The 246,571-nt window shown below is 43.6% G+C and overlaps 1 protein-coding gene across 7 annotated transcripts; it reads left to right on the top strand.

Moving 5' to 3' along the window:
• Nucleotides 1-34,003: 34,003 nt before the first annotated feature.
• Nucleotides 34,004-242,015, top strand: PAK3 (p21 (RAC1) activated kinase 3). Of its 7 annotated transcripts, XM_077285158.1 has the most exons (17): nt 34,028-34,237; nt 64,151-64,191; nt 157,761-157,957; nt 181,768-181,868; nt 196,902-196,925; nt 206,740-206,893; nt 208,063-208,100; nt 210,267-210,395; nt 214,636-214,810; nt 218,077-218,140; nt 227,594-227,642; nt 228,409-228,521; nt 229,656-229,773; nt 230,362-230,461; nt 233,589-233,785; nt 236,040-236,177; nt 239,029-242,015. In XM_077285158.1, the coding sequence occupies exons 3-17, from the start codon at nt 157,783-157,785 to the stop codon at nt 239,116-239,118; spliced, it is 1,665 nt and encodes a 554-aa protein (XP_077141273.1). In that variant the 5' UTR covers nt 34,028-34,237; nt 64,151-64,191; nt 157,761-157,782; the 3' UTR covers nt 239,119-242,015. The 7 variants fall into 7 exon arrangements, with proteins under 7 accessions (XP_077141274.1, XP_077141276.1, XP_077141273.1 ...); XM_077285161.1 differs by lacking the exon at nt 196,902-196,925 and having other exon boundaries at nt 34,026-34,237; XM_077285156.1 differs by lacking the exon at nt 64,151-64,191.
• Nucleotides 242,016-246,571: the final 4,556 nt, after the last annotated feature.

Below are 246,571 nucleotides of genomic sequence, written 5' to 3' on the forward strand. Positions count from 1 at the left end.
GAGGGATAGGATTTTCTAATGGTTCAAGAATAAAACCACAGCGCTTAGCAAATGAGAGATCCATAAGACTCAAGGCAGCACCTGAATCTACAAACGCCATGACAGGATAAGATGACAGTGAGCAAATCAAAGTTACAGACAGAATAAACTTAGGATGCAAATTACCAACGGTGACAGGACTAACAACCATAGATATACGTTTAGAGCATGCTGAGATAACATGTGTAGAATCACCACAGTAGTAGCACAAGCCATTCCGGCGTCTATGAATTTTCCTCTCATTTCTAGTCAGGATTCTATCACATTGCATCAAATCAGGTGTCCGTTCAGACAACACCATGAGGGAATTTGCGGTTTTTCTATCACATTGCATCACATCAGGTGTCTGTTCAGACAACAACATGAGGGCATTTGCGGTTTTGCGCTCCCGCAACCGCCGGTCAATTTGAATAGCCAGGGACATGGTATCATTCAGACCTGTGGGAATGGGAAAACCCACCATAACATTCTTAATGGCCTCAGAAAGGCCATTTCTAAAATTAGCGGCCAGTGCACACTCGTTCCAATGTGTCAGCACGGACCATTTCCGAAATTTTTGGCAATACACCTCAGCCTCGTCCTGGCCCTGAGACATAGCCAGCAAGGCTTTCTCTGCCTGAATCTCAAGATTGGGTTCCTCATAAAGTAAACCGAGCGCCAGAAAAAAACGCATCAATATCAGCCAATGCCGGATCTCCTGGCGCCAACGAAAAAGCCCAATCCTGAGGGTCACCCCGTAAGAATGAAATAACAATTTTTACTTGTTGAGCAGAGTCTCCAGACGAACAAGGTTTCAGGGACAAAAATAATTTACAATTATTCCTGAAATTCCTAAACTTAAATCGGTCTCCTGAAAACAGTTCAGGAATCGGAATCTTGGGTTCAGACCTAGGATTTCTGGTAACATAATCTTGTATACCCTGCACACGAGCGGCAAGCTGGTCCACACTTGTAATCAAGGTCTGGACATTCATGTCTGCAGCAAGCTTAAGCCACTCTGAGGTAAAGGGGAAAAGAAAAAAAAAAATGAGAGAGGGAAAAAAAAACTCAAAATTTTCTTTCTTATAATCCCACTTCTGCAATGCATTAAACATTTAATACGGGCCTGGCATACTGTTATGACCCCAGTGGACAGGGTCTCAGAGGAACGTGTAAGTCTGCAAGATACAAAAATCCAGCTCATAGGGCTGTGGTAACTGGGTTGACCAAATAGCTACTCCTAACGCCAACACTAGAAGTAGCCGGGGATCATGCCTACGGTGATCGCTAGATGACTCGCGCCAGCCGGAGAATCTAACTACCCCTAGGAGAAGAAAACAAAGACCTCTCTTGCCTCCAGAGAAAGGGACCCCAAAGCAAGATACAAGCCCCCCACAAATAATAACGGTGAGGTAAGAGGAAATGACAAACACAGAAATGAACCAGGTTCAGCAAAGAGAGGCCAGCTTACTAATAGCAGAATATAGCAAGATAACTTATCTGGTCAACAAAAACCCTATAAAAATCCACGCTGGAGATTCTAGAACCCCCGAACCGTCTAACGGTCCGGGGGGAGAACACCAGCCCCCTAGAGCTTCCAGCAAAGGTCAGGATACAGATAGGAACAAGCTGGACAAAAAAATACCAAACAAAACAAAAGCAAAAAGCAAAGAAGCAGACTTAGCTTGAAAAACAGGAACCAGGATCAGAGGACAAGAGCAAAACAGATTAGCTCTGATTTCAACGATGCCAGGCATTGAACTGAAGGTCCAGGGAGCTTATATAGCAACGCCCCTGAACTAACGGCCCAGGTGAGGATATAGGAAAAGACAGACGCTCCAGAGTCAAATCACTAATGACCACTAGAGGGAGCAAAAAGCAAAATCACAACACTAATAGCAACGCTGCAGAAGAAATGCTACCACAGGCTTCCAATATCTGTTGTTTCAGATGCTGCATATCTCGTATCTTCACAGCATAGACAATTGCCTTCAGATGACCCCAAAGATAAAAGTCTAAGGGGGTCAGATCGGGAGACCTTGGTGGCCATTCAACTGGCCCACGATGATCAATTCACTTTCCAGGAAACTGTTCATGTAGGAATGCTCGGACCTGACACCCAAGATGGTGCACCACCACATTATGGGTGTTAGGTCCGAGCATTACTACATGAACAGTTTCCTGGAAAGTGGATTGGTTGTCGTGGGCCAGTCAAATGGCCACCAAGGTCTCCCGATCTGACCCCCTTAGACTATTATCTTTGAGGTCATCTGAAGGCAATTGTCTATGATGTGTATCATACCGCTGCTGCCGCCTCCCCAGTCAGCGTCTCTCCCTCCGTGCTCGCTCCCGGCCTCTGCTTCTCGTGCACGCGCGCATACCAGGTTCAGTGCTGCGCGTGTGCACTTCTGATCTTCTGTCGGTCCTCCTCTTCGTCTCCTCTATGGTCCTGGAGGACTAGTACCCGGAAGTCGGTCCTCCTTATTGTCCTCTCTATGGTTGTGGAGGTCTGTTACCTGGAAGTGCTACCCTGCCTTTAGGTATTTAAACTGCTTCCTGCCGTCCCTCTGTGCCTGGTTGTCATTTGTTCCTTCAGGTGTTCCTGGCCGCTCTTAGTCTCTGTGAAGTTCGTTTTCCCTCTGACTTTGGGTTTATCCTGCTAGCCTCTGCGTTTCCTCAGTTCCTCCGCCAGTCCCTGCACTGCTGCAGTTTACCCATCAGTCCTGTTTCTCTGCAGTACTCACCTATCCTGTGTTCCTACTATCTCCGCCTCTTCTTGGTCTTCTCCCGTCCTGGTCCTCCAGCTTCTGTGGCGATAGTCCCTCACAGGCCTGCCCCTAACTCTCCCTGTATAGGGGGCGGTCTATCTGGTCAGCTCGTCCGTGAGGGGTTTGTCGTAGCGGTCTAGAGGGTCCACTCTCCGTTTTCCCTCTTTGAATCGTCACACTCAAATAGGACTGCACTCGGGTGACATCTGAGTGCAGCCTGATTCTTACAGCATAACAGTATAACCAGGCCATGGACCCCGCTGGTGTCTCTGCCACTCTAAAGGAGTTACTTTTTTTGAGGGAGAACCAGACTAGAATCATGTCCTTTCTCAAGAACATGGAGTCTCGTCTCGCGACGTTACTGTCTACCGACCCTGGTAACGCTACTCAGTTGGCGTCTCTTCAGCAAGAGTTAAGTCAACAACAGGACACTCAGTCCCATATTTTGAATTTTATGGCCTCTGTCGATAATCGACTTCTCTCTCTTCAGACTGCCGCTTCTGCTCCTGTACAGGCGTCCGCTCCACAGCCCTCGACCCGTCTTGCCAGGCCACCTCGGTATGGTGGGGATCCTAAATTATGTCACCGGTTTCTCAACCAGTGTCAACTACACTTTGAATTATCCCCGCTACTGTACCCAACTGACCGTGCTAAGGTGGCTTTTGTGGTGTCCCATTTGGAGGGCGAGGCTTTGGCTTGGGTGAACCCTCTTTGGGAGCGAGATGATCCTGTGGTTTCTCAACTTGCTCTCTTTTTAGACACCTTCCGCAAGGTGTTTGATGAACCTGGTCGTCTGGTATTGACTACTGAGTCTCTTTTCAACCTTAGTCAGGAGACCCTTTCTGTAGCTCAATATGCCATCCGTTTCCGGACGCTGTCCTCTGATTTAGGTTGGAATAATGAGGCTTTGGTGGGAGCATTTTGGCGAGGTTTGTCCTCCCGTATTAAGGATGAGCTGGCAGGGCGGGATATTCCTTCTGCTTTAGATGTCCTTATCTCTTTGGCGACTCGCATTTATTTGCGGTTCCAGGAGCGTTCTCGTGAAGTTGTCAGAGAGAGGAGACCTCCTCGTTTATCCTCCGTTACCTTTCCCAAACCACTGCAACTTCTTCCTCTTCTTCCACTGAGCCTATGCAGGTTGATCGCCTCAAGCCTGTCGAACAACGCCGAAAGGAGAGACTTGCACAGGGCTTATGCTTTTATTGTGGCAGCGCTTCCCATCTTCTGCGTTCTTGTCCCCAGAAGCCGGGAAACGCCTCCGCCTAGGTCAGGTAAGAGAGGCCTCCCTAGGTAGCCATGATTCCTCTCCACCTTTGATTTTGCCTGTCATTTTACACATGGGTTCCAGTCGCTTCTCTCTTGAGGCTTATGTAGATTCTGGTGCGGCTGGGAATTTTGTTCAACTTGAGCTGGTCGAGAGGCTTGGGATTCCTGTCAGATCCTTGGAGGTTCCTAGGCAAATAGCTTCTGTTGACGGTCAGCCTTTGCGGGAGGTCGTTTCTTCTGTCACAGAGGAGATTGAGATTCAAATTGGAGCTTTACATCGAGAAAAGTTGGCATTTTATGTTTTACCATCTTTATCCCATGCATTTCTTTTAGGACTCCCATGGCTAAGAAACCATGAACCTACTCTGAATTGGTGTACTGGGGACGTCCTATCCTGGGGACAGTTTTGTCAAAACAGATGCCTGCTTCCCGTCAAGCCTGCTAGTCTCTCTCCCTCGGCTCCGGAACTAGCGAATCTACCCGCAGCTTATCACTCTTTTTCGGACGTTTTCAACAAAAAGGAAGCAGAGGTTTTACCTCCGCATCACCCTTACGACTGTCCGATAGATCTTGTATCCGGCTATATTCCTCCTAGAGGTCGTATTTATCCTCTATCACCCTCCGAGACTCTAGCCATGTCTGAATACATTCAAGAGAATCTGGCCAGAGGCTTTATACGGAAATCCTCCTCACCTGCAGGCACTGGTTTTTTCTTCGTCAAGAAGGACGGTTCCCTTCGTCCCTGCATTGATTACCGTGGCCTCAATGACATCACCATTAAAAACAAGTATCCACTTCCTCTCATCCCAGAACTTTTTGATCGCCTGCGTAAAGCACGAATCTTCACTAAACTGGATCTCAGAGGAGCTTACAACTTGATCCGGTCATTATGAGTATTTGGTGATGCCTTTTGGCTTATGTAATGCTCCTGCAGTTTTTCAAGAGTTGGTGAATGATGTTTTTCGGGACCTACTTTACACCTGTGTAGTGGTGTACTTGGACAACATCCTTGTGTTTTCACCGGATCTGCTTTCTCATAGGAGACATGTGCGGCAAGTTCTTCTCCGTCTGAGGGAGAATCGTCTGTATGCTAAACTTGAGAAGTGTGCCTTCGAGCGGTCGTCCCTGCCGTTCCTGGGCTTCATCATCTCTGATTCTGGTCTGTGTATGGACCCGGCTAAAGTTTCTGCCGTACTCAACTGGCCACGTCCGCTTGGGGTTAAGGCGATTCAGCGCTTTCTAGGATTCGCGAATTACTATCGGCAATTTATTCCTCATTTCTCCTCCTTGTCGGCTTCCATCTCCTCTTTGATAAAGAAGGGTGCCAATCCTCGTCTTTGGCCAGCAGAGGCTGAAAAAGCTTTCCACTCTCTCAAAGAAGCATTCGCCTCCGCTCCTTTACTCCATCGCCCTGAAGCTAACAAACCCTTCTTCCTAGAGGTTGACGCCTTTGCTGTCGGTGCCAGAGCTGTGCTTTCTCAGAAGTCTTCTACTGGTCGTCTTGTGCCCTGTGGTTTCTTCTCCAAGAGTTTCTCTTCTTCTGAAAGAAATTATTCCATTGGCGACAGAGAACTTTTGGCCATTAAATTGGCCTTAGAGGAGTGGAGATATCTGTTGGAAGGAGCCTTACATCCCTTTGTCATCTTTACGGATCATAAGAATTTGGCATACATCCGTTCAGCGCACCGACTGAATTCATGACAGGCCAGGTGGGCCTTGTTCTTTGCCTGATTTGACTTTGAACTTCGCTTCCTGCCTGGAGAAAAGAACTTCAAAGCTGACGCTCTATCCAGGTCCTTCTTGTCGGTGGACACTGAGGAGGAATCCTCGCACATCATTGACCCCGCTAGAATCATCACACTTGCTCCAGTATCTATGACCTCTTTACCTCCGGGTAAGACTTTCGTTTCAGAGAGGAACAGGAGACGTGTGTTACTCTGGGGACATGTTTCCAAGCTAGCGGGACATGTCGGTTTCAAGAAAACCCTTGATCTAATATCTCGTTACTACTGGTGGCCGACTCTTTTGAAGGATGTCCAAGCTTTTGTGGTCTCTTGTCCATCCTGTGCCAAGAACAAAGTACCCAGGCGGCTTCCTTCCGGGCTTCTTCTTCCTCTTCCAGTGCCTTCTGCTCCGTGGCAACATATTGCAATGGATTTCTTAACTGATCTGCCTCGTTCCTGTGGTTGTACGTCATCCTCGTGGTTGTGGACCGTTTTTCTAAAATGGCACATTTCATTGCTCTTCCTGGTCTGCCTTCGGCTCCTGAACTGGCGAAGATTTTTGTTCAACATATTTTTCGCATTCATGGTCTTCCACAGCACATTGTTTCTGACTGGGGAGTTCAGTTTATCGCTCGTTTCTGGAGATCTCTCTGTAAGTCACTGAACATTTCGCTTGATTTTTCTTCGGCCTATCATCCACAGTCCAACGGCCAAGTGGAGCGTACCAATCAGATCTTGGTTACTTATCTCCGCCATTTCTCCAACGCTCATCAAAATGATTGGTCAGACTTACTACCATGGGCCGAGTTCTCTTATAATAACCACACCAGCGAAGCTTCTATCAAATCTCCATTTTTTGTCATCTACGGACAACACCCTGGTCTTCCTCTACCAGTTCCTCCTGTCTCTACTGTGCCGGCGGCAGATCTTCTGTCTAGAGAATTCTCCAGGATTTGGCAGGAGACCAAGTCTGCTCTCGAACTAGCTCAGCATAGGATGAAGAGGCATGCTGATAAAAGGCATCTCGATTCTCCTGTGTTCCATCCTGGGGATAAGGTCTGGCTTTCTTCTAGATTTATTCGCCTTAAAATCCCTTCACATAAACTGGGTCCCCGTTATATTGATCCTTTCAAGGTTTTGGCACGTATTAACAACGTTTCTTACAAACTTAAGTTACCTGCCTCTCTTCCTATCCCTAATTCCTTTCATGTATCTCTCCTTAAGCCTGTATTTTTTAATCAGTTTCACACCTCGACTCTTTCTTTACCTTCGCCTGTTTCCGCAGACAATGTTTTTGAGGTTAAGGACATTTTGGCCATGAAAAAAATTAGAGGTAGAACTTTGTTTTTGGTCGACTGGAAGGGTTTCGGTCCTGAGGAGAGATCCTGGGAGCCTCGGGAGAATATTCAGGCTCCTCGAATTTTAGCTAAGTTTCTTTCTGGCCTAAAGAGGAAGGAGGGATGTAAAGACGGGGGTACTATAATACCGCTGCTGCCGCCTCCCCAGTCAGCGTCTCTCCCTCCGCGCTCGCTCCTGGCCTCTGCTTCTCGTGCGCGCGCGCATACCAGGTTCAGTGCTGCGCGTGTGCACTTCTGATCTTCTGTCGGTCCTCCTCTTCGTCTCCTCTATGGTCCTGGAGGACTAGTACCCGGAAGTCGGTCCTCCTTATTGTCCTCTCTATGGTTGTGGAGGTCTGTTACCTGGAAGTGCTACCCTGCCTTTAGGTATTTAAACTGCTTCCTGCCGTCCCTCTGTGCCTGGTTATCATTTGTTCCTTCAGGTGTTCCTGGCCGCTCTTAGTCTCTGTGAAGTTCGTTTTCCCTCTGACTTTGGGTTTATCCTGCTAGCCTCTGCGTTTCCTCAGTTCCTCCGCCAGTCCCTGCACTGCTGCAGTTTACCCATCAGTCCTGTTTCTCTGCAGTACTCACCTATCCTGTGTTCCTACTATCTCCGCCTCTTCTTGGTCTTCTCCCGTCCTGGTCCTCCAGCTTCTGTGGCGATAGTCCCTCACGGGCCTGCCCCTAACTCTCCCTGTATAGGGGGCAGTCTATCTGGTCAGCTCGTCCGTGAGGGGTTCGTCGTCGCGGTCTAGAGGGTCCACTCTCCGTTTTCCCTCTTTGAATCGTCACACTTAAATAGGACTGCACTCGGGTGACATCTGAGTGCAGCCTGATTCTTACAGCATAACAATGTGAAGATACGAGATGTGCAGTATCTGAAATAACGGATACTGGAAGCCTGTGGTAGCACTTCTTCTGCGGTGTTGCTATCAGTGTGTCAAGAGTGGGAGAAGAGGGTTGCATTGACAATCCAACACAATAGGCAGCACTTAGAACACATTTTATAAGTGGTCATAAACTTGTAAATAACTCAAGATAGAATAAAGTTACGTTAAAACCAAGCACACCATTGTTTTTCTTGTGAAATTCTCAATAAGTTTGATGTGTCACGCACACTCTTCCCATTGAAAAAAATAAAGTTGGATCCAAGTTACTGACTTCAAAATGGCTGCCATGGTCACCACCCATCTTGAAAAGATATACTAATGTGCCACAAACAGGAAGTTGATACCACCAACCATTCCCATTTTATTGAGGTATATCCATATAAATGGCCCACCCTGCAGAATGATGGCCCCAGTTCTCCATATTAAACATAATGAAGTTTATACTCACCTCATCCTGACTCCCGACACTGCAGCCTCCATTTTCTCTCGGTTCGCATAGCGGCATGAGGCAATAATGTAATCGCGCCACCTGCGTGAGCACACTGAAGTCTCAGGAAGCTGCAGTCTGCAGCTTATGAGACAGACCAGGGCTTCCACTAGGAATTTCGGGGCCCCATACTGGCAAAATTTTCGGATTCCCTTGAGACTCCGCCCAGGCTCCACACCAGCTCCGCCTCCACCGTCCCACCGCCCACTTTTGGAAAAACTCAACTTTTCCACCACATCCTCACTGATCAGATATTAACAGTTCCCATCAAACGCCAGTTCACATTAATAACCAGCAGCTTTTGTTCTGGCCAAAAGAATTCTTAAGCTGACACCACAACATGGTAGACTCTTTCGGCTGGGCCCTACTCTACTCTAAACTATTAAAAATAAATATATTTTTATGTATTTTTTTAAGGGAATGAGTGACATAGATTTGCATTTTTTTTTAAATAACCATTAATACCACATACAAGGGGCAAATATCATCACACCATGACCAGGCCACATATTACCACCATATAGTGACTGAATAATACCACATACAAGGAACAAATACTGCCACACCATGGCCAGACCACATATTACCACCACATAGTGACTGAATAATACCACATACAAGGAACAAATACCGCCACACCATGACCAGACCACATATTACCACCACATAGTGACTGAATACAATACTGATAATTAATTTAAAAGAACACAATACTAAGTGTCATTGTATACAGGAACTCTGTATATAGTGTCAGTGTACACGTAATACAGGGATCACCAATGACATTATACACAGGAGCTCTGTATTTACTGTCAGTATACAGGTAATACAGTAATAACTGGTGACATTACACACAGGAGCTCTGTATATAGTGTTAGTGTACAGGTAATACAGGGATCACCAGTGACATTATACACAGGAGCTCTGTATAAAGTGTCAGTGTACAAGTAATACCGTGATCACCACTGCCAGTGACATTATACACAGGAGCTCTGTATATAGTATACAGTGTATAGTGTCAGTGTACAGGTAACACACTGACTCACCAGTGATGTCTCCAGCTGAAGTCCTTCATCTTTGCTTTTCTATTTCATCCAGCACAGACTGCCATCACTTCTTCCAGCCAGGATTCATTTCTGCATAAAATAACACAGTTACCTAGAGCACCGCTTCCAGAGCACATTCCCCACTTTTTCCTTTCTTCTACACTACACATATGAATACAGAGGTGCACCCACAATCAATATATAATTGGTTATTATGCAACCTCATAGATTGTAAGCTTGCGAGCAGGGCCCTCATCCCTTTTGGTATCTGTTGATCTATGTGTTTATTGTTGTGCTTAATGACCATTGTCTGTACAAGTCCCCTCTAAAATGTAAAGTGTTGCGGAATATGGTGGCGCTATAGAAATAAAATTATTATTATTATTGTTGTTATTATTAACCCACCATTCCAAATATAAATTACAATCCACCTCTGTGCACCCACTAACTATAGCCACTTTCCCCATTTAATATATAAATTAATTAGCACCTGTACTCTTTCCCCCATTTCATTACCAGTCACTTCATCCTCAACACCCCCCACTATGTACCTCCTTATATTTACATGCCCCTCCCACCCCAATTCATTGTCATGTCTTTCTCTCCCACCCTCTATTCATTATCAACTGCTCTACCCCACATTAAATACATCATTTACTCCCCCACCCTCAAAATTCATTATTTGTTCTCCCCTAGATCATCATTTGCTCTCCCCACCCCCCCTTCAATTCATCATTTCATCTCCCCACCTTCAAATAAATTGCTGTCCCCGTCCCTTACACTGAATTCATCACTTGCAGTCCCCTATCCTCTCCCCACTTCATCATTTGCAGTCTCCCGTCCTCTCCCCACTTCATCATTTGCAGTCACCCCACTTTAACTTGAAGTCCTCTTACTTCAGCCATTGCAGTTCCCTATCACCCCCTCACTTCATTTGCAGTGCCCCTTCAACATTTTCAGCCCCCTATCCTCTTCAATTTCATCATGTGCAGTCCCCCCTCAGACACACTTCATCATGTGCAGTCCCCTTCCCCCCACTTCATCATGTGCAGTCCCCCTTACCCCCACTTTGTACAGCCCCACTCCCTCCATTTAATCATGTGCAGCCCCACTTACCCCCCACTCCATCATGTGCAGTCTCCTTTAACCCCCAAACTCCATCATGTATAGCCTCACTCCCCTTCATCATGTGCAGCCCCACTTACCCCCCCTCCATCATGTGCAGCCCCACTTCATCATGTGCAGTCTCTTTTAACCCCCAAACTCATTAATGTGCAGCCTCACTCCCCCTTCATCATGTGCAGCCCCACTTCCCCCCACTCCATCATGTGCAGGCTCCTTTAACCCCCAGACTCCATCATGTACAGCCTCACTCCCCCTTCATCATGTGCAACCGCACTTACCCCATCTCCATCATGTGCAGCTCCACTTACCCCCACTCCATCATGTGCAGTCTCCTTTAACCCCCAAACTCCATCATGTACAGCCTCACTCCCCCTTCATCATGTGCAGCCCCACTCACCCACCCCAGTCCATCATGTGCAGTTTCCTTTAACCCCCAAACGCTATCATGTGCAGCCCCACCCCCCTTCATCACGTGCAGCCACACTTACCCCCCACTTCATCATGTGCAGTCTCCTTTAACCTCCAAACTCCATCATGTGCAGTCCTCCTTACTCCCCCCACTTCATCACTTGCAGTTACCCCCACCCATTGAATTCATTTTATAAAGAAAACAAAAAGTTTTTCATACTTACCTCACCAGTCGCTCCCCTGCAGTGCCTCTCTGCTTCCAGCGTCCGGGACATCATCGCACACGCCCGACACCTGACCCGGAAGTACCGAGAACATGGAGGTAGCAGGAGCTGTGCAGCCATCAAGGTGACGTCCATGCACAGCTCCCGGCCCCGGCACAGACGTGTGCACTGAGAATGTTATGCGGCTGTGTCTGCTGCTGGGGGAGTGACCCGGGGGGCATTTGCCTCTCTGCCACTTGGCTCAGCCCGACCCTGGTCATAGACATAATTGATGATGTATGTTGGCTGCTCATATGTATTATTCAGGGAGTAGAGGAATGTCAGGTAGCACCGTAGGGAAGGGTAACTATTAATGATGCAATGTATGGTCATTTATATGACCATGTCATCATCTACGTAAGACGTAGATGAAGTAAAGACGTAGCTGGGCATAAGTGCCACCATAATTGTAGTTTGTGAGAGAAGGGTTTGGTTATACAGCTGTTATTCCTGCAGAGCACAATCATCATGGACCCATAACCCCGGTAAACTCAACTTTTGTCCTCCTCAAAGAACAGCTTTTGCTCTTTGGGCAGGTCAGATCATAGATCTGCAATGAATGTAGACATAATGCTGATCAGACCAGCTAAAGCCCGACTCTTTCTTTCTGTGGAACAAAGGCACCACTCTGGACTCACAGGCTGCCTGCATCGGTACCAAACTGCTCCATGACTCACGAGTGTTCCTGTCTGCTCACTATCCCATCAGCAGAATCAGTGTTATAACAGCTTACTTCACCTCATCGAGTGGATGATATGGAGGTATTCACAACTGGATCCTCAGGCCTTCTCTGGCCTCCCAAGTTCCTTTGCTCACCTTCACAGGTGCAGCACCCCGCTCTCCTCAGATGATTTCCAGTAGTATACCGTCTCATTGCAGAGTTCTCACTCTGGTTTCATATTCACTTTGCACCTTCACTTCATATCTCTCCTTCTGCGGACACTTCTTCACCATACACTTGTGGTTCCCTACCTGTCCGCACCTGCGTATCCTTGCCTGTCCGCACCTGTGGTTCCATACCTATCCGCACCTGTTTTCCCTACCTGTCCGCTCCTGCGGTTAAGTACTTGTCCTTACCTGCGGTTCCGTACCTGTCCTCATCTGCTGTTCCATACCTGTCCTCACCTGCAGTTCCTTGCCTGTCTGCATCTGCAGTTCCATGCTTGTCCGCACCTGCGGTTCCTTGACTGTCTGCACCTGATGTTTCATACCAGTCTGAACCTACGGTTTCTTGCCTGTCTGCACCTGCGATTCCGTACCAGTCTGAACCTGCAGTTCCTTGCTTGTCTGCACCTGTGGTTCCCTGCCTGTTCGCACCTATGGCTTTCTGCCTGTCTGCACCTATGGTTCCCTGCCTGTCCGCACTTTCGGTTCCGTGCCAGCCTGCACCTGCGGTCCTGCACTGATCCTGCCAGTAACCTAGTTCTTCCTGAATCTGTTCCTGTCCATCCTGTCTGAACTATGGTTCTGTGATTCTACACCTGTCTGAACCTGTGGTTCCTTGCTTGTGGTTAAGTACCTGTACTCACCTGCGGTTCCATATCTGCCTCACTTGCAGTTCCGTATCTGTCCGCACCTGCAGTTCCCTGCCTGTACACACCTGCAGTTCCATGCTGGTCTGCACCTGTGGTTCCATACCAGTCCGCACTTGCGGTTCCATAAAAAAAGAGAAAGCTGCTAAAGAGAACCAAAAATAAAAGAAACCAGTATAATCTCCCAGAAACCTAACAGTGGAAAAGGAAAAGGTGCTGGGAGGGAAAGCAAACAGACTCACTGCAAGAATACAACTTGAGTTACCAATCAAGGTAAACCCCCTTTGCTGAAGGACTGGAACTCCTGAACATACATCCACCAAGCAGTATAGCCAGCAAGGAAGTGTAGTGAAGGATGAGCATATAACACCCCACCCAGAAAGTGATAAAACACACCAAAACGGGAAATTGAGAAACACCTGGAGAGGAGCAAATCAAGAAAGGAAAACTAAGACAATATAAATCATAATCATTTGGACAGGGAAGAAAGGGAAATAGCTCAGCAGACAGAGGAAACAATCACACAGCAACAGGTCACCGGATTGAATTCCCAAACTGAGCTATGAAAATGCCATTAAGGAAGAAGCCACCCAAAGAATGGGCATGTCATTTCTTTTAACCACTTTAGGATTTTCGAAAGCTGAAGCGGTTAAAATATATGACATATAACCGAACTTGTGCACAGCAATGTTGATTTTACATTTCTGTGCACAATGCTCCCTTTAAGGAGTGCTTTTTCAGGTGGATTCTGTGCAAAGACAGCTTGAAAAAGATGCTTAGTGCACGTACCCTTAAAGTGTTTTTGAAGAGTTTTTTTTTAATACAGTATTTTTTGTAGTCTATTAATTCGACAGGGCCTAGAGTGGTGCAAATTCCATCAAGAGCTGTTTCAAAGACGTGACATGCACTTTAGTTTTTTTATCTGATGTTTTTCAAAATCTGAAGTAAAAAAACAGACAAAACGCTGAACATAACAGGTAAGTGGTTTACAATATAAAAATTTTTAAGCCATTTTTCTGATGTTTTCCACCTAAAAAAAAACTTTGTGTGCATATAGACTGAGCACTCCTTCCATCTATCCAAGGTTGTTTTTAATTGAATATTTCTAGGCCTTGGATTAGAAGAGGTGAGCCTGGGGGGCGTGGTTTGCCAGGGGAAAGGAGCAGACGTGTTCTACAGAAGCTCCTGTTAAGTTCCCTGAAAAAGCTTACAAAGGCTTACTTAAAGTGGATTTTTGGACTCCTGGAGCATTTATAACATGCCAGGAGCCAGCCAAGCTAAGAAGGGACCAGTTCCTGCTAAGAACGTCCCGATTTGGAGCCAGAGAGGGGCAAAGAGGAACGGAGGCCTTGTGACCCATGGAAAGACTCAGACCAGGTATGCAGAGACAAAGCCTGGCCCTCCCCACACCCAGCACAAGCCGAAGAAGCAAGAAGCACCGTCACACAAAAAGTCCCTGATCGGCAGGACACCCGCCGCTGTCGCGGCTTCGGATCAACCCCACAGCACTAAAGACAAAGGCCGTGAGAATGCAAAGACTCAGCACGTCGGGAGCAGACCGGAAAGCAAGATGGCACCCGCGCCGTCGCAGCTGAGGCACAACGCTCCGGGGTTTGTGCCGAGGTTGCGAGCGGCTGCGGAGTCTCAGCCACAAGACACAGCAGCGTCGGTGCCAGGCGACGTGCTGCTACAGTGGGACCGGCCCGGGGAGCTGCACACCGGCAAGAATGTGGGAGCCAGCTGTGGAGCATACCCGGAGACAGGAGACTGCAGGGGGACGTCGGAGCCAGGCGACATGCCGCGGAAGAGAGACCGGCCCGAAGAGCTGCATGCCGGTAAGAATGCGGGAGCCAGCTGTGGAATGGGCCTGGAGGCAGGACATTGCAGGGGGAGAGGAGAGGTAGCGGCGGCTACTGGACAGGACACTTTGCAGGGAGATAGAGACACTCCTGCACGCCGGGGACGTGAGGGAGACCGGAGCAGGGCACCCACATTAATAGGTGCCCAGCTAATTAATAAACTAAAAGCCTCTAATATACCCAAACCAATGAGGAATAATGATGTAGGCTGCACTACCCAGCTCCAACTCCGTGACGGTATGCAGCAGCCCCATACTTTTCAAAAGAGGTGTGCCACCCCTAAATCCCCTAATAGCTGCATGAAACTCACAGGGAACATACAAGGGGACATTATCTATGGGGACACACCAGATAAAAGACACTACAAAGCACCTTCAGCGCTGGTAAGCAACTCATTACAGCTTCTTTCTACTCCCCACATACAACTAAGCCCCAATAGGCATAATACAGAGGATTTAAATGGGATTGCCGATGGTAATGGGAAGTCTTATATTCCCAAGACACAACCAAATGGGCATAACTCTATTGATGATTTCATACATTACTTAAAGAGGCGGAGGCTTTCATATAAAATGGAAGATCTACACGCATACGCAGTCAACACTGACGATGGAACTCTGTCGAATCGTTCAGATGTCTCTCTCGGTTCACGGGAGAATCTGGAGAGCATACATTCAGAGGAATCCTTTATAGATACAGACTCATCTGACCATAAACTCAGTGACTTTTCCGACGAAAGCTTGTCCTCATATTCCTCTTCGGAAAACGCGTCTTCACATGATTATTTTAAACCAGCTGGAAACGCCAACCCCGAGTGTTTTTCTCCTTTCTTTTCACAAATAGATGAGATCCCTGTGTAGCGCCCCCACTGCCGCAGGGCCGAGGGGTACCCGGTACCGGGCCTCTGAGTCTCTGCTTCTGGGGTTGTCACGGCGGCTAGGCCCCGGTCCGTGACCCTGCCGTGGAGCGCACAGTGAATGATAGGTGTGGATGTTGGTGGTGCAGTTGTGGGGTGCAGGTCGCGGTAAATAACGAGGACACCAGGTTGCAGTCTCTTTACCTCTTTACTGGAGATCTCTGAGTCCTCAGTCCAGAATATGGTTCACCAGGCTGCGCAAGTCCGGCCGGTCCAATGGCACCTCCAGAGTTCACTTCACAGGTGGAAATCGGTGCCTTCCTTCTTAGCGCTATGTGTTGTAGTCCTTCCCTGCTATGCTTACGGAAAGTACCCCACAACTGTTGTGTCTGTTTCTCGTGTTCCCTCACAACTCGATTAACTGATCTTCTGCTAATCTTCCGTCCCTTCCTGATGTTACAGTTAGAACGGCACCCGTTTGTCGGGTAGGCCTGGAGTTCTTCCGGGACCCTAGAGACGCCCCTCTCCCGCAATTGCCTCCCAAGACTTCATAGGTGATTTAGGTGAGACAGCCCGCCTGAGACTGACTGTCCTGCCGCTGTTTAGAGTATTGCTTGAAGCTGTCTAATGAAATACTCCCTCGGCGTTCCGGCCACCGGTAATGCGCCTCAGTAGGGTGTTGCTCCGGTCTTACAGCATGACCCCTACTGGTATTCTCCTATTGCTTGATCTCGTTTCTCACTCAGCACAATCTATCTCGCTTCTAGTCCTTTCTTGGGTCCCGCCGCTTCCCGGAGCTGGCGCGGACCCGTTACGTTCTTTTTCAATGCCAAGCCTCTGTCAGGATCCCACCCCTGACAGAGACCCTACTGTCTCTTCCTCCACAACACCCTCTGCCACCAGGTGTTGCTTCGTTCAATCCAGTCAGCTTTCTCTCCTAACTTCCTGCCTGACCCCCAGTTTACCCACTATGGTGGGGAGTGGCCTAATGAATAGAACCCTTAGCTCCCCCCGGAGGCCCAGCTGTGAAATCTATTGGTGTCTGTGATACCTGATCAGATGAACTCCTTCAGTGCCATCGGACGCACCGTAGCTCCCCATAGTGGCGGAGCCACAGTACTGCAGCGACCAGGACTCTGGGGCGCTGCACCTGCATCGGATGACCATCCCACAGAAGGTTTCATGATCATGATACTTAAAGCTTTCCTAATCTCAATGGACTCTTTACCACATTACAAAGCTAACTACAGAGATATACTGGATGACCTCAGAATTAAAGGACCCGAATCCACGATGACAAATAACCCCAAAGCTACAGAAACCTTCGTTAAAAAGACCATCCAGGACATACTAATGACAGTGGCCAATGACAACCACTCCGCTTCATTCAGAATCTCTGACAAAGCTAAATATGCTACTTATAAAAAGGTAAACTCAGCATTACGCAATCTCTCCCCATACTTTCAGAATCCATAAATAAAATCCAAAGAGACATTGCCTTCTTCAGATCTGATCTGGACAATTACGAGAACTATAGGAGAAAAAACAACATCAAGATTAGAGGAATTCCTGATTCGATCCAAACTTTTCAACTGAGGAGTTATGTTTCCTCAATGGTCTCTCATTTATTTCCTGGCACTGAAGGGAGTCATCTGATTGATAAAGCATTCAGAATCCGCAGACCGCCTTCTCTCTCGCACGAATTAGCAACCGATGTCATAGTGTCATTCTACCCAAACTGGTTGAGAAATGCTCTCCTGGACGTTTCATAGGAGCAAAAATTTCTCTCATCTCCATACAACCACCTAACTTTTTTCAAAGACATTTCAAAAGAAACTCTACAAAAAAGGAACGCATTTTCCCAAACCACACGTGCTCGTCTACAGGCTGGGATTCCCTATACCTGGACTAGGTCCTCAACCCTCCAAGTGAAATACGCCTGCAAACGTATCCATATACTCTCTCCGGAGGAGGGAGTTGTTTTCCTTAAAGGTGCTGGAATCAAAATCTCAGCGGTCTCCTCCAGACATTTCTTTACAAAAAAACCTGGATCTCCTTGATACTTGCTCCGATTGTCCTGATTAAAAGAACTCTACGTTACTTCTTCACTATTATAAGAAGTTTTCCACTTTCTTAACTACTTCTAAGAACTGAACTTTCCCTTCATTCAGTTTAGGGTCGCCTTAGGGTGCTTCCAGACATGACGGGCCTACGTGTACGGAAGAATATAATGTACTTTTACTTTAAATTACTTGTTTTTCTTACAGGTTTCTAGGTTTACCCTGAAGCTTTGATTAGCTGCAAATAGCTGCGTAATCTTCGAAAGCATGTATGTGTACATTGTTACGCCTGTCTTCTCTCTCCCATTCCCTGTATCACAGGTAATTACCTATCCTTTCTCCTTACCTATTTTCCCTTCCCCTTTATTCTCATAAAAATTTGAAAATTCAATAAAGACTATTGGAAAAGAAGAAGTGAGCCTAGAAGTATAGATTCCCATCTAAAGAGATCTCTTTGTTGCTGGCAGATCAATTTGATCAGTGTGCACTACGTATTTCGATATTCTAAGTATATATTCAATGTTTGCATATACATTTGTTGCTTGCATGTTAGTTCAAAGCAGTCACAGCAACCTGTACATGTACATTTATTTCATTTTCATAGGAGGTGCTTGTCATTTTCATTTTTTTGATGAGTGGCCTAACGTTATGTAACCCTTTGAAAATACCCATTACTTATTCAAAACAGTAAAACGTTGCTGCCTGCTTCCTTTCTTGACCTGATTTTGATGCACTACATCCTTATGTGTGTACTGTGTACATGACACCAGTGGCCCAAAGTCATTTAACCCCTAAAAACCACTTATTATTTAGAAATAGACCAGTTGAATGATTTTTAAGACAGATTAATTTAAATGGAACCTGTTACCAGGTTAGGCTGATATGAGATACGGCCACAACCTTTCAGGGCTGATATACAGCATTCTATAAATCTGTGTATAAGCCCCCAACCCGACCTGTAAGCCTGTAAGAGAAAAATATAACTTTTATTATACTCACCTGCTATGGGGCTCCACTGGCTCACGGGCCCCATAACAACTGCGTGGCAGTGCAGGGAGATCTTGTCTCCCGGCTCTGCTGCAGAGTTTAACTGTATCGGTGCGCTGGGCGCGCTGATACAGTTAAAGGAAGTGTAGTTCCAGGTGGGCCCCTCACAGCACGGGGCCCAGGGCAACCGCCCCCTCTGTAGCTACGCTACTGCTTTAAACCTTTAGAAAAATACTTTAACGAAAATTGCGATAATAAAGAGAGGCATCCTACCCACTTTGATGCCAATATTTACGCTCAGAACCATTTTGGGACAGCCTTCTCTTGGATGATGTTGATGCAGGGCATCTCCTGCTGTGCATTCAGTTTGATCTCAGTGGGAGAAAGTCACGTAACTTTTTGAAATCATCCATTTTTATTCAGAACAATAAAATGTGACCATCTGTCTGCCTCAATGCCAACTTATCAGCCTACATCCACTTTGTGCTAGCGTTGACTTAATTCCTGTCTTTGCCATAGGTTTTAGATCTGTGACCCACTGGTTTTTAACCCTTTGAAAATTCTACTTATTTAGATCAGTACACTTTGATGGCAGTTTTTATGCCCAGAACCACTTTACACCAGCCAAATTGATGTGGAGCATCAGTGTTGTATCACTGGCCAAGGTTGTTAATGTGACCTGTCAGCAGGATTGTGCTGAGTAACCTACAGTGTCAGGTCCGCACCGTTACACTGATTACAATGATACCTTGGTTGATGAAATCTGTCTTGTGGTTGTTGTTTTATTTTTATATTCAGTTTTGAGTTAATGATATGCTCGTGCCTTCGGGCGGGCCTGGAGGGGGGTCTTCATGTGGTGCTCTGCTTACATATTCATCAGTATGGCTTCTGACAGGTCACTGATCTCTCACTAACCTGCCCCCTAGTTTACATAATGAATATTATATATATATTTTTTTTAAATCTCCTTCTGCGGGCAGGTGCCTGTGCTGCACCGTGATCGCATCCATAATGTGCAGTTAATTATTGTTTTGATGGTACCCATAAATTCCTAAAAAAAAATTGTTTGAAAAGAGCGCTGCCGGAGGGCGTGTCCTAGCTGGCCATGTGAGCGGACGCAGGGAAGAACGCTCCCACTGCTAAAGGGACAAATATCCTGTGCAAACGCTGATTACCGGTCTTTTTTGCCACAAAATGGTTAGCTGAAGGTCTGGGGAGCAAAGCGGTGCTGAGCGGTGGATCCGGCATCAGAGGCAATGACCAGATGGCGGCAGAAGGATGCAGGAGCTGGCGATGCAGGAGCCAGCCAAGATGGTGCCGAGGTCAGAGAAGACGCTGACAGGGAGGACGCCGCATGTCAACGGCGTATTGAGGTGGCGGCGAAGCTTCAGCAGTATGCCAGAGTGGAAGCTGCGGAGGAGACAGAGCAAAGAAGCGGAGCTGGAGCTGATAAGGAGGAGGAGGATACAGTCCTGGCTGCAAAGCATGAGGTACAGAGGGGAAAGGAGAGAGAAAGCATGGCAGGGGCAGAAGGGGGCCTGAAGGTTTAATACAGAAAGAGGAGCCGACCCTCAGAGACGTTGTTGTGCTGATATCCTCGTGCCAGCAATCCTTGAATTCCCTGGCCCTGCAGATGCAGGAGGTAAAAGGGGACACAGCACAGTTTAATGCAGCCCTGCAAAAGATGGACAGACGTATGGGAGCGGTGGAGGAGAGGGTGAGCACGGCAGAAGACCACATAGTTAAATTGCAAAAAGCTGAGAAAAAGTTCGCCCAAGCAATATCAGAGCTCGCTGCCAAAAATGAGGATCTGGAAAATAGATCCAGAAGGAATAATATCCGTATAGTGGGGCTGCCTGAAAAGACTGAGGGGAGAAACCCCACAGAGTTTGTTGAAAGCTGGCTGCTGGAGAAAATCAGGGCACAGTGCTGACAAAAGTATTTGCTGTTGAAAGAGCTCATAGGGTCCCACCGCAGCCCCCTGCCCCAGGAGCGAATCCCCGTACCATGCTTGCGAAAATACTGAACTACAGGGACAGAGACATTATCCTCAGAAAGGCTAGAGAAATGGAGGATCTGACGGCTGGAGGTCAAAAGATTGCCATCTACCCGGATTATTCTGCTGCAGTTCAGAAACAACGGATGAAATTCACTGGGGTCAAGAGACGACTGAGGGAACTGGGAGTGCAATACTCTATGCTGTTCCCCACAAAGTTGAGACTGGTGGCTTTTGATAAGACCCACTTTTTTCTGACACCAGAGGATGCTACCCAGTGGATTGATACTAATGCAAAAAAACTTAAGGGAAAGGGCGATTGACATTTCGGCGAGATCCGGACGGGAGTTGTTTCTCTGTTGCTGGAGGAGGGATTTGCGCTTAATAGCACATTGATTAAAGGGTTGAGCAGCTGTTGAGGGTTCGACGGGGCCATATTGAGTGATTGACCGGAGGGGATAGTAACGATTAATAAGTATGGGGGAGGTGGGTTATGCCGGGTACTGCAAATTGGTTTGGTAGTTTCTCTACATGTTTATTTAAGATGGAATGTTGGAAAAAAAAAAATTGTGGGAAATTCGGATTGTTACTGCAGCGGGAGGCGCATGGAGAGGGTTAAGTAAGGGAGAGTGTTCGCAATGGGCGGTGGAGCCCCACTCTTGATGAGAAGTAGAATGTGTTGTATTGGGAGGGTTAGGGGGGCAAGTTGGGAGTTGGCAGGGGGGGAGGGAGGGATTAGACAGCTCAAACTTGGAAAAGTGGATACTATGAAGGATAATGCGCCGTATGATGGGGACCGCATTAAAATATTAAGTTGGAATGTAAGAGGCCTAGCGGATAAACTCGGCCAGCGACAAGTCTGCAGTATGTTCGAGAACAGAGGGTCTCAATGATATGGCTGCTGGAGACACATTTGGTGCGGGAAAAGGTGGATGTATTGAATAGGCGCTGGATACAGAGGGCATACCATTCTACCTTCTCTACGTACTCTAGGGGTGTGTCGGTGTTGGTACCTGTGGGAGTGCAGTATGAAGAGGTGATGGTACGGGAGGATGTGGATGGTCAGTATGTGGTGGTGCAATGCAAAATAAATGGAGTGTTGATGTGTATAGCGGCAATGTATATTCCGCCCCCATACTCAAGTAAGAAAATTAGAGAGGTGCTGGAGAGGGTGGACCGCTGGGGCCCGACACCATTTCTAATTATTGGGGATCTTAATAATATATGTGATGACTTTTGGGATAAAAATAAAAACTCCCAGAATGGGACAGTGGGACGCATTACTATGTTTGGGACTTATATTCATGAAGTGGGTATGACTGATCTATGGAGAGTTAGGCATGTTGGGGAAAGGGGATACTCATGTTATTCACCGGCTCATGGTACTCTATCCGGAATTGATTTGGCACTGGGCAACCGCCTGTTGGACACGATGGTAGGGGATGTGAGATATTTGCCGAGGGCCTTTCGGACCATAGTCCAATTAAGGTGGAGTTTCGGCCGATGGGGACACGGGCCGTGAACAGGAGAGAGTGGAAGATTCACCCTAATTGGCTGCACAGTATAGATCTAGATAAGATAAAACAGGAGTTGGTGGAATTTTTTGAGCTGAATGATGGGAGTGTGGATGCTCTTACTGTATGGGAAGCAATGAAGGCGTACTTAAGAGGGCTGTTGTTTAGAGACATTAGTAGATGTAAGCGGAAGTCGAAAGAAGCAGAGAAGGCAGCGATTGACAGGTTGAGGGCAGTGGAGGATGAGATGGTGACACTTGGTACTCCGGAAGCTGGTAGCTGGAGATTAAAGGCAGCTCAAAGTCATCTGGAAGAAATTTTGCTGGGTAAAGCTGAAAGGAAGCGGGAATGCATGAAGTTGGCTTATTATCAGGAGGGTGAAACTGTAGGTCACATGCTGTCGCTGGTGGCTTCTGCCCAGAGAAGTACTTCGTTTGTCCATTCTCTGGTTTCTGGAAGTGGTACGAGTGTCTCTGAGACTCCAGAGATTTTGGAGGTTTTTGCGGATTTTTACGAGGACCTATATTCCTCTCGGGTGGATGGGACGGTGGGAGAGACAATGGCGTTCCTTGAGGGACTGGAGCGCCCAAGGTTGAGTGAAGCAGATAGAGAGGGCTTGGAGGCTCCTATCACGGAGGAGGAACTGGGTCGGGCATTACAGTCTATGGCTAATGGGAAGGCGCCTGGAGTAGATGGGTTTCCTGCTGAGATTTATAAACATATGGGGGAGGTGCTAATTCCCAGATTAAAGGCGGTCCTGGAGGAGGCTAAGAGTAGGGGGTGTCTGCCTGCATCCATGAGAGAGACCATAATAGCGGTGATTCCTAAGGAGGGGAAAGACCTGGGGCCACCTGAGTCATATCGGCCAATCTCCTTGCTCACTATAGATGTCAAGCTTCTGGCCAAGGTGTTGGCGATGAGGCTGACGAGTGTCATCTCCGGCCTGGTGCACCCAGACCAATCTGGCATATGCCTGATAGATCCACGGTGGTCAACCTACGGAGGCTATTTATGAATCTGCAGCTTAGGTCTGATAACTGTGGCCAGAGAGTCATTGCATCTTTGGACTCCCATAAGGCGTTCGACAGTGTGGAATGAGGATATCTCTGGCAGGTGTTGCAATATATGGGATTTGGCTCGCGGTTTGTGTCCTGGATTCGGCTGCTGTACTCGCAACCGATGGCCAGAGTCCGGGTGAATGGGGAGTTATCACGGACTATACAATTAGCTAGAGGGACAAGGCAGGGGTGTCCGCTCTCTCCTTTTTTGTTTGCTCTGGCAGTGGAGCCATTGGCTGCTAAACTTTGACAGTCTGACGAGGTGTCTGGGTTTAAATATGGGATGATTGAAGAGAGGGTGGCGCTGTATGCAGACGATATTCTACTGTTTCTAGCTGACCCGGTTGCTTCCTTGGGGGGGGCTATTGGGATTATTGAAAGGTTTGGCTCAGTGTCAGGACTGACGATAAACTGGAGTAAGTCTATTTTGTTTAAAGTGGACGACGTAGGGGAGGAAGGGAGTGAGCTGCTGGAGGATGGGCGACTTAAGGTGGTAAGTCAATTTAAATATCTTGGGATATGGGTATCTATGCCTGTTATGGATTACATACATGGGAATCTGACTCCGATCTTAGGCGTTCTTAAGGCAAAAGTGGATGCTTGGGTTAAGCTGCATTGATCTGTGGTGGGCAGGGTGAATCTTATCAAAATGATTTTGATGCCGAAGATTCTGTATGTTCTTCATAATGCGCCAGTTTGGATACCGCGCGGGAAATTTCGGCAGATTAACTCCCTGTTCAGGAATTTGGTATGGGGGAGACAACATCCACGTATCAGACTGGAGACACTTCAGCGACCTAAGGAAGATTGGGGCTTGGCATTGCCTAACCCTGAAGTATATTTTCTTGCAGCCCAGAGTCAGCACTTAAAGGGCTGGGCGCATGAAGGGTCGTCCGGGGCAGTACAGCAATTAATGGAAAAGGTGACAAAAAGAAGGCCAGCAGTATAATGTCTGGAGGATAGCTCCCTGGGGGCTTTGGGGAAATTATATCCGACTATGTTATTGATATGTAAGCTGTGGGGTAGATTAAAACATATACGTGGGATTACGGGTCTGACCAGATTCTCCCCGCTATGGCATAATAATAATTTAAAGGATCCTTTTCCCAATTGCAAGTGGAATTTGACCTCAGGCCGGCGGGGGAATATCAGTATTTGCGGATGAGACACGCATTTGGAGCTCAGAATAGGGACGGAGGCATCAGAATTCAAAGGGATATAGTGTTAGAGTATGTGTGTGGTGAAGGGACTACTGGGGGGGTAATTTCCACACTTTATAAAGACTTGCTGCACACTTTCCTATTAAGGTTTCCAATACTGGCGAGAGCTAGGTGGGAGAGGGATCTGGGCACAATGGAGAATGAAACTTGGGAGTCGGCGCTGGAGTGGGTTCCACGGCTGTCTCTGAGCGAACCGTATAGGCTGTCACAGCTTTATGTAATACACAGAGTTTACAAATCTCCGAAGGTGTTATATAAGGCAGGCTTGCGTGATGATTCTGAGTGCCCGAGGTGTAAATCTACAGATGCTGATATATTTCATATGATGTGGACGTGTCCGAGACTGGCTGCTTTTTGGTTGGTAGTTTTGAGTCGTGTGGAAGGAGCATACAGATGCACGGTGCCAAGGGACCCAATGGTGTGCTTGTTGGGGTGCGTGGATGAGATTGGAGTGGATAACAACCTGAAGACAGCTATCGCCAGATTGCTGTATATGGCCCGGAAGGTAATAGCGCGAAATTGGATTAAAGACGAGCCGCCTTCAAGAAGAGAATTCCTCCAATATGTGAAGCAGGGCCTGAAACTGGAAAAGGGGTTTATCAGAAAAGAGGGAAAATTGAAATGTTGAATAAATTGTGGTCTCCGTGGCTTGCCATGGGATAGGTTTGCTTATAGAGTATGGGCAAATCAAGACCCTGAATTGGTGAAAACATAACGCGTGACCTATGGTCCTATCTGAGGGGATAGTCATCCTATAGATTTGAGTGTGGTGCTATTAAACAAGGTGGGCTGTCTAATTGGGTGGGGGCGGGATAAGTTGGGATTACGGGGGTTGATTGGAGGAAAACTTTGTACTGAAAACAAGAATGTAACATGTCAATTGTAACGTTATTCTTAATAAAAATTTATTTGAGTTAAAAAAAAAAAAAAAGAAAGAAAAGAGCGCTGCCCTTGCCTGCGCAGTAGAAGCTATCGGCAATTCGATAGCTGCAACTGTGCAGGGGCCGGTGGCGTCATCTTGCTAGAGAAACGGACTGTGTTGTTGTGTTAAGATGGGTGGTGTTGAATGAAATTGGAGCGCCCCCACTGCCGCTGGGCCGAGGGGTACCCGGGGTCTCTCTGTCTCGGTTCTGGGATTGTCAAGGTGGTTAGACCCGGTCCGTGACCCTGCTGAGGGGCGTCCAGTGAAAGTGGAGAGTGAGGATGGTGTGGTGCAGGTTGCGATGAATAACGAGGACACCAGGTTGCAGTCTCTTTACCGCTTTACTGAAGGCTTCAGGATCCTCAATCCAAAGTACGGTTAACAGGGCTGGCTGAGACCGGCCGGTCCGATGGCACCTCCAGAGTTCCCTTTGCAGGTGGAAATCTGTGCCTACCTTCTAGCGCTTGTGTGTTGTAGTCCTTCCCTGCTTAGCACCACGGGATAGTCCTCACAACTGTTGTGTCTGTTTCTGAAGTTCCCTCACAACTGATTCTGATGTTCTTCTCCGTCCCCCAGATGATATGGCTAGGACGCACCCGTATGACGGGTAGGCCTGGAGGTCTTCCGGGACCCTAGAGTCGCCCCACTCCAATTGTTGCCCCCTATGTCTGCTTAGGTGATTTGGGTGAGACAGCCCGCCTATAACTGACTGTCCTGCCGTAGGTTTGAAGTAAGGCCTGGAGCTTAATACTTCCTCGGCGTTTCCGGCCACCGGCTACGCGCCTCAGTAGGATGTTGCCTCGGTCTTACAGCACGACTCCTACTGGTGTTTTCTCCTTGTTGCGTTGATCTCGTTTCTCACTCTTCACAATAAACCTCGCTTCTTGTCCTTTCTTGGGGTACCGCCGCAATGAAGTGCAGGCGCGGTCCCGTAACGTTCTTTCTGTTCGTTAGGCCTCTGTCAGGATCCCACCCCTGACAGGGACCCCCCTGAATCTTCCCCTGCAACACCCTCTGCCACAGGATGTTGCCTGGTTCCAACCCAGTCAGCTTCTCCCTAACTTCCTATCTAACCCCCAGTTTTACCAGATTGTGAGGAGTGGCCTAATACATAGCACCCTTAGCTCCCCCTGGAGGCCAGACTGTGAAGCGTATTGGTGTCTGTGATACCTGGTCTGGTGAACTCCTTCAGTGCCATCAGACGTACCAACACCCCCCTTAGCGGTGGAGCATCAGTACTGCAACGACCAGGACTCTGGGGTGCTGCACTCCCCCCTGGATAAATCCAGTACTCCTGGACTGGGAAGAAAACAACAATACATGTCAGCAAAAAGACATACAATTTTTGAAACGCAATAACAAGTAAATTTTGAACATAACTTCCCTTTATGGGAGGTGAGGACACTTGAACGTTACAAACATGGTTAAATATTTTAAATAACATACTATAAATAACTTCTATTACCCAACCGGGTATTCTACTTAGTGCAATCACTGAACAATAATTTAACTTTGCCTCTAAGGACGTATAAGCTGAATCCACTAAAGGCTTACTATAAAACACTATAAGGCTAATCAACTTTTCTTCATTTTCCAACTTTACATTCGCAGGACCGCCTGTCTATCTGCCCCAGGCCTACTGCCTCTCGCTCCGTTGCAGGACCGCCCCATTACTCATCCGGGCCTACTGCCTTTCTGCTACTATACACAGTATAGAACTTATCTTCCTTCTCTCAGTTCAAGATCACCGAGCCATCTCTGTATGGCTCCCAGGAGGACTCACCGACTAACCCCATACGGGTTCACTTCCTGTCCTCATCCTCTAACACATTACTAAACATTTATTACAATCAACTGACTGACTACATATAACTTGTACATGTAAGCATTACTACTACTTCTTTTTAAGGCATTATTATACTTTAAGTGCTATTGGTGAACGTTCCCTTTAAGAGAGAACCAAGTCTCTTGGAGGTAGCACAACTTCTCAAGCTGCAAGTTCGTGCAAAGATGGGACTCCTATACTGTTTCCAGGAACAGTTTCTTCACAAAGAGTCCTTTTCCTTGTAAAACCAGTAGGGAGCACCTTTAAGAAGGTGCAAACTATTTACAATAAGTTTGTAATCATGCAGTGTTCATGATCCAGCAGTTCTTTTCAACAGTGATGAACAGGAAACAAAACCAAAAAGGAAAAATAGGGATCCCGGGTAAACTAAGGGATCCCTTTAAGAGTTAACCCTAGTCGGGTTGTAGCAGCAAAAAGCAGGGAAACAAATAGTTAACTATATACAGGTTTGTGGCATCGAGGTTTATTCCTCTAAGTCTGGGGGTGGTTTCCGCGGGTATCGCTCACCACCTACTACCACATAGAGTGCGTCTGCACCCTGGATAGGGGTCTGTGTACTCACAGTTCTCCTCGGGATGATGGTCTGCAGGCACTTGGCACACAGGGAGATTGGAGCAATGACCGCCGGTCCCGGAGAGTCGCCGGATGGTGGCACAGTCACTTCTGGCTTGTACTTGTGCACGTGCAAGGCATACCACCCTTTGTCTCCCCAGTGGCGGGTGTACCGAACGCGGTCCCCCGGGTAAAGATCCCGGCCTGGGTGTCCCTCGATGAGGTGCGCCTCCACATCCCGCCGGTTCATGAATACCTCCAAGGCGAGACCGGGCTCTTTGATGAAGCCCCAACCTCCCTGCATCCGGAAGGTGCTGATGACTCCATGGCGCTGCGGGCCCCAGTCCTCCTCAGCCGTCTGTCTAACCCGCATCTTGGCCTGGAGTTCTTTTTCCCATTCGGCCCGCTAGCGGAGTTCCTTCTTACGGGCCCACTCCTCCTCCCGTCGGCGCAGCTGTTGGCGATACTCCCGCTGGCGGATGACCTCGATGCTTTCCCCCTCCGGTTGAGCCTCTCCGGGGAACCCGATCAGGTTGGTGGTAGCGTGGGTCCACTTAAAGGTCATCCACTCACCCTGGAGGTTCACGGGCTGCGCAATGGGCCGCAAGGGGACATCAGCGGTTTCTAGCGTCTCCCATGGCCTCTCGCATTCAATGCGGCTACACACCCGTCCGGGTGGTCGTGGTGGAGGGGAGTCTATGTCGGCAAGCAGGAGTTCCTCGGCCGCCCGGGCCGGGTCAATGGCGCCGTCCACCTCCGCGGTATCTCCGGCGTCAGCCTCCTTCTCCACAGATCGCGGTACCAGCGCCTGGGGATGACGTGGCCCCTCACTGGCAGCGGCTTTACGCTGACACAGACTCCGGAGTTGGCGGCATAGCTCTTCCACTTCCGCCCCGAGGATTTCTTGGTCCTCGCAACCTAGGGAGAGTTGGCTCGGCTCCCATTGGCTGGGACTGGTGCGGGTCTTCTCCCCCTCTTCCGGGCGACCTCCGCTCGCCATGTTGTCCAGGGCTTCTCGCTTCCACCCGTCCGGAGGGCGGTTCCTTTTCCCGCCACCGTCCCAGACTAGGAGGCGGACCTCCCTCGTTGATGGGCATATCTCCCGAACATAGTAATACCGGTGAGGGGCGGGCTCAACCTTCGCGCCATTCTTCCAAGCTACTCCCATGACGACACGCCCCATTCTTCCTGTACGCCACATGGTGCCGCAATGGCGGCGGTTTTGGCGGGAATTTTTGGTGGCAAGTGGCAATACACAGTCTTTGCAATAAGTCACAGTCCAAGCACAATAAATCACAGTTCCAAGGCACACATGACCTGATTCTTCAGGCTTGAGTAGATCCTGTTCGTGACGCCAAGTTGGAGCGCCCTCACTGCCGCAGGGCAGAGGGGTACCCGGTACCGGGGTCTCTCTGTCTCGGTTCTGGGATTGTCACGGTGGCTAGACCCGGTCCGTGACCCTGCTGAGGGGCGTCCAGTGAAAGTGGAGAGTGAGGATGGTGTGGTGCAGCCCGCGATGAATAACGAGGACACCAGGTTGCAGTCTGTACCGCTTTACTGAAGGCTTCAGGATCCTCAATCCAAAGTACGGTTAACAGGGCTGGCTGAGACCGGCCGGTCCGATGGCACCTCCAGAGTTCCCTTTGCAGGTGGAAATCTGTGCCTACCTTCTAGCGCTTGTGTGTTGTAGTCCTTCCCTGCTTAGCACCACGGGATAGTCCTCACAACTGTTGTGTCTGTTTCTGAAGTTCCCTCACAACTGATTCTGATGTTCTTCTCCGTCCCCCAGATGATATGGCTAGGACGCACCCGTATGACGGGTAGGCCTGGAGGTCTTCCGGGACCCTAGAGTCGCCCCTCTCCAATTGTTGCCCCCTATGTCTGCTTAGGTGATTTGGGTGAGACAGCCCGCCTATAACTGACTGTCCTGCCGTAGGTTTGAAGTAAGGCCTGGAGCTTAATACTTCCTCGGCGTTTCCGGCCACCGGCTACGCGCCTCAGTAGGATGTTGCCTCGGTCTTACAGCACGACTCCTACTGGTGTTTTCTCCTTGTTGCGTTGATCTCGTTTCTCACTCTTCACAATAAACCTCGCTTCTTGTCCTTTCTTGGGGTACCGCCGCAATGAAGTGCAGGCGCGGTCCCGTAACGTTCTTTCTGTTCGTTAGGCCTCTGTCAGGATCCCACCCCTGACAGGGACCCCCCTGAATCTTCCCCTGCAACACCCTCTGCCACAGGATGTTGCCTGGTTCCAACCCAGTCAGCTTCTCCCTAACTTCCTATCTAACCCCCAGTTTTACCAGATTGTGAGGAGTGGCCTAATACATAGCACCCTTAGCTCCCCCTGGAGGCCAGACTGTGAAGTGTATTGGTGTCTGTGATACCTGGTCTGGTGAACTCCTTCAGTGCCATCAGACGTATCAACACCCCCCTTAACGGCGGAGCATCAGTACTGCAACGACCAGGACTCTGGGGCGCTGCAAAATGAGACTAGTGGAGACAGGAATGTGTGAGGCCGAGGACATAACAAGATGGTGTATTGAGATGCTTTATATTAATGAAAAAACGTGCGAGAAGTTGTGTACCCGCTTTTCTTTGTTTATTAAGAACCGGTGGTGTCCTGGTCCTGGTAAACCAGCATCATTGGCTACACGTGGCCTGCACAGGCGTAGCGCCCTCACAGCACAAGTCCACACACCCAGCCAGGACACCCACCTTCATGTAGCGTGTCGGGGCACAACAGATGAGTACCTTGCCCACGGCTAGTCTGGCGTGGTGTCTATTACCCTACACTAGTCTGGCATGGTGTATATTACACCAGACTAGTCCAGCATAGTGTCTATTACCCTACACTAGTTTGGCGTGATGTATATTACCTCAGACTAGTCGGGCATGCTGTCTATTACCCCAGACTAGTCCGGCGTGCTTTCTATTACCCCACAATAGTCCTGTGGGGTTTCTTTTACCTCAAACTAGTCTGTTGGGGTGTCTACTACCGCAGAATAGTCCAATGAGATGTCTAGTATCCGAGTCCCAGACTAGTCCGATGGGGTGTCTATTATCCCAGACTAGTCAGAAAGAGTGTCTATTACCCAAGAGTGGTTGGCAGACAAAGTACGCCTGCGCAGGAGCCGCGACAGGAAGCAAAGAAGAGGATGACATCGCATGAAGATGGGAGGCGCCGGACGCGGACCGCGACGCCCATTGGCCCCGGACCACAGCGGGACCGCCCCTGGGTGAGTATAATCTAACTTGTTTTTCTTATCTTTCAGGATACATCGGGGGCTTATTTACAGCATTACAGAATGCTGTAGGTAAGCCCCTGATGGCGGTGGCCGCAGCTCATAGGCCAAAAATGGGGTGACAGATTCCCTTTAAGCAAGTTGAAGATAAAATGATTTCTAAAAGGCCTAAAATTCAAGATGGCACATTTCTTTTGAATTTTAGGCAAAAAAATTATATATATATATATATATATATATATATATATATATATATATATTTCATCTTTTACATTTTAAAAATTGCAAAAAGGAAAATGGGCTGATGCAAAAATGTGGCCACTCTGCATGGTTAGTACCTAGTAGCACCCCGTTTTTAAAGTATCACATCTTGTAAACACTTTTTGTAGCCAGTCATAAGTCTTTCATTTCTTGTTTGAGGGATTTTCATCCATTCTTCCTTGGAAAATTCTTACAGTTCTGTGAGATTCCGGGTCATCTTGCATTTGCTGCTATTTTGAGGTCTAGCCACAGATTTTCAATGATGTTTAGATCAGGGGACTGTAAGGGCCATAGTAAAACCTTCAGCTTGTGCCTTTTGAAGTAGTCTATTGTGGATTTTGACTTGTGTTTAGGATTATTATCCATTTGTAGAAGCCATCTTCTTTTCAACTTCAGATTTTTCACAGATGGTGTTATGTTTGCATCAAGAATTTGTTGAAATTTAATTGAATCCATTCTTCCCTCTAACTATGAAATGTTCCCAATGCCATTGGCTGCCACACAACCCCAAAGCATGATTGATCCACCACCATGCTTAATGGCTGGCAAGATGTTCTTTTCCTGAAATTCTGTACCCTTTCTTCTCCACTCATACCTTTGACCATTGTTGCCAAAGACTTCAATTTTAATCTCATTGGTCCACAGGACTTGTTTCCAAAATGTATCAGGCTTGTTTAGATGTTCTTTTGCATACTTCTGAAGCTGAATTTTATGGTGAGGATTCAGGAAAGGTTTTATTCTGATAGCTCTTCTATTAAGGCCATATATGTGCAGGTGTCTCTGAACAGTAGAACAATGTACTACAACTTAAGAGTCTGCTAACTAAATCTTTCTGAAGGTCTTTTGAAGTCAAGCGGGGGTTGTGATTTGCCTCTCTAGCAGTCTTATGAGCAGCTCTCACTGAAATTTTGCTTGGTCTTCCAAGGCTTATCTTGACCTCCACTGTTCCTGTGAACTGACATGTCTTAATTACATTCTGAACTGGGGAAAGAGCAACTTGAAAATGCTTTGCCATCTTCTTATAGCCTTCTCCTGCTTTGTGGGCCTCCACCAGTTTCATTTTCAGAGTGCTAGGCAGCTGATTAGGCTACTTTCACACTTCTGTCGGTACGGGGTCGTCGCAAACTGTCGGCCCGTCGTACCGTCGGACGTTGTGCTAAATATAGCACAACGTGGGCAGCGGATGCAGTTTCACAACACATCCCCTGCCCATTGTGATGAGCGGGCAGGAGGGGGCGGAGTTTCGGCCTCGCATGCATGGTCAAAAATGGCGGACACGTCGCACAAAAAAACGTTACATTGAACTTTTATTTGTGCGTCGCGTCTGCCAAAACACGACGGATCCATCACACGACGGATGCGACGTGTGCCCATCCATCGCTAATACAAGTCTATGGGCAAAAAACGCATCCTGCAAGCACATTTGCAGGATCCGTTTTTTGCCCATAAAGACGGATTGCGACGGAGGAAAAAAGACGGAAGTGTGAAAGTAGCTTTAGAAGAACCCACAGCTGCTGTTTTTTGGCACAAGGTTAGAGGAGGCTGGGTTTTTATAAAGCTAGGAATTTTTCATCACCTAGGCTTTCCTAACGGCAATAGTGAACAAGCCATAACTCTAAGGGTATGTGCACACGTTGCGGATTCTGCTGCGGATTTGTCCGCAGCGGATTTGCAAATTCCGCAGTGCAAAACCACTGCGGTTTTCACTGCGGATTTTCTCGCGGTTTCTTCTGCGGATTCCTCTGCGGTTTTTCATCTGCACTTTCCTATTGGTGCAGGTTGAAAACCGCTGCGGAATCCGCACAAAGAATTGACATGCTGCGGAAAATAATCCGCTGCGTTTCCACGCGGATTTTTCCGCAGCTTGTGCACAGCGTTTTTTTTCCCCGTAGGTTTACATGGTACTGTAAACTTTGGGAAAACTGCTGCGGATCCGCAGCGTCAAATCCGCAGCAAAATCCGCATCGTGTGCACATACCCTAACAGGCTAATTAAGGTCTGAAACCTTGGCCAACATTATCTGAGTACACAAATCTCCGAATATGCCCAAACTTTTGCATCAGCCAATTTTGCTTTTTGTAATTTTTAAAATGTAAAAAATTACAATGTATTTATTTTTTGCCTAAAATACAAAGTAAACGTGTCATCTTTAACTTTACATTACTTATTTGAGATTGCTTTCAGCTTTATTCACTCAAGATACCACAACTAGCGAATCGATTAGTAACAAATCAATTTTGTGGCTAATTTCATGGAAAATCCTCTGGCCATTATGCTGAATTCTCTTGAGGGCTGCAAAGTGATTAAAAAAATTGAAAAAAATAATATTCTCCTATGCAAGGCCTGCCAGCGCCAACTCCTCCATTGAAGCTGATGTAAAGCAAGGCGGAAGGGCAGGTAAATAACATATTTTGTATTTTATGTTAACCTCCCCCTGCCCTCACATTTGGGTCTGTAGAGATCTCTGAGCATAATAAATGTCTTTTTGGATTTGCGATTAAAGCAGTTTCGTTCCTAATGAAGTTTCTCAGCCATTTTAAACCCAAAGCTTTAACCGCCAAAACCAAATATAATTTCCTACTGAGGTAAGTCGTTCATTCTAACACTAGAATCCTAGTGAATGGTAAAACTGCAGAATGAGGAAGAAATGGCCGTTCCCAGTGAGTAACAGAAGGGTTGAAAGAGGGCTGGTTGCTATAGGCAACTGCACTGTTGTCATACACCAAGACCAAGTGTTACTAAGGGGTTAATGAAAATGAGAAGCAGAGAAGGGGAAGCGGAGCTGTGAGGAGGAGGAGGAGGGCTGTGCCGTGCACCCTGCAGCAGCCGCCACTCTCCGCAGCCCTGTGTGTGAGTGTGCGGCGGGATCACTTCCGCCCGGTGCAGGAACAAGAAGCCGGAGCATCTCTGCCACTGATCCGTGTCATGGAGAGCAGATGAACCAGTGACAGCGGCTCAGCTCCATCCCCGGCGTGTGCACCCGAGCCAGGCAGTCAGCGAGGTAAGGACATGGCTGACACTGCTCTGTGTGGATGCAGACATGGCTGCTGTGTCTGTGCGCTCAGTGAGAGCTCACCCTACAGGGATGCCAGGGTGAGGAGGGGCACTGCATTGTGGCACGTAGAAAATGGTGGCACACTGTCCCCATCATGCAGTATGGTGCAGCCTGTGTGATTGCTATGTACTGTACTGCGCCATGGACTATGTGTATACATATATGTATGTCACCACACCTCACTGTATCGCCAGCGCTGCCCCTCTCTGCTGAGATGAATATGGACTAATGCCCGGTGTACGATGCGCTGATCCGTGCGCCCCCGCGGTGCCATTTATGGGCCATTGTCAGCGGTCCCTATAGACCGGAGAGGGTTAATCGTTAATGGATGACTGATGAGGATGGAGCAGCTGGCTTTGTGAGCGCAGCTCTGGGAGCCCCACATCTGATCCTTTGTCGCCCTACCTGGCCCACGGTGCAGCTGTCAGCGCCAGGTTCACTTTTACATGGGGACTGCTAATTTCAGGAGCAGCGTATGTGTACGGTGTATGTATATTGTGTGTATGTGATAGCGCTATATATATATACCGGGATATGTCATTGCCTCCACCATGATGGATAACCTACGTGTAGATGGCAGCACATGAGGGCCAGCGGCAGCCACTGATTGGTTAGGCCGGCAGCACTTGCCATTGGCTCAGGCGCTGGACTGATGAACTGGGTTGCAGGGTAAAATTGCCCAGGCCCGTATCTGTCGTATGTGCACGCTGTGCGGTATGCTGCGCTCTGGGAATGCTGCGGCAGTATAGGAGTGAGGACCATGACACAGGCCAGGCCTTCATCCCACCAGATGTAGCAGTGCTGGTGATGCCGATGTGCTATTTGTACATGACGATGGATATTATTTTTCTCTTAAGGCGGCGCAGTCAATTTACCTAAAGATCTGTAGGGAAACCACTGGTGTGAACTGTGCCGGTGACCAACACTTCTAACCTAAATGGTGCTGATGTCACATTTAGTTTTGCATCACAATGAGCTTTTATCACCCATGCACAGGGCAGGTGTGATTGCCGGAGGTTCCACTGCTGGACCCCACAATCACTGGGCCAGTCTCTGGGGTCTTTGAGTGTAGGGGATGCCCATCATGTTTGGTGCTATGGAAATGACGACGCAAGCGCAGCACTGTAGACATTGGATGGAGTGGCGGGACGGATGCTGCAGTAAGAAGGAGCAAGGGGCTCGGGACCCCTGTCCTACTGATCAGTCCTGGAGGGTGGGGAGCTAATAATATCTCTGATTCTCCAGGATGGTAAACATCACTTCTTCTCCATAACGTCTTTATAAGTCGGTGTCAAGGAATCGGTCGTACCATTTATATCAACCATTATGATGACGGTCCATAAAGACCTGATGTCCTTTCCTGACTACATCTATTTCAGTAAATTGTATTCCTGGTGGAGTAAGACATCTGAGGCATCATCTTCTTTGTGCTATTCCTCTATTATTCCTCCTAGAAGCTTATGAATAAATTGACAACTGGGTGTTGCTAGCTAGTGGGGGTGTGTCCTTACATTTTCCAATCGGTGCTGACAATCAGACTATATATGGACACCCTCCTTAATATCCAGTTGTCAGTGAATAAATGCATTTTCAGGAGCAAAAACAGGAACAACCTAAAGAAGAGTTAAAGGAGCATTCCCATCTCCAAAATCCTATAAATATGCAGTAGTAATATTATCAAACACTTCCAATTAGAAATCTAGTATAGTTCTTCTGATTAGCTATGCCACTTATCCCATGTGCAGGGCATTGCAGTAGCTCAGGTATCCATGGTTATGACCACTGACGTGTCAGCAGAGGTGCCCACTCCTAACCTGCTGAGTTAGGGTATGCCGTCAGTAAGTACTTCTACCTGGAGATTCAGGATCTGGGCTCTGCATACACTACCTGCAGTGCGCTATTCTTCATTGTGCTGACTCCCCACACTCTCTTGTGTGCCATCCCTGGAGTTCAGAGCAGCAGCACTGAATGGGTTAAGTCGGAGCAGCACTCAGGTTGCTCTGAAGGCCTGGTGCATTGGTGGCTGGCATTGTTTTCCAATGTTGGCAGTGTAATGAATAGCGATCCAGTAGTTATGGAGGAAGCACTACTACCCGGTGCCTGCTGGGTATTGTAGTTTACAAGGATCAGCCTGATAATACAAAGAATATCTTCGCATTTCATGAATTGTATCTGTGCGTATATACAGGTGCTTCTCACAAAATAGAATATCATCAAAAGTTAATTCATTTCAGTTCTTCAATACAAAAAGTAAAACTCATATATTATATAGAGCCATTACAAACAGAGTGATCGATTTCAAGTGTTTATTTCTGTTAATGTTGATGATTATGGCTTACAGCCAATGAAAACGCAAAAGTTATTATCTCAGTAAATTAGAATAATTATCAAAAAACACCTGCAAAGGCTTCCTAAGCATTTAAAAAAAGTGCGTTAGTCCAGGGGTCTCAAACTGCATTCCTCGAGGGCCACAAACCATGCCTGTTTTCAAGATTTCCTTAGCATTGCACAAGGTGCTGTAATCATTATGTGTCTACCAGGAAAGTTTAGAGCACTTCATTTCATTCTCCAGCAGGACTTGGCACCTGTCCACACTGCCAAAAGTACCAATACCTGGTTTAAAAACAGTATCACTGTGCTTGATTGGCCAGCAAACTCGCCTGACCTTAACCCCATAGAGAATCCATGGGGTATTGTCAAGATGAAGATGAGACACCAGATCCAACAATGCAGAGGAGCTGAAGGCTGCTATCCATGCAACCTGGGCTTCCATAACACCTCAGCAGTGCCACAGGCTGATCACCTCCATGCCACGCCGCATTGATGCAGTAATTGACACAAAAGGAGCCCTGACCAAGTATTGAGTGCATTTACTGAGCATACATTTCAGTAGGCCAACATTACGGATTTTCAAATCATATTTCAAGCTGGTGTTATAAAGTATTCTAATTAACTGAGATAATGACTTTTGGGTTTTCATTGGCTGTAAGCCGTAATAATCATCAACATTAACCAAAATAAACACTTGAAATAGGTCACTGTGTATGTAATGACTCTATAGAATGAGTTTCACTTTTTCTATTGAAGAACTGAAATAAATTAACTTTTTCATGATATTCTAATTTTGTGAGAAGCACCTGTGTGTACTTCCAGGTCCGGCGATCAAATGATTTAAAGGGATATTTCCATCTTCCTACATCACTACAAATAGATATTGCTGTACAAAAAGAAGCTACTTTCCAATTTTCGTCTTCTGTCCCCCCGCGCTCTTCTGATGCCAAGCTGCCACATATAGGAGCTTCGGAGAGCGCTTAGTTTAGAGCATCAGTATACTGACGCTGTTCGTCTGAGCTGTCAATCAGAAGCGCCTGTTCCACCCCCCCAGCAATTGGGAAGCTGTGAGGCCGGAGAACGGTGCACTCGTTCTGAAGAGAGTGACTTTTAAGGGAGCACCCCCATCAAAAGTTGTATCTATCAGTCGCTATAACATATACAGTGCTAAGTGTTAAAATCCTTTTTTTCCTCTTTTCTCATTATCTGCACCGTTCCCGTCCCCTTTTGCACCATTTGGTGTCGCTGCCTTAGGCTAAGTACACACTTGCGTGTGGCTGGTCTGCGTATGGCTGCGTGCATCCTCCGTTAAGCTCCGCCTTACTTGTCCCTGCGTACCCAATGTAAAAGATAGGTACGCGGGACCCATGCTGAAGAAGGCGGAGCTTAACGGAGGATGCACGCAGCCATGCGCAGACCAGCCAAACGCAAGGGTGAAACCAGCCTTCCAACTGGTATTCAAAACAGTATAACTAGAGTCTTAGAAAGAAAAATGAAGAAAAAATGAAATCACTTACAGTAACCATTGTTTAAATTTGATGTTTTCCCTAAATCATTAGTACATAAGAAACGTTGAAATGTATAGCATTTCCATATTAGAGATGTTTGTTTGTTTTTCTCCTACTGGATTGATCGTTAATTATCAAACTTCTCAATTCGCATGTGTAATTTGTGCTTGAATACACTCTCCTTTTACTGAGATTGGAGATGGCAGTTGGTGCTCATAAAGTTCTACGGAAACTGTACGTGCGGTTTCAGGAGAGCTTTCAGCAGAATCTCTGCATCTGCCTCTAGTTCGTCCCCTCAACATAGAATGTTTAAAACCCAAACTGTTATCTCCTGTCTCAGTAATGGGAAAACCTGGCTTCACTGAATACAAGTCTGACAGATTTTACCCATGGATTGGGTGAATAATCAGTCCAGGCGGAGAAAGAAGCAGATCTCTGATATGATGATTACAAAGACTCCTTTTTATTTATTTGTTTTAATGTGCACTATTGATTTAGGAAATAAAGGGTAACCAACGTTTTAAGTGTCTGGTCTTGTTGATCTGAAGGACTCTGGTCACACAGGGGTTAAAGCCTCTGAGAGTCCGCACAATGAATGGTTTCCTATTGTTTTATTCTATGTGTTACATTGTGGTGTTGAGAAGTGACCAGATGTGTTATCTCTTCCACTATAACCAGATGTCATGGCGGACGGTGTGGACAGTGCCCGCCCTGAGCAACAGTTTACCAGCTGGTCCATCATTGTATCAATATGTTGCATATATATAGCGTCTTCTTGGCATCAGCCAATAAATAAATCCGTCAGATCCTGCACTGATTGCATTTTTAGTAGCAGAAAGCTCTTTGTGATTAATGATGGAGTTTATGGTATCAGGTGGGGAGGGTTATCCATCATGTCATCCCGAAAAAAGAGCTGCCTGATCATCTGCATAATACCAATGGTGTATTGGGCTGGCCAGGCAACACATGGACAAAACAGTGTTGGGTCTCCTTTGTGGGAAGCGAAGGGCAATACGGCTTAGGGCTCACAGGGTTGTCTCCGATGTCGGATCACAGCGCCCTGTCTGGCCACACATCTCTCGACACGAGTGTCATACATATTTGTATGAAGCTGTCACGCTCAGGTCAGGAGATGTGTCCAGCCTCTGCACTGTGATCCGACCATTATCACAGATGTCTGAAACAGTCCTTAGTCACAGAACTTGTCCACTTCAAGTATTGCATCTCGCACCTCTCATCTTGGAGACCTTTTAGTGTTTTTTATATTTCTTGCTCATAAGGGTTCTCTGAGTGTAAATTCTGGTAGCTATTCCACCGAGAAATCTGCAACGATCTCATGAAAGGACATACAGTTTCTAGTATAATGGGTAGCTGCGTTGTAATGTACAGCAGGGACCTCACTCCTAATGTCGCTGTTTAAATTGTCTTAACTCGTACTGAATTTATTGTTTGTACATGTCCCCGCTTAATTGTAAAATGCTGCGGAATATGTTGGCGCTATATAAATAAAAATTATTATTATTATTCTTATTATTACATTGTGTTCCAGATCTTTGCAGATTCAACAGTAAGAGGTTCAAGAGCTGAGAACAAATAGTATTCGTGTCTTGTAAGCAAGAGAGATAGCAGTATGTCTCCATGATGTTGTTGTTTTTGTTTTCGAACCAGGTATTGGTATTTTTGGCAGTGTGGACAGGTGCCAAGTCCTGCTGGAAAATGAAGTTTCCATCTCCTAAAAGCTTGTCAGCAGAAAGAAGCATGAAGTGCTCTAAAATTTCCTGGTAGACGGCTGCGCTGACTTTGGTCTTGATAAAGCACAGTGGACCTACACCAGCAGATGACATGGCTCCCAAAACCATCACTGATTGTGGAAACTTCACACTAGACCTCAGGCAACTTGGATTGTGGCCTCACCACTCTTCCTCCAGACTCTGGGACCTTGATTTCCAAGGTCTAGTGTGAAGTTACCACAATCAGTGATGGTTTGGGGAGCCATGTCATCTGCTGGTGTAGGTCCACTGTGTTTTAACAAGACCAAAGTCAGCGCAGCCGTCTACCAGGAAATTTTAGAGCACTTCATGCTTCGCTCTGCCGACAAGCTTTTTGGAGATGGAAACGTCATTCTCCAGTAGGATATCTCGGCGTTAAATTGATGTTGTCATGGAACCAGCGGGGTGCGACCATTTCTTCAAAGTGTCCCAGGACCTTGTCAGGCCGCATATTGCTGGTACTACCGGGAGCAGCCTGCGTGGCTTGAAGGTGCTACCATGTCCTTCAGCGACTCCGGACTTGTCTTTCACATCTGGGATGTCATTGGTCGGCATTTGCAAAGGGAGCTGTCAGCAGCTAACATCTTTCAGCATTAGAAAGGTAGGTTCAGATTTTGGTTCAGATATTTCCCCTACAAATTTCAAAGAAAATTCACCTACAGTTTTTGTTGCGGATTTACTATGGATTTCACATCTACTACATTCAGGAGTGGAAATCGCTAACAGAAATTGATACAGTATTCTATATAGATCAAATTGTACAAAGAAAATAGCCACAGCATGTGATGAGATTTGCTATTCTATTTGCGGAGTCTACACAGACTTAAGTCATTGCATCAAGGATCTGTACAGTTTTCCTCTGTGGATTTGGTCCAGTGATATTGATGCAGAAAGCACAGGTGTTGCATGTGGATGTGCATCTGTGCAGATTTTAACATTTTGAGAAAGCCCTGTGACCTAATGGGATTCCCATTTGTTTTCTGGGTACAATACCGAGGCACATTACACTTTTGGGCCCGAGAACAGATAGACTAGTAGCTTCCTGATCGAACTCTAGGAATATGAACAATACCATGAACAGAACAGTTTCTTTACATGTGTATGGAGTCGAAAACCGTGGCGAAGATTTTCTGGTGTGAACAGAGCGCACTGACTGTAGCCCTCTGGCGGTATTGTGCGTTTGTTTGGCAACATAATAAGAGTGTTGTTATTGACACGCTCCTGATTCATGGAGATGGCTGCACCATACTAAATGGCTTTTGCCATTGCTAATGAAGACCTAATGAAAGCAACACATTAGGCAACAAAGCAACTCAGTGGTAGGAGGGGAGCAGAGGATGAAAAGGATTCACTGCTCATAGGCATCTGTGCTCCATTCCCTGGTATTTTCATGTTAATTTGGAAGCAGAATCTCAGCTGCCATCTGCTGCTCCTAAAGTGCAGGCCGTGAGCATGGAAAGCGCGTCTGCTCTATTAGTGCCAGTCCTTCCGGATCATCCGCTGCATGCTCCATGCCTAATAGAATCTGGACTATTTACATGCTGCTAATTGTCCAGTCTAATGCTTGGCTAGCATGCAATGTTAACTCTGCCCGTTCATGACATACTCCGCATCCACATGGAAGGAGGTGGGTTTTTTTTTTTTTTTCTCCCACTAATGTCAGAAGTAAAAAAATTTGTAAAATATTCAAAACTTTTGGCTTCCGCACACAAAAATGCGCTATGGTTTGCCCATACTGTCTCTCCGCTGAGACGAATGATGCAGTTTACTGGCTAAACCTAGATCCATTTTTTTTCTCTGTTTGTAAGGCTGTGTGCACACGATGCGGATTTAGTGCGGATCCGCAGCGTTTTTTTCCGCGCAGAAACGTTGCAGATCCGCACTGTGATGTACAGTATAATGTTAGTCTATGGGGGAAAAAAAAAAAGCTGTGCACATGGTGCAGAAAAATCAGTGCGGAATTGCTGCGGATTTCAAAGAAGTGCATGTCACTACTTTTTTGCGGTTCTGCAGCGTTTCTGTACCCCTCCATAATAGAAATCCGCATTGGGAAAAACTGCAGAAATTCCACACTAAATCCGCATAAAAACCGCGGCAAATCCGAGGCTGCGGATTTTGTACAGAAAATTCTGCACCTCTTTTCTTACTTCTGCACATAGCCTAAGACTACATTCACACAACTATGGTCGAATGTCCACATGAAAAACAAATGCAGCATACGTTGGTCACTTCCATAGTTTAGTTTTCACAAACTGATGAGAAAAAAATCATCAGAGCATAGCTGTAGTATAAGGGTATGTGCACACGTTCAGTATTGCCTCAGGATTTGGTCAGGATTTTATGCAGATAAAATCCTGACCAAATCTGCACCTGAGGTCACTGGCAGGTCACCTGCGGTGTTCTTGCGTGCTTTGCTCACTGTAAGGACATGCTGCGTTCTTAAAAGACGCGCCGCATGTGCGTTTCCGCGGATCTGCCGCATGCGTCTTTTAATGCATAGTGGAGACGGGATTTCATGAAATCCCCTCCACTATGCTGTAACATCTGCGGCTCTATGCAGCGTCAAACACGCAGCGTTTCCTGAACGTGGAAACATACCCTAAGGGTATGTGCACATGTTGCGGATTTGGCCCTGCGGATCCGCAGCAGTTTTCTGTGCGGTGTACAAATGCCATGTAAACCTATGGAAAACCAACTCCACAGGGCACATGCTGCGGAAAATTCCACGCAGAAACACAGCAGTTTATTTTCCGCAGCATGTCAAGTCTTTGTACGGATTCCACAGCGATTTACACCAATTCTATTATAGGAATCCGCACGTGTAAAAACGCAGGCGAAATCCGCAGAAAACCCGCATGGAATCTGCAGGTAAAATGCAGGTCATTTTACCTGCGGATTCTTCAGAATCCGCATGGAAAAATCTGCAATGGAGTCCGCAACGTGTGCACATACCCTAAGGGTGTCCCTCCAACAAATGCTAGGGCTTGTTCAGATGACTGATTATTCAGGTTAAAAAATGAAACCCTTTATTTACCGGTGGTAACTCAGATTTCTGCTGCGGTTTTTGTGTATGTGCACATGTTGTGGATTTGACGCTGCGGATTCGCAGCAGTTTTCCATCCGGTTTACAGTACCGTGTAAACCTATGGAAAACCAAATCCGCAGTGCCCATGCTATGGAAAATACCGCTCGGAAACGCTTCGTTGTATTTTCTGCATCATGTCAATTCTTTGTGCGGATTCTGCAGCGTTTTACACCTGCTCCTCAATAGGAATCCGCAGGTAGTAAAACACATGTGAAATCTGCACAAAAAATGCTGGAAATCTGCGGTAAATCCGCGGGTAAAATGCGTTTTACCTGCAGATTTTTCAAAAACTGAGTGGAAAAATCCACACAGAAATCCGCAACGTGTGCACATAGCCTTTCAGTTTGCACTTCTGTGGATTCACACGCTGATCAGCCCCATTCAATAGCTAATCCCCTTTTGGAAATCGGCTGCAGTTTAGGCCTGTTTCACACGTCAGTGGCTCCGGTACGTGTGGTGACAGTTTTCTCACGTACCGGAGACACTGACTCACGTAGACACATTATTATTATTATTTATTGTTATAGTGCCATTTATTCCATGGTGCTTTACATGTGAGGAGGGGTATACATAATAAAAACAAGTACAATAATCTTAAACAATACAAGTCATAACTGGTACAGGAGGAGAGAGGACCCTGCCCGCGAAGGCTCACAATCTACAAGGGATGGGTGAGAATACAGTAGGTGAGGATAGAACTGGTCATGCAGCGGTTTGGTCGATCAGTGGTTACTGCAGGTTGTAGGCTTGTCGGAAGAGGTGGGTCTTCAGGTTCTTTTTGAAGATTTCGATGGTAGGCGAGAGTCTAATGTGTTGTGGTAGAGGGTTCCAGAGTAGGGGTGATACGCGAGAGAAATCTTGTATACGATTGTGGGAAGAGGAGATAAGAGGGGAGTAGAGAAGGAGATCTTGTGAGGATCGGAGGTTGCGTGCAGGAAAGTACCGGGGGGCGAGGTCACAGATGTATGGAGGAGACAGGTTGTGGATGGCTTTGTACGTCACGGTTAGGGTTTTGTACTGGAGTCTCTGGGCAATGGGGAGCCAGTGAAGGGATTGACAGAGGGGAGAGGCCGGGGAATAGCGGGGGGACAGGTGGATGAGTCGGGCAGCAGAGTTTAGAATAGATTGGAGGGGTGCGAGTGTTCGAGGGGAGGCCACAGAGCAGGAGGTTGCAGTAGTCGAGGCGGGAGATGATGAGGGCATGGACTAGGGTTTTTGCAGATTCTTGGTTGAGGAATGAACGGATTCGTGAAATATTTTTGAGTTGAAGTCGGCAGGAAGTGGAAAGGGCTTGGATATGTGGTTTGAAGGAGAGATCAGCGTCAAGGATTACCCCGAGGCAGCGAGCTTGTGGGACTGGGGAGAGTGGGCAGCCATTTACTGTAATGGTTAGGTTCATTGGGGGGGTCGTGTGAGATGGGGGAAAGATGATGAATTCTGTTTTGTCCATGTTAAGTTTCAGAAATCTAGCGGAGAAGAAGGATGAAATAGTGGACAGACATTGAGGGATTCTGGTTAGTAGGGAGGTGATATCTGGTCCAGAGATGTAGATCTGTGTGTCATCAGCATAGAGGTGATACTGAAAGCCATGAGATTCTATGAGCTGTCCCAGGCCAAAGGTGTAAATGGAGAAGAGCAGGGGCCCAAGGACTGAACCTTGTGGGACTCCGACAGATAGGGGGTGAGGTGAGGAGGTGGTGTGTGAGTGGGAGACGCTGAATGTCCGGTCTGTTAGGTATGATGAGATCCAGGATAGGGCCAAGTCTGTGATGCCAAGGGATGAGAGGGTCTGTAATAATAGGGAATTGTCCACTGTGTCAAAGGCAGCCGACAGGTCGAGGAGGAGGAGGACAGAGTAGTGTCGCTTGCTCTTGGCGGTTAAGAGGTCGTTGGTGACCTTAGTTAGGGCAGTTTCAGTGGAATGGTGTGACCGGAAGCCAGATTGTAAGCGGTCAAAGAGGGAGCAAGAAGAGAGATGGGAGGACAGTTCAAGGTAAACGTGTTGTTCCAGTAGTTTGGAGGCATAAGGGAGAAGTGATATAGGGCGATGGCTAGATACAGAGGATGGGTCAAGAGAGGGCTTTTTGAGGATAGGTGTGATGGAGGCATGTTTAAAGCTTGAGGGGAAAACACCAGTTGTTAGTGATAGGTTGAAGAGATGGGTTGGGATGAAGACTGTGGTGAGGTTTGGGATGAGGTGGGATGGGAGCGGGTCAAGCGCACAGGTGGCGAGATGCGATCGTGAGAGTAGAGTGGAGAGTTGATCTTCTGTAATGGTGGAGAAGTTGGTTTTGGAGGTGGAGGGCTGGGAAGTCGGGAGGAAGGGCTCTGGGGGTTGTTGACCAAAACTGTCGCTGATGCTATCAATCTTCTGCTTGAAAAATGAGGCAAAGTCTTCAGCGGAGATAAGTGGGGAGGGAGGAGGTGCTGGGGGTCGGAGGAGAGAATTGAAGGTGTTGAATAACTGTTTAGGGTTGTGAGACAGGGAGGATATGAGAGATGAGAAGTAGGTTTGTTTAGCTGTGGCGAGTGTGGTCTTGAAAGTAGTGAAGGACTGTTTGAATACGATGAAGTGCTCGTTGGAGTGGGATCTTTTTCATCTGCGCTCAGCAGCCCTGGAAGCTCGCCTTTGTTCTTTGGTCAGGCTGGTGTGCCAGGCTGTCTGTTGATTTTGCGAGCTTTGGTATGTGTAAGTGGGGCAGCAGATTCCAAAGCTACAGCTATTGTGGTGTTATATAGAGCGGCAGCGTCATCCGCATTGTGTAAAGAACTTATGTCTGTGAGAGGGAGGAGGGATTCAGAGAATGAATGTAGGTCAAGATGTTTAAGATTTCTGCGAGGGTGTGAAAGTTTGTGGGGTGGGGATTGTAGACATGGAGTGGAGAGAAATGAGAATGTGATAAGGTTGTGGTCAGAGAGTGGAAGAGGTGAGTTAGAGAGGTTAGATAGGGAGCAGAGGCGGGTGAAGATGAGGTCCAGTGTGTGACCATCTTTGTGAGTGGCTGCAGAAGACCATTGAGTGAGGCCGAAGGAGGAAGTGAGAGATAGAAGTTTAGTGGCAGCTGAGAGGGAAGTGTCAATGGGGATGTTGAAGTCGCCCATGATAGTGGGGGGATGTCCGAAGAAAGGAAATGAAGTAGCCAGGTGGTGAAGTTGTCAAAGAAGGTGGTGGCTGGCCCTGGGGGGCGGTAAATGGCAGCCAGTTGGAGGTTGGAGGGGGAGTAGATGTGCACAGAGTGCACCTCAAAGGAAGGGAGGGTAACAGAGGGTGGCAGTGGGATTGGGGTGAAAGAGCAGTTATCTGACAGCAGAAAACCAACTCCTCCGCCATGCTTGCTGCTGGGGCGGGGTGTGTGAGAAAGGTGGAAGCCACCGTAAGAGAGGGCAGCAGGGGAGGCTGTGTCGGAAGGGGTGAGCCAGGTTTCGGCGATGGCGAGGAAGGAAAGTTTGGTAGTAACAAAAAGATCATGGATGTAGGAAAGCTTGTTACAGACAGAGCGAGCGTTCCACAGAGCTCCTGTTAGTGGGACTGGGGAAGCGGTGGTTGGGTGAATGGGTATAAGGTTAGAGAGGTTACGGAAGTTTGTGATGGAGCGTGGATGGGAGGTAGAAATGACTGTGGTAATATGGTGAGGAGGACCAGGATTTGGAGAGATATCACCAGCAGTGAGAAGGAGCAGAGATAGTGTTAGCAGGTGGGAGCCGGAGAGGGCATGAGGGGGCTGCCTGTGTTTGGAGACAGAGGATTGTATGTTAAGGAACAGTTTTGAGGAGGAGGTGAGATGGATGGGGAGGATTGAAGCAGAGATAAACAGTTCCTTACTTGGTATAGGGATTGGGGGAGGTAGCAGAAAGTGAAAGATTATAGGGGTAAAAGTGAAAACAAACTGAAACATTGTTTGCAGTAACTGGCCAGTTCCCTTCAGGTTCAATTCTGGTTTTAATTTTAATGTAATCCACACTTTTAGGACACACTTCTAGGGATCACACTGCAGACTAAAGTCATTGCAGACTTTTGCTATGCAATATATGGAAAACTAAGTGCATTCAGGTGAGAAGCAGAGAGGAGTGGTCTCTGCTCATCTTGGTCAGTGAATTAAGAGTGAACCAGATGCATACAATCAAGCCTGAGTAATTAAAGACATTAAAATCAATGTGTCTCTGCACATGTCAGCGTGTTTTCACGGACCGTGTGTCCGTTTGAAAAACACGGAGACATGTCAGTGTTCGTGGGAGCACACGGATCACACGGACCCATTAAAGTCAATGGGTCCGTGTAAAACACGTACCGCACACGGATGCTGTCCGTGTGCTGTGCAGGAGACAGTACTACAGTAAGCGCTGTCCCCTGCTTTGGGTGCTGAAGCCGCCATTCATTTCTTCTCTCCAGCAGCATTCGTTGGAGAGAAGGAATGAAAAATCAATGGTTTTTTTTGGTTGCAGGGAAGTTTATTTTAACCACAAAAAAAAAACATTGATTTTTCATTCCTTCTCTCCAGCGAACGCTGCTGGAGAGAAAGGATGAATGGCGGCTTCAGCACCACATTGGGGACAGCGCTTACAGTAGCGCTGTCTCCTGCACGGTCCGTGTGGTACTCAGTCGGCACATGGCCGGCACACGGCTGCCGCACGTGTGCCACACTGATGTGCCATGTGAGCTCACAGACACACGGATAACTCCACTACCGATTTTTCTGGTACCGGAATTATCTGGACTTGTGAGACTGGCCTTACATAGTGCATCGTTACCAGGTGTTGACTGTCAGTGTTCACATCCACCTGCTGAGCGTTAGTGGACACAAGTCGCTCTCCCCTGCTCAGTGAACAATAGCTTATACAAAATGTTTCTATTTACAGAGAATTTTATTTATGGCTGTCAGAGGGGGAAGGAGGCTGACTCTGAACTTACTGGGGGCAATATTTACAGCTATCAGAAGGAGACTAACCAGTGGTCATGTGGAGCAGGAGGGCGTGAAAGACACAGTTGCTGAATAGGTCAAGGGACACTGCTCGGCATCCTTTTCCTCAAAGTACGGATTAGCAGTTGTGCTGAGGGGAACATAAAAGAAAAAATAAAACCTTTTTTGGCTGGAAAATAGGATACCCCTTTATAAACTAAGCAAAACTAGCCTGCTAGAGCAAGAAGGGGTCTCTCTGTAGAGTAAATATGTGTGGAAATTACGCACAATTGGTCACCTGATTTCTTTTCTTCATATTAGTTTGTCTACTAACTGTAAATTGATTTACTACTAGGTTAATCAAAGTATAATTTCTGTGCGAGTGATCTGATGTGTGGACACACAGGCTGGTTCTGAGGCCTGGATTTCATTATAAATAATTTATACTTGCTAATATCGATGACCAACTTTAAAGGGAATCTGTCACCTCCTGGACGAATTTAAGCTATAAATATGGGCATGCAGGTAATAGAATGGGTAAACCAGTCTTACCTGCACCCAAGAACCAGGATGAGCATTTCTTCCCTACAGGTATCTATTAAATCAGTATAAAAGCGCCATTATAACCAAACCTTTATTTTAACATACTAAATCGTAATGGCAGGTTCCGTTTGAGGATGAACAGCGGTTGTCAACATAACAAGTAGAGTAAATGCACCATTTTTTTTTTTTTTCCCCATCTCGGACATCTTGCAATTTTTTTTTTTTTGTTTTGTCTATTTCATTGTATTGTGTAGTGCAAAAAAATGAGAAGGCAGCGTGATAAATTATTTATTTTATCTTCTGCATAAGCTTTTTTCTATCCAGCCTTAAAGTTTGTGCCATCGAATTGACTTTATGCTTCAGCTTCGGACATATGAAATGTTGTATATAGAGTCCCTTAAAATGTTCCTTGGTTTTGATTTAGTATCTGGAAGGAAGCCAGTCCAGTTTGCTTCAGCCTTCAGCAGATTCCTTATCCAATGCACTCGCCGCTAATTGGTCTTCCAGCTATACCTATCATCCTATTAGGGTATGTGCACACGTTGCGGATTTTGCGGCGGATCCGCAGTGGATTGGCCGCTGCGGATTCGCAGCAGTTTTCCATCAGCAGTTTTCCATGAGTTGTTCTATCTGTGTTTTCACGTGGCCATTACTGTATGTGATGCTATTCCGTGTTTCTTTGCCAACAGTGTTTATATAAAAAAAATAAAATAATGGAGACGTGTCCTGTGTTTTTTTGTTGTTTTTTTCGGCGCCAGATGAAAATCATCCATACAAATCTTTGGGTCCCTGAAAATTACAGGCAGCACATGGATGGCATCTGGCACTGTCCATGATTTACATTGAAAAGCTTTTCCTATCCATTTCAATCTATTCCTTGATACGTGATGGTACAAACACCATACTGAAAATAGGTTTCAATACACAGATGATGCCAGGACTGTGTTTTTTTTTGTTCATATGTATAAAAAATTACTCATGTCTGAATGAGGCCTAAATCTGGTCTCAATGTTTACGATATAAAACCCAGGAAAACTTTGGCACTGCTCATATATTCAGCCCTTTGTCAATATTCCAGGTTTTGCTGTCGCCACTCAGCAGGCTGCGTTATTGATCCTGAAAGTGCAGCTGGAGAATGCGAAGGGTAGTGGACTTTAAAGTTAGAGAAGTTGATTAAAGACATAGAATTCTATCACTGATCAGTTTTCCTGGAAGCTTAAATATCATCATATAAAACAAACATTTTTTTTTGTATATGCATTGCCAAAATGTTACGTTTGATCTATGTGGTGCTTTTATAAGGTACAGCATTGCTGACCACTGGCATAACCGTAAGAAAATGTGACGAGCCAACTTTAAAAATTAAACTTTCTCTGGCTACAAAAAATCATCTTTGAGATGATAAAGATAGTCCTACCGTTATAGGAAAAAAGTTTGACATTTTAAATTCCACCTCATTCAATTCCTCTATGAAGTATATAACATTGCCATGATTACAGGAGGTCCAACTATTGGGGTCCCTGCTATATCTGGAGATAGGAGGAGGGCAGGATTCCCTAATATATCTATACAGTGTATGAGAAAGATAAAACTAGCTAGCCTTTACTCACTAGCTCAGAGACAACTGAAAATTGGAGCATGCGAAGAGGAAAATTGGTAAAATGTGGGATACAAGTTCTATAATTTCTGGAATTGGTGTTATTCAACATGCACATCTTCTTTTGAACAGTCACCTGTAGAGATGAACGGATCACTTTGCGCAGCCCCTGTCCATAGTCCAGGTCAGGAGCTGTGCAAATTTCTTGAGTTTTCCGGCCTTCCTGGGACAGCGTTTAGTTCGCTGGTATATGCTTGTGCAGCCTGCGGCGCTCAGATGACTTCCCACCAGCCCAGATAATCATAAGATTTCCGACAGGAAATTTTCTCCCAATCCCCTCATGCCATGCACTGTAATCCCTCTCCTACTGCATCTAGCTCACTCTCTAACTTTGAACCAGTCATGGAAGCACCAATGACCCTATTCCCACACACCTCCTCCAGTCCCTTTCCCCGGCTGTCACCGCTCACCTAACAAAAATATTCAACCTTTCTCTCTCTTCCGTTATCTTTCCCTCCTCATTTAAAGGTGCCATCATACATCCATTAGTTAAAAAAAATCCCTCGGCAAAGCTGTGCTGCTAACTATAGACTCTTGACCCTCTTCAATCCGGTTTCCGCTCTTTACACTCTAATTAAACTACCCTCACTAAAGTCTCTAATGATGTACTAACAGCTAAATCTAATGGTCACTACTCCATGCTCATTCTCCTGGATCTCTACAGCATTCAACACTGTGGATCATCAACTTCTCCTCACTATACTCTGCTCCATCAGCCTCAGGGACACTGTTCTCTCCTGATAATCCTCCTACCTCCCTGACTGGTCCTTCACCTTATCTTTCTCTGGCTCCTCCTCCTCTCATCTTCCCCTTACTGTTGGGGTTCCTCAAGGATCAGTCCTAGGTCCCCTCTTTTTCTCCTTGTATACTTCCCCCTATTGGACTAGTAGATTTGGTTTCCAGTACCATCTTTATGCTGATGACACCCAATTATACACCTCTATTCCTGACATCACGCCTGCATTATTACAAAATGCCAGTGATTGTTACCGCTGTCTCCATAATCATGTCCTCCCTGAAACTGAACCTGTCAAAAATTGAACTCCTTGTGTGTCCTCCCTCTACTAACCTACCTATACCCAACATTGCCATTTCCGTGTGTGGTTCTACCATTGCTCCCCAGCAACATGCCCGCTGACTTGGGGTCATACTTGATTCAGAGCTTTTATTCATACCACACATCCGATCACTGGCTCGCTCTTGTTATCTGCACCTCAAGAGCATTTCTAGAATTCAACCTTTTCTTACTTTTGACTCTGCAAAAACTCTTACTGTTGCTCTTATTCATTGTTGTCTGGAGTATTGTAACTCCCTACTAATTGGTCTCCATATTGCCAAACTTTACCCTCTCCGATCTGTCTTGAATGCCGCAGCCAGGATCATATTCCTCACCAACCATTACACCGATGCCTCTAACCTGTACCAGTCATTGCACTTGTTACCCATCCACTCCAGAGGTCAATATAAACTTATCACTCTCGCCCTCAAAGCGCTCCATGGCTCAGCACCACCCCACATCTCCGCTCTTGTCTCAGTCTACCACCCTACCCTTGTTCTCCATTCTGCTAATGACCTAAGGATAACATACTCAATAATCAGAACCTCCCACTCTCGTCTCCAAGACTTCTCACATGCTGCGCCAATTATTTGGAATGCACTACCCAGGATAATTCGATTAACCCCTTCCCGACATGTGACGTAATAGTACGTCACATGTCGGGACCCCCGCTTTGATGTGCGCTCCGGCGGTGAGCGCACATCAAAGTCGCGACATGTCAGCTGTTTTTTACAGCTGACATGTGCGCGCAATAGCGGCGGGTGAAATCGCGATCACCCGCCGCTATTAACTAGTTAAATGCCGCTGTCAAACTCAGACAGCGGCATTTAACTACCGCATCCGGCCGTGCGGCCGGATATGAGCGCATCGCCGACCCCCGTCACATGATCGGGGGTCGGCGATGCTTGTGCATTGTAACCATAGAGGTCCTGGAGACCTCTATGGTTACTGATTGCCGGTGGCTGTGAGCGCCCCCCTGTGGTCGGCGCTCACAGCACACCTGCATTTTAGCTACATAACAGCGATCTGATGATCGCTGTTATGTAGCAGAGCCGATCGGGCTGTGCCTGCTTCTAGCCTCCCATGGAGGCTATAGAAGCATGGTAAAAGTTAAAAAAAAAAGTAAAAAAAAATGTGAAAAAAATAAAAAAAATATAAAAGTTTAAATCACCCCCCTTTCGCCCCAATCAAAATAAATCAATAAAAAAAAAGCCCAACCTACACATATTTGGTATCGCCGCGTTCAGAATCGCCCGATCTATCAATAAAAAAAAAGCATTAACCTGATCGCTAAACGGCGTAATGAAAATAAAAATCGAAACGCCAGATTTACGTTTTTTTGGTCGCCACGACATTGCATTAAAATGCAATAACGGGCGATCAAAAGAACGTATCTGCACCGAAATGCTATCATTAAAAATGCCAGCTCGGCACGCAAAAAATAAGCCCTCACCCGACCCCAGATCACGAAAAATGGAGACGCTACGGGTATCGGAAAATGGCGCAATTTTATTTATTTATTTTTTTGCAAAGTTTGGAATTTTTTTTCACCACTTAGGTAAAAAAGAACCTAGTCATGTTTGGTGTCTATGAACTCGTACTGACCTGGAAAATCATAATGGCAGGTCAGTTTTAGCATTTAGTGAACCTAGCAAAATAGGCAAGCAAAAAACAAGTGTGGGATTGCACTTTTTTTGCAATTTCACTGCACTTGGAATTTTTTTCCCGTTTTCTAGTACACGACATGGTAAAACCAATGATGTCGTTCAAAAGTACAACTCGTCCCGCAAAAAATGAGCCCTCACATGGCCAAATTGACAGAAAAATAAAAAAGTTATGGCTCTGGGAAGGAGGGGAGCGAAAAACGAAAACGGAAAAACGGAAAAAGCTCCGGGGGTGAAGGGGTTAATCCCCAATACCCACAGTTTTAAGCGTGCCCTAAAATGCATTTCTTCAAACTGACCTACCTCCTCAACACATTTATTAACTATCCCAGTGTTGCCCGTTCAAAATTTTCTTCATAACCAGTACCCTTGTATCATGTTCTCATATACTCTGTCTATACTTTTACAAATTCTGTCTGTTAACCGGTGCATGCAGCATTACATGAACTCCTGATTTATTACATTATGGCTGGTCAGGACATTGAGAGCAGTTGTTGCCATCCACCTTTCGTGTCTCCTCTATTTCCTCATAGATTGTAAGCTTGCGATCAGGACCTTCATTCTTCTTGGTATCTGTTTATGTGATGATTGTTATGCTGTAATATCTATTGTCTGTACGAGTCCCCTCTAAAATGTAAAGTGCTGCGGAATATGGTGGCGCTATAGAAATAAAATAATTTATTATCATAAGATCTTGTTATCCTGAAAGGTAAGAAAATTCACCCAACTGCTGACTTGGACTGTGGACAAGGGCTGCTCCAAGCCATTCGCTCATCTATAATCACTTGAGATGACAGGTATCATTTTTAGTTGATGAGTCAGGTCTATCGAAATATAATATATTGTGCCATTTTAACCTAGTTTTGAGGAAAAATCCACTAGAAAACTAAAATGTTACTTTTTTTTTTTTTTTAAAGTCTCAGGCTGAGTAAAGACTATGAGGTTAAAATGATGTTTCTGCTGTGAAAAGTATTTCCTAATTTGTATGTGTTCTGGATTTACTGTCTTTTGCTGTTTGACACGCATCATTAGCCGCACTAGACGGATGCATAAATGCATACATATTTTCCCACTTCCATGGTACAGAGCGATGCCCTTTCCCGATGCCGCCCTGGATTTGTATTCTGAACATGGGCTTCAGCCTTTTCCCTGGCAGAGCAGATCTTCTGAGGACTTTAGTATGCGGCATGGCAGGCTTTCTGCTCAGAGAGGGGGGTCTGTGTTTGGTGCTGAGACCTCTCGGATGTTGTGATGAAATACTGTAAACCCAACTGGTTATTTGGAATGCGAGTAAACTAATTAAACGTGTAAGCTCATGGACGCTGCCGATTTTCTGCACTCTACCATCTGCTTGGCTTTTGCCCAGAAGAGTGACGTCCTTGATCCTTCATGCCTTTTATTACTGGACGACACCAGATTAAACCCCCTTCATCCATCACCCGTGATAAGGGATAATGCCTGCTGCGTATCTCATGCCACCTTGTGATTAACTGGACGCTGCCGACTTCCTTAATGTCTCTGTGTTTATTAGACATCTGCTAGGACAGGACGACATAAGTTCATCATGCAGGAAAAACCCAACATTATTTTGTCTACAAGTAATGAAATGAAAAGCCTAGTCAGCACAAACTATGGTAATCCAGCGTTTATAGGACCAGTGAGCCACAGATTATTGGATTTTGGTGGTTGATCAGATTTGGTGCTTTAATATTATGTTCTCGGGTCATCTCCACAGTCTGTGCAGTTGTGACTTGTATGTTTCTCTCATACCTGATGTACCAAGCTTCAGACTTCTTGCTCTACATATGCTGTTGATTATGTTAATCCTCCACCCAACAAATATAACTCAGTCCTGGCAATCAGACCATGGATAATTGGAATTTTACTGTAATAAATCTGTTATCTGTTACCCCAATTGCTCCCTATACAGATATTTTGCAGCTGAATTGTTGAGGGGTTGTCTAGGTTTACACTTCAGAAGGTTGCAGCTGTAGAATATGACTAATTCTGCTATTATCTCTTTCCCCTGTTCCCATGCTGGCTGTCTGCGGCTGCAACGGTGACCTCAAGAATACAGCGCGCGGAAGCGCTGCAGCCAATTATTGGTCTTGGCATTCCTTTTTATGTAGACAGTGTAAGCCATTGAGCCCAGTGATTGGCTGCAGCAGCCACGTGTCCTGTGGACTAGGACCGAAGCGTTGGAGCTGCATTGATGTAGATCAGGATTCTCCTTATTTTATACAGCTGCACCCCTATGGGACAGCAAAACCCGTCAATCCCTTGAAATGGTCACAGTTGTTTCAACAAACTTTTTATAAATCAGTAGTACACGCAAAGCATCATCTTTCTCCTCTTAACAGCATTTTCGTTACCTTCCATTGGCCTCCTGAACTTTATTATTCACTGTGGAAAAACTGTTAAAATCCTTATTGGACAAAACAAACTGCTACATCGCTGAGAGATCAGATTACAACTAATTATTAAAGGGAACCTGTCACCCCCCCAGGGCCTATTAAGGTAAAAGGGCCACCTTCAGCAGCACTAAGGCTGCATTCTGTGAAGGTGGCTCCTATGTTTAGTATCCCTAGGAATGCTGAAATAATGACTTTTGTAAATTTTGCGCCATACCTGTATTAGGTCAGGGAGGTATGATTTCTCCCTGGCTCAAGCGCCTCACAGCCGTCCATCATCCCACTGGGCGCCGCCTCCTCTCTGTCGTGTGTCGGCGCCTGCGCTCTGCAATTATTTCTTGGGCATGTGCCGTGTGCGCTGCCCTGGAACTTAAATCAAGTGATGTAAGTAGATCGCGCCTGCGCACAGCGGAGGCCCAGATCCCGCCCTGCAGTGTTATGATGTATTCACACTGCGGGGCTGGGAATCTGGCGCTGTGCCTGCGATCTACTTACATCACTTGATGTAAGTTCCAGGGCAGCGCACACGGCACATGCCAAAGAAATAATAGCAGAGTACAGGCACCGGTGATGGCACAAGACGGAGAGGAGGCGGCGCCCGATGGGATGATGGACGGCTGTGAGGCGCTTGAGTCAGGGAGAAGTCATACCTCCCTGACGCTATACAGGTATGGCGCAAAAGTTATAAAAGTGATTATTTCAGCATTCCTAGAGATACTAAACATAAGAGCCACTTCACAGAATGCTGCCTTAGTGCTGCTGAAGGTGGCTCCTTCACCTTAATAGGCCCTGGGGGGGGGTGGGGTGACAGGCTCCCTTTAAAGTCTGAGAGGTTAGAGGGGCGGTTCGGGGAGGAGCAGAGAGAAGCACAGGTATGTCATCCGAGATGCGGCTTTTGAACATATGCTACATGGACATAGAAGAGCCAACATTATCTGTACTATGTATGGGAGATATCAAAGCAGCTAGTATCCACCCACCAGCCCAGAGACAACTGAAATTTAGAGAGCTAGAGGAAAAACAGTTGAAAAATAGGTCACAAGTCATATAATTGCCAGAAATAGTTATTCTTCATTTACACACAGTGCATCCTATTCTGAAAACACACACACACACACACACACACACACACACACACACACACACACACACACACACACACACACACACCTGCTTGTGCTACATTGATGGGCTGGGTTTGGGACGTGCTTTTGGCGCGATCATATTAAATGCCACTATCAGAGATTGACAGCAGCATTTAACCTGTTAACAGCTGTGGGTGGATCACGATTCCACCTGCGGCTGTTGGGGGCACATGACCACTGATCAGATCCGCTATCATGTGCTAGAAAAGATGCAGGCTCAGAGCTGGAGCCTGCATCAAAGGTAGGTATGACCTATACGTCATAGGTCGTGAAGGCGTTGAAGAGGTTGTCCCATAAACAAAGTACAATTTAATTAATAGGTTTTCAAATAAAAAGTTCCACAATTGGATATTTAAAATAAATAAATAAAATGTTCATGTGCTGAGATAATCTTCCAATGTAGGCTTGTTTAGTGCCCTCTTTCACCAGTCCTGATGCTCAGCACAGTAGATACAATCACATCATAGACCGATCAGCTGCTAGTATGTAAAATAAGCTGCTCTACTAATTATGTTTTCAATTACGACTGGGCAAGAGAAAATCCCTTAATGAATATTCACAAGCAGGTATTTTTATTTGTTGCCTAAAGCAAATGATATTAATCCTGTCCTTTGTAATCTGGCGTCTTCTGAAACATACAAAACATCAAAGTTTAGCCACACTGTGTTTAGGCGTTAGGACACTGTTCTTATAGGTCTTTCCACCTTTTATAATATACATATTATATATATTTTTTTCATCTAAAGTGATTATTTCAGCTGTTTTTAAAAATTACCCATTGCATAATTCCGCATTGGAGATGCAGAAATAAAATGTATTGATGGTAACATACTACAAACAGACTGTGGAATGATGCTGCAGTCATTCTTCCTCTAATCTGTCCTTGCAACATTCGATAGATTAGCAAGAAGTTGGAGACTGTGAAGATTGGTTTCAGACTACAATTTGCTTGATTTGTAGTCTGTTTCCATGGAGACGCATAGTTCTGCAAAGGAGCTGTAAATACAAAAAATAAAAAAATAAGACCTTTATAACCAAAACCCTTCCCTTTTTTTTTTTTTTTTGATACATTAGAGCATTCTAGAAAAAAATACTTCTAAAGGTGAACTCAGCATTTCAAAATGATGGCTTACTTCCATGTGACTGTACCAAGTACCTGTTTCATACATATCCAAAGAAAACCAAGTTGTCTTTGGCTTCAAAGGCAGAAGCAGCAGAAATTCTACAACCCCATTAAAAGATCTGTTTAGACAGATGTTAACATTTATGTGCTATGGACATGTTTATAATAAAATGAATGCTATAATTACATGATTATAATTTACGAGCAGCAATGTGTCACAGACAGTTCGATGACCTCAGTGCAACTTTTATGGCCAACAATCATCTGCTTCAGGAAAACAAGTCAGATTTATAATGGGGAAGAATATAAATAAATATGTATTTTCAGCCAGCATGTGTTATCATTTACCATGATTTCGGGAAGTTACATTGTAATCGTTGCAGAAGCCACAACGGTAATCCAGTTTGGAGTATTTAACACCAGTGGTGCATATGTTTCTATTATACTTTTCCTCTAATTGTTTCACTCCTGGTTTTGGCTTACAAATACTGATGTAAAATACTGACCAAATACTGCTAGTGTGACGGCAGCCTTAGAGGGCAGCATCTCCTGAATATTCTTCATCCACTGGCAAAGAAAGGGTGGTGCAAAGGACTTTAAGGGTAAGTTCACACTAAGCATTTTTTTTTTTTCTTCTTCTGCAGCAGCAAAACCTTATCTTTTGACAGAAAAAAAACAGGTTTCCTTGCATTTTTTGCTCTGGTTTTGGCATGCTAGGTTTGTCCCTTGTACATGCTGATAAAGTTTAGTGTATACAAGAAGAGGACGTCATCGTAAGAAGATGGGAGGCCCCGGACCGCGACGCCCATCGGACCGACCGAGGCGGGACCGCCCCTGGGTGAGTATAATATAACCTGTTTTTCTCATCTTTCAGGATACATCGGGGCTTACCTACAGCATTCCAGAATGCTGTAGATAAGCCCCTGATGTCGGTGGGCTTAGCTCATCTTCCATTTTGGGGGTGACAGGTTCCCTTTAAATGAATTGTACAGGACTTTTAACAAATCTCTGAAGAGCAGTGGGGACAGATAGATGCGGAACTGCATAGATGGACATGGGCTGGCCTAGTTTTGTCTCTCTATAGCCCTAGAACAGTTTTTCAGACTGTTGGCTCAAAAAAACAGTGGAATGTTTGGAGAAAAATGTACCTGGCTGCAATCGTGCAGCTGGGTTCTGAATCCTTCTGGGCATCATGAATCTAGTGAGAGGTTGGCCAGTGTATATTTCCGGGGGCGTCCAGAAGAAGAGTAGGTAAAATGCGCGTTGGGGTGTGAGGCGCAGTTGTCACTCGGCATTTTGGTTAATTACCAGGTAAAAATGTATGTAACAATCGTGCTAATCTTATGCATGTTATCTGTTTAATCTCTGGATGTTATTGCAACTTACAAGGGAACTTGTCATCAGGTTTGGGCAATAAGAGTTACGGCCACCCCCTTTCAGGACTGATATACTGCATTCAATAATGTTGTATATAAGCCCCCGACTAGACCTGTAAGAGAAGATAAATTACTTTTATTATACTCACCTGCGGGGCGGTCCGGTCCGAGAGCGTTGCTCTTCTTGGTCCGTTGCCTCCCATCTTCTTATGATCGCCATCCTCCTTCTTGGTTCTTGTGGATGATGCGTCCCTGCATCATCCACACAGTCTCCCTGGCATCGTGCTCCTGCAGTGTGTAGGCATCGGGAAAGGACAGAGCCCCAGCACCTGCACACTGCAGGATTTTGCTCTGCCCTCAGCAGGGCAGATAAGTATGCCTGCGCAGGAGTGCGATGCCGGGGAGCCTGTGTGAGGTGCAGGTGAGTATAATTTATTTTCAGTTCTTCCAGGTCGGGTTGGCGGGCAGATATACAGCATTGTAGAATGCTGTATATCAGCGCTGAAAGGCGGCCGTAACTCGTATCGGCCAAACCTGGTGAAGGGTTCCCTTTAAAGCCTTTTTGAGTATAGAAGATACAATTTGGTCTGTAAAAGTATGCAAAAAGGCACTTTATTGTAGTATTCTCTTTTTAATTCTGGTCCACTTATATATGCAAATTCTGCTATCTATGAGGCCGGTTTCACACGTCGGTGGGTCCGGTACGTGAGGTGACAGTTTTCTCACGTACCGGAGACACTGACACACGTAGACACATTAAAATAAATGTGTCTCTGCAGATGTCAGCGTGTTTTCACGGACCATGTGTCCGTGTGCAAAACACGGAGACATGTCAGTGTTCATGGGAGCGCACGGATCACACGGACCCATTAAAGTCAATGGGTGCGTGTCAACACGTACCGCACACGGATGCCGTCCGTGTGCTTTTTTTTTAAAGTCATAGGGTTAAAATTGAAACAAATTGTTTCAATACACTGACAGCACACGGATGGCCTACGTGCACACACTGACACGGATAGCTCCGGGACCGTTTCTTCCGGTACCAGAAATATCTGGACGTGTGAGACTTGCCTGACCCTATGGTTTTTTTATATTTTCCCAACCTTTGCAGTGTAAGGAACTGAGCCTAACATTCTACAGCAATAGTTGAAGTGACTAATATATTTGTGCATTATATCCTGAGTATTCTTTCATATGTCAGTCATTTATTTCCGCTGTTGGACACTAGGCACCCATTTTTTTTTATTCAGTACTAAGTACTGTTTTTGTAATTGTTACGTGTTACGGAACCCCTCAGCACCTTGAATATGTTGTGCAGTTATATGTATGTATAATAGGTTCCATGTGAGATGCATGTCCCTAATGCATCAGCCCACAGGCTGCGCCCCTGGGCAGAGGGGACAAGATATCCCCCTTCTGACCTCCCCCCCACCTTTGTAATTCCCACAGTAAATATCGGCAGGCTCCGGCCACCTGCGGCTATTGTAATGTATGTCTGGCCTGCCGCTTTTCTATTGGCCTGCCCTCTGTATCTGTGCGATATATTGTGTTCTGTGAGTAAAGAGTTGTCAGACTGGAAATACATGTTATACTTACCCATGTGTGTAGTCTCCTACTAGAGGTGTCAGACAGATAGCCCCGACGCGCGTTTCGCGTTCTGAGCTTCCTCGGGGGGTAAGCATAACATGCGGCATGGTATCTAACTAGATTTGCACTTTATGGGCATATTGCAATATCGGTGGATTTAGAAATGATATGGCAGAGCAATGCGTATGGGCTACTGGCCATTTAACCTAAGACTGCTGCATTCCCTCCCCCTACCCTGTTAGGGCAAAAAACAGTGCAGAACCCTATTTAATTAAAATATTCACTTTACATGCTGTTTGTATTGGCACCCTTACATATGTAATGTGTGTGTCTTCATGTAGTTGGTGCCTTTCAGTCATCTACCTTCTCCTCATCATTGGTACTATTGGATTGTTTTACTTTTTTGTTTTTGTATTTATGTGAATAAAATTTATACGTTTCATATGAAATTGTTGATGTCATGAATATTTATGGGGCAATATGCTCTTGGTTTATTATAGGACTATATGTTTGTGGGAGTTTTGCCCCTCTCTCCCCTTGCTGGAGTGCAATGGGCACTCTTTGTAGAAGGGATTGTTATAACAACAACTGTATCTGCAAGGTCGGTTTTTGTAATAAATTAATGTACATAAAGTGCAGCACAGATTCATCTCCACTAAAAGCCGAGATCCTTAGATCAGGAACAGAACAGACATTTATAGGACATTTCATAAGTTTCCCAAATTATGAAAACATTTGCAGCACATCCTGCATTGTACTACTGTACCCAATTTATTATATGTTTTTAGGAGTCTGAGTCGCTCCGTTTTTTACAGACTCCACTAAAATGGACACTGACTCAGACTCCCCAGCCCTGGTCTGCACGAGCCCTGAGGCTATGTGCACACGTTGCGGACTAGGCTTAGGAATTTCTGGTGCAGATTCTGCCTCTCCTGGCAGGAAACGCACCTGCGGATTTGTCGCGTTTTTTGTGCGTTTTTGCTGTGTTTTTTTAATCCCTGCGGACTTCTGTAATGGAATGGGTACAAAAACGCTGCAGATTCACAAAAAAGAAGTGACATTCTACTTCTTTTAAACCGCAGCGGATTTTCCGCAAAGTGTGCACAGCATTTTTTTTTTCTCATTGACTTACATTGTACTGTAAATCAATTGCGGATCTGCAGCGTTTCTGCACCGCAAAAAAATGCTGCGTATCCGCAGAGAATCTGCAACGTGTGCACATAGCCTTACAGTTTCTCCTCCTGCACCTATAAGGCTGGGGTCACATTTGCGAGTGCAATTTGAGAAACTCACGCGAGTCTCTCGCCTCTATACCTGGCACTGGATCGGAGCGTGCGGCTACATAGAAATGCATGCAATCGCACGCTCGCTCCGGTCTCGAGTGCTGGCGGCAGTGCAGGGTATAGAGGTGCGAGTGTCTCGCATTGCACTTGCAAGTGTGACCCCGGCCTTAGTGCTGCCATCCTCTCAGACCACACAGAGCTCCTGTTCTTAGAGTGGCTGCTGATGGAACGGCACGTGATCAGACCTATCAATCTGCCTCTTCCAATCAAAAAACTGCTTTCCCATGTCCACTAATTTAGAGGAGACTGATGGACAGGTGTGATCTATTGCGTCTCCATCAGCAGCCACTTTGAGAACAGGAGAGCTGCGCAATCTGTGACGAAGACTGCAATTACTACATAACAGGGGAGAACATGTAATGGCAATGAAAACATGTTTCAGTTGCAGGGGAACATAAAAAAAAAAAATACTCCATAATTACTAATATTGCAAAGTTTATTCAGGAAACATAGAAACAGAAAACAAACATCCCCACATTGTGTACAAAACAAGATGTATCACCACCCGGCCGCTCAACCACATGGACTGACGGTGGAACCCCTGGTATACTGGCATGCACTTTTTGACTTTCATTGCATGCTTTACCTTTGTTGTATATGTTGATGCTTAAGCAGGAGGATTTTTTTTTTTTTTTTATTATTATTTAAGCATTTGTGATGAGCGAGTATACTCGTTGCTTGGATTTCCCTGAGCACGCTCGGGTGGTTTCCGAGTATTTGTGAGTGTTAGGAGATTTAGTTTTTCTTGACGACAGCTGCATGATTTACGGCTGCTAGCCAGCCTGAGTACATGTGGGGGTTGCCTGGTTGCTAGGGAATCCCCACATGTATTCAAGCTGTCTAGCAGCCATAAATCATGCAGCTGTGTCGACAAAAACTAAATCTCCGAGCACTAACAAATACTCAGAGGTCACCCGAACGTGCTCAGGAAAACCCGAGCAACGAGTATACTCGCTCATCACTAGTCCTTGGCTCAAATCCCACCCAGGACAACATCTGCAAGCCGTTTGTATGTTCACACTGTGTCTGCGTGGGTGTCCTCCAACTTGGTGGGGAAATTACTTGCGCTACGTACTCACATTAACACATCAATATGACAAGATGTGTAATAAAAACACCACCACTTCTACTTTTTTTTTTTTTTTTTTTTTTTTACACTTCTGGGTTCGGCTTGCATATACTGAGCAAAAATACTGCTGTGTGAACATGGCCTATGTCTGTGTAGGATCCAATTGATGTTATTGGGAGTCAAGGCTGGGTGGTTATGCCCCTTTTGTCTGCATCTAAAAGGGGTTTTCCCACGAACAAAGTTAATTTTAATCAATAGATCTTGGAATGATAATAATTTCCACAATTGGATGTTTAAATAAAATGTTCCTGTGCTGAGATAACCTTATAAATGTGTCCCTACTGTGTAATGGCTGTGTCTGACCATACTTGGACATGGACTGATCATACAACAGCTCCTGGATGGGGAGGGGGGGAGAATATCGCAAATAATTCTTTATTTGAGGTATGATATTTTTAACAAACAGGCAGGGAAATGCTTTAAATCACAGAAAGAATCATCTGTGATGTCTTTATACTCTATTTTACTTCCCTGTCCTACTATTCCTAGATCTATTGATTAAAATCAAGTTTCAAATTGACTTTGTTCATGAGAAAACCCCTTTTAAGTATTTTTAGATGATGGGTACAGACTAGACAAACTCCACATATCTTGAATACAGGTGCTATATTGGCGATTTATGAAGAGTTGGTTCGGATGTACCATTTATTTGTTGGTATAGCTGGTATTTAGATTAATATTCACACCAGCTGATTGTTAGCTCCACATTTTTTGTGGTCAGATGGTTTGGAGAGTGGTGTAGCTGGCTCCTAAAATCACTGAGCCACGGGCTCTTTGTTCTAACATTTTTGTAGACCTTTTTTGTACTTCCACCAATGTCCTGATGTGTAAATAGAAATATTACCGATTAGGTATCTTGGTAACACTTCGGCCTCTCAGTGGTGGCTTGTATGTGTCCAGCTTTATAGCATGAAATGAGGAAAATAACTTTACATACTAAAAGACCAGCAGTTTTTTAGCATTAGCTTCCCGGTCCACTCGAGTGACAAAAAATATATATAATTTCTAATTGCTATAAAGAAAATAATTAGTCCAGTGTCGCATGTTTCTATTAATTATTTTGGCAATTATCTTTTATGCTGATCAACCTTTTATATACAGTAGTTATGATGTATGTACTTCATACCCATGAAAAGCCGATTCGGTTGACTTTATTGCAGCTTATTTACCATATAACTACAATAAAGGTTCAGGAAACCTCTGCTGTACTAATATATATTCCCTTGGTTTCAGAAGAACCAAGCTTCATCAGAGGTATTTTCCTCCAGAGGCAGGTGAGTTTATCTGACACCTGACTGAGTTGGTACAGAGGCAGATTCATTCAGACGTCTGTATACGGTTTTGTTTCTCTGTGTTTTTTTTTTTTTTTATTCATATTTTTGTCCTTGGAGAAAAAATGGCCCATGTTTCATAAGTGTGACGGATCAGATTTTTTTTTCTTGTCCATGTGCCTGTTACCATCAGTGTGGTTGGTATCCATTTTTGTCTTATGCAGAAAAATAATGATGCTTTCCAAGCTTCTGCTACCCAATAATTCATTACCTGTGCCATGGTAAAAGGCACTGCCAAATGTACTGGTTCTGCGCAAACGTTTGTGAGGGCTTTGGAGCTCTCGTAGGAAAAAGGAGCTACATGTAAAACCCTTATACCATGGTACCTGTGGCACAGGTAATGTGCACCAGCAAATTTAAATTGGGTCTCTGAGACCTATCAAGAGTTTTGACCACTAGAGCCCTGTGCAATTCGGAGAATAGAGCTATAGGACTTGGGGAACTGAGCTCAGCAGAGCCCTTCTAGAATGGTGTGAAGGTTTACATGCCCTATTTGCACTCCATTCATTTGCTGGTGGAAATAGCGGAGCACTGCACACTGTTTTGGCTTTCTCCTGTAGTCCTATAGAAAATGATTGGAGTGAAGTTTAAAAATGCATGGCTCCACTCTATTCAATATGGGTCTACAGAGTCCAGCTCCCTTTTCCTGGAACCCCATTCTTCGCATTGACCGATCTGGGACTCCCTGCAATATGGAAAATGATTTTACTATTTTGAGAATAGTACTTACCGTAGTTCATAATACTGAAAGACATCAATTCCAGTATATAAGATATATAATGTAGTAGAAGTTTATTTAAAAAAAAAAAAAAAATGCTTCGTACTGCAATCTAATCCCACATCTGATCATGAATTGCCACATAAGATTTTTATTTGAAATATTGCGACTTCCTTTTCTATATTACTATTTTAAAGATTTTTTTTGTTCTTTCTGTTGCATTGTTTTTCTGTATTGTATAAGTTTTCTTTGTCAAAAAGCGTAAATTGAAAGTGAAGATTTCTTTGTTGGACTGATTGTGATGTATGAGGACTGCGGTGGTGATAGAAAGACTCGCAGAGACAGACCTGTCACTTTTCATTGACCTACAAAAGCTACCTTTTTCTAGAAGTTGTCTTTGCGCTGTGTTTTTGTGAAGCAGAAAATATTTGACAATATCTCTCTTGGCGGTCAACTTAATATCTCACGGACTGCTGTACTACAGTGTTTTTTGCATAATGACTGAAGCCAAGTGACTTGAAAGAACTTTTGGTAAAACCTTTTACCAAGTAAGGCACAGAGACAAATCCGTATTTTTTATATGGATTTTCAGGATGAAAAATCCACATCAAAGATCCTCAAAAAAAAAAATTGAAGGCCCATAACCCCCACTGATCTGCTATACACTGTTCCGGTAGAAGGCAGAACTTGGCGTTTTGCAATATACAGCAGCCTCATGCATTGCTCAATGGCCGAGTATTGTGTGTTATCTCGTCTTTCAGCTGATCATTGAGGTGCTGGATGTCGATTTTCATATGGATGACCAATCTCCTAGATAAGCCATCTACCGTATATGTTAGTCCTGTACAATAATTTAACTGGGGCTTCCCATTTGAACAAAACAATCTTTTTAGATCTATTCCTAATTTAAATATATCAAATTGTTGTTTCCAATGTATCCTGATCATCTTCTGCTTTTGTCCTTGGTCCTGGGCCCTGGGAGATCCATTTGTGTTCAACACAGAACAGAGTTTTCTCCCAGTATTTCACATGCTTGTCTAAATGTTGTTGAACAAACTTTAAACGCACTTGAACATGCTTTTTGTTCAGCAATGGAGTCTTGCGTGGTGAGCGTGTGTGCAGGCCATGGAGGTTCAGTGCATTACTTTATAGTTTGCTTTGAAACTGTTTTATTTGCTTATTCTAGATCTTATAGCAGCTTTCCATGGGTGGTCCTTGGCTCTTGGCCAACTCTTCTGATAATTATTTTCACTCCTCTGTCTGCAATCCTGAGGGGAGCACCTGATCATAGCCGGTTTATAATGAAATTATATACTTTCCAACATTGCTCACTGGAACTCAGAGGTGTATCTAGGTTTTCTGGCACTCGGGGCAAGAATTCAGTTTGGCGCCGCCCCCAAGGACATATGCGATTTGCACACTTAGTCATGTGCCCACAAGCTCCTCTCCCTAATGCTCTCAATGTTCAGTGAAAAACTGAAGGAAGCAGGAAGCAAAGCTCATTGTCACAGGACCATAAGTATGAAAGTCGCATATGAGTGAAGTGTCCATGTGACGAGGACTGGAACCTGCAGAGCTGAATCCTCACAACGCAGCTTCTGAATTCTCACAGCTAATGCACTGCACACTTTTAGGATTCTCCCTTGCCGGTGGACAGTCATGTCAGCACAAGCATGTGATTTGTATACTCCTGACCACATTCCGACTAGACGTGCCCGGCCTCGCTCAGTTCATTTTCATTGAGTGAGGCCACACATGTCTAGTCAGCATGTGACCGCGTGTATGTAAATCACCAGCACAAGAGAATCCTGACAGCGTGCAGTGCGCACTGTGAGAACTCAGAAGTCCTCAGTCACAAAGAATGACTGCAGACTCATCACAAACCTCGACATCCCTTTTAATGTTCCTAACATAAATAAAACATGAGAATTAGTTAGTATCACAAATAAAATTTACATCCAGGTACCTTTTATAGATGACTTCATCTCTGGAGCCGTTCTCCTTCTTTTCTTCATCTTGTCCAGACCCCATGATGAGTTTTCTCATCCACAGCTCATCTCTGCAGACCTCCATCTTCTCTGCTCTTTTGCAGAAAATCTCCACATGATGCCCTTAACCCCTTTCTGCCATCTGACGTACTATTCCGTCCATGTGACCTGATGTCCCACCCTGGGACAATGTAAAAATTAGATAGATATTTTTTAACTAATTTTCTATCTATCTATCTATCTATCTATCTATCTATCTATCTATCTATCTATCTATATATATTATACTGTATAAAAATATATTTTTTTAAATTCCTAATAAAGAAAAAAAATATTGTTCCAATAAATACATTTCTTTATATAAATAAAAAAACAATAAAAGTACACATATTTAGTATAGTATCGCCGCATCCGTAACGACCTGACCTATAAAACTGTACCACTAGTTAACCCGTTCAGTGAACACATAAAAAAAATAAACGAGGCAAAAAAACAATGCTTCACCATACCGCCGAACAAAAAGTGGAATAACAAGCTATCAAAAAGACTGATATAAATAACCATGGTACCGCTGAAAACGTCATCTTGTCCTGCGAAAAATGAGCCACCATACAGCGTCATCAGCGAAAAATTAAAAAAGTTATCGCTCTCAGAATAAAGCGATGCAAAAACCATTATTTTTTATATAAAATAGTTGTTATTGTATAAAAGCGCCAAAACATAAAAAAAAGATATAAATGAAGTATCACTTTAATCGTACTAACCCGAAGACTAAAACTGCCTTATCAATTTTACCATACGTGGAACGGTATAAACGCTCCACCAAACTCTCAGTCCGGGGAGTGGCAGAATGGATTAGGCGGCCCGACTGTGCCCCCCTGCCGGCTTCGCCTGGGGCACATGCTCCCCTGAAGTCGGGTGTAGAGCTCCCCCTTCTGACCTGGAGTCAGAACGGTGTTGTATGTGCTTTGTGGTTACCTGATCAAAGGAATCCTTCATCGCTTCCAAGCGTGACATCACTCTCCCCATGAGGCCAGCGTCACACTCAGCGTATGAAAATACGGTCCGTTTTTTACGCCCGTAATACGCAGAAATGTTCCCAAAATAGTGATCCGTATGTCATCCGTAGGCAGGGTGTGGCAGCGTATTTTGCGTATGGCATCCTCCGTATGTAATCGGTATGGCATCCGTACTGCGATATTTTCTCGCAGGCTTGCAAAACCGTCATCTAATGGATTTATGGGCTCAAATGTTCGTTATATATATATATATATATTATATATATATATTATATATATATATTATATATATATATATATATATATATATATATATATATATATATATATATATATATATATATATATATATATATATATATATATATATATACACACACACACCGGCCACTTTATTAGGTACACCATGCTAGTAACGGGTTGGACCCCCTTTTGCCTTCAGAACTGCCTCAATTCTTCGTGGCATAGATTCAACAAGGTGCTGGAAGCATTCCTCAGAGATTTTGGTCCATATTGACATGATGGCATCACACAGTTGCCGCAGATTTGTCGGCTGCACATCCCAAAGATGCTCCATACAAGGCAGGATGGATCCATGCTTTCATGTTGTTTACGCCAAATTCTGACCCTACCATCCGAATGTCGCAGCAGAAATCGAGACTCATCAGACCAAGCAACGTTTTTCCAATCTTCTACTGTCCAATTTCGATGAGCTTGTACAAATTGTAGCCTCAGTTTCCTGTTCTTAGCTGAAAGGAGTGGTACCCGGTGTGGTCTTCTGCTGCTGTAGCCCATCTGCCTCAAAGTTCGACGCACTGTGCGTTCAGAGATGCTCTTAGGCCTACCTTGGTTGTAACGGGTGGCGATTTGAGTCACTGTTGCCTTTCTATCAGCTCGAACCAGTCTGCCCATTCTCCTCTGACCTCTGGCATCAACAAGGCATTTCCGCCCACAGAACTGCCGCTCACTGGATTTTTTTTCTTTTTCGGACCATTCTCTGTAAACCCTAGAGATGGTTGTGCGTGAAAATCCCAGTAGATCAGCAGTTTCTGAAATACTCAGACCAGCCCTTCTGGCACCAACAACCATGCCACGTTCAAAGGCACTCAAATCACCTTTCTTCCCCATACTGATGCTCGGTTTGAACTGCAGGAGATTGTCTTGACCATGTCTACATGCCTAAATGCACTGAGTTGCCGCCATGTGATTGGCTGATTAGAAATTAAGTGTTAACAAGAAGTTGGACAGGTGTACCTAATAAAGTGGCCGGTGAGTGTGTGTGTGTATATATATATATATATATGGGATTTCACTCACTCAGATGCGACGGCTGACACTTAGGAGGCAGGTTCCAACAAAAGTTCAAAGGTTTATTGCTTCATAAACCAGTTTAGCATAAACAGGAAAAACAAATAGCCTTTAACTCAGGCAAAAGGGAAAAAACAAGTGTCCGTTCCTTCAGGCTCAGTGCTGGAGCCTTAACACACTGGGGGCTAGCACCTCCACACATATCCCCTGTGTTAAACATTAGCCTGTCTTATATAGAGCTAACCACACCCAGTAACCCATCACATGATTAGCCATGTGGTCTGACATCACCACAGGTCCTGACAGACATATAGGTAGCTATGGTTACATCACAGCGGCAAGCCATCTATGCGACACATATCTCCCATCGATTAGACACCCTTTAGCCACGCTACATACCTCCCCCCTCTGCCTAAAGCCGTGGGGCTTGGCTCTTTCTAACACTAGACAAGGGATTCTGGACAGGGCATCAGCATTACCGTGCAGCTTTCCGGCCCTATGTTCCACATGGAAACAGAAGTCCTGCAGGGCTAAGAACCAACGGGTGACCCTAGCATTTCTACCCTTCGTTTCCCTCATCCACCTAAGTGGGGCATGGTCGGATATCAATCTAAATTTACGTCCCAGCAGATAGTACCGTAATGTGTCCACCGCCCACTTTATGGCCAAACACTCCTTCTCAACGACTGAGTAGTTCTTTTCAGACGAGGAAAACTTCCTACTCAGATAGAGGACAGGATGCTCCTCCCCATGTAGCTCTTGGGAAAGGACTGCTCCCACCCCGACATCTGAGGCATCTGTCTGAAGAATAAACTCTTTTTTTGAAGTTTGGGGCCATCAGAACGGGTTGCTTACACAAAGCCTCTTTCATTTCTTGGAAGGCTGACTCTGTTTCTTCGGACCACTTAACCATTACTGATTTTGTCCCTTTTAGCAGGTCAGTCAGAGGCGCAGCCATCGTGGCGAAGTTTGGGATGAACCTCCTGTAATATCCCACGATTCCCAGGAAGGCTTTAACTTGCTTCTTGGAAACTGGTTTTGGCCATGTTTGAATTGCCTCCACTTTACTGATTTGGGGTTTTATTTCTCCACGACCCACTATGTATCCAAGGTACTTAGCTTCTTCTTTACCCAAGGCACACTTCTTCGGGTTTATTGTAAATCCAGCCTCTCTTATAGCATCAAACACCGCTTGGACCTTTTCCAGATGACTCTCCCAGTCCGGGCTAAAGATGACGATATCATCCAGGTACGCAGCAGCGTATGCCTTATGGGGTGCAAGGATTCTATCCATAGCCCTCTGGAAGGTCGCCGGAGCTCCCTGTAGGCCAAACGGCATCCGGACATACTGGAAACATCCATCTGGTGTAGAAAACGCCGTCTTCTCCTTGGCTTCCTGTGCCATGGGGATCTGCCAATACCCCTTCGTCAAATCCAAGGTGGTTATGTACCTGGCGGGCCCAAGCCTTTCGATGAGCTCATCAACGCGGGGCATGGGATATGCGTCAAACTTGGAGACCTCATTCAACTTCCGATAGTCGTTGCGAAACCTCCACTCTCCATCAGGTTTTGGGACCAGGACAATTGGGCTCGACCAACCGCTCTTGGATTCCTCAATGACTCCAAGCTTCAACATACGCTCCACTTCCTTGGAGATAACTTCTCGACGAGCCTCAGGAATACGATAGGGCTTCACGTTCACTCGCACATGTGGCTCTGTTAGGACCTCGTGCGTTATGACCTTCGTGTGTCCTGGCAACTCTGAAAACAGGTCCCTGTTTTTCTGGAGTAACTCCCGGCACTGTTTTTTCTGGGTCTTCGATAGCGTCTCTGCTATAGTAACCGCTCCAACCTCACCTTCTGGGTTGCTTAACAACGATGGAGTTACTGTCGGCTCTCTATCTTGCCACGGCTTGATGAGGTTGACATGGTACACTTGGAATGGTTTCCGTCTTCCTGGTTGGTGAATTTTATAATTTACTTCACCAAGTTTCTCGACAACCTCATATGGCCCTTGCCATTTGGCCAAGAACTTGCTTTCCACCGTCGGAACTAACACAAGAACTTGGTCTCCCGGATGGAACTGCCTCACTCTTGCAGACCGGTTGTAGATTCTGGCCTGAGCTTCTTGTGCCTGGAGGAGGTGTTCTTTCACGATAGGCATCACCTTTGCAATCCTCTGCTGCATCAGGGCCACATGCTCAATGACGCTTCTGTGGGGCGTGGCTTCGGCTTCCCAGGTTTCCTTGGCTACATCCAGGAGTCCTCGCGGATGTCGGCCATATAGAAGCTCAAACAGTGAGAACCCTGTGGAGGCCTGTGGAACTTCATGAATGGAAAACATCAGATAGGGTAAGAGACAATCCCAGTCTCTACCGTCTCTCTATAGCTTTTCTCAGCATGCTCTTCAGTGTCTTGTTAAATCTCTCAACAAGACCATCTGACTGGGGATGGTACACCGAGGTCCTCAACTGGGAGATTTTCAGGGCTTTGCATAACTCCCTCATCACCTTGCTCATGAAAGGTGTCCCCTGGTCAGTCAGGATCTCCTTTGGCAGACCTGTCCGGGAAAAGACATGGACCAACTCGCGGGCTATACTCTTCGAGGAAGAATTTCTCAAGGGAATTGCCTCAGGACAGCGTGTGGCATAGTCCAGGATGACTAATATATACTGATGGCCCCAGGCTGATTTAACTAAGGGACCAACCAAGTCCATGGCAATTCTCTCGAACGGTACCTCAATAATGGGCAGTGGCACAAGGGGGTTCCGGAAATGAGGAGTGGGAGCAGTTAGCTGACATGTAGGGCAGGACCTGCAATAGTTCACTATTTCTCGGTGACACCCAGGCCAATAGAATCTCTGCACAACCCGTTCCTGCGTTTTTTCCACCCCTAGGTGTCCACCCAAGATGTGTGAATGGGCCATGTCCAACACCTTCCGTCTATATGGACCCGGCACTACCAACTGCTCTACCAACTCCTCCCTTATTTTTGTGACCCGGTACAACAACTCCCCACTCATCAGAAAATGGGGAAATCTTGTGTCTGCCCCCGGCTCCTGCACCACCCCGTCAATAACTGTGACATTATTAAGGGCTTCCCTCAGAGTGGGGTCCCTATGTTGGGCAGTCCCAAAATTTTCACCGGTTACCTCTAACTCCAGAATGTCAGATGCAGGGGACACTTCCTCCTCATCCCCAACCAGCACACAAAAAGGAAACCTGTCTGTCTCTGGGTCTGGTGACACCCTTCCAGGGTTCACTGGTTCCCTACTCTTGCTAGGGAGCTCAGAACCTTTTCCCCACAAATCCCAAAAACAGACAGAAATCCCGGCCAATAATTATAGGGTGCAACAAGTCCTGCACGACGCCGACTATGTGGGACTCAGTGCCACATGCCGTTTCAATGTCCACCCTGGCCAAAGGGTAGTCCTTGACATCACCATGTATGCACCGCACGCCGACCTTCTTTCCCGGGAGCAGGTGGAGAGGGAAAGTTGCCCTCACCAGGGTCACTAAGCTCCCTGAGTCTAACAGCGCCATTGCTGCTCGACCGTTCACCCTTACGGGACACGCTTGAGGTCCCTTGTTGGGCGGAGAGTTCACACTCCAGGCTGGATATGCATAGTATGAACAACGGCGTCCCATGCTGCAGTCCATCTGCTCAGTGGTCTGGGAACAACGGGCAGCTATATGTCCTGGCCCGTGGCACCTCCAGCAAATAATATCACCCATAGGGACCTTGGGCACCACTTCCCCCGCCCTTTGTGACCTTGGACACGCCATCCCTTTTTGGGACTCAGCAGCTTTCTGGGACCCCCAGTACGGCATGGGCTGCCTCCCAAAGGAGCCTTCTGTTGTGAATTTACCTTTTGGCTCCCTCTAGTGGCTACTAGTGATTTGACTCTGGGTATGTCATTCATCCCTTGTATGCTCACCTGGGTCGTTAGGTCAGGGGTGTTGCTATATAAGCTCCCTGGACCTTCAGTTCAATGCCTGGCAACGTTGATATCAGAGCTAATCTGTAGTGCTCTTGTCTACTGATCCTGGTTCCTGCTTGATTAAGCTAAGTCTGCTTTCTTCCTTTTTGCTATTTGTTTTTCTTTGCATTTTTGTCCAGCTTGTATTTAATCTGTATCCTGACCTTGCTGGAAGCTCTAGGGTGGCTGGTGTTCTCCCCCCGGGCCGTTAGACGGTTCGGGGGTTCTTGAATCTCCAGCGTGGATTTTTGATAGGGTTTTTGTTGACCATATAAGTTATCTTACTACATTCTGCTATTAGTAAGTGGGCCTCTCTTTGCTAAACCTAGTTCATCTCTGTGTTTGTCATTTCCTCTTACCTCACCGTTATTATTTGTGGGGGGCTTGTATCCTACTTTTGGGGTCCGTTCTCTGGAGGCAAGAGAGGTCTTTGTTTTCCTCTTCTAGGGGTCGTTAGCTCTCCGGCTGGCGCGAGACATCTAGCGACCAACGTAGGCATGTTCCCCGGCTACTTCTAGTGTTGGCGTTAGGAGTAGATATATGGTCAACCCAGTTACCACTGCCCTATGAGCTGGATTTTTGTACTTCGCAGACTGGCTGATATCTCTGAGACCCTCGCCATTTGGGTCATAACAGTTTGCCAGGCCAGTATTAAATGTTAAATGCATTGCAGAAGCGGGATTATAAGAAAGAAAGTTCTGAGTTTTTTTTTTCTCTCTCTCATTTTTTTTTCTTTTCCCCTTTACCTCTGAGTGGCTTGTGATTGCTGCAGACATGAATGTCCAGACCTTGATTACAAGTGTGGACCAGCTTGCTGCTCGTGTGCAGGGCATACAAGATTATGTTACCAGAAATCCTATGTCAGAACCTAAGATACCGATTCCTGAACTGTTTTCCGGAGACCGATTTAAGTTTAGAAATTTCAGGAATAATTGTAAATTGTTTTTGTCCCTGAGACCCTGTTCCTCTGGAGACTCCGCTCAGCAAGTGAAAATTGTAATTTCTTTTTTACGGGGCGACCCTCAGGATTGGGCTTTCTCGCTGGCGCCAGGAGATCCGGCATTGGCTGATATTGATGCGTTTTTTCTGGCGCTCGGTTTGCTTTATGAGGAACCCAATCTTGAGATTCAAGCAGAAAAAGCCTTGCTGGCTATGTCTCAGGGCCAGGACGAGGCTGAAGTGTATTGCCAAAAATTTCGGAAATGGTCCGTGCTGACCCAGTGGAACGAGTGTGCATTGGCTGCAAATTTTAGAAATGGCCTTTCTGAAGCCATTAAAAATGTGATGGTGGGTTTTCCCTTTCATACAGGTCTGAATGATTCCATGGCCCTGGCAATTCAAATTGACCGGCGGTTGCGGGAGCGCAAAACCGCACATTCCCTCATGGTGTTATCTGAACAGGCACCTGATTTAATGCAATGTGATAGAATCCTGACTAGAAATGAGTGGAAAATTCATAGACGCCAGAATGGCTTGTGTTACTACTGTGGTGATTCTACACATGTTATCTCAGCATGCTCTAAGCGTCTTACTAAGGTTGTTAGTCCTGTCGCCATTGGTAATTTGCAACCTAAGTTTATTCTATCTGTAACTTTGATTTGCTCACTGTCATCGTATCCTGTCATGGCGTTAGTGGATTCAGGTGCTGCCCTGAGTCTTATGGATCTGTCATTTGCCAAGCGCTGCGGTTTTGTTCTTGAGCCATTAGAAAATCCTATCCCTCTTAGGGGTATTGATGCTACGCCATTGGCAGAAAATAAACCGCAGTTTTGGACACAGGTTACCATGTGCATGACTCCTGAACATCGGGAGGTGATACGTTTTCTTGTTCTGCATAAGATGCATGATTTGGTTGTTTTGGGTCTGCCATGGTTACAGACCCATAATCCAGTCTTGGACTGGAAGGCAATGTCAGTGTCAAGTTGGGGCTGTCATGGAATTCATGGAGATTCCCTGCCCGTGTCTATTGCTACTTCTACGCCTTCGGAAGTTCCGGCGTATTTGTCTGATTATCAGGATGTCTTCAGCGAGTCTAGGTCAAGTGCATTGCCTCCTCATAGGGAATGTGACTGTGCAATAGATTTGATTCCAGGCAGTAAGTTTCCTAAGGGAAGACTGTTTAATCTGTCGGTACCTGAACATACCGCGATGCGTTCATATATCAAGGAGTCTCTGGAGAAGGGGCATATCCGTCCTTCTTCTTCCCCTCTTGGTGCGGGATTCTTTTTTGTGGCCAAAAAGGACGGATCTTTGAGGCCTTGTATTGACTATCGGCTTTTAAAGATCACTGTCAAATTTCAGTATCCTTTGCCGCTGTTGTCAGACTTGTTTGCCCGGATTAAAGGTGCCAAGTGGTTCACCAAGATAGACCTTCGTGGTGCGTACAACCTTGTGCGCATTAAGCAAGGAGATGAATGGAAAACCGCATTCAATACGCCCGAAGGTCATTTTGAGTACTTGGTGATGCCATTTGGGCTCTCTAATGCACCTTCAGTTTTTCAGTCCTTTATGCATGACATCTTCCGGAAGTATCTGGATAAATTTTTGATCGTTTATCTGGATGATATTCTGTTTTTTTCTGATGATTGGGACTCGCATGTGGAGCAGGTCAGGATGGTTTTCAAGATTTTGCGTGAAAATTCTTTGTTTGTTAAAGGCTCAAAGTGTCTCTTTGGTGTACAGAAGGTTCCCTTTTTAGGGTTCATTTTTTCCCCTTCTGCTGTGGAGATGGACCCAGTCAAGGTCCGAGCTATTCATGATTGGACTCAACCCTCGTCAGTTAAGAGTCTTCAGAAGTTCTTGGGTTTTGCTAACTTCTACCGTCGTTTTATCGCTAATTTTTCTAGCGTTGTTAAACCGTTGACGGATATGACCAAGAAAGGCTCTGATGTGGCTAACTGGGCTCCTGCTGCCGTGGAGGCTTTCCAGGAGTTGAAACGCCGGTTTACTTCGGCGCCTGTTTTGTGCCAGCCTGACATCTCACTTCCCTTTCAGGTTGAGGTGGATGCTTCGGAGATTGGGGCAGGGGCCGTTTTGTCGCAGAGAGGCCCTGGTTGCTCTACTATGAGACTTTGTGCCTTTTTCTCTAGGAAGTTTTCGCCGGCAGAGCGAAATTATGATGTGGGCAATCGGGAGTTGTTGGCCATGAAATGGGCATTTGAGGAGTGGCGTCATTGGCTCGAGGGTGCTAAGCATCGTGTGGTGGTCTTGACTGATCACAAAAATCTGATGTATCTCGAGTCTGCTAAACGCCTGAATCCTAGACAGGCCCGCTGGTCATTGTTTTTCTCCCGTTTTGACTTTGTGGTCTCGTATTTACCAGGTTCTAAGAATGTGAAGGCCGATGCTCTGTCTAGGAGCTTTGTGCCTGATGCTCCTGGAGTCGCTGAACCTGTGGGTATTCTTAAGGAAGGAGTTATCTTGTCAGCTATTTCTCCAGATCTGCGACGTGTGTTGCAGAGATTTCAGGCTGGTAGGCCTGACTCTTGTCCACCTGACAGATTGTTTGTGCCTGCTAAATGGACCAGCAGAGTCATTTCCGAGGTTCATTCCTCAGTGTTGGCAGGGCACCCGGGAATTTTTGGCACCAGGGATCTGGTGGCCAGGTCCTTTTGGTGGCCTTCCTTGTCAAGGGATGTGCAGTCATTTGTGCAGTCCTGTGGTACTTGTGCTCGAGCTAAGCCTTGCTGTTCACGTGCCAGCGGGTTGCTCTTGCTCTTGCCCTTGCCTGTCCCGAAGAGACCTTGGACACACATCTCTATGGATTTCATTTCGGATCTTCCGGTGTCTCAGGGCATGTCTGTCATCTGGGTGATATGTGATCGTTTCTCCAAGATGGTCCATCTGGTTCCTTTGCCTAAGCTGCCTTCCTCTTCTGATCTGGTTCCTGTGTTCTTCCAGAACGTGGTTCGTTTGCACGGCATTCCTGAGAACATTGTGTCGGACAGAGGATCCCAGTTTGTTTCCAGGTTCTGGCGATCCTTTGTGGTAGGATGGGCATTGAATTGTCGTTTTCGTCCGCTTTTCATCCACAGACTAACGGACAAACGGAGCGAACTAATCAGACTCTGGAGGCGTATTTGAGGTGTTTTGTCTCTTCTGATCAGGATGATTGGGTGACCTTCTTGCCGTTGGCTGAATTTGCCCTTAATAATCGGGCTAGTTCTGCCACCTTGGTTTCGCCATTTTTCTGCAACTCTGGTTTCCATCCTCGTTTTTCCTCGGGACATGTGGAGCCTTCTGACTGTCCTGGAGTGGATTCTGTGGTGGATAGGTTGCAGCGGATCTGGAATCATGTGGTGGACAACTTGAAGTTGTCACAGGAGAAGGCTCAGCGTTTTGCCAACCGCCGCCGCGGTGTGGGTCCCCGACTTCGTGTTGTGGATTTGGTATGGCTGTCTTCTCGATTTGTTCCTATGAAGGTCTCCTCTCCCAAATTTAAGCCTCGATTCATTGGTCCTTACAAGATATTGGAGATCCTTAATCCTGTATCCTTTCGCCTGGATCTTCCGGTGTCGTTTGCCATTCACAACGTATTTCATAGGTCCTTGTTGCGGCGGTACGTTGTGCCTGTGGTTCCTTCTGCTGAGCCTCCTGCTCCGGTGTTGGTTGAGGGCGAGTTGGAGTACGTGGTGGAGAAGATCTTAGATTCTCGTCTCTCCAGGCGGAGACTTCAGTACCTGGTTAAGTGGAAGGGCTATGGTCAGGAGGATAATTCCTGGGTGGTCGCCTCTGATGTGCATGCGGCCGATTTAGTTCGTGCCTTTCACGCCGCTCATCCTGATCGCCCTGGTGGTCTTGGTGAGGGTTCGGTGACCCCTCACTAAGGGGGGGGTACTGTTGTGAATTTACCTTTTGGCTCCCTCTAGTGGCTACTAGTGATTTGACTCTGGGTATGTCATTCATCCCTTGTATGCTCACCTGGGTCGTTAGGTCAGGGGTGTTGCTATATAAGCTCCCTGGACCTTCAGTTCAATGCCTGGCAACGTTGGTATCAGAGCTAATCTGTAGTGCTCTTGTCTACTGATCCTGGTTCCTGCTTGATTAAGCTAAGTCTGCTTTTTACCTTTTTGCTATTTGTTTTTCTTTGCATTTTTGTCCAGCTTGTATTTAATCTGTATCCTGACCTTGCTGGAAGCTCTAGGGTGGCTGGTGTTCTCCCCCCGGGCCGTTAGACGGTTCGGGGGTTCTTGAATCTCCAGCGTGGATTTTTGATAGGGTTTTTGTTGACCATATAAGTTATCTTACTACATTCTGCTATTAGTAAGTGGGCCTCTCTTTGCTAAACCTAGTTCATCTCTGTGTTTGTCATTTCCTCTTACCTCACCGTTATTATTTGTGGGGGGCTTGTATCCTACTTTTGGGGTCCGTTCTCTGGAGGCAAGAGAGGTCTTTGTTTTCCTCTTCTAGGGGTAGTTAGCTCTCCGGCTGGCGCGAGACATCTAGCGACCAACGTAGGCATGTTCCCCGGCTACTTCTAGTGTTGGCGTTAGGAGTAGATATATGGTCAACCCAGTTACCACTGCCCTATGAGCTGGATTTTTGTACTTCGCAGACTGGCTGATATCTCTGAGACCCTCGCCATTGGGGTCATAACAGCCTTCCATCCCTTGGTATCTCTTGACCAGTCCGATCAGTTCGTCGGCATTCTGGGGATCACCCTGGGCAACCCAAGTCTGTATGGACCTCGGGAGGGAATGCACAAACCGATCCATCATCACTCGTTCCACCATCTGTGCAGGTGTACATAACTCTGGCTGCAGCCATTTCTGGACCAGGTGCAACAGGTCAAACATTTGGGAGCGAGGCGGTTTGTCCCGGTGATAGGCCCAGCAGTGAACTCGCTGTGCCCTAACAGTCAGTGTCACCCCCAAACGTGCGAGAATCTCGACTTTCAATTTGTGATACTCTTTGGCATCCTGCAATGTCAAATCATAGTACGCCTTCTGGGGTTCTCCTGTCAGGTATGGCGCCAGTACCTCTGCCCACTGCTCTGGCGGGAGTTTTTCCCTCTCAGCGACCCTCTCAAACACCGTCAGGAAGGCCTCAACATCATCCCCGGGGGTCATTTTCTGTAATGCGCATCTTACAGTCTTCCGGACGTGGGTGTCATCAGCCAAACCTGGGGTTGGGGCGCTCGTCTTGCCCTGGATGGCGGTTGCCAGAAGCTGCATCTGCTGCCGTTGCTCCTGCTGACTCTGCCGTTGCTCCTGCTGGCTCTGTTGTATCTGCTGCATCAACAGCTTGTTGGTCTCTTGCTGGTTCTGTTGCAACTGCTGCATAAACAGCCTGTTAGCCTCTTGATGCTGTGACTGCGACTGGACCAAGTGTTTCAGCAGGTCCTCCATTTTCCCCGGCAATGCTTGCTGGCTTACAGCCGACTTGACCCAGGACATCCAAAAAATAGACTTACGTCTCTAATGGGAACGCTGCCCGCATTCTCCACCAACTGTAGGGATTTCACTCACTCAGGTGCGACGGCTGACACTTAGGAAGCAGGTTCCAACAAAAGTTCAAAGGTTTATTGCTTCATAAACCAGTTTAGCATAAACAGGAAAAACAAATAGCCTTTAACTCAGGCAAAAGGGAAAAAACAAGTGTCCGTTCCTTCAGGCTCAGTGCTGGAGCCTTAACACACTGGAGGCTAGCACCTCCACACATATCCCCTGTGTTAAACATTAGCCTGTCTTATATAGAGCTAACCACACCCAGTAACCCATCACATGATTAGCCATGTGGTCTGACATCACCACAGGTCCTGACAGCCATATAGGTCTATGGTTACATCACAGCGGCAAGCCATCTATGCGACACATATCTCCCATCGATTAGACACCCTTTAGCCACGCTACAATATATGTATTATGTATATATATATATACACTGTGTATTTATATTTAATTCAGCGCGAGATAGCAAAAGCCGGCAATTGAAGTTCCGGCTTTTGTGCTATCTCCTTCCCAAACCCGACATGATAGGAGACATGGTTTACATACAGTAAACCATCTCATATCCCTTTCTTTTTTTTTTTTGCATATTCCACACTACTAATGTTAGTAGTGTGTATGTGCAAAATTTGTGCGCTCTAGCTATTAAATTAAAGGAAAAAAAATTGGCGTGGGCTCCCGCGCAATTTTCTCCGCCAGAGTGGTAAAGCCAGTGACTGAGGGCAGATATTAATAGCCTAGAGAGGGACCATGGTTATTGGCTTCCCCTGGCTACAAACATCTGCCCCCGGCCACCCCAGAAAAGGCACATCTTGAAGATGCGCTTATTCTGGCACTTGGCCACTCTCATGACATTAAGCCAGATTAATAATGGAGAGGCGTCAATTATGACACCTATCCATTATTAATCCAATAGTATGAAATGGCTAATAAAACACACACACACACACACATTATTACAAAGTACTTTAATGAAATAAAGACACAGGGTGTTGTAATATCTTATTATTCTCTTAACCCCTTCACCCCCGGAGCTTTTTCCGTTTTTCCATTTTCGTTTTTCGCTACCCTCCTTCCTAGAGCCATAACTTTTTTATTTTTCCGTCAATTTGGCCATGTGAGGGCTTATTTTTTGCGGGACGAGTTGTACTTTTGAACGACATCATTGGTTTTAGCATGTCGTGTACTAGAAAACGGGAAAAAAATTCCAAGTGCAGTGAAATTGCAAAAAAAGTGCAATCCCACACTTGTTTTTTGCTTGCCTATTTTGCTAGGTTCACTAAATGCTAAAACTGACCTGCCATTATGATTCTCCAGGTCACTACGAGTTTATAGACACCTAACATGACTAGGTTATTTTTCACCTAAGTGGTGAAAAAAAATTCCAAACTTTGCAAAAAACAAAACAAAACAAAATTGCGCCATATTCCGATACTCGTAGCGTCTCCATTTTTCGTGATCTGGGGTCAGGTGAGGGCTTATTTTTTGCGTGCCGAGCTGGCGTTTTTAATGATAGCATTTTGGTGTAGATACGTTCTTTTGATCGCCCGTTATTGCATTTTAATGCAATGTCGTGGCGACCAAAAAAACGTAAATCTGGCGTTTCGAATTTTTTTCTCATTACGCCATTTAGCGATCAGGTTAATGCTTTTTTTTTATTGATAGATCGGGCGATTCTGAACGCGGCGATACCAAATATGTGTAGGTTGGGTTTTTTTTTTATTGATTTATTTTGATTGGGGCGAAAGGGGGGTGATTTAAACTTTTATATTTTTTTTATTTTTTTCACATTTTTAAAAACTTTTTTTTTTTACTTTTGCCATGCTTCTATAGCCTCCATGGGAGGCTAGAAGCAGGCACAGCCCGATCGGCTCTGCTACATAACAGCGATCATCAGATCGCTGTTATGTAGCTCAAATGCAGGTGTGCTGTAAGCGCCGACCACAGGGTGGCGCTCACAGCCACCGGCAATCAGTAACCATAGAGGTCTCAAGGACCTCTATGGTTACCTTCCTGACTCATCGCCGACCCCCGATCATGTGACGGGGGTCGGCGATGCGCTCATATCCGGCCGCACGGCCGGATGCGGTAGTTAAATGCCGCTGTCTGCGCTTGACAGCGGCATTTAACTAGTTAATAGCGGCGGGTGATCGCGATTTCACCCGCCGCTATTGCGCGCACATGTCAGCTGTAAAAAACAGCTGACATGTCGCGACTTTGATGTGCGCTCACCGCCGGAGCGCACATCAAAGCGGGGGTCCCGACATGTGACGTACTATACCGTCACATGTCGGGAAGGGGTTAATCCACCTGAAGACGCTCGTTCTGTAAAAAAGGAAAAATAAAAAATCAACAATATCCCATACCTTCCGGCGTTTTGGAACGTCCCACGATGTAAATCCATCTGAAGGGGTTAAATCATTTTACACCCAGGAGCTTTGCTAATGCAGCTGTGCTCGTGGTTGTAAAAATATGGGGAATGAATGGATTGCAGGGGAATGTCCTGTAGTTACCTTGAGTCGCGGTGAGGCGCCCTCTGCTGGATGTCCTCATATGAACTCGAGCCCTCAGTGATTTTACTGTACACCGCACTGAATTGCTGGCTTTTCTAGAGAACACCGGTGCGTATTTCTCGCAGGTCACACTGCTGGTCTGTGTGTAATCCGTATTTTTCTCGCCCCCATAGACGTTCATTGGCGATTTTTTTGCGCAATACGGTAACAAACGCAGCATGCTGCGATTTTCTACGGCCGTACAAGACCGTATAATACGGATCAGTAACATACGGCAGATAGGAGCTGGGCCATAGAGAATCATTGTACCGTATGCAATCCGTATTTTCTGCACCTCTCATACATCCGTAAAACTCGCTAGTGTGACGCCGGCCTGAGGAAAGCAATGCCACTGTAACAACCAGGACCCTGGGGTGTCACTATAGCACCTTGAGAAATATGTTTACTTAAAAAACTGCATTACTCAGCATGTGGACCAGGGCAGTGGAAGTAATGCATAGTATATTTTACACAAACTGATGCTCTAGAGCAGGGGTCCCCAACCTGTAGCTCGGGAGCCACATGTGGCTCGCAGTCCCATTAATTGTGGCTCGCGGCTGTCTGCCAGCTTGGTGCATTAGCTGCAGGTCTAGCAAACAGGTATGAGGAGAAAATCTAAAAATGGTGAATTTTGTGTGTAGCCCTGAACAGAAGAGCTGATCTGATGCACATATACTGGTTTTAGAGATAAATTAAGTATGGGACCCTGGAGACAGGATGATAGCACCTGTCAGAGAAGGTGCCTGAAGCTAAATGTGACAGTATGTTGGGAGTGCTGGATAAAAGAATACTGAATGGGGGTATTGTGGGGACTGCTGGATCTTGTTATAATCCTTTGGGGTAATTTCTGTGGAAAAGCTTTGGTTATCATTATACCCATAATGGGGGCTCTGGTTGCCACTACTGTGAGGGGGAGGGAGCAATATGTGGCTCGCGACGCCCTCTCAGAGCGGAATGTGGCTCTCTAGGTCAGAAAGGTTGGGGACCACTGCTCTAGAGAAATGTTAGGTGATTGTTAAGGATGAAATTGTTCACATCTTCATTGCTAGAGGGCTTCCTCCATTAGAAATACCGTATGTACTTGTGAAAATGTACTGGTCGATTTTTTATTTATTTATTTTTTTCTCTTCTTTATTCATCAACTTGATTAGGATTGCTCTTGACAGGTTTTTATTCTATTTTTTTTATTTTTTACAATAATTGTAGCCCATTTCTGTCCTTTTTGTTCAAAGGTGGAAAATTATGTACGGTACATAGAATATCTATTGCAATTCTTTTCTCAGAAGACACATGAGTTCCTTAGAATGGCAAACTAGCTTGAGCAAGCACGTAGAATTGGGAAGTGGGTCAGAAGTGAGAAAGTGTGGCTAATAAAGAGGAAATTCTTCTAAGACGGAGCTTTTGTTTTCCACTTTTGGGGTTCATTCACACTTCAGTGTTTGACAGATTTGCTATCCACCTTTTCACAGACTGAACACCATACAAATAGATTTCAATAGGCATATGCATTTTGTGTTTTGTTTTTTCCATTTGCTGTCTGTTGTTTTGTTTTTCCACTGTGTAGTTAAAGGGAATGTGTCAGTATGATCAACATCCACCCCAACCCCTCAATTCACTGATGTTAAAAACTGATATACTGATTAAATTTTTCTTTGTTTAACACATACGTGGACAAAAAAAAAAGTCTGATTATGAGCTGTGATGATGGACCCACCGCAATGTGATTCTTTTTTTTTTTTTGTGCTCACTGCCATTTTCCGAAGTGTATGTGGCTGGACAAGGTGTCTAGATCTAGCGTGGAGGTGTACCGTAATTAATATCGGGGTTCACATCTGAAAATAGGCCTTCCATTATGATCAGCTAGACGTTATTTTGGCTAACAAGGCGCTGTTAGCAATGCCCCTATATAGTAAGTGGGACAGATTGTTAGATAGAAAACTGCATTTGTGGGGCATTACCCTTTAACTTTTTTTTTTTTAACCCCTTTATCCCATGTGACGTACTGTAACGTCGAGGTGACCTGGGACTTAATTCTCAGTGACGGGATAGTACGTCATATGCGATCGGCCGTGCTCATGGGGGGAGCGCAGCCGATCGCGGCCGGGTGTCAGCTGACTATCGCAGCTGGCATCTGGCACTATGTGCCAGGAGTGGTCACGGACCGCACATTAACCCCCGGCACACTGCGATCAAACATGATCGCAGCATTCCGGCGGCATAGGGAAGCATCGCGCAGGGAGGGGGCTCCCTGCATGCTTCCCTGAGGCCCTCGGAGCAACGCGATACGATAGCGTTGCTCCGAGGGTCTCCCATCTCCTTCTCCCTGCAGGCCCCGGATCCAAAATGGCCGCGGGGCTGCTTCCGGGTCCTGCAGGGAGGTGGCCTGCAAGCGCCTGCTCAGAGCAAGCGCTTGCAAGCGTCCCTGCACTGCCTGTCAGATCTGACAGTGCTCTGCAAAGTGTCAGATCAACGATCTGACCCCATAACATAATGCCCAGCACCCCCCCCCCCCCCCCCCCCGGGGCAATGTTATGAAGTAAAAAAAAAGAAATATTCACGTGTAAAAAAAAATAAAATAAAATGAAATTAAAAAAACAAAATCCTAAATAAAGAAAAAAAATTAAAAATATTGTTCCCATAATACATTTCTTTCTCTAAATAAAAAAAGCAATAAAAGTACACATATTTAGTATCGTCGCATCCGTAACGACCCGACCTAGAAAACTGTCCCACTATTTAACCCCTTCAGTGAACACCGTAAAAAAAAAAGGCAAAAGACAACGCTTTATTATCATACCGCCGAACAAAAAGTGGAATAACACACGATCAAAAATACGGATATAAATAACCATGGTACCACTGAAAAAGTCATCTTGTCCCGCAAAAAAGAGCCGCCAGACAGCATCATCAGTGAAAAAACCTCAGAATAAAGCGATGCAAAAATATTTATTTTTTCTATAAAATAGTTTTTATCGTATAAAAACGCCAAAACATAAAAAAGATATAAATGAGGTATCGCTGTAATCGTACTGACCCAAAGAATAAAACTGCTTTATCAATTTTTGCAAACGTGGAACGGTATAAACGCCCCACCAAAAAGAAATTCATGAATACCTGGTTTTTGGTCATTCTGCCTCACAAAAATCGGAATAAAAAGCGATCAAAAAATGTAACATGCCCGAAAATGGTACCAATAAAAGTATAGGGTTGGGGCTAAAGTTAGGGTTGGGGTTTGGATTACATTTACGGTTGGGATTAGGGTTAGGGGTCTGTCAGGGTTAGGGGTGTGGTTAGGGTTCTGGTTGGGATTAGTGTTAGGGGTGTGTTGGAATTAGGGGTGTGTTGGGGTTAGGGGTGTGGTTGGGGTTAGGGGCATGTTCGGGTTAGGGGTGTGGTTATGGTTAGAGTTGGGATTAGGGTTAGGGGTGTGTTTGGGTTAGGGGTGTGTTTGGGTTAGGGTTTCAGTTAGAATTGGGGGTTTCCACTGTTTAGGCACATCAAGGGCTCTCCAAGCGCGACATCGCATCCGATCTCAATTCCAGCCAATTCTGCGTTGAAAAAGTAAAACAGTGCTCCTTCCCTTCCGAGCTCTCTCGTGCACCCAAACAGGGGTTTACCCCAACATATTGGGTATCAGCGTACTCAGGACAAATTGCACAACAACTTTTGGGGTCCAATTTCTTTTGTTACCCTTGGGAAAATAAAAAATTGGGGGCGAAAAGATAATTTTTGTGAAAAAATGATTTTTTATTTTTACGGCTCTGCATTATAAACTTCTGTGAAGCACTTGGTGGGTCAAAGTGCTCACCACACATCTAGATAAGTTCCCTAGGGGGTCTACTTTCCAAAATGATGTCACTTGTGGGGGGTTTCAATGTTTAGGCACATCAGAGGCTCTCCAAACGCAACATGGCGTCCCATCTCAATTTCAGTCAATTTTGCATTGAAAAGTCAAATGGCGCTCCTTCCCTTCCGAGCTCTGCCATGCGCCCAAACAGTGGTTTACCCCCACATATGGGGTATCGGTGTACTCAGGACAAATTGTGCAACATCTTTTGGGATCCATTTTCTCCTGTTACCCTTGGTAAAATAAAACAAATTGGAGCTGAAGTAAATTTTTTGTGAAAAAAAAAGTTAAATGTTCGTTTTTATTTAAACATTCCAAAAATTCCTGTGAAACACCTGAAGGGTTAATAAACTTCTTGAATGTGGTTTTGAGCACCTTGAGGGGTGCAGTTTTTAGAATGGTGTCACACTTGGGTATTTTCTATCATATAGACCCCTCAAAATGACTTCAAATGTGATGTAGTCCCTAAAAAAAAAAATAAAAAAAATAAAAAAAATGGTGTTGTAAAAATGAGAACTTGCTGGTCAACTTTTAACCCTTAAAACTCCCTAACAAAAAAAAAATGTGGTTCTAAAATTGTGCTGATGTAAAGTAGACATGTGGGAAATGTTACTTATTAAGTATTTTGCGTGACATATCTCTGTGATTTAAGGGCATAAAAATTCAAAGTTGGAAAATTGCAAAATTTTCGCCAAATTTCCATTTTTTTTCACAAATAAACGCAGGTAATATCAAACAAATTTTACCACTATCATGAAGTACAATATGTCACGAGAAAACAATGTCAGAATCACCAGGATCCATTGAAGCGTTCCAGAGTTATAACCTCATAAAGGGACAGTGGTCAGAAATGTAAAAATTGGCCCGGTCATTAAGGTGCTAACCACCCTTGGGGCTTAAGGGGTTAAAGGGTAGGGTCTACAATCCATATTGCTTACATAAACAAAACTACCGTAATAATCTCTCAGAAAAGTGCTGTCTTCTGGTTCCGTAAAAAGTCAGTTCTCAGTTTTGCAGAAGTAATTTTTACATAATTCTGTGGTAAAGGATGTTCTGCTATAAAAAGGTGCGGACAGAAGCGCTGGGTTGCAATATGCCTGAGCAGAGCCGCTGCCTTTTTCCTTAGTTCCTCAATCTGGTGCAGAATTAGTCAGGCTTTGTCAGCCATATAAATTGTGTAAGAGCGAAGTATGTTTACATCTTGTGGGAGCAATGGCAGGATATCTTGTAAGGCTTCATTCACACCTGCATTTGGTCTTCGGTTATCTCTGTGACATTCTAGTATGTTATTTCTGAATCTCACAATTGGCGGCAGATTTTTACTACCATTCCTCCTACTCTCCTTTTGTAGCCCTCTAAGGCTATGTGCACACGTTGCGGATTTTGCTGCGGACTGCAGCGGATTTGATGCTGCGGATCTGCAGCAGTTTTCCATGCGTTGTACAGTACCATGTAGATGTATGGAAAACAAAACCAGCAGTGCACATGCTGTGGAAAAAAACGCACGGAAACGCAGCATTGTATTTTCTTTGTGCGGATTCCACAGCGGTTTACACCAGCTTCTCAATAGGAATCCGCAGGTGTAAAACTGCAGGTGGAATCCGCACAAAAACCACGGGTAATCCGCAGTGCGGTTTACCTGCTGATTTTGCAAAAACAGTGCGGAAAAATCCGCACACCAATCCGCAACGTGTGCACATAGCCTAAGATGTGTGGGAGCCATTTAGTTTGGCCTGGCCCATTGGATGTCTATGGCTGCCTTCTTTACTGATGGGGGCAACTGCTGTCACGAGTGAGTTACGTGCTTTTTGGGAGATCTGTGGTTAGAAAATCACTGTGCTGTGAATCGCAGATCTTCCATTTAGCCTGTGTTTTATGTTTTCATATTAAATGGATTTTGTTTCCTTTGGTGCTGAAGTGGTTAACGGCATTTTCTATGCTGGTTAGAAACAGCTGTTGCTGACTTGGTCATTTCCTCTCTTTATAACATCTGGCCAGACCTTCTCTTCCTCGCCAGTGAAAGTTTTACTTCCTAGCTCCTTGGAGTCGCTGTGCTGAGTTGGAGATCGTTGTATGCTGTTTTTGGGTGTATGCTTTCCTCATTGTCCTACTCCTATTTGTACGTCCATACCATTCCCTATATACCACTCTACCTTTGGTGAGTGTTTTGTATGTTAGTTGTTTTTTGTTATTCCTATTTGTCTAGCGTGTTTTATACACTAGCATTTCTGTCCCAGACCTCCTGGGGGAGGGGACAGCTTAGGGAATAATAGGAGAACAGTATGGCTAGTGGCCCAAACCTCATCACCTTTAAAGGAACCTTTGGGAGCAGGGATAGTCCCAGCCCTAGGGACAGTGCACGACCCCCTTCCCTATTTGCATACAGTCACAGCGTGACACCTGCCCTGGTATCCATGTTGCAGCTGTATGTCCTGTCTGTGAAGCACACCGTTGTCTTGCCTGTGAAAGAGATTTCTGTTCCTGGGTACACAGCAACAGCCACATGAAACGCAAAACACAATGCGTGTCTGTTTTACTTTACTGACAATTGCTTGACATCATCGGACCGTGCCTGCTCCCTGGTGCGGCAATGCCACTTTTACTAAGACTCAGCCTGCGCCTTACTCTGGTTCTTCATACAGCTCAGCCCCTGGCAGAGGTGCAGACGCCATTTATCTCTTCTGACAGGAAAGGTTCCTATTACGGACATTGGTGTTTTTATGACCTCCGCTATTATCTGTTGTAAGCTTAAATAATGGGGGAAGGCCAAATGGTCCTTGTTGAAGGGTGGAACACAGAAGATTATTGTACCCAGTATCCCCCAGCGCTGCCATCTGAATCGTGTCCAAGTGAGAGGCATTGTTAGACTGGACATAGAAGAAGCTACATGTCAGATTGTGTGTTAGCAGACGGACCCCTTCATGGATTAGTCATTAGTGGTCTCTCGTTACTATAACCTTGTCCCGTAAACACCTTGCGTTTTGTTTTTGATTTTTTTCCTCCTCAGGAAGGATTTCTTAGTAAAAGCAAGGTGAATGAGATTCCTGAACTCTCATGCACACGTTGCTTAATTTTTATTCCGTGAAGATTTGCAGCAAATTTAAAGTAAATGGGTTTTCCAGGACTCTATCATTGCTAGCCTATCCTTCTGATTCATTATACAGGATCCTGAAGGAGATCCTCTCCTCTAGATATACTGGATGAAACATGTATAGGACACCTGCCGTGTGTGGATGTACCATCAGACTGAATCTTCATGCAGTAGATTTGTAGCACGAATTACTGTGCATCGTTTCTTCACAGCTGATTGTGGTTCTTTGTCGATCGTCACAATTTAAATAGGTGCAAACATTTTTGCAACAAAATCAACAACTTTGGGTGAATAAAGTGTGTGTGTGTTTGTATATAAAAAATATATATTATAGAGTTATGTAAAGATTTGGGCACCCAATGTCAAAATTACTGTTGTGAACAGTTAAGCAAGTTGAAGATAAAATGATCTTTTAAAGGGCAACAGTTAGAGATTACACATTTCCTTTTGTATTTTAGGCAAAAAGAAAAAAATTATCTTTTCACATTTTAAAAACTGCAAAAAGGAAAATGGGCCAATGCAAAAGTTTGGGCACGGTGCATGGTTATTGCCTAGTAGCACCCTTTTTTGCAAGTATCAAAGCTTGTAAACACTTTTGGTATCCAGCCAAGAGTGTTTCAATTCTTGTTTGAGGGCTTTTCAGCCATTCTTCTATTCTGTGAGAGTCCTGGGTGCTATTTTCAGGTCTAGCCACAGATTTTCACAGATTTGATGTTCAGATCAGGGGATTGTGAGGGCCTATGTAAAATCTTCAGCTTGCGCCTTTTGAGGAAATCTATTGTGGATTTTTGCATGTGTTTACGATCATTATTAGTGATTAGTGAGCGTGCTCGGATATCGCGTTGTAAACAGGTAATCCCAGCATATGTTGCAGCTGTCTAACAACTGTGAATCCTGCAGCCGTGTGCACACTAACATATTACTCGAGCACACCCGAGCCTACTCGGATGATACGATATCGGAGCACGCTCGCTCATCACTAATAATTATCCATTTGTAGAAGCCATCCTCTTTTCAACTTCAGCTTTTTTACAGATTGAGTCATGTTGGCATCAAGAATTAATCGAAATATCATTGAATCCATTCTTTGCCTCCACCTGTGAAATGTTAACACAACCCCAAAGCATGATTAATCCATTCCATGCTTAATGGTTGGCAAGATGTTATTTTCTTGAAATTTTCTGAACACATACCTTTGATCACTGTGTCCAAAGACTTCTATTTTAACCTCATCGATCCACAGGACTTGTTTCCAAAATGTATCAGGCATGTTTGGATGTTCTTTTGCATCCAAGACTTCTCCCGTGCTTCCCCCATACTCTGGAACTCTCTACCCCAACACATCAGACTCTCGCCTACCACGGAAACCTTCAAAAAGAACCTGAAGACTCACCTCTTCCGACAAGCCTACAGCCTGCAGTGATCCTCAACCTACTGAACCACCGCACAACCAGCTCTGCCCTCTCCTAGTGTATCCTCACCCTGCAGACTGTGAGCCCTCGCTCCTTCTGTACCTGTTAGTGCCTTGTTTTTTGCTCATGTTTTTTATATTTGTCTATATTGCTCCTTTTCACATGTAAAGCGCCATGGAATAAATGGCGCTATAAAAATGTATAATAATAATACTTCTGACTCTTAACCTCTCCTGCATCCTCATCATAAAAATTTTCTTCTGATGACGCTTACATGAAGGCAAATTTGTGCAGGGGTCTCTGAACAGTAGAACAATGTACAACAACTCTAGAGTGTGCTAAATATTTTTGAAGGTCTTTTACAGTGAAGCAGGGGTTCCGATTTGTCTCTCTAGCAATCCTATGAGCAGCTATCACTGAAAATTTGCTTGTTCTTCCAGACCTTATCTTGATCTCTATCATTCCTGTTAACTACCAATTCTTAATTACATTTCAAACTGAGGAAAGAGCAACTTGAAAACTCTTTGCTATCTTCTTATAGCCTTCTCCTGCTTTGTGGGACTCTGCCATTTTCATTTTCAGAGTGTTAGGCAGCTGCTTAAAAGAATCCATGGCTGCTGTTTTTTTGGCACAAGGTTAGAGGAGGCTGAGTTTTTATAAAGCTGGGAGGTTTGCATTACCTGGCCTTTCTTAAAGATGATGATGAAAAAGTCATAAACCTAACAGACTAAGGTCCCTTGATCAAAGTTATCTGAGCATACAAATCTCCAGGGGTGCTCAAACCTTTACATCGGCCCATTCCTTTTTGTAATTTTTAAAATGTAAAAGATAAAAAAAGTAAATAAAAAAATAATTATAGATCTCAAATAGAAAATGTCATCACTAACTTTAGCTCTTGCAGAGATAGTTTCATCTTCAACTTGCTCAACTGTTCACAATAGCAGTAATTTTGACCAGGGGGTGCCCAATCTTCTTTCACGTGCCACTATCTGTGTATGTATGTATAATGTATATAATTACAGGACTGCCACCAGGAATTTCGGGGCCCCCTTAAGGCTGCGCCTCAACCCCTCATACCTTCCACAGTCCCACTGCCCATTCATGGAATAACTCCACTTCTGCACCATGTCTTCCGCAATCACACATTAACAATTCACACCGAACACTAGATCAAATGTATAGCCAGCAGCTTTTGTTTTGTCCAAAGGAATTTTTTATTCTGCCACCACAAGGAGACTCTTTTAGCTGGGCCCCACTCTACTCTAGCCTATTAAAAGAAAAATAAATAAAAATATACCTAAATAAAGTTTTGGATATTTTAAAAAAATGTTTAAGGTAAAGAGTCACATACATTTTTTTTTTTTAAATGATCACTAATACCACATACAAGGAACAAATACCACCACACCATGGCCGGACCACGAATTGCTATCACAAAGTGACCAAATAATACCACATATAAGGTACAAATACCGCCATATCGTGACCAGACCACATGCTACCACCACATAGTGACCAAATGCTACAATACTGATCATTAATTAAAAAAAAACAAAAAAACCCACAATAGTAATATTACCACAAGTGCCATTATACACAGGAGCTCTGTGTATAGTATTACCAGTCATTCTCCTGCATCCTCAACGCCCACACTCTGTACCTGCTGCTCCCTTGATTCATTATAATTACATGCTACCTACCACCCTAAATCATTGTCATGCTCTCCCCCTCTTCGTCATCATTTACTCACTCCATCCCCACCCTAATCCATCATTATTCGCGGTAACCACCCATGATTATTTACTGTCCCTCGTTACCCACACTCAGTCCATCATTATTTGTGCTGCCCCACAACACCCTCAATACATCATTCACTGTGCCCATCCCCAACCCTCTTTCATCATTATTTGCGGTTTTCCACCCTCAGTTCATCATTTGCTCCCCCACACCCATTTAATTCATTTTATTAAAAAAAAAAAACCCCAAAAACCTTTTCACACTTACTAGTGATGAGCGAACATGCTTGGATAAAGTGTTATACAAGCATGCTCAGATGCTAACTGAGTGACTTTGGCATGCTTGAATAATATGTTTGACTCCACCACGCCTGCGTGTCAAGTATCTGTTAGGCAATACCTGCATGTGTTGCGATTGTGAAACAAACATGCAGCCGTGGAGACTCCAACATCTTTTTTGAGCACCGCGAAGACACTCGGTTAGCACACAAACCTGCTCGAATAACATGTTCACTCGTCACCACTACTGGTGTCGTTCTGGCGGGTGGCGCGCCTACGCATTGACATAATTGTGTACGCGTGGTACTAGCGCATCACATGAGGCAGGGGGACTCCCTTGGAGCTGCACGGCTGTTCTGGGGAGCTCTGGCAAGTCTCCCGGCGCAGACTACAGTATTATAACCTGGGGCCCTGTGAGCAGAAGCACAAGAGGGGGAGCCTGGAATGAGTTCGGGCCCCCCTCTATGCTGCTGCTATTATTATTATTATTATTCTTGCTTAGGTTAGTTTCACGTTTGCAGTTGAGCCGCAGCATATCGTCCACAACCGCATGCAAAAACGTATGCTAACGCGTTTTTTTATCCGCATCAGCTTACGCATGACAGAAAAAAAATGCTGCATTTGTGCTTTTGATTCGCATGCGTTCGATAGGAAAAAGATTTTCCAGGATAATTTCCTTGACACAAGCCACGCCCCATGGGCGTGTCTCATGGGATTGCTGTATATAGGCCCTTGTGCAAAGGCATGTCCTTGCGTTCCTATAGACTGTAATGCGTTGTTTTGACGCACTCCTTCGGGCTGCGTATGACGGCGGAAATTGACGCCTCAAAAATTGCAAAATGGTGCGTTAGCTGCGCCCAGCCGCACACCGTGAAGCGACGCATGCGTAAGCAAACACAGGCGAAGGCATGCAAACGCATGTACCTGTGTCCATAATGTAAAAGATATTAAATCAAGACGCATGCGGATGTATGCGTCAGAAACGCTGCGGACACAACCACAAATGTGAAACCGGCCTTACATAGCACGATAAATTCCAGAGTTTTAAGGACTCACAATCTCTAGATTCAAGCTCCAAATTTTAAATTCAGCGCCAAAGACCTTCTTAAAATGTCTTTTGGAATGGGGAAGGAAATCAGAAAAACCCCACACAAACAGACCGAGAAGATACAAACTCCTTGCAGATGTTGCTCTTGTTGGGATAAATGTCATGGGGGGGTCCCATGGTTAGGACTCAAGAATGGAGTTCCTGTGTTCTGTTTGCATGGGAGCGGTGGTCACATGCCACTACATTAATAATCGATGTCACTACTCCTCCACTTAAAGAATTCAGGACCCCATTCTCCTGATCGGTGGAGGTTTCAGTTTTAGGACCTCCAGCAATCACACATTTATCACCTGTCCTGTAGATGGCTGCTGAATGTTCATGGGGCAATCTTAACTACTGTAAGTGACTATCTCTCTCTAGATGGATTGTAGTTTCCTAATATGCTGTCTCTTGCGTTTTTGTCCACGGGTCTGGATGGGTGTGTTTGCAGAATACATAGGAGTCCATGAATGCCTTCTGAGGGTGAGCCATAAATATGAACGAAACCATACTGTTTCCTATCAATTCTACTTATTTGTCTATATTAATGGCCGCTAACAAGAATAACTTGCTACAGGCAGCAGGGAACGACTCATTACCGAACCTGGCTTCACAGGAAATGTGACATACACACTACAATAAATGTAAATCGTGATATTGAATATCACAGGGAACTTGTCTCTACAGTATTTGGCATGGGAGAGAAAGAGAATATCCCGACCTGAAGATGATGGCGCTCAGGAGCTGGCAGCTATTATAAATCTAAACCCTCGAGGATGGGTGCAGGCCAGGGCTTGGTGCGCTGATACAGGAATGTGTCCTTGGCTTCATTATACCGTACGTCCTCGCTCGCTCTCATGCCTGCTGCCCAGCTGACTCCAGATGCTGATACATTTCACTATAGCCGGGGATGATTGACATGCCACTTCCAGAGAACTGTGTCCTGTGTTACTTCTCAGGTTACTTCAGACCTACGGTCACAGCGGCAGCAGAATAGCGCTTTGTCCTTGGGAACTAGCAGTTTTTTCATCTGTGGGTTATGGAAGTCATTTGTTCAGGTCCATTGGTGCTGCTGGTAATGACGGAGAGACTGACAGCTGCTATCCACTGCTCAGGTTCCTGCAGGCATCTTGGTTACACCAGATAGGGGAATACTTTAGTTTCTGCTGTCTACAACTTTTCAAGAATATTGTTTGTACTGCCCAGGAAATATTATTTGCTGTAATCCAATATGTGGCAAGGCCAGATCAAGATCTGTGGAGAGTTTGGGGGAAATCATTTTATCAGGAGACTCTTTCATCTACTAGTTTGGAGCGCCCGCCAGGGCCTAGGGGTACTCGGTACCAGGTCCGGTTGTCATTAAAGGGGTGGTCACTGTAGCAGTGACCCGGTCCGTGGCCCTGGGCATCCAAGTAAAAGGGGTAATTATTGAATAAAGCTTGTAAAGTTTGTTCATGACACCACATGTGGTATTCGGTCAGGGATGACCAGCGCTGCTTAAAGGGGTCCACTGGGGTGATGTTATGGCAGTAGGGATGGTATGGCTTCCCACAGGTGAAACTGGGTCCCCAGTGCTCCCGGTGTAGTAGATAAAGATGGTGTAGTGCCAGAAAGAATCAGAGGACACAATGTTGCAGTCTCTTTACCTTTTTACTGGTGCAAGGCAGCCACAGTCCAGGGTACCGGATCACAGGGATGGTGCGGTCCGGCCAGCCTGGAAGCGATTCTGAGATCCCCCTAGCCAGGTGCGGTTGGAAGTCTTTCCATTCAGCGCCGTGTTGTAGTTCCTTGCTGCCTTAGGCCTCACACAAGGTCCTCACTTTCTCTCTCTCTCTGTCCCCCTTGTTGGTAGGACACTACCCGCATTGGCAGGTAACTCGAGCCTTTTTACAGGGGTCTCTCAGGATGACTCCGGGCTCTATGTGTTACTGTGCCTTTGGGTGTTAATGGCGGACAGGCGACCTGCAATCTACTGTCTGCCGTGGGACATAGTTACCCCCACAACCTCGATCTTCCGGCTACCGGTATTCTGTGCTTCAGCGTGGAGGAAGCTCAGTCGCAGCTTCCCTCCAGCTCTTTACTTCACCTTTTGCTCCTTCCTCTTTCACACTCTCTACAAACTGTTCCGTTCCTCTCTTTCCTTTCCAGGAGCTGCAGATCTGCTTGTCTGCATGGCCCCAGCTCTCTTCTGGAACTCTGTGTGCTTCCTCTCTCTTCACTCTACTCTCACAAACTACCCTCGAACTCTTCCTCCAGCTAGAATATATATAGGGGAGCCACCCACAAGCTGGATCAGAGCTCCCCCTTCTGGCCTGGAGTCAGAACGTGTTAATGTTTGTGTTACCTGCTAAAGGGATCTTTTCTTCACCTCCAGGCATAGCATCACCCTCCCCAAAAGGAAGGCAATACCACCTTAACCCCTTTCTGCCATTGGACGTACTATTCCGTCCATGTGGGGTGGGCCCTAATTCCCAAGGACGGAATAGTACGTCCAGCGCGATCGGCCGGGTGTCAGCTGCCTATCGCAGCTGACATCCGGCACTATGTGCCAGGAGCGGTCACGGACCGCCCCCGGCACATTAACCCCCGGCACACCCCGATCAAACATGATCGCGGTGTGCCGGCGGTACAGGGAAGCATCGCGCAGGGAGGGGGCTCCCTGCGGGCTTCCCTGAGACCCCCGCAGCAACGCGATGTGATCGCGTTGCTCCGAGGGTCTCCTTCCTCGCTGCAGGTCCCGGATCCAAGATGGCCGTGGCATCCGGGTCCTGCAGGGAGGGAGGTGCTATGCAAACTGACAGATCACTGATCTGTGATGTCCCCCCCGGGACAAAGTAAAAAAGTAAAAAAAATTTTTCCACATGTGTAAAAAAATAAAAAAATAAATCCTAAATAAAGAAAATATATATATATATATATATATATATATATATATATATTATTCCCATAAATACATTTCTTTATCTAAATAAAAAAAAAATCAAACAATAAAAGTACACATATTTAGTATCGCCGCGTCCGTAACGACTCTACCTATAAAACTATATCACTAGTTAACCCCTTCAGTGAACACCGTAAAAAAGAGGCAAAAAACAACGCTTTATTCTCATACCGCCAAACAAAAAGTGGAATAACACGCGATCAAAAAGACAGATATAAATAACCATGATACCGCTGAAAACGACATCTTGTCCCGCAAAAAACGAGCCGCTATACAGCATCATCAGCGAAAAAATAAAAAAGTTATAGTCCTCAGAATAAAGCGATGCCAAAATAATAATTTTTTTTATAAAATAGTTTTTATCTTATAAAAGCTCCAAAACATAAAAAAATGATATAAATGAGGTATCGCTGTAATCGTACTGACCCGAAGAATAAAACTGCTTTATCAATTTTACCAAACGCGGAACGGTATAAATGCCTCCCCCAAAAGAAATTCATGAATAGCTGGTTTTTGGTCATTCTGCCTCACAAAAATCGGAATAAAAAGCGATCAAAAAATCTACCGTGCCCGAACAAAAAACAAGACCTCACATGACTCTGTGGACTCAAATATGGAAAAATTATAGCTCTCAAAATGTGGAAACGCAAAAAATCTTAATAATAAAAAGCGTCTTTCAGTGTGTGACGGCTGCCAATCATAAAAATCCGCTAAAAAACCCGCTATAAAAGTAAATCAAACCCCCCCTTCATCACCTGCTTAGTTAGGGAAAAATTAAAAAATGTATTTATTTCCATTTTCCGATTAGGGTTAGGGTTGGGGCTAGGGTTAAGGCTACAGTTAGGGTTGGGGCTAAAGTTAGGGTTAGGGTTTGGATTACATTTACGGTTGGGAATAGGGTTGGGATTAGGGTTAGGGGTGTGTCTGGGTTAGAGGTGTGGTTAGGGTTACCGTTGGGATTAGGGTTAGGGGTGTGTTTGGATTAGGGTTTCAGTTATAATTGGGGGGGGTTTCCACTGTTTAGGCACATCAGGGGCTCTCCAAAGCGCGACATGGCGTCCGATCTCAATTCCAGCCAATTCTGCGTTGAAAAAGTAAAACAGTGCTCCTTCCCTTCCGAGCCCTCCCATGCGCCCAAACGGTGGTTCCCCCCCACATATGGGGTATCAGCGTACTCAAGACAAATTGGACAACAACTTTTGGGGTCCAGTTTCTCCTGTTACCCTTGGGAAAATACAAAACTGGGGGCTAAAACATAATTTTTTGGGGAATTTTTTTTTTTATTTTCATGGCTATGCGTTATAAACTGTAGTGAAACACTTGGGTGTTGTGAACTCTGTTTTCAGGCTCCCTCTTGTGGTCACAGGTGGTATTGTGTGACTTTTGTTTTGGGCTCCCCCTGGTGGCTTTGTTTGTTATCCTGCGGGTCTGTGGCTATCAGCTGCCTCGTTATTCACTTGGGAGTTTCCTATTTAGCTCTGTTTCACTTCCACTTGTTGCCGGCTGTCAATGTACTCAGTGCTATTCTGATTACTCCTGATTATCTTCGGTTTCAGTCTCTTCAGGAGAAGCTAAGTTCTGTTTAATTATTTTTTGCTCATCCGTCTGCAATATGATTTCTGTGTATGATGAGTTTAGTCCAGCTTGCTAATATGTGATTTCTTCTGCTGGTTTGCTCTGGGGTACAGAGTTGCTTCCCCCGCACCGTTAGTTGGTGCGGGGGCTCGAGCGATCTCTGCGTGGATATTTTGAATAGGGTTTTTAATTGACCGCACAGCTCCCTTCCTATTTTCTGCTATCTAGTGTTAGCGGGCCTCATTTGCTAAATCTAATTTCATCTCTGCGTTTGTGCTTTCCCCTTAACTCACCGTTAATATTTGTGGGGGGCTATTCTATATTTTTGGGGTCATTTCACTGAGGCAAGTGAGGACTTTCGTTCCCTCTAGGAATAGTCAGTTTCTCAGGCCGTGAAGAGACGTCTAGGATTTTCAGGTAACGTTCCACGGCTGCCTATAGTTGTTTGCGGATAGGATCAGGTTGCGGTCAATTCAGTTACCACTTCCCCAGAGTTTGTAGTCGGTTTAGTTTCTTAGCTAGTCCTACTTGCGATCCTTGCCACTAGGATCATAACACTTGGGGGTTCAAAGCTCTCACAGCACATCTAGATGAGTTCCTTAGGGGGTCTACTTTCCAAAATGGTGTCACTTGTGTTTTTTTTTTTTTACTGTTTAGGTACATTAGGGGCTCTGCAAACGCAATGTGACGCCTGCAGACCATTCCATCTAAGTCTGCATTCCAAATGGCGCTCCATCCCTTCCGAGCTCTGCCATGCGCCCAAACAGTGGTTTACCCCCACATATGGGGTATCGGCATACTCAGGACAAATTGTACAACATCTTTTGGGGTCCATTTTCTCCTGTTACCCTTGGTAAAATAAAACAAATTGGAGCTGAAGTACATTTTTTGTGTAAAAAAAGTTAAATGTTCATTTTTATTTAAACATTCCAAAAATTCCTGTGAAACACCTGAAGGGTTAATAAACTTCTTGAATGTGGTTTTGAGCACCTTGAGGGGTGCAGTTTTTAGAATGGTGTCACACTTGGGTATCTTCTATCATATAGACCCCTCAAAATGACTTCAAATGAGATGTGGTCCCTAAAAAAAAAATGGTGTTGTAAAAATGAGAAATTGCTGGTCAAATTTTAACCCTTATAACTCCCTGACAAAAAAAAATTTTGGTTCCAAAATTGTGCTGATGTAAAGTAGACATGTGGGAAATGTTACTTAAGTATTTTGTGTGACATATCACTGTGATTTAATTGCATAAAAATTCAAAGTTGGAAAATTGCGAAATTTTCCAAATTTTCGCCAAATTTCCATTTTTTTCACGAATAAACGCAGGTAATATCAAAGAAATGTTACCACTATCATGAAGTACAATATGTCTCGAGAAAACAATGTCACAATCACCAGGATCCGTTGAAGCGTTCCAGAGTTATAACCTCATAAAGGGACAGTGGTCAGAATTGTAAAAATTGGCCCGGTCATTAACGTGCAAACAACCCTTGGGGGTGAAGGGGTTAACAACCGGTTACCTGGGGTGTTACAAGTTCATGGTGCCACAGTGTATTGAAATACGGCAAGTGTAATTTTGGATTCAAACAGTGCCATCATTTCAACTAATTGTCAAATTGTAGCCAAGTACCAGTGCAAATAGATGGTAACAGTCTACACAGTAAAGCCACCGCAACAGTGCCAATAAATAGGATCAATCTACGCGATAAAGCCACCACAAATCCGCTCCACATAGCACTACAGCAAGCATTTGGATAAGGGCACTGCTGTGTAGCCAGTGTACAACGCATATTCAAAATCTGATTTACCATGAATGAACCTTCCGAGGAATGAATTGACCTGTCTGAAGGTAAATGCCTATTAGCGGTCACAATCAGAGTTGATATCTAGGTATCTATCCATTGTAGGAACCCATTGATCACTTTCCCATGCTGTCAATTTTCCATTTTGGCCTCCTTCAGGATAAGCTTCTCACGCATACTTTTTATGGTGAAATTTAGCCTTGGGTCAGATTGATTTTTTTTTTTTTCTGGCTGTTTCTGAACTTTCTTTATTAACTCCAGTCAACAATAAAGGAGGCTTTTGAAACAAAATTGCTGTAAAAAAAAAAAAACCCCTGGAAAACGCTTGGGCATCTTTTTTGAGAGTATCATTTGAGCCTTCCCATTGACTTCTGTTGCATGGTTTGGAGGATCTTTAGAGCAGAAGATGCCTGAAAAATTGATCAGGTCACTTTTTAACTGCTTGGTGTTTTTGTAAACCTGAAGTGTGTACAAGACGCTCAAAAGACTGAACATATGCACAGCGAGTTGTTTTTGCATATTAAACTACGTTCATTCTTTTGAGTGTTTAATGCTTTTTCAGGCAGTTTTCGGAGCATGAAAGAAGATGACGATTGAAAACCTAGAAGCATAAAAGATTTGTGTGACGTGGTGTAAGGCTGTGTTCACACGTTGCATTTTTTATGCAAGTTTTCAGCTGCGTTTCACAGTATCAGCAAAGTCTACGAGATTTCAGAAATCTCCTGCACACACCTTGGTTCTTTTTTCCTTAGGGTATGTGTCCACGTTCAGGATTGCATCAGGATTTGGTCAGGATTTTACATCAGTATTTGTAAGCCAAAACCAGGAGTGGAACAATTATGGGTATGTGTCCACGTTCAGGAAACGCAGCGTCCAGATGTTACAGCACAGTGGAGGGGATTTAATGAAATCCCGTCTCCACTGTGCATTAAAAAACGCATGCGTTTTTCCCGCAAAAACGCACATGTGGTGCGTTTTTTCAGAACGCAGCATGTTGCTACAATGAGCAAAACACGCAGGAACACCGCAGGTGACCTGCCAGTGAGCTCAGGTGCATTTTTGGTCAGGATTTTACCTGCATAAAATCCTGACCAAAGCCTGAAGCAAACCTGAACGTGGACACATACGCTTAGAGGAAAAGTATAATAGAAACATATGCACCACTAATGCATTTATCACCCACTCCTGGTTTTGGCTTACTAATACTGATGTAAAATCCTGACCAAATCCTGATGCAATCCTGAACGTGGACACATACCCTTAGGGTATGTGTCCACGTTCAGGATTGCATCAGGATTTGGTCAGGATTTTTCATCAGTATTTGTAAGCCAAAACCAGGAGTGGAACAATTAGAGGAAAAGTATAATAGAAACATATGCTCCACTTCTGCATTTATCACCCACTCCTGGTTTTGGCTTACAAATACTGATGAAAAATCCTGACCAAATCCTGATGCAATCCTGAACGTGGAAACATACCCTTATTGTTTTGTCAAAGAGCTGCGTTACTACTTGCAGCGTTTTCCACGTACTGCAAAAATGCTGAAAAAAAAAAAAACTGCAGGTATCAGGTTTTGCTGCGTTTTTGGTGCCAAAACTTGATGAAGTTGAATCGTCTAATTTTTTTTTATGCACTAAACTTTATCAGCAAGCACAAAAAACAAATGTACCCTAACAAAAACGCAGCAATAAAATCGCAGCAAAACCTGCTTTTTGTAATCAGCTTAAACGCAGTATAAACTTTGCATGTAACTTTTCAAAAAAACGCAATGTGTGAACATAGCCCAACTCTGACCAGTGTACATGTTGCAGTTTCACTGTGTACCCCATTGCTGAATGTTTCCGCTGCCACGTTAGACTACCACCACATATAAAGGTACATCCTCACGGACCAAATTTCCTGCTTGTTTCCACTCAAATCCGCAGTGAATATTGCAGGTTTTTAGCGCAGCTGTGCTTGGTGGTACATCTGTAGTATTTTTCTTCCACCCAGCTTTTCCTTAGTCCATTCATGTTTTTGACCTTTCATCCACCCCTACCTACCTTCTTGTCCTCCTTTGTCTAACTATATTATGTGTATATGGATTTTGTATGACTTGTTCTTATCTAAGTGTACAATATAAAAAGTTTTTGTAATTTTTATCCGTATTGTGGCTGGTTGCTACTCCATCTTCTTATGTGGTTGCGACAATTGTATCTGGAGTATTCCACTATACTGTTGATTCTATATTATAGCGGAAGGAGCCTGACTGTAATGTGCTCCCGACACCATTACTTTACTGGTGTTTTATGATGTCTGTTTCAACACAACTAAAATATATATATATATATATATATATATATATATATATACATACATACATACATACATACATACATACATACATACATACATACATACATACATACATACATACATCTCAGGTTTATGAAACCTATGGATATACTTTCTCCTCTCTGTAAGTTTGGTATTAATCAAAAGGGAAACTGTCAGAAAGACCATCATGAATTATGCGGGGTAGGTCACATTGTGGATGTGGGTGATTGATGGGTCTGTGGGTGTACAATGGAGCCCATAGTTTGCCTTCGACATTATCGGGACTTACCTGCCATTAGCAGGTACATGAATAAATTCAGCCTGCTACTGGTCCCTGGGGACTGAGGCAGGTAAGCCTGGTTTACAAGTTCCTGACACTTAAACTAATTAGGCATCCTCAGGTTATACACTCATTAAGAATAAGCCTTCCATGTTTCCATGGCAACAGGTTCATTTGTGCAGACAGCGGTTAGAATAAGTGTCGCCCAAAGGAGTTCGGTGCTTCTGAGTCATCGGTGTCCTCTTGAGTCAGACACACATGCACATTGCTCCTCAGACTTTCATTTTGGCACATTTAATATTTTTCTTCACGAACATTACCCTTTGAGTCATGTGAATTTTTTGCATACAAATATAGTGATTAGAAACATCATCCGTATAAAACTTTTTTCTTTTTTTGCAGAAAGGAAAAAAAAATATAAAAAATATATAATTATAAAAGAGGAAAGAAATACAAGTGTTGTGTAGATTTTTTTATGTTCAGCACTGGGACTAAGGGCTCATACTCATTTGCGAGAAAAACGGACAAGTGCAATCCGATAAAAAATCGGATTGCCCTCGGACCAATGTCATTCAATAGGTGACTTCTCATCTGCGATTTTTTTTTTTTTCTCAGCTGAAATCGGATTGAGAAAATAATCGCAGCATGCTGCAATTTACTGCGTATCTTGGATGAGACTCGCCAATGCAAGTCAATGGGTGCGAGAAAAAAAATCGCACGACATACGGACCATCCGTTTTCCATCCGTTTTTTAGATACCTTACCATTCTGTGGCATAGAACACTGTAAATGGTCCTGTAAATGATTGTAGAAGCATAGTAGCAGAGAAAAAACCACATTACATACGCATGTCATACGGATGTCCTACAGATGCTGTGTGAGAAAAATCGCATTGTACTCGCATGGCAGTCGTCAGTTTTTTTTTTCGGTCCAGATTACGGACAGTTTTTTTTTTTTTCTCGCAAATGAGTATGAGCCCTTAAAGTGCATTTATACTGGTCAATTTAACATGAATGATTGTTCCTAAGAATGTTTGTTTCTTGTTAATTGACCTGTGGAAACCAATTCCAATCACTCTTTTTACGCTTGTTTAAAGGGAACCTGTCATGTTGCACATGCAGTCAGATCTGTTCACAGCTCAGCATAGAAGAGGAGATTCTGAACACAAGGATATACAGGATTGTTGGGAAAGATTCAGTATAGCTTGTATTTCATCTATAAATCCCTGGTGCTTGTATGCTTTAGAGTCCAGTGGGTGGTCCTACTAGTGATTTACGGCTAATTTTGCATGTGTATGGGGAAAACTGTCATTCACTAGTAGGACCGCCCACTGGACTCTCCTCTCTCCCTCCTCTCTCCCTCCTCTCTCCCTCTTCTCTCTCCCTCTCCCTCTCCCTCTTCTCTGTCCCTCTCCTCTCTCCCTCTTTTCTCTCCTCTTCTCGGTCCCTCTCATCTCTCCCTCCCTCCCCCTCTTCTCTCTCTCTCTCTCTCTCTCTCTCTCTCTCTCTCTCTCCTCCTCCCTCTTCTCTCTCTCCCCCTCCCTCTCCCCTCTCTCCCCCTCCCTCTTCTCTCTCTCCCCCTCCCTCTCTCTCTCTCCCCCTCCCTCTCTCTCTCCCCCTCCCTCTCTCTCCCCCTCCCTCCCTCTTCTCTCTCTCCCCCTCCCTCTTCTCTCTCTCTCCCTCTCTCCCTCCCTCCCTCTTCTCTCTCTCTCTCCCTCCCTCTCCTCTCTCTCTCTCCTCTCTCTCTCCTCCCTCTCTCCCTCTTCTCTCTTCCTCCCTCTTCTCTCTCTTCTCTCTTCTCTCTCTCCCTTCTCTCTTCTCTCTCTCTCCCTCTTCTCTCTCCCTCTTCTCTCTCCCCCTCTTCTCTCTCTCCCTCTTCTCTCTCGCTCTCTCCCTCCTTCTCTCTCCCTCCTTCTCTCTCTCCCTCTTCTCTCTCTCTCCCTCTTCTCTCTCTCTCTCCCTCTTCTCTCTCTCTCTCCCTCTTCTCTCTCTCTCTCCCTCTTCTCTCTCTCTCCCTCTTCTCTCTCTCTCTCCCTCTTCTCGCTCTCTCCCTCTTCTCGCTCTCTCTCTCCCTCTTCTCGCTCTCTCTCTCCCTCTTCTCGCTCTCTCTCTCCCTCTTCTCGCTCTCTCTCTCCCTCTTCTCGCTCTCTCTCTCCCTCTTCTCGCTCTCTCTCTCTCCCTCTTCTCGCTCTCTCTCTCTCCCTCTTCTCGCTCTCTCTCTCTCCCTCTTCTCGCTCTCTCTCTCTCCCTCTTCTCGCTCTCTCTCTCTCCCTCTTCTCGCTCTCTCTCTCTCCCTCTTCTCGCGCTCTCTCTCTCTCCCTCTTCTCGCTCTCTCTCTCTCCCTCTTCTCGCGCTCTCTCTCTCTCCCTCTTCTCGCGCTCTCTCTCTCTCCCTCTTCTCGCGCTCTCTCTCTCTCCCTCTTCTCTCTCTCTCTCTCTCCCTCTTCTCTCTCTCTCTCTCTCCCTCTTCTCTCTCTCTCTCTCTCTCTCTCTCTCCCTCTTCTCTCTCTCTCTCTCTCTCTCTCTCCCTCTTCTCTCTCTCTCTCCCTCTTCTCTCTCTCTCTCTCTCTCTCTCTCCCTCTTCTCTCCCTCTTCTCCCCTCTCCCTCTTTTTTTTCCTCTCTTGGCAGTAATTGCAGCGAAAGATATAGTCAACTTTCTGTAGGACCATGGGGGGCTGAATGCAAATGCATGTCACAATTTTCAGATTTACATTTTTAAAAGAACTAGAAGATCATGTATAATTTCCTTTACGCTTGACAAATACTGGCTACTTTGTATTGGTATCACATAAAATGTGGAATAGGTCACAAGGTATGATTACTTTTTCCAGGCACTGTAAATGTGACTGAACAATGAACGTTTTTTCATTCCCAATTGCAAGCAATGAAACTAGTACAAAGCATATAGCAGGTAGCAGAAATGTTATTCTACAGTAAATGGGGAAAGTTTTCATTAACCTGTAACACTTGGTGCAAGGTATTTAGTAATAGGAATAATTGCCCTTTTTTATATTTTTGGGAAAGAGTATAGCCTATAGACTCAGGACGCCGGGTCCGCAGCCATTCACCTGTATGTGTTGGCGATCTCGTGTAATTTACCTGCCAGTACTGACTGTGGTGGGGAAGAGACTGGATCAGAAGGTTCTGCTTCTGTGGGAAATGTCCAAGAATGGTTGACCCTATTGTAGATGTGGGCCGGGCACCACATGATCACCGACACATGATTATAAATAAACGTTAGATGGTTACAATTTTTACGTCTGTTGTTTGCCACTAGAGGTCCCTAATACTCCACAACTTTACTGGACATATTTTGCTTGTCTTCTGCTTTATAGACAAAAGACAGGTGTATAAAAAATAACAGGCCAAAAATCAGATGTTTTCTGCAACATTTCCAAATAAGGCCTCATTCAGGCATATATAAGAAAAAAACAAGCCTCTTTTCATCGGTGCACTGGATCCAGTTTGTATCCTTTTTGGGCTTTCTGTTTCTACCATCTGTGCAGATTACATCTGTGTGGATAATGGTATTCAACACTCCCAGACAACAATTGCATCTGTTTAGTTGATATGTCATGAAAAACTCATGACCTGTCCATTAACTTGATACCATTATAGTGGAAGTGATGAACGCTGCTTTTTTTTTTTTTGTATAGCTAGCGCCACTTTTGGTTGTCTCTGGTATTGCAACTAAGTCACATTTAACCTTGCTTTAAAGAGGAGTGCTCCTCTTCTTTCTTCAGGAGAGTGCCGCTCCTCACTCTCCTGGCTTCCTGATTGCTGAGAAGTGGTGTGGTGCGCTCCAGAAAATTGATAGTTCAGACCAGAATTTTAAAACATCCCTCTGTTCTCTATATGTAAATTGCAAAATTGTTTGTTTTTACAAGCACTTTGAAATTTTAACTATTAATGGATATGAGACAACCCTTTTTAATTGGTCATTCCCAAAATAACACATTATAGGGGATACCTTATTGATTGATAGGCGTATGTTTCCAGTCAACCCCAACAATCCCAATATCAGGACTTGTTATTTCCAAGTACTGGGCTCTGAAACACCACCTTGAATGGAGCAGAGGTGCACATACCTAGTGTACAATCTATTATGTCCATGGGATTGATGGAAATGGCCAAGCGCTGTACTGGACTTTCTCTGGTACCTCCATAGACCATGAATGGAGCAGAGGTGCACATACCTAGTGTACAATCTATTATGTCCATGGGATTGATGGAAATGGCCAAGCGCTGTACTGGACTTTCTCTGGTACCTCCATAGACCATGAATGGCGCAGAGGTGCACATACCTAGTGTACAATCTATTATGTCCATGGGATTGATGGAAATGGCCAAGCGCTGTACTGGACTTTCTCTGGTACCTCCATAGACCATGAATGGAGCAGAGGTGCACATACCTAGTGTACAATCTATTATGTCCATGGGATTGATGGAAATGGCCAAGCGCTGTACTGGACTTTCTCTGGTACTTCCATAGACCATGAATGGAGCAGAGGTGCACATGCCTAGTGTACAATCTATTATGTCCATGGGATTGATGGAAATGGCCAAGCGCTGTACTGGACTTTCTCTGGTAACCTCCATAGACCATGAATGGAGCAGAGGTGCACTTACGTAGTGTACAATCTATTCGTTGTCCATGGGTTTTTTGGAAATGGCCAAGCAGTGTACTTAGAATAATAGACCATGAATGGTGCGGAGTTCAAGATTCATTCTGCTTCTTTCAGGAAGGGGCTGCATTCTTGGGGGTCAGAGCCACAGCAGACCCTAATCGGTAAGCACGTTTTTCCTTATCCTTTGTGATTTAGGGGTTCCCTAGAAGAGTAGGGGATAAGAGTAGGGATTTTAGGAGTAACCCTTTTTAACGGGATTTATTTACCGTAAATTTAAATGTGAACAGACATTGTCAGATCTATAAAACATACAATTATTTGGAAGGTAACATGTAATTTTGCAGAATTTGCGTGCTGGCTATTCATTGCCCAGCTCCTGTCTGCCTTGCATTGTCTCTTCTGCTCTGCTTGCTTAGTTGCAGCGTACTGCGGAGCCCAGAACAATGACACAATATAATTTACTCAAGGCCAAAAGAAGCTTTGTGTACCGCATGTATGAAGGATCCAGCAAGGCTTCACATTGTTGGGCGGTGTTTCTTAGTAGTAGCTATAAACCTCCTTCCAGGCACATTTCACATTGTTTTCCTTGTGATGGTTATTTCTTTAACCATATGGATATCTTTCTTTAGCCTAGATCTGGATAAGTATAATGCATTTTTACACACAGTGTAAAGCTCTGGCACCAAAACAATGGGACCCTTGCATGAAGAACATTTTCAAGTGTAAATTCATAAGTGTATGTTCCCACGGTCAGTAAATGCTGCGGGTTGGATGTTGTGTACATCCGCATCGTCCAACCTGCAACATCCAGATGTTAACAGCATAGTGGATGGGATTTCCAGAAAGCCCATGCCACTACGCGTGCTCTGACTCCCATGGCTTACCTGCGGAGACGGTCATGCGGAGCGTCTTTCCAGACCGCAGCATGTCAATTTATCTTGGGGATCTGACATCACAATAATCAGTTGTCATTAGCTCCTGCAGTGGCCAGATGACAACTTTGCATGGTTGCGGCACTGCACAGCTGTTGTGTAGTGGCCACTGCTGGGTGCTGCAGAACGGCGCCTATTCATGAGAACAGGGGCTGATGGGCAATAATCAGCACGCACTACACATTGAACAGAGCTATGCCTAGAACAGCTGATCGTGGGGGTGCTAAGTGTCGGAACGTCACTGATCTGATATTGATCAGTCATCAATATCCTATCCTCAGAGAACTTCAATTTTTTATTTGTAATTATTGCTGTATCTTTTAGGTAGTGCAAGGGTTAATTGAACTAGCAGCGCAAGTTCATTAGTGCCTTCACTAATGACTCATGTGGTATTCATGATTCGGGGAGTATCGGCTTCACAGGTATTACTTCTTTGTTATCTTGTGAGTTTCTCTGTAACCCCATCCTCTCACCCCAGCCCAATGTTGGCATCTAATCTGACAGCTGAGTGGGCTGCTCGCTTAATATTTAAGTGCATCGTGAATGACAGCGCATCACTGGGCAAAATGATACCGCTAGTGACAGAAGCCGGCGGACTGGGTAATGGAGCCTGTTCTGGCAGGACAAGAATGGGAACATTTACTGGATGCCTTCTTACTGTGGAAGGGAAAGGAGCATTTAGGACAATATTCTGCGCAGAACTGATGTCCGATAACCACAAACTGCATATTATATGGGGGTCACATACTTAAGTATGGACTGTAATCCATTTACAATGGTGCACAGTTATGTCAAACTCACTGCTGTAGGAGTAAGGCTATGTGCACACGTTGCGGACTCGTGTGCGGATTTTTCCGTGCAGATTCAGAAAAATCTGAATTTTCTGCAGCATGTGCACTGCGGATTTGGTTTTCCATAGGTTTACATGGTACTGTACGCCGCATGGAAAACTGCTGCGAATCCGCAGCCAAATCCGCTATGTGTGCACATACCCTAAGACCAGGTCTCTGCCATTTTCCCTGAGGTCTATGTCTCTAGGACACTTTTTGGAAATCTTTTTTGTGACAGCGGCTGCAGCTTTACTTGCAGTCCTTTCTTGCCTGCTGCTATTTGTTACAGATTTTTGGCTGGATTCACCATTTATTTCACTCCTGCCACACTGAAAGTGATGAATTCCAAAATGTTCGCTTTTGTATAAAAACCATACATTATCCAAAAGAATACATCTGTGACTTTACTAAGGCTATTTTCACACATCAGGGTTTTGCAGTCATGCTGATTTCCGGGCACTAATAACTTCCGGGGAGGATGGAGAGAGACTGACTGACCGAGGGCCATGCTCAGTGTAAAAAAAAAAAAAACCCACGGAATCGGTAGCCGGATTCTCTATGGCCCGAACTGTCGCTGTGTGTTTTTTCGCCAGACAGAAAAAACGTTCCTCTGGACATTTTCTCCGGCTGCCGGAAATTATTTTCGACGGATCTGGCAAAAAATGGATGAAACGTTAAGCCATCCGGCGCTAATACAACTCTATAAGAAAAAAAAGATCCGTTTTTTTTTTTAAATTCGTAAGTTTGTGCCTGACGGCAAAACCTGATGTGTGAAAGTAGCCTAATACAGCCAGGGTGTGTACACTCATGGAGGCCTTCGGGTAATTTTCAATGAAAGTTTTAATAGGGTGTTGTCTAGTAGTGGAGAATTCCTTTGAAAGCTCAAGTGCCCAATAAAAACATATATACAATACTTTCAGTCTGATGATGTCTTTGCTGTTTGCTAGCTCTCACATGACTTATGAGCGTTTTGGCCCATTACCAGCCATTGGCCTGTGTTACATTTGAAATTTCTGATCCACCCGGTGGTTGGACTCAGTGCTTCCTAGGGATATTCTCTGAGCAGGGTGCTAAAGGTGCAGCATCAATAGTTGCATTTAAGAAAGAAAAGGGTAACGGGTAACATTGATCTTCCCTAAGATGGTACCCGGCAGCCACAAGGAGAAATACAGAATATAAAACTTCTCTAAAGCACCCTAGCTGTGCTAATGGTGAAAACCTTGTGTTCTATAGCAGGCCACACCTAGAGTGACTGCTGCCAGGTAGGTCTATTGCAGGGGCAGACATCGTTAGTAGTGATGAGCGAATATACTCGTTTCTCGAGCATGCTCGGGGGTCCTCCTAGTATTTGTAAGTACTCCGGAGATTCAGTTTTCTGCACCACAGCTGAATGATTTCCATCTGTTAGCCAGCATAAGTACATGTGGGGATTCCCTAGCAACCAGGCAACCCCCACATGTACTTATGCTGGCTAACAGATGTAAATCATTCAGCTGCGGCAAGAAAAACTAAATCTCCGAGCACTAAAAAATACTCGGAGGACCCCCGAGCATGCTCGAGAAATCTCGAGTAACGAGTATATTCGCTCATCACTAATCATTAGTGCAACTTGTGCAGTTGCACAGGGGCCCAGAAATGGGCCCCTTAACTTCCTGCCTCCAAAGCAGGTGGAATTGTGTTTTGTGATGAACGATTGGTCTGCAAGGGGTCCATATACTGTTCCTGCACAGGGACGCCCTTATGCCTTTGTCTGCCAGTGGGCTATTGTAATATGTTATAAACATGTATGTGCTGAAATCCAGTGTATCCCGTCTATGGTATGGAGATGAAGGTACCGGTGTAGTCATCCAACCATTAAAGACCCGCATGGTGCAGACCACCTTTTCTGGACAATGCACAGCGTTTTATGGCAGTATTCAGACACTGTAATTCCTTTTTGCTATTCTTGGAGCTTGTTGTCATATAAAAAAAAAGAAATATAAATATATAAGAAATATATATATATATATATATATTATATAAAAGAAATTTAAATATATGGCATATAAAAATATATTTTTTATTTTTTTTTTCTGAGATTTTTTTTTCTTCTTTTATTCAGAATAAAGTTTTGTAGCTTTTGCCTTTTGCTCCTTACTTGGTAATTATGTAGATTGTGCCTCCACCACAATCAGTGCCATCTGTCTGCAGTACACTCTGATTACTGCCAGAGTCTCCTGCTTATGAGGGCTGTCCCACACGTCCAGATAATTCCGGTACCGGAATAAATCGGTACCGGAGTTATCCGTGTCCGTGTGCCTGGGAACTCACGGAGGCCATACCTGCGGCACACGTGTGCCGCCCGTATGGCGAGTGGGTACCACACGGAGCGTGTGGTACCCACTCTGCATGGTGCTGAAGCTGCGATTCATATCATCCCTGCAGCAACGTTTGCTGCAGGGAAAATATGAAGAATAGTGTTTAAAATAAAGATCCATGTGTCCGCCGCCCCCCCACCCCCTGTGCGCCCCCCCACCCCCTGTGCGCCCCCCCCGCTGGTCAGAAAATACTCACCCGGATCCCCCGTCGGCTGTCGCTCCTTCCTGGTCTGGCCGCGGCTTACTGTATGCGGTCACGTGGGCCCGATCATTTACACTCATGAATAGGCGGCTCCGCCCCTATTGGAGGTGGAGCCACATATTCATGAGTGTAATCGGCCGCATACAGTAGAGAAGCCGCGGCCAGACCAGGAAGGAGCGACTGCCGACGGGGGATCCGGGTGAGTATTTGCTGACCAGCGGGGGGGGCGCACAGGGGGTGGGAGGGCGGCGGACACATGGATCTTTATTTTAAACACTATCATTCATATTTTCTCTGTAGCAAACGGTGCTACAGGGAAGATATGAATGGCGGCTTCAGCACCATGTGGGGGGGACAGCGCTTACTGTAGCGCTGTCTCCGGCACGCACACGGACCCCAGACGGAGAATGTCCGTGTGAGGTGCGTGTTTTACACGGACCCATTGACTCTATTGGGTCCGTGTAATCCGTGCGCTCCCACGAACACTGACATGTCTCCGTGTTTGGCACACGGAGACACGGTCCGCACACGGTCCGCACAAAATCAATGACATCTGAACAGATGCATTGATTTTTATGGGTCTACGTGTGTCAGTGTCTCCGGTACGGGAGGAAACTGTCACCTCACGTACCGGAGCCACTGACGTGTGAAACCGGCCTAAGGTGGGATGGTTGTGTCTTACTTGGAATATCTCTGGGAGGAAAGTCTCTGCTGATGAAAATTGGGCTAAATTCCAGTAGGAATAAAATGGAAAAACCTCTCCTTCACGCCTCACTAAGACTGTCGTCTTTTTTTTTTTTTCTAGCATGTGTATAAAAAAAAAAAAAAAACCTGCTTTTTTTTTTCTTTAGTGTACTGGATCCTATTTCCATTTATTTTTGACTTGCTTGTCCATCTTTACCAGTAATAAGTTGTTGTTTTGTTTTTTTTCTCAAACGAACACCCAAAAAATATTTCTTGGCGTATCCTACCCATTAACAGTAACAAAATGGAAATGGATGGCACCTGTGACTCAAAGAAAAAAAAAAACAAAACCCCGAATGTCTTCACTTTATTTCTAATTTATTTTTTCTGTGGACGCTTGTTCAGCAAATACCCAGGCTTGTGAACAGCCCCATAGACTGTAATGGATGTGTTCTATGTATCAAAAAATAAGTTTTACTGTGATCGTGTTACAGAATAAGCTCGCCAATACAAGTCAGTGGACTAGTTGGGGGGAAAAAAAAACAATGATGCCTTAGAGATGACATCCATGTTTTGTCCGTATTCTACTGTTTTTAGGTGTTAAAGAAGATCAGATTTTTTTTGTCTTCATAAGAGGAAAAAAAACCACGGATCATTTTTCGCATGTAAGGGGAAAAAAAAAAATGTGTGAAACAGATCCTGGGGATTGTGTGTGTTTTTTTTTTCTTTCTTCATATCCTGCCTGGAACCCACCTGAAAAAGCATTCTAGTAACATTACAAAGAATGAGGGAACATATGTACTACAATGTCAAAACAATCGACTTCTTGTGCAAATGTTCCATCTTTTGTGATTCCTTAATGTATGCGCATGTCGTTCTTTTAAAGACCGGTCCAACAATACCTTTTACATGGCCAGCCTGTTGCTCCATTACTGAGAAATCCGAATTTGAGGCTGATGTGGCTTTTGGTGCATGGAAGCTCTTTCCAAGCCTCGGTCACTCCGGCTCTATTCCCCACCCAGCTTTACCTTCTCCTTGACTAACCACTTTTTTTTTTGCTTTAATTCACACAGCAGAGTACCTGTTATTCAAGCAGGAGGAGGTAGTGCTGGGTGAGGAAAAGAGCCGGAGTGACAGAGGCTTGGAAAGAGCTTCCGCAAGTCAAGAAAAACACTTAATTCTCGTTTGCATATCCAGTCAAATTGTGAATTCTCAGTAAGGATAGAACAGTCTGGTCATAAAGGTATTGTTGGATTGGTCTTTGAAAGAGCTACATGTGCAGGTAAATACTTTGAGATTAAAATCCTGGTGAGATTCCGTTTTAGTTAACAAAAATTTTGACCCTGCACATGTGTTCCTGCCGCTTCTGTCCAGAATCATCTTGGACAAGGTTCATAACACGAAAGAACTGGGTAATTTGGAGTATATCACACCGACTTGGTGAAGCACGGTCTGTATAGAATTTCATGGTACGATTTACATCATATGCTAATCCTACTTGTCTGCTGCAAGTGAGGTGAGTCCATAAATACCATAAATTACCAGCCTCCTTCTTCATCTGCTGCTCCGGTTGGTCTTCTGCAGTTTGGGATCTTCCGGATCGCTCCAGTGTTTGCTGGGCAAGCTGGAAATCGCTACTCGATGTAAGTCTATAGGAGCAGAACGAGGTCCTCATAGACTTATACTGAGAGCTTGTGACCGTTGCCTTCGACTTCCTGTCAGTCAGAAGTTGTGGTCACAAGATGGCAGCGTGGGACTGGAGCGAGGCCAGAAAGAGCTGAATATGGCTGATTGGAAGTATAAGACTAGAGTCTGGGAAGTTAAATTAGTGGCACCACTCCAGCATTGAAATAAGAAAAAAAACACGTTGACGTGGTGCTTTAATAAAGCTGGCAAAAAGTTGTTGGCCATGCCCCCTGTCAGTTAGCCATATTTGCTTTTTCTACCTTTCACACACGTTTTCACATTTGCTTACCAATTGCCATAATGTAAGAAAATTCTGAGCTATTCTCCAACAACTGCGTTAACTGCTTTAACTTTTTTCTTTTCTCAAGACCAGTTTTCAGGCGCAGGGTGCACCTCTGCCTCCCGGCTCTCTGCTTGCGGGCTGCTCCTGATTGACCGTTCTGCTCGGCAGCACTTCTGGCCTGAGCTGTTCGCTCTCTGATGCTACAAGTGGGGACATCTTTGCTTCTGCCGCTCAGGAGGAGTGCTGTGACACTGAAGCTGCTTCATGGCAAAGAGCTTGTAAGCGCTGCACTCTCTGCCTAGGAAACCACCCACCTCTGATAAACTGCAGAAGGGGACTGTAACCTAAGGAACGGCTAGTAAACTATACAAGTAAAATTCCCTCAGTTTTTGAGAACTGGGAGGACCATTAAGAAGGGGTACATTTGTAAAGTTGTTTGTTTTCACAAGAATTTTTGCGATTTATAGTTCTTGAGACTAACTTGGTAAGTGCGCCCTGACATCCATGAAGGCGAGTAATATTGGCATTTGCCAGATTGGGGGTCCCCGTGTGTGTATGGCTCCGATCTTGGCGGCGGAGTGCATTAAACCAGCAGCGGGGTAGATGGCAGTAGATGGGTTCATACGTTCCTTCTATCTGTACGTTATTAATGGGAATGAGCCAGTGGTTGGCGGCTTTCTCTTCCGACGCTGGACCTCCAGTTGTAAGCCTTCAGTGTAGCTCCATAGTGCGCCGGTCCAGCCCTTCACGCTTCCCTCTGTGGGAGGAATGCATTATGAATGGATTTGGGTTCTTTGAAAGCGGCGCCTTCCAAGATGTATTAATAATTACACATGTTTTGAGGCCGCGCTTCATCCCGCTTCACCAGACAGCCTCATTATTCTGTTATCAGGAGCTGACACCGCTCAGGTTGTCACGGTAACCGTTCACCATTCAAAGCCCTTCTGAAAGGTTTGTTCCTCAGGCGAATGGGTAGCCTTGAGCTCTCGGCAGATGCTGAACCGCTGGGCCAATCACCGCCGAGCTGGGAAGCCATGACATCATATTCCAGCCGGTCCCAGAGATTTAATTCTTAGTTTTCAGCTCCCTTCCTGCTTATTTTTATGTGACAGCAGAGCGGCAGCTGCTCCTGCGGGATTAACTCTTCCAATGCTGTCTGGGAATTTCCTATCCCCTGCAGGGCATGCCTTTGGAAACCCTTGTAGCGTAATGATATGTTTCATTATATTTATCGTAATTCTGCAGTAATTAATGAGCCGGCAATCTACAGTGTTCTGCGTCAGGTAACTGACTTTGAACTAAAGGGTCAGTCTCAAAATAGTAAGTTCATCTCCTACTGGTTAATTACTGATTGCTGAAGATCCGACTACTGGAGCCCCCAGCGATCCCGAGAGGTGGGCTCGGGAGCCACAAAAACGGAGCTCTGCGGTGCCGCAGCTGGAGCAGAAGTGTGCAGAGCATGCTCCATGACCTCTCCATTGAAGAAGGGCACAGGTTCCAGAGCACCGCTGTTGCAATCACTGGGGGTCCCAGCAGTCAGACCTTCAGTAATCAATAGGGAATAACCACTCTTTTGGGAATAACTCTTCGCTAAAAGTCAATGAATGGCATCTGCAGCTGTCGTATTTGACAGTCGACTTTTCCAGCACTTAATGTGTCTTGTGTATGCTACGTGTTTGAACCATTCTAAAAAAATAAAAATAACAAAAAAAAAAAAACCCAGACACCATCGGAACAAATGGAGCACAAAAATGACTTTGCTATTATAGCGAAGGGCTCTTTCGGGGGATCTATCCGAACACCGTCTTTCTGGGCTTTTGACTGAAGCCTAAACTGCAGTACAAAGTTGTGGCGAAAATTTGCTGCACCTTATTTAGTAAATTGTGAATTTATTTTAATGAAATAAGCGCTCAGAATCTGTAATGTGAAACTTCGACCTCTGACCTCTCTCTTCTTGTAGTGTCCATTTTTACTTATATTTTTTTTATTGGCCATAATAGATTCTGACTAATATATTTGGAGTATACAGATAAAAGCTTCCAATTGAGTAGTGAACAGGCAGCAACATGCATTTTGAATGCTGCTTCATGGGCCCTGTTCACATTGCGTCTTTTGCGGTGCATCATGGATTTTACCTGAATTCCCATAAAAAACGAGATTTAGAGGAGCCCACAACAAGCACATAAACCGCACTGACTCAAATGGGGTGCAATTGAACACCGCTTGTGTTTTTTTTTTTTTTTCTATAACAAAAGGACACTCTAAAAAATAATAAAAATTAGTTAATTTACACTCCGTTCACGTTATTGTACTCTATGACCCCACTGGAGGATCATGTGAATCCCATTTTCAGGGGTGGAACCTCTCCCCAGCCAGACTCACTGCAAAAATGAAGTGTGAACACAGCCTTACCCTCAATATATTTGTTGGTATCTGTGCTCACTAATGATCTCCTCTGTCAAATATTTCATTTTTTTTAGGATTAAAAAATAAAAAAATATGTTTTGAACCATACTGCTAACACATAGCGGATACACCTCACTCATCTGTCAGTATGCACATGTGCTGGTGGAAATGTTCCCGTTTGGAAGCTGTCAAAGACCGAGGCCAGAAAGTGAAAATAGTTCACCACTGTTTTTATTTGTAAGCAATCAAGTTACAGAACTATACTTCATAACTATCTAATAGAAGAACACTGGCCTACAGTACAAGTATACCCTGCAGACGTATGTCTGTCAGTGGCGTAACTAGAGTCTGATGGGCCCTGATGCTAGATTTAGACTGGATCCCCGGTGTATATATGTCCCCATCCTGGTATATGTCTCTTATACTGGTCCCCATCGTGGGGTGTGTGTATATGTATGTACGTACTGCACAGTCCATAGTAATCCATATAGTGTAATGCACACCATAGTCCTCCATATAGTGTAATGCATCCCATAGTCATCCATATAGTGTAATGCATCCCATAGTCCTCCATATAGTATAATGCATCCCATAGTCATCCATATAGTGTAATGCACACCATAGTCCTCCATATAGTATAATGCACAGTCCATAACCATCCATATGGTGTAATGCACACCATAGTCCTCCATATAGTATAATGCATCCCATAGTCATCCATATAGTGTAATGCACACCATAGTCCTCCATATAGTATAAGCACAGTCCATAACCATCCATATGGTGTAATGCACAGCCCATAGTCATCCATGTAGTAGTAGTAGTATGGCCACTGATTTAAGATAAATAAAGACTCACTTTCCCTTCACTCCCCCAATGCCCTCGTCCTCTTGTAAGGGTATGTGTCCACGTTCAGGATTGCATCAGGATTTGGTCAGGATTTTTCATCAGTATTTGTAAGTAGGGTTGAGCGACTTTTGCTTTTTTAGGATCGAGTTGGGTTTTGTGAAACCCGACCTTCTCGAAAGTCGGATCGCGTGAAATCGGCCGATTCTACTGTAAAGTCGGGTTCCGGACTCTCTCTCTCTCTTTCTCTTTCTCTTTCTCTTTCTCTTTCTCTTTCTCTTTCTCTTTCTCTTTCTCTTTCTCTTTCTCTTTCTCTTTCTCTTTCTCTTTCTCTTTCTCTTTCTCTTCCACTCCTGGTTTTGGATTACAAATACTGATGAAAAATCCTGACCAAATCCTGATGCAATCCTGAACGTGGACACATACCCTAAGACAGCAGCTGACTTCAGCATGCGATGGGAGTGAATGACGTCACTGCTATGGTCACATGTACGCTGACGTCAGCTGCTGGCCACTGATTGGCTGGCAGCGTGTATTGCGGTGCATCGATCAATGGGACTGTGCGGGGCAATACACTTCATCTGTATGTTTGTCCGAGGATATACATCCAGTTGCCAATTTTTAAAAACCTAGTCTTAATTCTTTGCAGGGCATCAAACCTTATTTTAAAGACCTTTCATTGCCATTTTAAACCACACAAAAAAAATTTAATAAACCACCCCCACAGCTTTTAATCACATCTGTTTTATAGCAGCATGCCTCACACTGACTGTCACGCCAACTCTCCGATCCATGTCTTTGCAGCTGTATAACAAATGAAAATAAAATGAGAAACGTCTCGAAACTGTGAGTAACATAATGTAGATAGCCCAAATTTAATCTATTTTTAACACTTATTTATACTCCACTTTTTAATTTTTAAAAGTGACGCTCCAATTTCTTGTTTTCTCTTGCTTAAAATAACTCTGCATTTAGTGCTTCCATTGTCTGCTCTCAGAGAGGAAAGATTGTATTCATAGAATGATCCCTGCTCTTCCATCTGGTAAGAGTATATTTTTAATGAAGTTCAGATTGCTGATCTTGGCTGTGACTTATAGGGGTAGAATACATATGTGGGACATGAAAATTTATTTATGTTAATCTGTATGTTAGCAATTTATATCCGTGCATGTGCTGCAATTCTATCACACCTGAGAAGTCCACACATCCATCAGCTGTAATTATATAGCACCCCTGACACACACTATCTTTGCTATTTGTTAGTAATCTGTGCAGAATGCTTCAATCTGTCTCCCCTGCCTTCTGCTTCCAATAGGTTTCTCCTGCTCTTAAAAGTGGGAAGAAGGCTGAAGCTGTATCTTAATGGTGTGTGCAGCATATCCAGTGTCTCATGTGAGATGGAGCTTCCGCCTGCCTCCCCTGTCTTCTGCTTGTCATTGACTGACTGCAGTGCTAGTAAGAGCAGAAGAAAGTATAACAAGCAGGAGATGGGAGATGGGCTTAAACGGCATCTCACATGATACACTGGATATTCTGCATATATTAAGATGCAGCTTGACCCTTTCTCCTGCTTGCAAGAGCAGGAGAAATCTATTGGAAGCAGAAGGCAGGGGAAGTATAAACAGTTTCCTGTACCTCTTGGGCCCCTGAGCAGGTGCTCAGGTTGCACCAATGATATGTCCGCCCCTGTGTGAGATATACGTCATATTCTGCATGGTGGCTCAGTAGTTAGCACTGTTGTCTTGCAGCACTGAGGTCCTGGGTTCAAATCCCACAAAGGACAACATCTGCAATGAGTTTGTATGTTCTCCTCATGTTTGTGTGGGTTTCCTCTGGGTTCTCCGGTTTCCTCTCACACTCCAAATACATACTGATAGGGAGTTTAGATTGTAAGTTCCAAAGGGGACAGTGATGATAATGTCTGTAAAGTGCTGTGGAATTAATGGTTCTATATAATTGGGTAAAATACCGTAAATAAATATTCTGTCCACACTGTGAGATGTATCTTTAGCCTGTCACTGCTTCCTCCTGTCTGTAATAGCAGGAGACACCTATCAGAAGCAGGAGACACCTATCAGAAGCAGGAGGCAGAAAAGATACATTGAAGGTGCATTACATAGGATACAGGTAGACTTAACAATGTGAATTGGTGGACAGCAGTCCTATGTCACTGAACTACCAGTTGGCATTAGAGGAATCATTTGAACTTGGCAGCCAACCCAGAAATATCACAACTGAAACAGGTATTCTTAGATTCTCTCCATTATTCTTTATTCATATGTGTTAGGCAAAAAAAGGATTTGCTTCAGTGTTGCTTTAGATTCATTTTTCCATTTTCCATTCTCCTGGAAATTGCCTTATTTAGCAGCCAGCCTGAGAATTTATTTCCAGTCCAAGAATAGTAATGAAGTCCTAGAGGTCTGAAGGTTTGGCTTCCACTGTTGACATCCCATGTCTAACCTGTAATCTGCCAAGAATTTTTACAGTGAATTAATCTGAAGGTTTATGTGCAGCAGGGAATGTTTTGTTACCACCGTGAGCACCTGTGCAAAATTAATATCTTCCGCCAGGCGATCAGGCCTCCTCCTCGGGAAGTCTGCTTTATATGCTAAAAATGGCTTACTCAGACAGAACGTATGGAAGTGGTGCTTGGGGAGATTGTACAAATGATTGCACATTCAAAATGGTACTGATACCATATCTACCACTCTGATGGAAACTTTTATGTATCCAAGGGCTTATGGGAAATGAGAGGAAGAACCTGATTGGTACATATAATGAATGACCTCTTAATTTTCCCTTGTTTTGTATTTTATTTTATCATCCTCCTTTTATGTATCATGTGGAATAACAGAGGTCTATTACATATGGCAACTCTGTGATTTTGACTCTTGGACCTAACATTTACTAGAGGACATACTGTGAACTCCTTCTTCTGGAGAGATAGTATTAACAGAACAATACAATACACTATATAGTATAGTGTAGCACATAGAATATACAGACAGATTCTAATTTGCAGATCTGTTGACCGTAGTCAGCTCTCCCGAGTAAAGACCAGCAGCCGGCAGGAGTGAACATTGCAGTCTATTACATAGAAACGAATAGTATTTGTAGTGGGACATACATATTTGATATAGACTGTCCATCATTCACTACATTGAAGGCCTCCATACACATTGGACTAGAGTCCTTCGATATCGGCGAGATCAGCTGACAGTGAAATGTGCAATGGGGTCTCCCGTCTCTCCCCTGACAGATGTTGAGGGTGAGAGGGATCCGGCTTGCTGAACTTTTCAGCAGTCAATAGTTTTGCTCTCCGAGGAGATGATAAGCTTCTACAGGTAGAAGTCTTTCAGCAGATCTTGCTAAGTATTCCTGTGTGAAGAAGGTTCGGCAGCTATCTCTTGTGTATGGGTACTTGGCAAAACCCTCATGTAAATTTTATATTTTGTAAATCGATAGTTCTCTTGAAAATAACATACCGGTACTTTCTAATATATCTTGTCAGAGAAATCTGCTTATTTCTCCTCCTGGACTGATCTTTTATTCTCAAAGTAAAATCTGTCTTCAGTGAATACAGACTTTGCCATTACTGAGATCGGAGATGGCAATTGGTGCCCATAAAGTTCTATGGAAACTGTTGTTTCAGGAGAACTTGCAGCAGAATATCTGTCTCCAGCTCCTCCTTCGTCTCCACAGAATTTTAAACTCGCCAACTATCATCTTCTATGTCCGTGATGGAAAAATCTGTCTTCACTGAATAGAAATGTTACCCATGAATTGAGGGTGAGCGATACTGTACATGCGGGAGAAAGAAGCTGATTTCTTATTTAGATATATTACAAACTTGTTCATTTTCATGTGTATTATCGATTTATGATATGGCAATTAAAGTGGTGTTTAAGCTTTAACTTTTCTGCAGCGCTTGTTCACATGGGCACACTACATCCATATGCAGATCCAGAACAGAAATCCACCCTTTCTATTGGAAACCAGGAGTCCTCCTTGGCTAAAGATCTACAAATATACTAGTGGTTGGTATTGGTGGAAACATTAGTGCATATATAGTGCCCCTGGTGGTCACCTGATTAAATTGCCATGCAGTGAGCATTGGATCAGCTAGCTTACCCACAGCAACAGGAACCATCCTCATAATGTTGGAGTCTTGAAAATTGACATGAAAAGAGAAACTTAAGTTCCTGTTGCGTGCTATTCTCTTCAATCTGGATGTCTTGTCTTCAGATTATACTGTCCATTAGCATGTAGGATATTTTGAGGCTCCTAGATGAAGTCCTCAGGACAATTCCCCATTTTTCCCCCACATGATCAGTTCATCTTGAAGTCCTCAATCATTTGTGACGTCGCTGAATTTCTCAGCCACCTTGCTATTGATCAGTAAATGACCGCATGGCAGCATGCACCTATTGTATACCAGTGAATGTTAATTGGATATCCCCAGAAGCCTTTACAAGTCCCAGTGGCAGCGATGGCCCATATACAGTTTTCTACTAATGCTCGAAAAATTGTGCAGAATGAAATCAAGGCTCTTATTATATCCATGAGGCTGTTGGCTGTTATTGAGTGTCTCTTCCCAGAAGCATCTGGCAAGGCCTATGGTCCGGAGGATTTGCCCATCTTCCAATAATGTACTTTTGAATTGTCTTTTCACATATATTTAGTTCTATATAAATAGGTAATGGCTGGAGCTGAGAGCCGCGCTGTGCACTGGCATCATGAGCCAATATTAATGCACAACTCAACTAGAGTACAATGCACTAAACTGAGCTGGAAAGCTTAGAAAAGTGATGTATGTCAGTGTTTCTCCAGGGTTGGGACATTGCCCTACACTTAGATCAGCTTGGATAGGCTTTGGGGTTAATGTCTTTCTTACACACATAGAACATACATAGAGTAGAGCGGCATACAGAAATGTTTCCCAACCAAGTGCTGTTGCTTTTACATTATTAATGGCAATGGTTCGCTCCTGGGAACAAAGGGAAAAAATATCTTGCTAGTAGTCCGTGTCTAGCCTGGCTAATATTCCTATTCCTGTTGTAAAATTCAGATGTTGCCTTTTTTTTTTTTTACACTGTTCCTCTCAATAAAGAGCTCATCAGTTCTCCCCAAGTTGACGGTTCAAGTTGCTCAGGGCCACTGAGCTCAGTTATTGGCTACAGTGCTGCCGATGTAACCTCGGTGCTGTAGAAAATGGCAGACGGCAGGAGCAGCGGCGGGAGGAATCTGTGCTGGACCCAAAACCAGAAAACCCCTTTTTTTAAGAAGACTGTCGCTCCAAAACTGTATCAATGGCAAACTGATTAGTCATAATATGTTTAAAGGAAATCGGTCTGTAGGATCAATCCTCCAAAGCCGTCTATATTTGCATGTAGGGCAAAGGAAGCTGACTAAAATATCTTGATATCTGCAATTCAATGTCTTATTCCAGAGAAATCCACATTTTTTGTTATATGTAAATGAGCTGTTCCACCCTATGTGCCAGACAGAGATCTCACTGAGAATTTGCCTCCAGAGATTATTAGAATTGAAAGGGGTTGTTACCAGTGTGAGACATGTAATTACCACAGAACAGTTGAACTGAACTGTATCTCCTTGCAAACACATTTGCTGCAGCTCTCACAGCTCTGCTGTACTGCAGCCCGGTCTGCCTGTGAGATGGAAGCTTAGAGGAACCTGCAGAGGTGTCAGGTACAATCACCCACAGCTCTGCTGTGAGATCAGGAAAGCAGAGAGCGGCCATTACACATCACAGTGGTCATACTCCATTTCATTTAAAATCTCTGGAGGCAGATTCTCAGGGAGATCGGTGTACGGCCTATAGTCCTGAACAGCTCATTTACATATTAAGAAAAATGTGGATTTCTCTGGAATAAGACCTGAGAGCACAGATATCAAATTATCATTTTATCCATCTTCCTATGACCTGCATGCCTACGTAGACTGCTTAGGAGGTTTGATCCTACTGACACATGCCCTTTAACGTGGGTCAGACAAAACTGTCAGAGATCCTGGAATACTATTAAGAATTGCAAAATACTTTACTCACCACTATACAAAGGATCATTTAACTAGAAATTGGTGAACCATTTTTCAGGGGTTTTTCCAGTGGTTATGAAGTTGAGAATCCCTGACCTAATATATCCTTGTCTCCTAACAATGATTTTGCAATGTGTGTTGAAATTTTCTAGAAGTCAATCTGCTCGAGAACAGACTCTGCAGTGAGCTATACATATTTACGTGTGTGTACTCTCTCTTTAGCCCCAACACAAATCCACGCTGGCCGATTTCCCCAAACTGATAGAATAAGGTGAACACCTGGTGATTTGCAGAGCCAGCCAGGTGCAGATAATCGGAGCCTGCAGAGCTAGGGTTTGACTCTAGCTCAAGTGACTTAGCTACAATGTATAGCTCACTGCAGAGTGTCTTTTCCAGCACTCATACCCTTAGAATGTGCTATTTGTGTTACTCCATGTTCCATAATGTTAAGTGTTATGTTCCGGAGGATGATATCTATTTACAAGATCATGTGATTGCAGTTTCTATCCTTTGCATGAATGGAAGGATCTCCTGCTGTTTGCATATGTGGTTTTATTTTGTAGAGTGAGTAAAGATTTTCATGGCAAATGGCTGTTTATAATACCCTGATCTATTTCTGCATCTCCAGTATAAGATTACAAATGTTTGGTTAAATCTGTGATTTCATGTGATTTTCAGACCATGCTGTCTTGTGTGTATTTGAGGAATAACACAATCTTTGACCATTATGATTTTGTTTTTTGCGTGTTACTATATTTCTAACCGGTGTGCCTGTGAATCCAGCACCAAAGTGTCTGCCAGGTGCTTAGTTCTTCTTTCTCCCCTTCCCCTGCCTCATTCAGGGCTGTGGATTTGGTAAAAAATGGACCGTCTGTCTCCTAAAATATATAATGGTAAATTGGGTACATAGTTCAGTGCAGGATGAGCTGTAATTGTTTTGATAAAATTTGAGATGTTCTATAAATATCTGTTCTGGTCCTGATCTAAGGGTCTCTGCTTTTAGTTGAGCTTGATCTGTGCTGCACTTTATGTACATGCTCAGTAGTAACCAGTGCTGTGGAGTCATAGGTGAGATGAATCTGTGCTGTACTTTATGTACATGCTCAGTAGTGACCAGAGCTGTGGAGTCATAGTTGAGATGAATCTGTGCTGTACTTTATGTACATGCTCAGTAGTGACCAGAGCTGTGGAGTCATAGTTGAGATGAATCTGTGCTGTACTTTATGTACATGATCAGTAGTGACCAGTGCTGTGGAGTCATAGTTGAGATGAATCTGTGCTGTACTTTATGTACATAATCAGTAGTGACCAGTGCTGTGGAGTCATAGGTGAGATGAATCTGTGCTGCACTATATGTACATGCTCAGTAGTGACTAGTGCTGTGAAGTCATAAGTGAGATTGATCTGTGCTGCACTTTATGTACATGCTCAGTAGTGACCAGTGCTGTGGAGTCATAGTTGAGATGAATCTGTGTCTTGCACGATCCTGAGACTTTACTGGGCACTGTGAGCACAGTTGCTTGTGATTTGTCACTCTAGGGGTGCAGTGACATGGGGCACGTCACCTGCTGAGCAGGTACAGTGAGCATACACTGAGGATGCATTAACTAATTGAGTCACTGTGGGCAAAACCATGTAAATTGGCTAGGATTGCACAGTTTGGGTACTGTACCATCCTTGTAACCGCTGTTTGGGTAATGTGGGAACATTGTCACTGCTAGGGGAGAACTGTAACTATGCTGAGGACATTAAAATGACTATGGGTGTACTGGCTGTAGCTACTATGGGGGTATGAATGGGGCTACCATATTGGTACTGCTTTGATTCTGGGACAATGCCTATATACAAGTTTCGGTATTGTACCATATGCTGGGCCCACTAGCTGTGTGTGCTAGGAACTGATATTACATTTCACAAATTATATTTTTTGAATAAATGAAATATGGTACTAAAAATGTAGACTGTTCAGTTAATATTTGTCTTCTGGTATAGAGTGGTCCATAAATCCCCATCATGGCCACTTCAGAGAACGGAACCTTGCTACTTCTTGGGGTGCAGCTCTGCAGCCACCGTCTTTCAGCCCCTCTTCGTCGTTTTCAAAAGTAAGTCCCCCATGTGTTAGCGGATGGAGTGAAGCTAATATTTTGTTAGGAGCACATGCCTGTGCTGTTAGGTTCGTTCTTGGTGATGACGATATTCTGCAATACACGTGTTCCTTGATGCCTCCTTTATGGTTGGGCTGCACTCCTTCGGTGCCCCCATTTTACGGCACGTGATTGATCGCGTCCTCTACTTCTGGTAGCAAATGGGTTTCTCCTTACTGCTGCTCTACCCTCTGTAAAACACATGAATATTGATGTGCCGTACATTGTCGTTGTAGGATGGCATAGTGACCCCTGTGTGATGAGCTTACGTAACGGCCAAAATCGTATGACTATTGGTCAAAATTGAATTACCGGTAGATTTTTTTTTTTTGGTCCTTTACTGTGTAGGATGTAAAGGATCTTAGATGTGTAAAGTGCTGCGGAATATTTTGGCGCTATGTCTATGAAGATTATTATAGATCATCGATGGGCATGCATTTTTAAAAAATATATTCTTAACAATTGATGAAAATAAATGAGAATTCTAATCTGCCTGTCTCCATGTTCAGTGTGGGCACCGAGCTGCGGGCAGCGCCATGCTGGCTAGGTGACTGTGCACTCAGATGGCAGGTAGGTGTCTGCAGCCTCTGACCACACACAATGCATATGGGTTTAGGGAAAGCATCACATTTTTTTGAGCTCCCTCCCTCTCCTGCTCAGAAAGGTTTCAATGCACTTCCTGCTTCGAAACAAAAGATTTGCCTATCCCAGCCCTCCTAGTGCTATTAGTAGTATTATTATCAGCCGCCTGGTAGCCAATCCGGGCCACAGAAAGCTGGTGACATCATGGGCTAGGGAACAGCAAGGAGGCAGCTGAAGCATCCGAGCCACTAATGTGAGCACTGGAGGTCAGGAGCTGGGGAAAGGATGGCAGCATTTCTGCAGAGGGACTAATCTGGGCTTCCCTTTCATCAGGAGCATAGGGACACTAAGGATCCAGCATGCCCGGGTGTGTGCCAGGTAATGCCATCTTCTCTATTCCCAGCCTGTCCATGCTGCCTGGTGCTCCGCTGTGCTACAATGGCCTGCTCTGCGCTCTCCCGGTTGGCGCAGCCTGCAGAATTGTGTGTGCCGGCTCAGCTTGCATTGTAATATGGCCTGATGTGTGGGTTTTCCATCAGATGTCTGATCTGTATATTCTATCGGTGTGTCTTCTTACCGTCCGCTTCCCCATGATGATTGCCGTCCGTATAGCTAGAAGGCTGGTGTGGTGGTATATCTCCGTATGTCTTTGTATATCTTGGACGTGGGATCCGTGTATACCATGGTTTACAGTAGCCGCAGAGCTGGTCGTGACTGTGAATATATATTGTTGGTATGATGGCGCCACACATGTGTCACCTCTGTGATGATTGACTATGGAAAGAATCCATAAAGGAACCCCAATGTATTCAAGTCGTCTCGGAGCTATATTCATATTCATACGGTGATTCATTGATAATTGCTGTATGATTCTGAGAAATATTAGGATGGGAAAATAAAGAAATGGAAAAAAAAAGGAGGGGGTCCTCTGTGTCCAAAAGAGCTTGCAATCGCTGCCATCTGCTGTGCTGGTGAGGGCAATAAATCCACTTTGCATCCATTATCTGCTACCCCTTTTGTGCTCCCTGTGGAGACACCTGCTCTTGTGAGGCTCAGTAATAGGCCCCATATGCATATGAGCCTTTGTCCGAGCCCTTCTGCCCTGCTCCATTGGCTGGGCTGTCATTATACCCACGCGGCCTCCTCTGTCATCAACCTGCCGCCGACCACTCAAAGGATTTGAGCAGTGACAATTGTTGTCCTTGGGACAATCCTGCTAATCTGCGGGACGTCTTCATGCATACCAATCCTGCAGATGCTCAGTGTCTGGCAGGTTTTTGGACTTGTTTAGCAAAAAACTGATACATTTTGTTTATTTTGCTTTTCACCTTGCAGTTGTATTTCCAAAGAAGAGCCCCGAGCCATATAATACAGGAACAAGTCTGAGATTACAAGTCCGATTTTTCACTTTTTCATTATCCGTCACATATGTTGTGAATGTAGAGGGAATTGTTTAGCAAAAATACAATGACCCAATCTTGCGATGGCAGATTCTATTAGAAAAGCAACCCTATTTTGTCTCTTACTTTTCATGACCTCTTTGGGGGACGTAGTAGCCATTGGCTGTGGGGCCAGCTCCAAACCAGCACGGCATTCCCTCTTCAGATGAGGGAGACCCATGTGTTACATGGAGAACCAGAGTCGGTCAGAGCAAGAGCATCTACGTTCTATCAGCTTACTGATCCGGCTCTGAGAAGGGTCCTCTGCGGGCGCGGACGTATCACAGGGGCTCGAGAGGTAAAAGGGCCCATTTACACAACCAAAGAAGTTGAAACTTTGCATTATGATGAGCTATTGGACTGTAAAAAGCCCATATACCGTAATCTTGCACAGGGGTCTCTTCTGTCTGTGTCTGCCAGTGGTCCTCTGTCTATATTTTACATCATTTTTGTACATAAGGACAGCGGTGGCCCTTATGAGACAACTTTCATAAAGGGGCATTTCTATCTCAGATCTTTATATCATATTCTGTGGATAAGGCTCAAAATATCAGAATGTCCCTTTTGAGGCTTGATTCACTTTTTTGTTAAAGGGCTTTTTCCAACTCCGAGATCCTATCTGTAGTAGGTGTAGTAATAATATTAGCAAATGCCTCCAGTTAGAAATGTAGTATAGTTCCTCTGATTCTCTGTCTTACTCTATGTTCAGGGCATTGCAGTAGCTTTGGTATCCATGGTTATGACCACTAATAACTCACTGTCATTATATGGATGGTCGTAACCATGGATACGCAAGCTACTGCAATGTCCTGCACATGGGGTAAGCGACATAGTGGATCAGAAGAACTATACTACAATCTCAAATATATTTCTAGTGATCTTGGAGATTTAAGTACAATACACATATCACAGCTGTCAGTGATGTAATATAGAAACATAACATTACATGCTGGATGTGACATGCAGTTATTTAATTTCACGGATACTAATCACTAATAGATTTACTTATTTTTGTGTCCCCTAAGTTGATGGACAATCAGCGCCCCCACTATACTATAACAGGGAACAATATGCTACATTTAACTCCCCAGCTAATGACGATAAGCTACTCTTCATGTTTATAAATTTTAGAAAACTGACATTAAAGTGATATGATATGGAAACCTTCTAATAGTAATTACTATTAAATTGATGCCAGTGGGTCTAATACTTCAGTACATTGGGGGAGGGGAGGGTATGAAGATCTTACAATTCCTTTTTAAATGCAAATCTTAAATTAAAGGATACCCAACAGTGACCCCACGGGATCTTCAAGGATTTGTCCATCCCAAGTTATAATTAAAAAAAAAAAAAATGCACCGCTTCCCCTGTACTTGAAGCTTTTGCTTACCATGTTAATGTTGTATCAGTGGGATCTTATCGGTGGTCATTCTCATGGGACGTGTAGAAACCTGCGAGCTGTTGGTTAGTAATTACAGTCGCATTATGCAGATAAGAAACACAAGTGAAGCGATGACCATGTTGTCGTGATTTATGGGGATCACATTGATCTGGTTGCCTGCTGAGGGCAGTAACATCGCATCCTGTACAATGGGAAACCCTTAGTGATGGATCTTATGCCATGGTGGTCTTCCTATATTTATTTGGCTAAGGTCTCTTTCACACATCAGTTTTTGCTATCAGTCGCAATCTGTCGAATTTTGAAAAAAAACAAATCCGGCGACTGATGCAGCCAGATCCGTTTTTTTCTCATAGACTTGTATTAGCGACGGATTGCGACGGATGGCCTCACGTTTCATCCGTTGTTCGCCGGATCCGTTGAAAATTGTCTGGCGGCCAAAGACGACCGACAAAGTAACGTTTTTTTGTGTATGTGGAAAAATCGGACAGTGACGGATCCTTCGCCATCCATCGTTTGCACGGATGGAAGTCTATGGGCGCCGGATCCATCAAATGATGGAATCTGGCTACGGATTCTGTTTTTTTTAACCGAGCATGCTCCGATCCAATTAGCCAGATCCACTAGTCGGATCCGTCGGAAAAACGAATCCGTCGCATCAGTTTTTCACAATCTGCGACGGATCTGTCAATCCGTCGAGCCCACGGTTTGTAACTGACAGCAGAAAACTGATGTGTGAAAGGGGCTTTACTCACAAATTGACCACCTGTTCTTCGAATAAGCAATACATAAATAGGTAATGCCAAAATAGCTATTATACTATCGGATTCTCGTGCCGTAATAAATTGCTTTCTCCTGTGAGTTGTGATTTCTTAGTGGTCTCGAGGACCACTGACTTGTATATAATATTGCAGTGCCACCCCTTCAGACATTCAGCTGCTGGTAGAGAATCGGGGGTCTGCTCACAGCAGAACCTCCTCTTTTACTTTCTTCTTTTGCATGCTGTGATGGCTTTCATAGAATGCTCAAGTCGGAAGGGACCTCCTGGGTCATCATGTCCAACCCCCTGCAGGATTCACTAAACCATCTCAGACAGTCTGAGTCTCTTCTGTTAGAAGACTTTCATTGAAGGAGAACTCGCCACCTCTCTTGACAACCTGTTCCACTCAATGATCACTGTCAAAAAGATTTTTGTCATATGTAATCTGTATCTTAAGTCTTTCAGTTTCATTGTTTCCATGTGCAAATGAGAATAAGGATGAACCCTCTACACTGTGACATCCCTTCAGATATTTGTAGAACGCTATTAAGTTTCCTCTTAGCCTTCTTTTTTGCAAGATACACATTCCCAGAACATTTAACCATTCCTCGTAGGACATAGTTTGCAGTCCACTGACCATCCTGGTAGATCTTCTCTGAACTTGCACCGATTATTTGGTCTTTTTTTAAAATGTGGTGTCCAGAACTGGACACAGTATTCCAGATGAGGCCTGACCAAGGTGGAGTAGAGGGGGCTAATTACTTCACGTGATCTAGACTCTTTGCTTCTCTTAATACATCCCAGAACTGTTTGCCTTTTTTGCTGCTGCATCACACTGTTGACTCATGTGCAGTCTGTGATCTATTAGTATACCCAAGTCTTTTTCACACGTGCTGTTACTTAGTTCTATTCCTCCTTCCTATAGATGTAATTTGCGCTTTTCTTGCCCAGATGTAGAGGCTTGCATTCCTCCCTGTTAAATACCATTCTATTAGTCGCTGCCTGTTGTTAAAGCAAGGATCTAGAGAAGGATCTAGATAAGCTTGACCTGGAGTCAGATGGAAGCCCACTGATGACATCACAGTGCATAGTGCCAAATGACATACTCCGCTCTCCTGTGCCCACCGTAACAGATCCTGAAATCCATTTTTAAAGTGGTTTTCCAGGATCCAAAATAACCATAGGGTTGCAGTTGTATAGAATAATAAATCTCAGATGTTACTCATTTCCCACTCCCCACCCCCCATCTCCAGCACTACCTCTCTGTCTTATTCTGATCTTTGTTGACAGCCAATCACTGTGCACAGCCTCTCTGCTGATAGTACAGAACACTGATTGTACATGGGTTGATAAGCCCCAGTGATTAGCTGCAGCCATCATGTGCACTGTATTCATGCCTTGAACAAAGACTGGGTCAGCAGCAGAGAGGCAGCGCTGCGCTGGACCGTGGAGGGGGAGGGGGGAGTATACTTGTGTTTTTCTACAGCCGTAACCATATTATATTTTTTGTCTCTCAGACCTTTAATGAATATTTAGGATCTCTTTGCAAAAGAAATATCGGAAAACTGATCATTCATTGGCATGCATCTGGATTCTATTAGTTATAGCTTTTCTAAATGGAAGTTATGACTCCTGCATGAGTAGGGCGAAGTAGGTGCAGAAGAATAAAACAAAAAATGAATAGATAAAAGCCTTCCCTCTTTTTATTAGTCAGTGCAATGACATCAAAGCATTGTCTTTCCCACTGAAAATAACTACGGTATTTAGTAGCATTGATAATATTATTGTTGGGATCCCACAAATATATATAATATAGTCATGTAGTATATCTAATGCGGAAATGTAATCGACCCTTGTAATTTAGATGCAATGTTTTATCTGACAGTTTCATTTTTTTTGCTTCTTCTAAGGAAGGGCAGCTAAACATTGTTTTCCTGTTTAAAGTGGTGTTTCTGAGCTGGAATATGCCCGCAGTTAGACTAGATAGGAGCTGCAGTGTCTAGATGCCAGGCTGTATCTATCAGAGGCAGCCAGCCACGGTGTCGGCTTAGCACAGCTGCTGCGAGCTCCTGCACAGCGCAGAGAATCTGAAGCCAGCTCTTGTTTTGTGTCCAGTGAAAATCCCCTGACTAACATTATCTGCCTGCATCCATGCAGAGGTCTCCTTCTAAAACGAGGGGGTAGCAATGTCTGTGTGCTCACAAAATTGGCGATCAATGTAAGATCCGGAATATTTCTGCCAAGAGTCACTGATCAAATAATACTCAAAGTAAATGTTGTTTTTTCAGCTGCAAGGTTTCATTGTAGCATGACTCCAGTTAAAGCCTAAAAATTCAGTTAACCCCATTGTCAACCTTACCTTTTTGATACATGTATAGGAGTGTCTGGCTGATGAGAAAGTGAGTCTTGTAGTGGGGTCTTCATAAGGAAGAGTTACTTTTGCTGTCCTTGTGCCTACCTGTTGTCATGGGGATACCACAACAGAGAGGGGGCTAGAAGACCACAATGTCCGATTTCACTTACTCCTGCACTGGTAGAAGTACTTCACCATTGCATTAAACCGTGTAGGTTTTTTCCTTGCTGACAGTGCAAGGGTTAAGATGTTCAGTTGAAGCTCCTGGAGCTTTCCTATCTGGATTGTCTTAGCTGTTCAGTGTTGGCCACTCCCCTCTGCTGTAGTTACTCTCCTCTGGCACTTGGGGATTGCCAGTGTAAGTTCTTGCTGCCTGGTTCTGGAGTTGGAGGTGTAGTTTGTGGATGGAGTTGGCATTTGGAGACTGTTCCAGAGATCGTTGCTTGGAGTTTGTGTGCTCATCTTATCCTATTTAGTTTCTCCTTCCATTAAAGTGAACCTGTCAGCAGGATTTTGCTAAGTAAACTACAGGCATTGTCAGGCTGGCAGTGTTTATACTGGTTAAAATGATATCTGGGGTGAAAAAATCAGTCTTGTGGTTCTTGTGTAATCAGTGTTAAAAGTTTTCAGTTAATGAGATGCCCATTCCTCTGGGGTGGGACTGTAGGCAGAGTGTTATCTTCCTGCTCTAGGCAAGAGGAAAAAAAGGAAATTACATACAAGAACGAGGGAGTACAATATTTATTAATTGTTTGTAAAAATACCATATACACAATAATAAAAAACAAATATAAATTCTTGTATATAGTTAAATTTTGGAGTATACCTGGTACTCAATTGTGCTGGTTTTATCTCATTTTTATTCTGGGTTTTTTATCCTTAAGAGGAAAAAAAGGATAGACCTGCCCGCAGGCCACCACGGAGGACAAACACTCTGTTTCGGTGATGAGGAACAGGTTTTGTGCTTCAGGGCACCCACCGAGCATGCGCAGTAGCAGCTATCGGTGTATATAGAGGTGGTCTGATAGCTGCTATTGCGCAGGCACTGGCGGCGCCATCTTCGAGGAGAAGATGAGAAGATTTTTTTTTTCTCTGCACAGTAGCAGCTATTGGATCACCTCTATATACACCGTTAGTAGCTACTGCGCAGGTGTGGTGGGCGCCATTTATTTCAAATGGATTTTTTTTTTTAAAATATATGATTATCATGGTTGAGGCTATTCTGATACACCCTAGATGGAGGCCCGATGCTATCGCATCAGGAGGGCGGTAATGTCACGATAGGGGCAGGCATGCGGCACTGTTGTTGCCTAATGGCATCCTGTGATAATCTAATGACTTTTGCATCAGGGGACTCATGTGCTTGATGCCTATGCTTATATGTATTGTTGTTGTCCCAGCGATGCCGTTGCTCTTCAAGAGTCTCATTTGCCCTTTGTTGTCTTCGATGTCGTGCCTTTGCTGCTTTCCTTTCATTGTCATTGGCGTACTTTTTAGGAAGAGCCATGTTGGCATTGATATTTGCTTTTTAAAAGGGTTTTCCATCGAACAAAAGTTAATTTTAAAAATTGTCTGTGTCTGGCCGTGTACCGAACATACCACAGCTCCTGGGCAGGGGAGGAAGCAATATACTTACATAACAGCAGGAGATTGCAGAGGATACATTTTGTGAGTTAAAATATTTTTTAAAAACAGTCAGTGAAATATTTAACCTCACAAACTGAATCCACTGTGATCCCCTGCTGTTAACATCAGTATTATCTTTTGCTTCCTCCCCTGCCCAGGATATGTGTTATGCTCCGTACACGGTCAGACACAGACAATTTTTAAAATGAACTTTCGTTTGTGGGAAAACGTCTTTAACGTCTTCCTCTGCCTGTAGACACACATCTGCCGCCGAGATCAGCTGAATGATTCACTGCACCTACGCGTAATTCGCACAGGTGCAGTAAATCAAACCACCGTCCTCTTTCTGCAGACACATTAAAACTGCGCATGCACTCCTCCTGTACAAAGATGGCGGCATTCAGTGAATCATTTGGCTGATCCCGGCTACATCGTGTTCGCGATGGTGTTCCGCTGGTGGTACCGCGGAAGAGGCTGCGCGAAAGTGTGAGTGGTGCGTACAGTGTGTGTGTTGTGCGACGGTGTAACGCTGGTGGTACCGCACAAGAGGCTGGTACCAGTGGCAGTTGCCATGTTGAGACACCCATCACTTGGGTGTCCCAATTTGGTGGTTGGTGAACTTCCTCCTTTTGGAATTCTGGGATATGGTGACATCTGGACAGAACAGGAAATGAAAACATTACAAGGCAATTATATAAATAGATTACTCATGCTATCATGCTGCAGCGCAGGTGCCACCGCTGGCGCCTGCCTTCAGAAGGGTTTTTTTTTTTTTTCAATATGTATATAGAATACATTATGTAAACTAGGGGAGCAGGTCAGTGAGGGATCAGTGACCTGTCAGAAGCCATACTGATGAATACCCAAAGAGATCACCACATGAAGACCCCCGACAGGCTACCCCGGAGCATGAACATATCATTACCTGAAAACTGAAAATAAAGATAAACAACAACCACAAGACAGATTTCACCAACCAAGGTATCATTCCAATCTGTATAACGGCGCCGACCTGACACTGTCTGTAGGTTACTGTGCACAATCCTGCTGACGGGTTCCCTTTGTCATGTCTAGAGCTCCTCTCCAGCCGCGGCTGATAAGACACAGACGTGTAATATAAAAAGGCACCCACTGCAACCCCTGAGCCCCCATCACGCTTTCGGACTCCTGCCTACTACGTTTAGTCATGGCTTAATGTGGGTAGTCATGCAGACCTCCTCCATCAGGACCCAGAAGAGAAGATACCGTATATATTTATGACTGCGTGTTGGCTTGTGATTAGTTTGGTTTATTCTCTGCAGAATGACACTGAAGAAAAAGTGGGTCGATGTTACAGGCTAGTCATTGCATACAAAAGGCGCCCTGCCGTCCATGATATCACCAGCTTAGCCCATAAGTGTTTATAACCATCCAGTAAATTTGTCCCATCCTTGACCTGTGCGCACATACCCTTATATGCAGCCCCCCCATTACAGCTGTCTGAACTTTGCTTCTACAGTGTCTCATTATGTCTCTCAAATTATAGACAATGTACACTGCTCAAAAAAATAAAGGGAACACTAAAATCCCACATCCTAGATATCACTGAATGAAATATTCCAGTTGTAAATCTTTATTCATTACATTGTGGAATGTGTTGAGAGCAATAAAACCTAAAAATGATCACCATAAATCACAACTAATATCCCACGGAGGTCTGGAGTTGGAATTATGCTCAAAATCAAAGTAGAAAATGAAGTTACAGGCTGATCCAACTTCAGTGAAAATGCCTCAAGCCAAGGAAATGATGCTCAGTAGTGTGTGTGGCCTCCACATGCCTGTATGACCTCCCTACAATGCCTGGGCATTCTCCTGATGAGGCAGCGGATGGTCTCCTGAGGGATCTACTCCCAGACCTGGACAGTCTGTGGTGCAATGTGACTTTGGTGGATGGTGTGATACATAATGTCCCAGATGTGTTCAATCGGATTCTGTTCTGGGGAACGGGCCAGTCCATCGCTTCAATGCCTTCATTTTGCAGGAACTGCTGACACACTCCAGCCTCATGAGGTGTGGCTTTGTCCTGCAGTAGGAGGAGCCCAGGGCCAACTGCATCAGCATATGGTCTCACAAGGGGTCTGAGGTTCTCATCTCGGTATCTAATGGCAGTCAGGCTACCTCTGGCGAGCACATGGAGGGCTGTGCATTCCTCTAAAGAAATGCCACCCCACACCATTACTGACCCATTGCCAAACCGGTCATGCTGAAGGATGTTGCAGGCAGCAGATCGCTCTCCACGGCATCTCCAGACTCTTGTCACGTCTGTCACATGTGCTCAGTGTGAACCTGCTTTCATCTGTGAAGAGCACAGAGCACCAGTGGCGAATTTGCCAATCCTGGTGTTATGTGGCAAATGCCAAGCGTCCTGCATGGTGTTGGGCTGTAAGCACAACTCCCATCTGTGGACGTCGGGCACTCAGACCATCCTCAGGGAGTCAGTTTCTAACATTTGTGGCCTGCTGGAGTCATTTTGCAGGGCTCTGGCAGTGCTCCTCCTGTTCCTCCTTGCACAAAGGTTGAGGTAGCGGTCCTGCTGCTGGGTTGTTGCCCTCCTATGGCCCCCTCCATGTCTCCTGGTGTACTGATCTGTCTCCTGGTAGCGCCTCCAGCCTCAGGACACTACGCTGACAGACACAGCAAACCTTCTTGCCACAGCTTGCATTGATGTGCCATCCTGGATGAGCTGCACTACCTGAGCCACTTGTGTGGGTTGTAGAGTCCGTCTCATGCTGCCACGAGTGTGAAAGCACAACCAACATTCAAAAGTGACCAAAACATCAGCCAGAAAGCATTGGTACTGAGATGTGGTCTGTGGTCCCCACCTGCAGAACCACTCCTTTTATTGAGTGTGTCTTGATAATTGCCAATAATTTCCGTCTCTTCCATTTGCACAACAGTATGTGAAACTGATTGTCAAACAGTGTTGCTTCCCTAGTGGACAGTTTGATTTCACAGAAGTTTGATTTAATTGGAGTTATATTCTGTTGTTTAAAGTGTTCCCTTTATTTTTTTTTGAGCAGTGTATGTACTTTTACTAAATGTAACTTTTCTAGGCCAAATTGACATGCCTGTTTTGTTTATTTTTTTTACGGACAGCACACTGTTACAATGTGGTTGGCATCCGTGTGCTTGGCCGATCACATCAACCCATCAAGATCAGGACTCTGTGTTTCTATTTTTGTGTGAACCATCAGTTTGCAAATAACCCCCCAAAAACTGTGCATTTATCCATAGATTATAATTAGTGATGAGCGGACGTGCTGGGATAAGGTGTTTATCTGAGCATCCTCGGGTGCTAACCGAGTGATTTTGGCGTGCTCGAATAATATGTTCGAGTCCCCGCGGCTGCATGTCTCGCTGCTGTTCAGCAGCCGCCAAAGAGACAATCCCTGCATGTGTTACTGCTGGCGAATAGCTGCGAGACATGTGGGCGCGGGTAACTCAGACGTATTTTTCGAGCACACCAAAGACACTGTTAGCACCTGAGCATGCTCGTATAACACTTTATCCCAGAACGTTCGCTCATTACTTGTTATAATTTGTTCTTGCGCTATCCATTAAAAAAAAAAATGAATCACATACACATGGATGTGTAGGACCTTATCTTGTTTCACAGGTGGGAAATTCATCCTGATGCAGGCACGTTACAATGTGCCAGTGTATGCAGTTCTCCATGAGCTAAAAAGCACACCTTCATCTTCTGCCCTTGATGTGAGGCTGGCTCCTGTACTCATACGAATACATTGTACCGTTAGGTCCTGCCAGTAATCGGACAGGTGTATTCCATGTACTTACTACTATTATATTATTACAGAAAAGGGCAGTACATTTCGGCTAATAGGTCCACACTCCTAGTAGCTGAACGGCTCGTTTGGGTATTCAGAGCAATGAAGGCACACCACAGGCCCCATTCACACATCCGAGTTTCATCTGTGTTCCATCTGCTTTTGCACACAGTTGACCTGCAAAAGCAAAAAAAAAAGACACAAAATTAATGAACATGCTGCGTTTTTTTCCGCGATGCGTTTTTATCGTGGAAAAAAAACGCAACATGTGCACAAAAATTGCAGAATGCATTAAAAATGATAGGATGCTTAATGTAAGCGTTTTTGCAGCGGAAAACCGCTGAAAAAAATGTGAAAAATCCGCAACGTGTGCACATAGCCTCAGGCTTCAACCTCCTCCACTTGAGCCATTTGTGATCCGTCCATATTTTTTGTTTTACACAGATTGATCCCTGACGTAAACAAGTACAGCTATTCAATGGACAAAATTTTTTTTCATGTCCATTTTCCTAAAACCGTATGTGCGATGTTGATTGATTTTTACAGATTAAATGCTCCCATGAAAGTCTTATGAGGAACGCCTAAAATACGGATGCATCCATTTGTTTGTATCCATATTTGCCAAATAGAAACTAAACAGCAATAAATGTAAAAATGCTTCAGTTTTTGCTCAGTGGGGGGAAAAAAAGCAATGAATGAAAATACAGATGTAAAAACTGATCAGATGCGGTTTCATTCCTCAGCCATATCGTGGAAGTATCAGATACGCTTGTCTGATACAGGTCTTTGGTCCTAATTAAAGCACAAATGTGCCTACTCATGTTAACGGGTCTGCGAGAACCACAGACAGAATACAGATGCCAGCCGTGCCTCATCTGTTCACCTCCATCAGTTTGTTTTTTGGTGTTTTGTTATTGTTTTTGTCTCGTACTAAACAAAACACAGGACTGTAAAACGAATAAAAATTGCAGTCAGAACATTGATATAAATCGGACACTTTATTTGCATACGAGGGTGGTAAATTAACAGACTGCTTGGACTTTTTGGGAGGAAGAATAATTGAAGCTTCACAGCAGAAGAAAATGAGCTCTGACCCCTCTTAAAGATAATTTTCTCAATCAATTTGCACATAAATTTGTGCCTAAAAACAGAATTGTGTTCAAATGTGAATATTAACAAGAGGCAAGCAAATAGATTGTACATAATAACACAATAACATGTAACCCAGACTTATAGCGCAGAGCTGCGTTTCCTTTTAGGCAGCCTATATGGCACCAGATTTCACAATATAGACTGCTATATCAGAGGTTGTGCTTCCGTTCATAAAGGCAGCCATTCTGACATGGATTTTCACATTGAGAGAACTGCAGCTTTTACTAAGCAGTATGAGATGGCAGCAGGGTGGGGGACACTGCGGAGCTGGCAGTCAGGCTGGGTGGGTGGAGAAAAAGTTTACACTTTCAAATCTGACTGTACATCCATTGTGAGATGGATTTTTAAAGCACCGTAAGTACATCATGACTAAGAGATCTATATAATAAAGTATGCCATTTGTATTGTGAAAGCTAGTTACACATCTTCTTTTAAGGGTGCGGTGGAGACACGGGGGTCAGCAGGTGCTCTAGCCCGAAACCGCAGGGACCAGGGCACTCTTCTTTTTCCATGGGCTTAATACTATTCAGACAACACAGGGTAAGAGTAAAACAGAGTGGCAGTACTTTTTTGAACCACAAAATAGGCAAATAACACATATCAGCAAATATTAATAAGTGCCCGGCATTTCTGTTTTGCAAAGAAATCCTGCTGATAAATCAGATCTTTCATCATTAGAAGACTAGTAAACTTGCTGCCATATAGTCCTCAGTAGTCATGAGCTCTTTGTGAGGCCGGGGTCACACTACCGTATAATACAGATGAGTGCTATGCAATACAAAATCGCATAGCACTCGGACCAGTATTCCTCTATGGGGCAGCTCACATCACCATTTTTTCCTCTGCGTTTTCAGTGTGCGAGTGAAATTGTAGCATGCTGCGATTGTCACCGACACTTGGCCGAGTCTCGGCTCACTCACACCCATATAACCCCATGGGTGCGAGTGAGACAACACACATCACGCGGATATCATCCGAGTGATGTGCGTTATACGCCGACCCCGGCAATGGAGGAGATGGAGAAATTAATTTCTCCGCCTCCTCCGCAGCTGTGCTCCGATCCGCTCTATGCGAGAGGCTCGGAGCACAGACACATGACACTTGGCTCCCACTCGCAGCAGAGCAGGAGCCGAGGGTCATTAGCATATCGCATCCGATGCAATACACTAGTGTGACTCCAACCTAACTCTGCCCCCTACCACTGATTGCTAGCTTTTTACCTTTGGCCAGTATACACAGAAAACTGCTAGTCAGTGGTGTGTGGGGTTATACAGAGCTCAACATTTAGAGAACTGCTAGATCCATAGCAGAGAAAACAGTGATTTCATCAAAACTGCTGCAAGCAGCTCAGTAAGTGACACATTGCTGGAATCAGGGCCTCTGTCCCTTTAACATGCTGCTTTTGGTGTGCAAAAGCGTGGTGACAGATTCCCTTTTACAGATGAGGCTTTTCTGAATGTTAAAGGGAACCTGTCACTCCCAAAATGGAAGGTGAGCTAAGCCCTCCGGCATCAGGGGCTTATCTACAGCATTCTGGAATGCTGTAGATAAGCCCCCGATGTATCCTGAAAGATGAGAAAAACAGGTTAGATTATACTCACCCAGGGGCGGTCCCGGTCCGGCTCTGGTCCGATGGGTGTCGCTGTTCGGTGCCTCCTATCTTCATCAGATGACGTCCTCTTCTTCTCTTCATGCTGCGGCTCCGGAGCAGGCGTCAGTCTCTGCCCTGTTGAGGGCAGAGCAAAGTGCTGGGCCTCTGACCTTTCCCGGCGCCTGTGCACTGCAGTACTTTGCTCTGCCTTCAACAGGGCAGATAAAGTACGCCTGCACCGGAGCCGCAGCGTGAAGAGAAGAAGAAGACATCATCTGATGAAGATAGGAGACGCTGGACCGGACCGCGACGCCCATCGGACCAGAACCGGACCGGGACCCCCCCCTTTGACTATTTGTAATGACAACATTTATTTTTGCCGAAAACCAACTCCTTTTTATATTTTTTTGGTCTCTGTTATTATGGCTTGAAATATTGCTCTGCATGGTTCTGTAGTAGACACTTTCCCTGAATACAGGCAGAAAACCAGTTCCGATGCAGTTGTGTGCCGTTGGTTGCATACTGTATTTTATCCGATAGCCTCTGTTGCACATTCTTGGTTGTTGATTTTATCTCTGAATCTGGAGGACATCCACAGCATGCTCCACAATAAAAATGGGTCTGAGGGCTTCGTACATCTCGTGATGATATTCGTCATCCAGTCTTATAGCCTTTTTATGTGGTTTTGCCCATGAATTGCTCATGGCTATTAAGTTCCTTCCACAGGGAGTGCTAGAACATAAAATTCAATTTGATCAAAATTGTTTGACAAATTGACTTAAAGAGACAATTATAGCCGCCTGCTTATATGCAAACTGAATACGAAATTAGGATGCCTTTTTTTTTTTCTTCTCGGCAAGTTAGGGTCATGACTAGCCATTCAGTTGTAGTGGGCAGTACTAGAAGCAGTAAATGAAGTGATGAGATATTTACTGATTTCAGGGGCAAACTTCATACATTCTTTAAAAGATGCCTTAGACCTGGTGTACTTACTTTGAAAATTCATGTCCGAATGACTGCATAATGTTCTTGTTAAGATGAGCATGAGTTCAGCCATAGAAAGATGGCTCATGAGTCCCAAGTATGCTTAGCCATTGCCCATCCAGCCTGGCAGCTGCAGATTGTGCTGAGCAGTGTGAGGTCTTAGCAGCAGGAAAAAGGAGTGGCTCTAAGGAATTTCATGGATTTTGCATCCATTCTTACTTAGATTATCAAAGTAGGTACTCCAGCTTTATTAGATCTAACATATCAGTTTATTTATATATGTAGTTTTTGATAAATTGGAATCTGGTGGCTAGAGTATGTGCAGGTTGATCGGCCATGGCAGAAATTTGTGGTCACTGGACAGGATCTCTGAGGACAGTCTTTAACCGGAATGCTTCTGCGTCTTCTCTTCTCTTCTAATCAGTTGGCCTGCTGCTACGCCATTGATGCGGCTTGATGCACATATGGTGTAGCCGGCTAATAAGAAGAAGAGCCTCAGATGTCGAGTATTAAGAAGCGGTTCTCGGGGCCTCTGTCTAGAAGTCACAAATTGACATGGCTCATGAACCAGATCCTTTGAATCGATCTGCATCAGCTTGACTGGTGATGGATCCACACTTTGGTTACCATATCTGTACAGGATACACCATTTACAAAAAACAACAACTCCCAGATAGTTGCTTAATAGTGATGAGCGAATGTGCTGGGATGAGGTGTTATCTGAGCATGCTCGGGTGCTAACCGAATGACTTTGGCGTGCTCGAATAATATGTTCAAGTCCCGGCGGCTGCATGTCTCGCATCTGTTCGACAGCCGCTACACATGCTGGGATTGCCAAACAGCCACGAGACATGAAGCCGCAGAGACTCCAACATATTATTTGAGCACGCCGAAGACACTTGGTTAGCACATGAGCATGCTCGAATAACAACTTATTCCCCAGCATGTTTGCTCATCACTATTGCCTACATGTAAAACATTTGAATAATGATTATAATCGATGTGCAACTTGACCTTGAAAAGTTGCCGTTTTTGCATATTCTGATTATAAGAACGCAGATGACATCTGCTTTTGGACCTGCAGTATTTAGGTCATCACTAATACACCAACAGGGTTATTATACGGTCACACAACTATAGCAGTTATAAAGAAGAATGCTGCTGTATTGCATTATTCAGTTGTTGTTTTTTTTTTACATTTGTGCTCTCGGCCGTGTCACATCACATTTCTCACATACGACATGGATGGCTGTGGGGCTTGTCACCACTCGACAGTTTCATGGAGTAAGAAAAAGAGGTCCTAAGCGTCAGACTAGGTGCAAGTCATTCAGATACAATGGAAAGGAGATGGCGTTGGATTTTTGTTTTACAGTTTATTTTTGTCACTTAATTGTCGATTTGATTCGGTGTCTTTTTTAATTAAATGGCTCGATCTCAGAAATGGGACCTGTAGATGCGGGTGGTGTCAGTCCGTCATCGTGTGTCACTACTGGACGACTTGCATCACTTCAGCAATGTCCATCAGTTCTCTGGGTGTGCGCGGTGAATAGTCCCCCATAAACTGCCATAGACTATTATGCAAGATCACACACAGAGAAATCGTAAATGAGTAATGGAGCTCGCCCTATTTTTATACAGTATCTTACTAGTTTCTGTAGGGGCTCCAGCACATAACTAGTGCCTCGGATCGCACAAATCCATAGTAAATTGCCTTTAGAAGCCTATGGATCCATACTATGTACAATCTGAAACTGTCATATGTTGTATCATGCAGGCATCCCCCAGGTATTCAAGAATCTGTATTATGCATACCATGCAGCCTTATGGAGTAGTGATGTAAAAGACACTGAGTTGATTGATAATTCCCCTATCGGTAAATCTAAAGCCAATGAAACTAGCTATGTTCAGAATGCCAGGGAGCTATGAATACAACTTTTCAGCAGGACTGTATGACAAATCTATTATGACAGTCAAATAAATAAGGCTAGTTGGTGACTCTAGGTTCAGCACCTGTTCACACTTATGCCTACTTAGTCTATGTTTGGATGTGACGGTCAGTTTTTTGAAATTTGTATTTTTTTTTAAATCTATTATGACAGGCCTGTATATTACAGAGTTGATTATTTTTTTTGCAAACATTTTACAATTTTACTTATTTTAAATGATTGAAATTTATCATTTGACCCAGTTTGGACTTTGCCATTGTGGTACAGATTATATTGGAGAAGTATAACGAAGGCTATGATTTACTAGATTCTGACCGATGGGGACTCGACATACCTGCAGGGTTCCAGAGGGCTTACTGAGCTACGGTAATTCTGTATCACCCCTTCACTTTAATGGACTGATAGCTGCAATTGCCTGACCACTTCTACCGACCCCAAAACTGACATTCAAGAGTGGTAGTATAGAGGGGGCCCAATATTTTCATATACCTTGTATAATAGCATAATGGGATATGACAAAACAATGGTTCTGGACTGATCTGTCCCTGATCGATTTCTATTGCATTCTGTAAAACTGAATGGGGTTCTTACCTGCAAGTTATGTGTCAAGACAAACATGGTGAAGTGTGAATCCAAATGTACGCCAATTTATTAATGAACTTGTAACCTCTGAATTGCAGGCGCTGCAGATTAAATGATTTCCTGTCTCAGTAATGTCTACATGAAGATAAGCAATTCTGTCCCAGCATGCTTGTGTCTATTGGATTATACAGGAAACATTAAGAATGGAAATGCCGTATAATGTGGCTATCCTGCCTTGTTAAAGGGACACTTGCCTATAAAGACAAAGCAGAACATCATACAGGTTACCGCCATCCCCACTATCTGAGTAATACTCCAATGTGGGGTAGAGTTTATTTAGTAATGACAGGTCTATAGGGCTGCTCTGAACATGGATATCCTAAGGGTAAGTTCACACTACGCGTTTTTAAGCTTTGTTTTTTTCTGCAGCAAAAACAATATATTTTGGCAGGAAAGGAGCTACAGAAAAAAAAGCATATTTTCCATAGTTTTATATGCCTTTTTTTTGCTGCAGTTTCGGCATGCTAGATTTGTCTCTTGTGCATGCTGATAAATTTTAGTGTTGAAAAAAAAATCCTATTCTATAGAATCAGATTTTGGCGCAGACACAACAAAATATGATACCTGTATTTTTTCACCACCCATTCATTTCAGTGGGTGAAAAACGCTGAAAGAAGTGACATGCTCCATTGTGCAAAAAACGTGCAAAGCACAAAATCCTGATGACCAAGAAAACCAAAATGTGTGCCTTAGATTTCTGAAATCTCACAGACTTTGCTGGTACTGTAAAACGGAGCTGACAATTTGCTTAAACAAATGCTGCAAAAACGCCTAGTGTGAATTTAGCCTAAGGTTAGGATGCACTGCATGTATATGTATGTATGTACGTATGTGCGTGTGTGTATATGTATGTATATATATATATGTGTGTGTGCATATATGTGTGTGTATATATATATATATATAGTTGTTTTTTTTTGTGATTACAGCTAATTTATTATTAGATAAATTGGGTCACTTGCATTTTTTTCATTGCATTTTTAAGTCCTTTTTTACGTGTTTGTCATTCCCTGCACCAAATGTCCGGGATACAACGTCAGGCTCATCCTATGACCCCGCTGCGGCTCCATACTCTATGCATGCCGTATCGTTTGTACTGGGTAGTCTATATGTGTTTCTTGTAGGCTTGGTGCACACCGGCTTTAATCTTTAGTTGAGGACTCATTAGTGAAATGACGCAGACAGTAACTTTCACTTCTGACTGCTGACAACGCCGAGGCTTGCCGGGCTGGTTTGGCCAGTGAGGTGTGTTCTGTGGCTGTACAGGCTGTCACTGTATTGTAGAGGAAGAATCATGATGCATGCGGACATGACAGTCTCGTGAGTATATCTACCCTATGGGGTAGCTCTGAGAGCAGGTCGCTTCGCTTGGGAAATGGCATCCGCATTTATTTTATTTAGCTTACTTCTATAGCGCCATTTATTCTCATCACCACTGTCCCTATTGGGGCTCACAATCTAAATTCCCATATCCGTACCGTATGTCATGTATTGCGGGAGGAAACCCAGGCGATCACAGGGAGAACATCACACTCCTGACATGTTGTTCTTGGTGGCATCTGACCCCAACATGGCAAAGTAACAGCGCTGCTGCCCAAACGTGGTTAATAATGCAATTATTAATACCCAACGGCTCTGGAAATCAATGAAGTTAGTTTTTGAGTTCTCCACAAATTGAGTGTAGATGTAGGAAGCCGATTATGGATTGATGGAGAACAATCCATAAAGTGCAAGGAAAACCACCTAATATATGAAATGAACCTGTAACTTTACTCCACACATTTAATAATAAATATCCATATATGTGTGTATGATGTATGCATGCTAGAACTGTAAGGCTAAGTTCACACTGGGCGTGTTTGCTGCGTTATTTTTTTATGCTTTTTTTTTTTTTTTTTTTTTTTGCTAATTTTCAGCTGCTTTTCTCAGTACCAGCAAAGCATATGAGATTTTAGAAATCTCATGCACACATTGTTTTTTTTTGTCATCAATATTTTTTGGACATAGAGCATGTCACTTCTATCAGCTCTTTCACCCATTGACTTGAATGGGTGTGAAAAAAAACACTGAAAAAACACATGTATGATTTTTTTGCAGTTTTTGTTATGCCAAAACTTAATTCTTTGGAATAGGACTTTTTTCAATACTAAACTACTTTAATCAGCATGCATAAGAGACAAATCAAGCATGCCAAAACCACCGCAAAAAAAGCATCAAAAACCCCACGAAAAAAACAAGGAAAATATGCGTCTTTTTTCTTTAGCTTCTTTCCAGTCAAGAGATCAGGTTTTGCTGTAGAAAAAAAATGCAGGAAAAATGTCCAGTGTGAACTTAGCCTAAGGCTGTATGCCCACAATGAGCTTTTGGTGAGTTTTTGACTATGCGTCTTTTCCCTGTGTCAAGAACGCAGCATCCTGCCGTTCCAGCAAAGTGTATGGGATTTATAGAAATATTATGCTCACTTTTTTGTTTTTTTTTTCACTCAGCATAGACTGATCTGTCAGTTGTGTTTCAAATCCGCAATATGTAAATTTCTCTTGTGTGTACGCTCAGCTTCACGTGCAGATTTTCCCATAGACTTTAGGTGTTGAAAATCCACAGGTAAAAAATACACAAGTGTTTTTATTGCGTTTCCACAGCGGAAGCAAATCAAAAACAAATCCCGACATAACTAAATCAAAGTTTTGTCATAGCTAAATACCAGGAGGTATCAAAAACAAAACAGTTTTGTTTAAAACCAGACACACCAAAAAAGACTAAAAACGCAGCAATAAAAACACACGTAAAAAAGCTCGAAAAAATACAATGGGGAAAAAAAATGCCAGTAACCTAATTTACTTGGTGCAGAAAGTCTGCATTATCAAAAGCTCACCGTGGGAATGTAGCCTAAGACGCTGTGTTTTTGATGCAGAGAAAATGCTGCATCAAAAATTCATTGTGGGTACACTGGCTAAGGAGAAGGGTAAGGCTGCTGTCACACTAGCAGTATTTGGTCAGTACGGTATTTTACCTCTGTATTTGTAAGCCAAAACCAGGAGTAGAACAATTAGAGGAAAAGTATAATAGAATAATATGCACCACTTCTGCATTTATCACCCACTCCGGGTTTTGGCTTACAAATACTGAGGTAAAATACTGACCAAATACTGCTAGTGTGACGGCAGCCTAAAAGGTGTTAGGAGAGGAAAAAACTTGCTTGAAGTTGATCTGTAAGGAAATGAGTAAGGCCGGAGTCGCACTAAACGTATGAAAAATCAGTCCGAGTCTCCATGCCGAGAGTCGCACAACTGTTCTCCGTATGGTCATCTGTGTGTAATGCGTTTGCAATGCGATGATGCGATTTTCTCGCACCATTGTATCCGTATGATATGCGTATGGCTTTACATTTCTCACTGATTTTCCCCGTTGAATTTAATGGCTCAATGGGCTGAAATGAGGAAAATGTGTGCGTATTTGTCACAAGCTACACAGATGCTCCGTGTGGTGTCCCGAGTTTTTCTTGCACCCATAGGCTTGCATTGGTGAGTCTCGAACGATATACACGTACAATCGCAGCATGCTGCAATTTCACACACACAATTTCGCACACTGAATACGCCTGAGAAAAAGCTGTGATTGGAGCTGCCCCATAGATTAACACTGGTCCAAGTGCTATGTGATGTTTTCTCGCATAGCACTCGTCTGTATTCTACGGTAGTGTGACTCCGGCCTAAAGCTCGCTCACACCACCATATAAATTGGACAAAGGCTATCCGATATGTATATTTTTTTTTTAGCAGATAGCACTCAGACCAATCTCATACAATAGGACTGATGACTGATTGTTTTCACTAATAGAATCTTACTGTGAAAAAATCACAACATTCTGCCATTTCATTCTGCAATTGGATGGGTATGAAAGAAAAAAATCAGATACCACAGTATGGCCATCTGATTATTACCGATACATTGCAATTCTGTATCGTAGGAAACTATAAAGGGTCCTGTAAATGATTGATTGCTTCTGAGTAAAAAATAACAAATCGCACATGGATGACAAGTGAGAGAAATTTTGTGACGCTTTTCTGGATGAAGATATACGTGTTTTTTTGTTTGTTTTTTCTTGTGTTACCCTAGCCTATACCTCAGATTTTCCACTATGTTATGAGATAAAATGAATTTGTGGTTGGAAACCATATCTAGGGTCTTGTGGGCAGCCACTTGTTTTATTCGTGAAAGGCTGTGTACTTTGGAACAATAGTGGGTTGTAATGATGCCCACTAAATTTCCATGTGAGGACATGTAATTGCTCTGAGCCAGCAGGCCCCGGCCTCTACCTGGCCTGTATGCTTAGGAGTCTATAGCTGGGTATATACAGTTGTGCTCAAAAGTTTACATACCCCGGCAGAATTTTTGCTTTCTTGGCCTTTTTCAGAGAATATGAATGACTAGATGGTGGCCCGATTCTAACGCACCAGGTATTCTAGAATATGTATGTATGTATATAGCAGCCACATAGTAAATAGCACTGGCCACGTAGTATATAGGAGCCATGTAGTATATAGCAGACGAATGCTACGTGGCCTGTGCTATATACTATGTGGCTGCTATATACATACATACATACATGCATACATATTGTAGAATACCCGATGCGTTAATACAGGCCACGCAATATATAACAGTGGCCACGCAGTATATAACACAGCCCAAACAGTATATAACACAGCCCACGCAGTATATAGCAGCCATGCAGTATATAACACAGGCGACGTAGTATATAACAGGCCATGCAGTATATAACAGTGGCCACGTAATATATAGCACAGGCCACGCAGTACATAACCCAGCCCACATATTATCTAACTCTGGCCACGCGGTATATAACGCAGCCCACGCGGTATATAACGCAGCCCACGCGGTATATAACACTGCCCACGCGGTATATAACACTGGCCACGTAGTATATAACACTGCCCACGTAGTATATAGCAGCCCACGTGGTATATAACACTGGCCACGCGGTATATAACACTGGCCACGCGGTATATAACACTGGCCACGTAGTATAGAACACTGGCCACGCAGTATATAGAAGCCCACGCGGTATATAACGTAGCCCACGCGGTATATAACGCAGCCCACACGGTATATAACACTGGCCAAGTAGTATATAGCAGCCCACACGGTATAGAACGCAGCCCACGCGGTATAGAACACTGCCCACGTGGTATATAACACTGGCCAAGTAGTATATAGCAGCCACGCTGTATATAACGCAGCCCACGCAGTATATAACACTGCCCACGTAGTATATAGCAGTGTGGGCACATATCCGTGTTAAAAAAAGATAATTAAAACAAAAAATAGTTATATACTCACCCCCTGGGATCCAGCGAAGCTGTCCCTATGCGCGCGGCTGCCGCCATCTTCCGTTCCCAGGATGCATTGTGAAATTACCCAGATGACTTAGCGGTCTCGCGAGACCGCTAAGTCTTCTGGGTAATTTCGCAAAGCATCTCTGGTAACGGAAGATGGCGGCCTGCGCGAGCGCATCATCTGACTACGGAGGGTGAGTATAGCAGGTTTTTAGTTTTTTTTAATTATTTTTAAGATTAGATCTTTTTACTATTGACGCTGCATAGGCAGCATCAATAGTAAAAAGTTGGTCACACAGGGTTAATAGCAGCGGTAACGTTACCCGCGGCATAGTGCGGTCCGTTACCGCTGGCATTAACCCTGTGTGAGCAGTGAGTGGAGGGGAGTATGTGGGTGCCGTGCACTGACTGTGGGGAGTATGGAGCGGACGCCGGGCACTGACTGCGGGGGAGTAGGGGGAGGGACTAATCGGACTATGCCCGTCGCTGATTGATCACGGCAGCCATGACATGCAGCTGGCGAGACCAATCAGCGACGCGGGATTTCCGTGATGGAAGTTGCAGACAGAAAGACGGAAGTACCCCTTAGACAATTATATATATATAGATAACACCAAAACTTTTTCTCCACTCATGGTTAGTGGTTGGGTGAAGCCAATTATTGTCAAACTACTGTGTTTTCTCTTTTTAAATCTTAATGACAGCCCTAAACATCCAATTAACCCTGATCAAAAGGCCAAGAAAGCAAAAATTCTGCCGGGGTATGTAAACTTTTGAGCACAACTGTATACGTACACGGTGCACCACTTTCTCATGCTCTGTACAGTATGTGGTTATGCTATTGCCAGACACCACATAAAATATGTATATATAGAGGGAGTCCTAGAAGACTCTGCTCCTATGAATTCCTGTTACATTACGTGCACGCATTGAGTATTTGGTGAGTTTTTTTACCTCAGTATTTGTAAGCCAAAACCAGGAGTGGGTCAGTCAGAGGAAAAGTGTAATAGAAACACGTCACCACTTCTGTATTTATCACCCACTCCTGGTTTTGGCTTACAAATACTGAGGTAAAAAACTCACCAAATACTAAACATGTGAACGTGGCCAAGTGTTTTGGTTTTGGCGCATTTGAACTGACCATCCTGCTGAGCGTCGTGCAGCCATGGGTCCTGCGGTGGCTGTGAGTTACATAAGATAACCACCGTCTATGAGCACCTCACTAAACAGTGGTAAGGCCGGGTTCAGATTTGCATATCTGTGCGCAGCGTTTGATCCGCATAGATCCTCATGCGTACATATCTTTAACATGGTGTACGCAGGGACATGTTTTGCATGCATCGTTTTGCGGTGTGTGGCGGTGTCCGGCGAACGCAACATGTTGCATTTTTGATGCATCAAATATTGCGCAATCATGCACAATGCGGATGAGTGCGTAAAAAAAACACGCATTACTGTATGGAAACGCATTGGTACGGAAGGACTTGCGTACCCATGCATTCGATGTGCTTGCGTATTTCGGACTCTGCATGTCCAGGAATTGTTTTGAGACATGCCCTCCTGGAACGCATGCGCAAAAACAATGCAAATGCAAGCAAAAACCCATTCACACGCAGCGTTTTTTTGCGTCATGTGTAAGATTATGCCATAAAAAACACTGCGTAAACATGTGTTTGAATGCGTTTTGGCATGCGTTTGCGTATGCAGACGATATGCTGCGGACACATACGCAAATGTGAACTTAAGCCTAAGGTCGTCTCATATATGGCATTATCATCTCCTCTCATATACCGCACAATAACAAACTTTTTGTTGTATGTTAACACCCGTGTTATATATAATATATAGTTGACTGGCTATTTTAGAACTCCGTTCACATACAGCAGCACAAAAACTGCAGCTTCATAAAATATATCATGTATCTGCGAGACTTTATGCAAGTGAGAGATCTTGAATGGTGATGGCTTCAGTGCCATCCACTGCAGTAGACTTGGACCCCAGATGATTCTGAACCACTAATTTTCCACTGGCATAAATTTTAGTGAATACTGTAGAATATGTACCGTAAATATCACTACAAGTTTTTTTAATCACCTTTTTTTCTTTCTTTTTTTTTACTTTAACGATAGTTTTATCTTAGAATGCAATTGAAAACTAAAAATTTGAGCTGAGAAATATGTAAAAAGTCATGTACGTAGAACAGTGGGATATTTTTGATAAAGACATTTATCAGAAGTTAATTTTGTTATTTTAGATGCACTACAGAAAAATGTCTGTAATGGTACAAGTCTCTACCGCATAGGGGACATCCATCTCTGTGCTAAAAGGGCAGGTGACATTTGGGGTAAATGAGATGAAGAATGGAAACGTTCACTTTTTCATGGTTTTGTTAGAAAAGTGTAGGTGTTCATTTACACTGTCCGAATGAGCATTCCTGGGAGCACTAAATTCCAGATAATCGCATAGCATAAAAGGCTGTCAATCCCCGATGAACCAGCCAAGTGCTTGTTCTTCGGGTGAAATGATTTTTATTTACCGTATTTTATCTTGCACTAGCTGACCTGCGGTATTAAACATCTGCCGATCAGCAAACATTTACTTAATTATTGGTTGTTCAACAGCCTGTTTAGACCGGAAGACCGTGCTTCAAATGCGCAAAGAATGACCCCTGATAGATCGTTCTGCCTGCATAGACTGTCATTGTTCTCGGCAGCACACATACTTTTACGTGTTGTGTGTTTTTTTTGTTTTTTTTTATGTAAGCATTCAAAATCACTTCATCTGACGAATGAGAATTTTACTGATTTGCCTGGTCAATAGCAGCATATATATAAACCACAATTATCAGGCAAATGGGGTTCCTCCTAGGAACACTCATTCCTGATAACTGTTAAATGTAAACACGCTTTTAGGTTGCTTAAAAATCGTTTTCGGCAGCACCTCGTCCAGCGTACACACGCTGCTAACCACATAAAGAACAAGCAACATCCCTGTTTGTTGGGTGAAATTATTTTTAAGCTTGCATAAAAATGAATGTTCTCAGCAGCACATTGTCCTGTGTAAACAGATCATGTGCTGGTGAAGAACAATGCCAGTCTATGCCTACAGAATGAGCACTTGCTTGACGGCAGCCATTGGCCTGCTTAATAACTCATTATACTGTTCTTTTGTCTCTGGAAACAAATATATTTCATTGGAGAGGGCCAGTCATGATGTTTGGGGTAGGGATATTAGTTTTTGTGATTTTTTTTTTTTCCTATACAAATCTCTTTGGCATGCAAATTTTAAATAGAAAACTGGTTCATAAGTACAAAGCTCAATGATTTGCAGTAGGCAAACAGATTTCTTTATAAAAGTAGTGCATTGCGTAGTTGTCCTGAAGCAGGAATCCCATTCCAGCTGTCAATTTTCTAATATGGGTAATACAGAAAATAAATAAGAGTGACTTGAATGGTTGCTGTGGGCAGTATCTGTACTTTTAATAATTACAAGCTTTTTAAGACTTTCAGATCCAGAAGGCTTGCCCTGTTCCTTCCAGCTTGGTGCTCTCCTGTGCCCCCTTTTTTTTTCTAGGTGGCATTGCAGTTCATACAAGGACATGTCGCTTTTATTAGTTGCAAAATTTGATTGCTGTTAAACTGACTGTGCTGCCAGATGAGCCCCAGCGGCTGTGGCGCCTGTATTACTCCTGAGCATATTAAAAATTAATAATCTCGACAGTGTTTAACTAAAATTAAGTATTTATTTCCAATATAAGAAATCGGAGTAATTGTTAAATTTTGGCTGCTGTCTTGTGCATTTAGATTTGCCATTTAAAGCAAACCTGTCAGCAGGATTTTGCTAAGTAAACTACTGGCATTTTCAGGTTGGAAGTGTTAATCTGATAAAAATTATATCAAGGGTGTATAAATCCGTCTTGTGGTTCTTGTGTAATCAGTGTTAGAAGTTTTGAGTTAATGATATACCCGTTCTCTGGGGCAGGACTGTAGGCAGTCTTATCTTCCTGCTCTAAGCCTCAGAAACCAAGGAAAGACCTGCCCATAGGCTGCCCCGAAGCACAAGCATGTTCCACATCAGAGAGACAAACTGTTTGTGCTTCGGGGCGGCCTGTGGGCAGGTCTCTCCTTGGTTTCTCTGTCTTCGAGCAGAAAGATAAAACTCTGCCTATAGGCTCACCCCGGACTACGGGTATATCTTTAACTGAAAACTTCTAACACTGATTACACAAGAACCACAAGATAGATTTCTTCACCCCATGTTTTATGTTAATCAGTTTAACACTGCCAACTTGACAATGCCTGTAGTTTACTTAGCAAAATCCTGCTGACAGGTTCGCTTTAAAGGGAATCCGAGTAAATTCTTGCTGCTCAAAGCACAATCATCATGAATCCATGACCGACTCCATTATTTAAACTATATTGCATTATATGCAATTTTTTGTTTTTGTTTTATATATAAGTTGCGCCCAGGAACCTGGATTTGCTGAAAAAGGACCCCTTAAAAGGTAGTTTTATTATTTTTATAGCTCCATATGAAAAGCGCTGATTTACCTGAGTAGGGTGAGGTATGTCATCAGATGTGTGGAATGAATTGGAGCTTGAGATTTTAGGATTTAAATTCTGATCAACATGTAGTCAGATGAGATCCTTTACCTCATGGGAGGTGTCATCCTGTCACAGGTGTGTCAGAGGCTGCAGACAGTCGCAGTGCATCTAGCAGAAGGTCTCAGAGGTTGGCTTTGCAGGCTCCGTCCTAGTCCTTCTGACTTTAGGACCCAGTGGCAACCTCCCCCGGCTCTAGTTGACACACCTTGACAGGGGTGTTTATAACTCCCAGCTGGCTGCTGGGAGTTGCCGGTGATATTTCCATTACCATTTCCCTGTTGAGGCTTGGAGCTATAGCAGTCGGCTATCTTTCTCTTTGGTGTTTGGAGGACTTCTATGTTTCTCTCTGAGTCTGCTCAAGCTAAGTGTTTCCCTTGTTTGTGTATCCCATCTGTCTTCAGTGGTAGTGGGGATGCACTAGTGCTTATCCTGTCCTTCCTTATGCAGGGGTTAGGTATTCTGCTCGGCGATAGGTGCAGAACCTATATAGGGACGCTTGCGGCAGACAGGGTGATGTTAGATCTGCCTAGGGGTCTCCACTCCCCCCTTCCCTAGTGTTAGTTCCCTTCCCCTTATCCGTTCGTGTTGCACTTAGCCTTTCCTACACTGTGTGTGACACATCCGTTCTACCAAACGTGAAGAAAGTCTCTCTTGCACGTTGCAGAGGCATGTCCATGCTAGTGTTCTTATCCAGTAGCACAGCAGATGTCATCTCTGGAATCTTTTTCCATCGTATGGGTCATATTCCATCCATTAGACTTTTTCCCATCCTTACGTCTGTCACATGCACACAGTAATGTAACCTCAAAGCTTGAGGGAGAGGATATTTCTAGAATTGTGGCTCACCAAACCACCCTCCCCCCTTCCCACCACAGATTTGTACAAAATATCGTTGTGTGAAAATATACAATTTTATTCAATTAAAACAAAAAAGGAAAAATAACTCTAAGGTCGTATTTGAGTGTTTCTCTGCGGTGAATAGCATTACAGAAGGAAACCAAGGCTGTGCTTACAGCTGGTCGAGGTCAAAATGGTGAATTTAAACAGAGCACAGGAGAGTATTCTATAAGGATACTGCTATTTCATTATGCAGGTCACAATGGACAAACAGAATTTGAGTTGTTAAATTTTGTGCCTTTCCGACATTAGTTTCAGAGTCAACATTATTCCTAATGAAGCAGTCAGAACAGTTCTGTATTCTGTAATTGGTGGCTGCAGCCAAATGAGGCTCGTATTCTTCTAGGGTCACAGTAACACGACTTCAGTCTCCATAGAGAACTTGTGACGAACTGGAACGGCATAGAGTAACCTTCCGAGTTAATGAATGGAAGCGGCGTTACTAATACAAGAGCGCTGTGTCTTTTCTTAAATGCACATCCTGTAGCCTGTGCTCTTTTCAGAAGATACTTTTTATCATGTTCTTCAAAGCAAATTACAACATCCTCAAACCTTGCGTGAGATCAATAGGCAAAAAAAAAAGCCAACTGGGTATTGTATTTCATTACGAATGTGCTATGATCAATATATAATATTACCACTTAATAACTCACACAATACACCACTGTATAATATTGTAGAGGGAGTCTCATGTATGGGTCGCTATGTATCCTTGCCTCGATCTTGACCATGTTTGATACTTTTTATCGTGGATCATGCTGGATCCTTTATCGGGCATACAATTCTGAGAGAGAGAGAATGAATTGAAAATGCAGGAACGGGGCATTCTCAGTGCGAAAAAATACAGAATCAGTAGCCGTGCATGTGTAACAGCCGCGAGACATGCAGCTGCGGGGACTTGAACATATTATTCGAGCACGCCCAAGCTACTCTGATTACACTCGAGCATGCTCAGATAGCACCTTATCCTTATCGCATGCTCGCTCATCACTAATGGGCAAGCTAATGCTCCACGGAGGTCTGTGACACCAACAAAGGTAACAAAGACTTGTGCTGTGGTCAGCTGTCTCTGATGGAATACATTTTAATGGATTGGCAGTGTGTATGTACCTTGTTGCTCAATTAAATTCCTCATGACCGCATTGTTGTATTCAAGGGTTATCTCCTATCTAGTGCTTAGGGGATAACTTGGTTAGGCTGGAATATCCCTTTAAGAGAATCTATTGTTTAAGAGAATGTTCGTTTTACTAATTACTTAAATTCTTCATAATACAATTGTGTATTTTTTTTTCTTTAACTGTGTGCTGTAATTCCTCTGTTATGCCTCCTGGGAATGTAGCAATCTGACAACTGGGTGTTATTGTTAATAGTGTGTCCCCGCACAGTCTCGCACTGTCCAATCAGAGCTCACAATGTCAGTGTAGGGACACACACCCCTTTGGCTTATTTAAACATATCCAAGTAAACCAAAAAGGCCAGCCTATAATTCCTGCTCCTCAACACAAGTCTGGAAAGCTTGCAATTTGTTACCATCTTTTCAGTTAGCCATTAAAAGGTATCAACTACCGAGGACTCTCAATTCTATATTTTTCCCTCCACACAACTACAATTTAAGGAAGTACACTATAAAAAACATCTTCATAAAAAGTTAAAAGGACACAATTAAAATAGAATGCTGTACTAGAGGACTAAACATCCGACTGTGCAAAATTGTATCTTACTGAATAGTACCGTAAATACATCAGGTTTTCAATAATCTTGCCAAACGGAGACTAACTACATTGATACAAGAAATCGACACACGTGCATCAACTCCAATTCAGAACAAGTATACAGCCCTCAATCCACATGGTTTAGTACACATACCAACCATGTGGAGACGATGTATTCCAAAATGGGGAAGCTAAAAATGAGAAAATAAAGAGAAACCTGTGAGCAGAAGGTGGCATGTATGCCAAAGGTAATCTAAAGGACTGTCGGTGACACCCTAACATGCGTTTTGCATGGAGAGTATGATAGTCATATGTTTCTAGTAGATATCACAGAGAATGGCGCAATGATGATTTTCTTTTAAAAGTGCTCCAGTATTTCATACAAGTGTTACCAAGAATTTACTAGAAAAAGCAAATGTGGAGAGCTGACAAGGTCATCTTTACCCAAAATAAGTATAGTTGTAAAGTGCTTGTTAAAAAAAAAAAGTTACTTTTTCAATGTACTAGTTTTCTGTTTATTAAATTTAGCACTATTCTCCTGATATAACTTATTTCCTATCTATTCACGGTTTCCTTGGGAGCCAGCCACCGCTGCAGCTTGTAAGCACTGCACTGACGCTGGTCGGGATCGCTGTTAGCTCTCGACACTGGCCAACTTCAATGGTGACACACTTCCAATGCTGCAGAAGCAAAGATGTCTCATACTGAAGCAAATGTGCACACAGATCAGGCCATGATGATGACGCTGGTCTGAGCTGTCAATCCAGCAGGATTGCCCATCCCCAGTAATCAGAAAATCTACTGGCTGGGGAGCGGTGCGCTCCTGGGCACAGGAATAGCCTTTAAATTCTGGCAAGAATGGAAACATTTTGCTTGTGTGTGATAGGATCTTCTTATGTGAGTGTTGTCAGAGACTTTCATCTATTCTTTGTAGCCTGTGTCTTGTAATGTTCACCAGATCGATGTGTAATAATTGTGGGTTTGTCCAAGATAACGCTACCAAAAGATCCCAAAGGTGTCAGAGGGCACGGTAACTAGACTACTCCTCTTGTGAACTGTGTTAGTAAGGCTTTGAGCCCATCCTACAGTATGCGGGAACCATTAAATGGCTAAGTTCTGTACATAAAGGATATATGTGTATATAAAGTTCATGTAGACGCCATCCTAGAAATATCTGCAATGTGTAAATGCCTTTTATCTTTTCTGTTTGCAGGAGGCTGTGAGGACTGCTGAAGATGTCCGATAGTGTGGATATTGAAGAAAAACCTCCAGCCCCCCCTCTTAGAATGAACAGTAATAACCGTGATTCTTCAGCGTTAAATCACTGCTCGAAACCACTACCCATGGCACCCGAGGAGAAGAACAAGAAGGCCAGGCTGCGCTCTATTTTCCCAGGAGGAGGGGACAAAAGTAAAGTATCTGTGTATAACTTTAGGAGCCTTGACTGTCATGATGTTGTTTTTTTTCCTATAATTTTTTTGTTTTTTACGTTTCTTGGTTTAAAGCACCACTCCAGCATTTTTTTTTTATATATTTTTTTTCATTGCACCATTGGAGTGGCGCTTTAGATGTAATTCCCCTGCCCCCTGTGTCATACTCACCTGCCGCCACCTTCATCCTATTCCTGCGTTGCTCCCATTGGTCTCCGGCGAGAAGTGGCCTGCCGGCAGCTGCAGTATTTCATGGAGGTCACTTTTAAATAGTTCTCTGAGAGCCGTCTTCTGGCTCTCATAGACTTGCATTGAGCTCTTGTGACGTAACTTCTGACTTCCAGCCAGTCAGAAGTTTTGGGCACAATATGACGCCACAGTACTGGAGGGGTGCCTGTAAAAGGTGAAGCCGCCAGAAGGTGAGTATAAGAACCGGGACAAGGGGCTTCCTTTTTAAAGCTCCACTCTAGCGCTGAAATAAGAAGACAAATGCTTTAAGTAGCCATTCATATTGTATAAAGGACGATGGGAGGCTGCTGCAGTCTGGTATTGGGAAGTATGACATACACATTGAGGAATTTCCTAAATGAAGTCACTACATAAAAAAAACAAGTATATATACAGTGCATTGGTCACAAGGAGTAAGTTAATCTAAAATGTGAAGAGCGGTACTAATGTGTTACAAAAAACAGGAAAAATGCTTCGGGTAATGTAGTTTTCTCATGTGTTAGCCCTGTGAAATCAGGCTTTGGGAAAGTATCAATACGCTCCGAGGGCACAAACACCCCCTCAATGTACTTTTTATGTGGTGAAGCAGCTTGATTTCCCAGCATTTTTATTTTTGTCCTAGGACCTATACAACCATGACGTAGACTCCTTTTAAATAGAGGAATTTACGTTCAAGACAAATCCACTTTAAATGTGGTGTTCTGCTGTAATGCATCTACTATATATTGTAACACAATATCTTGTAGCAGAAGTAGTATTATTGGAGAGGTAAAGCTGTTCATCTGTCTTTATTACTTTTGGACTTTCTTTAACGACTCAAAATCCAGTTAATCCACCAGAAAAAACAGTCTAAGACCCAATTCATCAAACTGGTTTCGCACAAAACACTAGTCTTGATGAATGGGAATCTATAAGTGTATAGAATATCCGTTCACAATAAATGTATGTAACCCGAACAGACAGAAGAAAACTCTATATATGAAAGGTGTGTAAATTATCCATGCAAGGGAAAGCTTACATCTGTTGAAGTCGAGAGGTTTGGACTGCACCTTTAATTACCATGATGTGGAACAGACTCCCAGAAAGGAAATGCCTTCATCATTGATCGCTCCAGACTAAGCAGTGTAACCCCGTCTTAGAGGACTATTACTTGTTATCTTGTAAATCATACCCACATGTTTTAACAATTTGGGTATTTGCCATTAAGTGTAAGGTTACTAGGCTGCTTTTCATCAGAAAAGCTTACATTTCAGTGCCAAGGGACTACGGCGAACGCACGGAAATATACCTGGAATTGTCTTTCCAACCACATCGGGGGTATTTATGAATCATTGGGGAACAGAGTGGTGACGTTTATATTCCCATGTTTCAGGTACTGTCCATAAAGTGGGGTCTATTGTAAAAACAGAATATTCTTCGTGGGATTGAATGGGATTAGAAGAAAACTCTGGTTTTGCCATCCATAACACCACCTTAGTCCATGCCCTCAGAGGAGATACAATACCAGTCACATCCCATGGACATGAGTGGCAGTATTGCTGAAAATAAAGAATTTTTCAAGTTTCATACTACCCCTCTAAAGCAAGCACCATCTCAAATCCCCAGGGCTCAGTCCTTGGCCCCCTTCTCTTCTCCCTCTACACGGCCCCAATTAGACAGACCATCAGCAGATTTGGCTTTCAGTACCATCTTTATGCTGATGACACACAACTATACACGTCATCCCCTGACCTTACCCCCGCTGTACTACAGAACGCCACTGACTGTCTGTCCGCAGTCTCCAACATCATGTCCGCTCTCTATCTGAAACTCAACCTCTCCAAAACTGAACTTCTTCTGCTCCCGCCATCTACTAACCTCTCTAAATCTGACATTTCCCTCTCCGTGGGTGGCACCATAATAACACCCTGGCAGCAGGCACGCTGTCTGGGTGTTTTGTTTGACTCCGATCTCTCCTTCACATCCCATATACAATCTCTTGCCCGCTCGTGCCGCTTACACCTAAAGAACATCTCTAGAATCCGCCCTTTTCTCACCATGGAGACAACAAAAGTCCTCACTGTCGCCCTTATCCACTCCCGCCTGGACTGCTGCAATGCTCTATTGGCCTCCCCCTTACTCGACTTTCCCCTCTCCAGTCTATCCTTAAGGCAGCAGCCAGGGTCGTCCATCTAGCTAATCGTTACTCAGATGCATCCGCTCTTCGCCAATCATTACACTGGCTGCCCATTCATTACAGGATACAATTTAAAGTTCTTGTTCTCACCCACAAAGCTCTCCACAGTGTGGCACCCCCTTACATCTCCTCCCTCATTTCGGTCTATCGGCCTAACCGACCACTGCGCTCTGCAAATGACTTTTGACTAACCTCTGCACTAATCCGTACCTCCCACTCCCGACTCCAAGACTTCTCCCGTGCTGTGCCAATCCTCTGGAATGCTCTACCACAAGATATTAGGACCATCCATAGTTTTAGGCGCTCCCTCAAAACACATTTGTTCAGAGCTGCCTACCACATTAACTAATCAAAGTCATTTTATGTGTGTGTGTGTGTGTGTAGCCCTTTCACTATCTCCATCTATCCCCCACCCTGTGAAGATGGCTGGACCATCATTGTAAATACACCATTGTAAATACACACCTGTACTTTGTATCTCCCCCACCTCATTGTAGATTGTAAGCTCTCACGAGCAGGGTCGTCTTATTTTGCTTTATTATTGTATTACTAACATTGTTACCTATGATTGTTGTTTGAAACTGTTAAACTGTAAAGCGCTGCGGAATATGTTGGCGCTATATAAATAAAGATTATTATTATTATTAAATCAATGGGATCCTAAGATACTGATGTGAGTTTCCTACATTGAAAAAGAGGGACCGTTCTAAATAAATATATATATATATATATATATATATATATATATATATATATATATATATATATATATATATATATATATATATATAGTACCGATACCGTATTTGGTTCTCAGCTGGGAGAAAGGTTAGGTGTATAAGGGGCTCCAGCATCTGAATGAAATATATTATTATAATATATTAATTCAATAGTTCTTTAGATTGAATGCAACTTTATTTTACTGTATTATGTAACAAACTGTTCTTCATAACCTACTGACCTTATAGATTTTTGGCATTGGATAATCTGATGTTCCATTTTGGCCCTTTAATGCACTTTTACATTAAGCTGCTGAATGTGGCAAGGTGATAAAATCCAATATTCTAAAAAGAAAAAAGAACCCCCCAAACCTCACTGAAATATTGCTTTTTTTCGCGTTAACCACGAAGTCGGATACTGGATTCACACTTCCTGTTCTGTCCAGAAGACTTTTTTTCAGCAGTTTTATAATTTAGTGGCCGGATTACAATGAAAGTTAACATCTCTGCATACAGTAGATGACCTGGGATCAATTATCTTGCAATAAGTGCTGTCACAGCTAACCTCCTCCCGCTTCCTTCACAATGACTTTTGCTCTTATAATACTAATATATAAAGAAATAAGCTCTGAGTCAGTCTTACTGCTAATGTCAATGTGAAGAACAGGAAGGATGAGTCTAAAATTAGGCCTAGTAGCCAGTGTGATATTTGTAAGATTTTTTTTTAGGTCTTCCAACATGAATAAGAGAGAGAGAAGAGAGTCAAATCCATTCAACCTCAAACTTCAAATGAAATTTAGATTTTTTCAGAGTCAGATTTTTTTTTTATTTGCTTAGTACAAATCCAGCAAAATGTTTAAAAGGGGTTGAAAAAAATGTAAATCTGCTTCCTCCTTTCCGACCTGTCAGTCTCCACAGAGCTGCCCACCTGGTCCTCGCAGCATCGGCCTAGTCTTCAGTCTTCATCTGCACAGCCCCAGTCAGTGCTGCAACGCCTCTGGCGCATGGCAATATTTTGAAATAGCCATTTTAGCCACCCAAAAAGATACTTGGGCAAATTTCGAGATGCCCCTTTTGCTTACTGACATATGAAAACATACCTACTGATTTATGGATCTAAAGACTCATTAACATGGCTGACATCTGCCTATAAATAAACGCCTCTCTAAGGCTACGTTCACATTTGCGTTGTTGGGCGCAGCGTCGCCGACGCATGCGTCATGCGCCCCTATCTTTAACATGGGGGGCGCATGGACATGCGCCGGTATGCGTTGTACTGTGTTTTACGACACATGAGTCATATAGACGCACAAGACAGGGCGCAGGGGACGCTACTTTTCCCTGCGCCGAAAGTCCTGATCTGTAGGATCTTATGACAACACATGCGTCGCAAAACGCTGCGTTGTTGGTTGCGTCGCGTCGCCGACGCTGCGCCCAACAACGCAAATGTGAACGTAGCCTAATATGTACATCGATTATTAATCAACGATCAATCTTTCTGTCACTATATATAGCATGAGTGTTGTCGCCAGCACATCCTTATTTACATGGGGCGATGGACAACTGATCAACAGTATGTCTCATTTAGTGTCTCTTTATTGACTTATCAACGTATTATTATTTTATGGGCTGTATGTGAAGAAATTCCTCAAATTATTCCAGTTTTGTGATCGGCCGGACTGTTCTGTTGCTGTATGTAAGTACAGGCCAACGATCAAAACTTCCTCCACAGGGCCTTGCTTAAAATGTATCTGATTTCGCCCTGTGGACCATGCCCAACTCCATTTGACCCTACATTTTATAAACTATGCACAAAGGGGCAAGGACTTGAGGATGATCATCCATTCTTGTGTCACTGTTCTACCCATAAACTTTGCTTTCTGTGTCTACAGTGGTATCCAGACCAGGGCAAACGCAGACTTTGGGATCAATTACTCTCTCCAACCATATGAGTTAGTGCTGGAAAAGGAGCACTACAACAGCCATATTAACAGCCCTGGACAGGGGCCAAATCCTAGATAATGGGGGACTATCAGGAAAATCACAACAGTCAAGACAAAAAAATCCAATTTTTTTTTTTGGTGGGGGACAGCACAGCAATAATATCACTAAGAAATGTTACATTTTCTTTCTCTCCACAATCCAAAGAAAGTCTTGAGAAGCTAGAAATGACAGGTCTAACTTCTCCAGAGAATGTGAAAGACCACATAAAATGACAGGGGAAAGCCCATACACTATGGCCATTGAAAAAGCATTGGGACAAACCAAGGGGCATCAACAGACCCAGGGTGGTAGGATAAGTTTGGAAGTTGCTATTCCTCCGCCATGCCAGGTTGCATCCTTTCCAGCATTTTTTCCAGTATATTTAAAAGCATGACATCACTGATGTTACAGTTGTCCCTTCTAAGAAATTTTGTAGCCTCTTCAGAAGGCCTCGGTAAGCAAAACCGGTGCCTCATCACCTGCCAAAAGTGGATCTTAAGGTAACACATACTCTAGTTTATAGGCTGCATGATATAATCAGTCACCTCACCACATTATCCTTGTTCAAATGCTCCATTATATACAGCCTTGAATTCCATAGGATTGCAATGTCAGAAAACAGGCAGCGCTCAGTCATGTCGCTCGGTCACTGCAAAGACTTCAGGCTGTTCTTTGCAACATAAAAACAGATCAAGTGCCCACACATTCTCCTAGAAAACCAAGATTAAGTGGGTATATTTGTTTAAATTTTTTTGCTCAATCAAGTTGAGCGCGTGGAGTGGAGCATTCATCGAGTATGTGCTACTTGAGGTTACCAAGTTGCCCAAGGAGCCATCCAGTGTGACATTTGATGATGCTCTGTTGATGCTGTGGACAGGGAGATGACAACAACACCAAACCAAAACACAAGGATTCCTAAAATATAACTTTTAATAATCAAAGTTAAAATACACAGTTCTGAATTGAAGACAATACAATATAAAAATTACAAGGGAATTAACTGACCCCTGTCAAAACCCTATTCCTATCCACTACCTATATGCGGGGGTAGGCACCCTAATTTTCTGCGGTTGGCGCCCCCACTCATCGATGGCTGGCCCTACAGGCCCTACAATTGCCCTATTATACCAATAAGGTAGTGTCACAATTATGAACCCAAAACCAAAAATATCATAACAAATAATCAAAATAGTATAAATAAATAAGAAAAAATTAGTAAAAACAAACTAAACAAAAAAACAAAAATTCATGTTCTTTTGCCCAAGCTGCGGATTCTCAATAGACTGTTCGTATATCATGTATCCTTGGGGGTATATAGTACGATAAGCAGGTAGAGAGCCCCAGTTACTTCATTTATAATGATCTACAGACCAAAAAATTAACATAAAGAATTAGCAAAAAACAATCTAAATAAATGAGAAAAAATTAGAAAAACCAAACAAAACAAAACAAACGCAAAAATTAGTTTTTTGCCCGGACTGAGACCCCCAAATCACATGTCCAGTATATTTGGGGTATTAGATGCAGGAAATAGATAGAAAAACCCCAATCACCTTATTTACTGTAATCTGCAAATTTTAACCAAAATATCATAAAAAATAAACAAAAATTGTATGAAAACCATATAATAAAAAATAATCAAAACAAACAAAACAAAAAAACTGAAAAATAGTTCAATAACCAACAGCTTGAATGCCCCAATAGGGTATATAGACCAGGTGTAACCTTTTGGGCCAATAGAAAAAGGGAATATTATTGTCCCATTTATGCACAAAAGACTCAGTTATGGAAAACCACTTAAAAGACCAAAAAAGATGTCTATACACGGTTCTCACACAGTGGTGGGATGTCCATATAGAAAGCCTCCTTCAATATCAAGGCTAACTCAAAAATAGTCATTTCAAAAAGTGGAAATACCAGAGTATAATGCAGTCCTTATCCCAAAATTATGGGTATATCCTGTAGAAGAGTTTATTCCAATGGCAGTATTATATATAGGCCAAATTAAAACGTACTTGACACGGAGAAGAGATGAGGATATGACCCGTCCAGTATGTTGAAATCCTTCAATCTTGTTATAAAGCTAAATCCAGCAGTCATATAGGTGGCCATGCATCATGCCACAAAAGATAGTCATTCAGCCACATCAGGCATATCAGGCATATCGATGCAACAGCAGTTTAGATGGCCATATCCTATAGATTAATACCGATCCTTATGTCACATTTGGCACCTCACTCATCTGATCCACAGAGAGCTTTTATTCTATGCTGCGGATATCAATTCAGCCGCCATGTCACCAAGATGGTCAAATCAACCCTTTTACTCATCTGATGTAGATAGAATCCTTTAGCCATGCTGCGAATACCAGTCCAGCCATTAGGACATCTTAATCCAGGATATCGTCCCTTACAGTGCCCAACGCGTTTCCCCCCCGTGGGAAAAACGGGGGTTCATCAGGGGTACCCACCGTCCGAACAATACAGGCGGTGAGGAGATAGTGACAAACGCTCATTCACATTCTATATATATAGCCACTCACCGGCTTCATTTCCACGTGGACCCTGTCTCCACCCACCGAAGTGCGCCGCCATCCATCCCTCTGGAACGCACGCTGCCGCCCTCATTGATGACGTGAGGGCGGACAGCGTCCATGTGGGATAAGGCTCCGCCCACCCTTCTCAGCGCCGCTGTATACTCCTGGAACGCAAGCTAAGGCCCATACTGATGACCCAGACTGACAGCGTTCATGTGAGACTCAACTCCGCCCACCCTAGGTACAGCCTTCTCCCCAGCTCGAGCGCAAATGTACTCCAGCTAGCAGAGAGACTTAAATGGAAAATACCACATAGGGGATAAAAAAACGGGCATTGGAGAAACCACAACTGCACTTTGAGTGCCACAAAGGAGATCTATATTATATCAGCAGTGAGATAAAGAGTCTAAGCCTCCCACATACATCGGGGGAGGATATACAGTATATACCTGCTAATCAGCCAGCACACTCAAGGGGCCAACAAAAAAAAAAAAAAAAAAGGAAAAGAAAAAGAAAAGAAGAAAAAGAGGGGGCTAACGAATATTACTACCACAAACAAAAGACTATACTAATATCTAATTGGGGGTACAAAAATAAGTGTCATATATATATACATCCAACATCTCAATATGTCCCCAATTCTTATAAATTACACACTCCCCCCTATCATTTTCCCTTTCTGTTGTGATACACATATATAGAATGAATGAAAGCAAGTTCAAAAAGCATAAAAACAAAAAAGAACCATAATACACCAATTATAAAAAATAATCAAAACAGGCCCCAATCGGCCCAGGCAGTAGAAGATACAAAATTTTTTATTTATACCAGGCTAGATAAAACTTACAAAAGACAGCTGTTCATTGAGGCCAGAAGGGCTCACCGACCCCATCAAATAGATCCACCTTGTCTCACGTTGGACAATCCTCAAATCCCAATCCCCCGATCTAGCGGAAAAGGGGATAGTCTCCATAACCATGAAGGCCAAGGACCCAGGATCACCCCCATGGACTGTATTCACATGTCGAGCCAAGGGGGTATCCCTTTTATGCCTAATGTCCCCCAGATGTTCTCCAATGCGGACACGGAATTCGCGTTTCGTCTTTCCCACATAATCTTTGGGACACCCGCAGGTACACAAATACACCACCCCCTTCGTCCTACAGTTTGCAAAGTGTCTCATCTGAAAGATTCTACCCGTTGCCGAACTCTTAAATGATTTTGTGACTCTGACATATTTACAGAAAGAGCAGTGTCCACATCTAAAGGTTCCAAGGGACCTATTTTCCAACCAGGTACCTGGCCTTTTTGGAGGTTCAAAGTGGCTCCGCACCACAATATCTCTAATAGACCTGCCACGTCTGTACGTGACTGAAGGGTAGGGGGATATGTGTGCACTAATGTCTGGATCGGATCTCAGAATTTGCCAATGTTTTCTAAGAATCTGGGAAATCCGACCAGACTGGTCGTCATAGGTGCCAATTAAACGAGTGATCGGTGTCATATCCTCATCCCTTCTCCGCATCAACAGTGAAGTCCGGTTGGTCTTTCTTGCAATCTGATACGCGGAATTAACAATATCCCTAGGATACCCCCTATCTTCAAACCGATGTCTAAGGTCCAGGGACTTGGTTTCAAAGTCCCCCACTCCTGAACAGTTTCTACGCAATCTAAGAAACTGTCCCTTCGGAATTCCTCTCTTAAGGGGGCAAGGGTGGTGACTCTCCCACCTTAATAGGCTATTTGTTGCCGTTGGTTTTCTAAATATGGTGGTGCTCAGGAGGCCATCATTTTGTCTAGAGATTAAGACATCAAGAAAGGTGATCTTATCCACCCCAATCTCATACGTGAACACCATACCCTCGATGTTGCTGTTGAGGTATTGCATAAATCCTTTAAAAGACTCAATGTCCCCTTTCCAAAAAACCAAAATATCATCTATGTAACGGCCCCAGAATACTATCCTGGGGCCCCATAGATCATCCTCCTCTCGAAAAACAAACGTGTCCTCCCACCAGCCCAGGAGCAAATTAGCATACGTGGGGGCACAAGGGCTCCCCATCGCTGTGCCCCTGAGCTGGTGGTAAAACTTGCCATGAAAAAGAAAAAAATTCCGTCTTAACACAAAGTCCAAGAGTTTCATCAGGAATTCATTATGTGGTCCAAGGTGTATACCTCTTTCCCTCAGGAAAAATCTCACAGCTCCCAAGCCATCTTGATGTCTAATGCTACTGTACAGTGCCTCGACATCAATCGAGGCAATAATTGTATCTTCCTCAATTGTAATTCCCTCTAATTTTGTGAGGAGGTCACCTGTATCCCTAATGTAAGAGGGTAGGGCCAGCACGAAGGGATGCAAAAGCCTGTCTAAATAGACACTACAGTTCTGCGTCAAAGCACCTATCCCTGATACAATAGGGCGACCCCTCAAAGGGGTAGTGCCCTTATGCACCTTTGGGAGTGCATAAAATGTAGCAATAGTAGGTGATTTGGGTAAAAGGAAATCAAACTCCTTTTTAGAGATTAATCTCTGTTCCAATGCCAATGTGAGAATTTCGGTGAGTTCCTGTAGGAATACATGAGTTGGATCACATCTGAGAATATCATATGAGTCCCTATCCGACACAATGGCCAGACACATGTCTACATAGTCCCGGGTGTCCATGATGACCACATTACCGCCTTTGTCTGAAGGCTTAATCACAATAAAGTGATTATTTTTTAGACCATCCAATGCTCTTTTTTCGACACCTGACAGGTTAGGGAAAGTTGAATCAAAGCTTGGATCTATCCTATTAATTTCATCCGTCACCAGTTTTTGAAAAATTTCAATGCTGCCATATTCACTTGGCGGGGGCATCCTCCTATTGATCGGTTTTAGTTTAGAGAAGGGACCTTCGCCCAAGGGGCGGGATCCCTCCTCAGCAAGATCCTCCAATACCTCCAGATCAGCGAGATCTGACTGTGAGATGCCTAATTGTTGACATTTTTGTGCATCGTTTTTTTGAAAAAAACGTTTCCATTTTAATTTTCTGGTGAACAGATTAAGATCCTTCACCCAATTAAAGGGGTCAAACCTGGTGGTTGGGACAAAACTAAGGCCGAGGGATAAAACATCCCTCTCAATTGTTGTTAAATTATGGGAGGACAGATTCACAACCTGATTCTTATCCTCCACGAGTCCTACCTTAGTTGGCCTCCAAGAGGTCGGGTTCTCAGATAATAGGGGATGTTCCCTCGATCCTCTAAAAAAGAGGATGAGGAAGATGCAGACGAATATCCCCTCTCCGAGCTTCGGTTCTGCCATCTCCGGCCTCGTTTACCTCGACCCCTATTTCTCAATTGTTGCCTAGGCACAAACCCCCTTGAGGCAGAATCAACGTCAGAGGACTCAATATCCGAGGAAGATACCTCGTTACCACTTGTCGGAGGAACCTGTAATGAGGGATAGGCCCGTTTCTCTTTAAATTCAGCACTATCCTTCAAAAAGCGTTTATGTTTCCTATCCTTAATCTCTAAATGAAACCTATCTACCGCTATTTTTAAGGATTCCTCTCTAGTAGGAAAATCCGGGTCCGTTTTAAATTTTAGAGTTTTCTCGATCAGTTCCTTCAAAATCTTAGCTGTTTTTTCAAAAGTATTCTGTTCCTCCTCAACTAAAATCTGCATGAATCTAATAGATGATAAAATAGATTCCTCCTCCCATTTAGAAAAAATGGGAGGAGGAATCTATTTTATCATCTATTAGATTCATGCAGATTTTAGTTGAGGAGGAACAGAATACTTTTGAAAAAACAGCTAAGATTTTGAAGGAACTGATCGAGAAAACTCTAAAATTTAAAACGGACCCGGATTTTCCTACTAGAGAGGAATCCTTAAAAATAGCGGTAGATAGGTTTCATTTAGAGATTAAGGATAGGAAACATAAACGCTTTTTGAAGGATAGTGCTGAATTTAAAGAGAAACGGGCCTATCCCTCATTACAGGTTCCTCCGACAAGTGGTAACGAGGTATCTTCCTCGGATATTGAGTCCTCTGACGTTGATTCTGCCTCAAGGGGGTTTGTGCCTAGGCAACAATTGAGAAATAGGGGTCGAGGTAAACGAGGCCGGAGATGGCAGAACCGAAGCTCGGAGAGGGGATATTCGTCTGCATCTTCCTCATCCTCTTTTTTAGAGGATCGAGGGAACATCCCCTATTATCTGAGAACCCGACCTCTTGGAGGCCAACTAAGGTAGGACTCGTGGAGGATAAGAATCAGGTTGTGAATCTGTCCTCCCATAATTTAACAACAATTGAGAGGGATGTTTTATCCCTCGGCCTTAGTTTTGTCCCAACCACCAGGTTTGACCCCTTTAATTGGGTGAAGGATCTTAATCTGTTCACCAGAAAATTAAAATGGAAACGTTTTTTTCAAAAAAACGATGCACAAAAATGTCAACAATTAGGCATCTCACAGTCAGATCTCGCTGATCTGGAGGTATTGGAGGATCTTGCTGAGGAGGGATCCCGCCCCTTGGGCGAAGGTCCCTTCTCTAAACTAAAACCGATCAATAGGAGGATGCCCCCGCCAAGTGAATATGGCAGCATTGAAATTTTTCAAAAACTGGTGACGGATGAAATTAATAGGATAGATCCAAGCTTTGATTCAACTTTCCCTAACCTGTCAGGTGTCGAAAAAAGAGCATTGGATGGTCTAAAAAATAATCACTTTATTGTGATTAAGCCTTCAGACAAAGGCGGTAATGTGGTCATCATGGACACCCGGGACTATGTAGACATGTGTCTGGCCATTGTGTCGGATAGGGACTCATATGATATTCTCAGATGTGATCCAACTCATGTATTCCTACAGGAACTCACCGAAATTCTCACATTGGCATTGGAACAGAGATTAATCTCTAAAAAGGAGTTTGATTTCCTTTTACCCAAATCACCTACTATTGCTACATTTTATGCACTCCCAAAGGTGCATAAGGGCACTACCCCTTTGAGGGGTCGCCCTATTGTATCAGGGATAGGTGCTTTGACGCAGAACTGTAGTGTCTATTTAGACAGGCTTTTGCGTCCCTTCGTGCTGGCCCTACCCTCTTACATTAGGGATACAGGTGACCTCCTCACAAAATTAGAGGGAATTACAATTGAGGAAGATACAATTATTGCCTCGATTGATGTCGAGGCACTGTACAGTAGCATTAGACATCAAGATGGCTTGGGAGCTGTGAGATTTTTCCTGAGGGAAAGAGGTATACACCTTGGACCACATAATGAATTCCTGATGAAACTCTTGGACTTTGTGTTAAGACGGAATTTTTTTCTTTTTCATGGCAAGTTTTACCACCAGCTCAGGGGCACAGCGATGGGGAGCCCTTGTGCCCCCACGTATGCTAATTTGCTCCTGGGCTGGTGGGAGGACACGTTTGTTTTTCGAGAGGAGGATGATCTATGGGGCCCCAGGATAGTATTCTGGGGCCGTTACATAGATGATATTTTGGTTTTTTGGAAAGGGGACATTGAGTCTTTTAAAGGATTTATGCAATACCTCAACAGCAACATCGAGGGTATGGTGTTCACGTATGAGATTGGGGTGGATAAGATCACCTTTCTTGATGTCTTAATCTCTAGACAAAATGATGGCCTCCTGAGCACCACCATATTTAGAAAACCAACGGCAACAAATAGCCTATTAAGGTGGGAGAGTCACCACCCTTGCCCCCTTAAGAGAGGAATTCCGAAGGGACAGTTTCTTAGATTGCGTAGAAACTGTTCAGGAGTGGGGGACTTTGAAACCAAGTCCCTGGACCTTAGACATCGGTTTGAAGATAGGGGGTATCCTAGGGATATTGTTAATTCCGCGTATCAGATTGCAAGAAAGACCAACCGGACTTCACTGTTGATGCGGAGAAGGGATGAGGATATGACACCGATCACTCGTTTAATTGGCACCTATGACGACCAGTCTGGTCGGATTTCCCAGATTCTTAGAAAACATTGGCAAATTCTGAGATCCGATCCAGACATTAGTGCACACATATCCCCCTACCCTTCAGTCACGTACAGACGTGGCAGGTCTATTAGAGATATTGTGGTGCGGAGCCACTTTGAACCTCCAAAAAGGCCAGGTACCTGGTTGGAAAATAGGTCCCTTGGAACCTTTAGATGTGGACACTGCTCTTTCTGTAAATATGTCAGAGTCACAAAATCATTTAAGAGTTCGGCAACGGGTAGAATCTTTCAGATGAGACACTTTGCAAACTGTAGGACGAAGGGGGTGGTGTATTTGTGTACCTGCGGGTGTCCCAAAGATTATGTGGGAAAGACGAAACGCGAATTCCGTGTCCGCATTGGAGAACATCTGGGGGACATTAGGCATAAAAGGGATACCCCCTTGGCTCGACATGTGAATACAGTCCATGGGGGTGATCCTGGGTCCTTGGCCTTCATGGTTATGGAGACTATCCCCTTTTCCGCTAGATCGGGGGATTGGGATTTGAGGATTGTCCAACGTGAGACAAGGTGGATCTATTTGATGGGGTCGGTGAGCCCTTCTGGCCTCAATGAACAGCTGTCTTTTGTAAGTTTTATCTAGCCTGGTATAAATAAAAAATTTTGTATCTTCTACTGCCTGGGCCGATTGGGGCCTGTTTTGATTATTTTTTATAATTGGTGTATTATGGTTCTTTTTTGTTTTTATGCTTTTTGAACTTGCTTTCATTCATTCTATATATGTGTATCACAACAGAAAGGGAAAATGATAGGGGGGAGTGTGTAATTTATAAGAATTGGGGACATATTGAGATGTTGGATGTATATATATATGACACTTATTTTTGTACCCCCAATTAGATATTAGTATAGTCTTTTGTTTGTGGTAGTAATATTCGTTAGCCCCCTCTTTTTCTTCTTTTCTTTTTCTTTTCCTTTTTTTTTTTTTTTTTGTTGGCCCCTTGAGTGTGCTGGCTGATTAGCAGGTATATACTGTATATCCTCCCCCGATGTATGTGGGAGGCTTAGACTCTTTATCTCACTGCTGATATAATATAGATCTCCTTTGTGGCACTCAAAGTGCAGTTGTGGTTTCTCCAATGCCCGTTTTTTTATCCCCTATGTGGTATTTTCCATTTAAGTCTCTCTGCTAGCTGGAGTACATTTGCGCTCGAGCTGGGGAGAAGGCTGTACCTAGGGTGGGCGGAGTTGAGTCTCACATGAACGCTGTCAGTCTGGGTCATCAGTATGGGCCTTAGCTTGCGTTCCAGGAGTATACAGCGGCGCTGAGAAGGGTGGGCGGAGCCTTATCCCACATGGACGCTGTCCGCCCTCACGTCATCAATGAGGGCGGCAGCGTGCGTTCCAGAGGGATGGATGGCGGCGCACTTCGGTGGGTGGAGACAGGGTCCACGTGGAAATGAAGCCGGTGAGTGGCTATATATATAGAATGTGAATGAGCGTTTGTCACTATCTCCTCACCGCCTGTATTGTTCGGACGGTGGGTACCCCTGATGAACCCCCGTTTTTCCCACGGGGGGGAAACGCGTTGGGCACTGTAAGGGACGATATCCTGGATTAAGATGTCCTAATGGCTGGACTGGTATTCGCAGCATGGCTAAAGGATTCTATCTACATCAGATGAGTAAAAGGGTTGATTTGACCATCTTGGTGACATGGCGGCTGAATTGATATCCGCAGCATAGAATAAAAGCTCTCTGTGGATCAGATGAGTGAGGTGCCAAATGTGACATAAGGATCGGTATTAATCTATAGGATATGGCCATCTAAACTGCTGTTGCATCGATATGCCTGATATGCCTGATGTGGCTGAATGACTATCTTTTGTGGCATGATGCATGGCCACCTATATGACTGCTGGATTTAGCTTTATAACAAGATTGAAGGATTTCAACATACTGGACGGGTCATATCCTCATCTCTTCTCCGTGTCAAGTACGTTTTAATTTGGCCTATATATAATACTGCCATTGGAATAAACTCTTCTACAGGATATACCCATAATTTTGGGATAAGGACTGCATTATACTCTGGTATTTCCACTTTTTGAAATGACTATTTTTGAGTTAGCCTTGATATTGAAGGAGGCTTTCTATATGGACATCCCACCACTGTGTGAGAACCGTGTATAGACATCTTTTTTGGTCTTTTAAGTGGTTTTCCATAACTGAGTCTTTTGTGCATAAATGGGACAATAATATTCCCTTTTTCTATTGGCCCAAAAGGTTACACCTGGTCTATATACCCTATTGGGGCATTCAAGCTGTTGGTTATTGAACTATTTTTCAGTTTTTTTGTTTTGTTTGTTTTGATTATTTTTTATTATATGGTTTTCATACAATTTTTGTTTATTTTTTATGATATTTTGGTTAAAATTTGCAGATTACAGTAAATAAGGTGATTGGGGTTTTTCTATCTATTTCCTGCATCTAATACCCCAAATATACTGGACATGTGATTTGGGGGTCTCAGTCCGGGCAAAAAACTAATTTTTGCGTTTGTTTTGTTTTGTTTGGTTTTTCTAATTTTTTCTCATTTATTTAGATTGTTTTTTGCTAATTCTTTATGTTAATTTTTTGGTCTGTAGATCATTATAAATGAAGTAACTGGGGCTCTCTACCTGCTTATCGTACTATATACCCCCAAGGATACATGATATACGAACAGTCTATTGAGAATCCGCAGCTTGGGCAAAAGAACATGAATTTTTGTTTTTTTGTTTAGTTTGTTTTTACTAATTTTTTCTTATTTATTTATACTATTTTGATTATTTGTTATGATATTTTTGGTTTTGGGTTCATAATTGTGACACTACCTTATTGGTATAATAGGGCAATTGTAGGGCCTGTAGGGCCAGCCATCGATGAGTGGGGGCGCCAACCGCAGAAAATTAGGGTGCCTACCCCCGCATATAGGTAGTGGATAGGAATAGGGTTTTGACAGGGGTCAGTTAATTCCCTTGTAATTTTTATATTGTATTGTCTTCAATTCAGAACTGTGTATTTTAACTTTGATTATTAAAAGTTATATTTTAGGAATCCTTGTGTTTTGGTTTGGTGTAGTTGTCTAGGATTCCATTGCTATTTGCTTTTTGGTGTTTTCGGACAGGGAGATGACCATTGAGTAGGATGTTAAGAAGGTGCATAAGTCTTTCCTGACCAGTCACTACCTAACATGCTTCTGATAGTGTATTACCACTGTTCAAAAAATTGAATTAGTAGGCCAAGGTGTGCACCTTGCATCACATAAACCATTCCAGGTAGGTGACCCACGGTCTAGTACAAAGCAGAGACGGCTTTCTTCAAAAATTAATGCTAGGTATCCTCCATCAAGGTTCCACGCACACCATCTCGCAAAAGGTAGTACAATCCACCATCACCCACCTCCTCTAGCATCAGCTAGTCCTGTTCATGACTCCATCAATCATCCATATGTCAGTTGACCATTGTCTCAGGGTGGGAAAAGTCCTGACTCCCTGCCCCCACTCCTGATTCCTAAAGGTACCTTCACACGAAACGACATCGCTAGCGATCCGTGACGTTGCAGCGTCCTGGCTAGCGATATCGTTTCGTTTGACATGCAGCAGCGATCAGGATCCTGCTGTGATGTCGCTGGTCGCTGAATAAAGTCCAGAACTTTATTTGGTCGTCCGATCGCTGTGTATCGTTGTGTTTGAAAGCAAAAGCAACGATACCAGCGATGTTTTACACTGGTAACCAGGGTAAACATCGGGTTACTAAGCGCAGGGCCGCGGCCCTGCGCTTAGCAACCCGATGTTTACCCTGGTTACCCGGGGACCTCGGCATAGTTGGTCGCTGGAGAGCGGTCTGTGTGACAGCTCTCCAGCGATCAAACAGCGACGCTGCAGCGATCGGCATCGTTGTCGCTATCGCTGCAGCGTCGCTTCGTGTGAAGGTACCTTTACTCCACTGCCTGGAAACCAGGTGCTGTAGCATGTTGTTTATTTTTCTTCTACATTATCCTGTCCATTGCTATTACAGCTTTTTGCTTTATTAACATACATTTCTTATTGCACAAGAATTGTTTTCAACCACAAGTGATACCCCAGATGCCAAAAAGCTCTGCGCAAGACATGTTGGGTACATGTCCCAAAACCCCCCCAATAAAACACAGCAGTAGCAGCAAACCGCAGTATTGGTGTAGTGTGTACTATCTTCAAATTTAGAATTGTATAACAGGTGTGCAAAAATTCAATACAGTAGTTAGAGGCACGAATTTTGCATGACACACTGATTTTCAATTTTTTTTAGCAATATTGTTTGCTTGCTTCTGCATAAAGAACTAATCTGAATGTATAATTGAAAGGCTGTCAGCTGCACTATAATATAATCACTATTATGATTGATAACTGCCACCAACTGTCTTTCTTCCCCTCCTATCAATTCTATTACTGTATTCTCATTTCTTCTGGCTACACTAATCTTTTTCACTACTGCTGCTGTACAACATACAGCACAGACCAAAAGTTTGGACACACCTTCTCATTTAAAGATTTTTCTGTATTTTCATGACTATGAAAATTGTACATTCACATTGAAGGCATCAAAACTATGAATTAACACATATGGAATTATATACTTAACAAAAAAGTGTGTAACAACTGAAAATATGTCTTATATTCTAGGTTCTTCAAAGTAGCCACCTTTTTGCTTTGATGACTGCTTTGCACACTCTTGGCATTCTCTTGATGAGCTTCAAGAGGTAGTCACCGGGAATGGTTTTCACTTCACAGGTGTGCCCTGCCAGGTTTAATAAGTGGGATTTCTTGCCTTATAAATGGGGTTGGGTCCATCAGTTAAGTTGTACACAAGTCTGGTGGATACACAGCTGATAGTCCTACTGAATAGACTGTTAGCTGTTTTTTTTTCTTGCCATAATACAAATTCTAAGTAAAGAAAAACGAGTGGCCATCATTACTTTAAGAAATGAAGGTCAGTCAGTCTGAAAAATTGGGAAAACTTTGAAAGTGCCCCAAGTGCAGTGGCAAAAACCATCAAGAGCTACAAAGACACTGGCTCACATGAGGACCGCCCCAGGAAAGGAAGACCAAGAGTCACCACTGCTTCTGAGGATAAGTTTATCCGAGTCACCAGCCTCAGAAATCGCAGGTTAACAGCAGCTCAGATTAGAGACCAGGTCAATGCCACACAGAGTTCTAGCAGCAGACACATCTCTACAACAACTGTTAAGAGGAGACTTTGTGCAGCAGGCCTTCATGGTAAAATAGCTGCTAGGAAACCACTGCTAAGGACAGGCAACAAGCAGAAGAGACTTGTTGGGCTAAAGAACACAAGGAATGGACATTAGACCAGTGGAAATCTGTGCTTTGGTCTGATGAGTCCAAATTTGAGATCTTTGGTTCCAACCACCGTGTCTTTGTGCGATGCAGAAAAGGTGAACGGATGGACTCTACAAGCCTGGTCCCCACCGAGAAGCATGGAGGAGGAGGTGTGATTGTGTGGGGGTGCTTTGCTGGTGACACTGTTGGGGATTTGTTCAAAATTAAAGGCATACTGAACCAGCATGGCTACCACTGCATCTTGCAGCGGCATGCTATTCCATCCGGTTTGCGTTTAATTGGACCATCATTTATTTTTCAACAGGACAATAACCCCAAACACACCTCCAGGCTGTGTAAGGGCTATTTGACCAAGAAGGAGAGTGATGGTATGCTACGCCAGATGACCTTGCCTCCACAGTCACCAGATGTGAACCCAATCGAGATGGTTTGGGTTGAGCTGGACCAGCAAAAGGGCCAACAAGTGCTAAGCATCTCTGGGAACTCCTTCAAGATTGTTGGAACACCATTCCTGGTAACTACCTCTTGAAGCTCATCAAGAGAATGCCAAGAGTGTGCAAAGCAGTCATCAAAGCAAAAGGTGGCTACTTTGAAGAACCTAGAATATATGACATATTTTCAGTTGTTTCACACTTTTTTGTTAAGTATATTATAATTCCACATGTGTTAATTCATAGTTTTGATGCCTTCAATGTGAATGCACAATTTTCATAGTCATGAAAATACAGAAAAATCTTTAAATGAGAAGGTGTGTCCAAACTTTTGGTCTGTACTGTACATCTGTAGAATTTGTCTACTTTTTTATCACTTTTTCTCCCCACATTTATTGCTTAGCTGTGACATCCCGTCATTTGCTCCAAAATGGCTGGTGTATTCCCTGCCTCTGCTTTTATATAGCCAATAATATTCCTTCCTGATTGACTGTGCTATACCCTGTGATGTGATGCCTGCAATGCATTATGGAGAAGCCCACCTGACTGCGTATGAGGTCATATGAGCGTTCTGTGGCTAATGTAATCTTTTACATTGCGTGTAAAATGGCAGCTGGCATTTTTGGAGATTAACGCAAATCGCATCACGAATTGTTTAACCCCTTAACGACCGCCGATACGCCTTTTAACGGTGGCAGTTAAGGGTACTTAAACCACAAAATTGCGCAAAAGTGAATTGCGCCCCCCAGAGTCGGATTTTCTCTTGGGTCTCGGTTACCAGGGTAGCCGAGACCCCAGAGAACATGATTCGGGTTTTTTTTAGCGACCCCTGGGTTATGATCGCCGGTAATTAACCGTTTACCGGCGTTCGCAAAAAAAAAAAAAAGCGATTTCCCATTTAATTTCTTTGTCCTCCGATATGATCGCACATCAGAGGACAGAGAAATGGGTTCCCCGATTGCCCCCCGATACTCACCTGTCTCCCCCGGTGCTCCTCGTGGCTCCCGATGGGCGCCGCCATCTTGTTCCGGCCAAAAAATGGCGGGCGCATGTGCAGTGCGCCCGCCGGCCGGCACCCGGAAGATCTTTGGGGTCTCGGCTGCCGGGGGTAGCCGAGACCCCAAAGAACATGATCTTTTCACGATGTTTTGCGATCGCCGGTAATTAACTGTTTACCGGCCACCGCAAATAAAAAACGAAAAAAAAAAAAACCATGTGTAATTGTCTGTCCTCTGATGTGATCGCACATCAGAGGACAGAGAAATAGGGGGATTCGGGGATCCTGTTATACTTACCGGTGTCCCTGGGTCCTCCTGTGTCCTCTCCTGGCTGCCGGCTTCTTCCTCCGGTAAGAAAATGGCGGGCGCATGCGCAGTGCGCCCGCCATGATCTGCCGGCCGGCAGCTAGAGAAGTTGGGGCTAAAATTAGGGTTAGGGTTGGGGCTAAATTTAGGGTTAGGGTTGGGGCTAAATTTAGGGTTGGGGCTAAATTTAGGGTTGGGGCTAAAGTTAGGGCTAAGGTTGGGGCTAAAGTTAGGGTTAGGGTTGGCATTAGGGTTATGTTTGGAATTAGGGTTAGGGTTGGGATTAGGGTTAAGATTAGGGTTGGGATTAGGGTTAGTGGTGTATTGGGATTAGGGTTAGGTTTGAGGTTAGGGTTGAGATTAGAATTAGGGGTGTGTTGGATTTAGGGTTCTGATTAAGGTTATGGTTGTTTTGGGGTTAGGGTTGTGATTATCGTTAGGGTTGTGATTAGGATTATGGATCGGGTTGGGATTAGGGTTAGGGGTGTGTTGGCGTTAGGGTTGGAGTTAGAATTGGGGAGTTTCCACTGTTTAGGTACACCAGGGTGTCTCTAAACGCCACTGCCAATTTTGCGCTCAAAAAGTCAAATGGTGCTCCCTCCCTTCTGAGCTCTGCCGTGCGCCCAAACAGTGGTTTACCCCCACATATGGGGTATCAGTGTACTCGGGATAAATTGGACAACTTTTGGGGTCCAATTTCTCCTGTTACCCTGAAAATAAAAACTTGGCTAAAAAACCTTTTTTGTGGAAAAAAAAATATGTTTTATTTTCACGACTCTGCATTATAAACTTCTGTGAAGCATTTGGGCATTCAAAGTTCTCACCACACATCTAGATAAGTTCCTTGGGAGGTCTAGTTTCCAAAATGGGGTCACTTGTGGGGGGTTTCTACTGTTTAGGTACATCAGTGGCTCTGCAAACGCAACATAATGCCCGCAGACCATTCTATCAAAGTCTGGATTCCAAAACGGCGCTCCTTCCCTTCCGAGCTCTGCCATTCTCCCAAACAGTGGTTTACCCCCACATGTGGGGTATCAGCCTACTCCGCATAAATTGCACAATAAATTTTGGGGTCCAATTTCTCTTGTTACCCTTGTTAAAGGAAAAATTGGGGGGTGAAAAGATCATTTTTGTGGAAAAAATGATTTTTTTTATTTTCATGGCTCTACATTATAAACTTCTGTGAAGCAGTTGGGGGTTCATAGTGCTCACCACACATCTAGATAAGCTCTATGGGGGGTCTAGTTTCCAAATTGAGGTCACTTGTGGGGGGTTTCTACTGTTTAGGTATATCAGGAGCTCTGCAAATGCAACATGACGCCCGCAGACCATCCCATCAAAGTCTGCATTCCATGCGGCTCTCCTTCCCTTCCGAGCCCCGATGGGTGCCCATACAGTGCCCCCCCCCCCACATATGGGGTATCAGCGTACTCAGGACAAACTGATCAACAGATTTTGGGGTCCAATGTCTCTTGTTACCCTTGAGAAAATAAAAAATTGCAGGCTAAAAAATCATTTTTGAGGGAAAAAAAAGGATTTTTTATTTTCACGGCTCTACGTTATAAATTTCTGTGACGCACTTGGGGGTTTCAAGTGCTCACCACACATCTAGATACATTCCTGAAGGGGTATAGTTTCCAAAATGGGGTCACTTGTGGGGGGTTTCTACTGTTTAGGCACATCATGGGCTCTCCAAACGCGACATGGCGTCCGATCTCAATTCCAGCCAATTCTACATTGAAAAAGTCAAACGGCACTCCTTCACTTCCAAGCTCTGCGGTGCGCCAAAACAGTGGTTGGGATATTGACGTACTCAGGAGAAATTGCACAACAACTTTTGTGGTTTAATTTCTCCTGTTACCCTTGTGAAAATAAGAATTTGGAGGCAAAAAGATCATTTTTGTAGAAAAAATGCAATTTTTTTATTTTCACGGCTCTACTTTATAAACTTCTGTGAAGCACTTGGGGGCTCAAAGTGCTCACCACACATCTAGATAAGTTCCTTAAGGGGTCTAGTTTCCAAAATGGTGTCACTTGTGGGGGGTTTCCACTGTTTAGGCACATCAGGGGCTCTCTAAACGCGATATGGCGTCCGATCTCAATTCCAGCCAATTCTGCATTGAAAAAGTCAAACAGCGCTCCTTCTCTTCCAAGCTCTGCGGTGCGCCTAAACAGTGGTTTACCCCCACATATGGGTTATCGGCGTATTCAGGAGAAATTGCACAACAAAATTTATGGTTAAATTTCTGTTTTTACACTTGTGAAAATAAAAAAAAAATGGTTCTGAAGTAAAATGTTTGCAAAAAAAGTTAAATGTTCATTTTTTCCTTCCACATTGTTTCAGTACCTGTGAAGCACGTAAAGGGTTAATAAACTTCTTGAATGTGGTTTTGAGCACCTTGAGGGGTGCAGTTTTTAGAATGGTGTCACACTTGGTTATTTTCTATCATATAGACCCCTCAAAATGACTTCAAATTGATGTGGTCCCTAAAAAAAAAAATGATGTTGTAAAAATGAGAAATTGCTGGTCAACTTTTAACCCTTATAACTCCCTAACAAAAAAAAATTTTGTTTCCAAAATTGTGCTGATGTAAAGTAGACATGTGGGAAATGTTATTTATTAACTATTTTTTGTGACATATCTCTCTGATTTAAGGGAATAAAAATACAAAGTTTGAAAATTGCTAAATTTTTTAATTTTTTTGCCGTATTTCTATTTTTTTCATAAAAAATCACAAGTAATATCGAAGAAATGTTACCACTAACATGAAGTACAATATGTCACGAAAAAACAATCTCAGAATCAGCGGGATCTGTTAAAGTGTTCCAGAGTTATAACCTCATAAAGTGACAGTGGTCAGAATTGTAAAAATTGGCTCGGTCATTAAGTACCAAATTGGCTCTGTCACTAAGGGGTTAAATTCGCCAGGAACAGCAAATTCAGAAAAATGTGACATTTTTGATTTGTATCAATTCACACATCTATTGACTGTATATGGTCTACAGAATATACTTTGTGAAGAGATTGCATTATAGTAGAATTGTTTATTATTCTAATTCGTATTTTTTGTTAATTCTTGTCTTCAGCCAACAAAAAGAAAGAGAAGGAACGCCCGGAGATCTCCCTTCCTTCAGACTTTGAGCACACCATCCATGTTGGCTTTGATGCTGTGACGGGAGAATTCACTGTGAGTATCGTTGATATACACCCTGTCTTTCTGAGAGAAGGGTAGAGACTTGCGCTTCATATTCTGTCTTTAGCTGAATTTCAGGGGAAAAGATATACAATGCATTGTAGCATTTTCCGTAAGCTGAAAAAATGATCTAGCTGTTGGAGGAGGTGACATGTTTATTGCCAGCTGTAGACCTAGCGAGCGTTTATCATGCGGATTCAGCTTCTTTTGCTCTTCTCACAGATTACCGTATCTCTCCCATATGAAAATGTTTGTTCTACATTTTATAAACCACCACATGTAGCCTGGTGAGCTTGTACAGCAGAAATGATTGCTCAACAAAAAAAAAATATTAAAATTATGTCCCACAGACTGATCCATTTTTATTTTTTTATATTATAGTGTGTTTAAAAAAAATAAAAAATAGATCACGTATTATGGAACTGGCTATAAAATATCTCCTTCCTTGTATTGTCTTGTTAAAAACAAAAAGCAAATTGTAGAAATTTAAAGCAAGGCTAGAAGTGATCAAATGAAGTCCTAGGTATTTGGCAGGTACAGTGTACAGGTTCATAGACTGCTCTATGGAAACATATGGATATTGAGCTGCTGGGAGGAGGAAATTGGAAGTGTTTGGTTATCCCCTTAAGGAGGTTAGAGATCTGTTTTGCCTTCCTCTGGATTAACACTGACATGCAGGGTTGATAGACATGATCTTTTTTTTTTTCGAACTTCAGTTTTGGTATCATAAGATTAAATTATCACTTCCCTCAAACTGTGACTGCTGTTAGAAGGGGTGTCTTGCCTTAGCCTACAATTCTACTGTCACTTGATGTGACTGCAGTTTTGTGAATCCTCGCATGCACTGTGAGTATTCTCTGGTGTTCGTGCAGGGAGAGACGCTCATGTGACTACAAGTATGCAATTTGCATACTTCTGGCCACATTCCGACTTGACTTGTCCGATCTCGCTCAATACACTTGCTGAATACGTCTAGTTGGCATGTGACCTTATTTATTCAAATCACATACTTGCTACCCTTCCAGTGGAGGCATCGGATAATCCTCAGAGTGCTTGAGGATTCTCGAGTCTGCAGTAACATAAAGTGGCTGCACACTTGTAGCCCAAGGCTGGACAACCCCTTTAAAGAGGACCTGTGACTTACTATAAATATTTCCATGGTATAAATGCCACTGTTCACCTGAATCTGCCATTGTTTTTCTTTTGTTCCTGAGAAATGGCCCTTTCTATGTAAATCTAGTCTTGGTCCTCAATTCTTCTCTATGGATGTCTTCTTGAGGACCACACATTCTTAGATAAAAACACTAGGTTTACATACAATCAGGATAACAGACATTTACACCAGATACGTCAGTTACATATTATTGCTAGGTGACTTTTTTTTCTGTTTTTAAAGCTATGTTTACACAGACTGCCCAAAGGCATGATGCGACTGCCGACCGGTAAATTCTTACCGACCATATGAATGAGTCAGACCAAAGTATACTATGCTCACTGAGCATATAAAAGGCTGCTCAGTGCTCATAAGCGGCCATAGTTATTGGCAGCGCGAGTCCTCTTTACAGCAGAACTATGCACCGCCGAGAACGATCATCTTTTGTGCTGCAGAAATGATAATTTCACCCAATGAATGTTTTGCTCCTTCATCAGGTCATTGGCAGCCGGTTTACACTGAAAGTAATTGTGAAACAAGCTTTTTAGAACAATGCTTGTTAACTATCTAGCAGTATAAACATCTCTTACGTTACTGTATCAGATTTTCAGAACACCTCTTACTTGGTGTTCAGGGGCTCCACATATTTCAACAGACTTTTCTATAGGGGAATCTAAGGAACTCAAAACTATTAATAATACCCTTGAAAACTGAGTTTTGTTTTAAGGGACTGGCAACATTTTTTCTTTTTTTTTTTTGTTTGTGACGAAAGAGGACTTGCTCAAAAAATCGTGTGAAATACCTTGTAGAAACCATTGCATTCCCCTAACTCCTCTGGCACTTTTTTCCTTTTACGCTGAGCCGCTCCATCAGAGATATTCACATTTGCCCTTCATGGTGCACAGTATGTGAAATCTCTGCTTTAAGTGTAACTGGGCGTTTCTTCAGTGCCTTTTGGGGGCGCGCACTATCACTTCTGACTCTGACACTGCCAATCACTACTCAGCAGCATGTAATACTGCTAGACGGCTAGATCAGCTGCTGCGCTGTGATTGGCAGCATCTGCTGATTTTTCTCCTTCCTGTAACTGGGGTTAATATACCAGCCCCAGTTACAGTGGAAATCATAAATAAAATAAATCTATTAGTGTGTTCTAATGCCTCCCAAAGGTCTTCTAAGACCATATGGGGGCACAGTGTGTAAAATACATAAAGCAAAGCGTGACAAAAAAAACCAAACAAAGAAAACAAATTAAAAACTTAAAACTAGTTGGAATTCCTGTTTCCAGCCTCACCCCTATAGAAAAGAAAATGTCCACCATAGAAAAATTTCTACAGAAAAGGGCAGTATGGCCAGGGCTTGAGCTGGTTGAATATGTCCATATTATCATACACATCACCCACATAACATGAGCTGTTTAGAATCACTACCAAATCTTATATAAATAAATAACGTAGAATCTCACAAAATTATCCAAGACTCTGAGAATAAAGTGACAAGTTTAGAGTGTGAGTCAAACACATTTACACACAAGCTGACATTACATACTTATTGCATTCATTGAAAGATAAAAAATTGAGTTTAGCATCTTTCCTTTTTTTTGTAATACACTAATACAAAATTGCTGCCAAGTAATATGCAAACAGCATCAATTTGGAAAGAAAAACTAAAAATGTCAGCAAATTGAAGCTTTAGTAGTGTTGCTACCGCCACGAATACAAAAGACTTCTTTAAGTCCTATTTTATGTACCTTTTATACAAGATATTATTTGAAGTGGAAAGTGCTTATATCAGCAGGTCTGATCACTGTAAAAAGGCAAACTGTTGTGAATTTGGATTCTGGGCTCCCCCGGTGGCTACTGGTGGAATTGAACTTGTGACATCATCTTCCCTGTTCACCTGTTCTGATTAGATCTGGGTGTCGCTATATAACCTGGCTTCTCTGTTAGATGCTTGCCGGTCAACAATGTTATCAGAAGCCTCTCTGTGCTTGTTCCTGCTCCCAGACATCTACTAGATAAGTTGGACATTCGTCCATGTTTTGTTTTTGTATTTTGGTTCCAGTTCACAGCTGCAGTTTCGTTACTGTGTCTGGAAAGCTCTTGTTGATCAGGAATTGCCACTCTGGTATTATGAGTTAATGCCAGAGTCCTAAAGTAATTTCTGGATGTGTTTTGTTAGGGTTTTCTACTGACCATGAAAGTATGCTTTCTGTCTTCTGCTATCTAGAAAGCGGACCTCAAATTTGCTAAAACTATTTTCCTGCTGCGTTTGTTGTTTCATCTCATATCACCGCCAATATATGTGGGGGGCTTCTGTCTCCTTTTTGGGCATTTCTCTAGAGGTGAGTCAGGTCTTATATTTCCCTCTGCTAGCATTATTTAGTTCTCCGGCCGGCGCTGGGCATATAGGGATAAAAAGTAGGACATGCTACCTGGCTACTTCTAGATGATGCGGTAGGTTTAGTTCATGGTCAGTACAGTTACATCTTCCAAGAGCTTGTTCCTATTGAGGCTTATGCTAGTTCTCTGGCCATGGAGATCATGACAGTTTGACCGGCCCACTAAAGGGTTAAAATCCTTGGCTGAGAAAGGAGAGAAATAAGAAGTCTGCTGAAAATTTTTTTTTTTTTTTTTTTCTCTAGTAGTTAGTGTGCTCTTAATTGGATCACTTGCCAGTCTGTCTATGCTGCAGTCTTTCTTTTTTTTCTCTCTCCTTCTAATCTTTGAATGGCTCTATGTTCACCTGTCTATAATGGATCTACAGAGTGTAACTGCAGGTTTGAATAATCTCGCCACGAAAGTACAAAGTTTGCAAGATTTTGTTGTTCATGCTCCGGTATCAGAGCCGAGAATTCCTTTGCCGGAATTCTTCTCAGGGAATAGATCTAGCTTTCAGAATTTTAGAAATAATTGTAAGTTATTTTTGTCCCTGAAATCTCGTTCTGCTGGAGACCCTGCACAGCAGGTTGGGATTGTGATTTCCTTGCTCCGCGGCGACCCTCAAGATTGGGCTTTTGCATTGGCACCAGGGGATCCTGCGTTGCGCAATGTGGATGCGTTTTTTCTGGCCTTGGGCTTGCTTTATGAGGAACCTCATTTGGAACTTCAGGCAGAAAAAACTTTGATGTCCCTATCGCAGGGGCAAGATGAAGCTGAAATTTACTGCCAAAGATTCCGTAAATGGTCTGTGCTTACTCAGTGGAATGAGTGTGCCTTGGCGGCTACTTTCAGAGAGGGTCTTTCTGATGCCATTAAGGATGTTATGGTGGGGTTCCCTGTGCCTGCAAGTCTGAATGAGTCCATGACAATGGCCATTCAGATCGATAGGCGTCTGCGGGAGCGCAAACCAGTGCACCATCTGGCGGTGTCCACTGAGAAGACGCCAGAAAACATGCAGTGTGATAGAATTCTGTCCAGAAGCGAGCGGCAGAATTTTAGACGGAAAAATGGGTTGTGTTTCTATTGTGGGGATTCTACTCATGTTATATCAGCATGCTCTAAGCGTACTAAAAAGCTTGATAAATCCGTTCCCATTGGCACTTTACAGTCTAAATTTATTTTGTCTGTGACCCTGATTTGCTCTTTGTCATCTATTACTACGGACGCCTATATCGACTCTGGCGCCGCTTTGAGTCTTATGGATTGGTCCTTTGCCAATCGTTGTGGGTATGATTTAGAGCCTTTGGAGACTCTTATTCCTCTGAAGGGGATTGACTCCACCCCATTGGCTAATAATAAACCACAATACTGGACACAAGTGACTATGTGTATTTATCCGGATCACCAGGAGACTATTCGTTTTCTGGTGCTGTATAATCTACATGATGATTTGGTGCTAGGATTGCCATGGCTGCAGTCTCACAACCCAGTCCTTGACTGGAGAGCTATGTCTGTGTTGAGCTGGGGATGTAAGGGGACTCATGGGGACGTACCTTTGGTGTCCATTTCATCATCTATTCCCTCTGAAATCCCTGAGTTCCTGTCTGATTATCGTGACGTCTTTGAAGAACCCAAGCTGGGTTCGCTACCTCCGCACCGTGAGTGCGATTGTGCTATAGATTTAATTCCGGGTAGTAAATACCCAAAGGGTCGTTTATTTAATCTGTCTGTGCCTGAACATACTGCTATGCGAGAATATATAAAGGAGTCCTTGGAAAAGGGACATATTCGTCCATCGTCATCTCCCTTAGGAGCCGGTTTTTTCTTTGTGTCAAAAAAAGACGGCTCTTTGAGACCATGTATTGATTATCGGCTTTTGAATAAAATCACGGTTAAATATCAATACCCATTGCCGTTGCTGACTGATTTGTTTGCTCGCATAAAGGGGGCCAAGTGGTTCTCTAAGATTGATCTCCGTGGGGCGTATAATTTGGTGCGGATCAGGCAGGGGGATGAGTGGAAAACCGCATTTAATACGCCCGAGGGCCACTTTGAGTATTTGGTGATGCCTTTTGGTCTTTCTAATGCCCCTTCAGTCTTCCAGTCCTTTATGCATGATATTTTCCGCGATTTTTTGGATAAATTTATGATAGTGTATCTGGATGATATTCTGATTTTTTCGGATGATTGGGACTCTCATGTCCGGCAAGTTAAGAGGGTTTTTCAGGTTTTGCGGTCTAATTCTCTGTGTGTCAAGGGTTCTAAGTGCGTTTTTGGGGTTCAGAGAATTTCCTTTTTGGGATATATTTTTTCTCCCTCTTCCATTGAGATGGATCCTGTCAAGGTTCAAGCTATTTGTGATTGGACGCAGCCCTCTTCTCTTAAAAGTCTTCAGAAATTTTTGGGCTTTGCCAACTTTTATCGTCGATTTATTTCTGGTTTTTCGGATGTCGTTAAGCCATTGACCGATTTGACTAGACAGGGTGCTGATGTTGCTAATTGGTCCCCTGATGCTGTGGAGGCCTTTCAGGAGCTTAAGTGCCGTTTTTCTTCTGCCCCTGTGTTGCGTCAGCCTGATGTGACTCTTCCTTTTCAGGTTGAGGTCGACGCTTCTGAGATCGGGGCTGGGGCAGTGTTGTCGCAGAAAAGTTCTGACTGCGCCGTGATGAGGCCTTGTGCCTTCTTTTCCCGTAAATTTTCGCCCGCTGAGCGGAATTATGATGTTGGGAATCGGGAGCTTTTGGCCATGAAGTGGGCGTTTGAGGAGTGGCGCCATTGGCTCGAGGGGGCCAGACATCAGGTGGTGGTATTGACTGACCACAAAAATTTGATCTATCTTGAGACCGCCAGGCGCCTGAATCCTAGACAGGCGCGCTGGTCATTATTTTTCTCTCGGTTTAATTTTGTGGTATCGTACCTACCGGGTTCTAAGAATGTTAAGGCGGATGCCCTTTCTAGGAGTTTTGAGCCTGATTCACCCGGCAACTCTGACCCCACAGGTATTCTTAAGGAGGGAGTTATCTTGTCAGCCGTTTCTCCAGACCTGCGGCGGGCCTTGCAGGAGTTTCAGGCGGATAGACCGGATCGTTGTCCGCCTGATAGGTTGTTTGTTCCTGATGATTGGACCAGTAGAGTCATCTCTGAGGTACATTCTTCTGCATTGGCAGGTCATCCTGGAATTTTTGGTACCAGGGATTTGGTGGCAAGATCCTTCTGGTGGCCTTCCCTGTCACGAGATGTGCGAGGCTTTGTGCAGTCTTGTGACGTTTGTGCTCGGGCCAAGCCTTGTTGTTCTCGGGCTAGTGGATTATTGTTGCCCTTGCCTATTCCTAAGAGGCCTTGGACACACATCTCGATGGATTTTATTTCAGATCTGCCTGTTTCTCAGAAGATGTCTGTCATCTGGGTGGTGTGTGACCGTTTTTCTAAGATGGTCCATTTGGTTCCCCTGCCCAAATTGCCTTCTTCTTCTGAGTTGGTGCCCCTGTTTTTTCAAAATGTTGTTCGTTTGCATGGTATTCCTGAGAATATCGTTTCTGACAGAGGAACCCAATTTGTGTCTAGATTTTGGCGGGCATTCTGTGCTAGGATGGGCATAGATTTGTCTTTTTCGTCTGCTTTTCACCCTCAGACTAATGGCCAGACCGAGCGGACTAATCAGACCCTGGAGACATATCTGAGGTGTTTTGTGTCTGCTGACCAGGATGATTGGGTTGCTTTTTTGCCATTGGCGGAGTTCGCCCTCAATAATCGGGCCAGCTCTGCCACTTTGGTGTCCCCGTTTTTCTGTAATTCGGGGTTCCACCCTCGATTTTCCTCCGGTCAGATGGAATCCTCGGATTGTCCTGGAGTGGATGCGGTGGTGGAGAGATTGCATCATATCTGGGGGCAGGTGATGGACAATTTAAAGTTGTCCCAGGAGAAGACTCAGCTTTTTGCCAACCGTCACCGTCGTGTTGGTCCTCGGCTTTGTGTTGGAGATTTGGTGTGGTTGTCTTCTCGTTTTGTCCCTATGAGGGTCTCATCTCCTAAGTTTAAGCCTCGGTTCATCGGTCCGTATAAAATATTGGAGATTCTTAACCCTGTTTCCTTCCGTTTGGACCTCCCTGCATCCTTTTCTATTCATAACGTTTTTCATCGGTCGTTATTGCGCAGGTATGAGGCACCGGTTGTGCCTTCCGTTGAGCCTCCTGCTCCGGTGTTGGTTGAGGGTGAGTTGGAGTACGTTGTGGAAAAAATCCTAGACTCCCGTGTTTCCAGACGGAGACTCCAGTATCTGGTCAAGTGGAAGGGATACGGCCAGGAGGATAATTCTTGGGTCACTGCATCTGATGTTCATGCCTCTGATCTGGTTCGTGCCTTTCATAGGGCCCATCCTGATCGCCCTGGTGGTTCTGGTGAGGGTTCGGTGCCCCCTCCTTGAGGGGGGGGTACTGTTGTGAATTTGGATTCTGGGCTCCCCCGGTGGCTACTGGTGGAATTGAACTTGTGACATCATCTTCCCTGTTCACCTGTTCTGATTAGATCTGGGTGTCGCTATATAACCTGGCTTCTCTGTTAGATGCTTGCCGGTCATCAATGTTATCAGAAGCCTCTCTGTGCTTGTTCCTGCTCCCAGACATCTACTAGATAAGTTGGACATTCGTCCATGTTTTGTTTTTGTATTTTGGTTCCAGTTCACAGCTGCAGTTTCGTTACTGTGTCTGGAAAGCTCTTGTTGATCAGGAATTGCCACTCTGGTATTATGAGTTACTGCCAGAGTCCTAAAGTAATTTCTGGATGTGTTTTGTTAGGGTTTTCTACTGACCATGAAAGTATGCTTTCTGTCTTCTGCTATCTAGAAAGCGGACCTCAAATTTGCTAAAACTATTTTCCTGCTGCGTTTGTTGTTTCATCTCATATCACCGCCAATATATGTGGGGGGCTTCTGTCTCCTTTTTGGGCATTTCTCTAGAGGTGAGTCAGGTCTTATATTTCCCTCTGCTAGCATTATTTAGTTCTCCGGCCGGCGCTGGGCATATAGGGATAAAAAGTAGGACATGCTACCTGGCTACTTCTAGATGATGCGGTAGGTTTAGTTCATGGTCAGTACAGTTACATCTTCCAAGAGCTTGTTCCTATTGAGGCTTATGCTAGTTCTCTGGCCATGGAGATCATGACAGCAAACCTTAAATTTTCCCCAGACTTGTGGTTGATTTTTGCGTATGGAGAATAGTTTGCATCCAGTCGCATGACTTTCAACACATGACTTGAGAAATGGATTTTTACCTAGCAATGCCTGGAGCCCATCAATCAGTCGTACACCCTTGTAGTTGATTTCTGTGTTCTGTACAGGAGAACCACATCAGCAGAATAATATTTTCTTGCAGTTGCTTGTTCTTTTTTTAGGAAAAAATGTTATATTTTATATTCATCACCTTGGAACATAAGTGTTGATCCAGAGGAAGGCATGCTAAAGTCCCTTTAGTCAATGTGACACTTCAGAGGGGTTATCTCATGATGTCAACACCTGGTTTTCAGCTTATTCTTGAGGGTCCTACTTCTGATAGTCCATCAGACCAGCTGGTGGGCTTCGATCACTCCAAGAGAATTACATGGCTGACTAGGCTGCAGAAAAAATTTGTGGAATTTCAGATGAATAGGGGATGAGGACCTCCTAGAGCAGGAGTCGTGGATATTTAGCGGCTCAGTGCTCTGAATGATAAAGAAGATCCTAATGCATATGAAACAGGCGTATGAAAAGTGGCTGTCGTAGTGAGACAATCACTATGCCATGTTCACACTTAGTCAGGTTTCCATTACTTTTGACAGTTGGCGTAACCAGAATAAAGCTGATGGACCCATAATATATCAATAGGAGAAAAATGAATCCTAATGGATGCCTCGGTTCTCGCGACTGCTATTTTAATGTGCCCCAAATTTTGCAAAAGAGAGAAAATGTAAAAAAACTTATTTTGGCAAATTTCTATTACCGTTCAATACATCTGATTAAGGCTCTTAGACATCTATACACATGCTGCAGAGTTGATCCCATGCAGAATTGGGTTCTTCAGTCACAGAAAGTTCGATAACAGATTTGACATGTGCGAACCTACCCTTTTAAGTGAGAATTAATTTCCAGCTTAACTAGTATCTGATGTTTCAAAGGTTTTTATTGTAGTCTATACAACACTTTTTTATCAGTCTGTTAGTGGCAAACAAGGAAACGGCAGGGAGATGTGTTGGTAAGTAGTGATGATCTTGTTACTCGAGATTTACCGAGCACGCTCGGGGGTCCTCCGAGTCTTTTTTTTTTTAGTGCTCGGAGATTGTTTTTCTTCGCCTCAGCTGGATAATTTACAGCTACTAGCCCGCTTTATTACATGTGGGGATTCCCTAGCAACCAGGCAACCCCCACATGTACTTAGCCTGGCCAATAGCTGTAAATCATTCAGCTGAGGCAATGAAAACTAAATCTCCGAGCACTAAAAAATACTCAGAGGACACCCGAGCGTGCTCTGGAAATCTCGAGTAACGAGTATATTCGCTCATCACAATTGCTAAGTAATCCCGGCTAGCAAAACTTTGAGGATACCTTTCACTCACATTGGTTCTTTTATAACATTTTTATGGAGACTAAATATCTTGAGTGAAGAACCAAGACAACCACTTGTTAGATATTTTTGCAATTATGAAAGGAAATTTCAAATACTTTACATTTGTAAAGCAGGATTTTGTTATTCAGTCTGAGAGCAGCATAACGTAGGGGTAGAGAGCATAATTCTAGGGATGTGTCACTGGGTTACTGTTGTAGTTTCAATAGTTTCAATACAGTCAATGTTTTATCAGCAGGAGATTATCACTGCAGGACTAGGACTCATGTGCGAGGTAGTCCATCTAATCTGTGTACACAGAAAGCTGCCAATCAGTGTTGTGGGCAGAGTTCTACACAGCAGCATTCTAGCCACTGCTAAATCTACAGCAGAGAAAGCAAGGATTCTATATACACTGCACCATGCAGTTGAGTGAGTGACTATCACTGGAATCCTGGTTTCAGCCCCTACATCATGTGTTATCAGACTACATAGCAAAGCCTGCTGACAGATTCCCTTTAACCATAGATATCTGGATACATCTGAGGAGACAACCATTCTTTCCGTTTAGTGGGAAAACTGTAGCTTATGTTTCAGACCTGTTCTCGATAAATGATGCCAATAATTGCAATAGTGTTACCTTCTGTAAAGGCTATATCCACCTTCTAGACCTTCATTTGAGGCAGCTCCTCCTGTAGTCATTCTGTCTTCTATTTACTTCCTTCTTATTCCTAATGTATGTCTCTAAGACGATTAGAATAAAGTAGGGAAAAGTTGAGAGTATGACTGCAGCATCCGACTACATGGGGTATGTTTGTAGTCTGTTACCATGGAGATAAATAAATAATTTGAGAAATCTTTAATCACAGCTATTAGCAAACTGCTTTTTTTATTTGCAATAGAAAAATAAAAACAAAATGGTTGCAAAGGTGTATATAGCACTTGAGTAAAATAACTAGATGGTTTTGACATGACTTGCATAATTTATAGAAACGGCTAATAAAAGTTGTTCTAAAACGTGGCATAGAATTGTCTAGATACAAGCTTCATTACCAGTGGTCTACACTTTGTGCCGTCTATGCACTTGATGCTCAGTTCGCGATTCTGTGAGCCAAACCACTATTGAAGGTGACTCTGTGGCTCACTACCATCTGTTATTGCCTCACAGATGTTATGGGCCCCCTTAATTTACCAGTAAATAATTTTAAATATTGGTTTATTAATATATGCTCCATAGTATAGAGGGTAACAGGTGTATTTTATGTGATTCTCCCAAATGTGCAAAGCCTTGGAGCAGGTTTTTTGTACAGTTTGACGTCATTGACCACTTTGTCCTTTTCTTTCACGTTTATCTTTCTGGAAAGTTTGGAAGTGCCATTGGGATTTCTAACGCTGTATGATTATTTTTCTTATGATAATTACACCAGTTCCCATAACAGCTGTCTGATCCTTTTGGTGACATGTATTTCATATACGCCCCCTGTAACCCTTTGTTATCACCTCACCTTGGCTGCGCTCTGTGTTTGCTACTAGATTAATATAGAGCCACAATTGGAAAAAACTGCATGGGCTCCTGAGTTGGACTTTTTTTTTTTTTTTTTTTTTTTTTAAGCTTCACATGACACTACTGACCATTGCATGCCTACACACCTCTCTGCTTGTACTAACTACTCTTCAGTTTGATTTGGAGCAAAATAACTCTTCCATATTTTGCTCACAAGACGCATGTCCCCGGAGTTTTAGTTTTTGGAAAATGAGCTTTAGAATAAAATGATAGTCAAATAATGGCACTACACCTACTAAACACAGCTGTTAACCAAGAGTCTGACTACTCTGACTTCTCACAGATGTTTTCTTCCATGAAGAATATAATGGATCTGTTATGATCCATGCATTCTGGTGGATCCCATTACCAGGCTGTGTTCATGCATTACTATGTTTTTTATGTACCATATTTTTCGGACCATAAGACGCAGATGGGGGTCCGACTTACAGTCCGAATTTAAGCTATCTTACCTGGGGGGCGGCGGCAGTGGAACGAGGTCACGGGAGGCATGGTCCCTTCCTCAGGAATCCGGTGGTAGAAGTGGAGGAATGCTGCGGGCCCTGGTGGGAGAAGTAGGTGCCCCAGCAGTGCAATGCTGCGGGCCTTGTGTCAACAGTGAGGCAGAGCGGAGTGTATTGCTTTCCCGGTGGCCATTTTCCTGAAGCTGTGGGCTGCCAGAGACTGGCATCTCAGCCCGGCTGTGGGCTGCTGCTGCCGCCGCCGGTCTCCTGAGGAAGAAGGGACCCTGCCTCCTGTTATTCCGCTCCACCACAGCTGCAACGCCCTGGTAAGCTACATTCGGACTATAAGATGAACCACCCATTTCCCCCAAAATTTTTGGGTAAAAGGTGCATCTCATAGTCTGAAAAATACAGTATACACTGAACATGTCCATTAACACGGGCCCAGCATACATCAAAATAGTGTCATATTTTTGGATGGTATATATTATTTTTCTTGTTTGTAACCATCAGTACTGAAAATCATTTCTCAAAAGTGCTTTTCAATACAAGGGGACTCCTATAAAATATATAGTATAGGAATATACACTGCTCAAAAAAATAAAGGGAACACTCAAATAACACATCCTAAATCTGAATGAATGAAATATTCTCATTGAATACTTTGTTCTGTACAAAGTTGAATGTGCTGACAGCAAAATCGCACAAAAATAATCAATGGAAATCAAATTTATTAACCAATGGAGGCCAGGATTTGGAACTATACCCAAAATCAAAGTGGAAAATCAAATTACAGGCTGATCCAACTTCAGTGGAAATGCCTCAAAACAAGGAAATGATGCTCAGTAGTTTGTGTGTGGCCTCCACGTACCTGTATGACCTCCCTACAACGCCTGGGTATACTCCTGATGAGGCAGCGATGGTCTCCTGAGGGATCTCCTCCCAGACCTAGACTAAAGCATCCACCATCTCCTGGTCAGTCTGTGGTGCAACGTGACGTTGGTGCATGGATTCGAGACATGATGTCCCAGTTGTGTTCAATCGGATTCAGGTCTGGGGAACAGGCGGGCCAGTCCAGAGCTCCAATGCCTTCATCTTGCAGAAACTGCTGACACACTCCAGCCACATGATGTCTGGCATTGTCCTGCATTAGGAGGATCCGAGGACCAACCGCACCAGCATATGGTCTCGCAAGGGGTCTGAGGATCTCATCTCGGTACCTAATGGCAGCCAGGCTACCTCTGGTGAGCACATGGAGGGCTGTGCGTCCCTCCAAAGAAATGCCACCCCACACCATTGCTGACTCACTGCCAAACCGGTTGGATGTTGCAGGCAGTAGATCGCTCTCCACGGCGTCTCCAGACTCTGTCACGTCTGTCACATGTGCTCAGTGTGAACTTGCTTTCATCTGTGAAGAGCACAGGGCGCCAGTGGCGAATTTGCCAATCCGGGTGTTCTGTGGCAAATGCCAAGCGTCCTGCACGGTGTTTGGCTGTTAGCACAACCCCCATCTGCGGATGTTGGGCACGCAGACCATCCTCATGGAGTCGGTTTCTAACAGTTTGTGCAGACACATGCACATTTGTGGCCTGCTGGAGGTCATTTTGCAGGGCTCTGGCAGTGCTCCTCCTGTTCCTCCTTGCACAAAGGCTGAGGTAGCGGTCCTGCTGCTGGGTTGTTGCCCTCCTACAGCCCCCTCCACGTCTCCTGGTTTACTGGCCTGTCTCCTGGTAGCGCCTCTAGCCTCTGGACACCGCTGACAGACACAACAAATCTTCTTGCCACAGCTCGCATTGATGTGCCATCCTGGATGAGCTGCACTACCTGAGCCACTTGTGAGGGCTGTAGAGTCCGTCTCATGCTACCACGAGTGTGAAAGCACAACCAACATTCAAAAGTGACCAAAACATCAGCCAGAAAGCATTGGTACTGAGATGTGGTCTGTGGTCCCCACCTGCAGAACCACTCCTTTATTGAGGGTGTCTTGATAATTGCCAACAATTTCCATCTGTTGTCTATTCCATTTGCACAACAGCATGTGAAATTGATTGTTAAACAGTGTTACTTCCTAAGTGGACAGTTTGATTTCACAGAAGTTTGACTTACTTGGAGTTATATTCTGTTGTTTAAGTGTTCCCTTTATTTTTTTTAGCAGTGTAGTTTTTTCTGCAGTGACAGTCTACGTCACATGCCCCTGTTTAGCATTCAGATTCATATACAATAATTATGCTATTCTTCCCATCAAAGAGCCAGAAATTGCCCACAAAGTGCGGGAACCTAAGACTATGTTCCAACAGTATATTATCGACAAAATGTAGCAGACCTTTATTAGTCAAAAGGGTATGCCGGCTCCTCTCATTTCCACATTTCTACTGATAGCTTCCACATTACTAGACGTTATGTCACCGGCTTCCCTTTTATTTGATAGACTTCTCTTATTCATACATAGTAGGTACAATTAAGGGTTCTGCATCCAACAATTAATTAAAGGACTTTAATTCACGAGCTAAAACTTTCATGCGCTACAATTTTAAAAGTACAATGCAGGAGAAAAATAAAGAAAAGCTCCATGTAAATATTTGGATCGAATGTGGAGCTATGGATCTGGAGTTTCCTACGCCTGATCTAAAACTTAATCAAGATTTAATTATCCTAGAGCAGAAGACAACTAAACCTGTTTTCCAAAATCTGTCCTCCTCCAACCTGCGCTACACCCTCTCCTCAGACACTTCATAGTGTAAACCCTCCTTTTTCACATGGGATCTTTTTCCACTTACCATAAAATTTCCCCCCTCCCCCACTCATCATTTGGTCATTTCCTTTTCCACCCTCTAAGTTCTCCCCCATCCTATTTTAACTTTTCTTTTTCTTTCTTTATTTACGTCCATTGCAGCCAGATCTCTGTGGTTCACAGATGGGCTCAGGGAAACTCGCAGAGGTGCGTCACAGGCCCTAAAAGAAGCTTGCATCAAAAAGTGCTTCTTTGAGATGTCCTAGCGTTTGCAGCTGCAAGTTCATGCGTGTGCTGTAGATATGTTGCTTGGATCATCCTTCTGTCATTCAATCCCAAACTCCAGAGGCCCATGTCACTCATTCCAAATGTGTTTTCTACAATTGTAGTATTCTGCACAGATTGTATGTCTAGATTGGGGTGGCACCAAAGACAAAACATGAATTTGTTATTAAACTTTCTCACATTCCTCTCTATCAATTGCGTGTAATTTGCCTTAGAATTGCAGGATGATAAAAGTGCATTCAGCTATGTATCAAATGATGACCAGAGGTTAGAACCGTGCAAAGAAAGTATCTTAAAAGGAATCTGTCGGCCCAGAATGACTGTTTATACCATGTACAGGCACTCGGTGCACCCTTGGTGTGGCCAAAGTACATTTTCCCACCAACTTGTTTTCCCTTTTTCTACGCCTTTCTCTGCCTCCATAAAGCCAGAGCTGTAAATCAATCAAAAGAGGGAGTGGAGATAGCGGGAAAATAAGTAGGTAGGAAGGTGCTCTGAATTTAATGGCCACACCAAGGCTGCACGCACCAAGGCTGCACACACCAAGGCTGCACCGAGCGCCTGTCCTTGGTTTGAACAGTCCTTCTCTGCTGACAGATTCCTCTTTAAAGATGTCTCTACAATTTTTATTCATTATTCTCTCCTAATTATATATGTAATGTAGTAAAAGTGTATTAAAATGCTGACCGATTGCCGTCTTCCCCAGTTTCCAGCTCCGCTCCGGTCTCCTTCTGGCGCACGTGACCTCTCTCCAGCTTTTCCTGGCCCACAGTGTGTGGTGCAGTGCTTCATTTTCAGTGTAAGTCTATGAGACTCAGAATGAGGAGGCCCCAAAGACTTACATTAAGAAGCCCTTGTGGGAGAGAATTATTCTGATTTCAGGCCATATAGACTAGAGAGAGGGCTGGAGTGGCGCTGAAAACGAGTGACGAATAATGATCAGTAGGCATTTTAATTCATTTACACTACCATTATAGACCTCTTTAGGAGAGGAGAAAAAAAATGCTGAGACCTCTTTTGACATCCTCATGAAGTTTTAATTTATGTTTTTTTGGACAATTTTGTTTATATTGATACAATGATGTCAACATACTGAAATATCTAAATATCTAGCCTCATTTATAACCATTTATTCCAGCAGATTGGCTTCTAGGTCCGTTATTCAAATGTCTGTTACTTTTTCAGTGAAAGTTTTCTTGATCTATTAAAGAGGGCCTTTCACTGGGTTCTTTAATTGAAGCTATTTCTGCTAATTGCTGCTGCTCTACTGTTTCTGGAACAGTTTTTCTTTGTGTCCCTCCATTTCAATGTTGTAGTAATAATGGTACAAATTTCACCTTTCATAGCGGAGTGTATACTGCAGAACCTCTCTATGGGCATTTACTTTTTCTTCTCTGATGCGCCCCAAGATCAGTTCTGTGGTATACGTCTATTTGGTGGAAGAGAAAATTGGCATGTTTTATTACAAGGTGGCATAACTAGGGAACAGAGGGGCACAGAACAAAAGGAAAAATCAGAATCTGCCAAGGTTACATCAGTTGCAAGTGGTAAAATTGAATTATAATTTTTTAATTTTTTTAATTACAAAAAAAAAAATCCAGTGACATGTCCTCTATAAAGTACAAATTCAACTTCTTGGCTCTCAGTGATCTATTCAAAATTCTCCTCAATACTTTTGTATAATGATGATGTTGTGTAATGGGATTGGGACCCCTGTTTTAGATATTAGCAGAGAACCAAATGTCTGGATCTTTGTCCATTGTGGGACAACTCCTTTTAAAGGGATGGAACTTGCATGAAAATTCTATCCACCTTTTTTTTTTTTTATTTGCTACTGAGCGTAAGGGCCCCATTCTCAATATTGATTAAGGTCCTGTTTCAGATATGCATTTACAGCATATCCAATGCATATGCCGTAAGAGTATTAAGAATTGAAAAGATATTTCCATTTCCTACAAAGCGTATAGATTTAGCTAAACGCTCTCAGAATTCAATTTTAATTGGTTAAATCATCTATTTGATGTCTAAAAGGGCCCTTCCAGCTGTTCTCAAATGTCTTGGGAAAGACTGATTGATCAGGCATGTCGAATTTCAGCATGCACAGTCTTTTTTTTTTTTTTTCCTGTTCTACATAAGCAACATGCTGTGGTATGTGTAAGCAGGTTAAAGGGATAAACATTACCTTGGAAGGCAAGCAAGGCAAACACGTCAGGTCTGTAATTATCTGCTTGCCGCTTGCACACTCGAGCTGGCGAGTATCAGTAGACGTGAAGTGACTTGCCCTGCTTGTCTTCTCATGTGAAAGTGAGCAGTGAGAATAACCCTTTTCGATGGCCATATAACCATTGGCTATGTGATGTGTAAGAATGGCCCACACTGTCCCATGAAATCAGATTTCAGGGACGGAGTAAGCGGACATGTTGGGTTTCTTCATTTCTCCATCTTTACCAGTTATATTAGCAGTTGACCCGTTCACTGATTTAATGTATTCTCACCATGTAATAAAATAAACCATTGAATGGTATTGTTACTGCACATGGCCTTCAAGTAACTTCTATTTTTTTTTTTTAAAGCGGACTTGAGTTTACTAAAATCACTGTGCATTTTAAAGGAATCTGTGAGGATGATTTTAGAAGAGCAACGTCCTTTGGCTGCATAAATTGTAGAACAACAATAAGCCATGTCTTGTAATCTGACGTGTAAGAACTGAGAAATTGAACTTTGAAGTTTGATGCTAATTTGCCTGGAAGTGCACACGCCCCCAATGCACTTCGAGGCTAATTAGCATGTTGCTTGAAATCTTAATTTCTCAGTTACATCTGATTATTTGAAAACCGGTTTAATTCAGATTTTTGTATGACGTATACAGTGATACCCCTAGTTTGATTAGTACAATATTCTTAATAGGTTCCCTTTGGAAAGAATCATTTAGTTTTTTCCTGAAACAATAAGATTCAGGTCTCCATTATTGTTTGTGTCCAGAGGCTGGAGTTAGAGGAGTAGGACCCACTTTAAGTTGCCGCATGCTGTGGTTGCTTGTCTACTCTGCAATTGCCTGTTACAATCTCTTCTGTAGTTTACTATTACAGTAACTACTAGCTGTGCCAGTATTAAACGTGGAGCTTAAGGGTAAGTTCACACTAGGTGTTTCTTGAGTTTTTTTTTTTCTTGCAGCAAAACCTGATCTCTTAGCAGGAAAGAAGCTGCAGGGGAAAAAAGCATATTTTCCTTGCGTTTTTGATGCATTTTTTGCAGCGATTTTGGCATGCTACATTTGTCTCTTGTGTATGCCGATAAAATTTTAAAAAAGTACTATTCTATAGAATCAGGTTTTGGCACAAGAAATGCAGAAAAACCTGATACCTGCATATTTGGTATGTTTTGGGGGGTTTTTTCAGCTTTTTTTCACCACCCATTCATTTTAATGGGTGAAAACGCAGAAAAATGCACTGAAAGTGACATGCTCAAAACAAAATAAGTGAGGTTTAGTATATAAAGTCTAATAATGTGTAAGGCTTCTTTCACACTTCCGTTTTTACAATCTGCACAGGATCCGTTAAAATGACGGATCCTGTGCAGATTGTAAAAAACCGGTGCACTGGGCCCATTTTTCTGACAGACCCGTTGAGGCTATATGCACCTGCTGTGTATGCGTCTTCGCAGCAGTTTTCCGCTGCAAAAGCGCATGCACAACACAACCCAGGTTAAAAATAATAATAAAAAAAAATTGCAATAGTCTTACGGTACCTTCCGGTGTCCCGTGCAGCATTACCGATGTTCGCGATCCTCCTGGCAGCTAGCGTTCCCAGTAATGCCTTGCGTGCAGTGACCTCTGACGTAGCCGTCTCGCGAGACCGCGACGTCATCGGGTCATTTCGCAATAGTAAAAAGAGCGAGAGAGCGAGCGAGAGAATTTCCCTGACTGGAAATTCTTCCGCGCATGCTCAATTTCAAAAGACTGAACCCGTCGCTGGATTCCTGCTTTTGACAGTCAGCGACGGATCCTGCGTCCATAGGCTTCCATAGCCAATGACGGACAGTGCAGGATCCGTCGCTGAGCGATTTTCTGCCGTGCAGAAAAAACGTTCCTCTGTGCGTTGTACTTGCCCGATGGACAGCGATTTTCCGACTTATCCAGTGCACAATGAATGAAACGGAAGGCAATCCATCACAATCCGTCGCTAAAACAAGTCTAGTCAAGTTTTTGAAAAATTTGCAGGATCCTGCATTTTCCCATAGACTTGTATTGCTGACGGATCATGACGTATGACCACATTTTGCGTCCGTCGTGCACTGGTTGCGTCGGGTTTTGGTGGACCGTCGTCACAGAAAAACGTTCAAGGGAACGTTTTTCTGTACGTCGCATCCAGTGTTTCAGGCTGCGCATGCCCAGCAGGAAATATCGCTCTCACGATCTTTCCTCACCCTGCAGTCTGACAGAAATGTGAAAGCACACACTTCCATCGGTATGTCGCGCCAACGCTTCATGACTGCCCTGTACCGACGGAAATGTGAAAGAAGCCTAAGGAAGGCTGAAGGGAAGAGGAAGAAAGACGCGGTGTCCACCTGTGCGTTGTCCCTGCCTGACGGACAGCGATTTTCCGACTGATCCAGTGCACGACGGATGAAGCGGATGGCCATCCGTCACTAATACAAGCCTATGGGAAAAAACAAGATCCAGTAGAAAAATTTGCTGGATCCTGTTTTTTCAAAAATCGACGGATTTTAACGGGAGCTCAAAGACGCAAGTGTGAAAGAGGCCTAATAAGGTCTCTTTCACACTTCCGTCTTTGTAGTCCCATCGAGAAAACAAGATCCTGCAAAAAAATTGCATTTTCTCATAGACTTGTATTAGCGAGGTATCACGACGGATGGCCACACGTTTCGTCCGTCGTGCACTGGATCCTGCGGAATTTGACGGCCTGTCTTTTCCAAAAAACGTTGCATGAAACTTTTTTTTCTGCAGTGGAAATACGCTCTCCGACGCCTCCTGCAGCATACGTTGCTCCACAGACTGGGAGCCTATGGACACTGGATCCTGCGCACACTGTGAAACGCAGGAATCCAGTGACGGATGCAGTTTTTACTTCTGAGCATGCCTGGAAGCATATTCCAACCCGGAGAAAAGTCGGAAGTGAGAAAGAGGCCTTACAATACCAGCAAAAGCTTTTCAGAAATCTCAATTGCAGGCTTGTATTTTTTTCCCTGACTGAACTTGACATACTGCAGATTTTCAAGAACGCTGCAGATCTCAACTATTTCAGTGTTTTTTCATCCATAGAAAGCAGAAAACAGGTTTACATAGCCTAAAATGTGTTTGGAGCATGAAAAACAGTGCAAGAATCAATTAGTCAGTTACTGACGTGTGGATAATGGATTTATTTATTTTACTTATATAGCCCCATTAATTCCCCAGCGCTTTACAGACATTATCGACACTGTCCCCATTGGGGATCACAATCTACAATCCCTATCAGTATGTCTCTGTAGTGTGGAAGGAAGCCGGAGAACCCCAAGGAAACCCACGCAAACACGGGGAGAACATGCAAACTCCTTTCAGATGTTAGCCTTAGTGGGATGAAACGATATTTAATAATGTAAATTTAAAAAGCCAACGCTCGATCTTCCAAATAAATATTTTAAATAGACTTTTCAGTGTGCTTTTATTGATTTTTTTTTTTCTTTTTTTTTTTTTTTGCTCTGTAGTACCCCCATAGTTAAAATGTATTATGTATGGTCCATAGCCAGTAGTAATGTTTCATCCTGCTCCCAGTAATGTTATGTGAACAATAGTGTGGTCTTGCTGCCTCATTCCCAACAAGCAAGTTAAAACTGTTTTCAGCACACATGCAAGTGAAAGCCTATGTTCACACGTTGCTTTTTGCGTTGTATTTTTGTTGCTTATTTTAGGTTGTGTTCTACAGTACCAGCAAAAGCTCTGAGATTTCAGAAATCGCATGCACACAGTTTTTTTTTTCCCCTGACTGAATTGGAAAACTGCTGCGTTTTTGAAAAAGGCAGCATGTCACTTTTCAGCATTTTTTTTTTCACCCATAGCAAGCAACAAATAAGTGCAAACGTGCAGTAAAAACGCATGTATCAGGTTTTGCTGTATTTTTAGTGGAAAAAAGCAGGTAGAGTTTTTTGTAATTTGTTTTTTGTTTTTCCCCAAGTTTAAGCTATAATGTCTTGGTGTCCTCCCCTGAGAATGCCAGTTAGGATTAGTACAGTTTAATTAAATTATATGATATGTGAAAAGTAAACATTGGCCGACCAAGGTGTGAAATTAAACTATACAAGGGCCTACCATAGTGTGAATGTAAACCATGTCCTACAAACTCAATGCTCTGCCATTGTCTTTCGTAAACTATTACTGACCAATTCGCCTCCCCTTGCTGTTATTTTTATAATTGTGTATTTTTTGATGAACTCACGTGAACTTTTTTGTTCACTATAGTCACTTTTTTCAAACATAAAAATCTTTTTCCATTAAATAATTTGATCAAATTGCCATTTTGTTCCTAAAATGGTTTTATGGTTTCACATATGTCTTACATTGGTGACCTGTGTTCTTGCTTCTGTGGTGGAAGCAAAACTGAACTTTTGGATCCCGAAAAATGCAGCAAAAAATAGAAGCTTTGTTATTGTCACAAAAAGAAAAAATGCAGCAAAAAAGCAACGTGTGAACATAGCCTAATATGTCCAGTCGCTGCCCCTGTTGTCAAGCTCTGTAGCTTGCGGCCCACTTGCTCTTCATCAGCATTCTATAAGGCTCCATATTAAATTCAGACACTCATCTAATGTTTATGTGGTTCTCCTGAATGTCTCCAACAGATGATGTCTCAAAGAAAAGAGAATCTGGCATTTTAAATGTAAACTTTATCACATAGTTTATCATTAATTAAGTAGTTGATACCCTTTTTAAAGCATCTGATCTAATAAAAAGCTGCACAGAACATGATTCTTTTTTACTGTAATAGTTTGACAAATATGCGACTCCTAACTTTGTGAGGTGTGATGATGATGTGAGTTGAGGCTTCTGTTACCTTCAAATACTCGGCCTCATGCATTAAAATGGTTGTAATAGAATTTGGGCAACAATATTTTTTTTTTTTTAGTGTCTTTATGTCTTTAGTAGGATATGGAAGGTTCCTCAGCAGTAGTAACTTTGAATTTAAAGATTTTATAGCTATTAAAACAAACTGGTGAGGATGTGCAGTACAGTCCAAAAGTTTTAGGCTGGTTTGGAAATAAAATGCTGTGTAACTAAGAAAATTTATAAAAACAGAAATGGTAATAGTTTATATTTATCAATCAACACAATATAAAGTGAATTAACAAAAGAGAAATCTAAATCTAATAAATATTTGGTGTGACCGCCCTTTTACCTTCAAGTCGCCATCAATTCTTCTGGGTCTTGCTCACAGTTATTGAAGGAGCTCAGCAGAGAGGTTGTTCCAGAGATCTTGAATAACTGAGCACAGACCTTCTGTCGATATGTAGGCTTGGGCAAATCATTGTCTCTTCATGTAATCCCCCCACAGATCTGATTATGAGATTAGGGCTCTGTGATGGCCATATCGTCACTTCCAGAACTCCTTGTTCTTCTATAGCTGAAGATAGTTCTTTATGTTGTTGGCTTAATATTTTGGGTCGCTCTGCTGAAAAATACATTTGGAGCCAATCAGGCGCCTCCATGATGGTATTGCACAATGGATAGGTACCTGCCAGTGTTTCTCAGTATTGAGGACACCATTAATTTTGACCAAATCTCCAACATCAGTTGCTTATATACAATCCCAAACTTGCATGGAACTTCCTCCATGCTTCACTGTCGCTTGCTGGCACTTATTATTGTACCACTCTCCAGCCCTTTAGCAAACAGACTGCTTTCTGTTACCTCCAAATATTTCTAATTTTGACACCTCAGTCCAGAGCACCTGCTGCTATCTTTCTGCATCAGAGTTCCTATGATTTCATGAATATTTTAGTCATTTGGCCTTGTTTCTCAGACGAAGGTATGACCTTTTGGCCTCAATTCTTCGATGAAGACCACTTCTGGACAGACTTTTCCGAACAGTATATGGGTGTGTTATATCGGTCCCTCTGGTTATTGCCAATTCTGATCTGATGGCGCTGCTGGAATCTTCTGATTTTGAAGGGAAGTAATAAAGCATGATGTGTCTATAATTTGCTGAACAAAGTTTCCTTTACCCACCACTGCATCTGCAGTGCTCACCATTGTCCCTTTCTTGGTGCTTCTTCAAAATAGCTTGAACCCACAGTCTGGAACCACCAGTGAACCCCAGAGGAATCTTGAAACCCCAGTCTGCTTTGAAATATTTGCCCGGTAGAGACTTTGCTGATGCTGTATAACTACCTTGTGTCTTGTTACTGTGCCCTGTCTTCCATGGTATATGATCTGACACATGAAACTGTCTTCCACAGTCTCACCCTTTGTAGTAGAGTTTTGCTATTCCTCACCCAGTTTTAATCCTTTTACACAGCTGTTTAATTACGGTTTCATTCTACATCTGAAAATGATGATCATTATCACCCATTTGGTATAATTGGTTACTCATACACCTGACACTAACTTTACAAAATCCCTGACTGTGGGTAACTGTACCTAGAAGAACAGATGCTGTTTTGAAGGCATCGGGTGATCACACCGAATATTACTTTGATCTAGACTTGGCATTTTGTTAATTGGTGAAAATAAACTATTAACACTTCTATTTTTAAAATCATTCTTAATTTGCAGTCTTTTTTCCCCCACTCCTGCCTAAAACATGTGCACAGGACGGAAAAACTGTTCTTATAGTAAGCACTACAGAATATGATTTGTTAAATATTTTACTGGCGGATCACTTGAATGGCGTTGAATATGACCATTCTGGTAGTTCTTTTCCTTTTGACCTGCATGTTCTCAAGGAGAAGTAGTAGATGCTGTAGAAAAGTGAAATCAAATTCTGAATCATAAATGTTTTTCATAGTCTTTGATTAAAATGTTTTCTCACTTGTGGATTTACTTTCGACACTATAAATATAGTTTATTCTAAAACAATGAAGCTGCACCACTTTGATGCATGCAAGCAAAAGATTGATAAGAGAAGCAGTTTTAGCGAGTCTTCCCTACAATGCACGTGGTCCAGTGGTCTTGGTAGTAGAGGTGAAAGGCACTTTTATCATTCCTCTATTATTGCAGTAATGTTCCCTTGTTTGGAGAAATATAAGGCGACTGGACATCTGGTTGACCTCACACCAAGATGCTGACTAGTTGCCCCCTCATCTAGACATGATCTTTAACCCTTTCACCCAACCTACTAATGGCAAGATGGAATATACTACCGTAGTACCATGTTGATACCGATAGAAGGGCACAAATACATACTTCAATTCCACTATATAAATGGTCATTTGTGTTTTTCACTTTACCACCATAATTAGAACTAACCCTCCACCATATTTCATGAAAGACATGGTTTGCAGACATGGTTCATTCATCTCTTTTTCTCTCACAACCATAATGATGTCTTTCTTTTCTCCATCTGGGATCCTGGTTTTAGCTCTTTGTCGTTTAAAGGCATTGAATGCATTTCTATCAAAACCAAGGTCTCACCCATATAGCAAAACCAAGGTCTCAACCCAACCTTCTCCTAATGTTTTCTCTGGAACCTGAAGTGGCTGAAGATGGGCTGCTCTAAATTCTATTATTTTGCCCTTTGCCATGCAGGGAATCCCAGAACAATGGGCTCGATTACTGCAGACCTCAAACATCACCAAACTGGAGCAGAAGAAGAATCCTCAAGCTGTGTTAGATGTTCTCAAATTCTACGATTCCAAAGAGACTGTGAACAACCAGAAATACATGAGCTTTACTTCTGGAGGTATAGCAACAAGAATAATTTTTTTCTTTTTATATATATATATATATATATATATATATATATATATATATATATATATATATATATATATGGATACATTGTTTGCTTCTTAGTAGAAGAATTACATTATATTCTTCCACGCTGTATTCCCTTCTGAATCCAGGAGATAAGGTGATAAAACAGAACGCTCCTTTCCCTAGTGCATAGATAACGCTGCCGATGCATGCCGCTGTTTAGAAGCAGAGTCTGCGATGCCAGGAGTGGTAAATTAACTTTCCCAAGGGGCCACATGAGAGACCGGGACTGTTGTGGGTGTCCAAACCAATAGGCTAAAATATAATTCTCCTGAATGTTACAATGAATATAAAGTAGTAATTATAATTACCGTTCTCACTTAATATTGAGTAGAATTAAGTATTCTGACACCCCGTTTATATACCGTATGAACCCACACACAACCCACCATATAATTGAGTCTCCACACACACACCCCATCATATATACAGTATGATCCCACACACAGCGCCCCTATATACAGCATGAGCCCCACTATATACAGTAGGACTCCACACACCGTCCCCAATATACATAAGCCCCCACACAGACCCCTATATACTACATGAGCCCCCACACACAGCCACCTATGTGCAGTATGATCCCACACACAACCTCCCTATACACAGTGTTATCCCACAGACATACCACCTATATACAACATGAGCCTCAACACACAGTTCCCTATATACCGTATGACCCCACAAACAGCACCCTCCGTACATGGTATGAGCCCCCACACAACCTACTATATACTGTATGAATACCCCGATATTCAGCATGAGCCTACATACAGGTCTCTATATACAGCATGCCATAGGGACAGAATAACAATAAAATACAAATGCAAAGTTAGCTTTACATTTCATTAAAATGCAAAAGAATTTGAAAAATAATATACATTGACACATGTGCCTCTTCAGCCATCATCTCTTCAATTACATTGATTTTTTTCAATTTTTTTTTTACTGACATGAAGTGCTTTTTGGGAATACGTATCCACTAAGAAGGCTGTACTTTCACCGACGTATTGAAGATTTCTGGACATGTTAGTGGTATGTCCGATAAAGTTTATATTTTACATCTGACCATTTTTTCTCTTTTTCATATTGCAGATAAAAGCGCACATGGATATATAGCTGCTCACTCTTTGGTAAGGCGAATACCACAATATTCTCTATATTATAGCTGATAACAGTAGAAGTATACAGGTGATATTTCAGGATTGCCCTGTTTTGAACCTGTGTGGATAAGTCATACTGCCCAGACATATCCCAAATGGGTATCGTTTTGGTATAAGTATGATCCATTTTTACGCTATAGATGCACCAGGAGGAGGCAGAAAAGAAACTGCATGAGACAAAATGTTAAAAGCTCCACAATCACTTGCATGTATTGGGGTCAATATTTATTAAGCCAAAATATGAAGTGAAAAAGTATAATTAATGATTCACATTTGTTTTGTGTTTTATACCTGCTCCTGTTTTTGGCTTACAAACACTGACAAAAGTACTCAAGTGTCAGAATGGCACTTTATTAGCTGTAGGATATGATCTGACTAGGCATGAGTTTTTGGATAATCGGTAGTGATGAGCGAGTGTACTCGTTACTTGAGATTTCTCGAGCATGCTCGGGTGACCTCCGAGTATTTTTTAGTGCTCGGAGATTTAGTTTTCCTCACCTCAGCTGAATGATTTACATCTGTTAGCCAGCATAAGTACATGTGGGGGTTCCCTAGCAACCAGGCAACCCCCACATGTACTTATGCTGGCTAACAGATGTAATCAGTAACGAGTATATTCGCTCATCACTAATAATCGGCTGTTAGTTGTACTTGCCAGACAGCAACTAAGGCTACTTTCACACTTGCGTTATTTTGAATCCATCACAATCCGTCATTTTTTGTGAATGCAGGATCCTGCAAAAAAATTTGCAGGATCCTACATTTTCCCATAGACTTGTATTAGCTACGGATTATGACGGATGGCCATCTGTTTCATCCGTCATGCACTGGATCCGTCGTAAAATAGCGGTCCGTCGTGCAGAGAAAACGTTCATAGGAACATTTTTTGTGCACGTCGGAAAATCTGTCAGCGACGCATCCTGCGCTGCCCATCGTGGGCTACAATGGAAGCCTATGGACGCAGGATTCGTTGCTGACCGTCACACACAGGAATCCAGCAACGTTTCACGTTTTTCCACTCTGAGCATGCCCGGAAGGATTTTCAAGTCCAGGAAAACGTGTGTGTCTGTCTGTCTGTCTGTCTGTCTGTCTGTCTTTCTTTTTTTTCCTCTCTTTCTCTTTCTCTCTCCCTCTCCTCGACCCCGGACATTTAATTCCCGGAAATTTGTGGACGACGCATCCGTCATTACACTGGATGCGTCACACACGTTTTTGCCTATTTTCATGACGTCCGTCAATACGTCATTTTGCTGTACAACGACGGACAGCAGAAAATGCAAGTGTGAAAGTAGCCTTAGGGCGAACTTAGGCAAGCAGACCATGGCCACTAAACAACTAAGAATCCGCTATGTACAAGCGTCAGGCTCACGCATAGACCCCAGAGTGAGTCGCCAAGTCTGAATATAAATCACGAGAATGATTAGTGGACCGCAGCAGCGTTGGAAATTGGGGAAGACTGAGATCAGTAAGTGTATTAATGCACTTACACTAGAATGCACACGCAGGTTTACGCAATAAAAAAAATGATTGGGAGTGCTTATTTAATTCTTGGCTTGTATGAATGAGCTTGTTTCTTCATGTGTCTATAAAGACACTTTTGAAGGCACTGAACCTGTTGCTGACAATGAGAATGATTTTCTGTAAGGACCCGGTATAGTTATTTCGCACAATGCCCTGTAAGCAAAGCACATGGGTAATGAGAACTGTCCATGTGCCCAGCATGCAGGAGCATCTCTCTACAACCAATGTTGGGTCAGATGTATATGTATCTTACTATATTGCATTACTCTAGTGCTGCCGTATGCAGAGGAGCATAGCCTACTGGACTCACTAGTCCAAACTGAGCAAAGGTTTAAAATAATAAAACAGCATTTATACAAAATAATTTACATAAAACCATATGTCCTGCTCTATAACATGATGCCTTGCTGATTATTCTGCAAGGCTAAGGTGACAGGTTCCCTTTAATAATTCCATGATGACAGGTACTTTTTAAGGAAATGGCAATGGACTGCTAGTATTTCTAGCGGAAGGCAGGGAAGGTGTTGGGGTTTTATTGCTCTGTTTACTTGATCACAGCCAGAAGCAAAGAGAACAACCCGGTGACCTCTTTTTATTTTATCACTTCTATTCCAGAACACAAAGACTGCATCCGAGCCCCCCCTAGCGCCTCCAGTCTCCGAGGAGGAAGACGAAGAAGAGGAGGAGGAAGAGGAGGACGAGCCTCCACCTGTGATAGCCCCACGCCCTGAACACACAAAATCTGTAAGAATGCAAATAAAAAAAAACAACTAGTAGCTCCAAGTCTAAAGGCCCCGTCACACATAGCGATTTACCAACGATCACGACCAGCGATACGACCTGGCCGTGATCGTTGGTAAGTCGTTGTGTGGTCGCTGGGGAGCTGTCACACAGACAGCTCTCTCCAGCGACCAACGATCAGGGGAACGACTTCGGCATCGTTGAAACTGTCTTCAACGATGCCGAAGTCCCCCTGCAGCACCCGGGTAACCAGGGTAAACATCGGGTTACTAAGCGCAGGGCCGCGCTTAGTAACCCGATGTTTACCCTGGTTACCAAAAAAAACAAACAGTACATACTCACCATCTGATGTCCGTCAGGTCCCTTGCCGTCTGCTTCCCGCTCTGACTGAGTGCCGCCGTACAGTGAGAGCAGAGCGCAGCGGTGACATCACCGCTGTGCTGTACTTTCACTTTCACTTTGCGGCGCTCAGTCAGTGTGGGAAGCAGACGGCAAGGGACCTGACGGACATCAGATGGTGAGTATGTACTGTTTGGTTTTTTTTACATTTACGCTGGTAACCAGGGTAAACATCGGGTTACTAAGCGCGGCCCTGCGCTTAGTAACCCGATGTTTACCCTGGTTACCAGTGAAGACATCGCTGAATCCGTGTCACACACACCGATTCAGCGATGTCAGCGGGACCTCAACGACCAAAAAACGGCCCAGGCCATTCCGACACGACCAGCGATCTCACAGCAGGGGCCTGGTCGCTGGTACGTGTCACACATAGCGAGATCGCTACTGAGGTCGCTGTTGCGTCACAAAACTTGTGACTCAGCAGCGATCTCTCTATGTGAGACGGGGCCTTAAACCATCGCATGCAAGATTTCTGTTAGAGGGTTATTATAGGGAATTTGTCATCTGAAACTGGTCTATTGTTGACAATGCATTCATATTTTCATATCTTTTTCCTATATCACTTTCTTGATTTGTTTATAGATATGTTTTATATTATATAGATATATTCTTTCACTTTTATCAATGTTGAGGAGTGTTGTGGAGTCCAGCTCTCCTTTAGCAGCAAGTCGTTATGAATAGATACTTACCGGCCTTTAGAGCAGAATGCCGCTTTCAGCTGTGACAAGAGGACGATCTGCTGGGTGCACCCCTCTAGCAGCTGATCGGGTCCTAATACCAAAACTTCATTATTGTGAGGATTTGCTCAGCTGTTTTAAAAATGCCTATATAATACTTTAAGCCACAGGAATAGATTAAGATACAAGATGTAATAATTTCTTTTTCTAGACCCATTCCTTTTTATTTAATGCAAACTAATCTAATGTGGTCAGAGAACATAAAATGTAATTCCAGCTGAGCAGATCCATAATCATCCTTATATGAATATCTTACAAGCTACAGAATTGTGAATAGATCCATTTAATGTATTTTGTATAATTGTGTGATAAATCTGAACTATACAGAGAAAGGTGTCAATCCTTGTCTCTAAAATTTACTTATCCCAAGGTAAATGGCCCAAGGTGTTTAATGCACACGTCCTACCAAGGATAACTAGTGGAAAAGAGGCAGCGCTACTACATTTGACAGAGGGGAGCACTGAGCGCCTCTCTGGACTTGATCCAGCTGTCCCCAGCACAATAAGTCTGGAGAGTGAGGCAGCCATTACGTAAAATGAACCCTGTATTAACCCATGCCACGGTTCAACCCCAGTGAGCTTTCATCAAGCCGTGACCATAAAGCAGTGGTGACCAGGAGATATACAGGCGTTAACAATCAATAATCTTATCATTATGTCACTGAGCAATAAGAAGTGTCAAACGGCGTGATCGATCATTATAATCCGCATTCTGTGTGTTATGTATCACTTCAATAAATATAACGCAAAACCAATTTGCTTGTAATTTTATATAATAAAATGTGAAAAAATCTAGTAAGCCTTCAAATGTATAATTCACAAGTGTGTTCAAACTCACAAGTGACTCCATTCATAAAAAAATATATCATATGATCAATGATACCATTGTATAGAATACCTTCCTACTACGTATTCATGGCGTCCACACCGTGCTCAGAACGATGCGTGACCATGGCGGTTATCTGTCATACATGGTAAAATAGGGTGAAGAACGCCTCCTGTCCACTTGCTGGGTAACCTCACAGTCCGTCACATTACTAGTGCATGTCAAAATTGACTCTCCTCTTCTCAGACTGTTATATAAAATGACACATGAATTGTTTTGCATTACATTTATTGCAATGATGCATGACACAAAGAATGCTGATATAATGATCGATCATTGTGGTTTACACTTTTCACTGTTTAATGACACAGTGATAATGTACTGTAATTACTGATTGTTAGCGCCAGCATAAATATTGGTTACTGTTGCTTTATGGTTATGTTTGAGAAAAGCTTACTTGTGCTGAAATGTCGCATGGGTTAATAAAAAGTTAATTTTCACTTCCTCACTCCCCCTATTTGCTAGTTGTTGACTGTTTATTTAACGCTTTAAAGGGAATCTGTCAGTAGGATCACCCCTCATAAAACCTCAATATGGCTCATAGGTCATAGGAAGCTGAATAAAATGATACCTTGATATCTGTGATCTGATGTCTTATTCCAGAGAAATCTACCTTTTTCTTAAATGTAAATGAGCTGATAAGCTCTATGGGCCGGACACTGATCTGCATGAGAATCTGCCTTCAGGGCTTAATTTAAATAAATGGAGAGTTACCAGTGTGAGACGAGTAACATAGAACAGGAAAAATGAACTTTGTCTTCTTCAAACACATTTTTTGCGGCTCTCTGATCTCTGCTGTGTTGCAACAATATTACAGTCCTGTCTGCCTGTGACATGGAAGCTGAAGTTGAGAGGAACCTGCAGAAGTGTCAGGTATATTCACACACAGCTCTGCAGTGAGATCAGGAGAGCAGAGAGCGGCCATTACATGTCTCACACTGGTAACTTTCCATTTCATTTACAATAATCTGTGGAGACAGATTTTCATGCAGATCAGTGTCTGGATCATAGATATTAACAGCTCATTTAAAAAAAAAAAAGTGGATTTCTTTTATAAGACGACATCAGATCGCAGATATCAAGGTATCATTTTACTTAGCTTCCTATGACCTGAATGCTCATAATAGACAGCTTACGAGGGTCGATCCTACTGACAGATGCCCTTTAAGTTTTTTTCAATGGAAAAAATTGTGTAAGTAGGCACATTTTAAGAAAAGTAAGGGTTGACATTTGTAAATCTTTGGAATTTCTCGGGTTTAGGCTCCTATCATGGAAGCCATGGAGTTGCACCATCAAAAAATATACTGGGGTTTACTGTGGAGACTGTTGTCTTGCAGATACTTTCACATTTTTACCCTCTTTTTTGTAAGAATATATACACTAGTGGTCATACATCTACTACTCATTTATTATTGTCCAAAGGCAAGTGGTGGCATTTCAGATCTTAGTGTCAGCTTGTTTTATGTACTGTGTGTACTCATCTTGAGTATGGTAGATTGTGTTGGTTATGGTTCTGCCGCATCTTTCCCTTATAAAATACTTCCTGAGTAAATTTCCATTCCTAGTCTAAAGCCAGGCTTACACAGTCTCTGTATATGAACCTCAATGTCTGGACTGACTGTGGATCTTCTGACCCAAATTTACAGCCTTTTAGGCATCCATTAGGTTGAAAGTTGGGCAGCACGGTGGTGCAGTGGATAGCACAGCAGCCTTGCAGCGCTGGAGTCCTGGGTTCAAGCCCCACTAAGGACAACATCTGCAAGGAGTTTGTATGTTCTCTCCGTGTTTGTGTGGGTTTCCTCCGGGTACTCCGGTTTCCTCCCACATTCCAGAGACATACTGATAGGGAATTTAGATTGTGAGCCCCAACGGGGACAGTGAAGATAATGTGTGTGCAACCTGTAAAGCGCTGCGGAATATGTTAGCGCTATATAAAAATAAAGATTATTATTATAAAGTTCTGGTTAGGAGACTCGTAGGCAGTCTGGACATTGCGGTCCATATACAGACTGTGAAATATGGATGTTTGACTGTGGCCTAAATCCCTCTTTTTCAGTAATGATGAGATGTTCTTTCTCCCTTCGCACTATTCTTTCCTCCATCTTTTCAGCTTTTTGCCGGACATCAGGGTCATGAATCTTCTGCTAATGTTCGTAAGAGATCATATATAAAGCAGATGGTCTGCATACAAACAAGTATGTATATTTTTGTCTTTCCTTCAGATTTATACACGGTCTGTCATTGAACCAGTAGCCGTACCTGTACCAGCTAAAGAGGCCTCAACTTCCCCAGTAACCACCCAGCCAGAAAACTCAAGCACGAGCACTTTGTACAGGAATACCGACCGACAACGTAAAAAATCCAAGATGACAGATGAAGAAATCCTGGAAAAATTAAGTATGTTTTCCAGTTTATGTTCATAGTTTTCACTCTCCATAGAAAACATAATACTAGGCGCCATTTTTTAAAAAATGTTCCCTTTGATGCATATTAAGTACGGGATTTCATTGGAAAAACCTGCACAAAATAATGTACAATGCTTTTAAATATAGTTTTTCCAAACCCCCTTAGTGCAGATTTTAGGGCACTCTGCAGATGGGGGGATACGTGGATTCCCTGTGTTCTGTATTTAGGGTGAGCTAAGGAAGAAAAAAACATGTTGTGTTAAACAGTTATCCACTGTATAAGACAAAACCGGTTGAAAAAATTAGCAGTGGTGACATGTTTCTATGAAACTTTTCCATTAGTATTAATAAGGGTTGAAATTTGCCTTTATGCGCAGGGCAGCCGTAGTCAGAAGTGAAGGTCAAACCTTTAAAAATTGATTGTAAAGTAGGTAGATTTAAATACGTCGCAGTCATGCTACATTGGAGATGAATAACCTGTCATCTATCTGATAAAAGTCCATCGTGTCACCAACTTTAGTAAGATACTAGTTGAAATGCTTTTAATTGTATTTATTAAAAATGTATAAAATGGTGCAAAAGTGCTAAGAGCTTAATATATTTAAATGACTTGTAAGTGACAAATAATACACCAAAAAACAAAAAGATTGCACAAAAAAAGTATTTAAGGGAGTTGTATGACCATAAAAAATAATAATAATCTCACAGATCCACCGCCACTCTGTCCCTGGCCGGTCTCTGTACGTTCTTGCAGTTGACCACATGCCCATGAAAACGACAGCCAGTCACTGTTTGGCTGCAGCGGTTACGTGATTAATAATAATTATACAATTTTCAGATTTTTTTTTTTATGGCAAGAAACCTTTGAAATTACATTTAATTTATTATATTAAACAGTGACATTTTTTAAATTGTGCCTGTAGGGTTGTTAAGCAGGGTTAGCCTGGGTTTACATGAGAGTAAGATAAATCGTTTGTTTTATGTCCAGGAAAAACTGATGATTTTTCATCCTTCTTGTCTTCGTTCATATGCTTTCCACGTATTTCTTTTTTTACATCCAAATGTGTGGCCAGGGGTTGTACAGGGCTCAGTATTCTGACTACTACCACTGTAGCCAAACAGGGGTTGTATGAGAATGACAGCATGCAACCCAGTAAGTGACACATCACTGGAATTAGGGTCTCCGCTCCAGCATCATGCTGCTCTAGAATTACATAGCAACAAACCTGCTGACATATTCCTTTAACTTGTAATTCAGATATACCGTACTTTTTTTTCTTTACTATTTGTCATTGGATAATAATAATTTGAAAGCTTTACCCCTGAAACAAAAACAAGGTGACTAGAGAAATATAAAAACCTTTTATAATTTATATAAGAGGAAAAAAGGGAAGAAAAATCCGGCACCAAAAATCAACCTCTGCCTGAACAGTAATGCTTTATAGAACATATATATATATTTATATATATATATATATATATATATATATATATATATATACACACACACACACACACACACACACACACACACACACACACACACACACACACACACACACACACACACACACACACACATATATGTTTATGTTTATGTCACCGAACCAGTGGGATCATGGGTGTTAATTCAGTGAAAGTCAATTAAAATATTCCAGTAGTAAGAAGAAAGGTGGCACTCACCGTCCCCTATAAGATCCTTTATTTTATAACGATTAAAACATGGATGCAGGAGAATTCCTCCTGCACTTCAGCAGGTCCAGCAGCCGTTAAAGAGCATGAGGTGCGAAACGGCCATCGTCCACCATGTGTCCACACAATTCTCCTGCATTCATATTGTAATCGTTATACAATAAAGGATCATTTACGGGACGGTGAGTGCCACCTTTCTTTTTACTACTGGAATATCATCATTTATATAGTTGCTTTAAAGGGAAACGCTCAGCTTAGATTTGTTGTGCAATATGTGAGCACTTTATAGAGCTCATTCTATGCCTTGGGGTCCAGTGAACGATCTCTCCGTGCATACAGAGATATCAGTCAGTCCCTGATTAGGACCGCACACTTGAGCAGGGATTTCTATGAATAAATTATAAATTCTACCAAGCCTTTTCCAACACACCTTTATATCAAACTGCTCATTTTCGTCTGCTCTATAACTCACTGCTTGAAAATCAGATTGAATATTTGTCAGATTCCCTTTTAAATTGTAAATTCTACATATTAGTCATTTTTTTTTTATTTAATTTTTAGGAAAACTTTTCACTCCCAAGGAGAATCAGGCCATGCAGTGTACTATTTGATTAGCATAGCATTGATGCCTGAGTGCAGTCATGTGTGTTATCAAAAAGTTTGGATTACTTATCAGCAATTGCACACATACAGTATTTACAGCCTGCTTAACCGACTGATATTACTGCTTATTTCATATAAGTAGTGTTAGGCTGCAGTACCATACTGAACCTGTAAACAGGTGTGGCACTCTTTTTTTTTTTTTTTTTTTCTAAGAAAACAACCATGTTTTTTTCTAATCTTGTACCACCCTTTTAGGAACCAATGATAAGTATAGCTGACATTCTCAGTTTTACCATTAGCTCTCCCGTTGAACACAATGAATGTAAAGATGTTTGTTTTTATGTATTGAACACTATGGGGACCAGCACCACAATATGTCTTTCTGTTACTTATACATTATCTTCAATGGGGAGAAACAAGTGGATCATTGACGAATGATCAAAAATATTCACCCTGCTACCCTGTTGGAGTATGCATTTTCAGAAAAATAAAACAAGAAGCAAAATGAGCATAAAACCTGCTGTACCAAAATAAGTAAAAGTCAAGAGTGCATTTAATTAACACAGGGTTCTTAGGGACACTGTTTTTGATTAAAAGAAAAAAAAACGTAAATCCATCCCGCCAGCGGCAAGGTGACCTTATTCGGGATGGTCCTACGCTGTCTGTTATTAAAACCTTGCCATGTGTCAGAAGTGACCTGAGTGAATAAGGGCAGACAAAGGACTGGGTGCCGAACTCCAGACACCTCAGCCCTGGGAAGCTTTTTCATTGTAATGTCCTGCTCAAAGAGGGGAGTCCACACTGTGTTGGACAGTCAGCTGATAAAGAATAGAGATTCTAACTATCTAGGGGAAAGAAGTGAAATTGATGTTTCTGTGATTTTCTGATTCCATATCTTCACATTTAAGATTGATTGTATTTTTACTTTTATTAATCCCTTTAATGTATGCATTGTGTCCACAGGAAGCATTGTAAGTGTTGGGGATCCTAAAAAGAAGTACACACGGTTTGAAAAAATTGGCCAAGGGTGAGTATACCAATAGTCTTCATTTTTTTTATAGTTTTGCTTGATTGGTGAAAAAAAGCTGAGAAGTTTGTGATTTCCCACTGCTCCCCTAGTCGTGCCACATTACAGTTAGTGTGATCTGTGCACTCTGAAGATTTGACTTTTGCCTCCTTTCCGCATGGATCTCTTCCATCCTGCTGCTATCTCTAACGCTATAAGGATGGAGAGAAATATTCTATGGAGGAGTTACACTGATGGAGCGGGAGGAAATGAACAAAGACTGTTTAGAGAATTGCTTAATGTTGTGTTTAGGAAGCAAGAAACCAATAAAAAAAAAATCAGTGTCTTTTAATTTTAATAGCCTTGAAGTCCTTTCTGTGAGTGCTATACACCACCACACGACAGTCAGTCATCAGCGGGAATAAAATAAAAACTGTCCCCTCGTCTCCTGGTGACAGGTCTTCTTTCAGGGGAAACTCCACTTTGGTGTCTCTGTTTGGAAGAGTATTCGGGAACTACTTTCTTTAAATAAGATTATTTAAGGGAATCAAGGTTTTTAGTCAGTACAGTTTCCACATCTACATAAATTTTCTGCAAAGATGGTGAGCTGACGCTCCCTCTGGCATCCATGCTGCCCGTCCAGCTATAGTCTGGTGCTGGGCTTCCATTTATAGACTGCTCCTCGCTGCAGCCTGTGCTGTTTCACGATGGACGTCAGCCAGTGTGCGGGGAGGAATCACGCCAGGGAACACGTCAGGACTCAGGAATCTTAACCGTTTCATCTAATATTATCCTGGATATATATCTATGTGCCAAGTTCTAGTATCTGTATTAGTGCAGAATGCGGTGATGATACCGTGACATGAGAAGACTTTGTTGGCCTGTGTATGACCCGGACACATTAGCCGTAATTGCCGGCGATTCCGCTATCATTCTGGAAAATGCAGATGGATGGCGATGCTCGCAGATTAGGAATCATCAATCCCGCAGACTCCACGCTGTGCCTGGTTTGCACCATCACCTGACAGCAGACCGGCTCCATTCTGTCCTTCCCTGTGCAGGGCTTCTTGGCAGGGTGAAGCGGTTATTCAGGTTTTGAGAGACCGCCAAGATGTATATTTAGTGTTGATCCAAAAACCTATTTATCCAGTCTGCTCCCAAAAACTAAGAGCAGCAGAGATGCAGGCGAGCAGAGGCGTAATCAAGCACCGCATTGGAGTCATGCTCATGATATAAAGATTGCCAGTCCGATAGTCCGTAATACTAAATGCAGGAAAGTCAGGAAAAAGCCACACTTGGTATGTTGTGGAGGAAGCCATATTATGCAACAAATTAAGTTATTGTACGCAGACCTTCATATGAAGCTGGGATTCATTTGCATACTCAGTCTGGTGTAATTACCGGAGGGGTCATTGAGATGAAGGAAATCCCCAGACGTTGCCGATATAATGATCCTGAGAGATGGCAGACTTCTTATCTGTGCTGCACTGCGGCCAGGAAATTACACTCCACAAGTGAACGGAAGGAGCAATATCACATAGAGAGAGAAGCGGAAGACCCTGCTTGTATATGGTCTCCCAGGAACAGACAACTCTATCTACATTTTTACATTTTTATGTAACTGGAAATTACCACTTGCTACATTGACCATAAAGTGAGATTACAAAAGGGGTCCCCTAGGGAAGAGGAAGAAAGCACAAAAAAGAGCAAAACTGTGCGGGGCGCAGAGGAGGTTGTGTATGTGCATCTATGATGTGTATCTGTGCGTTCAGAAATCACTGCTGTCTAGTATACGTACGTGTGTGTAATATATAATAATGTAGAGACTATATTACTGAAATGGAAGTGTATCTGGGTTAATAAACTGTATATAGTGTAAAAATGGAGTCTGGGTCAATATTATAGGGGTGTGGTGGGAGGTTGAAGTCACCGCCAGAGAGGCTATGTTTCTTTATTACGATGTGCTATGGCATCATACAATCCCTATTCAGTGGCATGTGGCAAATACAGTAACATCACTGTGACATTTAGCTGTGACATCATACAGTGATGTGAAAGTGTTTGCCCCCTTCCTGATTTCCTATTCTTTTTCATGTTTGTCACACTTAAGTGTTTCAGATAACCAAACAAATGTACGGTAAATATTAGACAAAAACACAAATAATCACAAAATGCAGTTTTTAAATGAAAGCCTTTTATTATTAAAGGAAGAAGAAATCCAAACCTACAGGGCCCTGTGTGAAAAAGTGATTGCCCCCTAAACCTAATAACTGGTTGGGCCACCCTTAGCAGCAACAACTGCAATCAAGCATTTGCGATAACTGGCAATGAACCTTTTACAACACTCTGGAGGAATTTTGTCCCACTCATCTTTGCAGAATTGTTGTAATTCAGCAACTTGAGGGTTTTCAAGCATGAACCGCCTTTTTAAGGTCATGCCACAGCATCTGTCGGATTAAGGTCAGGACTTTGACTAGGTCATGCCAAAGTCTTAATTTTGTTTTTCTTAAGCCATTCAGAGGTGGGTTTGCTGTGTGTTTTGGATCACTGCTCTGTTGCATAACCCAAGTGTTCTCCAGCTAGAGGTCACGAACAGATACCTGGACATTCTCATTCAGGATTTTTTGTTAGACAGCAGAATTCATGGTTCCATTTACCACAGCAAGTCTTCCAGGTCCTGAAGCAGCAAAACAGCCCCAAACTATCACACTAACACCACCATATTTTACTGTTGGTATGATGTTCCTCTTCTGAAAGCTGTTACTTCTACACCAGATGTAATGGGACATACACCTTCCAAAAAGTTCAACTTTTGTCTTGTCAGTCCACAGAGTATTCTCTCAAAAGTCTTGGGGATCATCATTATGTTTTCTGCCAAAACTGAGATGACCCTTTATGTTCTTATTGAACAGCAGTGGTTTTTGTCTTGGAACTCTGCCATGCAGGGCATTTTTGCCTAGTCTCTTTCTTATGATGGAGTCATGAACACTGACCTTAACTGAGGCAAGAGAGGCATGGAATTCTTTTACTGTTGTTGTGGGGTCTTTTGTGACCTCTTTGATGAGTCATCTTTGCACTCTTGGGGTAAGTTTGGTTGACTGGCCAGTCCTGGCAAGGTTCATCACTGTTCCATGTTTTTGCCATTTGTGGATAATGGCTCTCAATGTGATTCCCTGGAGTCCCAAAGCTTGAGAAATGGCTTTATAACTTTTTCCAGAATGATGGATCTCAATTACTTTGTTTCTTATTTGTTCCAGAATGTCTTTGGATTGCGGCATGATGTCTAGCTTTGATGACAATTTGGTTTGCTTTACTTTTGTCAGGCAGGTCCTATTTAAGTTATTTCTTGAACAGGTGTGGCAGTAATCAGGCCTGCGTGTGGCTAGGGAATGTGAACTCTTCTTCCCAAAGATGTGATAAATAAGTTACCGTATATACTCGAGTATAAGCCGACCCCCCCCCCCCCCCTAATTTTAGAACAAAAAACTGGGAAAACTTATTGACTCGAGTATAAGCCTAGCGTGGAAAATGAAGCAGCTACCGGTAAATGTCAAAAATAAATAGATACCAATAAAAGTAAAATTAATTGAGACATCAGTAGGTTAAGTGTTTTTGAATATCCATATTGAATCAGGAGTCCCATATAATGCTCCATACTGTTCACTATTGTTCACTATGGCCCCATAAGATGCTCCATACAAAATAGGCCCCATATAATGCTCCATACAGTTCATTATGGCCCCATAAGATGCTCCATATACAAATATGCCCCATATAATACTCCATGCAGTTCTTTATGGCCCCATAAAATGCCCCATATAATGCTCCATGCAGTTCTTTATTGCCCCATAAGATGCCCCATATAATGCTCCATGCAGTTCTTTATGGCCCCATAGATGCCCCATATAATGCTCCATGCAGTTATGGCCCCATAGATGTCCCATATAATGCTCCATGCAGTTCTTTATGGCCCCATAGATGCCCCATATAATGCTCCATGCAGTTCTTTATAGCCCCATAGATGCCCCATATAATGCTCCATGCAGTTCTTCATGGCCCCATAGATGCCCCATATAATGCTCCATGCAGTTATGGCCCCATAGATGACCCATATAATGCTCCATGCAGTTATGGCCCCATAGATGCCCCATTTCATGCTCCATGCAGTTCTTTATGGCCCCTTAGACGCTCCATATAGCATTGTGCCACATGTAATGCTGCTGCACAAAAAAAAAATGACATACTTGCCTCTCGTCGCTGCTTCTCAGTGTCCCGTCTCTCCGCACTGGTCAGGCAGAGGGCGGTGCGCACACTAATACGTCATCACGCCCTCTGACCTGAACAGTCACTGCAAGAGGACAGGAAGACGGAGCGGCGCCCGGCGGGTGGAACGCGGACAGGTAAATATGAAATACTCACCTGCTCCGGCGCGGTCCCTGGCTCCTTCTCCCGGACAGATGGTCTCCAGGCACGGCAGCTTCTTCCTCTGTCAGCGGTCACTGGTACCGCTCATTACAGGAATGAATATGCGGCTCCACCCCTCTGGGAGTGGAGTCCATATTCATTACTTTAATGAGCGGTACCACGTAACCGCTGAACAGAGGAAGAGCTGCGGCACCCGAAGACCATGGGACAGGCAGGGACAGCGCCAGGAGCAGGTGAGTATGCGACAGTCCTCTCACCCGCCGACCCGGCCGCCGACCATGACTCGAGTATAAGCTGAGAGGGGCACTTTCAGCCCAAAAATTTGGGCTGAAAGTCTCGGCTTATACTCGAGTATATACAGTAATTTATGTTTTAAGTGGAGGGGGAGCAATCACTTTTTCACACAGGGCCCTGTAGGTTTGGATTGCTTTTTCCCTTAATAGTAAAGACCTTCATTTAAAAACTGCATTTTGTTTGTGTTATCTGTGTTAAATGTTTGGAGTCACCAAAAAAAATGTAAAAATTAAAGTGTGCAAAATAAAAGGAAATCAGAAAGGGCGCAAACACTTTTTCACACCATGGTATTATCTCTATTCTGTGGCATGCGGCCCGTACTGTGACTTAGCACAGTGATTTCACAGCTATATGTCCCCTTTTCTGTGACTTCAGAGTTCATTATCCATTTAATGACATCATCACATCTCTGCTTGTTCACTTTGGCTGTTGTTGATGGGCTGTGACTGCTTTGTTGTTTCTCGGTCATATCCACAGAAAGCTATTACCCCATGTGTATGAACGCCAAAAACTAATAGATCCAATCAAATGATCTTCGGTGGGGTTGACTTCCGTGGGACCTCACGAACCCGGTTATTATTATTACTATTATTATTATTTATTTATATAGCACCATTAATTCCATGGTGCTGTACGTGAGAAAGGAGTTACATACAGAGTTAGGCTAGTTTCACATTTGCGATTGAGTCCGCAGCGTATCGTCCGCAAATGCATGCTAACGCAGCGTTTTTTATCCGCATCAGCTTATGCATGATGGAAAAAAACGCTGCGTTTGCATGCGTTTTTGCATGCGTTTGCGCTTTTTATGCGCATGCATTCGATAGGAAAAAGATTTTCCAGGAGAATTTCCTTGACACAAGCCATGGCCAATGGGCGTGTCTCGTGGGATTTCTGTATATAGACCCTCGTGCAAACACAAGCGAACGCATGTCCTTGCGTTCCTATGCGTTCCTATAGACTGTAATGCGTTTTGACACACTCCTTCCGCATGCGTATGGCGGCGGAAATTTGATGCCTCAAAAATTGCAACATGATGCGTTAGCTGCACACCGCAAAATGACGCATGCGTAAGCAAACACAGGAGAACGCATGCAAACGCATGTACCTGCGTCCACAATGTAAAATATATGAAATCAAGACGCATGCGGATGTATGTGTCAGAAACGCTGCAGACACAACCGCAAATGTGAAACCGGCCTTAAAGATATCATTTACAGTAAACAAATTTACAATGACAGACTGGTACAGAGGGGAGAGGACCCTGTCCTTGTGGACTTACATTCTACAGGATAATGGGGAAGAGACAGAAGGTTTCCTGAAGAGATGGGTTTTCAGGTTCTGTCTGAAGGATCCGAGGGTGGTGGATAATCGGAAGTGATGAGGCGTGGAATTCCAGAGGATGGGGGATATTCGGGAGAAATCTTGGAGGCGGTTGTGTAAGGAACGAATAAGTGTGGTGGAGAGTTGGAGGTCTTGGGAGGATCGGAGATTACATGAGGGGAGATATTGGGAGATTATTTCAGAAATATAGGGAGGGGACAGGTTGTGGATGGCTTTATAGATTGGTGTTAGTAGTTTGAATTGGATTCATTGGGGAATTGGGAGCCAGTCGAGGGATTTGCAGAGGGGAGAAGCAGGGGAGTAGCAAGGAGAGAGGTGGATTAGGTGGGCAGCAGAGTTAAAGACAGACTGGAGTGGTACAAGAGAGTTAGCGGGGAGGCCACAGAGGACGGTGTTGTAGTAGTCGAGGCGGGAGATGAGGGCATGCACAAGAGTTTTAGTAGATTGAGGGCTGAGGAAGGGACGGATTCTGGCAATATTTTTGAGTTGGAGGTGGCAAGAGTTTGGACGTGGCAAGAGTTACTTTGAGGCAGCGGATTACAGGTGCAGGAGAGAACGTGATGCCGTTTACCATAATAGATAGATTGGGTAGGGGGGATATGCGAGATGGAGGAAAGAGGAGTTCGGTTTTGTCTACATTGAGTCTTAGGAAGCGAAAGGTGAAGAAGGAGGATATGGCTGATAGGCACTCCGGGATTCTGGACAGCAGGGAGGTGACATCTGGGCCAGAGAGTTAGATCTGAGTGTCGTCCGCATACAGGTGGTACTGGAAGCCATAGGACTGAGTTGTCCTAGGCCAAGGGTATAGATGGAAAAAAGTAGGGGCCCCAGGACAGAGCCTTGAGGGACACCAACAGAGAGAGGGCGAGATGAGGAGGTAGTGTGGGAGTGGGAAACACTAAATGTACGGTCGGAAAGGTATGAGGCAATCCAGGACAGGGCAAGGTCTTTGATGCCAAGGGAAGAAAGAATCTGTAGCAGTAGGCAGTGGTCGACTGTCGAAGGCAGAGGACAGGTCGAGATGGAGGAGGATGGAGAACTGTCTGTTAGCTTTGACTGTAAGTCATTAGTAATTTTTGTCAGGGCAGTTTCGGTGGAGTGGTGGGGGCGGAAACCAGATTGGAGGTTGTCAAGGAGAGAGTTAAATGAGAGGTGGGAGGAAAGTTGAGCATGGAGATGCTGCTCAAGGAGTTTTGAAGCAAACTAGAGCAGTGATATGGGGCAATAGCTGGGCATAGCAGTTGGGTCAAGGTTTTTTTTTTTTTTTGAGGATGGGTGTGATGGTGGCATATCTGAAGGCAGAGGGGAAGATAGCGATAGGTTGAAGAGATGGGTTTGGGCTGGAATGAGCGTGTTAGTGAGGTTGGGGAGCAGGTGAGAAGGGATGGGGTCAAGTGCACAGGTGGTGAGGTGTGATTTGGAAAGGAGGAGAGTAAGGCTATGTGCACACGTTGCGGATTTTTCTGCGGATCTGCAGCTGCGGGTCCGCAGCAGCTTTCCATAGGTTTACATTGTACTGTAAACGCATCGAAAATGCAATCCGCAGTGCCCATGCTGCAAAAAAAAAACGTGTGGAAACGCTGCTGGTTACTTTCCGCAGCATGTCAATTCTTTGTGTGGAATCTGCAGGTGTAAAACCGCAGGTGGAATCCGCACAAATTCTGCATAAAAACCGCGGTAAATCCGCAGGTAAAAGCAGTGCCTTTTACCTGCGGATTTCTGAAACCCGCTGCGGAAAAATCCGCAGAGCTCCTTTATACGTGTGCAGATAACCTCCCTCTTCAACAGCACTGAAGGAGAGCTTAGGCTATTAGGCTATGTGCACACGTTGCGTATTTTGCTGCGGACCTGCAGTGGATCTGCAGCAGCGGGTCCGCAGCAGCTTTCCATGCATTTACAGTACAATGTAAACCCATGGAAAACGCAATCCGCAATGTCCATGCTACGGAAAAAAACACGTGGAAACGCTGCGGGTTACATTCCACGGTATGTCAATTCTTTGTTCAGATTCCGCTGCGGCTTACACCTGCTCCTCTATAGAAATCCACAGGTGTAAAACAGCAGGTGGAATCCGCACAAATTCCGCAAAAAAAAGCGGTAAATCCGCAGGTTTACCTGCGGATTTCTGAAATCCACTGCGGAAAAATCCGCAGAGCTCCTTTCTACGTGTGCACATAGCCTCAAGGTTTTCCTTGTTTGGTCGATCTTGTTTTTGAAGTAGGTGGCAAAGCCCTCGGAAGAGATGAGGGAAGTTGGAGGAGGCAGTGGTGGGCAGAGGGGAGAGTTGAATGTGCTGAACAGTTGTTTGGGGTTGTAGGATAATGAAGATACAAGGTTTGTGAAATAGGTCTGTTTAGCAGAGGTGAGGGCTAAGTGTAGCTTGTTTGAAAGCAGTGAAGTCGTCTGGCAGGCGTGTTTTCTTCCAGTGCCGCTCCGCAACCCTGGATGCTTGTTGAAGTTTTTTGGTGAGATTGTTGTGCCAGGGTTGCCTATTGATTTGTCGCACTTTTCCATGCATGAGAGGAGCGACTGAGTCTATGGCTGATGTTAGGGTGGCTTTATAGAAAGCGGTTGCGCTGTCCGTGTCGTGGAGTGAAGATATGGAGGACAGAGAGTCTGTGAATATCTAGGTGTGCGAGGTTTCTGCGAGGATGTGGTACTAGCTGGACGTGGTGGGCAGGTGAGGAGGACAAGGATGAGAAGGTGAGTAGATGGTGGTCAGATAGGGGGAAGGGAGAGGTTGTGAGATTAGATAGGGAACAGAGGCAGGTGAAGATGAGGTCTAGTGTATGTCTGTCTGTGAGGGTGGCTGTGGAGGACTGTTGTGACTAGACATCATTAAAGGGGTATTCTGATTATAATATGACATCACTTTTTGTTCTGTGAGGGTGCGATTGTCAATTTCCCCCCAGGATCCTGAGCTTTGCACCCACAGAACACTAGTGGGACAGAATGTGATTGTTATTTAACAGTGTATTATATGGTTAGTGTGATTTTACTGCCCTCCAGTGGCTAAAAATGAGGTTGCATCTGTTACAGATTTGCTGTTTATCATGAACTAAACTTAATCTTTTTTTATGCTATTATTTATACTAAATGGTTAAGAAAAGGTCCTGATTTTGTGCATCATTCATTGAGATAATTGAATAATGAAGTGCCTTTGCATGTAGGACAGTACATAGCCACTTGGCACTCCGAATGTAGTTACTAATGGAAAATGCAGGTTGTCATAGGTATTGAAACCCTTTAACTGGAAACAGTCCCGGTTGGTTGCTTATAATGTATATACCTCTGTGAGCTGAAGGCCAATGTTCCCGCTGTTTAGTGCTGCCATCCTGCAATATATGCACTTGTGTTCTTTTCGTGTATTGCTATAAATAATAACTGATGATCTGATATTCTGTCTGTACACAGGGCATCCGGCACAGTGTACACCGCTATAGACATCGCTACAGGACAAGAGGTAAGATGGAGACTTAGGCTGCCGTCACACTAGCAGTATTTGGTCAGTATTTTACCTCAGTATTTGTAAGCCAAAACCAGGAGTGGAACAATTAGAGGAAAAGTATAATAGAAACATATCACCACTTCTGTATTTATCACCCACTCCTGGTTTTGGCTTACACATACTGATGTAAAATACTGACCAAATACTGCTAGTGTGACGGCAGCCTTAGACAGTGAGAAATGTATCTGAGTGTCTGCGTGTTTCTACTTTTAAAGGGGTTGTCTGATGATACATCTTTACATTTTTTTTTTTTAAGTATGGATTAATTACAAATAGTAAGTGGAATACTTTCCTTCCAGTGTAGGTCGCTCTGGAGATCTGCTCCCTCTCTAAAAGCTGTGTCTGCCCTGTCCAGAAATCACAGCAACTGCTGCAGCCTGTAATCAGCAACAGCGGCCAGGTGACTAGAAAGCGTGCATCATCAGAAAAACATCCGATGACCCGCTCCTCTAGTCTCCTAACCGCTGCTGCCAGTCATAGACTGCAGCAGTGCCATGACCTATGAACATTAGACCCTGCTTCCGGAGCCAGTGGACACCTTCGGAGGTGCCTGCACTTGATCCGTGGGGGCACTGGAAGGTCTAAATACTTCTATTTAATTTTTTAATTTTTAATCAGTCCATGCCTTTTAAAAAAAATAAAAATATTCAACTGAAAGAGAACCCATTGAAATATCCAATGTACTGACGTGACTTCTTTTTATTCTTTTTATCTTCTATAGGTAGCGATAAAGCAAATGAACCTTCAACAACAACCCAAAAAAGAGTTAATTATTAATGAGATCTTGGTCATGAGGGAAAATAAAAATCCCAACATTGTGAATTATTTAGACAGGTTAGTGGCACGTCTTGACGGGCTCATTTTTATGTGTGGTGGGTGGATGTGAATAGATGGGGCTGAGTGGTCAGGCAGGGTGCGCTACCTCCAGGTCTATTACACTTTACATAAGGAAACACATGATCTACTACACAACTATACAGGGGTTGCCCAGTCTTATCAGAACAGCACTAAATAACTGCAAAATTATAATGTATACTATGTTCTACTAGTCATTCTTTTTAATCCAGTTTCTCTGCTTGCTGTCAGTGAATTTAAAACTTCTACAAATGTAGTAGTCTTCACATCTAACAGTTTGTTACATTGTATCCGGTGAAATACTCTATAGTGATACAGGTTAGATTTGAGGCTGCTCAGTCTGATACATTGTAACAAACCCTCTGAACTTAGATTCACTCCCTCTGAACTGATGTATGGCGCTCACAGAGGTTTGCCTGAAATTAGTTTCCTCACGTTACAGAGACTTCTGAAGCTTCTTGTACTCCTTAAGAGTTGTCCACATCTGTAAAAATAGAGATAGTGTGGCCGACTCCGTTACCTTATTCTGCCGCCAGCAATAGACAGTGTAATACAGCGGCTATAGGAGGGAAATGGTGTAACATTAATGAAACCCAATTGCAAAAATGATTGCCCTGGTTGCATGCATTGAAGTAAGAAAAAAAAAATGTCTCCAAAGGTGGACAACCCCTTTAAGCAGATGTTTGGACAATGGTGAAATCCACTATATTAAGGTGTAACTTTTCATATCACAATGAGTAATCCTTATGCACGTAGGGCTATGAAAACAAGTCGTGGATTTTTTTATGTATCACATATTTAAATATACTATGGATATAATTCATTAAAGGGGCTCGGCCACTTTATCGTCATTGTAACACATGTGTTGGGATGTGATTTTGTGGTGCTTTCGCCACATACGACATCAGCCGCATATAAATGAATGGAGCCTTGTGATCTGTTATATGGGTGATTACACAGGTTCTGATGTGTCTTCTTGATGGGATTCTTTGCCTTAGAATTTAGTCAATATAGTAAAGACCCCGAGACCTATAAAATCCTGAAATCTGTAATATTCGTGCACTTCTGCATTGTCGGCCATAGTGACTTGTGCTGATTGTTGTTCCGCTGCAGTTATCTGGTGGGGGATGAGCTCTGGGTGGTGATGGAGTACCTGGCCGGGGGATCCTTGACTGATGTTGTAACAGAAACCTGCATGGATGAAGGCCAGATTGCAGCCGTTTGTCGAGAGGTAAGTTAACCACTGTGTCCCGTATGGTATCATTGGCAGAGCCCAGTAACATGTCGGCATCACAGTAATCACAGCTTAGTTAGGGGGGACCTGTCACTAGGTTGTGGGACACTAAACCACTTTTTTCTAGACTTGAATGGGCGAGTCTCATCTGAGATATGGAAGAGATTGGTGCCTGTTGCACTTTTCACATTTCTTCCGTCACCTGAAAGTTGAATAACCCTGGTAGGGGTGCTGTACTGGTGAGATCAGATAGGAACACAGACAGCACATGTCCCTATAAGACGCCTGTCTGAACAAGCCCTTGGGCTGTAACCGCTCAACGTCAGGCCATCTTAGTTTTCCCTAGCTCAGGACGGCAGCAGAAGTTAGATTTCCAGGGTTAACTGTTCACAACAGTTTTACAAGTAATTAGGTGGAAAGACAGACTGTCAGAGTTGATATTTCCCTTTACCGGCAGGAATGCTGAGATTGGAAATATGTAAAATGGTGAGAGGTGGGACTGGCACCATTATGGTCGCTGTTGCTGCTATGGATTTTAGTATTCCCTTGTTCTGTCTGATCGTCGGTGTGTGCCTGTTTCCTCAGTGCCTACAAGCCTTGGACTTCTTGCATTCAAATCAAGTGATACACCGAGATATAAAGAGTGACAACATATTGCTTGGGATGGATGGATCCGTTAAACTCAGTGAGTATCTGCCGACACTTTGCATATAAGGTTATATACATGCTAAACAATGATTTTGTTATCAATTTTGTAATATTTTTTCTTAGCTTGTGTTGTAAGTCACTTGGCAAAATGTAATAATAAATATCGATCCGCAAGCAAGAAGAATAACTGGTCATGGTTGTATAAAAGTGCTTTATTCCATATAATATCCATATAATGCAAGACACAGCCCATGGGAGGCTGGTTCACAGAACACGCAATGGCTATTTCGCACTGGTTTGTGAACAGGCCAGACAAAGTGCAGACCAGCGCAAATTGCCCCTCGCCTGTTTTGTGAACCAGCGTTGCTTTCCATGTGCAGCATCTTGCATCATATGGGACAAAGATTCACCCTCGGGTGAGTGCCGCCTTTTTTTTGCCTGCTTGTGAATCAATTATGACTTCCCACTTTATCTGACATGACCAAAAGGGAAGTAGAAACGGAGATTTCACTAATTGCAGTACCTTGTAGAGAAAATTACCACCTAGGTTAGTGCCAGCTCTTGTATTTTCTGCTGCTGTTTGGATAAAAATTAACATAGCATCTTGCAAAAAATGATTGTGGTCATTTTTAATGAATCTGGAAGTTAGGAGAATTTCTTTTCCCATCTATGCAGTGCTGCTTACATGCAGTAAGAGGCGTAACTAAAGTCCTATAAGCCCTGGTGCAACATTTGGACCTGACCCCCACCAGCATGTTGGTCAGATGTACAAGCCCTTGTTCTAAAATTTATAACAGCATGTGTATTTGTCCATTAGAAATTTTACGTGTATTTTTTTTTTTTACTTCATACAAACATTAGTAACATAATTTTCTAATACACTGCTAAAAAAAATAAAGAGAACACTAAAATCCCACATCCTAGATATCACTGAATGAAATATTCCAGTTGTAAATCTTTATTCATATATAGTGAAATGTGTTGAACAATAAAACCTAACAATGATCAATGTAAATCACAACTAATATCCCACGGAGGTCTGGAGTTTGAATGATGCTCAAAATGAAGTTACAGGCTGATCCAACTTCAGTGGAAATGCCTCAAGCCAAGGAAATGATGCTCAGTAGTGTGTTTGGCCTCCACGTGCCTGCATGACCTCCCTACAACGCCTGGGCATGCTCCTGATGAGGCCGCGGATGGTCTCCTGAGGGATCTCCTCCCAGGCCTGGACTAAAGCATCCGCCAACTCTTGGACAGTCTGTTGTACAATGTGACATTGGTGGATGGTGCCAGACATGATGTCAAATGTGTTCAATCGGATTCAGGTCTGGGGAACGGGCGGGCCAGTCCATAGCTTCAATGCCTTCATCTTGGAGGAACTGCTGACACACTCCAGCCACATGAGGTCTGGCATTGTCCTGCATTAGGAGGAACCCAGGGCCAACCACACCAGCATATGGTCTCACAAGGGGTCTGAGGATCTCATCTCGGTACCTAATGGCAGTCAGGCTACCTCTGGCGAGCACATGGAGGGCTGTGCAGCCCTCCAAAGAAATGCCACCCCACACCATTACTGACCCACTGCCAAACGGTGATGCCGAAGGATGTTGCAGGCAGCAGATCGCTCTCCACGGCATCTCCAGACTCTGTCACGTCTGTCACATCTGTCACATGTGCTCAGTGTGAACCTGCTTTCATCTGTGAAGAGCACAGGGCGCCAGTGGCAAATTTGCCAATCTTGGTGTTCTGTGGCAAATGCCAAGCGTCCTTCACGGTGTTGTGCTGTGAGCACAACCCCCATCTGTGGATGTCGGGCACTCAGACCATCCTCAGGGAGTCAGTTTCTAACCGTTTGTGCAGACACATGCACATTTGTGGCCTGATAAAGGTCATTTTGCAGGGCTCTGGCAGTGCTCCTCCTGTTCCTCCTTGCACTAAGGCTGAGGTAGCGGTCCTGCTGCTGGGTTGTTGCCCTCCTACGACACCCTCCACATCTCCTGGTGTACTGGACTGTCTCCTGGTATCGCCTCCAGCCTCTGGACACTGCGCTGACAGACAGCAAACCTTCTTGCCACAGCTCGCATTGATGTTCCATCCTCGATGAGCTGCACTACCTGAGCCACTTTTGTGGGTTGTAGAGTCCGTCTCATGCAACCACGAGTGTGAAAGCACAAACAACATTCAAAAGTGACCAAAACTTAAGCCTGAAAGCATTGGTACTGAGATGTGGTCTGTGGTCCCCACTGCAGAACCACTCCTTTATTGAGTGTGTCTTGATGATTGCCAATAATTTCCATCTATAGTCTATTCAATTTGCACAACAGCATGTGAAATTGATTCAGTGTTTCTTCCTAAATGGCCAGTTTGATTTCACAGAAGTTTGATTTAGTTGGAGTTTTATATTCTGTTGTTTAAGTGTTCCCTTTATTTTTTTGAGCAGTGTACTTCTAAACAATTACCAAATATCACCATATTGTTACTGAACAAGTCTGCGTTACCAAAACTAGTACACCAATAATAAACCACATAAAACGGCTACAGTAAATATCACAACACAATGACCATATATTATGACCACTTAGTATAACCACTATCCTGCTGCTGAATAAAATTCATGATGACAATAATGCTCTCCTTCCTGTCATAATGTCCCCCTGTCCTGGCCCCGATCCTGTAGAAATGGCCTCTGTACTGGTCCCTATCCGGTAATAATGGCCCCCTGTAACGGTCCCCATCCTGTAATAATGGCCCCTTTCCTGGTCCCCATCCTGTAATAAAGGCCCGTGTTCTGGTTCCCCTCCTGTAATAATGGCCCCTGTCTTCCTCTTCCATAATCGGCGCAGCGCAACACATTGCAGTGACGTCCTGCGCCAATCGTGACAGCCACACAGTAACAGCTGCCGGCCTCTGATAGTCTTGGGGCTTGCATAGCTATTGTGCTGCAAATCACCAGTGGCGCACATCCAGCTGAAAAAGGTGGCGATGCTCTGCAACCTCGATTTGTACCCTGCAAGTGTATATTCTATTCATGTAACATACTAAGCCATAATTAATATTTACCGTATACCCTCATTCAGTACTATTCTGGTAATATGCAGAAGGACATACGATAGTCACTTCTTGAAGCTATGTACTTACATATGTTTTTTCGTCCCATTTTTCAGCTGACTTTGGTTTCTGCGCTCAGATTACACCTGAGCAAAGTAAACGTAGCACAATGGTGGGGACACCGTACTGGATGGCACCTGAAGTGGTGACAAGGAAAGCCTATGGGCCTAAAGTGGACATTTGGTCCTTAGGAATTATGGCCATAGAAATGGTGGAAGGAGAACCGCCTTACCTTAATGAGAACCCTCTCAGAGTAAGTTAAATTAATCCCTACATTCTCTGTTTTTTTTGCCGACATTTACGGATATGATATCCATATACATATTTTTGGGGTTTGGTAGATGCTATTTTTTTATACTATTAACGGTCTACAGTTCATGGTGTGGGGTCCAGATCTTGGTCTGCTTTACATAAGGAATTTTTGGTTTATTAGTGCTTTTTAGTACATACAGTACTTATCTAAATGTAGAGACCAAAAGCAATAAAAAAGGATTATGGGAGTATAGCAAAAGAAAAGTTACAGATGTTATATGATTTTTACAGGATTAACATGTAAAATGGTCAAAAATGATGTTGAGAAGGCCGAACTTTAAAATTCCTATTATGCATCTGTGTTCTCTAACAAAGCATTTGTAACATCAAGTGATCTTCAAGGCGCTATCAAATGAATAAAATAATCCACTCCATCCATAAACAGAGAGATGATGAGGGAACACTTAGCTAATATAAATTAATTTAATTCTCCTGGTCCAGATGAATTACATCCTAGGGTATTGAAAGAGTTAGCAGAGGAAATTGCAGAACCATTAGCCAGAATCTTTGAAAAATCCTAGATAACAGGACAAGTCCTAGAAGATTGGAGAAGGGCAAATGTTGTCCCCATCTTCAAAAAAGGAAAGCATATGGAGCCAGGAAATTACAGACCAGTGAGCCTTACTTCCATACCAGGAAAGATCTTTGAACAAATAATTAAACAGCATGTATGTAAGTACTTAGATAAGAATACAGTAACTACCCAGAGCCAGCATGAGTTTTTTTTAGCAAACAAGTCATGCCAGATTAATCTAATTTCCTTTTATGATGGAATCACTGACCGGGTGGATCAGGGAAATACGGTAGAAATAGTATATCTTGACTTCAACAAAGCATTTTATAAAGTATCTCATACTATCCTTATTGAAAAAATGACCAAGTGTGGGATTGACAAGGCTACGGTTAGGTGGATTCATAACTGGCTCAGTGATCATACTCATAGAGTGGTAATAAATGGTTGCACATCCAATAAGTGTTTCAAGTGGAGTATCACAAGGCTCTGTCCTGGCCCCAGTGTTCAAAAAAATGTTTTCTTTTAACTTCGGGAAGGAAACTGAAGGTAAACCAATCAAATTTCTAGACGATGCAAAGCTAGGAGGGATAGTGACCACTAGAGAAGACAGAAATGATTCAGAAGGACCTAGCTAAGCTTGAGCAATGGTCAGCAACTTGCATGGTCTTTAACAGGGAGAAATGCAAGATTCTACATCTGCGCAAGAAAACGAAAATTAAATCTACAAAATAGGAGGAATGGAACTAAGCAACAGCAAGTGTGAAAAAGACTTTGGTATACTAATAGATCAGACTGGACATAAGTCAACAGTGTGATGCAGTAGCAAAAAAGGCAAACAGTTCTAGGATGTATTAAGAGAAGCATAGAGTCTAGATTACTTGAAGTAATTATCTCACCCTACTCCTCCTTGGTCAGGCCTCATATGGAATACTGTGTCCAGTTCTGGGCACCACATTTTAAAAAACACGTAGAAAAACTGGATCAAGTTCAGAGAATAGCTACCAGGATGGTAAGCAGACTGCAAAGTATGTCCTAAAGGATCTGGGAACGTTTAGCTCGCAAAAAAGAAGGCTAAGAGGAGACTTAGTAGCTGTCTACAAATATCTGAAGGGATGTCACAGTGTAGAGGAATCCTCATTATTCTCATTTGCACATGGAAACACGAGAAGCAGTGGAATGAAACTGAAAGGGAAAAGATACAGATTAGATATTAGAAAAAACTTTTTGACATTGAGGGTGATCAATGGGTGGAACAGGTTGCCATGAGAGGTGGTGAGTTCTCCTTCAATGGAAGTCTTCAAACAGAGGTTAGACAGACATCTGTCTGAGATGGTTTAGTAAATCCTGCATTGAGAAGGAGGTTGGGCATGATGACCCTGGAGGTCCCTTCTGACTCGAACATTCTATGATTCTATGATGTGATGACGTAGGAAGGTACGTTGGTCAAAATGGGGAAACTACCATAAATGGTAACTGTTGACCGAATTGTAAAAGCTGCATATATATGCCCATTAACCCAAAACAGCATGGATGTAGAACGATGTCTGTAGGACCGTCATATCATAAACAATAGTTTATTGCTGTTTATTGGACTCAAGTCACGTTCAGGCTGATGCCACGTAAACTGATCATTGATTTGTCCATTCTGTAATGAGACTATCTATATTTTTGCTTTAAAAAGGCATTGTACCTGATAGCTACCAATGGAACTCCAGAACTACAAAACCCAGAGAGACTGTCAGCTGTTTTCCGAGATTTCCTCAACCGATGCCTAGAGATGGATGTGGACAGGAGAGGTTCCGCCAAGGAGCTTCTACAGGTGATGCTTTTAATATTGTATCAGTAAGTGGGATGAAAAAAAAGAAAAGGTTATTTATTGTTTTCATTAATCATGCAAATTAATAAAATACCATTTAGTGTGGGAATTGTGTTTTTTTTTTTTTTTGTTTGACATTTTTTTCACCATATGAGTCCTGTTTCCTTTGAGTCTGTAACCCCCCCGAAGCGCAAAATACATCATTTGTACAGTTATGTAGGGGACTTGACCCCTATGAAAATCATATCTGTGGTATTGCATTTAGTGGCTTAGTTGGCATATAAAAACTTATTTTGTATGCAAATGAGGGGTCTCTGGTGCACCCTTGGCATGTCCAAAGGCTCCATTCATCATCCACATCCCCTCTGTTTGCACACTGAGAACTTTGTCATAACTGGATTGACAACTGCCTGACCTCAGGGGCTCTGCAAAGACTCATTGCCAGCTATCATCATAGGCTCCTGTCAGCGGTACTGTGCTACAGACAGGAGAGTGGTCAATCACTTAACAGTTATTGACCTGCATTTTATATTTTTACATAAAATAATGAATCAAATCAGATAATTATTCTACGTCTAGCGTATTTAATAACATCCAGGTCATGTTGGACAGTGTTCTTCAACAATTCTAAACCATGTAACACTAAGAAGACCAAAGATTATTCTCATGCTATGTTCTGCACCTATTATATAAAAGGCCTTCAAAATACTCTGCAAACTTCCAAGGTAGGTGGTGTGTACTCCTGGGGTAAAGATGCCACCATTAAGGGTTCTAAAGCATGGGAGACTTGCAGGACTACATTAACATTTTATATAGATGTAAACCGTTTATGCTTGTTATGTCACGGCCTTCTGATATAATAAAGATCCCATCACTGTATGACCTGCAGAAAGATGCGATATCTATGCAGGCGACATCTAAGGAAGATTAGGCTGTTACAGAGAACCTTTCAGCACAGTTTTGTAATGTAAAGTAAGGACATTGCTGTGATGGCCCTATAATACTGATTACTTTGGTGAAAAAAATCTGCTTTGTTGTTCCTCTATAATCACCATTTTGAAGTTTTTTGCTAATTAAATTTCGGTGCTCATGGACTGGACTGTGCACTGGCTCTTCTCCCTGTCTGTAATTCTCCAGCCCCTCTGCCTGCTTCCGGTCTTTGAAGAGGATATTTGAACAAGCAAAGTATTGTAAAAAGAGGTTGATGAAAGGTTTTGGAGATTTCTAATATACTTCAATTCTCACTCTATTCACTGACTGGAACAAAGTATTCTTGTTCACAATTAATTGAGAGCCCCTCCTGATTTTCCACCTTCCCTGACATCCCCCGCCCCTCCTGATCGTGTCTCGCCCCTCCTGATCGTGTCTCGCCCCTCCTGATCGTGTCTCGCCCCTCCTGATCGTGTCTCGCCCCTCCTGATCGTGTCTCGCCCCTCCTGATCGTGTCTCGCCCCTCCTGATCGTGTCTCGCCCCTCCTGATCGTGTCTCGCCCCTCCTGATCGTGTCTCGCCCCTCCTGATCGTGTCTCGCCCCTCCTGATCGTGTCTCGCCCCTCCTGATCGTGTCTCGCCCCTCCTGATCGTGTCTCGCCCCTCCTGATCGTGTCTCGCCCCTCCTGATCGTGTCTCGCCCCTCCTGATCGTGTCTCGCCCCTCCTGATCGTGTCTCGCCCCTCCTGATCGTGTCTCGCCCCTCCTGATCGTGTCTCGCCCCTCCTGATCGTGTCTCGCCCCTCCTGATCGTGTCTCGCCCCTCCTGATCGTGTCTCGCCCCTCCTGATCGTGTCTCGCCCCTCCTGATCGTGTCTCGCCCCTCCTGATCGTGTCTCGCCCCTCCTGATCGTGTCTCGCCCCTCCTGATCGTGTCTCGCCCCTCCTGATCGTGTCTCGCCCCTCCTGATCGTGTCTCGCCCCTCCTGATCGTGTCTCGCCCCTCCTGATCGTGTCTCGCCCCTCCTGATCGTGTCTCGCCCCTCCTGATCGTGTCTCGCCCCTCCTGATCGTGTCTCGCCCCTCCTGATCGTGTCTCGCCCCTCCTGATCGTGTCTCGCCCCTCCTGATCGTGTCTCGCCCCTCCTGATCGTGTCTCGCCCCTCCTGATCGTGTCTCGCCCCTCCTGATCGTGTCTCGCCCCTCCTGATCGTGTCTCGCCCCTCCTGATCGTGTCTCGCCCCTCCTGATCGTGTCTCGCCCCTCCTGATCGTGTCTCGCCCCTCCTGATCGTGTCTCGCCCCTCCTGATCGTGTCTCGCCCCTCCTGATCGTGTCTCGCCCCTCCTGATCGTGTCTCGCCCCTCCTGATCGTGTCTCGCCCCTCCTGATCGTGTCTCGCCCCTCCTGATCGTGTCTCGCCCCTCCTGATCGTGTCTCGCCCCTCCTGATCGTGTCTCGCCCCTCCTGATCGTGTCTCGCCCCTCCTGATCGTGTCTCGCCCCTCCTGATCGTGTCTCGCCCCTCCTGATCGTGTCTCGCCCCTCCTGATCGTGTCTCGCCCCTCCTGATCGTGTCTCGCCCCTCCTGATCGTGTCTCGCCCCTCCTGATCGTGTCTCGCCCCTCCTGATCGTGTCTCGCCCCTCCTGATCGTGTCTCGCCCCTCCTGATCGTGTCTCGCCCCTCTTGATCTTTTCCAGCCCCTCTTTATCTTTTCCAGGCCCTCTTGATCTTTTCCAGCCCCTCCTGAGCGTTCCCACCCCAAGTCCTGAGCGTCCCCACCCCCCTGCTACTGAGTTTCCCTCCCTGATTTCCCCAGTCTGGGAACTCATGCTGGGTTCCCTTTAAGCATATAAACGTATTATATATGTCTGAACACTTGTATACAGATGCATAACCAGGATTTTTTCTGTTTTTCTTACAGCATCCATTTTTAAAACTAGCCAAGCCTCTTTCTAGTCTGACTCCATTGATTATAGCAGCAAAGGAAGCCATTAAGAACAGCAGCCGCTAGCTACTCTGGACTCAAGCTGTATCCTCCACATAAGAACACAGAACTCAGCAGAATCTAAAACCTCATCCCCTCTCACAGCAGGAGTGACCGGCTAACCAGCTACTGTCCTGGGGAAACATTACCCACCATGATGCACCTACTCGTGTCTTCTTCTACCTGCCCTTTTGGATTCCTCAAACTTTTTTTTTTTAATATTATAAGTAGGAACGGGACTTTAAAATCCTATATGGCACGTTACAAAAAATGGTGCTGCACGTCCGCACGTTGATCCGCTGCAGAAACTTTCCGTAGATGGGTTGTACTTTCATAACGGGCGATTCATTTTTTGTCAGATTCCTTCTTTGCTTTATATTAAAACAGAAAAAAACTGAGAAAAAAAATCTTTCTGCATTTCCAATTATGCAGCATCTATTAACAGGTTTGAAGGTCTTTGTAGACCTCATGTCTCACTTATTCTACTGGTCTTACATCCCTGTTTTTAGTACAGGGTCCCATTTCCTTTCCTTAGGGTATAATTTGCATGTGAGAATAACTATTCATCGGGGGACAGTACAATATGTTGTGTGTGATGCCACCAGATTTGATCACACAACATGGAGGCTCCTCCGAAGATCTAGTATTTTGTGCCCCTGGCAGTGCAGAGGTTAATTATAATGAGGAGAGAATATAGTATAACTATTTAATTTGGGACAAAAGATAAATCAGTCACTTGGTTCATTCAGTTTGATACTGTTCACCCTTTAAAGTGGATCTGTCACCAGGGAAAAAGTGGTCAGTTATGCTTCTGTTTTATTCCTGCTGCTCGTTTTTTAATTTATTTTTTTAAATCCGACATACAGTTCCAGAGATGTGAAGCTTTTGATTCAGTGCTAATGTTTATGGTCTTTACTAAAGGGGCATGGCTCACAGGATCCTCTGGGGCATGTCTTTAGGCTGCTCTGCTTTATTACCCTTTGGTCTACGCCCCCTTGGTACAAACCATGAAAAAAATTGCCAGAAAATGGCCCTCTCTGGAACTACATGGCTGATTTTTAAAAATCAAAAATCAAAATAAGAGCAAAAATTGTCTACTTTTGATCTGGTGACAGATCCTTTTTAAGTGCTGGTGTTTTACCATATAACATGATTTATGGCCAGATGTTGACTTCTAGACGATAAAGAATAGAAACTCTGCACCTATAGCCTACACTCAGGGGACACTGTCATTTTGTGGGCAAAACTTTTCATTTTGGTTCTCCAGGTTAGTTGTAAAGGAATAAAATTCAGTTTATAAAACCGTAAATATTATTCGGGCCCCACTGGTCATGAAAGTGGGTCAGTGAGCTGACCACCCAATGGCTGCCGTTATTTGTGTATAGACAACATCCGTTATATGAAAGTGACGCTCTTGGTGAATCTGGCTAAACAGCACTGGAATAACCCTCGGATTAGATTTTTTTTTTTTTTATTATGCACCAAAGACAAAATGGACGTAAAATCGTAATTATCCACCCTTAGAAATGCTGTATCTTTTGTCATACACATAGGTACTCCTCCTATATTAAAATGGCCTAGCTTCTTATAGAAACCAGAATTTTTGGCTCTTGAAAACAAAAAGTTGTAACACATGAGGTCCATGGTATTCACTCAGTGACTGCGAGGTGTGAGCCTGTGTCGGGCAGGATTTCCATTTTAAGTGCCCTTAGTAAGGGAACCATTGGTGCCATGAGGATTCTGTCAGATGTCGCAGTGAGCGGTGTAAATGACAGCAGGCAGAACAGAGTTTTATCTAGATACTTGGGGATTAAGACTGAGCCCCCTCCTTAGATGCTAAATCTTTGTGACCAAATCTACTGATCAACCGCAGAAATACCAATTCCAAATCTACCAATCAGCCGCAGAAATACTAATGTTTTTCCCATCCATTTGCACAAAAAAATTACATTTTTTTTTCCTTAAAATTCAGTAAAGCCGTAAATATTTTAAAGGGATATTGTAAATTCAAAAGAATATCGTACTACATACGTTTGTTTTTTTAAACCTTTTCCTGATCTCCTCCATACTGCATCACTGTATGGATTTGTGCTTGCGGAGAGACTTTTTTTTCTGTAGTCACAAGATGAAACATCCAAGAGTTAAAGCACCTAAAGTAGTCTACAGAGCTACCTTTTTAATGCAATATCCCTTTAAGCTGCGGCTGTGACATCTTCTTTCAGGTCTATGGAAACTTTGACTGAGATTACTAATCCGAATTCATTGGAATTTGTAAAGGGAAGGGATTAGAAATCTAATTTTAGCTAAGAAACATGGAGCAATCTAATAATACAAGAGATGAGCAGAATTGGGTTCCAGGAATGGTAATAGATCTCCAAGTGTGGCACTGCAGTGATCGGGGTGGTGGCATGCAACTTACTATCTACGTGCTGTACACAAGTTATTTGCGCCTTTGAAGCAGTTAAATTGATGCTCATAAGTCTGAACATATGAACAGCAAGTTGTTTTTACATTGCAGTGCACATGTTCATTCTTTTTAGCGCTTTTTCAGGGGGATTACAGAGCTCCTGACAAAGGCCTAATAGTACATATGGACAGGGATTATCCCAGGGCGGAAAGCATTTCTTTAGCAGTCCTGACACATGCTTTCTGTGTTTTTTTTTTTTAATTATATAATTTTAAGGGCAGTGCACAGCCAAGACCAAAAAACAATCTGTACAGTTTAGACTTTAGGAGTGGTGCAGGTAAGCAACATTATGAGCGGTACCTATAAAGGAGTATCAGGATTTTATTTGGAGTAGCACAAAGAGCAGAATATGGGAATTTTTAAAACGTGAATGTCCTTTTCCCTATCCTTGACATTGGTCCAAAATGAAAAATAAAAGAGGAAAAAGTTAAACGAAGAATCTGTGTCCACGTGTGGCAAAAATTGTCCCTAGGGGAAAAAAAAAATCTCATGCAGAAATTGACCTAAAGTGTCGGTTTAAATTTTCACTATGGGTCTCACCTGTAAAATGTATAGAGTGAAATCCAACACAAATCTGCCTTTTTTTCACTTTGTGTCGGTAAGATTCATTAGAAATCTCATCCACTTTGCTGCTACTATAATATGTTATGGATTTTCCACCCATAAATCCAGATGGGAAATCCGCAAAATGTCAACCACGCGTGAACATAGCCGTAATGGTAAGGTACATTTGTTGGACCACAGCACAGATTTCTCATCCTATATTTATTTATCAATTTTATTATCTTTATTTTTTATTTTAATATCATTTTATGTTGTTATGCTATTCGGTACAATTTTTTTGTGTTTTTCTGAATGTTTGGCGTTGCTTAATTTTCCTAATTTTATGAATAAAATGATTACCAGGATTCTTCTGTAAAACAAAGTACCGGTAATAGGAACACACCAAAAAGGGCGAGGGAAAGCCGCCATGCCAAATTGAGTTAATTCTTGCCCCTGTGTGACCGAGGTGGAGAATATTCTTCAGTTGGGTGATCACGTCTCCATCTCATCTGGGGATCTGGTTTCTTTTTCATTGCTGATAACAGGTGGACAGTATATGCAGGTATGACATCAGCCATGATGGGAAGCGATGAAAGCAACAATCTGAATACTTCCAATATCTCTTATTAGCAGATTCTAAACGTCAGAAGCCATAGACGTGCTTTTATGTTCCTTGTTGGGAATTTTTGTAATAAAACTGGTATCTGATGGAATTGGAAGAATGGGATCATTAAATAAGTCAGAACCCAGTTATTGCATTTCATTATACTTGGACAAAATTGCATTATTTTAATTGTCTGCTTCTGTGTGTATGTTATAAGAATAATGTTACAGGCCGAAAAACCATGTGACTATAAAATGGCTGGAATTTTAAAAGGTTATGCCCAGGTTGTACGTGATTTGATTTCCATAGAACCAATGGTCAGACCTCAGGTATCATGACATCAGGGCTCTGGGACCCAGTCACCAAGCATTGCAGAGGAAGAATGAAGAGGAGGAGCTCTTGCCGCCCTCCACTCGATTCATTCTATATGCGACTGCCGAAAATAGAGTGCCATGCTCATATTTATCCGGCAGTCCCATAGACCAGTGTTTCTCAACTCCAGTCCTCAAGACCCATCAACAGGTCACGTTTTCAGGATTTCCTTAGTATTGCATAGGTGATAATTTCATCACCTGCTCAAGCATTAATTCTATCGCCTATGCAATACTAAGGAAATCCTGAAAACATGACCTGCTGTGGGGCCTTGAGGACTGGAGTTGAGAAACACTGCCATAAACAATGAATCGAGCATGTGCCCCTCCTCTTCATTCAAGTTGGGGTCCTGCAGAGCCTGTTTAATTGTGTTCTAGAGATCCCATCGGTCTGACCTTAGCAATCAGTTACCCCATATCCAGTGGGTAGGGGGTAACTCTCTATCTTGGAAATATCCCTTTAAAAGGAATGTCTCCAGGTTTTTGCTATCTCATCTGAGAGCAGTGAAATGTGAAGACCGAGATCCCGATTCCAGCGATATCACTTATTTTACTGGGGGCATCAGTTGTGATACAATCAGAGTTTATAGATGTAGCATAGCTCAGAAAGCTGAGCCTGCCCACACTCCTGATACAGAGTACAAAGAGTTGATAATCAGAACAGTAAAGGGCTGAGTTGGACCAGGATGCACGGGAGCTGTAGTCCTGTAGTGTGAATCTCCTGCTGAATGTATTAAAACAGCACACAGCCCATTAAGTGACACATCGCTGAAATTAGTGTCTCCGCCCTTATCTCATGCTGCCCATAGATTACATAGCAAATACCTGCTGACAGATTCCCTATAAGACTTGTATGTAATATTGTGACCAAGTAATGAAATGGCTGCTGCTTTTCTAGTACTAGTTTAGAGTCTTAAACTTACATTATCAGTCCACTTTATTTCGATGTTACATGCACTCATTCGTTTTGGGGTTTGGTTTTTGGGAACCTGTCTCAGGAGTGCAGGATGGGGAGGATAACCTTATAATCGGTGGGAGACTTGAGCCCATGGATGCAAATGTGTGTGTAGCCAAGATGTAGTGGATTATCAAGGCAAAGTAAGATGATTCCAGGCATAAAAAAAATACCATTCCAGATTTTTTGTGTCATTTACTTTGGTTGGCGTCTTTAAGGTACTGTATGTGTGAAGGGCTATGACTGAGCCAGCTGCCCCCAACCTTTTAGCCATAATGTGTACATCTTTGTATAGAAGAAAAGCCTTCTGGAGGTATCTAGCGTTTTTCATAACGTGAACTTGTGAACGTGCAGCATCGTACTGAGCCAAATGTTACTAGCAGACACCTACTATACATGATCAATGGTACAGGTGATTACTCTGTAACACGAAAACCCACTGTTGAATTATTTTCCTGTTGTTCCGCACTCTATGATCTATGGTTCACCCTTTCACAAGTTTTATATGTTGGGGGATAAATCCGTAAAGAATTGTACTCTTATATAAAAGTGTCACTTTGTATTCCATGTCCTTGGACCATCATGTCTCATGTAATGCATTATCCAGCAGACATCTAGCTTCTGTGTATGTGGCCATACTGTCACCTGGAAATGATACATGCACATCTGGAGTTCTAGTTTTACCATTTCTGACTGAGCAGTATAAATTCACAGGGTACCTTTTTTTTTCCAGTACTGTGACAGGACAGTTTTGTCAATTTTTGCAAAATTTTCTTCCAACGAAAAAAAAACTTAACAAAAAAAACCAGGCTTACGAAATGAAATCCGGTGTTATAAATATGACATATTCCCATTGTCTCTCTCAACTGTAACACATTTGCTGTACATTCCTCTTTTTTAGGGTGTGTTATCTGTAAAATACAAAAAAATGTGTAGTGATATCATTCTGTAACTTTTTGAAGATTTTCTTTTTTAAATTGCAATTTAAGTTATTTATGTTGGGTTTACGCTGAGAATACAGAATGGTCTGAATACCTCAGTGTCTAATCTTTCCTTTTTTATTTCTTTTCTTTTTCTTTTTTTAAGAAAAACAAACAAAACAAACCTAAATCTTTTGCATTTTATTTTAAAACTTTTTTTTTTTAAGTTTAATTTAAATTGTGGTTGAAGCAATAGAAAATTGAAATATGGATTGTGCATGACTGTGTCTTGAGTGTAAAAAATATTGCAGTTTGAAACCTGGACCTGCAGTATTGTGAATAAAAGTTAGAAATTCTGTGGTTTGAGGCTATTAATTTATGTAGTCTTTATGCTGACTTTGCACACAGGAGAAAGAATGGTAGGAATGGCTTAAAGGGGCTGTCCACTGCCGGACAACTTCGTAACTACCAAAGTTCCCCACTTAAAATTAAAAAAAAAAATTACTCACTCACTAGCGACGGTCCTCAGGGGTTGACTCCGTGTCTCCTGGCGATCATGGTACATTCTTTTATCTCGGCACTGTTGCAGCCAATCTCAGATGTCTGCTCTGACAGAATATTGGTATTATATGGGAAACCCCAATGTGACTGCATTTTAGGGTATGTGCACACGTCAGGATTTCTTGCAGAAATTTTCCTGACAAAAATCCGGAAATTTCTGCCAGAAATCAGCATGCGTTTTTTGCGCGTTTTTGACGCGGTTTTTTTTTTTTTGCAGAAAATTTGCGGATTTTTTGCGTTTTTCTCCTGACACTCCAAAATCATGGGAAAAAAACGCAACATCTGCACAAAAAATGCGGAATGCATTCTAAATGATAGGATGCATAATGTAAGCGTTTTTTGTGCAGAATTATAGCGTTTTTATCGGGGAAATCCGCAAAAAAAACGCTAAAATTCCTGAAGAAATCCTGACGTGTGCACATACCCTTAAGGATACACTTCCATAGATATTCATCTGGGGTACATTGAGAAGTTAAAAAAAAAAAAAAACACAAAAATTGAGCTTAACTTGAGTTGGTGCACATGCAGAGGTTAAACGCATGTTCACATTGGCCACAAAACATTAAAACCTACAAGAGAAAAAAAAAGTAAGCAAAAACCCTGATATAACTAAGTATAAAAGCAAAAGTGCATTTAAATAACAGAGTTTTTAGTAATACTGTTTTTTGATCAAAAAATAGCACAAAAGCCATCCCACCTCGTCAAGGTAACTCTGATCGGGACAGTCCTACACTGTCTAATATTAAAACAGTGTATTAGACCAGAGGTGTCAAACTGCATTCCTCGAGTGCCGCCAACAGGTCATGTTTTCAGGATTTCCTTAGCATTCCACAAGGTGCTGCAATCATTCTGTGCAGGTGATTAAATTATCACCTGTGCAATACAAGGAAATCCTGAAAACATGACCTGTTGGCGGCCCTCGAGGAATGCAGTTTGACACCTCTGTATTAGACAGTGTAGGACTGTCCCGATCAGAGTTACCTTGACGAGGTGGGATGGCTTTTGTGCTATTTTTTGATCAAAAAACAGTATTACTAAAAACTGTGTTATTTAAATGCA

This window comes from Ranitomeya variabilis, chromosome 2, assembly GCF_051348905.1.
Source record: "Ranitomeya variabilis isolate aRanVar5 chromosome 2, aRanVar5.hap1, whole genome shotgun sequence".
Lineage (NCBI taxonomy): Eukaryota > Metazoa > Chordata > Amphibia > Anura > Dendrobatidae > Ranitomeya > Ranitomeya variabilis.

Bases quoted from the DNA above. Each gene is read 5' to 3' on its own strand.
- PAK3 (XM_077285158.1), top strand. From the start codon at position 157,783: ATGTCCGATAGTGTGGATATTGAAGAAAAACCTCCAGCCCCCCCTCTT. The intron at 157,958-181,767 runs GTAAAGTATCTG...TCTTGTCTTCAG, and splicing joins CCCAGGAGGAGGGGACAAAA to CCAACAAAAAGAAAGAGAAG. The intron at 229,774-230,361 runs GTAAGTTAACCA...CTGTTTCCTCAG, and splicing joins TTGCAGCCGTTTGTCGAGAG to TGCCTACAAGCCTTGGACTT.